We start from the raw sequence: 288,358 nt of genomic DNA, 5'->3' as shown, positions 1-288,358 counted from the left end.
AAGTTCTGTGTACTCTAAGATTCTAAGGATGACTTGGTCCCTTGTGGGAGTTCTTAGTCTGACCCCCACGAAGCCCAAGGAGTGTATCCGGTAGGCCAAAACTTCCCTTTTTCTGAGGGCAGGAAGGTGTGAAGAGAAAGAGAGGCAGGAAGATTCTCTCTGCTGTCTAGATAGTCTGGCTGTCTACCTTCTACACAATTCCCCAGGGAGTTAGGCAGGTGATGCTTTGCTTCCCATCACTTATGGAACCTTCAAGATTTGTACCAGGTCTACATCCAGAAAAATAACAACCTGTTAGAATAACAACCTGAAAGTGAAAGATCAAAGAATATAGATACCCAGTGAAATAGAGCTGCTGGGGAGATTTATGATAAGTGGGACCAAAAAACTTGAAGAGCATTTTAGTGGAGTACACACACACACAATCTAAATATACATATAAGTCTAAATAGATATTGGTAGACTGTCTGGGAATGTGTTTTTAAAAGTACTAAATAAGAATTCTTGAAATGAAAGTCAAATCAGTTTAGAATAAAAGTATTTAATTACCTCAGCAAAACCTAGAAGTTGGGGATGGTGGCAGGGTGGGATTAGGGTGGATAGATTGGATAATAAAAACATTCCAAACCTCTCATCTGGTGGGATGAAACAGAGAAAAGAAGCAAGTGAAAGTTTGCTAAAGGGTTCATCTTACTGGTGTGAGTGTAATGATAATTAGGAGAGATGCCTCCATGGGAAAAGACTGTTATCTCTTTTCACAATGTATATATACATCAAATCATCACACAGTACGTTTTATTTTTTTATTTTTTTATTTTTTTTAAAGATTTTATTTATTTATTTGAGAGAGAGAGAATGAGAGAGAGAGAACACATGAGAGGGGAAAGGGTCAGAGGACGAAGCAGACTCCCTGCCGAGCAGGGAGCCCGATGCGGGACTTGATCCAGGGACTCCAGGATCATGACCTGAGCCGAAGGCAGTCGCTTAACCAACTGAGCCACCCAGGCGCCCCACACAGTACGTTTTAAATGTGCCACAATTTTGTCAGATATACCTTAATAAAACAGAAAAAAATGGAAGAAAGCACGGAGAAACAGAGAGAAAACAAGAGTCTAGTAAAGTTTTTAATTTCTTCATCCTGCTGTGCCTCTTGGACATCATCTTCTGTGACTCAGTATAGTTCCTTTAAATTTGGGTTTCAAAGTATATATATCTTGTTTTTAAACAGTAGCAGAGAGACGCGTGTCTGACTTAGAGCAGCAGAAGAGGGGTACATAAAGTCAAGTAAAAGGGAACAGAATGAATAGTAACTTGAACAAACCAGAGGAATAAGAATAAATTACAAAAATAATGTAAAATAAGAGAAAAATTAAGGAAAATAATCAAATCAATCAATCAATATACTCAATGTCAATGGACCATACACTTCCACGAAAAGAGCCAGTCATATTGATTTTAAAAAGAAGAAACAAATTAGAGAAAATGATTTAAAATAATTAGAAAACTGATAATAAATAGGCAAGAAATACCAGATAAATGCAAGCAAAATAAAAAAGAGGAATAGCAAAGTTAGTATTAGACAATACAGAACTTAAGGTATAGTCTTAAATTGGATATACAGGGAAAAGCACTAAACTAGATAAAGAAGGGAAGTCATATCATCATAAAAGGTACAAAAGAATGCACTGTATGAATGCACCAGTCAACAAAGGTGCTAACAATATAAAGCAAAAACTATTATAATGGAAGGAGAACTTGACTAAAAATACTTTTACAGTGTGAAATTTAAATACATCTCTTTTCAAATCAGAGACCTAGTAGAAAAAAAAAAGGGAGAAATTGAAAAGTATAACCAACAATTAAAAATACATAGCTTATATATCTTAACAGAGAATCAAATATCTCTCCACACTCTACCTCAGCGTAATCTTATTAGTAGAAGAAATGAGCATGTAGGAATGACCCAGCATCTCTCTCTGGCAGCCTAAGGCAGGAGAAAGGGAACAGAGAAAGAGAGAGGAGGGAGAAAAGAAAGAGAAGGAGGAAGGAGGAAGAAAAAGAGAGGAAAGGGAGTAAAGAACAAGAAGGAGACAGAGAAAGAGGATCAGGGAAGAGGGAGAGGGAAATGAAAGGGGGAGGGGGAGACCATGAGTTGAAATTCAATCCCTGCCTCTCTATAGCCTCTGTGTAATGAGCAGCGTGGCACATTGAAATGAATGAATGTGTTTTCAGAGTTTTAGAAGGCAATAGTATTTAGCATTGAGACAAAGTTTTCTGCCTATTTATCACATGAAAAACAAAGAACACACTGAAGTGATATACATAATGATACTTTATTTAGATTTTTTGGTTCTGCACAGTCATTAAATTCTTTTCCTGGAAAAGCTATTATTAACTGTGCTAATTGTAGTTCAGTGCAACAGCTCTCAATGGCTTGTCATGTTTAGAGGGTGTTTTTCAGTAAGCTTCTGAAAGCCCTAATTAATGGAAAAGACCAGACTCTCACTGCTTCTTCTATACATGCTTAAAGTACAAAAGACGCTTGATGAAACCATACTACCAAATGATCAAAATGGACTTTTTCCAATCAAACAAATGTGGTTTACACAACCACAAAACTAAGTAAGACAATACATGGGCTAAAATATTTATTATCTCCAAGAATATTGTTAAATGCTTTCCTCAGAATATCTCAATTCCTTTTTGCCCTCTCATCAAAAAGAAACAAGTAGGCTTGAAAATCATACTATTTAAATTCCATTATATTTAGTTATTTAATTTTTCAGAAATTCTATTACGGAATTTTTCAAATATTTATAAGTTGAAAGAATTTCACAGTGAAGACCTATATACTCATCACCTAGATTGTAACATTAGTATCTTACCATCTGGTTTCATTCCATATCTACCCATCCCTCTATTCATCCATTAATCCACCTTGCTCTTTTTTTATGCACCTCAAAGTAAACGGAAACATCAGCCTACTTTTTCTTAAGTATTACGGCAAACAGTAGTGATTTGGTTTTTGACACAGACAAGATACATTTATCTCCACTGCAGTAAATAGTAAGATGCAGGGCACATACACTGGCGAAGAAGCTAGGATCCTGGATATATGACTTTCTGCCCGTGTCTAGAAAATAAACAAGGCAATAGCTAAAGTAACATCTCAAAGTTCTGTGGAAAAATGAAAGCTACAGAGATTATTAATAATCCTGCATTTCTAAGAGGAAAGGCAATAGTTCACATTTCCTTAGAGTTCTTCATCTAAACCTATCACAGACTCCTATAAACACAAGCCAAATCCCCTGATTTGTCAATGAGGAAAAATAATGTTTAAGAATTTTGCTACTTCAGCAATACGGAAGATTATAAAGAAGGAACAAAAAGCACCTGAAACCTATAATTGCTAATATTTCGGTGACTATCCTTGCCCAAACATCTCCATTCATTTATTCATTCATCCAGCAAATGATTTTCGAGTGCCTACTGTGTGCCGCGTGACACAAAGCCGATGTCCTCAAGATGTTTATATTCTAGTCATATGTCAGGTGGCAATAGATGCTCTAAAGAAAAACAAAGAAGGGTATTAGTGTCAGAGAGTAAAGACGTTACTTTGGGTAGGGTCATCAGGAAAATCCTTCTTAAAGAAGTGACATTTGAACAGAAGTGTGGAGGTGAGGGCAGGAAGATGGAGACTGCAAGTACCAATGCTGTGAGGCATTCAGGACATCTGAGAAACAGTGAGGACCAGCGTGGCTGGAGTGTCCTGGGGGAAGGGGAGGGAATGACGTGAGATTAGAGAAGTTACAGGGGCCAGATCCTACTCTGAGTAAGATGGAAAGCCTCAGGAGAGTACTGATCAGAGGAGGATCATGATCTGGCTTAGCTTTTCAAAGAACCACTCAGGCTCCTGTGCAGAGTGCTCTAAGAAGGCAGGTGTGGAAGAGGGAAATCAGAAAGAAGATTCTCGCAGGAATCCAGGTGAGAGCTGCTGGTGCTTCAGCTTGGGTGGGGGCCGTGGAGGTAGTATATACACATACATATACAACCATATACTTCGATCATTGTACATGAATGGGACCATGTATATGCTGAGTGTGTTGTTCAAACTTTCCTTAAGTACTCCTTTTTCTTTTATTTTCCCGTTCCGTGGTCCTCCATCCCACACTCCATGCTCCTCCCTTCTAGCAACTAATGTAAGAAGCCAGCCATTTATGCCACCTTTCACATTTCTCTCCATTTTCATCAATCATCCATGGAGGACTTCTATTTAATATCTTGCCTTACAAAAACTGAATCATACTATCTTACTTTGTTGTGTGAATTGCTACTATTTTTGCTCACTTTTCTATTTGGTTATTTGTCTTTTTCTTACCTTGTAGGCACATTATAGGTATTGACTCCTTTTGTGTTTTGTTTCCCAATTTATCATATGAATTCTGACCTTATGGTTTTATGGCATTTTGTCATTCTTTAAAAATATTTTGCATAATTAATAACGTCTATCTATCTTTTTTTTGTTGTTAATTTTTTTGTGTGTGTTTTAAATTTTATTTTATTATGTTATGTTAATCACCATACATTACATCATTAGTTTTTGATGTAGTGTTCCATGATTCATTGTTTGCATATAACACCCAATGCTCCATTCAATACAAACTGAGGGTTCTAGAACGTCTATCTATATTATAGCTTTTGGGTTTTCTGGTTTTCTTTAAATCTTCTCCCCTTAGCTATACATATATTCCAACTTCTCGTCTAAAATTTACTTTTTGTTTTTGGTAATTACACTGTAAAATACAAGTCCAATCAATATCTGATTTAATTCCTTGTACAAATTCCATTTTGAATACCAGAACTTATATTTTGTTCGGTTCTTGTTTTTAAATTATCATGCTGTTCCAGAAAGTATGGATCTCTCCTTTATTACAGGTATCTGTATGCATGGCTCTTTACCAAAATGCAAGCCAAGCCCCTTGAGGGCAGACTCTTGTCATTTCTCCTTATGTCTCTGTGCTGGCCCTGAGCTTGTTGGCCCTCAGTTCCATTTCTCATGCTCACCACCTTCCACCCTCAGGAGACACTGGGGTGAAAAGGTTGATGCCTGCTGCCTGCATTTTCCCTGCTCCCTCCAGTTGATTTCAATTAATAGGAGACACTAGGTTGATGGGTGGGAGGAAGAGAGAAGTCAGGACATTCCTCTTCCTTCTCTGAGTCAGCCAGCATCTCTGGAGACAGCTAACTCTCCTCTCTGATCCCAGTTCCATAACCCTGGCCCCCAAGCTCCTATATGATCACCTCCTCCCTTTGGAACCCCAGACGGTAGTGGCTTCCTGGTGTTGTTAATCTCTGGTTAGCCTCACTGTCCCTTCTTCGGCTTTTCAGCTTTCCCATCATCTAAGTAAACCAATTCCCCGCTTTAAATTTCCTATATTTTCTTGGTTCAGCCCCGATACACTCTTCAACAGTATTTACCCTTGTGCCTCGATCAGAAGAAAAGCTCAAATAAGTATTTGTTTAAGCAATGATTATAATGATGGCCTTCCACATTTCAGTACAATTGGTGGGAACTGTTCATTCTTACTTACTCGACACCACATGCAATATAATCAACCAAACATTGTTGACTGAGTATCACTTAATCACCACCTCCAAAAATATAGCATCCAGTTTCCCCATCACCATATGATGGTACTATCTTCTGTAGGGGCCAGACCGCCCCAAGATGGGCAACTTTGGCAGGAAGATTACTATGAGTTAAAAAGCAATCAGAACTCAGCAGATTCAGGAAAAGTTCTTTATCTCCCCCACAGCTGCCTAAAATTAGTTTAGATAGAGAACCTGCTCCAGGAAGAGCTATCACCAGAGCTAACTACATTATACTATAAACTAGATATGGTAGACAGGAAAGAAGGTAGCAGGGCCTGTTTGCTCAAAGTCCTCTATGTCCCACTGTTTCTGAGTGGCCCAACAAATATTAGTTTACCAAACATTTATTCTTTTACATCTTCCTGTGAATTGCACACCTTCCCTTTGAAGTCCCAGACCCTTACCCCCTTTTTCTTAGTTCAGAATGACATATATACCTCATTTTGCCTGACTCTTTGGAATTTCCAAGTCTGTGTGGATTCTCCATACACAGGAAATTAAATTTGATTTTCTCCTATGAATCTGTCTCATATCAATTTGATTTAGTCCACCTAGAAGGACCTAGTAGGTAGGGGACAGGAAATTCTTGCTCTCCAATACCTCATTAATAGATTCTGTAGATTCTGGATTTAGTTCAAAATTTCTCTGTCCTTCATTGCCATTTGGCAACATCTTTTCACCTATGATTCTACTAAATGTATTGGTTATTAAGATCTTTTCTCTCACTATGGACTCTGAGAAACAAACAGGGTTTTAGAGGGGAAGGGGGTGGGGGGGATGAGTTAGCCTGGTGATGGGTATTAAGGAGGGCACATATTGAATGGAGTACTGGGTGTTATACACAAACAATGAATCACGGAACACTACATCCAAAACTAATGATGTAATGTATGATGACTAACATAACATAACAAAATAAAATTAAAAAAAAAAAAAAAGATCTTTTCTCTCTAGTTCTCCATGCTCTCTACTATCCAAACTGAACTGTCAACATTTATCAGATGACTGACAAGTATCCATTGAGAGTCTAATATCTGCCAAGTGCTATGCAAAACAGAAGCTAGGGTCACCAAGAGATAGTCTTTCTGGGGTCTCAGCAATTTTGCAATTATAATACAATGTGATAAAGGATATTTTAGTAGGCAGAATTCTGAGATGGCTCCCTAGATCCCCTACCCCTGGTGGACATACCTAGTATGATCCTTTCCCCTCATGTATGGGCAGAATTTGTGAATATGATGGGATAGTCACTCCCGTGATTATGTAATGTTACACATAAGCTCCTATCTTAGCAGACCTCCTGCTGGTCTTGAAGTACCAAACTGCCATGTTGTAGAGAGGGCCACATGGTAAGGACTTGAGTTGAAAGTGGGTCCCAGCCCACAGCTATTAAAAAGATAGGAACCTCAATTCTACAGCTACAAGGATATAAATTCTGCCAACAACCTCAGGTTGCTTGGAAGCCTAATTTTCCCCAGTCGAGCCTCCAGATGATGACACAGCTGGCCAACATCTTGATCTTAGCCTTAGATTCTGAGCAGAGCATCTGGGATACCTGGCCCACAAACACTGGGAGAAAAGAAATTTTGTTGTTTCAAGCTGCTACATTTGTGGTAATTTGTTGCATGGCAATAGATAAAGAAAACAGATTTGACAGGAGTAAGCAGAGGATATTATTAGTACACACAGGAAAATACCTAACCCAGCCTATGGTCAGGGAGGACTTTTTAAGAAAGACCTAAAGTTTAGACCTGAAGACTATATGGGTTAGTCAAGCAAGGAGGGGAGTGGGGAGAGGAGGGATAGAGAGATAGTCCAGATAGAGAATATGGAAGCGTGAGTGTGGTGGGGGGAGGAATAGAGGAAGGGAAGGAGGGAGAAAGAGAAACACAGACCACAAACTCTTCCTCTTTAGATTTCTGGTAGTTTGCTAATTACCTTGACTCTAAACCATACTTAAACCATATCCTTTAGGACTCTTCACCCTATGTTTCTACTCTGCCCAACCACTCCCATTTCATTCTACACTTTAGCCAACAACCTTCCTTGGTGCTAGGAAAGCTCTGTGTTTTTCTTATTTTGCAACTCTTATCCCAGAAATTTTACCATAAATATCCTAGGTGCAGAGAACAGCTTATTTGACTCAGCAACAGGTCTTCCCCATCTGTTTCACATAACAAGTGCTTCATCATCTTCAGGATGCTATCCCGTAGTACTTCCTGAGTCTTTACCCAAGATGCCATACCTCACCCCCAACAGTGCTTGTGTGTAATGACTGTGTGCACCTCTGTTCATGGTATCCCTGGCTACATGGTCTCTTCCTTGGCTTTTCCAAGGTTAGGACCATGTCTAATTTATGTTCTGGGTTGTTTTAGTTTGTTATCATATCATAACTGCCCACTGGCTGCTTTATTTTCTTGCAAGCAAGGCTTAATGACATCTGAGCTATTCAAAGAAGAAAGGAAGACTTTCTCACCCGGGGCCCCCAGACCACCATTCAGACCTTCCTTTTACATGGAATATTTTTATGGTTTGGAGATATGAACAATGGGCTAGGAATTCATTTTTGTCTTTGTTACCAGTCAAATGTATGCACAGCTAAGCTTTTCTGAGTGCATACTACATGCCCAGCATTGTGTAAAATACTTTCCATGGATTACCTTATCCCATGCTCACAGCAGACCTGTAGACATATGTAATAACATATTCCTCATTATACAGACAGGAAAACTAAAGCCTCCTAAGTAGCAAAGCAGGGCTGCCAGCCTCAGCACTGTGTGTCCACAGCCCAGGTTTTCAACCACTATCCCAGATGTTCCTTCAGGTCTCAACCTGGTCATTACTGCACCCAGGAAGTCCTCCCTGACCACAGAGGCAACCAAATAATGTTGAGCCTAGGAAGCTGTCCGCTTGTCAGAGGATTCTACATTCTGGTACAGAGCTGGGAAACTGAATTGAGACTGCTTGGATTTTTCCACAGTTCTGCCATTTATCAACTCTGTGATCTTAATCCCATAGCCTCAATTACTTCATCTGTAAAATGGCATCAGTAATAACTATCTCAAAGGGTAGCCATGAGAATTAAATAAGATGATGCACATAAAGTGTTTATTCCTGAGATTGGCAGCTTGTAAGCACTCAAGAAAAATATGATTACTATTATTCTGATCCTCAAGGGAACCAAGCAGATACAAATACTTAAGATAATGCACTTCTTACTTGTTGAAAAAGCAAAATTCCTCTTGAGTCAAGCATTCCTTTCTAAGCATTAAGATGATAAATGTCACATATGTTGAAAATTGAAATGTTCCTTTGAAACACTATCTTAATATTATTTAAATAATTTATAATAACCAGAGGGAAGACAGACTATAAATGAGTATCTTTATCTTTGTGATTTTTAATGGCGAACATTAAATAACATTGTTGTGAACTATGAAATATCTCAGTTGATTCCCAAAATCCCAATAACTTTGCAATAAGGTAAAGAGGATAGAGGCTCAAAGCAGCTGTAAACCAAATACACCAGAGAGGAGCAATACATTCAGGACAGGAGGTCGAACTGGCTCTTTCATTATTTTCAATGTAGCTAATGAAAGGCAAACCTCAAAATGTTCAGAGCTCCAGGCCTTTTCAGATAAACACTGGAAATGGTGAGTATAATTCATGTCCGAGGCTGATTTACTGAAAAATACAGATGTGGAGAGAAAATTTCAACATTTTAATCTTTCCTAAATATGGTCTCCTTGAAATACAGTGGGGAAGGCCTCAGCTGCAAGCCAAGAGATGTGGGCTCCAATGTTGGCTCCTCCTTAACTAGCTGTGTGGCCTTGGCAAGCTGCACCATCTCACTATGCTTAGCATCCTTATCTTTAAAAAAAGAGAGGAAGAGGAGCCCCAACTGCAGGACCCCACATGCTCCCTCTAGCTTTAATATTCAGTGGACTAAATGACTTAGTGTCTTTGTTTATTTTTGGTGTCTTTTATTTTTAAAGTGGGTGATCACCTTTGAAAGCATCTCGATGGCCACTGGCTGGAGGAAAATAGACTGCAATTAGCAACTGGAGTCAATACAAAATTAAATGACACAGTAAGTGTGTTCAAATATTTTCCTAGGCATAGAAATAGATCTTTCAGGATTATCATTTTTAAAATCATAACTATTTCCAAAGGTGCATGGCTAGCAGCCATGTGAAAAAATAAGGCACAGCATGTTATAAATAAAATGTATTTTACATGGAAACCTGAATTATAGAAAGCAAAGCCTCCTTATGAATTATTTTCAGACATTCAAGTTAGATTTTCATTCATAACAGCTCAAATTTCCAATGAACTTCTATTTCAAAGTATTATACAAATTTTAAAATAGGCTTCAATATAATTGTACTTCTAAAATTCATCTGGATATTCTTGCTTCAGAGAGCTGTGTAAACCCAGAGAAACAGACTAACCCTTTATCACTCAGTGTCACATCTGAAATGGGAATACTAACAGCAACGTCATACACAGTCCCTCCAACCTTCCCAGATGAGGAGTATGTTCCACTAAGCTAGACTGGAAGCCAGGATTGGAAGCACTTGTCAATGGTTTGGTGGAAAGTCATTTCAAAACTGATGAAACGGCATTTCCCTTGGCGACGCACGTGAATGTTACTGGCATCCTGCAAAATCTCTGACTGATTCCTGGTTTACGAATCAAGTTCATGTTTTCTGTTGCTGTTATTGACAGTGTTACTTCTCTTGTTTTATTTTTGATTTGGTCTTCTCTCTCCTGGGAACTATTATGAGCAGATGTGTTAATTTGTAGGCATATTTTGAAACTGTATCTTTCTTATCATACTTTCTTTCTGTCAGAAGATGATCTAATCTCTGAGTCAAACTATATTACAAACACCCATTCTTATTCCAGTCCTCCCGATGAAATCAAACCCTTGAAATATGTCTCAAATCCTCAAATCTGTCCTCTCTGCATTCCTCAAGATAATTAAACTAAATTGCCAAACCTCTCCCAGGAGAACAGAAGGAAGGTACCTCAACATGTGAGAGGGTAAGCAAATAAAAGACATATTCTACACAAAGAGCACGCGCAGACACACACACATGTGTATACACGTGGATCCTTATCTATGCTTTGACCAAATGCCACAGTTAGGAAATATTAGGAAATTTTATATAGGCTATCTCCATGTTAAGCGTGGGATTACTATAAATACAGTTCTGCAGTTACCATTAGTAAATGGCAGTTGTCTGTCTTCTAGGTGGTCTTGACAAAACTGATCTCTGAATGGAAGGAGTTTCCTTCCAACATGGGTGATCTGCTGCTTTGAAGCTTTTACTTTTGTTGCTCTGGGAAGTTTAACAGTCATTTAATCAACCTTCAAGTACTCACTGAACAAGCTCTAACTAAACATTGTGATTTGAGTGCTGAGATTAGTGAGATATTGCTCCAGGGAAATTGATGTTTTGAGTGTTTCTAGGGAAACAGTTAATCTCTCCCAGCAGCAAGTCTGTTAGAAAATAAGGGGATGGGAATATTGAAACCCTTTTAAATTAAAGGAAACACTATATTTGAAGATTAAGGTCGACGAAGAGATGCAATCAAACATACACTAATGATGCAAAGGAGCATGCTGTTTAAGTAATGACATAGTTACTCAGAAGAGCAGAAATCGAGAAAATTTCACTTGATTAAATAGTTTTCTGTTTGGGTAATTTGGGTTTGGTTTGATTTTGTATGTTACTTTCTGTGGTTTTTTGATAGAGTTTAACTATTAATCTGCCTAGAGATTTGGGATCAGGAGAATCTAAAGTAATTGTATAGCCCTGATGGCAACAGAGATGAGTCTAGGTGCAGAGCTGTAAAACATTTAAGCAAATCCAGAGGAGAACAAAGACAACTATTTATTTGCCTTTCTTTTTTTCTGTCCGCTATATGATCCTACCATTCTTAGAATGACCTTTGTTCCCTCTTATTTCATCTCCATTATTGTAAGCCTGGAAAACAAAGATTCCTTAACAGACTATTCCCAATTATAGTATTGTTTTTCTCTTCTGAAGTCTGCAAAGGCTTAGATCAGGAACTAACAGTTTCCTAGAAATGAGTGTCCTTTTTACATTTTTCCTCTGGTTCATGGTGAGCAAGGGGTTGGGAAGAGGAAGACACAAGTAGTTTTGATATTATATACCTTAAAGGGAGGAGGATGGAAGTCTTTCCATCTTTAGGAATCCTGTTGCATTATGCAAATATGAGGAGAAAGGACCCAACTGTTACCGACTGACATAATATTTCACTAATTGATGATACTCCAGAGAGAAGCAGAAATTCAAAAGGCTTTACAGAATAAAGAGGGATGCGACAGAAGGAAATCTGGGAAGAAAATTAAAGGGAACAAAATCACATACATAATCACCCTGTCACCCACCAGATTAGTAATCTCCCTGGATGGGTAGTTTGTTTGTTTGTTTACTGTCTGTTTTGGTGGGAAGGGTTCAGATTGTAGAGCGATTATAGTTTTAAGTACCCATGATACTCAATTCAAGGAAAAAAGATAAGCTGATTTAACACTTGACACTTGTTCAAAGACAAGAAAGTCCTCAGGAAGTTTGTATCCAGGAGAAAATATAGGTTTAAAGGTTTCAGGGTAGGAGGAGTACTCACTAATCTAGTGTACCAGTTTACCCTACCTTCTTCTTTTTAACAAATTTATGTTGGAGGTACATCATGTTCTCCTTCTAACATCCACCAAGAGGCAAAAGCTTTGTTTTTCTTCTTTTTTCACCAAAGTAGCTACAGATAGGGAGGTGCTTTATTTTGTTTAATAGGGTAATTTGAAAAACAGCTCCCTAAAGAGTCAGAGTTTAACCTCAATATACATAGAAACAAAAACCTAAGTGAACGGAAATTTCCAAAACGTACATTGTGTGACTGGTGACCTCTGTAAGATGTGTATCTGTTTGTTTTTCTTTTTAAACAAATGTGCTATTTTAACACCTATTCATCTATCAATGTTTCCAACTGATAAACCGCCAATGCAGAAGGATTAGGAAGAACATTGATTAATCTTTTCCTTGGAGGTGGAAAGAAAAATTATCAGTCACCGTGTGTTTAAAGGCAGCCCTTCTGCAGCCTTAAGTCCTTGGGGAAGGGAGAGGCCCCAGTGCTTTACAAAATAAATTTTAAAGAATCAATGCACTCCACTTGCTTTACCTGTCTGAGTACCTCTTAAAGCCCAGGAAAGAGAAGTGTCATTTTCTAAGTTTTCTCTGATCCAATCATTCTTTTTAGAACCACCTTTCCTCTTCATTGTTCTAGAGCATCACCATTATGCCTCTTCTGTATTTGAGCAAAAAAGAATAGATGAGAGAGGACTAGGCAAGTTAAAAAATATAAGCCCTTAAAAAAAAAAAAAAAAAGAACACTCAGTAAAGATTATTTGATTATGTTCTTTGGTAAATCTATTTCTTGGCTATACCTAAAAAGGAAAGATCACACCCAAGGACCATGTTAGAATACATTTATTGTGAAAGCACTGCTTATCAGCTGCCAATTAAAGAAACAAAAATCTCAAGCAGCAACGGATTTAGTTAACATGGACCTTCTGAGTCCCAGGCCTGAGCTCCTGAAAGCCATGAATAAAGTTAAGAAGCTTTTTCTTGTAATGTTTAATTCTGGCAGATTAGACAACTAAGTCTCTTTTCCCTAAATTATTAATGTTTCCAGGTAGGGTAGGATTATTCAGAGGTTATTTTTCAAAAAATTCCCCAAACTCTGGCACAGGATTAGCAAAATCTGTCTAATATTCTTTTCATTTAAAGAGTGGTGTGAAGGAGAAAAAAAAAATCGTTTTAGTTATATATTGTAAACAGTCTAGCTGACAAAGAACTTTCATAATGATATTGATTTTGGTGAAATAAATTGGCCCTGTTGCACAGAAACTAATTTGAGGGAAAAAGGATACCAAAGAAGACACAATGAAAGAATATAAATTAAAAAGTAATGCAAGGAAAAGGTTCAGTGATTGACAGTAAATCATCTATTCATGTCCATTTATTGATATTATACTTCCAACAACATGCTATAAGTAATACTAAAATCTTTATTTTTGAGGCACATTTATTATCTCAAAGTCTTAAGGAACTATTCACTCCATTTAATATACTTTTTCAATATATTTGGTGTTAAGAGTCTAACTATAGCAAATATAGTAGAATTTTCCCATTCTTCTCCCTATTACGTTTTCCCTTTTTCTACAGGTACTTGGAGGATCATAAGACAGAGTATTTGAGGTTCCATGTCCATGTTAGATAACTGATCTGAAAAACTCTCAAGTTCTGAAGATCATTTTATGGCTTGTACCAATTCAGTCTTGGCTGGAGCTGACTCATTCTGTGTTGTAAGAGCTCATTATTAAACTTTCAGGAGGTTTTCAAGCCAACTGACATCCCAGGGGTAGTTTGAAACTGGCCATGGAGGAGTATTCACACCACGTTAATTGTCAAATGCTATGAATCAGAACTTCCATAACCCCATCTCCAGAGCTGGGTAATAAACATGTACCAGTTAGTACACCACCGGTCAGAGCTATTCCTGACTTTTTCATAAAATGTCAAGGAAAATAAAACCTATTACATAATACAACTTTGACCAAAAAGCCTTCTAAAACATTTTTTTTCGATCAATAACTTCAAAATTTCAGGAATTGGTACTACTACTAAATTTAAAGAATATGGGCCAACTGAATCACATTAGATTATGCTTAATCCGTTTTTATTTTAAAGTTGGAAATGATGTCCTTCAAAGATATATGCTCATTTTACTCAGACACCGTAAGTTAGTGAATTTCTCCATTCACTCCAGTCTCTTCCTGCTGTCCCACCTGTTCTGAAGATTTAGCTCTACTGATACAGCAATTTGGCATCCTAAGAATACATTTATCTTACAAGTAACTTTATATATGAAAAATATATATATTTACATAATTAGTCATTGGACATTACTCTGTTGAAGTAAGACCCAAAAAAGTCAGAAGACAGTGGTCAAATCAACAGAAATCAGAGTAAACGCAAATGTAAAATATAAAAATTCCCAAGGAGGAGAAGCTTCCCAGGCCAACATTATTTGGTGATGGTGGTGGCCAAGGAGGACTTCCAGCGTAGAGGAAGGACCAGACCCAGCCCTAAAGAGACACCATGCTTTAGTAATTTAGACTTGCACTCTTGAGAGTTCCCAATAGGCAACCAAAACATATTAATACTATTTGTAGGGGCGCCTGGGTGGCTCAGTTGTTAAGCGTCTGCCTTCCGCTCAGGTCATGATCCCAGGATTCTGGGATCGAGCCCAGCATCGGGCTCCCTGCTCCACGGGGAGTCTGCTTCTCCCTCTCACACTCCCCCTGCTTGTGTTCCCTCTCATGCTGTCTCTCTCTCTCTCTCTCTGTCAAATAAATAAATAAAAAATCTTTAAAAAAAAATGCTCTTTGCACATCAACCTATTAAAATTTTCTCCAACTGAATTTTCATAGGAAAATTAAGGTTGTTTCATTCACTGCGGCTTCAGTTTCACATCTGGACAAAGCACAATGCTGGTAAAGACAGCTCTTATTTTCCTGGTGAAAAATGGGCCCTGGGTCTCTGCTTAATAAATATTTAGTGCCTTTGTGGCAGTGTTCAGTTTAAGCCAGATTGTTAAGTGAGAGAGTCATCTGTGTTCAAACATGGAAAGGGTTCACAGTAAGGGGAGAGATCCTAAACTTTTCTTTTTTCCTGGGTTTGGCTCTTGCTTAGTATCCCTCAGGAAGTGAGTTGTTTAGGGATGTGCTACCACATCACAATTCTGAAAGAAGATACCTTCAAACCACCAAAGTAAACCTTCCTCTGTGGATAATTTAGCAGGCTGATTATAGCACATTTCATCACTGACCAACTGAACAGAAATAACTACTAAAGCCGAGGGCTCATTCCAGAAACATTTCTAACCAAACAGTTTTCTCGAGCTTTAGCTTCACGGTTTCATATTTAATCACCTCAGCATTTTGCTGGTTAAACAACTCTGATATGAAATGTGAATCCCAGAAAGTGCTGTTTCATTCCGAACAGCTGGAAAATTGGTAATTCCTTTTTCTCTGCCACTTGTTACAGATTCAAAAGGATCATTCCAAATCCCCGCTATTTATTCTGTTCATTAAATTGTCTCCTTCCATGGTTTTTCAGAAACTTTAAGCAGCAGTTCTAACGTCTCATTTTAAATACCTGCTTTAAACAAATATTCTAAGCTCACTACCAAATTAATGGCAGCAGATTCAGACTCGAGCCCTCCAGAGCACTTTATCTTCACTCCACATAACACCTAAGAGCCGAGTCTTCTAGGTCACGCAGGGCAAGCCCTTCCGATCAGTGGACTGTCACCTCTTCTCTGATTCACATCATCACCACAATTTTTCTCTAAATTATTTTTAAATAAGTCAAGTATCTTTGTAAAATTGTATAATGTAGACATTATAACACTATTAATTTTCTTTATTAAAATCCTACTTCATTGGACTTTAACTCTGGAAAGTTAAATGACAAACTGCTTTTTCTTAGAATGTACCAGAAACCAGAAACATTGTTGCTTTCCATGTACCAATGATATTCGTGAACTTGATCAATGTGTAATCATTTAAGAATCCATCAGGTTAGGATATGAGATGGTTGGTGTGAGATCTGGCTGTGTCCACCACTTTTTATCGTCCGTGAGGGCATTGGGCAAATGTCAGGTACCTGCTCATTCTCTGCTAAATTCTCCCTTCAGTGAACAGCAGGTGACCAGGAGGGACAGAAATGCAAGGGTTCCCTGACCATCTGCCATCGCCTCTGAGTAATTTGAGGCCATGGATTATACGCATTATAACACTAGAGCTTCAGAGTGTCCGAGTACAAGGTGGTCCAGTCCAGACTGAATCCTAATCAAGTGAATCTCTGAGTGGGCCGAACCGAACCAGCCCTTTCTGTCCCTTCCCAGGGATCTGAGAACTGGTGGTCTTGGAAAGCACTCCAGCTCTGGCTCTAGGTCTATCCCTCTTATCTACAGACCCGTTTTTAAACTGATAGGAAATTCTGGGTGGGCTATATTTCTATATGAACTGCGTATCTATATGATCATTCTCTGGATGTGTTTGGATTCTTCACTATGAAAAAGGCATCGCAGATCCCACATAGCCATCTGATTCCAGGTTGGTTCCCTGTTAAGTTCCAGGAGTTTTAAGCAAAGGAAAAGCCTTTCACAGTTGGTCTTATATTCAGATGCTGGCACACTAGTCCTAGGTATCCCCACAGACCCAACCTATGGTAAGTCCAGCAGAATATTATATGACGCACAGCCTTTCTTCATGTTGGCCACAACAGTTTGGATACTGAGAATAAAGTTGTGGGTTTTTCTCCTCCTGTTGGATTACATATTTTATCAGTAATCTGAAAATCACAATATTAACGTGTTTGTGCTGCTTAGTCAATGCTAGTAAGTTTGCAATGTCAGCATTTTGCCTCACTATTTATACTTAATATTCCTTCTTGGATGTGCCTTTGAACAGAACAAAGAAGGATAATTCTTCCTGTTTTTCTATTTTCCTTCTTCATCTCCCGATCCTTTGGGCTGCCATTTTACAAAACAATCTAATTTATAAAAGGATGGTCTCTCATAAGTGATGAAGTACAAGAATTTTAAACCCCTTAATTGCCATGTGTGTTTCAAGTCTTACAACACTGAATTCTAATTTAGTGCTCAACATTCTAAATTAACATTCCAAGAAATTTTTTTAATCTAGCAAGGATGCAAAATATCAAGTTGAAAATCAATCACAAGAAGACATAACTATTCCACACAATTTAGGGTTTATTTTTTTATGTGCTCAGATGCCTGCAAAAACACTCAGGAGAGAATGTATGCCATTTTCAGGTCACATCAGCTCTCACTGTGCAAGATACAATCAATTCAAAAGAATTTTTTTTAAAAAAGAATTTTTAGCATTCTTTTCATTTCTTACTAGATTTTCATTCAGTGAGATACAGCATGTATATGGATGTGTCAGCTTATGTTTAATTTTCCCCAAATTTATGATATTATACTTTAACTTACAGGCCAAAAGTGGAAAAAGATTCACATTGTTTATATTTGCTTTTGCCTGACTCATGGCAGTTGTATCATAAGGCCCTGGCCAGCGTCTGGGGAAAGCTGCCAAGTACACACAAACAAGCCAAAAGTCACTAAAGATAAGCAAATTACAATGCACGGTCTGTGGTGGCACCAGATACCTGCATAAAATAATTCCTCAAAATAAAAGAAAATTCACTTAAGAGAAATGCAGCTTGTTTTAATAAACTTTCCTCTAGAAATTGATATCTTTTTAGGAAATCCCATTAATACCCTACTGGATAGGGCGCCTGGGTGGCTCAGTCGTTAAGCATCTGCCTTCGGCTCAGGTCATGATCCCAGGGTCCTGGGATCGAGTCCCACATTGGGCTCCCCGTTCCACGGGAGGCCTGCTTCTCCCTCTCCCACTCCCCCTGCTTGTGTTCCCTCTCTCGCTCTCTCTTTCTGTCAAATAAATAAATAAAATCTTTGAAAAAAAAAAAAAATACCCTACTGGATATTCATGACTGTTTGGACAGCTTTTCATATAAGGGCCATAAGTCACAAGGAGACACAGTCTTGGTTCCCTCTGTCCCCCACAAAGACAACCTGGGATCCTTGAATAATGCCTTGCTTTCAAATTCATGCTAAATGTTGTCACATTAACCTAGTAATCAATTAAGCTATTTTTAAGAAAGAATAGATTTTCTTTACAATAACCAGGCTTTAGTTGAATAAGCCAAGCTATAGAAGTGTAGCTATACTTCCAATAACACTTGGATTAACCCAAAGGAGTTACAACTTAATACAAATAGATGAGATTGCATCAGAGCACATGGCAAAATATTTTCTGCCACTTTTATGTAGTTTGTTTTAAAATACGTTAACTCAGTCTTTGGAATTTTAAAGATATTTTTGTATCTTCTATAATCTAATCATTTATATGTGTATTAATATAACCATCACATTGGCACATACTTACTAGACTCTTACTAAGGTTAGGGTTATGGATTGAAATTATTGCTTTAGCCACTTGAATTGAGACAGCTCTACTTTCAGCACTTGAGTCAAAGGTGGCCATCCAACTTAGGTTCAATACCTGACTGACCCTGACTCACAAGTATCTCTGATTCTATCGCCCCTCCCACCCCATTGTCTCTGCTTAGTTCCAACCTTCATTATTTCTAACGTGGCCCATGAGAGTAGCCTCCTCTCTAGCCTCTGGGCCTCCAATCTACCGTCTACCCCACAGGAACGTGGCCATTTGACACCTGTCCTTAAAGCTTTGGAAATTGTTCAATTATCTATAGTCCTTAAAGTTCAAACTCTAATAAGTCAACCAATTTTCTGTTAAGCAAATCAACTGATAAACCCATTCCTTCATAATTTGTCTCTAACCTATCTCTTCAGCCTTATGTCTAACTATACATATGCACTCCCAAATACCCTAAATTGTAATTTTTATCACAATGGCTAAAATACAGACTATGTAATCAGACTGTCTGGGTTCTAATCCCAATAGTACTACCTGCAAGATGTGTTAGCTGGAAACAAAGTACTTAATTTTTTTCAAATTTCAGTTTTCCCATCTGCAGAATGGGGATCAAAAGGTTGTTGTTAATGTTAAATGACACATACTAATACTCAATAAAAAGCAGCTAGCAATAATCACAGCAAAGAAACACTTAATTCATTCTTACATCCATGCCTTTCCCCAAAGTTCTCTGGCTGATGTGTTCCTCCCACCCGGCATCCTTTTCTCAATGAACTCCTATTTGTCCCTCAAAGCCTAGTTCAAATGGCAACTGCCTTTGAAAGCCTTCCTTTACCATTTTACTTGGGAAAAAAGGTAGCTTTCCCCACTGCAGTACATTTACAGCATTTTGTGAATATTACAGTATTACAACCTGCGTCTTCATAAATCTACATGTAAGCCTTCTCCCTATACTATAAGAGCTGTATGGAAAACAATAATATCTTTGCATCCCTGTATTCTGTTATGGGTGAACTGTGCCCTCCCAAGAAAGGTATAGTAAAGTCCTAATACCCAGTGCCTCAAAATGTGACCTTATTTAAAAATAGAGTTGTTGCAGATATCACTAGTTAAGACAAGATCAAACTGCAGTAGAGTGGAGCCTTAATCCAATATGAACAATGTCCTTATAAGAAGACAGCAATGTGAAGACACAGAGTCACAGAGAAAACACCATATGAAGCTAGAGGCAGAGATTGGAGTGATACATCTACAAGCCAAGGAGTACAAAGAATTGCTGGCCTTCATCAGAACCTATGAAGAGGCAAAGGATTCTTTCCCAGAGCCTTCAGAAGGAGTGTGACCCTGCCAATACATTGAGTTCAGACTTCTAGCCTCCAGAACTGTGAGATAATAAATTTCTGTTGTTTTAAGGCACCAGTTTGTGGCACTTTGTTATAACAGCCCTAGGAAAGCAACACATATTCCCAGATTCAGGGGAAAAAAATTAATATATTTGTGTTGAAGAAGCAAATGACTTTAAGGATTTCACTTAATCAATTTGGACTTACCTAGAAAAATAAGAGTATATATAGATGGCTATATTAGAAGATCCTAAGTCTGGCTTTAAGAATCTAGTATGCAATTTCATAATTGAGTGTCATATTACTTCCTTCCCCATCTAAAAATTTAAGATGATTGATTCTGAAGACTTAGAAAACATTGCCATATTCCTCCTTGCCCTGTACCTGCAGTGACTGTTCATAAAATGGAAACTATTATTATTCATCAAAGCAATGTATAAGTTTTTCAACAGATGATTCATAAAAAAATGACACAATTATTCATCTCTATATGATATCTATAATCTAAGGCTACTGTGTCTGAGACTCTAGAAAATTTTTTTCCAAAGCATTTTTATTTACAACATGTTTGGTCTTAGTGATCTATTAATTTATTATAATGTAGTTATGCTGATAAGCATCTTACCTAGAAACATTCATTCACGTGGAAATAACAGTGTAAAGACAGATAAAAGTAATCTTATATTCTAGGCCAGAATCAAGGTTTACTCTCTACTTTAGTAACTGTAACTAAGAAAGAAGGGGAAAAAATCTAGAAGAATTTGTAAAGAGAAATGTAATTTCAGTTACTGTGGTTAGAAGGGACATTTATTGTATAATTGAAAATTCCAAAGTATAGAAGGAAGGCAGAATGCCATACTATTTGGTGCCTAAAATAACATGTTATTATAAAGTAAAGCAATTTCATTTTTGGAGCACAGAAAATCCAAGACTATGAAAAATGGGCTTTCTGAGATCTCTGAGCCTTAACTTCAAGAACATGCAGTGAAAGTGCTAAGTCTACCATGAAAAAAAAAAGCTCTGCCCTCTCTGAGTCAAACATCCAGTTTCTGACACCTCCATTTAATGTTGCCTCTAAACAGATGTCTCATCTTTTACATTCAGGTCTTCGAGCATAGGCCTCACAACGAAGGAAGCCGGTAAGCCACAGTCTGGTTCTCCAGCCTGTGGAACTCCTATGAGTGTAAACACTGAATCCAGTCATCTAATAATCCAACAGTCATTCAATAATCACCAGTTATGTCTTATCCTAGGCGCACCACTGATTTGCTGTTGGCAGCTTTGGGTAAGTTCTGTTTCTCTGAAGCTCAGTATTTTCATTTGTAAGCAAGGATAATGGTGGTATCTGCTTCCTAGGGTTTGTTATGATAATTAAACAAGAGAAGGCTCATAGTGCTTCACATAGAGCCTGGCATATGATAATTACCCAATAAAAGGTAATTGCTAATCAGAGAAAGACAAGTATCCTATGATCTCACTGATATGAGGAATTTGAGAAACAAGACAGAGGATCATAGAGGAAGGGAGGAAAAAATGAAACAAGATGAAACCAGAGAGGGAGATAAACCATAAGGGACTCGTAATCTCAGGAAACAAACTGAGGGTTGCTGGAGTGGTGGGGGGTGGGAGGGATGGGGTGGCTGGGTGATAGACATTGGGGCGGGTATGTGCTATGGTGAGCACTGTGAATTGTGTAAGACTGATGAATCACAGACCTGTACCTCTGAAACAAATAATACATTATATGTTTTAAGAAAAGGTACTTGCTATCTTTATCATCATTATTACTGGAATGTGTTATGGAACTAGTAAGCAAGTTGAGAGTAGGACTGTGCCTATTACTTAACGGATGCCCAACACTAACACCTGAGGCCAGTGAATAGTAGAGTAAATCTGTGTGCCAAATCCAGCCCAATGCCTGCTTCTGCAAATAAATGGTTATTGGAACACAGCCGCTCCTGTTCTTTTATACGTTGCCTATGTCTGCTTTACCCAGAAGATGTACATAGTTGTAAAAAAGACTGGATAGGCTGCAGATTCTGAACTATTTGTTATTTGGCTCTTTAAAAAATAAGTCTGTTAAGCCGACACTAGAGCCTTGCCACTTACAGTGTGGTCCTCAGCTCATTAGAAATGCAGACACTTAGGCTCCCTTGACCTACTGAATCAGAAACTACACATTTTCACAAAATCTCCAAATGATTCACATGCATAGTAAGGGTTGAGAAGCAGTGGTCTAGGCCAGGGGTTAGCAAACTTTCTGTAAAGCGTCAGACAGTAAATACTTAAACATTTGTTGCAAGACTGTTTTACCTGTTCAACTCTGCCTTCCTAACTCAAAAGGAGCCACAGAAAATATGTAAATAAATGGGTATGGTTCTATGTCAATAAAACCTGAAATTTCAATTTCATAGCATTTTCATGTATCACAAAATATTCTTTTAATTTTTTTCAACCATTTAAAAATGTTGAAACCTTCCCTTAGCTTGTGGACCATACAAAAACAGGTAACAGGTGGGATTTGGCCTGCAGATCCGAGTCAGCAGTCTTGGTCTAGGCTAATGCCATATCACTGCTCAGCCAACACTTTGCACCCCCCCCACTCCCCCCAAGACTCTGAACACCTAGTTATATTTTCTAGCATATGTGACTTGAGAGAAGTAATCTGTTACTTATCTATCTTATCCTAGAAAACATTTCTGTTCCTCCTATATAATTCTAACTTGTAAAGTTCCTGTCAAATTATGTGATGGCGTACTATATCCTTTTCATTGCAGAATAGAGCATAGCACAGAGAGGCTGAGCTAGGAAGCTATAGGTATGTAGACAGACAGGTAGACAGCTAAGATACCTGCCTCCAAAGGAATGGGAAACTGATCACTATGAAAAACTCTTTGCCCCTAAATTCAAGCCAACCATACCGAGCATTTCTAAATATATAGTCTGGATTCCTGTCTATTTGATACACAGTATCCTCCTTCTTGGCCCTTCAAGGGGGCTGAAGCCCTTGGAAAGTAACATAGAAGTCCCCACTTCTTGCCCTTCCTTCTTACAGAGGCTAGTGGGTCATAAGCAACTGAGAAGGAATAGCCACAGAGGGCTCCCCCTCTGGGAAAAAGAGCTTTGCCCCAGCCTCAGGGCCCTGGGCCATGCTGCTGTGGGAAAGAGATGGCTAGAGGAGGGGATTCCCACCTGCCTTTTATTTAAGCCAGTTTTCTTTGTTCCTGCTTATACTGAGATGATAAACAAATCAGTTTCATAAAAGAAGCTTAGTTCATAGAAACCTTTGATTTATGTTCAAAGTTTATTGCAGCTAAGCTCAATATATGGGCAGATAAGAGGACTTTGTTGAGTAAACACAACATTAATAATTTAGGTTTAGCAATTTAAGAAACATGAAAGTACTCAAGATTCATCAGAAGCACAAACTATATGAACTACCCAAACAATCGCAAAGGAAACGTTTATATATACATACACATTGACAGCATATATATATTTTACATTTTTAATCTGAAAGAATGTGTTAGAATAGATTCTGACTCCTGGTCTAGGCTACTGCCACATCTTTTTTGTTGTCGTTTAACCTTACTGACTCTGTTTTATCTTTCTACCATCATCCAATTTTCCCTCTCCTTTCTAAGATAATTTATTTTGTGGGACAGGCTGAGATAAAAACCTTTCTACATAATCTGATAAATCCTTTAATTGTAAATCATTAACTAATGAAGTATTTCTCCTAGTGTATTAATTAGGAAAATTTCAGCTACAAGAAACAGAAAATCCTGACCTAACTAGCTGTACTTTTATGAAATTTATCATTTCATATGAGAAATTCTGCAGTGAGGCAGCTTCAGGGCAGCTTCAGGGTTGCTTAATTCAATGCTTCAACAACATCATCAAGGATCTTTCCATTTCTCTATAATGCATTAGGATGTAGGCTTCTCCTTAGGTCAACTACCTCATATCGTAACTGGACAAGGTAATATCCAGTAAAAACAAAATACTGTCTTTTTGTGTTTCTTTTTAATTGTGACAAAGTTTTTCCCTAAGCCCCCAGAAGATTCCACTTCATAGCTCATTGACCAGAAATGCATCATACCTATTACTAAAATATGAACAACCAAGGAAAATGAGATTACTGTGATTGTGCTGAATGGGAAAAAATGCAGCCAAGGATACTTTATCCAGCAAGGCTGTCATTCAGAATAGAAGGAGAGGTAAAGAGTTTCCCAGACAAACAAAAACTAAAGGAGTTTGTGACCACTAAACCAGCCCTGCAAGAAATATTAAGGGGACTCTTTGAATGGGGAAAAAAAGACCAAAAGCAATGAAGACTAAAAGAAACAGAGAATATTTACAGGTAACATAATGGCACAAAATTCATATCTTTCAATAATCACTCTAAATGTAAATGGACTAAATGCTCCAATCAAAAGACATAGGGTATCAGAATACATAAAAAAACAAGATCCATCTATATGCTGCCTACAAGAGACTCATTTTAGACCTAAACACACCTGCAGATGGAAAGTGAGGGGATGGAGAACCATCTATCATGACAATGGGCATCAAAAGAAAGCCAGAGTAGCCATACTTATATCAGACAACCTAGATTTTAAAATAAAGACTATAACAAGAGATGAAAAAGGGCATTATACCATAATTAAGGGGTCTATCCATCAAGAAGATCTAACAATTGTAAAATATTTATGCCTCCAACTTGGGAGCACCAAAATATAGAAGTCAATTATTAACAAACATAAAGAAACTCATTGATAATAATACAATAATAGTAGGCAACTCTAAAACCCCACTTACAGCAATAGACAGATCGTCTAAGCAGAAAATCAACAAGCAAACCATGGCTTTGAAGGACACATTGGACCGGATGGACTTAACAGGTATATTCAGAACATTTCATCCTAAAGCAGCAGAATACACATTCTTTTATATACAATGGAACATTACTGAGAATGAAATCTTGCCATTTGCAACAACGTGGATGGAGCTAGAGTATATTATGCTAAGCAAAGTAAGTCAGTCAGAGAAAGACAAATACCATATGATTTCACTCATATGTGGAATTTAAGAAACAAAACAGATGAATGTATAGGAAAGGGGAAAAAAAGAAAAAAAAAAAAAAGAGAGAGACAGAGAGAGAGAGGGTAACAAACCATAAGAGAATTTTAACAATAGAGAATAAACTGCGAGTTGATGGAGGGAGGTGGATGGAGGATGGGCTAGATGGGTGATGGGTATTAAGGAAGGCACTTGTGATGAGCACTGGATGTTGTATGTAAGTGATGAATCACTAAATTCTACTCCTGAAACCAATATTGCACTGTATGTTAACTAGAATTTAAATAATTTTTTTAAAAAAAAGATTACCATAATTGGATTAGGAAAGCATATGGCCATGTGAAAAAGATTAAATTACCTGAACAAAAATCAGCATTAGAAAGGAGAAAAATGGAGAGGAGTGCAGGACCTATTACTGAGTAGTCAAATAATAATAATACAACCAATAAGAGGTATCCTGCTCATCAGCCATTGAAGACAGCCAATTAATTTGCAGGAAATAGATAGCAATTGGGAGATTCTGACTGCGACTATAACAACCTGAGTACTGGAGTAATATAGATCAGAAGCAGCCTAAATGTAATTACAGACTCAAAGGCACGTACCATAATCTGAGAATAGCTATAGAATCTGGCAAAACCTGGGCGCCTGGGTGGCTCAGTCAGTTAAGCATCTGCCTTCGGCTCAGGTCATGATCCCAGGGTCCTGGGATCAAGCCCCGCATCAGGCTCCGTGCTCAGCGGGGAGCCTGCTTCTCCCTCTCCCTCTGCCTGCCGCTCTGCCTACTTGTGCTCTCTCTCTCTCTCTGTGTCAAATAAATAAATAAAATCTTAAAAAAAAAAAAAAAAAAAGAATTTAGCAAAACCTAGCCCTAACACCTTTCTGTAAACCAATGTCCATCAAATGACTCAAGCAGTTGTAATTTGTAACTGCCGCTCAGGCCCCAGCCAACTTTCCCCATGATACGATCAGTTCCAATTAATATAATTGCTGACCAATTAGAATCTGCATTCTTTTTAGATACTGTTTTGTTCAGCTCAATCAAAATGCTTGTCACTTCAAGAATATTCCATTGACATCTGTATTCCTCTCATATTTTTGTTGTTTTGTTGGGCTTCGAACACAACTCTTCAGTCATGCTAATTTTCACTATTTGTACTTGGCAATAGCAACCAACACTTGCCTTCACAAGTGGGTAACAGGGAGTGGTAGGGACTGAATAAAGTGAGAGCATATGTTCCACTTAAAGGATCAGCTGCTTCTCAGTTTAGCTAACTGATGCTAGTGGCAATGTGGGCTCAATATGGTGAGATTTTCCAATTTTCTGAAATAAATCAGGAATCTGGATGTTTATGTAGTAATCTCCCAATTTGCTAATGTTGGCAATTAGTTATTGGATACTAATTACACAAAGGTATTCATTTTATGAAATTCCTTGAGCTGTACACTGATTTGTGTATCATTCCGTACTCAAGTATAACATATGCTTGAATACAAAGTTTACTTTAAAATAAGCAAAAACAAACACGTCGAATGAAAAAATCAAAAACACTCTAATATGACCTAGAGGCTATCAGTGTGTGATGCTGAGGTGGGGGGCAGTCTCTTACAGCTTCATTTCAGGGTGCTGCAAGTGGGTAGAAACAAGGCTTGGTCATTCATGGCTGATGGAAGATAGAGGACTGAAACTGAAAGAGAAGTCTGTGCATTCTGTTCCTTCTGTCCCTCCCTGTCCGCCCTTAGTGTCCACCCGGCAGCAGAAGTACAGAAACTTGGTTTCTATAAGCCAAGAGAAAGAGCAGAGCACTGTCTCTCAGACCCAGCTGGTGGAGGAGGAGCCATGGTACACAATTACTATTTACTTTTTTCAACTATTTCCTCAAACTAGGAAAAAAAAAAAAACCTATTCTAACCTATTCTAAAATTATTTTAAGTTTTCCAAATATGAGATAGAAAGCATCTCAGACAAATTTTCTTTTGTAATTTAAAAGTGCAAGTTAGAAACTGATACTGGGGGCGCCTGGGGGGCTCAGTTAAGTGACTGCCTTTCAGCTCAGGTCATGTTCTCAGGGTCCTGGGATCGAGCCCCACATCAAGCCCCACATGGGGCTCCCTGCTCGGTGGGGAATCTGCTTCTCCCTCTCCTTCTGCCTCTGCTCTTCACTCATGCATGCGCTCACCTCTGTCTCTCTCTCTCCAAATAAATAAATAAAATCTTTAAAAAAATGATACCTGTTAACATATATCAAGACCTAATGTGTTTCAGAGACAGTTATTTATCTTACCTTCCTGTTATATTTTGCTCTTTTTTATAGGAATGTACTTAAGTAGCCAGTAATTTAGGATGAGATTATCCCTAATGGGTTTCACAAGTAGTTTTATTGGACAGCTACTTTTTTTAAGTATTTTGCTGTTAATAATGTGACAGAGCTACTCTGTTTCTCCCATGAGTGTTCTGAAGACACATTTAAACATTTCAACCTATGAGAATCTGCTTAATTCCTCTGCAGAATATTGAAGGAAAAAAAAGTTACTATTTGACCAGGAAAGACGAAGGCATTTTTTTTTTTTAAGATTTTATTTATTTATCAGAGAGAGAGAGACAGAGGCAGGCAGAGGGAGAAGCAAGCTCCTTGCTGAGCAAGGAGTCCGATGTGGGACTCAATCCCAGGACTCTGGGATCATGACCTGAGCCAAAGGCAGACGCTTAACCGACTGAGCCACTCAGGCGTCCCATGAGATGAAGGCATTTAAATACGATGAGATATCTAGAAATAAAATAGCACATTCCATGAAGAAACTGAGAAATCACAACATAGATACATTGTACATGAATAACTCAGAAATTTGGTATAAAAGAAGAGGAACATAAGTGATGTTATTAAAGTAAGCTTATTAGAATAGGAAAATAACACCAGTACCACATTAATTCTACTGGCTTTTCTTATATAGAACAGAGAAAAAACAAGTAAAGATAAAAATTGGTGGTATTAAATTTCTCCATTCTTTCCCCTTAGGGTAAGGTCTAGCTTGAGAATATTCTGAGAATTTCTATTTATTTATTTATTTATTTATTTATTTATTTATTTATTTGGCTCCATGCCCAGTGTGGAGCCCAATGAGGGGCTTGAACTCACAACACCGAGATCAGGATCAGAGTTGATATCAAGAGCTGGACACTTAACTGACTGAATCACCCAGGTGCCCCGAGAATGTTCTGAAAATTTAATGAATTATTTCCCTTAAATCCAAAGTTTTTCCTTAATAATTTTTTAGAAAACTATCTGCTCCTCAATAATACTCAGAAAAGTGAGAGAAAGTGTCTTTTATGTATGGACCTTTGTGTGCATGTGCACGTGTGTGTGTGTGTGTGTGTGTGTGTGTGTGTGTACTTGCATAAACTGTTTATAATGGAAACGTATCCAGAATAAGGATAAAATTACTGATTGGATTCTTAAATGATGTAACTCCTGCCTCAGAGTCTTGGAAAAACTGTTGCTCAGAAGCTGCCAAGATTCTAGGAAATCAACCAGGAAGTCTACAAGCAAATGTGGGGAAGTTTTATTAAAAGTCCACTATCTAATCTAAGGTGATCTGAGTACTTCTATTGGTGTTTATGAGATTTTATCACATATCATTATGGTCCATAAAACACATCATTTATACAAACAATAACCACGTAAGTCAAACTCTCTAAACTTTCAAGTTACCACTAGCAAAAGCTATCAAATTACTTGCTTTGATTTAGTACATTGCTCTGGAATTTTCCTGCATGGGAAAGACTAGATATTGAGAAAGCAGTTAAAAACACAGATAAGCTTCTGATCTTTATCCTTTCTCCCTAAAATGCATTTAATAGTACTTAGCTGTTGCAGACAGATATGATGTTGGTTTATGTATATTTTCACTTATATCAAGTGTTAAGACCTTGGAATCCAAAAGATCATTTTGGTTTTTCTAAAAACAAAGGGAAAGTAGGGCTAAGGCATTCCCCCATATGTGTGCTTTACTCAGTTACTTTTGCTACTTCGGCTTTTTGGAACAGAAAGTGAGATCTCGATGAATATCAGACCGTTATCTTACCCAGCTAACTTCTTTTTATTTTAATTCCAGTATAATCCCAGCATAATACCTAGCTCATTTCTTAAAGGCCCTTCCAGTCCTGTGTAATCCAGGATCCCATGAAGACTTGCACAGCAAATTTAAATTGTTTGATAACGAGACACCCTTCAGATAAATGTGACTTTTAGTCTATGTCACTTTTACTCAAAAACAAAATGCAGGGTATGGAATTTTCCAAAATCTCATTCTAAGACTAGTTGTATACACTATTAACCAATGTTCCACGTACCTTTATTTAAATCTTCTTAAATGGAAGAAAAGTTGAAATCTTCCCACCACCAATGTCAACTACCATCTTAGAGCTACAGATGAGCAGCCTCATGTGTTCACAAAGCACCTTACAGATCCCAAGAATCTTGAGCACTCCTTGTCCACATGCCTCAGCCTCTTCTGTCCATAGAGGTCCTTGAAGAAGCAAATTCACTGATCAACATCAGTTGGTTTTAAGATGACATTTTGTGGTATTGTAGAGAATATTTCACCAACATCATAAACCACTCATGTGGAATTCTAAAATAGAGAACACAAAATTGTATTGTTTTTATGATTCCAAATATCAATATGTGATAGAAAAAATAATAATAACAAAAATCCACATTATGAAACATAAATCAAGACATACTCTTTTACTTTGTATTTATTTCTGAAACTATTTCCACTCCATCCAGTTCTGGTACTTTAAGCCCCGTGGATGGGAGAAAAGGACAACCATGAAGCTTTCTATCACTAAAGCAATAGGAAGAACACAGCCCTACTTATTTGTTGAAAAGATTTCTAGAAGCTAAGAATGGAATGCAAAACAGGAAATAATAGTTTATTTATAAATAGTTTATTTATGGACCAAACAAGAGTTTTTCCATATAAGCCCTATTTCAGTCATAGTCATTGTTAAAATATCCCCTAGTTTACAATTACTCCTAAATTTCACTCTTTGCCTTAGTGGTATTTCCCCTTCTCTGTTCTCTGTCTCAACATGGTGGTAAGTAATCAAGAGCTGAACCAAAATCGTAGGCTTCTCATGACCCAGGTCTTTTTCTCACTGACTTTGCCAGGCATGGCTTCTGCTCCTTCTATGACCCTCCTACTTGCTGGGAGTGAGCCTGTCCCTTCAACCACCCACTGGCCCTCCACTTAACCCAAGTATCTTTCAATTCCTGAAACACCTCTGACTGCTGCTCTTTTGAATAAACTCTGGGACCCAGTTGAGTTGTTTCTTGGGTTGTTGTGTTGTTGTTGTTGTTGTTTTATCATCCTGTCTCTATGAATTTTCTTTGTATTTGCCCACACCAGTCTGACCTTCCCACCTACCCCACCACCCATTTCCACCTCATGAGTGACTTCAAATGACAAAAGGGAAAATCCTGAAAAAGACCAAACTCATGAAAGAATGAGAGAACATTAGGGACACTCCTAGAGTTGCAGCCTCCCCCCAACCCCCGCCCCCCCGGCCCACAGCTTGTGATTGTATTTGAGGGCACTGAAATAAAGGATAAAGTAGAATGCACAGTTGTTTTGTGAAGTTCAGGAATAATGACCAACTGGTATTTTGCCAGAAATTCAGGTTTCCCTCCTGTTCTCCTAAACACCGTTAACATTTTTTTTAATGTGATGGATTTGCTAGGTAATTCATTCCATCTAAATAGGAATGCTTTATTCATTATTATAGCCTGAACTTTTAAAAGTCTTCTGCAAAAAACAAATCCCCATGGTTGTACCTTTACCCACCTTCCCCAGAACATTCCATCACCAATTTTTATTAAAACCCTCTCATTGTGTGGTTCCAAAGACTTGTCTGATTCCACCCTCACCCTCGCCAGGCTAGGATGCCAGACGTATCTTGGCCACCAGAGGCATTGGGCAGGTCAGTGTGGCAGGGACAGTGGTTTGTGTGAGCCCAGGAGCCCAGGTGGTGTCTGGAGGGAGCCATCCTCAGTTGTGCAGCAAGGGGAGACTGAGAACAGTGGCCTGGGTCAGGAGCCGGCAGCAGTGCCGGGTACTTTCAAGCAGGCTCCCAATCAGAGGGTTCCCTCGCCACAACCCCTTAATTTCTGATACCAGCTGGAAACAGTCACCGAGCCCTTGCTCCTCTGCTGGTGCGTATGGGCGCCTGCAGCCCTGCCTTCCGCCCCTGGCGGCTCCCAAGAGCCTCTCCGCTTGCACACCTGCAGTCTGCGCCTCAGAACGGGCCCGCGCCAGTCGGATCCGGTCAAGGCCTGTTGGACCAGAGCCGGTTCCGCACAGCTGAGCCGAACCCAGGACCTCGACCCCATCCAGCCGAGCCACCAACCCCGCTCCCCTTTGGCGAGTGGTAGAAAGCAAGCTTGAGCAAGGCCCCTTCCTGCCAGGAACTAGAACCCTCCATCAAGGTATACGGATCTGTTTGCTTGGTGGAGGCCACTGTCCCAGGCGTGTGCTGTTCCAAACCCAAGCCCCTCTCGCAATGGGTGGCAGTGCAGGGAAGAGCTCTCTTAGTACCCGCGTGTCTCCCGGCCAGGCTTTCCCCTCGTAACCTCAGTCCAGCTCTCTGCGACCCCTGACATGCACTGAGGGACAAGGGCCCAGGAGAAAAGGGATCTCTCTTCAGAACAGGAGCAAGAGGCTGGAGAACTTGAGACCTGCCCCTGCCCTGCCCTAGGAGAAGGGGGGGGGGGGGGGTCAGCAAACAGCCCGTGCCGTCCAGTCTAGCAGGCGGGGAGAGAGGAAGACAATGCTAGCTCCCGCACAGCCCGGCTTGCTGCCCCGGTGCCAGCAGTGTAGGAAGGAGGCTGACGCAGCAACCTAGGAAAAGCCATCTCATCCGAGAGACGAAACCATTTTCGGAGCCAGAAAAGAAAGACTTCTGGATACTTTCCTCTTCCCTCGGGTCCTTAATTTATAGCAGTAATTTTTAAATTATCACCGTCTCCTTCAAATAATATTATGCTAATTCACAAACATGAATTTTCCATTTCCCTGTTTCATTCTCTGTGCCCAAATTTTCATACAATCTACGTCGACATGTTTTTGTTTGTTTGTTTTAAACACCACTATACATTACTAGTGTTTCCTCAGACACAGTGGATCCTATGGTAAGTGTAATAGTTTAACTTTTTAAGAAACTGCCAAACTGTTACACAAAGTGGTTGCAGCGTTTTCCATTTCTGTACATCCTTGTCCACAATTGGATTGTCAGCCTTCGCAATGTAAGCCATTTTGATGGATGTATGGTGGTATTTTGTGGTGATTTTAGTTTGCATTTTCCTAATGATTAATGATGTTGAGTATTTTTCCATGAGCTTGTTAGCCACAAAGTGTCTTCTTTTATGAAGTACCCAAATCTTTATTCTTTTGCTCATTTCTTAATTGAAATGTTGCTCTTCTTATTATTGTGTTATGCAAGTTCTTTGTATACTTTGTGGCTATGTGTATGGACCCACCTTTATTCAGATGTATGTTTTGCAAATACTTTCTCCCATTCTGTGGCTTGCCTTTTATTTTTAATAGTGTCTTTTGACAAGTAATAGTTTTGGTTTTGGTGAAGTCCAATTAACAAAATTTTCTTTTATGGCTTATGATTATGTCTTGTCTAAGAAATCCTTGCCTAATTCAAGGTTATAAAGATTTTCTCCTATATTTTCTTTTAAAAGATTTATAGTTTTAGCTCCTATGTTTAGGTATAGGAGTTATTTTGAATTATTTTTTGTGGATGGTGTAATGAGAAGGCTGAGATCCATTTTTGTGTGTGTACATATATCCAGTTATTCTAGAACAGTTTACTGAAAAAAAAGGCAAGCCTTTCCCCCACTGAATTTTTGACACCTTTGTTGAAAATCAATTGATTATATAATTCTTGGTCTATTTCTGGATTGTCATTTCTGTTCCACTTATCTGTATATCTATTCTCTGCCATTCCTATACTGCCTTGGTCCTATAACTCTATAATCTTGAAATCAAATGGTGTAAATTCTCCAACTTTATTATTTGTAAAAAAAAAAAAAAAAATCACTTGCAAATTCTAGATCACTTGAATTTCCCTATAAATAATATAATCAGCTTCTCAATTTCTCCTTACCCTCATTTTTTTTTTTTTAAGCCAGCGTGGGGAAGGACTTTTATTTTTTTTATTTTTAATTTTTTTATTAACATATAATGTATTATTTGTTTCAGAGATACAGGTCTATGATTCATCAGTCTTACAAAATTCACAGCGCTCACCTTAGTATTTACCCTCCCCAATGTCCATCACCCAGATACCCCATCCCTCCCACCCCCCTCCACTCCAGCAACCTTCAGTTCCTCTCTTATGGTTTGTCTCCCTCTCTGGTTTCATCTTGTTTCATTTTTACTTCCCCTCCCCTAGGATCCTCTGTCTTGTTTCTCAAATTCCTCATATCAGTGAGATCATATGATACTTGTCTTTCTCTGATTGACTTATTTCGCTTAGCATAATACCCTCTAGTTCCATCCACGTCATTGCAAATGGCAAGATTTCATTTTTTTGATGGCTGCATAATATTCCATTGTATATATATACCACATCTTAGCCATTCATCTGTTGATGGGCATCTAGGCTCTTTCCATAGTTTGGCTATTGTGGACATTGCTGCTATAAACATTGGGGTGCATGTGCCCCTTCGGATCACTACATTTGTATCTTTGGGCTTACCCTCATTTATGAAAGATATTTTGCTGAATATAGAATTTTAAAATTTTTTGGACAGCATTTTAGAGAGATAAACCTATTGTCGTTGATTTGCATAACTTCTGACAAAAAGTCTACTGATCTGTTTGTTTCTCTGCATGCAATGTGTCTTTGTTTTCTTGATGCTTTTGTTTGTTTGTTTTGTTTTCTTGATGCTTTTAAGATTCCCTCTTTTTTTTATGACAAATAGTGTTTTAATTAATTGCTAAAGTAGAGCTTAATGGTATGAAAATGTGCTTGGATAGTCTCTTTTTTACTTGGTAACTTGATTACTTAAGTTTTGCTTATGATGGACCATCTTCTAGGTCATTGTCATTAATGCTGTTGAATTTTTTCTTTTAAATAGTAAGCTTTTTTTTAATGTTATGTTAATCACCATACATTACATCATTAGTTTTTGATGTAGTGTTCCATGATTCATTGTTTGCGCATAACATCCAGTGCTCCATGCAGAACGTGCCCTCTTTAATATCCATCACCAGGCTAACCAATCCCCCCAACCCCCTACCCTCTAGAACCCTCAGTTTGTTTCTCAGAGTCCATCGTCTCTCATCGTTCGTCTCCCCCTCCGATTTACCCCCCTTCATTCTTCCCCTCCTGCTATCTTCTTCTTCTTTTTTTTTTTTAACATATAATGTATTATTTGTTTCAGAGGTACAGTTCTGTGATTCAACATTCTTACACAATTCACAGCGCTCACCATAACACATACCTTCCCCAAGGTCTATCACCTAGCAACCCCATCCCTCCCACCACCACCCCACTCCAGCAACCCTCAGTTTGTTTCCTGAGATTAAGAATTCCTCATATCAGTGAGGTCATATGATATATGTCTTTCTCTGATTGACTTATTTCACTCAGCATAATACCCTCCAGTTCCATCCACGTTGTTGCAAATGGCAAGATTTCATGTTTTTTGATGGCTGCATAATATTCCATTGTATATATATATACCACTTCTTCTTTATCCATTCATCTGTCGATGGACATCTTGGCTGTTTCCACAGTTTGGCTATTGTGGACATTGCTGCTATAAACTTCGGGGTGCACGTACCCCTTTGGATCCCTACATTTGTATCTTTGGGGTAAATACCCAGTAGTGCAATTCCTGGGTCATACAGTAGTTCTATTTTAAACTTTTTTGAGGAACCTCCGTACTGTTTTCCAGAGTGGCTGCACCAGCTTGCATTCCCACCAACAATGTAGGAGGGTTTCCCTTTCTCTGCATCCCCGCCAACATCTGTTGTTTCCTGACTTGTTAATTTTAGCCATTCTGACTGGTGTGAGGTGATATCTCATTGAGGTTTTGATTTGGATTTCCCTGATGCTGAGCGATGTAGAGCACTTTTTCATCTGTCTGTTGGCCATTTGGATGTCTTCTTTGGAAAAATGTCTATTCATGTCTTCTGCCCATTTCTTGATTGGATCATTTGTTCTTTGGGTGTTGAGTTTAAGAAGTTCTTTATACATTTTGGATACTAGCCCTTTATCTGATATGTCATTTGCAAATATCTTCTCCCATTCTGTCGGTTGTCTTTTGGTTTTGTTGACTGTTTCTTTTGCTGTGCAAAAGCTTTTTATCTTGACGAAGTCCCAATAGTTCATTTTTGCCCTTGCTTCCCTTGCCTTTGGTGATGTTTCTAGGAAGAAGTTGCCGCGGCTGAGGTCGAAGAGGTTGCTGCCTGTGTTCTCCTTTAGGATTTTGATGGACTCCTGTCTCACATTGAGGTCTTTCAACCATTTGGAGTCTATTGTTGTGTGTGGTGTAAGGAAATGGTCCAGTTTCATTCTTCTGCATGTGGCTGTCCAATTTTCCCAACACCATTTGTTGAAGAGACTGTCTTTTTCCATTGGACATTCTTTCCTGCTTTGTCAAAGATTAGTTGACTATAGGGTTGAGGGTCCATTTCTGGGCTCTGTATTCTGTTCCATTGACCTATGTGTCTGTTTTTGTGCCAGTACCATAGTGTCTTGATGATGACAGCTTTGTAATAGAGCTGGAAGTCTGGGAATGTGATGCCACCAGCTTTGCTTTTCTTTTTCAACATTCCTCTGGCTATCCGGGGTCTTTTCTGGTTCCATACAAATTTTAGGATTATTTGTTCCATTTCTTTGAAAAAAGTGGATGGTATTTTGATGGGGATTGCATTGAATGTGTAGATTGCTCTAGGTAGCATTGACATCTTCACAATATTTGTTCTTCCAATCCATGAGTATGAATGTTTTTCCATTTCTTTGTGTCTTCCTCAATTTCTTTCATGAGTATTTTATAGTTTTCTGAGTCCAGATTCCTTGCCTCTTTGGTTAGATTTATTCCTAGGTATCTTATGGTTTTGGGTGCAATTGTAAATGGGATCGACTCCTTAATTTCTCTTTCTTCTGTCTTGTTGTTGGTGTATAGGAATGCCACTGATTTCTGTGTGTTGATTTTATATCCTGCCACTTTACTGAATTCCTGTATGAGTTCTAGCAGTTTTGGGGTGGAGTCTTCTGGGTTTTCCACATAAAGTATCATATCATCTGCAAAGAGTGAGAGTTTGACTTCTTCTTTGCCAATTCAGATGCCTTTTATTTCTTTTTGTTGTCTGATTGCTGTGGCTAGGACTTCTAATACTATGTTGAATAGCAGTGGTGATAGTGGACATCTCTGCCGTGTTCCTGACCTTAGGGGGAAAGCTCTCAGTTTTCTACCCATTGAGAATGATATTTGCTGTGTGTTTTTCATAGATGGCTTTTATGATATTGAGGTATGTACCCTCTATCTCTATACTCTGAAGAGTTTTGATCAAGAAAGGATGCTGTACTTTGTCAAATGCTTTTTCTGCATCTGTTGAGAGGATCATATGGTTCTTGTTCTTTCTTTTAATAATGTATTGTATCACACTGATTGATTTGCAGATGTTGAACCAACCTTGCAGCCCAGGAATAAATCCTACTGGGTCGTGGTGAATAATCCTTTTAATGTACTGTTGGATCCTATTGGCTAGTATTTTGGTGAGAATTTTTTATTCATGTTCATCAAAGACATTGGTCTATAATTCTCCTTTTGGATGGGGTCTTTCTCTGGTTTGGGGATCAAGGTAATGCTGACCTCATAAAACGAGTTTGGAAGTTTTCCTTCCATTTCTATTTTTTGGAACGTTTTCAGAAGAATAAGTATTAATTCTTCTTTAAATGTTTGATAGAATTCCCCTGGGAAGCCATCTGGCCCTGGGCTTTTGTTTGTTGGGAGATTTTTGATGACTGCTTCAATTTCCTTAGTGGTTATCGGTCTGTTCAGGTTTTCTGTTTCTTCCTGGTTCAGTTTTGGTACTTGATACATCTCTAGGAATGCATCCATTTCTTCCAGATTATCTAATTTGCTGCCATATAGTTGCTCATAATATGTTCTTATAATTGTTTGTATTTCTTTGGTGTTGGTTGTGATCTCTCCTCTTTCATTCATGATTTTATTTATTTGGGTCATTTCTCATTTCTTTTTGATAAGTCTGGCCAGGGGTTTATCAATCTTGTTAATTCTTTCAAAGAACCAGCTCCTAGTTTTGTTGGTCTGTTCTACTGTTCTTTTGGTTTCTATTTCATTGATTTCTGCTCTGATCTTTATTATTTCGCTTCTCCTGCTGGGTTTAGGCTTTATTTGCTGTTCTTTCTCCAGCTCCTTTAGGTGTAGGGTTAGGTTGTATATTTGAGATCTTTCTTGTTTCTTGAGAAAGGCTTGTATTGCTATATACTTTCCTCTTAGGACTGCCTTTGCTGTATCCCAAAGATTTTGAATGGTTGTGTTTTCATTTTCATTTGTTTCCATGAATTTTTTTAATTCTTCTTTAATTTCCTGGCTGACCCATTCATTCTTCAGCAGGATGCTCTTTAGCCACCATGTATTTGAGTTCTTTCCAACTTTCCTCTTGTGATTGAGTTCTAGTTTCAAAGCATTGTGGTCCAAAAATATGCAGGGAATGGTCCCAATCTTTTGGTACTGCTAGAGACCTGATTTGTGACCTAGCATGTGATCTATTCTGGAGAATGTTCCATGGGCAGTAGAGAAGAATGTGTATTCTGTTGCTTTGGGATGGAATGTTCTGACTATATCTGTGAAGTCCATTTGGTCCAGTGTGTCATTTAAAGTCTTTATTTCTTTGTTGATCTTTTGCTTAGATGATCTGTCCATTTCAGTGAGGGGGGTGTTAAAGTCCCCCACTATTATTGTATTGTTGTCGATGTGTTTCTTTGCTTTTGTTATTGATTGGCTTATATAATTGGCTGCTCCCATGTTAGGAGCATATGCATTTACAATTGTTAGATCTTTTTGTTTGATAGACCCTTTAAGTATTATATAGTGTCCTTCCTCATCTCTTATTATAGTCTTTGGTTTAAAATCTAATTTATCTGATATAAGGATTGCCACCCCAGCTTTCTTTCGGTGTCCATTAGCATGGTAAATGGTTTTCCACCCCCTCACTTTCAATCTGGGGGTGTCTTTGGGTCTAAAATGAGTCTCTTGCAGACAGCATATTGATGGGTCTTGTTTTTTTATCCAATCTGATAGCCTGTGTCTTTTGATTGGGGCATTTAGCCCATTTACATTCAGGGTAATTATTGAAAGATATGAATTTAGTGCCATTGTATTGCCTGTAAGGTTACTGTTACTGTATATTGTCTGTGTTCCTTTCTCGTCTATGTTGCCTTTAAGTTCTCTCTTGGCTTAGAGGACCCCTTTCAATATTTCTTGTAGGGCTGGTTTGGTGTTTGCAAATTCCTTTAGTTTTTGTTTGTCCTGGAAGCTTTTTATCTCTCCTTCTATTTTCAATGACAGCCTAGCTGGATATAGTATTCTTGGCTGCATATTTTTCTCCTTCAGTGCTCTGAATATATCATGCCAGTCCTTTCTGCCCTGCCAGGTCTCTGTGGATAGGTCTGTTGCCAGTCTAATGTTTCTACCATTGTAGGTTACAGATCTCTTGTCCCGAGCTGCTTTCAGGATTTTCTCTTTGTCTCTGAGACTCGTAAGTTTTACTATTAGATGTTGGGGTGTTGACCTATTTTTATTGATTTTGAGGGGGGTTCTCTGTGCCTCCTGGATTTTGATGCCTGTTTCCTTCCCCAAATTAGGGAAGTTCTCTGCTATGATTTGCTCTGATATACCTTCTGCCCCTCTCTCTCTTTCTTCTTCTTCTGGGATCCCAATTATTCTAATTTTGTTTCATCTTATGGTATCGCTTATCTCTCGAATTCTGCCCTCATGATCCAGTAGTTGTTTATCTCTCTTTTTCTCAGCTTCTTTATTTTCCATCATTTGGTCTTCTATATGGCTAATTCTCTCTTCTGCCTCATTTATCCTAGCAGTTAGAGCCTCCATTTTTTATTGCACCTCATTAATAGCCTTTTTGATTTCGACTTGGTTAGATTTTAGTGCTTTTATTTCTCCAGAAAGGGTTTCTCTAATAACTTCCATGCTTTTTTCAAGCCCAGCTAGTATCTTTAAAATCATCATTCTGAACTCTAGTTCTGACATCTTACTAATGTCCATATTGATTAGGTCCCTGGCAGTCGGTACTGCCTCTTGTTCTTTTTGTTGAGGTGATTTTTTCCATCTTGTCATTTTGCCCAGAGGAGAATAGATGAATGAGAGAACAAAATGCTAACAGGGTAAAAATGTCCCCAGAAAATATACACTAAACAAATCAGAAAAGACCTGAAACCAGGGAACAAGAAAGGGAAAGAAAGAAAAAAGAAAAAGATAAAAACAAACAAAAACAAAACAAAACAAAAAAAACAGAATATGATCAAATATGATCAGGCTGGTGCACAGATCAGTGCCACACACTAGATTTTGGGTGTATTTTGGTCTGTTAGAAGAAAATGCCTCCCAAAATTTTAAAGAAGGAAAAACTTATATATGTACTAAAATAAGGGTTAATACAATGAAGTGATGGAATATGTCTGTAAAGATGAAAACTATAAAAGATTTTATAAAAGGAATTGATAAGAAGTTGGTTGAAAAAAGAAAAGAGGATTTAAAAAAAAAAAAAGGAGAGAATGTGACTAGGCAGGAGACTAGAACAAAGCCATACACTAGAGATTTAGGGTATATTTTGATCTGTTAGACGAAACTGTATCCCAAAATTATAAAGAGAGAACAACTTATATATATATATACCAAAAATAAGGGAACTACTATGAAGGGATAGAATATGACTCTAAAAATGAAAAATAAAAAAAAATTTTTTTAAAAGGGATTGATAAGATGTTGGTTGAAAAAGGGAAAAAGAAAAATTCAAAAAAAAAAAAAGACAGTTAAAAAAATTAACTTTGAAAGAATAAAGAATCATGGTAAAAAAGCCATGAATTCTATGTACAGTATTCCCCTAGCGCTGGAGCTCTGCCATTCTCATTGATCGGTAAACTTGGTCTTGGCTGGCTGTTCTCGCTGATCTTCTGGGGGAGGGGCCTGTTGCCATGGTTTCCAAAAGTCTTTGCCGGAGGCGGAAGTGCCCCGCCCTTGCCCGGTCCAGGCTAAGTAATCTGCTGGGGTTTGCTCTCGGGAGCTTTTGTTCCCTGCAAGCTTTCTGTACAGCTTTGGGGGACGAGAGTGAAAATGGCAGCCTCCCAGTCTCCACCCTGGAGGAGCCGAGAACTTGGGGCCCCACTCCTCAGTGCACCCCTAGAGAAAAGCAGTCAATCACTCCCGTCTCCCTGGTCTCCGGCCGCACTCCGTGCTCACCCAGCCTGTGACTGAGCGTTTCTGTCTCTGGCACCCGACCCCATGTGGAGTCTCCAAACCCAGCAGATCTCTGTGGTGCACTCCCGCGCCGCTCCTCCCAGGGGAGGAAGGGGAGTCTCCCCAGATCTGCCGCTTGTTGTGTCCCTGCTGGAGGAGCAGTGGCCTGACTGTGCTGCGGATCATGGTTTATGGCAACCCCGAGCTGAGAGCCCGCACCTCAGCTCCGTCTCTGCAGCTGGCTTCCCTGCTCCGATACCTGGGAGCTCTGCTGCACTCAGGCACCCCCAGGTCTTTCTGTGACCCCGAGGGTCCTGAGAACACACTGTCCCGTGAGGGTTCCACCCCCCGCTTAGCCACTGGGGCGACATCCCTCAGCAGAGCAGACTTTTATAAAAGTTCTGATTTTGTGCTCAGAGGCTCTATCACTTGCCAGAAGCGGCAGACAGAGGCCCCCTCCCCCCACCGTCTATCTTCCCGAATATTGCCTCGGATTCACTTCTCCGCACGTCCTACCTTCCAGAAAGTGGTCACTTTTCTGTTCAGAGAGTTGTTGCTATTCTTTTCTTCGATCTCCTGTTGAGTTCATAGGTGTTCAGAATGGTTTGATCCCTATCCAGCTGAATTCCTAGGACCACACGAAATCCAGGTCTCCTACTCCTCCGCCATCTTGCTCCTCCTCTTAAGATTCCTTCTTTACCACCTTTTTGGCAGTTTGATTACAATAAGACTTGGACAGATTTGATTGATGTTTATTTTACTTGGGTTTCAGTTTTTCTTTTGGTTCTGAAAGTTCATAACGTTTTAAATCAAATTTGAAAAAAGTTTGGCCATTCATCAAATATTTTTTCTCTTCCTTCCCTTCTCTTCTGGAATTCCAGTTGCACAAGTGTTAAATCATTTGTTATTGTCTCAGAGGTCACTAAAGACTAATTTTTTTCAGCCTTTGTTTTTCTCTGTGCCTCATTCTGGACACTTGTATCACTATCCAATATGTATATTGGATTTGTGCTGTTTTAAAGTTCTTGTCTATTGATTAATTTGGTTATCTTTTTAATTTTGGGTCTGTTTTATTTACTGACTTTTCTTCAAGTTATGGGTCGCATTTTTCTGCTTCTTCATATATATAGCGATTTTAGTGGGATGCAGAACATCATGGTTGTATGTTCTTGAATGCTGAATTTTGTTATATCTTTTTGGGTGAATTTAGTATATTTTTAACGCTCATTTAGCCCCACTTTTAAGGTGAGGTTTTTCTGGGCTCTCCACTAAATGTATTATATGTTCATGATGATCTCTTCATTTGGGCTTATGGGAACTTGAATGATTCTCAGACCTTTACTAGCTCCAGGAATTTTTCAGCATACAGCTTGCTGGTAATTGTTCTGTCCTCTGAAATTGTTCATGCCCAGTGATTTATTTGTATATTGAAATTCAGCCAAAGACTTGATGGGACTCCTATGAAGATATCTGGAGCACTTCTGCATAGCTCCCTCCTCTTAGGCAGTCTGCCCCATAAATTCTAATTGCCTTGGCTTCTCCAAATGATAGTTTCTGTCTCCTCAATTCACTGATATACCCAAGTTTTGTTTGGATTTCCCTTCCTGTACTTCAGTGGAAATTACACAAATTCTGCAAAGGTAGAGCTCACCTCATTTGTTTCTCTTTCCTCCAAGATTATTATTGTCCTGTACTGCTTACCATCAAGTTTCTTAAAATAGTTATTTCCTAAACTTTGTCCAGTTTTCTAGTTGTTTATGGATGGAGCATAATTACATGTCCTTGTTATCCCTTGTGGCCAAATTCTGACAAAACTTAGAATGGAGGTTGGTTTTAGAAAATCCTGAATATAATAGAATTGAATGTAAATTCAACTGTAAAAAAAAAAGAAAGAAAGTTAGCTGCCTTTGTTATTTAATCTCACAAATCCTCTGGAGTCCAAGTCCTTCTACTAGATGGAAAAAATAAAATTGGCCAAATAAAACTAACTCAACTTCTTTTGATTTTAAAATATTTTAGGGAAAAAAATCAGTCAATTAAATGTTAGTCACAACTGTGTCTCCCCTCTACAGAGTCTTCTCTAACTTTCTTTCCTTTACAACTGGCTTCTGGGTCTATGGCAGCATGGTGTGTATCGGGAGGTCCATGTGCTGTCTTCTGGAATTTTCCTGTCCTTCTCTCATCACTGGATAGCCCACAACAGTGCCTTCTGAGGTATGACTGGTCTGGTCTTGTTCTGTGGTGTCATATCTGTTAGTGCCTCTGGATCTTGTCATGTTTCCTCATCCTAATGTCCCCACAGTGACTCTTTTTCATTCTGCTGATTGGCTCAAATCTATGATCCTCGTTGGAGACCCAAGAGCCATCAGCTGATTTTCCTCATCATGCCACAGTATGCAGAATTCTTTGAGGCAGCCTTCAAACATTTCCTCAGACATTGCTTTTGACTACATAGCACCAACACAAGGCTGAATATAAAGCTTTGCTAAGCAGTTTACAGCATTCCCTCTTCCCTCTCCCCAGGGCATTAGTACCCAAGTAGGTAGGTAGGTCACTAATATCTATACTCTCCTTCTTTTTCTCTAGTTTCCAAATCCTATTCTTCTTAGTGAAGGAAAGTTTCCTTCCTGTCATAAGGAAACTTCCTTTGCAGTATAGTCTCTTTTCTTTTTATGCTGTGTCTTCTTATAAATACAATACTATAGGAATTGAGTGAATCAAACCAGACTTTCAACTGTAAAGAGAAGTTTTTGGAATTTAAAAACACTCTTGTTCTTTAACAAAGTATGCCTTCCTGACTAAACTTTTGCAATGGATTGAAAGAAGTCAGCTTGAGGACTCAAAGAGGAATAAAAGAACTCTTTGTTCTGTACCTACTTTCACTCTGAAGCAGTACCATTGATTCAACAGGTAAGGCAGCCGGTAAACATCTAGGACTAAGAAACAAAAAATAAAGAAAACACTGATTTAATACCTGAAAAAATATTATTTTCTATAGTAAGTCTTTGCATGAGAATTAACTATCATTATATCCTCCTTATCCTTATTAGCATCCCCATGGCCTAGTTTTAATAATAGTAAGAGCTAAAACATAATGATTGTGTAAGGTATATAATCACTGGTCTATGTATGTACTGCTGTAAATGCTTTAAACTTAACCCTTCTAACAAGCTTATGTCCTATATATTATCATTACCCCTATTTTACAGAAAGGAAAGCTGAGACACAGAGAGGTTAAGCAACCTGCCCAAGAACACACAGACACTCTCTCTTGGATAAAATTACTTAATCTTCATTTTTAAAATATTCATTTACAGAGTGAGAATAACAGTTGCAATAATATAAATGAGGCAGTATGTGTAGCAATGAAGCAAAAGCTTCCCACATCCACACTGCCTGGATCCAAATTCTGTGTTTCTGAGTAACTAGCTGGTACCTTTGAGTTCCTTGACCTCACTGTACCTCAGGTGCATCAAGTATAAAGCAAGAAGGATGATAAATGTATGTGCCTTTCAGGATTATTATGAGGATAAATGAACTAAGATCAATAGAACTTGGACCAAAACTTGACACACAGCAAGTTCTCAATAAATATTAGCTTTTTTCAAAGTCTACCCTACGTTGTCTAAAATCCTGGAGGCCAGGTGAGTTTTGAAATTTGGAGACTTTTTTATAATGGCAATACAGAGCATTACCCAAGTGGGATCTAAGAAACACCTCATGACCAAACGTTAAGCTTTCTATAGTAAAATGTATGAATATTCATTTTAAGTGAGAGAAATAAAGACTAAGAATAGCCACATGTCCGTTCAGGTCAGATTTTGTTGCTGAATCAATTATTTCAAAATTTTAATTTTCAGAGATTTTTTATTATAAAATTTCAGATGAGGTATTATGGACTGTATGATTCCATATTGCTGTGAGAATTAAATGAGGTGATTTATGCAAGCTAAGCTAAGCACAGTGCCTGGCCCATAGTAAGTTCTCCATATATGTACATTTGCCATTGTTATTGAAATTAATGCTATTTAATGTTATTATATTAATTCCGCAAAATATTTACAGCTAGAGCAACATCTTTATGGGTTTTTTTTTAAGAGAATTTTCCTAGACATTCCCACAGATAACTTCCTGTGACATTCCCAGGTTTCCTTACTGTATCATGTTTTATGCCTGAGCATGAAATTCAACTCTCCATACCCTTTATGTCCTTCATCTTCCTTGGTGAACAGTCCTTGTTCGATCCCCCAACTTTGTCCATGTCTCATCAGTCACAGTGAAAGAAGGACACAGTCTCACAGAAAACAAAAGGAAGAAAGAATAAAAGAATGGCTGTTATTTATTGAACATTTGCCCTGGAATCTGTGCTAGATACTTCATATAATTATTGCATTTAATTCTTGCAGTTACTTTGTGGAGTAGGTATTGTCATTCCCATTTTACAAACTGAGAAACAGACACACAGAGGTTAGGTGATTGCCTAAGGACTTTGGAAGGAAGTCCCTGAAGTTGTTTATCTGCTTCTCCCCCCACCCCACTTCTTCCACTTGTGAGGAGGAACCATAGTTTATTCACATTTTCTAAGGGACACATGCTGTTCCAAAGTTTAAGAACCACTGAAGTTCAGATGTCATGAAACTACTAGACACAATGGGTGGACTAATGAGTGCTATCAGATTCCAGATTTGGGTGGAATTTCTTCACAAATTCTCCCTCCAATCTAGATGGTAGAACATTGGTCCCTCTGCAAGGATGGGGATTAAAAGACATCCCAACAACAGCATTTCTGTTCTCAGAACCACAGGGGTACAACCTTCCCTTTGCAGCTCACCTTCAGCACTTTCCCCACAACCTCTGTCTTGTTCTCTCCCTAAATCTGATTTGCTCCTCCCTTCAGTAAGTCATACTCACCAGGTTAAAATCTCCTTTGAAAGTGGGGGCCATTCCTAATTTTTCTTTCTATCCATCTCCAAACTACAATATTTTACACATAGTTACTTCTTGGTCTCCTGAGCCTCTCTTTGCTGTTGCCACTATTCATATGCCACTTTATGTATTAAACTACATTATCGGGGCCCCTGAGTGGCTCAGATGGTTAAGCGTCTGCCTTCGGCTCTGGTCATGATCCCAGGGTCCTGGGATCGAGCCCCATGTCCGGCTCCTGGCTCAGCGGGGAGCCTGATTCTCCCTCTGCTTCTCTTCCTGCTCATGCTCTCTCTCTCTCTCTATCTGTGTGTCTCGAATGAATAAATAAAATCTTTTTTAAAAAATTAAAAAAAAATAAACTACATGATCCCTCCACTGAAAAATGTAAATAAATTTTGAATTTTAAATTAATAAGCATTGGGAAATAGAAAGCATTTCTTTTCTTTCTTTTTTTCTATTTTATTTTCAAGGCCATATCTATCAACTCCACTACATTTTCTGGATGATACAAAGAAAGATACCAGAGATTTTGGAGTAGAAAGTGTATGCCTAACCCTAACATTGGCCCATAAAACTCCTCAAATTGCACCTTGCAACCGTCGTCAAAGGAGTTCATTGAAACAGCAATATTAATTTAATCATGTATGGTTTTAGTTTTTGTGATGAAATAGTTCAGAGGAATATGTTTGAGTAAATTCTTAGAGTGTTTTATCTGAAAGTCCATTCTATAGTAATAATAATAGGGAGGTACTCGTGTTTTTTCCTAACTTCCAAATAAAATGCTGAGATATGGATAGGGCAAATCACTTATCTAAAGTCACCCAAGAAAACACAAAGGTTTGGGGAAGAGAGTTTCTTTTAACTTATGAATAGGAAATCCAAATCAACTGAAGAAGCCAAGGAATTAAAAAAAATGCAATAAAGAGGTTCAATTTCCATTTCATTTTCTGTGCAGTGAACATTAGAATTTTCTTTAAAATTTTTTAGAGAGATAAATGTCATCTATAAAAAAGAGATGATTTGAAGCACTTCCGATTTATATAATCAATTTTTAAATTGAAATTTTATCACAAAGCTAATAAAAAAAGAGACAACAATAAAAAAAAAAAAAAAAAAACAGGATGAGTGAGACATTCTACAGTTTCTCAGTTGAAAGGAACAGCACTTCCTTTTCTCATGATACCAGAAGCTCCCTGGATACTGGACCATATCTGATTAGAATGTATGTCCCTCCAGCAGAGCAGTTGTGTTACTTTTCCCAGCAGCTGATTGGGTCACAGGGCACTCAGCTGACCACCAGCTTATTACATTCCCAAGACTGAAAACTCTCCTTTTTTTTCCCAGCACTTAATGCATCATTCTTCTCTTTAGAATCTCAGGCTCCTTCCTCTGAGAAGTAATACAAAAAGACTGCTTAATTGTGGCTCTTTCAAAGTGGAGCATGATCAGTTTTCTCCTCTTTAATTCCTGGAGAGTAAATGGAAAAATATGTTCAATGCCTGTTGTAACTATGACCTCCATTTGCTCAATTAAGGAATGGGCATTTGAAATTTTTGCCCTGAAAAAATAATTACTACAAAGTTATTATATTTTAGCTTTATTTCAGGAAGACAAGAATTCCATTGGATTGAAAATTAACAGTAACATTAGGGAATAAAGGACTCATTAACCAGGAATTAGGTCACGAACCTAGTTTTTGCCCAGTGATATACGTTCTACAAAAGAAAGACAATCTCCTCTAGCTTACACAAAAATGAATGAAAGAATGTGTGATGTGGGATCATTTCCGTGGCTTACAACTCTGGAGGGCGATGGTGATAGCCTGTGGAGCCAGAGTGGAGAAATGAAGCTGAAAGTGCTTTGATGTCTAAATTCCATTGATAACTTTTAAGCAAAAATAACAGTCAAGTGAGCTGTGGAAATAGTAGTGGAAGAGAGAGGATGTTTCAAGAAAAATATTCACACAATTGTTTAACACCGAGCTGATCAAACAAAATAAAATTGTGAGCCATTTTCTTCTAAGGAAGAAAATAGGATGTTTACATTCTTAATTTTTCCTTTCATCTGAGTCCAAGTATGAAGAATCCAACAGTCTAAGCCTGGCTGGATCTTTCAGTAATTCTCCTTCAGAGAAGCCTTCAGTGAGGAATGAAGAAAGCCAATGGCCGGGAAAGGAAGCTGTTTTAATGGGAATGGGGAAAGCCAAGGAGAAAGAGATGAGGATATGAAACAATGAATTCAAAAAGGGAAATACCTCCAAAAATCTAAATTTTTTCTCTGTGGTTCTTAACCAGGCATAAGCAGCAGAATTACTTAGGGAGCTTTTTCATTACACAATTGCCAGATGCCACCCTAGGCTTCCTAAATCAGAAACCCTGAAAATGGGACATGGGCCTGGATCTTTTTTAAAAGTTCCACCAGTGATTCTGAAGCACACTTCAACTTCAGAATATCTTAAGAACATCTTAAAAACTACAGGATTACAAGCCTGTAATCCACCTTTCCCCAGGCTTGGCCATTCTGTGCTTACAAAACCACAATAACAGCAATGGCTAAAAACTCATGGTCCTCCATGCGTAATTACACAGTCTCATCCACCTATTTCTGTAGTCCTCAAATACATAGTATGGGGTTGGAAAGAACTCCTCCCAGATTTTTCAGCTTCTCATCCCTTGTTGAGTTCTTGGCTAGCAGAACCACTTAAGAGTGGTACTTAACGCTGGCTCCTTGCTCAGAGAGCTGACCTCTAACCTGGTTCTCTCAGAGTATAAACCCTCAAGCTCGAGCAGCATTTGCCATCTCAGAGCCAGGCTGTGTTATGCCTAGACATGGTGAAGTGATGCTCCTCCATGGCCCAGAAGCACAGGCTCACAAAGACTGAGACCCAATCTCAGGACTATGTAATGCTTCTCTGTCCCCCCCATACCTCACCACCACATTACTAAACCTATTTACAACAGTTGCTTTTACTGGGTATATCATGTCCAACTATCACGAAAAACTTACAAGACACACCAAAAGACAAAAAACACAATTTGAAGAGATAGAGTAAGCATCACAACCAGACATGGTAGGAATATTAGAATTATCAGACAGAGAAATTAAAACAACTATTAATATGCTAAGGGCTCTAATGGATAACATAGAAACCATGCAAGAACAGATGGGCAATGTAAGGCTAGAGATGGAAATTCTAAGAAAGAACCAAAAATGCTTGAGATAAAAACACTACAACAAAAATGAAGGATGCCTTTGATGGGCTTATTAGTCAACTGGACAAAGCTAAGGAAAGAATCTCTGAGCTTGAAGATACGACAATTCAATCTTCAAAAAACAAAAAGCAAGCTGGTGCAGCCACTCTGGAAAACAGTATGGAGGTTCCTCAAAAAGCTGAAAATAAAGCTACCCTACGACCCAGCAATTGCAATACTGGGTATTTACCCCAAAGATACAAATGTAGTGATCCGAAGGGGTACGTGCACCCCAATGTTTATAGCAGCAATGTCTGCAATAACCAAACTGTGGAAAGAGCCAAGATGTCCATCAGCAGATGAATGGATAACGATGTGGTATATATATACAATGGAATATTATGCAGCCATCAAAAAAAAAATGAATTCTTGCCATTTGCAACGACCTGGATGGAACTAGAGGGTATTATGCTGAGCGAAATAAGTCAAATCAGAGAAAGACATGTATCAAATGACCTCACTGATATGAGGAATTCTTAATCTCAGGAAACAAACTGAGGGTTGCTGGAGTGGTGGGGGGTGGGAGGGATGGGGTGGCTGGGTGATAGACATTGGGGAGGGTATGTGCTATTGTGAGCACTGTGAATTGTGTAAGACTGATGAATCACAGACTTGTACCTCTGAAACAATACATTATATGTTAAAAAAAAATAAAGAAGATCGTAGGAAGGGAAAAATGAGGGGGGGAAATCGGAGGGGAAGACGAACCATGAGAGACTATGGACTCTGAGAAACAAACTGAGGGTTCTAGAGGGGAGGGGTTGGGGGATGGGTTAGCCTGGTGATGGGTATTAAAGAGGGCACGTTCTGCATGGAGCACTGAGTGTTATACGCAAAGAATGAATCATGGAACACTACATCAAAAACAAATAAATAAATAAATTTTTTTTAGAAAGGCAGAAAGAACAAAGACTGAAAAAAACAATACCGAAGTACTGTGGGACAACTACAAAAGGTGTAATATATGTGTGATGGAAATACCAGAAAGAGAAGAAAGAAACAGAGAAACAGAAATATTGTAACAGTAATGACTGAGGATTTCCCCCAAATTAATTTCAGATGCCAAACCACAGGTCCAGGAAGCTTAGAACACCAAGCAGGATAAGTGCCAAAAAAAAAAAAAAAAAAAAGAGAGAGAGAGAAAGAGAAAGAAAAAGAAAAAAAAAAAACATACATCACCATATCATTTTGAAATTACAGAAAATTAAAGATAAAAAATTCTGAAAGAAGCCAGAGGGTAAAAAACACCTTACTTGCAGAAGAACAAAGATAAGAATGACATCTGACTTCTCAGAAGCCGTGTAAAATAAGAAGAGAAGGGAGCAAAATATTTACAGTGTCGAGAGAAAATGATGCTCTTCCCTAACCTGTTCCCGCGTCATCACGTAGGTTTCTAAGCCACATGATAGGTGCTTCTGTGCCAGTGAAAACAGAACCCTAAACTTCTTTCCTGCAGCCCCTGTCTGCTCACTCTATGGGACCCATTAATAACAGAGACAGCACCCTGCCCACTCATATCCTTTTCCATATCTGTCTCCAGATGCCTTCCTCTTTGGAGACACTTTCCTACTATATAAACTACTCCACCCAGATAGAACTTTGTGAGCTTTTAGCTGCACATTTTATCAAACACATGCAGAAATTTCAAATTCCAGTTTAGGTTGAGATGAGATCCCTATTACTAGTAAATCTTCTATGACACTGCCCTTTTCTCCCAACTTAGGTCTTTGATCAAGTGAGTTGCTAAATACCAACCTCTATAGTTGCCCAGAAAATGCCGTTAACATCTGTATTTTCAAACCAAAGCCCAAGTACCATTTGGATTGCCACAAGGGTAAAGGGAAGGAAAGGGGTGAGAGGGCATTTGGTAGAAAATGTATCCTCAGATCTCCAATCCTAAAAACTGTTTGAAGAAGTTGCCTGTATCATGTCAGCACTTTATGATCTCCTTCCTCCCTGCACCCTTGCTCTGCTGTCTTCTTCACCCCCACTTCCCAAATCTTCTTGTCAAGGCTTTGTATCTTTGCAAGTGGCCCCACCATTCAGCCAGTTCTTTAAGCCAATAATTGGTTGTCAAATTGGGGTCTTTCTTCTTCCTCCCACCTCCCACAGCAAATTTATCACTACATCCCATCTGTACTCTAAATTTCTATTGATTCTATTCTCCCCTTCTCTGCATCCCCATAGTCTCTAGTCTGAGCCAACATCATAACTTTCTGAGACTAATGGGATAAGCCACAGCTGACTTCCTCACATCTAGTTTTGTTCCCTGGACATTTTTTTCCTATGGTACAGGGTATTTTTTTTTAAATGTCTGCTTCCCCTACTCTTAGAAATCTTAAAATCTTCCTGAATCTTCTGAATGTCAGGGCCTTCAACTATAAACTAAGGATAATGATTTCTCCACTGATGGTTATTATAAGAATTTGAGAGAATTTAAAATATGTGTATAGAGAATATGTATATAAAAAGCTTTATATAATATTTGTTCGGCATGTGTCAGAAGATCCTTATTTTTTTTCTAAGGTAATTGAGGGCATTGGACTAAATGAAGAAACAAAAGTCCATTCTAGCTCCAAACTATTATGACTGTATGTCACCAAAAGAAGCTGGATGAACCTAAAATTTAAACTTGATGCCATACTCTTTAGATGTTCTACTGGTAATAAAATACTGAACCAGATGGACGTGGATATGACTCATATTAGGCTGTCAAAGGTGATAAAAATCACTCTTGTCTCCATACTGCATGTTGCTAACCCCAGCTCTGTCATCTTTTTATCTAGCTGGGTCATAGGTTGTCAACAGATTGCTCAGGCTAGGGAGTCAAAGAAGGGAGGCAGTGATTCAAATAAGTCAAGCCTTTAAACAAATTGAAATAAGAAATTTAGTATAAGCACCGTTCATCTCATCTTTGCCTCAAACAGGGGTGGTGGCAGGAGGAGAGTTTCCAAAGGTGGAAGTGATCATGTTTTTCAAGCTAACCCCGAAGAAGGGAGAATGGAACAATCAGAGAGAGGCATAACAGATGGTCTTCTGAGAAAGATAATACTTTTTAACTGAATTAAACTGAATTTAAGGAGCCTGCCGAGTTCTCCTCCACGGGAATTTGAGGGTCAAAACACCGGGGAATGAGAAGTTTGTAGTATTTTCTCTGGTTTCTAGAACTCTTTTAGGTGTTCTGGACCTGTATGTGTATGATAGCCAGAGAATAGGCTGGCTTGGAAGTGTGGAGTAACTACTTATGAGGCAGCCTAAGGAATGTGGTGTCCCTCAGCACTTTGAGATTCAAATTGAAGATGTGAAACCTGTATAAGTGTGTATATAGTACCTTTTCCAGAGGCATAAGTCTGTGTTCTAGTCTTTCTCTGATCCTCTTTTCTAGATTCTAAACTCCTGCTCCATCATCCTATTCCTGAAAGAAACTTCTTAGATCAATGACCCATCACATACTCAATCATCCCTGGAGTTCCTGCAGATGTGGGAATTGTGCCATTTCCTTTTTAATCTGTAGTAGATAAATATATCTTTCTCAATGAATGAAGCATTCGTTTATTTGCTTAAGATAAATAAATAAATGAATGAATGAGTTTGAGAACTCCCCACAAAGCTGGTTCTTACAGCCTGCATCACAAAGTCTTCATCTACAAATTGTGGGGAGAAAGCCTACCTTGTTGGTTGTTACAAGAAACTGAGAGTTATAAATGAAGAACCTTGTATTCTGCTTGGCACAGAGTCTGGAGTTATCTTTTCCTGTAATAAAATTCAATGATATCCCAAATTTGGAAATTAAAATTTTAGGCCTATCCCCAGAACAAGCATCAAAATGATTTTTCAAATAGTCCATAGCTCGTGGTCTGAATACACATGTTTTAAAATGTCATATAATTGATGAGATGCATTAAACTTCCAAGGACATAGTTGGCTTTCTATTATGAATTCCAATACTTGAAAACCTTGGGGTAGAGTCTTCTGTAATAGGGTACGTCAAATACAAGCTCTGTCTTTGCTTATTTATACAAAATAGCCTCTAACCCCCAGTCCACTATGTTGCACAAGATTTATTTACAAAGTTTTCAGCCAGAGCTAGAGTTCCAGGAGTTCTGAGTATACATGAACTTCCCTCCAGCAAATTATTTGGGGTTAGTTTTTGTGATCTGACTTTGATTTCAACATATTTGTCCACTTATGTTTAGAAAATACATAGTTATGAACAATTTTTTTCCAGTGAGCAATATTTTAATTTTAGGGTACACTATGTAGAACAAAGACTAAATGTATTAAATACATTCCTGCATGGGTTATACATTAAATTTCTGGACAGTGACATGATCCCTACATCCTAAGCAAGACAGAAAGTTATATAATTTTTCAAAATGTTTAGTGAGATCAGTTGACCCACATTTTGAAGAGCATTCAAATTTCTCCCCATGGAATAATACAAATCCCACATAAACCCACATTTATCTAATTTTCCTATCTTTTAAAATGTAGAAAAATTCAGGTTCCTTTGCTAAGTAAATTACATGTTATTCTTCAAGATAATTGTCATGTGACTGCATTAGTTGGCTAACCTTGTGTTCTCGCTAAGATACATTATTATTTGAAAAGAAATTGTTTTCATATGAGGTATGGAGAAAGAGATTCTAAAAGTACAAACATCCTCATCCATATCTTCAGTATTTAATCAGGTATTTTCAGCACACTGGTAAAACTGTAAATGGTAAGCATATTTGAAAGTGACATTCTTTTTCTTTTTAATTTAATTTTATTTTATTATGTTAGTCACCATACAGTACATCATTAGTTCTGTTTTTTGTTTTTTTAGATTTTATTTATTTATTTGACAGAGAGAGACACAGTGAGAGAGGGAACACAAGCAGGGGGAGTGGGAGAGGGAGAAGCAGGCTCCCCGCTGAGCAGGGAGCCTCATGCGGGGCTCCATTCCAGCACCCTGGGATCATGACCTGAGCCGAAGGCATACGCTTAACGACTGAGCCACCCAGGCGCCCCAGTACATCATTAGTTTTTGATGTAGTGTCCCATGATTCATTGTTTGCGTATAACACCCAGTGCTCCATGCAATACGTGCCCTCCTTAATACCCATCACAGGGCTAACCTATCCCCCCACCCCCCTCCCCTCTAAAACCCTCAGTTTGTTTCCTGGAGTCCATAGTCTCTCATGGTTCATCTCCCCCTCCGATTCCCCCCCTTCATTTTTCCCTTCCTTCTCCTAATGTCAAAGTGACATTTATTCTTAGAATTCATTTTGATACTATTTTTTTGTACAGCATTTATAAAATAATTTCCTAAATGAGATATTCATATACAAAATTTCACATAGTAGAAAAGCTACTTCCCGCAGAAATCTGACTCAAGTATAGATTTAGTAATAAGCTAAAACATTGGCTTATCTTGAGACTACTGGTTGTGCGTAATGATAATATCCCCATAAGCACCTGTAGAACACTTCATACTATTTAAAATGCTTTCACATACATTGCCATTTATCATTTAATCACAGATAGTTACAAATGTCAATAAATTCTTTGGATTGGTCAAAATGCAGAAAAAGACCTAAATTCATATTTCAAGCAACTTTTATTAGCATTTTGCTGATAAGTAAGTAGAGCATTTTACCAAAAGAAATAAATACAGGTTTGGAGCAAATATGTCAGAAAAGTGGTTTCTCATTAACATATAAAAATGCCTATACCACGACTACTATCAATCTTATTTAGTTCACTCTTAAATATGTAACGGCATTATACTAAATGGGCTCAATTGGGGCACTGGCCAGACACCACAAAGCCTAGAGACTAGAACCTGACATGTTAAAGCAGGTTAGGAATTCCAACAGGAAGGAGCCAAAATCCAGAAAGGAAATGGAGGGTACAAATCATTGTCTTTAAGAAGTACAAGGAATCATAGCTGGGAAAACCAAGTATTACTAATAGAACCACAGTCTGGAGCAAGGCTGCCCATGAGAGTGTGATCCAAGGGGAAACAAACAGGTGCAACTGGAATTGGATGGCAAGTCCTGGGATTACTGGGTATGGAATGCGGGTTGCATTACCTCATGGGTTAGCTGGTATGAGGCATAAGAGGTGGACCTTACTTAAAGATGCACGCTGGGCAAGACATACAAAACCTATCAAGTCTTGTTAGTATTAACTACATACCTGGTTATGATAACAGTTATTAAAATGTAATTCTACATGGAGATTTGATTTCTTATCCAGAATGCTATATTAGTAGTCATGCAATTGCTGACTTCTACTTATTGATTTGAAATACTATTCAAACTAAATATATAGGAATCCTATTCTGTAATTAACATTTATAAGTGATTAGAATGAATTAAATATCTACTAAATTCCAAATAAAATTACTTATATGTCATTTTGAAGAGGATGAAGCTTAAATCCTTCATCCTGATAAATAAGAATAAAAGAATTTCATCACTTTGACTAACATGAGATAGATAATAAAAATTATGTGTTGTTCGAACATGAACTATTTCTGATTTGTTGCAAGTTGAGGTGCGATTTAGTCTTATTGTGGTGCTATTAGGAAGTAAAAAAAGCTACTGCAATTCAGTATAATTTTTTGTTGTCCTTTTCACCTATGTATGATTATATAATTCCAGCCAAGCCATTTACATGATTTTAAATTCTGGATCCAGGGTCTTCTGTCTAAAAACTGTACCTTAAGTCCCTCCTTTAGGTTTTCACAAAGGATGTTTCAGCCTCATGTTAGTTTTTGATTTGCAATACATGCATTTTTCTGAAAAATATTCTGAGACACTTTAGTGTGTAAGGGAAATAATTCTCTGCTAGAGGATGTTGCCTGATGCAGGAAAAATAACATGGTACAACAGCAACTCACAGGAATATTTTCAAAATGTGTATCTCTACTGATATAATGTGAATTTGTTTGATTCACAAACTCAAACCCTGGCATTAATGGTGAGAAGAGAAACTGAAGAGCACACAAAAAGAACAGAAATATGCTAAGGCCTCAAGGGAAATTTCAGGAACATAGGACAATTCCTAAGGACCTAAAAAAAAAAAAACCAAAGTTGTTCTTTCCTGAATTTTGTCAGTAACATGTGCCATGAATTAAATATTTGAAATAGCATAGATTTTAAAATAAAGTTAAACTTCCCACTATTCCCAATGTAAAAGATCCATGTTCTTCTACTCTTCTCCTGACCCCTACTCCACAGTAGGAGGCTGACCTTCACTCTTCACTGGCACAGGAAGGGAAATGAGACATCATTCCGGAGGGTGACCTGACCTGGGCAGGAAACAGTTTTTCTGGGACCTACACAGCATTTATAAGTCTCTTGATAATTGCACCTTCAACGTCTTGGTTTGCTTCTTGAGCTCCTATTGTGCTGTGCCCTGCCAAGCAGTGCGAACACAAGGGCTTTTCCCTAGTCTCAGTGCAACCAGCAGTGTGGCTGCCCCAGACACAAGAAATTGAGGGATGTGGTTGATGTGGATTCATTTAAAGTCTGATTATCAAGACCCGGTTTGTGAGAGGGTTTAGGGTACTAGATTTCTCTTCTGTGCCCAGAACAATATGTCTTTGCACTCTGAGATGCTGCATGGTAAACGTAATGGACATTTATGTGTATATGCCTGGGTGTTTTCCAATATCCCAAGAGACTGCTGAAAACACACTCACACACACACACACACACGCACACACACTCACACACACTTAGCAGTAAGGCAAAAAGATCAAGTGAGTTGTAATAAAACTTAGTTCAATCTTCAAACTAGAGAGATGGCATCATCATCAATTTAAAAAAACTCTTTGGAGTAAGACTGCCTGAAACCTCACCCAGGCCAGAGGTTTCTTTCCATCATGGCAGCTTTGGAGATAATCAGGAAAAATCTCTTAGAGATTCTGGCTGTTTAACCCCAAGTGTCACTAGTGGTGTCAACAGTTAACTGTCCTTTTTGCCTCACCTCACCTGCTCACACACACACACCCACACACCCCTACACACATATTCTCTACAATCCTTACCTTCTGTTTTGAGGTCGGTGGTCCTACATTTGTCTTCCTTCCTCTCTTTCCTCAGACCAGAGAGTCAAGATTTGTGCACATGTATACAGAAACACATAGGCAATCTCCTAAATATTCATTTGGCTAACAGTCCAGCAAATTCCAGTCCTCTAAGGATTAACTAGTCACTTTATTTCTTTTGGAAGGCTCTGCTATAACCGAAGCCCAACATTTTGTTTATCTTCCACTGTTTATCTTCCAAGGAACATGCTCGAATGCACTCATCATGACAAAGTACCTGCTGTGGAAATACATTTTTAAACGGTGAAAAGGCTTTTTCGGAAGAGCAGGGGTTATAATCTGATTTTTAAATTTTTTGATTCTTTGTAGGAATGGACAAAATACAAGATTCTTAGAGATTTTAAACAACTTTTAAGCAGTGTTTCTAGGCCCTCTTTAGTGTATAAAGTTAAGCAGATCTACCTTTATGTTAAATGGACATTTGAAATCTATAAATATAAACAAATTTCATCTAAGTTAATTGTTCTGACCTGCTTCTCCTGCAACAGCCCTTTTTGGAGAACTGCTAACAAACAGTAAAAGAAAGATTTGCATTTCAGAGCCCTTTATTTCCCCAATCATGCAATAGTGTGGGTTCTCATGAATAATGCAAAGATTCAGTGGCAGGAAGCCAAAAAGAGAGAAAAGCAAAGCAAAGAGGGAGATAACAAATGACTCCACAAACTATACCATTCATCCTTGAATGACTGAGAATTGATTATTAGTGAGCTCATTTTTTTGTTTCAATTATTGACTAGAGAAGGATGGCTTTGCAGAGGATCATAAAGCATGATTGAACAGAGGCTCTCTCAAAATGCTCAAGTCCGTATTTTTTCCCTAAATGGATGTCAACCCTAGAAATATTTAAAGTAATATGTTATCACTGAGAAAAGAAATTAAGATTTTAGTTCCTTCTCTAAATATATCTTCTTGGAAGTAAATTGGAAGTAAGGGAGCTAAGGAACTAGATTGCTTGTCTCGATGGCTAGATTTTGGCATTTATATGTAAACAAATAACTTTAATATGATGTAAGTGCTATATTCACAATATGTGCTTTGGGAGAACAGACAATAAATTATATCAATAGCAATTAAGATATATATTCTTAGCCTTTTCTCAACCCACATTTTATTCAATTAACATTCAATAAATATTTAGTGGGCACATATTATATGCCAGACATTTACATTTTAACAATGCCAACAATTATCTCAAAATTTTTTAAAAACAAAGATTCTTAAATAAATGGGGATTAAGGAGATAGCCAATGATTTGCCTTGGGAACGTGAGAGAAAGAATTCAGAGACCTGCCTGGGACCAGAAGTGTGCTAGTAAATGTTTAACGACTGGCTCTCCAGGTTTAAAAAAAAGGAGGTGTGATTTGTAGCATTCATGAATTAATGTGATATAAGTATGATTGCCATGTTTGATTTCAAGCTACAACCTGACATCACTGAATGCAGAATTGGGAAGAGATGCACACAACCCCTTCTCCTGATTCATTATGAACCCACTGTAGCCATAATTCCATAATTGTTAGTACCCACCAGACAATTTAAGACTGAGAGCCTATTTATGACTATGAAACAGATAGACCTGGGAGACTGAATAGCTTTGCAGAATGACTCGTAAATGCACACGGATATATTTACCTATGCTCCCATTGTCTTTATCTCTTGTCTTCTCTTGATTTTAGAGTGTCCACACTCATATGTTGTCTCTCTTTAGCCCTCTGCTACGTTGAGCACCTGATCTCTGCTACTACAAAGAGAAAAACAACTTCTGCTATGGGAAGCTGACAATAACCTTGAGCGACTTAAGCAACATGGTTTACCGTTTTGTCACACAATATTAAAAAGTTGTGTACTCAGCGTTGAGATTTAATAAAATTAGTAAATATTTCTACTTCATCAAGGAAATTCTTGAATAAAACTTGGAGTTTTTCATCAAGAATATCTTGAGATGAAAAATTCAGTAACTATAAGCCTTCACGGGAGCTAAATTTTCAGTTTACCCATTATTGCTTTGTCCCATCAGTGCAAATGTCAGAACAATTTAAAGGGCAAATAATATCTTAGTGTTATTATGAAAATAACTTTTAACCTTGCAGGTCCTGTGAAAGGACCTCTGGGTGCCCTAGGGGTCCTTGGACAACACTTTGAGAGCTACCCGCTAGTCCAAAATCACAAATGTCTCTTGGTTTTGGTTATTGCAAGAGGTTCCCCTCATCAATTCTGGCCACTTTGTAACCCATTCACCAACAAAAAGCCAAAGTGGACTTACAATAAGGCAATTCTAAACATGTCTCTTCCTACTCAAAACCCTTTTATGACTTCCCATTACTCTTATTATAAAATTAAAACACTTACCAAGGCTGACAAAGCCCTCTGTGATTTGGTCCTTGCCTACTTCTGCAGACTCATCCCCCTTCTGTTCCCTTCAATCTACTTGCAACAGCCACACTAGCTTCTTTCTGTTCCTCAAACACAGTAAATTCATTCTTGCCCCCAGGATCTTTGCACATGCTTTTCTTTGTACTTGTAATGTTTTCTCCATTCTCCGTTTATGTGATCCTGCAGATGTCAACTTAAATCTCACTCTAAGAGGCTTTCCCCACATGACCCCCATTAGATCAGATCCTCCCATTGTAAGTTCTCACGTTCTTGTAATTATATACTTAGTGTTACACTTATTTTTAAGATCTCTAAGCTGGAGGTGAAGAGACTAAAAGTGTTCTCATGGATGAGACTATGTCTGTCACGCTTCCCACTGTATCCCTAATACACAGAGTAAGGGCTTTGAATGCTGTCTGATTTTATTGAAGGGTGTCACCTACCATGAAAAAGAAAGAATTGGATGATTATCTACATTAAATGTCAATCTATCTGCTCCTTTGACCATGTATAACACTGACCCTATGGGCCTCAATTGAAGGAGCAACAAAGCACTTTCATCCAACACCCACGTACCTCATAAATACTTTCATCATTTAAAAGAAAGTGCAAGCTGGAGGTGAAGAGAACACATCTCTCATTCCCTACAGCAATCAAACTGGAGCCAGACCAGTATGGCTATACTCAAAACTGAAACCCATCTCCAATAATAAGAGTATTGTTACATAGATAAATTTGTCATATCTAAATTCCTCTTTCCTTTAATTTGATGTATTTCTAAGGAAGTTCCTAAATTCTTTATATAAATATACTTTCGACAATCAGCAGTCATTTTACTATCTCATCCAATGCTCCATTTCAGTAAAAATATTGAAGTATGTACTAGCTCTGAGTCAGGTCTGTAGCTTCTTGACTTTCTAGAAAAATTCTTATACTCCCAAGCTTAACACCACAGTAAGTCTTACCTCTAGAAAATACTGTGGCTGTCCTCCTACTAAAGAAAAATGTGCCAGAAATCAAGTAACTCCAGGAAGCTCAAAGTTCTTTAGAATCTGCCGAATATGGTGTGCACATGTCTTATGCCAAAAGGACAACCAGCAGGTAACTAGACACAGTAGTTTAAGAAGGTACCATTAGATATTTTAATTTTTAATATTTATTTTTTGCTCAGTTCAAAATAAGCCACCAAAATGATTTAAGACTTCCTGAAATACTCTTGTAAATATTCTCTGCTAATTCTACTTAAGATGAAATTGATGTATCTTATACAATGCAGTGTACGAACAATTCATAGTAAGTCATAAAACTCAGGATTGCTTGGTGACAAAAAATTTTGGTTAAATCACTAAATATTTTATTTATAGTGTCTCAACTACATTTGGAAGCATGTGAGACATTGTTTCCTTTTCTGTTTCCGGCAGTATTTCTCCCAAAGCTAGAGTTTGTTTTAAAAAGACAAAGATTAAACACTGCAGTGAATTATTTCTCTGCTTATGTGCAAACACCTTTTTCTTTTTGCTTGTCCTTGTGATTTTTTGAAACCTAATATTTATTACATTGTGTTTAAAAAAGAGACAGGTTAAAATGCAGCTTGAAAAAAAGAGGATGGTAACTGTAAGAGATCTAATTACAGTGACCTACCATAATTGGGTCAGCAAGGGTCTAGGAATGAACATATTTGTAATGGAAATAGGGACTTTTCTGGAACATTTAAATAGCTGATATTGTGCCATTGCCTTGGAAACTCACTTGGATGGAATCAGTCTTTTTTTTTTTTTTTTTTTTGTTAGGTTTGAGAAAGAAATCCCAGATGGAAAAGTTCAAATAGGAGATTACTATCTAGAGGAGAGCTAGTGGTTGTGTTTGGAAACCTAGACATCAAGAGCCCACTGAAGGGGGCTGATTGCTGAAAGAAAGGAAGCACTGGGAATCTCCACTCTGTAAGTGTGGAAGCATCACGGAAAAATTCTCTCCTCTGCAGCAGTTGAATGACAGTGTTACTGGATGGCTTGGAATTTACCTATATCCTTTTATATTAGCTATTTCTAATTTCCTTTTTTATTTGTACTATTTGATTGTAGGCTAATCACCCAACTGATGAGTCACATAAGACTCTATAGTTCTATTATACCTCCTTTAAGGAAATTTTTACTCACCAAAAGTTGTAAGACTAAATGACTCATCTATGGTGTATTATAGACAACTTTCTTGATCTCATAAAAGCTGATTGTACAATTTGTGCATTATCCTGCTTCTTGCTTTTGCTTTCCTACTTGCTTCCTTCACTTTTTTAAAGACTTCATTTATTTGACAGAGACAGAGAGAGAGAAAGCACAGGAGGGGAAGAGGCAGGCAAAAGGAGAGGGAAAAGCAAGCTCCCCACAGAGCAGGGAGCCCTATGCGGGCTCGATCCCAGGACCCTGGGATCATGACCTGAGCCGAAAGCAGACACTTAACCAACTGAGCCACCCAGGTGCCTCCTTACTTGCTTCCTTTAGGCATGCTTTTTCCATAGCTAGTGCCTTCTCCAGACCTTGAGCAAGAGGAAGGTGAGACTTCAAATTTAGGCCAGCCATGTTATTAGAAGAATGCTTGGAAGAGGTTATGGAAAATAAGAAATTGCCAGCAAAAGTGAAGTTTATAAATTATCTATGAATATCATTGATTCATATTAAAAATTCTCCCTGTCTTGGGGGGACACCTGAGTGGCTCAGTCGGTTGAGTGTCTGACTCTTGGTTTTGGCTCAAGTCATGATCGCAGGGTCATGGGATCGACCCCCACGTCAGGCTCCAAGCTCAGTGCAGAGTCTGCTTGAGAGATTCTCTCTTTTCTCCCTCTCCCTCCTTCTCTGCCCTTCCCCCTGGTTATGTTCTCTCTCTCTCAAATAAATAAATAAATAAATAAAATCTTTTTAAAAAGTCTCCCTTTCTTTAGAACAAAACTGTCTGATAGAATGTTTTTTGATGATTGAAATGTTCTGTACCTGTGCTCTGCAATGCAGTTGCCACTGGTGCAAATGAGTAACAGAATTTTTTTAAGACTTATTTATTTTAGAGAGAGAGAGAAAAAGAGCACTAAGGGGGGGGAAGAGGGAAAGGTTGAGAGAATCTCAAGCTGACTCCCCGCCAAGCACTGAGCCCAATGTGGGGCTCGATCCCATGACTCCAAGACCATGACCTGAGCCGAAATCAAAAGTCCGATGCTCAACTGACTGAGCCATCCAGGGACCCTGAGTAACTGAATTTTTAATTGTATTTCATTTTAATTGTTTTAAATTTAAATAGCCACATGTAGCTAATAGCTATTGCAGTGGTTAGTGCAGCTCTTGAACATGCCTTTCTAATTATCATGTTCAGCTATATGGTATCATTTCATTAACTCCAAAACTACTGATTTAGAAACCATGATTATTTGACTTGAATTGAACTAGTCTATCACTGACTTCTTGAACTATGAAGAAATGAAGAAATGGCTGATGAAGAAATGACTGATAATCAGATTAAGATCAAAAGTTGCATAGGAGCAGAAACTTAATACAAGAACTAATTTAGAACCATTAAAACTATTTATAAATTAATAACAGATTTGTTAGATGATGAATCGCTTTTATTATTCATTGATGTGAAGCAGGTCTAAATGAACTCTTACATGGAAACAGTCTGGAGATGGTTAATTCTATGTGTCAACTTCATTGGGCTAAGGGATGCCCAGATAGCTGGTAAAACTATTTCTGGGTGAGTCTGTGAGGGTATATCTCAAAGAGGTTAGCATTTGAATTAGACTGAGTAAAGAGATCTGCCCTCACCAGTGCAGGTGGACATCTTCCAATCCATTGAGGGCCTGAAAAGAACAAAAAGATGAAGGAAGGGCAAGTTCTTATTCTTTCATTTTGAGCTGTGAGATTCATCTTCTCCTGACCTCACATATCAGAGCTTCTGGGTTTTGGACATTGCAACCTGGCGCTTACACCATCAGCTCCCTTACTTCTCAGGCCTTCAGACTCAGACTGAATTATACCACCGGCTTTTCTGTCTCTTCAGGTTGCAGACTGCAGATCATAGGGCTTCTTGGCCTCCATAACAGTATGAGCCAATTCCTATAATTAATCTCCTCTTATATATATATATCCATATATAGCCCATTGATTCTGTTTTTCTGAGAACCTGCCTAATACAACTCTTTAATATTTATACATTTAAGCATTTACTCAAACTATATGACAGACATTGGGCTTATACAGAAGATTTTTTTTTAACTTGCTGTGAAGAAGCCCATTTTTGCCCTAGAGATTAAATGTCTACCTTTAGGCGCCGGGGTGGCCCAGTTGGTTAAGCGACTGCCTTCGGCTCAGGTCATGATCCTGGAGTCCCTGGAGCGAGTCCCGCATCGGGCTCCCTGCTCGGCAGGGAGTCTGCTTCTCCCTCTGACCCTCCCCCCTCTCATGTGCTCTCTCTCTCTCATTCTCTCTCTCATAAATAAATAAAATCCTCAAAAAAAATAAATAAATGTCTACCTTTGACTTAGTAGAATTTAATATAATATATTTGACACCTTGAAGATATGCAAGGACATTAAACCATTTAACATCCAAAAAAACTCACTTTCATTTTTAAACATGTCACCAGCACTTTATTTAATGTATTTCATATTTCATACTTTTCACATAAATAATACTGAACCTTTCTCAGATGAGTACAAAATAATGATGTTTTTAATATTTTATTTAATTGTACTTTATAGTGATTATTATTTATGTGATTGTTTCTTTAGTATAATATATTAGCATAATGGTATAATATAAATATATGTGTATTATATGAAATATTTAAGGTTTTTGCTACATTTTTAGGTAATAATAAGTTAAAAATGTTCCCAGTATTTAAACCATGATTTAGTTTTATGTATAATGGATAGCACTAATGTACTAATGTAAGTATAAATACTAATATAAGTACTATATTTCCCATAATAAATACTATCGGTTTAACTATACTTACATAACCATAAGAATAACCATAAGTATATGTACTAATATAAAGATAAGTACGAATAGTTTCTTTTTCTAATTTCTTGCATTAGGTATTATTTTAACACCTGACATGTAATATCATTAATAAAAATGATGAATTGATTTGCACATAATGAAAGGGACTTAATGTAAGTTAACCTTTCCAGATACATTGAGCATGGGCTATGGAGTCAGACCGCACACTGTTCAATTCCCAGCTCTCCCACATACTAGAAACACCTTTGAACAAGTCATTAAACTCATCTGTGCTTCAGTTTCCTCGCTGGGAAAGTAGAAAATAATATTTATCTCTTCATAGGGTCATAGTGATAGTTACATAAAAAGATTCGTGAAAATTGCAAGGATGGGCGCCTGGGTGCTTCAGTCAGTTAAGCGTCTGCCTTCAGCTCAGGTCGTGATCCCAGAGTCCTGGGATCGAGTCCCGCATCAGGCTTCCTGCTCAGCAGGGAGTCTGCTTCTCCCCTCTCCCTCAGCTGCTCCCCCTGCTTGTGCTTGCTCTCTCTCTCTCTGTCAAATAAATAAATAAAATCTTTAAAAAAAAAAAAGAAAAGAAAATTGCAAGGTAAACTAAATACATTTGGGACCCTGTGTCATTTACTTAGAGGAGATATTTGAGGAAGGGGAGCTTGCCAATGTCAACATATTATTATAGTATCTGTTTTCATGGAAAACTAAACCAGAGTTTCCATACTGGAAGATTTTTACTGCAGGTATCTAAATTTGTAGATAAAACCTTTGAATATTTTCATTTCCTTAAGGAATGTTAATTTACTTATCTTTTTCCTCTCAGTACAAGATTGGAAAATTCATACCCTTTTGTAATTTTTGTACTTTGTTTTGAAGAATATATTTTGGACATAGAGTTATTGCTAAAGATGCCCCCCATGTTGAAAACAAATGTATTTTTCTCCGAAGGACATGTGCATGAAATTTGAAAATAGGGGCTTTACTCTATCTGCTTATAAAGCCAAAGAACGGATATATTAAAAATGGAAAAAACTCCTAAGCAAACTTTTCTGTAATGAATACTGCCCTAGAAAAGATGTAGTATTTGTGGAAGGCTCTCATCCAAAAGCGTGATCAGAAATTTTCAAGTAGAGCATTGAATTCGATCTCTAAATGCCACTATGCACTCAGTAAAGAGATTTAGCTGGCAATGCGAATCAAATTGGGAAAACTGAACATCTTAGTAATGCTGCCAATTTCTCAAGCCTCAAAGATTTAGATCTTTGAATTCATGCTTAAGTTGGTAGTACAGTATATGAAATGTTCCGTAAGTTTAGTTTAAACCTTACCTTTAAAGGTATGTACTTGTGATCCTATTCCCCAGCTGATTCCTCAACTGTATGCTTTTAAGAGATTTGAAGGAAATAATTGCTCCAAACTGAAAAGCTAAATAGAGAAATGTGGGCAGTAAACAAGTGTGCTTTTGAACCCCTATTTCTCTCTTTGTATTAGCTTTTTTTTTTTTTTAAGATTTATTTATTTATGGGGGTGGGGAAGGGCAGAGGGAGAGAGAGAGAGAGAAACCCAAGCAGACTTCCCGCTGAGCGCAGAGACTGACGCAGGGCTCCAAGACCCTGAGACCTCGACCTGAGCCAAAACCAGGAGTCGGGCGCTCAACAGACTGCACCAGGCAGGTGTCCCTCTTTGTATTAGCTTTGAGACCATTAGTTTACAGAGTTATGGGAGCTCAAACACAGTAGACATTTATTTCCTACTCGTGATAAGTCCAAAATGGGAGTTCTTTTTTGACAGATGGTCTCCTTTGAGCAGAAATTCAGAGACCTAGGCTTCTTTCAGTTTTGGCTCCATTCTTTTCAACATGTTTCCAAGAGGGCCATGCTAGTCTACAACCAATCAAAAGGGAAAGGAATAAATAGCATCAGATGGAAATGTTTCCTGGACCAGGCCTGGGAAAGAGACACACACACTTCCACTCATACTCCACTGGCTGAAACTCAGTCACATGCAAAGGAAGCTAGGAAATATAGCCCAAGATATGCCAGGGATGACAGGCAACAGTGCCACACCCTTCTGGATAATCTCCAGCCTGCAGGCTATATAGTTTTCTCTCCTCAGTCACTGGTGCTTTCCCAGCTGCCTCCATCACCTCTTCAATTGTTGGAGGAAAGTAATCTCATTAATTAATTCACAGTTACGTGTCAGCCCTGGGTGTGCATTTTAAAACACAGGAATGATTATTCACTGTGTAAAAGACACATGGAGGAGCTTTGTTGTTGTTTTGTTTTGTTGTTTGTTGTTTTGGGGGTGGTTTGGTAAAAGGATCAAAAAATACTTTAAGCAAGAGCTCCTTAGTTTACAAATAAGGCAAACTCTAAAAAGCAGTCAATTTTCTGGAAAGTGGAGGAGAGGATACAAATTAAGGAATAGACGTTATAAATAGCATCTATTCAACTCTGGTTTTTTTCCTTGTCTCTTTAGTTATTCACAATGTAAAGTCGTGGCCGATTGGTATCTCTACTGGTATTAGGTGAAAGATGCATCTTAACAATTCAACAACAGAGACCATGTGTCTTAATTCCTATGCTGAGTTAGCATGCATAAAAGATCTAATAGAAATCTCAAATGCAACATGTTCCAAAACTGAAAAGTTGACTTTCCTCCACACACCTGCTCCACACACATCCTTTCCTTTCTCTGCTGATCCAACTCTATCCAAACCCCTCCACGGGACTAAAACTTTAGAGTCATTTTTGACTTTTCTCCTTCTTTCACACTTCTTATCCAAGCTTCCAGGAAATACTGTTGACTCTTTTTTCAAAATGCTCAGAATATAAGTGCTTCTCCCCATCTTCACTGCTCTATGTTCAAGCCCCCATCTTCTGTTGCCTGGATTACTGAGAAAGACCACTAATTTCACTACTCCTACTTCTACCTAACATCATCACCATGACTACCTCCATTCTCTTCTACACACACACACACACACACACACACACACGCACACACCGAATCTACTCCCAACTCATGGGGTGAGGGGAGAGGCAAAAGGAGAAGCAGTGAAATTAGGAGGCTATTGCAGTAATGAAGGTTAGAGGTAATAAATGCTCCTACTACTCCCCCTCTCACTCAGTCGTCTTCAACCATAATGACCTCATTGCAAAACTAGATATTCTTTTACCTTTCTCTCCAACATTCCCTTCTAAACAAGACTTATCCTGAGCATCCTATTAAATATTCCAATGTGTTACCCATCCTCCTACCCAGAATTTCCAAGTCTTCTTTTTTTTTTTAAAGATTTTATTTATTTGAGAGAGAGAGAGATCACAAGCAGGTGGTGGGATAAAGGAGAAGCAGACTCCCCACTGAACAAGGAGCCTGATGCGGGACTCAATCCCAGGACCCCAGGATTATGACCTGAGTGAAAGGCAGACACTCAACCAACTGAGCCACCCAGGAACCCCACCAGAATTTCCAAGTCTTCTTAAACTGATTTCCCTTTTTCTTTTTTTTAAATTGAGGTATAATTGACATATAACATTATATTAGTTTCAGGTGTGCAATGTAGTAATTTGATATTTGTATATATTGTGAAATATGTAAAATAAAATATATACAATATATAAATAATAAAATAATGTGAATATATAAAAATTAAACATATACACATAAAATATGGCATATATAAATATATGAAATATATTTTAAATTTTTAAATATGATATAATAAAGTATATAAATATAAATAGTATATTAAATATATTAAATAAAAATATAAAAATATAACTCCTATAAGTCTTATTAACATCCATTGTCTACATAGTTACCAGAAACAATTTTTTTGGTGATAAGTACTTTTAAGATCTACTTTCTTTGCAACTGTCAAATTTGCAATATAATATTAATTATAGTCACCATGATGTACATTATATTCCCATGACTTATTTACATTATAACTGGAAATTTGTATCTTTTGACAACCACCTTCATCCATTTTACTCACCACTCACCCCTTGCCTCTGGCTACCACAAATCTGTTCTTTGTATCTATGAGCTCATTTCTGTTTGTTTGTTTGTTTTAAAGATTTCACATACAAGTCATATCATATGGTATTCATCTCTTCTGTCTGACTTATTTCACTTTGCAAAATGCCCTCAAGACCCATCCATGTTATTGCAAATGGCAAGATTTCATTTTTTAGGGCTAAATAATATTCCATTGTATCTACATATCCCATTTTCTTTATTCATCCATTGATGAACAGTTATGCTGTTTCCATGTCTTGGCTATTGTAAATAATGCTGCAGTGAACATTACGGGTGCATACATCTTTTCAAATTAGTGTTTTCATTTCTTCAGGTAAATACTCAGAATTGGAATTGTTAGATGGTATGGAAGTTTTATTTTTAAGTTTTTGAGGAAACTCCATACTGTTTCCTGTAGTGACTGTAAAATTTACATTCCCATCAAAAGTGTACAAGGGTTCCCTTTTCTCCACATCCTCACCTATATTTGTTATTTCTCGTCTTTTTGATAATAACCATTGTAATAGGTATGAGGTAATGTCTCATTGTGGTTTTAGTTTACATTTCCATGATGATTAGTGATACTGAGCATCTTTTCATGTACCTGTTGGCCACCTATATGTCTACTTTGGAAAAATATCTATTCAGATGCTCTGCTCATTTCCCAATTGGATTGTTTCTGTTTTGCTATTGAGTTGTGTGAGTTTTTTTTTTTTAATATTTTGAATATTAACCCATTATCAGATACATGATTTATAAATATTTTCTGCCACTCAGTATACTGCCTTTTCATTTTGTTGATGGTTTCCTTTGCTGTATAGAAGCTTTTTCATTGATGTAGTCCCACTTGTTTATTTTTGCTTTTGCTGCCTTTGCTTTTGGTGTCAAATCCAAGAAATTGTTGCTACTGATGTCATGGAGCTTACCTGATTTTTCTTTTTCATATAATACATAATGCTCTCTAACATACTTTATAATTTGCATGATTTTTATATTCATTGTTTGCTTCTCTTCCAGAATGTAAGCTCCATAAAAGCAGAGATTCCTTTTGTCATATTTTCCCATTGCTGTCTTTCCAGTGCCTAGAAGAATACCTAGCACATAATAGACACTCTATAAATATTTATTGTATGTTGATTGGATTTTTCTAAATAGTAACATAATTTAAAATTGATGATCCTATAAGTTTTAAGCTTTTCTAGGTCACTACTACATGATAGAGAAGTTTAATCAAAATCCTTGGGAATAAATTTCTTAAGGTATGTTTGATGGAACATTAATCTCACAAAATACTCTTGCCAGATAAATGTATAAAATATGGCTTACCATACCTCCCTCTTGGAGATTTGAAAAGTGTGTTAATATATTATAGTGTCTGAGATAGTCTGCTGTACAGAAACCTGTTTAATTCTAATCCAGCATTTCCTAAACTTACTTAATGTACCTCTTTTTTTCATGGAGCAGCTATTAGCATCCCTATGGAGTGTTTGCTCTGATGCTTACACTGGGGAAATATTGTTCTGGACCAGTGGTTTAAAAATAATATATCCAAATGGGTTTTAAACCAGAAATACAGGTTGGCTTAACATGAAAATCAATCATTGTAATTTAGTATATTAACTAAATAAAAGATAAAAGTCTCATGATCATCTCAATAGATGTGGACAAAGCATTTGACAAAATTCAAAATTCTTTCATGATAAAAACATTCAACCAATGAGGAGTAGAAGGAAATGTCTTCAACCTGATAAATGACTCTACCAAAAAAAAAAAAAAAAAAAAAGCCAACTTACATCATCAATGGTAAAAAACTGAAAGTTTTCGCCCTATGATCAGGAATCAGAAAAGAATGTTCACTCTTACTATTTCTACAGAACATTAAACTACAGATACTAGCCAGAGCCGTTAGACAAGAAAAAGAAATAGAAGCATCCAGATTGGAAAGGAAGAAGTAAAGCCATCTCTATTTGCAGGTTACATGATTTTTATGTCAAACACACATATACTATTAGAGCTAATAAAATGAGTTCAGCACAGTTGCAGGATATAGAACCAGTATACAAAAATCAGTTATATTACTATACAAATGAGTAAACCAGAAATAAACCTAAGACAACAATTCCATTGATAACAGTATCAAAAAGAATAAAATACTAAGGAATAAATCTAACAAGAAGTGCAATGTAAGTATACTGAAAACTACAGAACATCATTAAAATTTAAATCAATGAAGACCTAAATAAATGGAAAGACGTGTTGGAATGGAAAGAATCAATGCTGTTAAGATGGAAATACTCCCCACACTGATCTACAGATTCAACACAATCCCAATCAAAATACCAGTTGACATTTTTTTCAGAAATTGACAAGGTGATCCTAAAATTGATATGGAGACTCAAGGGACCCCCAAATAGCAAAAACAATCTTGAAAAAGAACAAAGCTAGAAAACACACTTCCCTATTTTGATACTACAAGGCTACAGTAATCAAGATGGTGTGGAACTAGCCTAAGGATAGACATATAGATAAAGGACAATAATTGAGAATTTTCACAGCAAATTAATGATGGAGCTGAGATTCAAAACCAAATCAGACATGAAAATATATGGAGTTTTTTTTTTTTTTTTTACTACCACCTAAGTTTTTTTGGTTGTTGTTGTTCTCTATATTCTCCACAATACCTACCCCAGGACCATGTGCTTAATAAACACTCACTAGTAACCAATGAATGAATAAATATGCTTCTGGTGATAACAGCTATCCTATAAGGCAGTGACTTGAATATAAAGAAGGATAATTATATTTTTAAGTACAACCCACCAGTAATATTGCAGCCAAAGAAAGGCATTAAAAGCTGTAATTGTTGGGGCACCTGGGTGGCTCAGTTGGTTAAACGTCAAACTCTTGATCTCTGCTCAGGTCTTGATCTCAGGGTTATGAGTTCAAGCCCTGTGTTGGAGCCTATGGAGCGTACTTAAAAAAAAAAAAAAAATCTCCAGTTGTCTGTGTTCTGAATAAAAACACAGTTGGAGTTTCTACACTCTTAACATTCTTCATTCTTCAGAATGGATGGGTAAGAATATGAAGTTAAAAATTATCAGCCTGAAATATAAGACACTACCAAACTTAAGACCAAAACTAAAATGAGATTAATTAGGAGGCATTCGCCTCCTAGTTCTACTTTCCCTGCCAACGTATTATTTTCAGTGAGATTAAGATGTGTTAGTTACATGGGAGGGGCTATTTTACATATATACTATACAGGTGGCTTTTCCCGGGAAGTCCCAAGAGGCACTGTAACCTTTAAGATCCTTGGAAATTTTTAGTCTTGGAATAGATTCACAAAACAAAACAATCCTCAGGAGTTCAAGGTCATCAGTGACTAATGTGCTCCATCCCAAACCTGCCTCCTCTGACACAGAGAGGAAAAAACAAGCCTGTTTCTAACAAATTTAGATTTGACCGCTATTTTGTCTTTCTCCTGTCCTAGTGGAGTAGTCCATAAGAGCATGGCCTGTTCTCCGGAAGCTGAGGGAACACACCAATCTATCTGCCTGCAGTCTGGAGGGGATGCTTACAGATCAGGTTGTGGGGTGTACTTGTGGCAGCTGCTTGACAACACAGGGAAGGATGTCCAGAAGAGATTGTGGGTGAACGCTAGGCCAAACTGCTCAACTTCTTATTAGTCTCCTTTTATAGACTTGAGAGCTAACCACAAGCAGTTGCGTGCTTCGATAAAAGTGGATCATAGAAATGGAAATAACTGCCCTATCTGGCACACGCTGTAGACTCATTTTTTTGGACAGTTGAGTGAAAACAGTTGTCTTTTATAGGGTGGTAATGCCTAGCAGGTATTTTTAAAGCATTTATATTTTATCTTATACTATTATATAAATTAAGCTATTTTTAGGTAAAACAAAAAACGTCTGAATATCGGTATTTCATTGTCACTAACCCATAAAATCATCTAGAATAACTTACTTCATTTTTAGAACCTAAATTTTCCTCTTATGAAGACAACAATAATAAAAGTCATCTTTCTATTCCTGTGTTAACAGGAAAGCTATTGCACAGATAATGTAAAATATCACTTTGGTATGAATTTAGCCCTGAATGAGTGATGTGGGCCTGGGCTGGAAGAGTACAGGACCTTATAGGGTACCTTCTTGGGAGCTAAACTTAAAAGGCTAATTTATCTTCCTGCCCTTGTTTATCCTTTGCTCTGATTTTAATATTTATCTCTTTTAACTTGTTATATTATATATAGATTTTGTAAGATACCTGCCCAAAACCCTTTTGGAAAAAAAAATTAGGGTATAAATAATCAAATTTTAATGAAACTGTATAATCCGCTGGGTTTTCTTGAGCACACACTGGGTAATTATGGGGATGATGAAACAAAAGAACAGTAAAAAATCCTAATGCGTTGCTTAGAACACTGACTTGTTAGCCACTTAAAATGCATAAATAACGGGGCGCCTGAGTGGCTCAGTCGCTTAAGCATCTGGCTCTTCATTTCGGCTCAGGTCATGATCTCAGGTTCTTGGAATGGAGCCCTGTGTTTGGGCTCCAAGCTCAGCAGGGAGTCTGCTTAAGATTCTCTCTCCCTCTGCCCTTCCCCCCACTCACGTGCTCGCTCTCTCTCTCTCTAAAATAAATAAGTCTTTTAAAAATGCGTGAATTATATATGGATAAACAAGGCTCACCTTAACATTTGGGAGAAATTTTGAAATACAAAAATGCTAGAAGTAGAATTAAATATTTATTAATATACTACATTCTACGTGCCAGACACTAGTCTGGTTATTTTGTATGTATGATGTATGTTCTGTTGTTACTACCATCCCCATTTTCCAAATGAGGAAACTGAGGATCAGAGCGGCTAAGCACCTTGCCTAAAGGCACCCTGGTAAAAAGTGGCAGCCAGGATTTGAAGCCAGGCAGGTTAGCTATAGGATCTATTATACCATAATGTTGCATTAGTTCTCGAGACAGCAGAAAACAGCTGTGTGACTAGGTCTGTGTTTACCAATCCTAAAGGCTCAGTAGCATCAACTTGGGAAGGGAATGTGGGAGGTTAAAAACACATTCTGATGTCTGGTCCCTACTCGAAAATCATCATGTATATTCTCTAAAAGCCCCGCAGGTGATTCTCTTCTTGCCCCCAGGCTTAAGAACTACTGAAATAGATACACCATCAACTTCACTTCACAAACCAAAGAGCAACGAAGACTTTGAAGAGATATTCTATATTCTAAGCAGGCTCTTCCAAATCTGTGGAATATAGGAATGCTACGATGAGCACAGTCATAGCGATAAAACAGGAGAATAATCATGACCCAAAGAAACCAAGCCATATACAGGTCCTGAGCTGTTTCTCTTCCTTCAACGAAAGACAGCATTTGCAGCCGTAGGAAGTTATTACGTATTTTCAAGAGAATACAGAAATATAAGTCCAGAGTGAGCAAAGGCAGATAGAGCATGCCTCCTTTACAGCGGGTATCGGTTACACTTTCCATGAACAGAAATGGGAAGAAGTACCATTGTAGAAAAAGCCACCCACTCAGCTAAAAGTAGAGCCACATACTCCATTTTCACTACATGAACAAGAATGCCCTTTTTAACTTATGTTTCATGGTCAAAACAACGCAAAATATCTTTCACAACTTTAATTTGTGATAGACGATCACAGAGATTGAAGGTTCATTTACTCTGTGCTCAAAAATAAGACTTTATTTGGAGGAGAGAGAATAAGAGGAAGGGAGCAAGAAAGGGATGAGATGAAAGAGGCTTAGTAAAGGATGACCAAGTAATGAATTAAAACTAACATGTACTTTTCTTGAGAGGTGTTGAGTCCACATGGAGACACATGAGGCAGAGCCTTTTAATGTCAACCTTCCCAACCTTTTCAATTATTTTAGTTCCCGGAGTTTCCCAGATGCACAATTTTAAAGACCACATCTGTGAATTATTCGCTGGACTCCTCACTGAATATTTCATTCACATCAACACCACTAGATACAGTTGTGTTCGGTGCCACATTCCTGAAAAGAAAAAAAAAAAAGTTTCCCTTTTCTCAATAATGGCTTAGGTACTTCAGATCCTTTATGGCATGATGGGGATATAACAAAATAATATATGTCCTCAGAACATGCCCATGCTTATTCTTGCACTAATATCAAATTGATTTGCTAATGAGGTGACTTCATAAAGTAGTAGTTATAGTTCTCCACTTATATTTCACTACAAGGTTCTTAACTTTAGGGAATAAACTGCTGTTCGTGCCCAGAAACTCACTCTTCCACCTAATTTTTATCTTGACAGCCACATGGTAAATAGTCCTTAGCCCTTAGATGGCTTATTTTTTTCTTTCTATCTCTTTGGGCTTTCCAGTTTTATGGAGCTGTTTTACAACTTGAAACTATAAAATAGCGCCTCAAGAATTTGGAGAACTAACCCCACATAAATTTGAATAAGCGAAAGGGACATCATTCTGTATAATCCTCTAAGGACTTTCATTTGTGAGGTATTACACTAAGCTGTTTGATGCTAAGGGAGAAATCTACCAAACAATATAGAAAGTGATAACAACAAAAAGAAAGGAATAAGAGTAATGTGGAATTACAATAATTTGGACAAAGTGTAGGTTGACATTTTCCCTCATATGACACAAGTGGTTCAAAAAAGTAGGGTAAACAAATTAATACTCCGCAAAAGAACAGAGCAAATAGTATTTAAAATAAATATTTTCTGGGCATGTGGGTGGCTCAGTCGGTTGAGCATCCGACTTAATTTCAGCTCAGGTCATGATTTCAAGGTCCTGGGATCGAGTCCCACATCAAGCTTCCTGCTCACCGGGGAGTCTGCTTCTCCCTCTGCCTGCAGCTCCCCCTGCTTGTGCTCTCTCTCTCTCTCTCTCTCTGTCAAATGAAATAAATATTTTCTGGCATTTTTTCATTTTTGAGAGAAAGAGAGAGAATTTGCATGTGTGCACACATGAGCAGGAGTGGGTGGTGCCAGGGAGGAGCAGAGAGAGAATCTCAAGCAGGCTCCACACTCAGGGCAGAGCCTGATGCAGGGCTTAATCCCATAACCTGGAGATCATGACCTGAGCTGAAATTAAGAGTAGGATGCTCAACCGTCTGAGCCACCCAGGCACCCCAGGTATTTTCTGGCATTTTAAAAGCAGCTGCTGATCTACAGAGTACGCTATTTTGAGGGGAACTGAAGGGTGTTTCTGAGAAGAGTCACACGCAGAAGTCACCAGGGCTCATCTTTCTCCCTTAGACCTCACTCTGTAGTGTCTGAGTTTGCCAGGCAGACCTGGGGGTCTCCATGGGGCTGGCAGGTATATGTGGAGTCAGCTTTGCAGAGGGTTCCATGGTCTTGATTTTGAGGCACAGTTACAGAACACTGCCATTCTAACCTCATTCCCAGCAGGGTTTTCTAATCCAGCTTTACCAGCCATTAATACACTGACTCTGATTTTTTTTTTTTTTTCAGTATTTGTGCTCACTTTCTACCACTTAGAACTCAGAGAAGAGGAGGGATTCATTGACTCCTAACTTTCAATGGCCACCATAGGCAAAATATTTTGCTTCCCTACATTTTTCAGATATAAAATGAGGAGATTGCTCAATATTAAAGTTCCCTCCAGCTATTTCATTTACAACTTTCCTAAGTAACACATTTTTTAAAAGCCAGATTCAACTGGTTATAATAAAAAGTAGCCAAATGTGCATTTCTTTAAAAACAAACACTATAATTATATCCAGGTCTTCAAGAGAAGTTTGTCCAAATTTGTGAGAATTTAAAATAGGGATTAAAAATACAAAATAAATTCTCATTTATACTATTTCTCTATTCACCTTTAAGATAGATAGTAGATCAAATATTTTCTTTCCATTAAAAGAATTTTATTAACAATATTATTATTTTCTTAACCCATTTAGGTATAAAGTTCACCTGGAATATTCAAAAGGAAAAAAAAGGCTATATAAAAAGATAGGTGGATCCAATATGTATTCATAAAATAAAAATCCCACAGCCTATCATGTCCAAAACTGGATTGCTGTGAATTGAAAACTCAAATAAAATTGCACACACACCCCAAAATAATCCAATTAAAAATGGGCAGAAGACATGAGCGCACATTTCTCCAAAGAAGATACAGATGGCCAATAGACACATGAAAAGATGCTCAACATCACTCATCATCAGGGAAGTAGAAATCAAAACCACAACGAGATCTCACATCACACCTGTCAGAATGGCTAAAATCAACAACACAAGAAACAAGTGTTGGTGAGGATGTAAAGAAAAAGGAACGCTCTTGCACTGTTGGTGGGAATGCAAACTGATGCAGTCACTCTGGAAAACACTATGGGGGCTCCTCAACAAGTTAAAAATAGAACTACCCTATGATCCAGTAATCACACTACTAGGTGTTTATCCAAAGAACACAAAAATACTAATTTAAAGGGATACATTCACCTTGATGTTTATAGCAGCATTATCTACAATAGCCAAATTATGGAAGCAGCCCAAGTGTCCATCAACAGATGAATGGATAAAGAAGAAAAGGTATATATATATGGAATATGGAATATTACTCAGCCATTAAAAAGAACGAAATATTACCATTTGAAATGACATGGATGGAGCTAGAGAGTATTATGGTAAGTGAAATAGTCAGAGAAAGTCAAATACCATATGATTTCACTCATATGTGGAATTTAAGAAACAAAGCAAACGAACAAAGGAAAAAAAGAGAAAGAGAAAAGCAAACCAAGAAACAGACTCTTAAGTACAGAGAACACACTGATGGTTAACCAGAAGGGAGGGGGCAGGGGGATGGGTGAAGTAGGTGAAGGGGATTAAGAGGACACTTATCATGATGAGCACTGAGTAATGTATAGAATTATTAAATCTCTATATTGTACACCTGAAACTAATGTAACACTGTAAGTTAACTATATTGGAATTAAAATAAGAAACTTAATAAAAAAACAACAAAAAACTCAAATAAAATTGCAAACTATTCCAACAACATATTTTTGCCTAAAAAAGAAAAGGATATAAAAGAGAAAATAGTTCATTTTTTGAACATCTAGATGTGTTAAATATTACATCAGAGACATTTATACATCCATGTAATTGAATTCTTTTCAACAGCTTTGTGATATAGGCTTTTTATACTCCCATTTTTAAAGATAAGTTGATTAAGTCGGAGAGGCTGAATGCGTGCTCAAGCATATATTGTTAGTAAGATCTAGGGTTTGAATCTCTACCTGATGACCTTGGAACCCAAGTCTTTTCCAGACCATTCCCACCATGTGCTGCCATGGGCTGTGGTGGGTGGTGACGGTGAAGAGTGTGCGAAGCAGTCCTCAACACACCATGGTGATAGGGTAGTTTTCCCCTTCTGGCAGGATAAACTGCCTCTCTACTCTCATCTTCTGTGCTCTTTTTTAAAGAGCATCTATTTCGTCATAAGCCTCACATCCTCGGGGAAAAAAGTGTCCCATCATTCTTAGAGGACTGTTGTTTCCTTAAATGTTAGAAGGAATAAGATCACACATCAGGCCCATGGCAGCTGCTCTTTGTTTAACGTTTGATAATGCATTTGTCTTAAGGTCAAATGCAATTATTACCAGAGCCCTACTGAAATATAAAAGGCAAATGGAAAAGTGACAAAAGCAGGGTTGGATCAGAACTCCAAAGAAGATAAAAATGCAGAATGAATTTGGTGTAAAAAAGGCAAAACCTGTGGGCCAAAAAGCAGTAATAAAAACGTGCTTTACAAGTGTCATAAAAGTACTTTACAAGTGTCATAAAATTTTGTTTAAAAAAACAGATTTCAGTTATGCAAGGCAAAGGAATGAAATTAAGAAAAAATTTTCTTCTTTGCTATAGAGGGAGAAAAACTAGTAACAGATGACATTAAAAACACAGAGACTAAATAATTTTACTCCTTTGTACATTTTAATTCTTACTGAAAAAGTGACAAATATATATTAAAGTATGTGCATTAGCCTACATATACATAAATATACATCTCAGTGCATTTTCATAAAGTGAACACACACGGGTAACCAGCACCCAGGTCAAGAAATAGTACACTTCCAGGACTCTGGAAGTCATCCTCATGCCCCTACCTGTTGCTTCTCCCTCCACTCAAATGTATCTATTCCGACTTCTAACACTAGGTATCAGTTCTGCCTGGTTTTGACCTTGATATAAACAGAATTGTACAATGTGTTCTTCCCTGCATCTGACTTCTTTTGCGGGACATTATGTTTATGAGATCTCACCCATATTGTTGGGAGTAGCAATTGTTTATTTAACTGTTCACTGCTGACTGGTATGTCATTGAATGAATAAAACACGATTTATTTATCCATTTTATGTTTAAAGATACCGGAAGTGTCCCCAGTTTTGACTATTATGATGCTTATGAATATGCATATTCGTAAACATGACTTTCTATTGGCCATACCTCTGTTACATATATACCTAGGAGTGGAATTGCGTATTCCATTGGCTGTACATTTGCTCAGTTTTAATATTTATTGCCAGAAGATTGTCTAAAGTTGCTGTACTAATTAACCTTCCCACTAAGAGTGTATAAGAGTTCCAGTTGCTCCAAGCATTCCTTGAGTTTGTATTGACAATCTTTTTCATTTTAGATTTTCTCTGGGGTGTGGAGTGGTATCTTATTATGGTTTTAATTTTATTTCCCTGGTGACAAATGAGGTTGAGAACATTTTCATATGTTACTGGCAATTTGGATATGCTTTTGTGTAAAGTGCCCTTGTCTCTTGCAACATTTTCTAATACGCTTTCTATTTTTTTTCTTGTGATTTATTGGAATGTTTTTTATGTGTATTCTGATTCTGAGTCCTCTGTTGGCTTATATATTGCAAATATCTTCTATTTTGTGGCTTGCCTTTTTACTTCCTTAATATATTTTTAACAACAGAAGTGTTAAAATAGTATGATTTATCAATCTGTCCCCTTATGGTTAATGTTTTCTGTATCCTGCTTAAGAAGACTTGCCCTCCTCCAAGTTCATGAAGACATTCTCCTGGGTTACCTGTAAATTCTATTGTTTCATCTTTCACATTTAGATCTCAACATCACTTCGAATTGGTTTCTGTGTATAGTAGGAGTTTCCTTTGTCTTTTTGGAAAAAAAATATCAATTATAGTCAATTATCTAGGACAAGAGATAGAAAGATAGGAAATGGCACTAAAATGAGAACATTTATTTCCTTGCAAAGCAGTCTTAAAATACGATATATGTTTGGATTACTTGGGTTTGAAGATGGGATCCTTATTTACAAAACAGATAGGCGCTGTCACTGTAGCGTCCGCAGCTTTCTTCTGAAAGGATAAGAAAAAGAAATAGAGTGACATTTTTGGACACTAGAGAATACAAAACCCGCAGTCATTTATTGTGGTGAGGGAGTAAGCAACTTCCTATTCAGAATAGTTGAGTAGCTTCAGCAGGGGCTCTGCAGATAAAAAGAACGGGGCTTACCTCTCAGTGCTGCCCCGTACCAGCTATTACTGCTGTGGGTACTTAACTCACTGTGCGCATAAAGGGGGGAAGCAATTAGATACCTTACACGTTTTGTTCATCATTGTGTCTCTAGCACTTACGACACCTTACGTCACATAGTAGGAAGTTAACACTGTCTTCCCATCTGCCTTACACTATCATTATTAGTTATTTACACTCTAATTAGAATAGATTTAGAGACGTCACTGAGGAGGAGAAAGCAAGAGATCATGAGGTAACTTGCAAAACCAGAGACTATCTACTTTCACGTTGTCAAAGCAAAATTAGATGAGACAGCTTAATGTTGACACCCAAGAAGAAAGTAGAACATCATCATTTTGAAATGTCCTTGAAGGGCCAGAATTAGAGTTACCAGCATGCCTTTGTAAGCCCAAATAGTGCTAGAAAGACCAATTTAATTTCCTGATATATGGGCGCCTGGGTGGCTCAGTTGGTTAAGCGACTGCCTTCGGCTCAGGTCATGATCCTGGAGTCCCGGGATCGAGTCCCGCATCGGGCTCCCTGCTCGGCAGGAAGTCTGCTTCTCCCTCTGACCCTCTCCCCTCTCATGTGCTTGTTCTCTCTCATTCTCTCTCTCTCAAATAAATAAATAAAAAATCTTTAATTTAATTTCCTGATATATGGCAAAGCAATATTGATAAAGGGAAAACTGCACATTTAATCTCTGTAATCATCAGTAAGGCCTTTCATTTCATCTCACCAAACATTCCTGGGAATATACTAGATTCTTGTTCCTCAAAGTACAGTCCTTGGCCCTGGACCAGCAGCAATATCACCTAGAAACTATTAGAAACAGACTTGGGCCCTTCCCCAGACCTACAGAGTCAGAACCTACATTTTAGCAAAATCTCCAGGGGATCCTCATGCACTTTAATTTTAAGAAGCACTGGAACAGATAGTTAAAGTGCCTACTGATCTGATAAGCCACATTTAAAAAAATTTAGGTATGGAAGCAAGGATAGAATGGTTGGGGATGGGGGAGTCCAACTGAAGAAATGGCAACCATTCTATATAAGGTTCAATTTCTTTGCTAAGTCATTCTGACAGCAATTCTTGGGAACTTGGCACAGTGTGTTCTCGACCAGGGTTATTTATCTTTTAACATATCCCAGTTTTTGTCTCTTTTCTCCTCCATCTCAAATAAAAATCATAACGATTAGATCCTGCTTTTACTTTTGATTTCTATCTTAACTCAAAGAGGACCACAGACAAACCGAAGAAAGAAGGAAAGGAAAGAGGCAAAGTGTCTAAAGGAAATTGCAGCTGACATAACTATCTTGATCTCTCACTCTGCTACTAATTCAGCCAAACACCTTGCTCCTTCTCAACTTCTGACTTACAAGCCTAAACTATCTGTATTTTTTATATCCTCCCTTTGAAGGAAAAAACCAGCATGAATGGATTGGGCTGCAGAGTCTCTTAAAAAGGTTTTGTTTTGGTTTGGTTTGGTTTTGGTTTTTTGGTTTTTTGTCAGCTGGTTTGTGGAAATAAAATCTGGTGAGTTAAATAAATGGAATGGGTGACCCCAATCACAGTAGTGGTCTGTTGACCTAACAGTTGGGGAATTGCTAGATGGCTAAGTTCATTCTGTTAAATGGGTATCCCAAAGACTTACCATATGTAATCAACTATCTTTGTTATAAAATGATCATAAAATAATCATAAGAGTAACAATCACTAATAGGTGTTGTTTAATTAATATATACCAGACACTGTGCTAAGTGTCATAGATATAGTCCTACATTTACATTTCTTAATAATATAATTAGATGCATTAGGGCACCCTTACATCAGTATTCATTTATTGAGTCCAAATATTAAGAGAAAGTAAAAGTCACTATAACACAAAATATTCACTAATAAATTGGCCACTTGTAGAATGAGTTGCACTCAAACAAACATCATTTCCATTTAATGCCGGCATCCCAGTACAAGAAGCAAAGTTTTTGTCCCTCAGTTTCTTGTTAATTGAGTCAAACATCCAGAAACACAGCGGAAACCAACAACAAATCATAATTGTAGATTTTGGAAAAGATGCAGATTTCATGAAGTTGATAAAAAAAATACGTTGGAACACTGTTCAAATCACAGGCAAAAACATGAACAAATGAGGACTTGGCAGAATTTAGAGTAGCTAACAACTGAAAAAGAAAATCAGCAAACTCTTGGCAGGTTATGTTTTTCAAAAAAGAATGACTTAAATATCAAAAAATCTTGATCCTGCTTTAAAAGCCAAGTCTGAAGTGAAGATTGTCTATCATGCCATCATATAATTTTACCCCTCCAAAATTATGCCAAAAATTAATACCTGCTTCATTCTGAATTTATGATAAAAAATAGCTTACCTTTGCAATGTTAAACTATGAATTAAAATGAATTCATTATCAGGTAGTTTAGCTTGAATGTTTAAAGACGAATCTTCAAACTTCTTATAATTTGCTATAAAATTTATGGTATTTGAAGTATATTCATTTTAAGTGGGTTTTTCTTCCAGTATCAGTTCTGCACAGGTAAAGAGGCTCTCCTATTTTATTATTACCCATTTTCTTTATAGGAAAACTGAAGCTTTCCATGACTCTATAACTTGACCAATAACACAGCCAGGCATCTTAGTCTGCGACATCTAGTCTCCGTCCGACAGGGCATTGCTACTAAAATTGGGATTCTAAAATCATTCTAATAAGAAGAATTTGACCATCATGGAACACTACATCAAAAACTAATGATGTAATGTATGGTGATTAACATAGCATAATAAAATTAAATTTTAAAAAAAGAAGAATTTGACCAATGAAGTCAACAAAATGGAAGAGAGGAACTTTAAATCCTTGACTTTTAAAGTTGTTGAAAGTAATATGATGATATGATATAGAATAGGACCTACTAGTTTAGAATTCAATAAGAATTCATTATTTGGGGGTCAAGATGCTTCTTCTTCCTTAGAGAAAATGGATGCAATTGGCAATAAAACAATTCTAAAAAGATGGATGGATCATTTAGTTTAAAGCAAATTTGAAAGATCTGAAAACATCTGGAACCATAAAATCATGTCATCCAAGCCCAATGTTACACTCTGTTCAAGTTTATGCACTGTGAGTATGTGATAAATTACACATTCAAATTGAAACAAATGCTGTAGGAACTCCAGATACACCTTCCATTTACAGACATCCCTGTAAGTCCCAGACTTTGCAGGTGTACATGCTAATTACAGCAGTAGTAAATTTCCTCACCATGTAAACTTCATGATAAATGGGATATGTTCTGAGCTTCAGCTTCTTTTAATTCCAGTTGCTAAAACACATGGCTTTGTCCATTCCTGCTCTTTAATTTGCCTCAAATTTTTAGTTAGATAAGCACTGTGTTCTTGGGGGAGGAGGAAAAGAGGACACTTTTTTATGGCCCATCTTCAGAGTTCCCAGTGGCATAAATTAAATGTAATTTTATTAGAGGCATAAACAATAAAAACAAGAAATTTTACTGGTGAGAAAGATATACTTGAACAGGGGAAGTTAACTGCTTACCAATATCAATCTTAACTTAAGAATCAATGAAAAATATTAACCCTCTTCTTAGGAAAAGTCAGTGTAACAAAGAAACTGAAAGCAAAATAAAAACATTTTATATTCAAAATGCATTAGTAGGTAAAAATGAGACATGATCACCCATCATTGATGAGACGTGTTTAAGGTAATGTAACTTTCAAACATTTATCAGGTACAAATTATTCTTCTACGTAATTTGCTTTCCTTCCTTTTAAAAATCACTGTATATTAACAGACAAAAATATGGATGCTTATTATTTTTGACTTCTAGTTCAAAATAAAAAAATTGTGCATAATTGGTAAGGTGAATTATATGGTGACTGGTGTTTAGTTGTGTCTATTAGTAAGGATGAAGTGATACCATTTAAACTAAGTGTTCAGCTGTGCACTCACATGAGAGTGAAGTTAAAATATTTGATCTGAGATATTTAAAGTAAGGTTCTATGGAATGGGTTGATTAGGTTATACACAGCTATATAAATACATGGTAGCTTAAGGAAAAGTCAGAAAAGTCTTTGAGGAGATAACGTTTTAGTGATAATAATAATAATGAAAATCACAGGCACCCCACTAAGGATCTAGGGTGAATAAATGGTGAATGAATGAAGAAAGCATTTAGTCAACGGCTAACCTAAAGCCTCCAAACAAAATTGAGAAATACTTAAAGTGCATGAACACAAGATCATTGGATGGATATTCTTACAAACATGGAAAAAAACAGAGCAACAATCCCATGAGAATATATTTGGGACTTGTCAACAGAAGTCTCTCAAAAGCCCTAACACTGCAGAAAATGGCCTGTAGCATCTGGCCATATCTTATCAGCTTGGGAACACATCTGGGCAAATCACTGTCACCATTTTTTGTAGAAGCTGGAATAATCCTCTATTCAACTAGAGACTGGAGTGCTGGCCACAATCATAGTCACCTCATTTCTAAGACTTAACTGAAGGAATGTGTGCGTTAAGGTACAAACAGCCACTATAACAAATGTCACTCTACGCTATCGCATGTTCAAACAAATTACCTGACTTCTAAAACCCACTATCTATGCTGAATATCCATCCCCATGTTGTGCAGCAGAAAGGAATTTATAGTATGTTTATAAAAAGTTTCAGATAATACTAAGTTGAGTGGGTTAAATGCAGACAAAAACAAAGTAATTGCTAGTTATCAGAAAAGAATAGTTAAGAAAAAATAAGGAAAAAAAAGTCTAAAGAGTCACAAGGGAGACAAATTAAGTGTGTTATCTTTTTCCTTAGCCCTGAACTGTCATATAATGCTTACACATAAGATAGATAGGAACTAGAAAGTATCAACAAAATCAACATGAGTCAAATCTTAATTAACAGCATTTGGGGGTCTTATATTGCTAAAAAAAAAAGCGGGGGGAAACAGGAGAATCTTGGAAGTACCTTAGGAATAATAAGAAATAATTTAAAATATGCTAAGTCCTATGAAACATTTTAGATAGAGTCTTACCTCCCATTTATTTCAGAGTAATATAAAGTGAAATATTTGTTTATTGGTTTTAAATAGAATGGAAATCTTTATAACCCTTTTATGGGAGGATGATATCAAACCCTGTATAACTACAATAAGATACCACTTCATACCCATCAAGAGGACTATAATCAAAAAGATGAACAATGGCAAGTGTTGGTAAGGATGTAGAGAAATTGGAACTCTTATACATAGCTCATGGGAACATGAAATAGTGCAGTCACGTTAGAAGACAGTTGGGCAGTTCCTCAAAGAACATAGAATTATATGCCCCAGTAATTCCATCCCTAACATTTACCCAAGAGAATTGAAAACATATGTTCACCCACAGAAAAATTTGTACATGAATGTTCATAGAAAGATTATTCATAATAGCCAAAAAGTGGAAAACCCAAATATCCATCAATTGAAGAATGGATAAACAAAATATGGTATATCTATACAATGGAATATTATTCAGTCATAAAGAGTAATAAAACATGCTACCACATGGATGAAACTTAAAAATATGATGCCACATGAAAGAAGCCAGGCATAAAAAGCCACATATTACATAATTCCATTTATATTAAATGTCCAGATTAGGCAAACCAATAGAGGTGGAAAGCAGATTAGTTGACCTGGAGAGGGGGTGGGGATGGAGAATAACTGCTAATGGGGGTCAGAATTTTTTGGGGGGATAATGAAAATGTTCTGGAACTGGAAATGTTCTGGAATCAGATAGTGGTGATGGTTATACAACTTTGTAAATATATTAAAAACTACTGAATTATACACTTTAAAAGGGTGAATTTTATGGTATGGGGGTTATAGTTCAATATTAAAAAAACAAGTGTATAAGTGATTAACTCATATTAGGAAAATAGTTATGTTTTAGAAAAAATAAGTTTTGTCTTATAATCTAAACTTCTGCAGTTTAAAAATGTTCATTATATGATAGTGCATATCAGCTATTCCCTGTTCTTTACAAAAGATGAAATAAAAATTAAAAAACTAAAATTATAGGATTAATAATACATGGTCTCTGCCTTCATAGATTGCCCTGTACATTGAAGTAGACAGACATACAGACAAATAATTACACTATGTGAAATACATGGAAAAAAATAAAGATATCTATACAAGGTATAATAACACAGAAGAGAGAAGGCCTAATTATGGTTAGTGGCTTAAGGGGCTTCAAAGACAGTATAAGTTGATCTGTTATTGATGGATTGATTGATTTTTTTAAGAGAGAGAGCACGTGAGCAGGGAGAGGACTATAAGGAGGAGGAGAGGAAGAGGGAAAGAATCCCAAGCAGACTTCTCACTGAGCACAAGCCCCATGTGGGGCTCAGTCTCATGACCCTGAGATCATGACCTGAGCAGAAACCAAGAGTCTAATGCTCAACCGACTGTGCCACCCAGGTGCCCCAAGTTGATCTGAGTCTTGATGGAAGATGGGCATCCACCCTATATGCAGGGTGTGGAAACATATGCAGAGACAAAAGGTCAGAAAAACCATGTCCACTTCACAGATCTACAAGTCATTCTGTTGGGCCAGAAATGTCAAGTCTTTGCAGAAGAGCTGATGAGGTTCACATATTTTATTCTTACAAGGGATGATACTGTGAGCTTTTCTCTGTGGGAGATGGAGAACCATCAGAAATGATATTTCAGAGCAGTGAAATATTCAGATTTCAATTTAGGTAGATGATACTGGCAGCAAAGTGGGGCAAGAGATGGAGGAATACAAGAATGGAAGCACAGAGATCCTTAGAGAAAAAATGCTTGTGGTGTGTTAGGTGATGAAGCACTATTAGTAGGAATAGAGCTAAGGGGACCAGTTACAGGGATACTTAGAAAGGCCTGGTAAGCTAAAAGAAGAGGAAGAATTGAGAATGACTCAGGTCTGACTTAGGCAGGAAGGGCATCAGCGTTTGTGTTGTTTGCTTTCCTAACACAATTGCATTTAAATTGTATTGTTGAATTTGAAGTGTTTGTTCTAGGTATAGAAATCTAGTGTGTAGAATTTTGAGTTTGCAGCTTTGGGGAGAAAGTATCTGGAGGTAGTGGGGACATATATCTGGGGGGTCCTTAGCACATATCTGAAGTATTGGGAATGGATAAAACTGAACAAGAAGAGCTGATAGAAAAAAAGAAGAAGAAGAAGAAGGCAAAGACCAGAAACCATTAGAAGCCTAGATTATGGATAAGCCAGAATAGGGTCTGGCACATATTGCTTAATAAGTATTTGTCAGATGAATGGACAAATGAACATCATGTTTGATCCCAAGGGTAGCAGGAAGAACGAGGGGATAAATATGGAATCAAGAAAGAAGGGTGCCATAGAATCTTCTTTTCCAGTTGTATGTCACAATTAGAAATAAAATCAGTCTTGTTCTCCATTGATGGGCATATAATTTTGGAAGTTTTCAGCTCAGAAATGAGATTGCTGAAGACATGAGCAAGAATAAATGGGGGCTGAAGACTGATGCTAGTTGGGAAAAGGAGGCAAATTCAGCAACTAAGAGAGACAAGCAAGCAGCGAGTGAGACGGGGTAAAGGTAGATCAGACAGTTGCCTTGGAAACACAGTGAGGAACATGGAGAAGGGATCATCACCTGTGCCAAATGCTGCTGGTAAATCAAGTTGGATGAGGACTGAGAATTTTATACTGGTTACACCATAGATGTCATTTGTGCCCCTAACAAGCACTCTTCTCAGGGATGGAAATGGAATAAAGCATAACTGTCATGGGTTCAAGAGACAGTGCTGTGGAGGAGAAAAAGAAGTGGGTTTGGGTGAAAGATCCAAGTAGAGAGGGAGGAAATGAAGAAGACAGAATCAGCGATGGAGCTCCACAAAAAGGAGCAGAGAAATAAGCAGAACTCTAGTGGGATGTAGAGTCTAGAGAAGGCTTTTTTAATAAAAATAGGATGAAAGATATTACAGCATGCTTTTATGCTGATGGGAATAATTTACTGCAGAAGAAGAGATGATGCAGAAGAGAGAAAGTATCCACAGAGCCTCATGGAGTGTGAAGGAGGAACAGTATCTGGCATGCAAGTGAAGAGATAAGAGCCGTGTTCCTGCAGGAAGAGGAGAGGATGTGGGTCCAGATGTAGTAACGTTGATAGATTACATGGAATTTAATTTAATTTTGCAGATAAGAAAAAAGAGTAATGAATAACTTCCCAAGAACCAGGAAGCCAGCATTGTTAAGCTAATTTCTGTCTAAAAATTAATGTGACATACGTTAAGTGTTGGTCTAAATGGGATATAGCATCATTACTTTAAAATAATACTGTTATTTTTGTGAATTTGTCTCTCAGGAAATGTAAGAATAAAATGGTACAAAAGTTTGAATACAGGAGGTCATTGGTTTTTATGTACCAAATAATATGAAAGTAATTACATTTGAATCTATGTAAAGGAAATTTTAACACAACCGGAAGACTTCTAGGATCACTTGACTAGCTTAACATTAAACAGGAAGCCATCAATAGCAATATTTACTTTAGGAATACATATCCAACTCAAACAAGCTCAAAGGGGTACATTTCCTTGCAAAAAAACAGAAAATGAATGGCATAATAGCTGTCCTCCCAGCAATGGTATACTTAGACAGAACACTTTTGAAGAATTTATTTTACTTAGGGCGCATTCAAAAATCCTTTATCATTGAATACATGAATGGATGAATAAACCTGGAAGAAACAGTGAGGAGCTTTCTAGAGCCTATGAATAGTTGAATTATTCTTCTATTCATGACTTACGTCCCCTTCTAGAACATTGCCTATTTGGGACCTAAAGCAACAACAACAAAACAAAACAAAAATCAATCACTAATCAATCGGTTAGTTTTTGTAGAAAAAAATACCATAAGGGATACTTTTACAGAATAGAGTCAGGTTTTTACTGGATATTGGAAAAAAGCTTGAGCAGGCAAGGTGAGAAAGATTTCCAAAGGCATTAGGAAATATTATTTTCTAAATGTAACTCTCAATGACTGTTTGAGTGATAATCATTATCACTATCCCTGTTTTGCCATTTATTTTACAACTAGATTTTTTTTTATAGTTAGTGATTAGGTTTTCTTTCCTGTAAATAAAGCAGTTAAGATACTGTCTCAACTATTAGTTCATTTTCCAGTTGGAAAATAGTTATTATATGATCAGTTGGGGACAATACTGTGATTTTATGTGAACAAATTCTGAGCAACAAAGCAGATATCCTGCTATTTATTCAATTTTTTAAAAAACAATAGAATTAGTTTTTTGCATAATACATAAATACAAAGCAAATGCAAAATACAAAGAAGAAATATCTCTGAAACTCCAAAAGTCTATCCTCTAGCTTACACAAGAGCTGGGTTTGTTTAACCCCTTTACTCCAAATAAATGTGCCATAAATACTAGTTAGGAAGGAAAACAAGAAACTTAAAAAAATAATCTCTCTTTACAGGAAAAGTAAATGCTGTTTTTTTAACAGTTTATAATTTGATTGTAGGCCATAAATAATCATTTAACAAATAAAACTCTTTAAGATTTCAAAGTAAATTTGGGCCTTATTTTATACTCAAGAGCATATTTATTCAAGTCACAAGCATACTTTTGAAATTTGAGTGTGACTAAAATGATAATTCATAAGTTGCTAATTATTCTTCCCTTCTAGGTCTTTAAACCAAATGGACACATTATTTTAGGTTAATTGTTTGCGGTAGTCTCAATTTGAAACCCTGCATTGATAGTTCTGTGATAATTTAAATTCAGAATGGTTTTTAAAAATTATGTATACTACTATCATCTACTCAAGTGTCAAATGTTCTTTTTCTGGTAAGAAGCAGCATTACAACTTGAAACAAATTGTAATGGCTCTGATTCTACTGATTCTCTTTAAATGTGCCCAAAAAATAATTTATGACCTTTTCTTAATTTGTTGGATTTTAAAAACCTGTTAAGTTTTTTTATTCAAATCATTTTGCGTGGTGTTAAAAATATGCAAAAGTTCTACAGCACTCCGTACCTAAATTACATACCCGTCTTCACTCTTCACTGTCCTTTGCCAGGTAAATTATTACTTGGGTTTCTTGCTATCACAGGAAATGTATAATTTCACAAAACACACAATGTACAGTGTCGGGGAACTAAAACTTGATGACTTCAGATGAACGGTCATACTAGAATCGGCGAGTTTTTTTTAACTAATGGAGTCTTGAGGGGCTGAGTATATGGCTGTGCAGGCCTCTAAGTATAGACTTCCGGGTTTGCAACCGTCTCATCATTTTGATCCCATGAGCAAGGACTGTCTTTTTTACTGCTTTTATTGGCTCAAACCAGAATTATATTTATAGCAGAACTGTTGATGAGAATAAAATGTTGATGGCTTATAGATCGGCATACTTTCAGCTGTAAATGACAGAAAACCCAACTCAAACTAGTTAAACAATCAGATACTTACGGGCACAATTAACTTGGAGAGAAGGAGGTGAGGCCTTCGAGGGGACAATCCTGCAGCACTAGAGGTCTTTTCCAGCTCTAAATAGAAGCTTCCTCTTCAGAGGACTAGCACAGTAGCAAAATCGCTGCAGAAGAATGATGGTAATGTCTAGAGGAGCGTCACTCTGGAAATCTCTCTCATTGTGATGATGGATCTTTCTTAGATGCCCCTTGAGAACCTCTCCTCACATTAATTGGATCACAGGTCATCTCCAGCACCCGTGGCTTGTTTTAGGGATATGGCATTAGTCTGAAAAGTAACAGAGCCGCCCCTGGGGTGAGTAGTGAGCTCAGGTTCTCCTGAGGCCCATGGGAGGTGTGAGGAAGAGGAAGACGCTTGAATAAGGTCTGGGTACTATTGGAAAGAAGAGAGAAATGGATGCTCGTGGGCAGCAGAAATGTCTATTTCAAATGGTGATGGGTGATCATATATAAAATATAACCCATCCAAAAATCAAAACCAAATAAAAACGTTGAAAGGGCACTACTCTTCCATAGGTAAAGAATGTTTATTTTGTAGTTTTAGAATTATTTAGAATTATTTAGAATTATTCAGTCAAGAGACTTTTTGCAATCCTGTCTTTCAAATTCATGGTGTGTTTCAACCTTTTTGCCAAAAGGAGTTATATACCAGGTTGGTCATTCTGTAGCTACTATTTTTAAAATCAGGCTGTAACTTTGAAAATGGTATCAAACATTTTCTTTCCCATTTGTAACTGTGCATTTCAGATCATGTTTTTGCTAACCTTTCATTCAACCAAACTTTAATGAGCACTTCCCAATTTAAAGCACCGTGCTAGGTGCTCTTTATCAATCTATCATAAGCTATTGGTATATGTATAGTTTAGGGAATCGGTGAAGGAGGTAAAGTTTATAGGGGATATACTGGGCTAGCTGCTGATAGAATTTGTTTGGAGTGATTATTTGAAACAAAATAAGAGATATGTAAACTGTTGTTATATTACAGCTTATATTTATATCTTGATTTTGTTGCTAGACTAAATGCATTCAAGCATCCTACTAACATTCATGTTTCACTTGCCACTCATTTAGAGATCCATCTTTTATAGCCACCTGGAAGAAATTCCTGAACCCTATGCACATATTTCCTCATTTATAAAATAGAAATAAAATCTACTGCACTGAATTGTGGGAAGATTTAAATGAGATGAGCTATGTAAAATCATAATGTGTGATATAAAGTAGACCCTCCATAAAGGTTAAGCAACTTTTGGAAAATGTTCATTGATGGAATCTCCCAATTAAAGAGGCTGATGTTATAAGAAGATGAGGCATATAAATGCAATTCCTTTAATTTTATAGAATTGCAAGATTATTTGTTTTTAGAGCAAGAATAAAGAATATAGAAAATGGAAAAAACAGGAATATAGAAATTGGTGTAGTTTAGTTTCAAATTCCCAAAAACACATAAGGAGGAAACTAGAAATTTTTTTTGCTTTTTAGTTTTTCAACAGAACACAAACATGTATATCCAGTGTGATCTGCTCCATAAACCTAGAGAATAAAAATTTATGCATATCTCTTATTTTGTTCCAATTAATCCAATCAGTAAAAACAAAACATTAGCGGAGAGCCCAGTATATCCCTTTAAATTCCACCACTTCTCCCCAGAATTTCTTTATCCAATAAGTTACTAAATAATGTGTGATTAGACGGCAGTATGGTCAAAGGCATGATATGAACATGAAACTCAAAACTTGCCATCCCCATGGTCTATCCTGAGTCTCTTCTCTTTGCTGCTGGGCCTCACTGAAACTCAGGCATCAAGATACTCTTTATAATTCTCTGCTTGGGTTCAAGGCTGTCTACTTTTTGAAGGACAAACTGCTATGTAGGTTAAACTACTTCACTTGGCACCCAGGTTGAGAATGCCATGAGCTATAGTAAGTAACATGCCTACCTCAAAAGTTTTGCTGACCTTATATTTTTATCTTGGCTCACCCCTGAACAACCAAAAAAAAAAAAAAAAAAAATGCTTGATCAAGTCTAATAGTCCTAACTCAGAAAATAGTCAACCATAAAACAATGAGAAGCAACATTTTCCATTATCTAATGTGAGTATTTATTCATTTGCAACTTTACTGGAAAGTACCCAGAATATTGGGTTGAACTATATGAAATTGCCAATTTTTCCAATTTTTTAACCTACAAAATGGTAGTTTCATATGATACACCATAATATAAAGTCTGTTAATGGTGACATTACAAATTCCAGCAGCATTCACCTGAAGTTCTATAAGGGACAACTGGTGACCCTCCAAAACATACTCTTCACTCCCCACCATCTACCACCAGTCATACTTTGATGTGTTGGATATCTTCTGTTTGTCTCTCCAGGCTCATTCTCTACCTTTCTCACCATCGCTCTACTCTGTGGTCCTGGGAAGCTGGGCTATATGAACTGGTCTGGCCATATGGCATCGAGTTGGGTTAGATAAGCAGAAGATCAGAGGGCAGGAGGACAATGAGACTGGAGTATTTATTCACCCTCTTTCTCCTCTACCAACTCATCCTTGGTTATCTGCATTCCTTCCTAAAAGCCATAGCTCTTGTCAGACACTCTACAAATAGCTCCCCTCAGGGTTCTGGTAACTTCTCCCCTTCTTTCAGTCCTGGGAGAGATAATGGCTCTCTGCTGTTGCTAGTCCTGAGGTTCTACATAATCCCTTATTTTTTATTTCTTTAAACACTCCTCACATTTTTATAATAATCCCTTTACCCCTTTTGAGCTTGCCCTCTGCTTTCTCCAGAAAGCCTGGCTGAAACAGACAATCATTTAAGCTAGGTTTTCCAAAATATTAACTCCCACACATGAAACCATGTTTCATTTGTGAGAGCATTTCCTCTCAGCACCCCTGGAACCAGATGGAGGGTGAACAGTATTTCAGGCTGCAAACACAGCCAGGCCCACACGGGACTGAATGACTCTTCAGATGATTCCAACCCCAGCCTCCATGTCTTTCACCTGAGACTCCAGATATGGCAGATTAGAGATGCTGTTGGCCCCTCTCTGAATCCCTGACCCACAGAAACTGTAAGACATAAACACCTAGCGTTGCTCTAACCCACTGCATTTTGAGGTGATTTGGTACACAGCGGCGGATAACTACTACACTTGTCCTCTCTGGTATTTGTGCTCTCAGGAGCTCCCAGTCTCTTTCTCTTGCTCACTCTCCATCATCTCTTGATGCCTGTGGGAAGAGGCGGCCCCGACAATCACGGAGCCTAGTCACACAGCAGACCACCCCGGGCATCTCATTTCTCCTGTTCCTAAGCCTTTCCTGGCAAGACTTAACAGTGTAACACAGGGGTAAAGAGCACACACTCTACAGCCGAACGTTGTGGTTTCTAGTGGTAGTTCTAGTTCACTAGCTGTGAGCCCTTGGGCCAGTTAGGGAACTTCGACATCCCCTGGTTTCTTCCTCTGTAAAATAGTGATAATAACACAGGACTGATAGGGTTATTAGGAGGGTTAAATGAGTCATTATTTGTAAAGGTCTTAGAAGAGTGTCTGGAGGAGCACATGGGTGGCTCAGTTGGTTAAGTGTCTGCCTTCAGCTCAAGCCATGATCTCAGGGTTCTGGGATCGATCCTGGGGTGGGGCTCCCTGCTCAGCGGGGAGTGTGTTTCTCCCTCTGCCCCTCCCACCTGCTCATGTGTGCTCTCTCTCTCTCTCTCTCAAATAAATAAAATCTTAAAAAAAAAAAAAAGAAGAAGAAGAGTGCCTGGAATATAGAAAGTGTAATACATAAATGCTTGTTAAATAAAATAATGCAGTGTGCTAGAGAATAACCACTTCCCTCCCAAACAAAGCAAAAGGGTAAGACTTACTGAATCCAGAAAACCTTAAGGATGGCCTTAGAAACTTAGTCTTTTCTAAACTATTTCATTAAGGGTAGCACACTAATTACTTGATATAAGTATATCAACATACCGTTTTGCTAGGTAAATTTTTCTGTGGCTATCTGAAGCATAATTCTGAATCTCCTTCCATAGGCTGTAGCTTTCTCCCTGCTCCGCAGTATGTCTTGAGACAATGTATAGCAGGTCTGGCACGTGAGCTGAGGTTCCAACAGGAAACAGACGACACCCTCAAACTGGGTAATTCAGGAGAGTTTAATTAAGGGACTATTTTTAAAATGTGAGCAAGATTTAAGAAAGCCAAGAACAATGGCTAGTAGAGCTAGCGATAGCAGGGACCCATTACCTCCGATAGGCTAGAAGGCATGAGTAGCTATATGAAGAGGGCTGCCTTGAAGAGACTCTGCAGAGGAACACAGCCAACCAGTGATGACACAGCTGGGAGGTTACCAGGTGTCTGGTTATTTACTGCTGGGTAACAACACACCCCCAAACTTACTAGTGTAAAACAATAATGATGTGTTGTGCTCACCATTTTGTGGGTCAGGAACCTGGCAGGGCATAGCAGAGATAGATTATTTTTGCTTCACAATGCCTGGAGCCTCAGCCTCGGCAAGGGTGGCTTGAACAGCTGGAAATGTCTGGAACAGCTCAGCGGGGGTCAGATGTTTGGGGTCTCAGTTCTGCTATTGGCTGGGTTTCTTGATTCTTCACATACTGTATCTACTGGGGTTGCAATGTCCTCCAAGTTGGTATCTTCACTCACATATCTGCCTGGAAAAGCTGGAACAGCTGGGCAATGGCTGGCATTGCTCTTTCTCCATAGGGTCTCTCCCTACGCAATCCCAGTTCATCAGATTTCTTACACTGTATCTCAGAGCTCCAAGAGTGAATGCTCCAGGAGACGTGGGGAGATGGGAGCTCCAAGACTTCTTATAATGACCTAGCCTCAGAAGTCCCAAAATGTCACTGCCCTGCATTCAGTTGTTTAAGCAAATCACTTGGGCCAGTCCCAATGAAAGGGGAGAGGAGAATGGGACTCTACCTTTCAGTGGGAGAAGTAGCAAAAAATTTGCCACCATGTTTAGTCCATCGTATCAGGTTAATAAAAATTCTGAGCTCATTCTCCTCTACCCCAACATTTGTTACTGATGCTCCCCCTTAAACAAGGCAACCACTAGCCAGAGGGCAAAGGACCTTGCTGATGTAGTTTTTATAGGTCAGCTTCCCGGGAACACAGATCTGGAAGGACAATCAGAAGATATTCAGTATGCCCAATGACTCTCCAAATGCTCACTGCTTCCTCTAGGGCTTTTAAGCACTGTGCCAGACTTATGTAGGGGTATGTTCTTGAGGACATAGGCATGATCATGAGGACACAGAGAATGGTGTAAGCCCTCCGTTACCTACATTTGTAACTCCCACTATGGTACCTTTTACAATTGCAGTTTTAATCAGTGTTCAAATAGAGTTTTCACTTGGACTAAAATTTCATTTCCAGAATACTCCTTCCATTCCTGGTACATCAATTTTTCAAAGTCTACAGGAAAAATGGCCTTATCTTTGGTTGGAATCCCCTGATTGAAATATTCTTGCAAGTGATTCTTACACTAGGGCGGCTGGGGACATGTCAGTATGTGCTAGTATGCTGAGGCTTGGGGTGCAGTGTGTTTACACCCCAAGAGTCTAGCAACATTAGACCTGTGCCTGTCCTTGTCCATCACAAAGTTTGCTTTTTTAAAACAATTTTTGGTGGGTAGAGGGCAGGGAATGGTAGAGTCTCAGGTGAAGGCTTAAAAATCATACCCTATATCCTCTTTACTTCTTCGTTTATCTTGGAAATCCAATAGTTAATACCTTCTTCAGCAAAGACTAGTAAAGTAGCATTTGCCTTGTATTTCTTCCAGAAACTCCTGCTAACCATTGAATATCTCTGTCCAGTGATTTTCAAACATTTTGCAGTCTCATTTTAAACTGAGTCTCATCACTGTTTTCTGAATTCCCCAAATCAGGAAAAGCTTGTTTCACTTGAACTAGCCACATATTTCTGATGACAGGTGATGTAGGACGCATTCATATCAGGACTCCATGACTGGCTGAAAAGAGAGAATTACAAAATGAATTAGTAACCCCAAAAAAAGAGAGCTGATTTCAGAGGACAGATTTTCAGTAAGTTTTGGATAACGTGCTGGATTTGGGAGAAAGGAGTCGATGGGAAGATGAAGCTAGAAGTCCCTTCATATAGTTATTCTCTCAGTAAGAATTATTAGAAGAGCTCAGAGTGCCTGGTGTAAGAATTAGTAAGAGCTCAGAGTGCCTGGGTGGCTCAGTCGGCTAAGTGTCTGACTCTTGCTTTCAGCTCAGGTCATGATCTCAGGGTTGTGGGATCGAGCCCCATGTCGGGCTCCCCGCTCAACAGGGAGTCTGCTTGAGATTCTCTTGCTCCATCTCCCTCTACCCCACCCCTGGCTCTCTCTCTCTCTCAAATAAATAAATAAATCTTTTTTTAAAAAAAGAATTATTGAGCTCTATGTGCTCTACTGCGTATTTATTATATCACTTAATAGTCACAACAACACTATGTGGGTTGCTGTTAGTCCTGTTGCAGGTAAGGAAACTGAGGCATGCAGGGAGTAGCTGAGTAAATTGCCTGTGGTCAGGCAGCTAGCAAATGTAAAAGATAATACAAATTTCCAATATAGAAAACAAAAATCAGTCCTATTACTTTATAATCATTTCTCATTTTAAAAAAAAAAAAAAAAAAAAAAATGTATTTCCCACCCGACCATAGGAAGAGTGATTTTGGCTGTTTAAAATATACAAAGAAACAAATTCCCTCTTATCAGAAAATAAACAAACCAAAATATTGTCACTAGTGAAGAGATACAAGAAGACTAATGCAGACTCTGAGAGCATTCCAAAGAGAAATTTACCAAAATGTTTTTAGCAATGGCAGCACAGTTTATAAAAACATATAGCCTTCCAAGGTCACTACTGCAAAGAGAAAATCACTGGCACTGATAAATTCTAGAGTTTTAAAACATTATTGAAACGTTTGTCAGATCCCTAGCCCTAATATGAAAGAGATTATGCGGGCCTGACTTTCATGCTGGAATAGCTTGTGCGAAGCCTCTAACTGATGCACTCAGTGATTTCATCAGCAGAGAAGAATGAAAACAAATGAACTTGAAGGAATTGGGGCCTGTTCTATGGATGTAGTTTCTTCTTTCTATTGATTTATTGATTAAGCATCTTGGGACTGCGATTATTTAAAGAACATTTTCTGTGAGCCTAGCTGGAAAATTTTGTCCTGGAGCTTCTAGATTTGAATGGTGGCAAGTTATTCCATTTCAATATATTGCTAATTTCCCTGTAAGAAAAGAATGGGAAAACTGAATCACTGTGACTATCTGTAAAGAATGAATTTCTAGTTTAGATTTCTATACAGCCTTTGTTTATTTGAAAAATGTAGAATTTTCAATGCATGGATTGAATTTGAGTGAAAAATTTTGCACAATTTATAGTATACCTAATTTTGAGTTTGTTAAATTGATTTTATTAAATTATAAAATGTTGATTAAAAAAAAGAATTAGTTCAAAGAAGTTTACCCAAAAGCTACTCCTAAAAGATGAAAATTATCACCATTCATGAGGTTCCTTCTTTTTCTCTGGCTTCATAATTAAATCACACTTTTCCTTACATACTTGGGAGAAGGCAAGCTCCACAATGGTGTCTACAAAAAGACATGAGATTTTTAAAATGGGACTGTCCACATCAACTGAAAATATTTTACCTATAATTTATATTTTTTTAAAAGACAAGTGATTCTCTAGACTAGAAATTCAAGATCAATAAATCTTTTTCTCTAGATTTTCTTTTAAAAATACACATTTTTGTTCCTTTAACTTTTAAAGAGTCTATTTTAAACGACCTACTTTTAAACTGGTTTTTAGTTAAGTGTGTCACACCTGGATGTAGTTGACTTGAAAGTGTTTCAGTCCTTGCTATTTCTTTCTAAACTAATTATTTTATTTTTAGTCATTCTGACTAGTGCAAGATATTTTCTCTAGAGAATGGAATCTCTCTTTTAATAGGAAAGTGGATGAGAAGAGCATAGATATGTTCTGGGTCTGAGTGTTTATGATATATGTTACGTTTCTGTGAGCGGTTAATATTATTTATCAATGAAAACCATATAATTGCTCTGTTTAACATACTCTCCATATGCAGGTGAAAGGGCCGTGAAGAACCTGGAGAGCTCTTGAGGTCAATCTGTCTCTGATACAGGACTTCAAAGCATTATCAACAGATGGTTGTCCACCCCATTTGTAAAAGTCTCTAGGGAAAAATTCCACAGTTGTTTTTCATCATAAATCCATCTGTATCGCATCCCTCTGTCAGGAAAGCGTGTCTAGTATCTGTCCAAAATCCCTCCTGTTTTCATGGACGTCCATTTCCTCTGTGTGTGACCTTCGCTGATACAAAAAACAGCTGCTCACCATTTTCTATGTAATGCCTTTTTACATGGATCAGACTTTGTATGTCAAACTGAATTCCGGGGTGCCACAAGAGACTTGGGTAGAAAACCCTATGTTTGATTTGGGAAAGAAAATTCTCTGTACTGATGGGAATAATTGCACCGTTATACAGCTTTATTATTCATAAGCTGGCTTAGTCTTTGAAATGGGAAAATTATGATCTAATTTAAATTCACACATTTAAGATATTAAGCTGATCCCTGCTGTGCAACAGCTTGAAGCGTGTATTCCAACACTGTCCTCAGAAAACTATTTCACATGAGCCCAGGGCTGCTAAGAGTAAAAGGTGATTTTATTAAGTGTGATAAGACTTCCAAAGACCATGAAAAGAAATAACCCTTCCTCAAAGATCAATTGCTAACATATTTACATACAATACACAAAAGTACTGCCAAAGTAATTTAAGAAAACTTTTTTTTTCAAATTGCCCCCACAAATATCTAGTGGACACATGCTACATTGCACTCACTATGCTTTATGACAGTGTTATTCTAGAAGGATTCCTGAGGTGGCCTCCATGGATCCTTCTCCTGGTGTTCACACCCTGTTGTGATTCCCCTCCCCTTGTGTGAAGGCAGAAGCTTGACTTGTTCCCAACAAACAGAATATGGCAAAGGTGATGGGATATATGTAATTATGTGTATGTGATTGCATGGTTATGTACATAAGATTATAGTCCCGTCTCACTGGGGTCTCTCTCCCTTGCTAGCTCCGAGGAAGCAGGCAGTCATGGTGGGATAATGAAGGCAAGGAAATGAAGGTGGCTTCTTGAGGCAAAGGGGGGCTTCCCAGCCAACAGCCTGTTAGGGTCTCCAGCCAGAACTCAGCAAGAAAAAGAATCCCTCGGTTCTACAACCACAAAGAATTGGATTCTGCCAACAGCCTGAGTGCACTTGGAAGCAGATCCTTCTCCCACTGACCCTCAGATGAGGCAGCTCTGGCTGCCCCCCGGTTGCCTTGTGAGACCTCCCCTGAGCGGAAGACACTGTTTAGCGGAGCCTAGACCCCTTATTCACAAAAACTGGGAGATGACAAATGTGTGTTGCTTCAAGCCACTAAAATTGTGGTAATATTGTTACAAAGTAGTAAATAACTAGGTCCTCAGTCTTTCTTTGTCTTTCTTGACCTTGAAGTCTTGGAAGCATAAGGGCCAGTTATTTTGTACAAAGTGCCTCAAAGTGGGTGTGTTTGTTTGGAAATCCCTCAATCCGATCCTCAGGATTAGATTTAGATTCAGGAATAACATAGAAGTGATGTTGTGTCCTTCTCAGAATATCCTATTTAGAGGTGTATATGCTTGGTTTGTCCCAGTATAAGTGATATTAAATTGATCACTTGGTTAGAAAGGTATCCATAAGTTCTCTCCATTGTAAAGATACTATTTCCCCATGATGACTAATAAAAAACTTATGAGGAGATACTCCATTCATCATCAAACTCTCACTGATTAGTTTTAGTAACCATTAATGATTCTCTTACTACATAATTCCTTTTGTATTCATTAGTTAGCATTCTACTGTAAGGAACATTCTCTTCTTTCCTATTTACTTACTTATCTAGTGATTTATTTATACCAGAGTGAAATTACAGTTTCTTATTTTAGTCAGCTGTTAAAATTTGTTACTATTACTGTATCCCAATTTTGATATTTAAATTGCTCTAGATTTGTCCATTGGAAGCTCCCTGCAGATATATCCTCTGTCCTTCTGATACATTGCCATTGTTTCAAGCCTTTCTAATTTTCTAGCAAAACAAGATTTTCCAGGCTTATCTAATACTTTCTGTGTCCTAGACCTGGAATTTTTTCTCCACAGACTTCTGATTCCTTTTAAAGAATGGTTTTTAGAAACCAAAATCTGGGTACTAACTGTACTCATTGCTACTGAAATGTCATAGCTTCTAGTACTTCTCAGTGACAGAGCTGAAGTAGATACAGAGATATATCCAACAAAATATGTGTAAGACAAATATACTAAAAACTACATTACTGGGAGAAATTTTAAAAGACTGGAATAAATGGATAAATCTACTATGTTCATGGATTATAAGACTCATTATTATTAAGTTGTCAATTATGAAAATGTCTTAGCATCTTACAAGGCTGCAAGTCTATATATTGGCTGGGATTGTGGTTACATCTGGGGCTCGAATGGGGAAATATCCACTTCTGCACTCACACAGGTTGTTAGCAGAATTTAGTTCCTTGTATTTGTAAGACTGAGGGATTCATTCTCTTGCTGACAGGAACTCCTTGTAGGCTGTCAGCTGGAGGGTACCCACAGCTCTTAGAAACTGCCTGCATTTCTTCATCATGTGGGATTTCTCCCCGTGATACAACTCACACCCACACACAACCCCACATATTTAATTTTTAACCTCCAATTCCATTTCAACACCACAGTGTACCTTCTAGTCTTCCCCCTTCAATAGTGAGGAACCTGGATCCCATTATAAGTGCAAATATATTAATTTTCTCAAGCCTGGAATACACTGGAAGGTTGCAAGGGGGACAGAATATACTGTATGGGATTTGAATTTAAAAAAAGCAGGTCAGGAAAGATTTCATGACTCTTATAATTCACATTCCTTTTTTTGAGAATTTGATCATCATTGATTTATTTTTTTCTAGTTGTATGATCAAAACCTCAACAGTAGAGGTAGGTAAAAGTCAAATCATGCAGAACTTTGTAAGCCACATTAGAGAGTTTGGGTTTTATTCTAGTACGATGGGAATTGGAGGCCTTTCTGTTAGGCCTCCATTGCACATTTGTCTGTTGTAAATAGCATTAACAGCATTTTTAAAGTTATTTCCTGATAATGTTTATTATTTACTCAATCTTCAACTCATTCTAAAACAAGATTGGAGATGCTTAGGGCAATCCATACCAGTAAGTTAAAACATTAAAAAATCTATCAGATAGGGATAAAAAATAAAATGGAGCTGGGAAACAAGAGGTCAGGATGAGGTCACCTTTAAGAACTTTAAAGTTACAGAGGTTTGTTACAAATTTTATCTGAGATCTCTAGAGACTAGAACAGTTTGAAATAACTCATCCCCCAAACCACTGTGATAATGTTCACTTCAAATAACCAGCCTTCACAAGAACCCCCAATCTGCCATGCCAAACACAGAATTCAGACTCGCTAATGGCAGAATCCACGGATTGTTTTTCTTGCAGTAACTTTTCAGAAAACTCTCTGGTTTCTGATAATTTAACCCTTTCAGGTTAAGAGAAAAATGGACAGTTAGATAGTGCTTGTTTATTTAATGAAGGCAGCCAACTGAAGCAAACAATTCAAGCCAAAAATTCACTTCATTTTTTGTAGGAAAGTATAGTTTTAAATTATAACTGACCCTCTGTTAGGAGAAATGCATGGATTTCCGCAGGGAAAAACTGAGCACTGAGGACAAAGTCTTGAGTTCAGAGCACTGTAATCACACATCAGGATCACAGAACTCGCATTTTAAAATCTGATATAATTTATTGCACATTATTTCACATTCTACTCTTTGCTTACTTTTTGTTGGTTTGTGGTTACTTGCATACATCAGTAAAGTTTCAGAAAAACTATAATTATAGAAGGACAATTATTTAATGCAGGAAGGATAGACCATTGCATTAGGGGATTGGAAGACATTTTTTAAAGTTCTTATATTATCAATTTAATTATGCATTTCTATGTAGTAATACTCATTCTATGAGTAATGTCTAACATTCTTGCCAAGAATAGTTTGAAAGGACTTTGTTAAAAGTATGTCAGCTAAATCACTATGGGTATATCACTGCTAATGGTGTCGTTCACACGTTGTGAAACATACAACTCCATATTTAATTCTGCCCCCAAATTAGGTCATTGCAAAATACCGTTATTAAAACTGCAAATTGCGGGACAAGGAGATGGAGATGAGAACAAAGCAAAAGGAAGACACCAATTCTTTTTTGTAAAGCATGATTGGGATAGGACAAAATAGAGTAGGAAAGCTGAGCCCTTTGAAACGGATACTTTTTTGTGGGGTGTGTGTTAATTCCATTTAAATATAAATGACTAATAAAACTTGGGCTAACCAGTCTGCTCTGTACTATCCCCGGGTAGCGCCTGTGCTCTCTAACCTAATTGTACAGAGGCTCCCTTGTCTTCTGACTTCATACACAAACCATGATGATTATTTCAGTTTTACCTTTTCCTTTTCCCAGAAAATCTTGTTCCAGTCATAAAAAGGGAATGTTTGATGCAAAGACGCCTAATTTATAGTCATTTGTGGTTATTAACAACATAGTAATTACGGAAATGCCTTTGTTGGAAGTTACCCACCAGGACCCGCAAATCCGTGGCACACACCCCCGGGCGGCCTGGGCTCCCAGGAAGGTCGATCCCTGCACCTTCCAGACCCAAGCCCTGGGGAGGAAAGCGAGGCCGGACGGTCACTGTTCACTCAGACCTGAGAAAAGTCGCCAGGGTAGCAGCACCTCTTACTTTTGGTGGAAAGTTCCCCTAACCCCAGCTTTCAGGACTTGGGATGGGCGCACACATCGCGACTCTCCCTTTCTTACTGTGGGGCACTCTGCGAACACACCCACAGTCACCTCTGCGCGCTCCCCTGGAACCCGCTCAGCACACAGCGCACCCCAGCGGCGGAGTGGCCTCCTTCCAGCGGTGGCCACTTAGCTTCCGGAGAGCTCGCCAGTTGCCTCCGCCGCCGCCTTGGAATCTGGGGACCCGACAGACGGCGAGACCCAGTCTCCGCCCGACCCCAGGGAGGACGCGCGGCTGCTGCGCCTGCCCCACCCGCCACACCTGGGAGCGGTGATCACCAGGAGAGGCGGGGCGCGGCAAGAGGCTGGCCGGGTGCCGGAGCAGCTTCGCAGAAAGCCAGCCGGACCGGAGCAAGGCGGAGGGGGAGGGTCTCGGGGCAGAGTCCGGCTCCTCCGAGGGAGAGACCCCAGCTGGGGTGGAAAACGGCACAAACCAGCTGCACAGACGCTGGGCGCGGATCATGGAGCGGGCCAGCCCCGGCTCCGGGGAGTCGAAGCTGCAGCGGGACCAGGATTCCGTGGAAGCGTGGCTGGATGATCACTGGGACTTTACCTTCTCTTACTTTGTTAGGAAAGCCACCAGGTAAGAAGAGGACCCCTGGAAGACCCACCCAGGGCGCTGAGAGTGACCTGGGGGCTCATCTCTCTCCCTTACTGAATTTTCCTCTTCCTTTACCATTAAACGACCTCGGTTCCCAGGCCCTTTGCTTTTGAAGTAGGTCTTTGGTCCTGTTAGGGTGTAGAGACCTCGACTTTATGGCTAGTATAGTCGAAAAGCCCAAGCGTAGGATCCAACTTGCTCAAAAAGTTCAATGCAAAAATGTACATGCGGACCCCCCCTCCCACACACACACACACACACACACACACCCCGGCTGCCCCGGTATTCCCTGAGAGCAAGATTATTTACATACATCCGCGCTCGCGGGCCTTCCCCAGCCCTTCTTTAGCCTCCTAGTCCCCCTAAATCTCCTTAGCGAAACCAAAACAGTTTTTGAGCCCCTTCCCTGCGGCTCCGGAAGCACCATTTCCAACTCGGTCCCAGCAGCTCCGCTCCTCCCCCGTCCCCCCTCGCCCTGGCCCTTGGCGGGGCGGGGAAGTCGGGGTAGGGGCGAGACCACGAGGAGCCCAAAGGCAGCAATATGCCGGAATCTTCCCAGAGTAAGTGCTGTCGCCTTTTGTCCCTTTCCAGTCCCTTGCTTGGCCCGGCGCTTCCTTTCACTCTCTCTTGCTCCCAAGGCGGGGCCGCTGAAAGGGCTCCGCAGAGGGGTTCGCGGCGCGCACACAAAGGGCGCTGGGGAGGCGCGGCGGGAGCCGACAGCGGGGGGCTGACGGGTCCCGCGCGGCCCCAGCCGACCCCAGAGGCCAGCTCTTCCTGGTCGAGAGCCAAGCGCCGGGGCGGCCGCTGCCGAGGGCGGGGAGGAGGGCGCCTGTCCTTTGGGAGGTGGCTGCCCGGGGGGCAGTTGGGGCGCGCGTGGGAAACGCTCCCGTAGAGTTGGGGAGGAATTGAGGTTGAAGCCGAGGAAGGAGGAGCTGGAGCGGAGAGTGGAGGCGGGCGGATGCCCTGAAGCCTGAGGAGTTGGTGAGAAGCCGCTGGCGCGTGCAAAGGCTTCTCTACACGCGGACTCAGACTGACTCCAGGACGCGCCTCTTTGGAGAAGAGTCCCGAACCCGCCGCCGCCGCCTCCAGGCAGCGGCCGTCGGGCAGCTGGCGCTGGCTGCCTTGGCCGCCAGGAAAGCGCACTCCAGGCGGTGATGGTGGAGCGGCCGGCCGGGGCACGGCGCTGGGCTCCCACCCGCCGGCGCTCGGCCTCCGCTCTGGCGGGCGCTCCCCGCCAGGGGGCGGCGCAGCGCGGAGCGAGCGGGCGGCGGCGGGCAGCGGCACGGTGGCGGGGTCGGTAAGGGAGCAGGCTTCGAGTCACCGCCTCACCTGGGCACGTCGTCGCCCCCCGGCGCCTCCCGGAGTCCAGAGTCTGCGGAGGCCGCATGGTCTGCACTTCGAACTTCCTATGTTTGCTATGTTGCCCTTTGGAGACAAAACAAGGTAGTCCCTTCAGCATCCCCCCACTTCCCACTTTCCCTTGGGGGCGCGGGGCTGGATGCTGGCTGGTGGCGCCCAGCGGGGGTCGGGGGGCAGAGGGATGCTTCATTGAAAATGGACTGATATTTTTGTCTTCCTTTATTCTCTTACGGTGTATTACTTTGGGATTTTAGAAGGGGCTCTTTTTAAGGCAGTTTCTCCTAAACGAGTTTGTGTCAATTTCATCACTTTCGGGGGTTTTGGACAGAGGCGATAGCTTAGGGCAAATCTTATCTCTTCTGTTTAATTACTCCGCCCTCCTTTTAAAGTCCTCTTCCCCGCTTTGGCTGTCTTCCTTCAAAATCTGAATCTGGAGCAACCGGAGGATAAACCCTGAAAAGAAAAGTGGTTTCTTTTCAAAGGACAGTTTCCTGCGAGTTTGGGGTGAGGCACTAAGGCCATCTAGATCTGGAATTATTGATTGTTGTGGGCCCCCAGTTTTCAAAGGTCACCTGCTACTCCGAGGCCATCTGTCCCTAGTTTCCTTTCACCCTTGCACACTTCCACTTTTCTGCCCCCATTGAATGGGGAGTGGGCAGGAGAGCTGGGCTGATTTTTTTCAGTGTGTCAGGCTGTTCTTTGGAGATGTTCTGTAGGCAGATTATTAGTAGTTGAAAGAAAAAAGTGATTTGTCTTACAAATCAACATCAGTGTCCTCTTCTTTTTTTCCTTCTCTCCCTTTAAAGACAGAAACTTAGGATAGTTTGGTGATCTTTTTAAGTAGTCATACATAAGAACACTTCACTCAGAGCCTGCCAAATCTTTGAAAGTAACATTTTATTGGAAGTTAAATGGAAGGGGTTACATTTAATTTTCTTTTCACATTACTTTTTCTCCCAAGTAGCACGGGATTACAATCCTCATTTCTCAAAGTTACACTGTTCCGTGTAAAATTTAGATCATCTGAAACTCTATATAAAGACTTTCTTAGTTACGGTTTTTATATTATAGTTGATGTTGACAATAGGCTGACCACTTTCTATGACATGTATGTGTATATATATTCTTACATATTTCTAAGAGTTTATGTTGAGTAAAAGTTGGAAAACGAAAGTGTAAAATATTTAAGAGTAGTACAGGCCCTCATTAAGTATAAAGTGCTGAAAGTTGTCAGTTTAAAGAATATGATCTAAGAGCTTGTGTGTAGTCAGAGGTTCCTGTTTGGGCTTATATTTGGTGGCATTAACTAGAGATTTAAGATTGAGAGATTAGACAGTAGTTGATTATAAAAATTCCAAACTTCTAAACCCAGTGTGATTCATATGGTTGTGGTAAAAACTTATTGCAGACATTTTAACTTTATAGCTAGGATTTTTTTTTTTCTTTTAGCTAGAAGCTGTTACTTTGCTTTTATCCCTTTTGTTACACTCTGTAAGTGTAAAATGAGTACTGTATGTGATTCAGGACCCCATGAAACAGTTCTGTAGAAACATTTAACATGTTTTTAAATTTAAAATAAATTTGGATTCACTTAGATTGGCCATCTGTGCCGGTCAACAGGCATGTTGATGGAACTACTTCCATGCATGACATTCATGCATGCTTTTTTATCCTATCCCCAAACTGAATGATATGTACTCAGTAGTAGTCATTGAACAGAATGAAGGTTTCTGGCATCCCTAAATTCTCATTTAAATACCCGTGAATTTTGGTTGACCTTGAAAGCAGTTCGGCTGCTATATTACATTGTTTCCTATAGCTATCTTCAAATACAGAGCTAAGCACCTAGTTAAAAGCTACAAGCTTGGAGCATAGATGCTTTTTAGTAATCACAGCCTGTTTATGTGAATTTGAGTGTCAGTTGAACAATTCATAACATAATCTATTGGCATAAAAATTAATTGGAGACTAGTAAACTACAGCATATGGAAACTCCCACCCTCACCATTCTAGACAACTTTGCAGTTCTACCCGCCTGAGATACTGTGTTAATTAAGGGCTTTAATCTTCATGCATTTGCAAATGAAGGCTTCCGGGTGCTAATGCCACTTTAACAGCTGTTGTTATTCTTGACAGCATATTAAAATAATGTTACCTTTCATTAGTTACTAATCATTTCTGCCATTGTGGGTTATGTTTTAGATCATTTAGTATTGTAGGGGTAACGTGATTGACTTCTTATTGCTTTGTTTTGTACTAGGCAAAAGTTTGAGAATATTTGGCATATAATGGAAATAGGAGTTACTAATGAGGACCAGTTTTTATGACCGCTTGGATCAAAGTCCAGAAACAGAAGTTTTACACTTCCATGTAACTTTCTATGATAGACTTTTTATTTGACACTGCAAAACTGTGCTGAGTTAGTTGACATTCTGGGTCCTGTGTTTGAGACTTTTTTCTTTTCTCTTTCTTTCTTTCATATTTTTTTCTTATCTCTAAAAGCTGTAACATTTTTATTTGCAAGATATTTATATTAAAATCAGATGATGGATATAAAATAAATATTGCCATCCACTTTTTAAAAATACTGTTTCTGTAATTACATAGGAATATAATTGTCAATTTTCAGACAAATGATTTGTTAAGCATATTTTATTAAGCTGTCAGTAGTGTTGAAGATAATTAAACCCTGTGGTTATTGACTCAGTGTGACTTTAATATTATTTATAATATTTTTTATGATGGTAATTCTGATGCAGTAATGACCTTTTCTTTTTGTATTGTTTATAAACAGGGTTCATATGGTCAGCTTTAAGCTGCTTTTTTAGTGCCCTGAAAGTACTCATGTGTATCAGATTCTTTCTTCCTAAAAGAAGCTGTAGAAGCCCTTATAATGATGTTTCTCATTGCCCTTCTATCGCTAGTGTTCTCAGGGTTTCAAATTCAGATCCATTTTAGAGTCTGCAATGCAAGGTCATGATTCCTAAAAATGTGGTAGAATTAATGCAGTGGCAATTATTCATAGATGGATATCTCGAAATAAATCTATTTGCTTAGCTAACAAAAACTTAAGTAGGCATATAGTACAATTCAGTAGCTTTTTTTCAGATCTGTGAAAATGGCCGATATTTTCATAAGATCATGTTTTCAACACCTCAGGGTGTACAATTTTTAGCATTTTGAATATGGTGTGCAACAAAATTTTCTTTTAAAGTAATTCCACCTAAATATTTAAATATTTAAAATATCTGAAACTGGCTTTTAAGTTTTATAGGTGAAGTGTGTACCTTCATCCGTATCTGATTACAGAGAATGTCTTTCTAAGATACTCCCCTTCCTTTAGATTTGAAACACAAATTAACTTAGAACTTTGCTTGAACTTCCTAATGCATTTTAATAATGCTCAGGAAAGATTTCTTCCCTAATTGAAAAGGCTACACAGAACAGTTTGGTGTTTATTAGTTTATCCCCCAAACATTTTTCAACCTAATAATTTATTAAACCTGTAATTGTTATGTTGAGTTAGATTTGTTCTTTGTTCTCAGAGCTGGTTGTAGGATGACAACCTCTTCCTTGGATGAAAGCCTTTGGTAAGGACTGTAGGGCAATTAAATAAATCACTGAGTTGATTGATCGTGGAGGGTTGAAAAATGACTAATTTCTGAATTTAGGATGCAGGCTAGCTACTGACTTTGCAGGACTTCCTATGAAATTAATTTAGCTGGACAGATGTAGATTCAGTTGACCAGTGTTTACAGCTGAGTAGATTCAGTTGACCAGTGTTTACAGCTGATTGATGTGGTCTTGGAGATATCTGTTACATCAGGTTCTCAGTAAGAAGTGCCTGTGAGCTACATACCTAGGAATAAAAATTGAAGAAAGTCTTTCCAACCTGAGTCATTCATTTGATATTTAGCTCTGTAGTCTTATTTCCTGACTTGGTATTCCCATTTAATTTGAATTATGTATATTTTTTTCATGATGTAAGTGCTTTATTCATTTTCTTTAATTGGTAGGAATTTATACTTAACTGCTAACCAAATGTTTAAGGCAGGTAAGGCAAACTGAGTGTTAAGTTCTTAAGAATCATTTTGTTAGGGGGCATCTGCGTGGCTCAGTTGGTTAAGCGTCTGCCTCCGGCTCAGGTCATGATCTCAGGGTCCTGGGTTCAAACCCTGCATCTGGCTCCCTGCTCTGTGGGGAGTCTGCTTCTCTCTCTGCCCCTTGAGTGCACTCTTTTGCTTTCTCTCAAATAAATAAAATATTTAATTTTGATATGTATTCTAAAAAACTTTTAAACAGCTCTTAAGGATATCTATTTATTATTTCTCTGGTTTGTAGTTTGTACTGAACATGCTTTTTGAAGTATTGTGTGCCATTGTTAGCTTCTGTATTCTTCAAGACTTTTCCCTTAATTGTGAATTTTAAAATCAACCTTTTGCAAATTATCTTCTCTAAATAATTTTATTAAATCTAAACTTGGGAGAAAAAAGATCCCCCCTCTAGTATCATATCCCTAGTGATAACTGTGAAAAATAGCAATCATTATTTCTACTCTCTGTTGAATACATATGCCAAGGTTGTAAGAAAAGATCCTGATCTTTTAAGCAGATGAAATAATTAAAACACACACACACACGCACACACACACACACACACAGGATTTTTGAATTTAGAGTTAGAGGGGATCATGTAATCCAGTGTTTCTCAGACTTAAGTAATGTTCCTCTGTTAAAGGAAGACATTCCTCTTCATCTCTAGTATATTAGTTAGAAAGTGTTTGGCCATAAGTAACATAAACCCTACTTGAATTCATACAAAATTGACTTATAAGAGATTGTTTGGTTTTGAAATTCAGCTGATCAAATATTGTCAAGATTCTGCTTGTCTGTATATCTTTTTAATCTGGCCTTCCTCCAGTCCATCCATCCATCCGTCCGTTCTTCTTTCCTTCTTTCCTTCCTTCCATCCATCCATCCATCCATCCATCTACCCATTCATCCACCCATCCGTTTTTGGGCCCTGTGCTGTGTTGGCTTTATTCTTTCTGTATGCTTTCTTTATATGGTGGAAACTTTTTTTTTAAAGCTTTTATTTATTTGACAGAGAAACAGTGAGAGAGGGAACACAAGAAGGGGGAGTGGGAAAGGGAGAATCAGGCTTCTAGCGGAGCAGGGATCCCGATGCGGGGCTCGATCCCAGGACCCCAGGATCATGACCTGAGCCGAAGGCAGACGCTTAACGACTGAGCCACCCAGGCGTCCCTGGCAGGTTTTTCAGGGCAACTTTCTGTGGGTCTTAAAATTCTGATGTTAGAGAAATACCTTGTTATTTGTGTCAGTCCTCTCAAAATTACCCTGGCCTTGCTTGGGTTATGTGTCTGCTCTGGACCAATCACTGTGTCCAGAAGAATAAGGTTCTCCAAGTACTTTGTTGGGGCAGGTAACCCATAATGTGAAATGCCTTTGGGGGAGAGGGAATTCCCAAAAGAAAATGATATAGACACACCCACAAGTTCCAGATATCTACCATACCTAGTGTTGGACTTCCTTTTATTTAATGTTAGTTAAATGTGGAATTCTTAAGAGTAGATATAATTTAATCATAATTACGGCATTTTTCCAATTGTAATACCTAAATAAATTTGTAAGTTAACTATGAAATAAGAATGGTACATCTCCAGCCAGATGCAGTTTGACAGCACTTATTAAATCACCTTTGCAGAGTGAATATGGCCCTGACTGCCCAATAAAGGGTCTGGTGAGGTCAGCTCACCTTTGCTACAGCGGCACTAATGATGATTCACTTCTCCCACTGGGTCTGCTCAGTCACCAAGCTTTTATTCCGATAGCACAGCATACCAGCTTTTGGTTTGTAGTTGGTTTGAAAGCATATTTGCATATTAAATTTGTCTCTTTTTTATTTTCTCTTTATCCTAGAACCACTGAGCTGTAGTGTGATTGTAAACACAAATATAAACCTGCTAAAATTGCAGGACAGTGCGTGGTTTTAAGGTGGTCATCCAGTCTTTTATTCTTTCACCTTTTTGTTTTGTTTTGTTTTATTTTAATTATCATCAGTGTGAAAATGCAAAGTTAAGACATTTTCATAGAAAAATTACAGATCTTCAAAACATACTTGTTTGGGAGTCTCAGGCCTTCTCATACCTCAGATTGAAAAATGCCAATCTAGTGCAGTCTTCCCACATCTCAACTACAAAACAAATCAGTTTCGTATTTACAGCATAGATGTCAGTCAGTTATTATGTTTTCTTTCAGATATAAGTATGTTTTCCTTTAAGGAACATTTTTCACACATGTGATTGTGAATGCATGGAAAATAACAGAACATGTCTCTTTCAACTCTCGGTCAAATTTGAACGTAAAACCATATGAAGCAATTTTGTATTTTATTTATGTTTAGTCTCAGTTAACTTCTCAGATGTTTTCATAGCTGGAGAAAACTTGGAAATAGTAAATAACTTTAGGCAGAGCATTCATTTCCTTTCCATGCCAGATCCAGGAGAAGTAATCACTGTAACCTCTGGGTAGAGATTATTCGAGGCTATCACTTAGAGGTGCTCCAAATCTCCCCAGTTTCATTTAATAGCCTATTATAGTATAGTCATCTTTTCTTCATCTAAACCAGTGCCTCTCAAAAGGGATGCTATTGGGGTGCCTGGGTAGCCCAGTTGGTTACGTGCCTAGCTCTTGAATTCAGCTCAGGTCATGATCTCAGGGTGGTGAGATCGAGCCCCACGTCAGGCTCAATTCTGGGCGTGGAGCCTGCTTAAGATTCTCTCTTTCCCTCTCCTTCTGCCCCTCCCCTGCCTCTCTCTCCCCCCCAAAAAGAAAAGGGGAGGATGCTATTAGCATTCGGTGGTGACCTTTTTATGTTGTTGTGAGAGGCTGTTCAACACATTGCAGGATGTTTAACATCCCTGGGCCCCGGACATTAAATGCCAGAGCACCCCCATCATTATACCCCACATTTCCAAGTGCCCCCAAGGGCATATTACTACATACATACTGCTTGTGTTCTAATACTAAAAATACAGTATTTTGAACTATTTAATATTGTTTTATATTTCATAATAATCTGTTTAATATTGATTTCTACTGATGGTGGTTAAGGGCCCTAGGTAGGAAAAATCTTAGCTTCAACCCTAGAACTATCTCTTTAAAAGAGTATGACCTGGGGCACCTGGGTGGCTCAGTCATTTAGTGTCTGCCTTCAGCTCAGGTCATGGTCCCAGGGTCCTGGGATCCAGCCCCACATTGGCTCCCTGCTTGGCGGGGGGCCTGCTTCTCCCTCCCCCACTCCCCCTGCTTGTGTTCCCTCTCTCGCTGTGTCTCTGTCTGTCAAATAAATAAAATCTTAAAAAAAAAACAAAAACAAAGAGTATGACCTTAGGTGCTTTATCTGCCTTCTCTGTAAAATGGAGGTAGCATTTACTTCATAGGGTTCTTAGGAAATTTAAAGGAGATAATGCATATTTCCTTCTCTTTTTTTAGAGTGAATTTCAGTAGTTTACTATTGTACCTTGAGAATCATCAGCGGCTTAAATATTATCACAGATTTTGATAGTCATTCTTTTAATCTGGTAAATGGGAATTAGAACAAATGAACAGTGATTTTATAGATTTTAAGAGGCTGTATTTTTTACATGAAAATTAATGATTTGAATAGAACCATTTATGGATTGTGTGAGGTACTGGAAAGGGAATTGGAATGGGAGCCCAGACCTCCCTGTGTTGTCCCCAGCTTTGGGATTGGCCCAAATTAATAACCCTGGGCTTTAAAAAGTGGGAGAAGGCAGAGAAATTCATTAGTGAGTTTAAAAATCTCTCAGCTCTAAGCATTCTTTTTTTTTTTTTTTTTTTTAATTTATTTGAGAGAGGAGCTGCAGGGGGAGCTGCAGAGGGAAAGGGAGAAGCTGACTCCTCGCTGAGCAGGGAACCCAACACTGAGCCGATCCCAGACCCCCAGGATCTTGACCTCAGCCTCAGTGGAAGGCAGCTGTTTAACTGACTGAGCCACCCGGGCACCCCAGCTCTAAGCATTCTTGATTCTCACAAGGAGAACAGATTCTCAGATTCTCAGATTGAAGTTTCCTTCTTTAACTACTTTCCAAATATGAGTAGTGGATCCAGGTCAAATTATGCAAACAGTTTAACTACAACTATAAAACTAGGACCTAAGAGCAGGAAAAATATTTAACATTTTATTTATTTTATGTGAGTTATTTTTGTGTTTTTCCTACTGATAATTTTAGCAGATTTCCATATGAGTTTTTAACCATCCCTTTTCAGACAGGAAATTAGTACACTTTTCCTATTTCTGGTTTTAAAGTGATTAATTCACAGGACTTAACGAAAAAAAGCACTGGAGAGAAAGAAAAAAGGATGACGTTTTAATAGTAAACTTAAAAACATGAGAATGCATTGTGTTTTGTGCATTACTCAGGGCCTGCAACTTTTTACTCTATTTTATCTGAGGCACTGTGCAAATTTCCCCAAATGATACTACTCAAGGACTTGCTGCATAGCCCTCCAGAAAGCCCAGGCTTCAGCCTACTAAGAGAATTTCCTCAATTGAGCCCCTTAGGGTAGGAACTAAAACAGACCACTTTAGTCTCCAAATCTGTAGCAGAGTGTTAAAGTATTATTTTGTCTAGTATTAAAACCATACTCCAGTTTAGAATTATGATTATTATGAAATATTGCTGTGGTTTTCATTGTAGGTAATTAGTTATATATTTTCTCACATTTGTTGTCAGTTTTATTTTATCTTTGATACTTTGACAAAAAAAAATCATCCCCAAATCTCTAATTTATTTTTGTAAAAAATTAATTTTTAAGTAGTAATGGAAAAACAAGTTATGTTCTTGCATTTCTTTTTCTAAACTAAATGTTCAGCTCTTTATTTTTATATATTATTCAGAAAATTATGTCATGTAATGTAGTTATTAGTCTAGGGAGTCTTAATGTTTTTTCAGTTCTAATTTGAGAAAATACGTTAAACCAACTATTTTTTTCATATAAGTGTTTCTGTAGAGACATTAGTGCTTTTAAACTAGGAGCTTTAAGAAGAAACAGTGGCTAACATCTAGTTATTCTGTACAAGCCTACTGAATAAATTATTTTTATTTTTACAAAAAATCGCTTTTGGGGGCACCTGGGTGGCTCAGTCGGTTAAGCGTCTACCTTCGGCTCAGGTCACAATCCCAGGGTCCTGGGATCAAGCCCCGCGTCGAGCTCCCTACTCAGCAGAGACCCTGCTTCTCCCTCTCCCTCTGCCTGCCGCTCTGCCTACTTGCGCTTTCTCTCTATCTCTGTTAAGTAAATAAATAAAAATCTTTTTAAAAAAATTAAAAAGAATCACTTTTGAAGATACACTCGATTTAATAATGTTTGATTATCTCAAAAATAATAACTATCATGTATTAAACATAGAGTGTGTGTGTCCCAAATTCTATGCTGTCACTTTATATGCATTATCTCCTTTAATTTTTTTAGAAGATTTATTTATTTATTTATTTATTTATTTATTTGAGAGAGAGAGTGTGTGTGTGTGCATGGGCAGGGAGAGGGGCAGAGGGAAAGGGGGAGAGAGAGAGAGAATCCTCCAACAGATTCCCGGCTGAGCATGGAGCCCAACACAGGGCTCAATCGATCCCTGAGATCATGACCTGAGCCGAAATCGAGAGTCAGCTGCTTAATGGACTGAGCCACCCAGGCGCCCCTCCTTTAATTTTCTTAAGAACCCGAGGAAGGTTTGTCATTATCTCCATTTTATGGAGAGAGTGAATAATGTACCTAAGGTTTTACTGTTAGAAAAAAGTAGCTCTGGGGTTGAAGCCTAAGTCTGTCCCACCTAGGGCCCTTACCCACCAGGCTCTACTGAAGTTTAGTGTCAGCGGTAAAAGAAGCAAAGCAAAGGCTCATAGATTTAATGTCATGTGGACTCCAGGAAAATGTTCAGGTTTCTCCTAGGGCCATTTAATGTGCATGCACATTACTAAACGATGTGCCTAGAGACTTTGCCCAAGGGGGTTTAGTTTCCATATATAATTTTAGAGTATAAAAAGTGGGAACTCTCAAATGACATTTTAAAATAGAGTGGCTGAATATTTGGGTACTAGGCCATCACAATTATATTTTTAGTATTAGAACACAAATACCGTAAGTACAGTATATTTTCAAAGAATTTTTATCTTTTGTTACATTATTTTAGGCAAGAGTACAAAACACATTAAACTTAGTTGCTCCACAATTAGGTTTCATCTAATTGTATTTTTAACTTATGACAGTTACTGTGTTTATATCACAATTTTACTTTGCCTTGTAAATTTTTCTTTTTTCCGTAGTTTTTTTTTTTTTTTTTTAAGATTTTATTTATTTATTTGACAGAGAGAGACACAGCGAGAGAGGGAACACAAGCAGGGGGAGTGGGAGAGGGAGAAGCAGGCCTCCCACTGAGCGGGGATCCCGATGCGGGGCTCGATCCCAGGACCCTGGTATCATGACCTAGGCCAAAGGCAGACGCTTAACGACTGAGCCACCCAGGCACCCTTTTCCGTAGTTTTCTAGATGGCAAGAAATATTGTATAAAACCTAGACAAAGTGTTTTAATCATTTTTCCCTTTCAAGACATCTGGAATATTAAATACATATTTTAAGGCAGTTCTGTCTTTTTCAAGATTCATTTCGTAAGATGAATGAGCACTTCAACTCCACTGCATGGAGTCGTTATGGACCCAGATGTCTGTGTGTGTCTGTGTGTCTTTTGCTACCCATATTTGAAATACTATGCAAGAGTTTACATCCCTCTGTCCTGTCAATAAGTTATGCATTTCCTATTTAATATTTTTAGATAGAAGGCATTTGGAGGAAGCTGTGACATGTCTAGATTAGTGGAAAATTTCTAGAACACAAACTATAAATTGTAGTTTTCTTTCCTGTGATAGGTTTCTAATAATCTTGAGTGAAAATGAAAAATTGGAAAAGGAGGAAGAGTTTTGATTCTTAACAGAGTATGTGCCTTACAGTTACCTTTCATTTTTTCAATGAGGATTGCTAATCAACTTAATAATATTTTTAGAAAGAAGATGAAGTGTACCCAATATACAAACTTATATCTATTTAAATATCCATAAAAAAGGTATTACTAGGTTTGAACCATTAATTTAAATCATTAAGTTAGTTGACTGTATCATTTTAAGAATGATACACTTTTCATCTACTTAAAAAATGTAAGTACACAGGGCTCTGCCATGTTGATAATTTTGAGGAAATAAACTCTGTTACAACCATTGTAAAAAATGACAATTCACCTTCTAAGTTTTCTCCCCACCCCCAATTTTTTTTATCTTTTTTATCATTCACGAATGAATGAACTTGGTCATCCCTCTGTGTATTCCTAAAGATGCAAAATGTCCAACTAGGAATATCCAGCTCAGCCTTTTCCTGCAGCAGCTGCTAAAACCTGGCTTCCTGGCCTTTTGGGTGCATGAACTCATTTAATTTTGTAGGGCACTCCACCTACTTTGTGACACCATTTTGAAGAGTACAGTGCTGGTAGTGTTATAAAGAACCTCAGTAAAATCAAAATGTGTTAAACATTATTCTTCATGACACGGACTTTTAAATCAAATTGCCATTGAGGCATGAGCAGTTGGGGTGCAAGAGTCTTCCCTAAAGTAGAATATTAAGATAATAAACTTCTGATCGGATTCATTAATATTTAAAAAGATTTGAAATTTAAAATTCAGGTCACATTTATGACAACTCATGGCAAGTTTTTGACAACTGCCATTTGGCTTTATTTCCTTTCATCTAATTAATGTCAGTCTTCTGGGCTCTTTACTTGCTCAGTGTGGGAAAGAGTCCCGTTGTGAGCCTGAGCAGAATCTAAGGTATATACAAGTTTGAAAGCACAGATGATATTCACATTGTGTTACCTGAGAGGAATAACTCCCAGCATTGATGTTGGTACCCTCCAGGGTTTCTCTAGTTATTTTAAGACATACTGTGAAAGTTAAAAACAAACAAACACAAACGATATTTAATTTACCCATTTAAGAAAAGCGTATAATACAACTCATTTACGAGGTAAGAAATTCTTTGTGTCATAAAATAAGGAAGGATATAAGTGACTGGAAGGATCATAAAACAGATTTTGGTAAAGAGAGAAGGAATGATTTGGATGGGATGTTAAACATCAGGATCTTGTCATCGAATATAAATTCTTGGCACCAATTTTCACTGCATTTTCCTTGGTCGTGGCTTGATTTCAAGTGTCTAGGGCCTGTTAGCTTTTGTTAACAGCCTTGTAAAATGAAGTCAACTGAAAAACTTCAAGAGGGCCGCCCTGGTTTTGATTGCTCCCAGCTTTGCCGGGCAGTTAGCAAGGACATGCTTATCCACGAAAGCAGAGGCCCTAACTTATTAGTGCTTGTAACACAGGGTCAGAATACGTTGCAGCACTTGTGTCTCTTTCCTGCTTTTTGCTCAGATGGTTAGGCTGCAACTTGTCTAGAGTTATGATAGAACTCATCTTTTTGGAGGAGGGAAAAACTTCATGGGATTCTATCAAGAATGGCATTCTGTAGTATCTGCTTTGGCCAAGGGCTTTGAGCCATCAGGATGCCTGTAGGCAGCCTGTTTCCAGACCCTGTTAGCCCACTCAGCCTGTGGGTTTGTACACCAGGAACACCTTTTCCCCCTCATCCTTTGTCTGATTCTTAGAACTTTATGAAGAAATGAACAGCCACCGCTCCCTACCCCAGCCCTGCATCTCCATTGGAACGAGTGCTAAGGGTACAGGAGAGCGAAATCTTCAAAATATGGAGGAGAGTTTGAAATGCTTTTACAAGCATTTTCTAATTTGACTCCTGTATCTGCCCTGAGCGGTGAGTGAAGGAGTAAGGAGGTCCTTCTCCCATTTAAAAAAGAGGAAGCGAGGGGCAAAAGGACATTGAGTTGACTGACCTAATGATCACCCAATGGCCTGTTGAGAAAGTCATCCTTTGGGCGGGGGGCGGTCTTCATGGCCTTTTAATACAGCTGCCTGTGTTTACAACTGAAAGACTGGAAATCCAGAGAAATTTTAAGTGGTTCAGCCTCACATCTGTGTAGTCTTATAGCTGAAATAGCATTACCTTCTGATGGCCTGTTTGGTATTCTTGACTTTAAACCCTGCTGAAGACAGCACCTTGCACTTCATCAAGAAGTCAGAACAGGTGGCATTTTCCCTGTTTTATAGAAGATGAAGTCGAAACTCAGGAAGAAATTGTTTGCTACTGGTCATACAATTCATTGGTAGCAAATGCTTAGATTAGATTAGAATTTAGGACTCCCCAAAACTTAGCCCCTTGATGCTTTGTAGTCCCAAGGATTTTTAGCAGTTAGTCAGTCCCTCTTTTATGAGTCAATTATAATTTGTTTATTCTCTATTAAATGCATGGTGTGGTTTTGAGAGTAAAATCAAAGAACTTGGTTTACAGAGGAATTTTATACTGTAAATTATTAATCTGTACGCTTTCCAAAGGTTCGGTTATCATACACAGGATCACAGTGTGGTAGTCCTTTGTGCTCTTTTGATGATAAAATTTGAGTTAGTGGGACGCCTGGGTGGCTCAGTCGGTTAAACGGCTGCCTTCGGCCTGGGTCGTGATCCCAGGGTCCTGGGATCGAGTCCCGCATTGGGCTCCTTGCTCAGCGGGGAGCCTGCTTCTCTCTCTCTCTCCCTCTGCTTGTGCTCTCTCTGTCAAATAAATAAAATCTAAAAAAAAAAAAATTCGAGTTAGTGCTTTGATAGCCTGGAACTCATTAGTATGCGATATAGAACCTACCTTTTCTTTGTTGTCTGTCTGCCAACAATTTCAGTTGGGGAAAAGAATATAGAATGAGTGGTGTGGTCAGAGGAAATACAGGATACCCAGTTAAATTTGAATTTCAGATACCACTCAAACTAAAAAATTATTCATTGTTTATCTGAAATGCAATTTTAACTGGGTGTTCTGTATTTTTATTTGCTAAATCTAGCAACCCTAAGAATGACTCTTCTCTTGAACACATTCATGATACATTTTTTTTTTCAGTGCATTGGTTTTTTTTATAAAACACGACCTGGTTTCAGAGAAACAGACATGGGATTCAGTCAGATTTTTTTCAGGACACTACCCTAAGAATCTTTATCCTCCGAGTCCTTTGAGACAGTTTTTACCTCAGTGGCTTAATGTGCCATCTTTTTATGATCTGAGTGCAAAAAATTAAGTTAGAGGATGTGTTACTGTATGTGATCTTATTCTCTCCATGCCTTGGATGCTTGAATTTGAGTTTGACTCTTTTCGTATGCAGCTAGAAGTTTACAGAGTGCCTCCTTCATGATAAGCATTGATGTTCTAGGAACATTTATATTCTTACAGGCCATAAGACTTGGAAAAGGAGACCTGGATTTGACTCCTGATATTGCTACCAAATAGAATGTCTTTGGTTCAGCCATTTTAATTTAGCTTCATAATTTAGAAAGCAGGATTGTTAATGCCTGCCTTACCAGGTTTAAATAAAATGGTGCCCCCTGTTTTTTCCCAGTATCATTCATATACGTACTTTTCAAAATCCCACAAAATCAAGGAAGAGAAGTGAAAATAGAGATCCGATCCTAGCCACAGGAGTGATTTGTCCAGTCAGAATTACCATCTAGGTTTCTTGAATCCCATCTGGTACTTTTTACCCTGATATCTGACATGTTCACAGTCATCTTTTCCATCTTTATTCATTTATGTGCATTTACATTTAACTTCTTATGATGGCAAAATCCAATATGTATATAAGTTAACTCCTGAACACAACATAAACTTCAATTCTGGAGGAGTGGTCACTGGATGGTTTGCTTGGGGAGCTCAGTACTCTCTGGCTGGTGCCCAGCATAGTGCCCGACATACTCAGATCTTTGCCTTAGGAGAATAACTCATTTTATAAAAAAAAGGGATATTTAAGCATGAATCCAATCAAAATGGAAAAAAAATCAGTGGAAAGGATTTGATTGGAACTATATCTGGAAAATGGAACCACAGATTATGACAGTAAATTAATCTTGTCCTAGGTTTAATAAAATTTATATTATGATGAAAATTCCATGCTAAATTTTAGAGTAAACAATTTTTAACAAAACATAATCAATTAACTTCTCCGTGTTTGACTTTTACAACAGGGTTAGAGAGTCTTCTTTGTTTTTCTTCAAAAAACAGTTTTTCAAATTAAATTTTTGAATGTTTCATCAGTTTTTTCAAGGACATTTCTTAGTCTTGAATATAATTATTTAAATAAAATTCTCTTTTCAAGTATCTGTTATGTCATTTTCCTTGTTGATTCTTTCTTGATTTGTTACCTGGTCTTTAATTGGGCATAGCCCTTAATTGTCAGTGGCATTGTGTAATATTGTAATTGTCATGTAATGTAATATAGTTATAAAAAAATAGTATTGTAATGGTTCTCCAACATTACTTTGCTCTACTTCTAGAAATTCTGTATCTTATATAAGAATTTGAATTTTGATTTGCAGGTTATATATTTGTATAGAGACTGAAATATTAAAAGATTATTGGGAGAGGATTGATAGTCTTAAGAGGAAAGGCTGACTTCATATAGCCACCTAGGTCATACACTGCAAAACTTCAAGGGATGTGTGAAGAGAGAGAGGTGTGAGAAATGATTTAATTTTATTTGTGGGTTGATATTATGATAACGTATGTTTTCCTGCATAAACATATAACTACAGGGACTCAGATAATCAATAATGTGGTCATGAGAAACCCCTTCCCCTATGACTGGTGGTTAATAAAAATTGTTGATTGAATGAGTAAATGTACAAGATCTGCTTTTCCTGTATAATTTAAGTTCATCTCACCAAGAAAGTAACTAGAAACAAAAACACTTGAGACAAATACAGTAATAAAAAACATATAACAAAGAATTTTTAAGCACTGGCTCTATTTAAGATATATAGTAGGCCCTGCAGGTTATGTGAGGATAAATTAACCATAGTCAGGTATGAGGCTTACATCCAAGAGGTGAAAAATATTAATAGTTAAACCACAGTGTTGATTCTCTGTAACAAATATACCAGCATTCAGATATTCAAAGACTATTGTCCCTTTTGGCGTAATTTAGGAGCTTTACTTCTTGATCCATTCACTTCACTCAAGAATTATTTATTGTAGACAGACTATGAGACAGGCATTTTCCAAGACAGACAAGTAGCTCTGATGAAATTTACATCTGGTTGGAGGAGACAGACAATAAAACAACAGATTAACAAACAAGAAAAATAACCAGTAATAAGAATTTAGGTGCTGGGAGGTGAGAACCTCATGTGTCAGAGGCCCCTCTAGGTGGCATGACCAGAGAAGACCTGTCTGAGTGGAGGATGTAGAAGCTGTGATCAACCAGACATAAGTGAGGTGAGAACATTCCAGACTGGGGGCAGGTAGAGCTTGGGGGGCTTGAGGAGCACCAGGGAGGCCAGCCTGGGCAAGTGGAACTGTGGTAGGGGATTAAAAGAGTTTGGGTTTTGTTTTCTATTCACTGAGAAGCCAAGTAGGATAATTACGATGTGAAGATATACTTTGTTTAAAGATTTCTCTGGCTGCTGTGGGGAGAATGGATTGAAAGGGGGCAAGTATAATACAGAGAGACCAGTGGGGCACTGTGGCCATAGTGGAACTGGACCAGGATGTAATGCAAGAGGTAGAAATGAACAGATTGGGATATAAGGTTTGGGGAGTCACATTGACAGGACTTGGCTTAGATGTGAGATTTGAAGGTAACAGAAATTTAGGGTAAGTCCTAGATGTTGCTTTGAGTAACTAGGGAGGTGATAGTGCTCTTTATTAATATGAGGAAAGCTGGCAGGGAGTGAGATTGGAGTAAGATGATGGGTAGGGCATTAGGAATTCTGTTTTCACCATTTTAAGTTGCCTTAAGTTGTTTAGATATCCTCATGGATTTGTCAGGTAGATATTTTGATTAAAAAACAGTTGATCACCACTTTCCAATAAGAAGATAAGAAATAAATTGGACTAAATTTTAGGATGGTAGCTGAAATCATTCAAATGCCTATTTTTATATTGATTTAACAATTTAAGTTACATGTACATATCTTTAAATCACATAAAGTATGTTAATTTAGATATAGTGCTTTTTTCCTATCTACATTTTACAAAACAATTTTATTTGGAAACTTCTTGTACATTTTTGACAGCTTCACATGCATTTTTTAAATCAATGTCTTTGGCACCGCTACTGCAATTTTGGGGGGTTATGTAAGTGTTTCTTCTTAAAGGATCTTTGAAAGGCTTTTTATAACTGTATCCAACACTTGAAATTCTGAGGTCGTCCTGATAATATCTGTTATTATTTTTTTTTTTACCCATTCCATTCTAGACTGGCACTATTTCAGAGTAATAGATATTTACCAAATAATACATTGTTGTTCAAAACAAAATAACCAAGGGAATATCTCAGAAATGGAAAACGTAGTAGAGATTCAGAAATAAGTCAGCCTTTTCTTTTTCCTTCTGTATTCTTCTTTTTTCACTTAATAAATTATGGAAATTATTCACAGCGGTACATACAACCATTTCTCAAGGACCGCCCTACTATTCCATTGTATAAATGTATCATTATGTATTTACCCAGCCTTCCAGTGGTGGTACGGGTAGCTTGTTATCTTTGCTATAACAAACAGGGCTATGGGAAATATGGGGACACTAATTTTGCCACATGTGTAGAATCTCTGGAACAAGGATAAATGCATTTTAAAATTTGTTAGATATTGCCTGTTTGCCTCCAACGAGGTGGTAACAGTTTTTCCTACAGCCAAGAAGATTGAAGAGTAGTATACCAACACCCTCCAAAATAGTGCATTGTCAAACTTTTTTTGTCCTGGCCTTTTAGTGAAAATAATCAATATGTCATTGGAGAGTGGGGATTGCATTGCTTTTATTATGGGCAAATTCTTTTAAATATCTTCAATGATAGCAAGTTTTTGTCTTTTGAAGGTGAATTTGAGTTTTGGGAAAAGTCAAATCTTATGCATATGAGATTAAGTTAACTGTTACTCTAGGGTTTTTTTTTTTTTTAATGTTTTTGTGGGTTTTTTGTTTTGTTTTGTTTTGGTTTGGGTTTTGTTCGTTAGTTTTGAGAGGAAGGCTAAGTGAAAAACAAGATCTAACTTTGAGAGAAAACGAATATCCTTATTTACCTTATGAATTTTCTTAGAAATTAGTTTCAAAAGAAGAGCTCCAAAAATGTCTGAAGTAATGGTACTATCAATTGGTATAAGATTACAATTTTGCAAAGGGAATCATTTGAATTGAATAATCCTTCTGATGTGTATGATCTGATGTTTGTTTAAAAAAAAATCACCCACCATGAAGCCTTTAACTCAAGTGGATTTCTTTAACAGAGAGGTACATTAAAAACAAATAATTTAAATTTTCTTGGACTAAATTTTTAAAATTAGGTATTCCTTACTTTTTAATTTTCTTCCTTTATACCAGGAGTTAGATAATCTAGAAGAAGACATAATTTTTACCATTATTGAACAAGCGTTATTAGGATAATATTTACAGAAGTCTATAATCTTTCTACATACCAGATCAAATTGTTTGTATTTTCCCCCTTCTAAATCTAATCTGTATATAGCAATATAGATAAAATTATCTAAAATTAAGCATATTATTAGCTAGCCAAATTTAGATAAATATTTGTTTTAAATTTTCAAATATTTAACTTCAGAACAAGTTGTATGTTTTAGACAGCGAGTTAATTTTTGTATTTGTTTTCCTAAGACTGTTGTCAAATCTAGTGTCTTTTATGCTAATGCAAACTGCTTTTGAGAGAAGCAGACTTGATGCTTTATGCATTGCAAATCAGATATCTGAAAATCTATGTGTATAGGCATCAGACTTGATTAAAATGTTCATTGAAGCAATTGTTCTTTACAGGTTTTCAAAATAAAACTCTTAAATAAACCACCTTGTTTTTATTTTCTATGAAAAATTGAATAATTATCTAATCAGTTTGCCATGAGAGAATTTTTAGCAGCTCTCAGGGATAGCCCCTTTCTTTCTTAAATGTGTACTATGTCTGCATTCTGTTCTGCAGAGAAATGGTCAATGCCTGGTTCGCTGAGAGAGTCCACACCATCCCTGTGTGCAAGGAAGGCATCAGAGGCCACACAGAATCTTGCTCTTGCCCCTCGCAGCAGAGTCCCCGTGCAGATAGCAGTGCACCTGGAACACCAACCAGGAAAATCTCTGCCTCCGAATTTGACCGGCCTCTTAGACCCATTGTTGTCAAGGATTCTGAGGGCACTGTGAGCTTCCTCGCTGACTCAGAAAAGAGGGAACAGATGCCTCTAACCCCCCGAAGGTTTGATAATGATGAAGGGGACCAGTGCTCAAGACTCTTGGAATTAGTGAAAGATATTTCTAGTCATTTGGATGTCACAGCCTTATGTCACAAAATTTTCTTGCATATTCATGGACTTATCTCCGCCGATCGCTATTCGCTGTTTCTGGTCTGTGAGGACAGCTCCAATGACAAGTTTCTTATCAGCCGCCTGTTTGATGTTGCAGAAGGTTCAACGCTGGAAGAAGCTTCAAATAACTGTATCCGCTTAGAATGGAACAAAGGCATTGTGGGACATGTGGCAGCACTTGGTGAGCCCTTGAACATCAAAGATGCTTATGAGGTAAATAGGGAATCATTGAGACAGGGGAGCGGGGTGAGGAGGAGAGGGTGTGGAACACGGGACACCTGCTGTGAATGGGGGGGTGGGTATTTCAAACTGAGATGTAATAGGATCACTGAGATGTAGTAATTTGCATACTTACTTGTATGCAAACTGGTATGTGTGGTAAGAACTCTCCCTCTCTTACTTATTTTTAAAAAGATTTTATTTACTTATTTGAGAGAGAGAGAGAGAGCGTGAGTAGGGGGAAGGAGAGGGAGGGGGCAAGAATTTCAAGCTGACTCCGTGCTGAGCACAGAGCCCCACTCGGGGTTCAGTCCCACAACCCTGAGATCATGACCTGAGCCCAAACCAAGAGTCGGACCCTTAACCAACTGAACCACCCAGACGCCCCAGAACTTTTCCATCTTTTAAATGAGTTTCTTTACTGGTGCTTGAGTCAAGGATATGGGCATAGAGAAATCTTGTCTTGTTTTTCTCCTTCATGATAATTTCACATAGCTCACGTCACAGTTGTATTCTCTTCTCTTTTTACCTGCTGACTATACATATCCTTATCTGTTATCTCCACGTGAACTTCCGAGGATTTTACTGAGATTCTAAAATGCTAGGTCTAAAAACTGTCAAAAAAACCAAACCAGTAGTCTTTTTCCATTCATTTGTTCATTCATTCAAATTAATTATATTCATTTATTTGAAGTCCCATTGACACGAAAATCTGATTTTCTTTCTTTTCATCCTCTCTTTCATTTGTTTCGTTAAATAAATTTATGTCTTCAAAAAATGGAAATCGTTGCTGTAAAATATTTCAGTGGAAATATTTGGTATTCTTCCAATTTTGCTGTAATTATATATAGGTCTCTAATTACGGACTTAAAGATTACACTATATGATTCTTCAGATTTCCCATTTTAAATGATCTTTTTTATTAATAGAATTATGTTTTTTAAAACAAGGCATCTTAACGGAATGACACTGTGTTTACCAGGTTTTTCTAGCACCTTGATAGAACAATTGTTCTAGCTACCTGCTATGTGGTACACTCTAAATGTTCTGTCATAATCCTGGCCTGTAACTCCTCTATGTAATTTGGAGCGGTCACTGCTGTTTTATTCATTCTTGTATTCCCGATGCCTAATACAATGCTTGGCACATAGTCAAGTCTTAATAAATATTGATTGAGTGAAAATTATGTAGTAGATAGGATAGATAAGTAGCATAGAAAGCAGATCATAACAGATGCCAGGGAAAATGTGGTAGGTTCAGGGAAGCAGGAGATGACATTACTTGGAGAGTGGAGAAATGTTTCTCTGAGGAAGCAATGCTTGATATGGACCCTGGAAAATAGATAAGATTTGAATAGATGGGTTTGTGTGCATGGTGAGGAACAGATGTAAAGAGAAGTTGAAAGAAGCAACAGGGCAGGTGCACCATGTGGTGCTTGTATGGACATGTGTGGGCAACAGTCAGTGTAGACGTTGAGGAGCTATGAGGGCAGAGCCTGGAGATTCCTGGAGTCTTGAATGCCAGGCTGGGGGGATGTCTGTTGTCCAGAGCCATGAGGAATAATTGAAGATGGTTTGAAAGGGGGATTGGTATGATTCAGACTGGTTTAGCAGGCTGAATTGTGCAGTGGTCATTAAATGAAACATACTAGAACCTGGGAGGATAAATTACTTAGTAGTGTGAGGAAGTGAGGACCTGAACCAGGCACTGCCTTAAAGAGCAAAAGAAGGGAATGGATTTCCAGTGAAGAGGTGGACTCTGCCAGAGTTGGCAGCTACTAGGAGATGGAAGTGAGGGGGAAGGAGGAGTTGAGGATGACTGAGGGTTTGAAACTGGGTGAATAAATATGGTCACTGGTGAGGAACACTGAGATATGATAGTTCAGGGGGGTGAAATCATAAGATATTTTTCAGAATCCGCTCTATACAGCGGTTTATTCCGTTGTGATTCTTCACGGAGCTATCTCCATGACTTCTGTGAGCTCTGTAGTAACGTCACACCGTAGCTCACTACAAGAGGGGTATTAAGGACACAGCTGAAGGATTGCTGCCAAGTTTGCAGAATTCCCTTCCTGTCCTAGGTGACAGCTGGGTTTCCGCTTTTCAATAGCACCGGAGTCCCAAGTACAGTAGGACCATAAGTATGCTTCAGCTTTGCTGAGAAAGCCTTCATTTGTCTGTGTCGTTCTAAGTTTCTGCAGCTCTGAGAATTGCTTCACTTATATGCATTTTTGCTTAATATGCTTGCTATTTTCAAAGTTTTGACAGTGTAATTTTTGTTTCAGTTAGTAATGATTTAATTCTAGTACTACTGTCTGAAAGAGGCCCATGTCCTTGATTTGCGGTACTTCCGGGGTGAAGCTCTTATCCTGTGGATTCTTCATGTTGCTGCTTTGCCCTTGGCACCCTTGATCTGTGTTTACAGTGGCCTTAGCAGAAGTTATTCATGTCCCAGGAATTTCATTCTGAAGGTGTGGAGTTGATCTGTGACATACAGTTTACATTGGTGTTGACAGTGGAAGTCAGTTGGCTAATGGGTAATTCATTATTCAGCCCCACCCATAATTTGAATAATCACAATCCTGTCTCATAGCTTCTTGTGAAAGGAGTCAGAATAGGAAACTGCATTCTGTTTTCTGAGTCCTACCTCTTTAAACATGCATCTGTAAAAATGACACCTTATAGCAGTATTTCTTTTTTTTTCTTAGTACATTTTTCTTTATTATGTTATGTTAATCACCATACATTACATCATTAGTTTTTGATGTAGTGTTCCATGATTCATTGTTTGCCTATAACACCCAGTGCTCCATGCAGGATGTGCCCTCCTTAATACCCATCACCAGGCTAACCCTTCCCCCCACCCCCCTCCCCTCTAGAACCCTCAGTTTGTTTCTCAGAGTCCATAGTCTCTCATGGTTCGTTTCCCATTTCTTAAAGCCTATTTGACCACAGGACCCTTGAAAAGCTGCAGTGTAGCAATGGAAAACCACGAAGTGGCTGTGAAATATAATCATGGTCAGATTGAATCTAAAAATAAGTAATAGCCTCACAGATAAGTCAATTGTAAGAAGTGGTCAACATTTGATTCATTTTTTTAAAACTTTGTGACAGAATGATATAAATTTGAGAATTCAGCAATTTTATTACTAATAAGATAGCACATTCATATATTTAAAGTATAAAACAAGATCCACAACTTAAACCAGTGATTCTCAGTCAGACCACAAATACCAATGAGAGGGTGTCTGCTGCCTATATATAGATGTTCAGTCACACAGCAACTCCTCCTGCATCAGCCCATCATTCTTGTAACTTTCTTGAATGTGGCACAGCATGTATTTATAATAAGATATTAGCCCATAATAATCAGAACAACTGTATAAATGTTTGGTGTTCTCCTTCTATATGAAAACTAGATACTATCCAGTATCTAGAATGGGATTGTGTATTAGGGTTCTTCAATACATATATGTTTATATGAAGAGGATTATTACAGAAATTAGCTCACTCAATTATGGAGGCATAGAAGTTCTACGATCTGCCTGCTGCCTGCAAGCTGGACAACCAGGAAAGCTGGTGGTGTAATTCAGAGTCTGAAGGTCTGAGAGTTGGGCAGCCAATGGTGTAAGTTTGTTGTGGGTCTGAGTCCAAAAGCCTGAGAACCAGGAACTTCAATGGAAGTCAGGTGAGCAGAAGAAGGTAGATGTTTCAGCTTAAGCAGAGAGAGAGTGAATTTGTCCTTCCTTTGCCTTTTTGTTCTGTTCAGACCCTCAGTGATTTGGATGATGCCAACCTGCATTGGTGAAGATCTTTGCTCAGTTTATTGATTCAAATGCTGATCTCTTCTGGAGACATCCTTACACACATACCTAGAAATAATGTTTTACCAGCTATTTGGGCATTCCTTATCTTAGTCAAGTTGACACTTAAAATTGACCATCACAGATTGCTTTGAACACCTAGTTTCATGTCCTACAGAAGCCTTAAGATTCCCCAAGATTTCCTGTCAAAGGATTTATATTGTCAAAACACTCCTCTTTCTCCAAAGTCAATTGGAATGCAAAATAGGCTCCTGTTCTGTTTCCATAGGACATCCACTCCATGTATATCATGATTTCTAGGGAGAAGACTTGCAGGGTTTTAGGGAAGGGTCTCATTACCATTCATGCGGTCTCCACCGTGTAGCTACTATTCTTCCCACCCTGATGACTTCATTCCTCCTTTTGTATTCCTTATCTAGATAAATCAGTCTCATCTCTCATTTTGCACGTCTCACTTAGTCAAGATGTTTTTCTTAAGAAATATGAGCTCTCTCAAATGAATTTCCTATGAATAAAATGATTTCCAAAATGAATTTTAGGAGAAAGAAGTAGCACTAGCAATTGTTTTAATCTTGATAAATCTACTAATCTGTCATGATCTAATTGTGCCCCATGGAACATAGTTTGGGAACTGGTATATCTGTCTTTGTTCAGTGGTTTAAAAATCTTTAGGGATTGTCTTAAAAATGCCACTCTGTGGAAGAAAACTAGCTTATAAATCGGCAAGACTACTATGTTGTTTTCTGTTATTGTTATTTTTATATAATCTCAAACTTAAGGAAAAGTTGTAAGATTGGTATAAAAAACTTCCATACACACTGTACCCAGAATCTCTAGTTATTTATGTGTTGCCCCATTTGCTTTATCATTTTCTTTTTCTATATACAATGTGTGTCAGTAATATATGCATACTATTTTTCTTTCATTTTTAAGATTTTATTTATTTATTTTAGAGAGAGAGCATGAGCAGAGGAAGGGGCAGAGGCAGAGGGAGAGAGAATCTCAAGCAGACTCCATGCTCAGTGTGGAGACTGACAAGGGGCTCAATCTCATGACCCTGAGATCATGACCTGAGGCAAAATCAAGAGTCAGTTGCTCAACCGACTGAGCCACCCAGGCACCCCTATGCATAATGTTTTTCTGAACCACTTAATAAGTTGGAAACATTTTTACTAAATATTTCAGTGAATATTTTCTAACAATATTCTTTTATACAATTATAATACATTTTTCAAAATCAGGAAATTTTATGATACAATGCTATTACCTAATAGTCTATAGTCAAATTTAGTCTGTTGTCCCATTATGGGTTCTGTATAGTTATTTTTTCCTCTGGTCAAGGATCTAATCCTGAATTACATAATGCATACGCTTGTCATGTCTCTTTAGTCTCTTTTAAATCTGGAATAGTTTCTCAGTGTTTCTTTCTCTTTCTTGACATATATTTTGAGAGTACAGGCTAATTATTTTGTAGAATGCCTTTCGAGGAGATTCAAGTTAGGTACTTTGGGCAGAAATACCACAGATGTCAATGTTGAGACCTTGATTGGTTTTCCAAACAACCATCAGTTCTTCACTTCTGCACCAGCTGGGTGTCCTACAACCCAGTTCAATTCTGATGCTAACTATTAGTAGCATCTAGTAACTAACTTCTGATGCTATACTGCTACCAGTTAGCACAGACTCCACAGTCTAAAGACTCAGTCCCACTAGATTGTCCCCAGTTCATATACCAGCCACAAACAGGGTCCCCACATTTATGTCCACCTACAAATTAGATGATTTCCCCACTCGGGTTCAATAATTTGCTAGAATGACTCACAGAACTCAAGGATGCACTATTTTTTTATTTTAATTTTTTAAATTTATTTATTTTTGAGAGAGAGAGAACACGTGAGCACAAGCTGGGGGAGGGGCAGAGGGAGAAGCAGACTCCCCGCGGAGCAGGGAGCCCGATGTGGGACTCTCTGTCCCAGGACCCTGAGATCATGACCTGAGTCGAAGGCAGACACTTAACTGACTGAGCCACCCAGGCACCTAAGGAACTTTTCATTTTAGACGTTGTACTTTTCAGCTCTAGAGTTTCCCTTTGAGTTTTTTAAAATAGTTTTGTTTTTGTTTTTTTACAATTTCCCGTCTGTTTATTATTAGCACATTTTCCTTTAAGTCCTTAAGTACATCTATCATAGCTGCTTTAAAGTCCTTGTCTGTTAATTCCAACATCTGAGTCATCTTAGGGTCATTTTCTGTTGACTACTTTTTCTCTTCATTATGGGTTGCAATTTCCTGTTTTCTTCACATATGGTGTGAGTTTTGATTGTATGCTGGACATTGTACATGTTTTCTTGCAGGGCATTGGATCATATTGTCTTTCTTTAAAATAGGGCTGACATTTGTTCTTCCAGGCAGTTCAATTACTGAAAGATCTTTTTGGCCCTGTCAGGCTTGGTGTTATTGTTAGGGTGGATTGAATTTGGTCTTAGGGAATGGTCCTTGCTCCTAAGGAGTGGTTATCTGTGTCTCAGCTGAATGCCTGAGGTGGAATGGTTGAGCTGGAACTCCAGTGTCTCCAAACTTTTCCCTAATTGGTATCACCATTCTGCTTTCAGCCCTCAACACATAATTTTTAGCTGGTTCTCTTAGAGTCTTGCCCTATATGTGTTTGAAATGCATAGCCACTCAGTCTTCTGCCACTCCTTTTATCTCTCCCCATAATCCCCTGACATAGCTCTCTTATTAGGTACTTTGCCTTGCAAATTTTAGCCACTTTAGAAGCCCTGAATTCCTTTTAGTTTCATTTGGAACCATGGCTACACTTGAGTACCGTCTGCCTTCTTGCCAGCAGGAAAATGCTCCCAGGAAGACAGCCAGAGTGGTTGTCCTGTGTCTTTCCCTTTTTCATGGTCTGTGGTTTAGTTGTCTCATATATTTTGTCTAGTCTTACAGTTTTCAGTAGGAGGGCAAGTCTGATACCAGTTGCTTTATTTTAGCAAGTGGATATCCAAGGCTTAAGTTTTTTTTCTTTACACTGTCATGTTCTCATAAACAGTGAAAGGTATAATCCCAGTAATAGTACTGCTCCATGTTTTCTTTGGTGTTTCCTGGACCTAAACGGGTTAAAAATTCTCTATGTATATTGCCTTTGCACTGAGTGCATTGTTAGGAAAATTCTTTGAGATGCCAGAATTCACCTAAAGTGAATTTGAAGCATACATTACTCCCACCTCCTTCAATGAAGTGGAATCCAGGGCTGCTGTTGATTTTAAATTCCTAGTATGCCCCCAACGCTCCGAGAGCCCTATTAATTTCAGTTTGTTAAACTCTACTGCTTTGATTAGATAGTTAAGTTTTCTTCTTTATAAACTGTTCTTGTAATTCAAATATTCATTAACAAAATAATTTCTAAGGATGCATTTTTATTCATATTTTGATTTTTAGCTTGTAGAATAATCCCCTATATAAGTTAATAATTTTTTACTTCTTTAACTCATCAATATCAGTGTGCTGTCTGCCTTTTTAGTATGATATTTAAGAACAATTTTTAAAAATATATTCAGCCAACATTTTCTCTGTGTCTCAATATAACTTTGAGCATGTTTAAAAAAAAGCAAAAATGCAGTAGTATTTATTTATAATATAAAATATTTATACTGATTTTATAACTTTTCTTTTGAAATTGTCTTTAACGCCAAGTTTGGTCTCTCCTGGGAAAATTGGCCTCGTTTCTGACCCCAGTTGATGGAGTCTACTGTAATCATTTACTTCATTCACAGCTTTGGCTTTGCGTGACTTCGGACTAATTAAAAAAATAAATAAATGACTTTCAAAGATAAGGGTTTTCCAGTGTGGCTATTCCATATTCTCTGAAGGGAATTCCAAAAGCAGAGTTTTTAGAGCAATGTTGCTATTAGGTTGAGCATGTAACTTCCCAAGGCTTTTGCTTTGAGGGAAACAACACTCCTTCAGATGTTTATGTTCTGGTATGTTTGTTTCCATTCTAATCTTATATCATATAGTAGTATCTGTCCATTTCTTGTAGTATGTTTTCCTTCTTACCTACAGTGTTTGTTTTAAACTATAATAAGCTAAAAATGATCACATCTGATAACTGTGATATCATTTGTTAATGAATTCCTTCATTTATTTAACAAATGCTTTTGAGTTTTTGTGCTAGTATTGGGAATACAGTGAAGGACCAAAAAAAAAAAAGCCCCTCATAGAGTTTTCAGCCTAACTTGAATCTTCCCAATCTATTTTTGTTGTTGTTGTTAAAGATTTTATTTATTTATTTTGACAGAGAGAGGGAACACAAGCAGGGGGAGTGGGAGAGGGAGAAGCAGGCTTCCTGCCGAGCAGGGAGCCCAATGTGGGACTCGATCCCAGGACCCTGGGGTCATGACCTGAGCTGAAGGCAGACGCTTAACGACTGAGCCACCCAGGCGCTCCCAATCTAAAGTTCAAGGGATAATGGCCTATACCTTTCTTTCTTTAACCCACATTTAGAACCTTTACAACTCTCAGAAGTCCTTTGTGATTATTGGATGTGCATGATGTACTTTGTAAAAGGGAAAAGAAATACAAAGATTAAGGAGTTGTTTACAGTCTGATTGAGGCTGTGCAGCTTTTTTTTATGCACACATACACATGAGAATATTTAAAATTCTTATGAACACCTGGGATAGAAGAACAGAATACTGAGGTAGTATATAAACAACCATTACGAGGGAAATAAAGTCAATATTAGGCAGGTCGTTTTGGAGTTGGTAGGTTTTAGAGGAGAAGTTTCAGAGCAGAGATGCTTTCCTTTGGATGGCACAGAAGAATCAGATGGTGAGATATGGAAACAGGCAAATTGTATTACAGAGGTGGAGAGTTGCCACTTTTCCATGAGTCTAAGGAATGCTGTCTAAATTGATTAATATTTTGAATTTCCTTTATTTCTGAACATTTGTTTGAGTCTGTATTTTTTTGTTTCTCATGAACACTAGCTACTAAAATACATAAATATATCTTTGTCAAAGATGATATGTACTTACATGATTTGATGTCTTTCCACTGATAAAATTGTCATTCAGAGCAATAAGGTAAGTCGAAGGTTAGATTTTTCTAATCTTATAAATCGGAAAAATCAAATCAATCTCTGAACAGGTCAGTCATTAAATTGAATTTCTTTTCCCTTACTAGGATCCTCGGTTCAATGCAGAAGTTGACCAAATTACAGGCTACAAGACACAGAGTATTCTTTGTATGCCAATTAAGAATCATAGGGAAGAGGTAAGCCAATTTTCCATTTTATAAAGGTCATTTGAAACATTTTCTTTTTGAAAAAAAAGTTTTACTTTGCATGCTTATGAAATAATACTGTAGTGACAAGTTAACTACAAAGTGCTTAAATGTTCTGCTTGTTTTTTATTATTTAGACTTTAGATAGGGCTGAAGATAGAGACTTTACTTTGACTTAGAAATAGATTTCAGACATTTTATTTCCTTACCTCACCCCCTATCACCACCACAGGACCTTATTTTATCCCAAGATACATAATTGTTGTGTGGTTGGAATCTATTTCATATTATATTGGAAGTGTCTGAATAATGCTCATTTCATAATGGTTATTCAATTGTAATGGTTATCAGCTGATTTTGTGGGGGGATTCAAAATGAGGTTTCAAAAACATGAAAATTATAGCTAATTCCAGGTAAATTTCATTGTGAAATTGTAACAAGCAAATGAAATGTTTGGGTTTATATTTCACCTAACTAGAAGTTTGGATTCTGTTAGCACTGAATTCCCTCTTCATTCATACTTACTTGAAAAAAAAAATAGTTAATAAATTATCAATCAAATTGTATGTTTCAGTTAAATGTTCTCAACTCTGGCCGCACCTTACAATCAACTGAGGAACTTCTAAAATATAACCAATTAAATCGGAATCTCTAAGAGCAGGGTGTAGACACTGATATATTTTTAAAGCTCTCCAAATAATTCTGAAGTGTAGCCAGGGTTGAAAATCACTACTCTAAGTGAAAACAAATAGATTGAAAGTGCCCGTACTCAGGGATCTTAACCTTGGGCTGTACATTAGAATCACCTAGGAAGTATTTAGAAATTTTAATGCCCAGGCTTCACTTTAAATCAGAGTCTCTGGAGTTGGGACCCAGGCATCAGTATTTTAAAGCTCCCAGGTTATTACAACATGCAGCTAGGTTCGAGAACCACCGAACCACTGCCAAAGATACTAGAAGCACTTTGATGATTCTACTTGACTTATTTTCACATTCTGACATCTTTCATTTCTCTCCTCCATCCAGTCCTTTACCAAATCCCATTGATTTTTTTCCGTTGGAGTTTTTCTCACTTCAGTTCCTTTCCTTTTTTACCTACTGCCATAATTCAGATATTGTATAATGCTTGAACTTTTAAAATATTTTCTTAAAAGGCTTCTATACTTGCAGCCAGTTTCCCTCCAATCCAGCCTGCTATTTGCCCTGGGAATTTTCCTAAAACACAGCTTTCTAAATCAGTGCACCTAAAACATTAATGTGCACATGAATCCCATGGGGATTTTGTTAAAATGCAGTTTCTGAATTCTGTGGGTCCCAGTGGGACCTGAGATTCTTTTGTAACAAGCACCAAGTTGATGCCGACACCCCGAGTCTGCGGATCATAATTTGACTAACGAGATCCTGAACGAGTCAGTAGTCTCAGTAGTCTAAAATAAATTCTCAGTGCCTTAGAGTTGCTACATGGGTTTTTAAGGGGAAAGTTAAAGTTAAAGTCACTAAAAATACCTACAGTTAAAACATGATTATGAGATTAATTAATTACTCAATTAATTATTAATTGGCAAATTAATTGGTTAGTTAATTATGTGGATGAATGAATAAAATAGAAAAGGCCATACATGGATTAACGATGAGGCTGCCAGATATGACAAATAAAAAGCATGTCCCATGCAATATTTGGGACATAGTTATGCTAAAAATTATTTGTTCCTCATGTGAAATTAAATTTGGCTAGCTTCCTGTATTTCATCGGATAGCCGTAGTTATAAACCAGAGGCTGTGATTCTGTGCACTTGAGAAGACAGTGTTCAGCTTCCAGTTAGTTAAGTATACAGTTAAAATTGTGGCCTAAAAATCAGTCTTGTACTGGCCAAGAGAGCCAGCCTGAATCACGCTCTGATTAAACTTCTCTTTCTAAATAGTGCAAACAGCTCACCAGCACTGGGGACTGGGGGAACCCATGAGAAAGTGCAACAAAATCACCAGGGGGAAGGGTGTGGGGTTGCCCTCTGTAAGAGAGCGACTGCAGGACATATGTGTTGGTCTCTTTATGGCGACCTGTGAGGATGGTTTAAATTAAACAGGCAACAACAACCCCAGCTGTACTGAAGTATAATTTAACACGATAAAATCCACCCATTTTAAGTGTACAGTGTGATGAGTTTTGACAAATGTGCACACAGTCATGTAACCACCGCTGTAATTAAGATACAGAACATGTCGTTCACCTCAGATATTTCCCTGTACCCCTAGCAGTCGATGTCCTCACTCTCCCTCAACTCCGGACCCCTAACAATCACCAGTCTGTTTTTGTCTCTATTGTTTTTGCCTTTTCTAGAATGTCATGTAAATGGAATCCTACTGTATGTAGTCTTGTGTCTGGCTTCTTTCACTTAGTACAACATTTGTGAGGTTCATCCATGTTGTTGCATGTGTCAGTAATTGGTTCCTTCTTATTGGCGAGTGATTTATTCCATGGTGGGAATATGCCAGTTTGACTATTCATTCATTCATCAGTTGATGGACACTTGAGTTGCTTCCAGTTTTGTGAAGCAACCCACTATTACGAAAGAAGCCACTGTCAGTGTTTGCATACAGGGCTTTGTGTGGACATAAGGCTTTCATTTCTCTTGGGTAAATATATAGGAAGGGAATTGCTAGGTCATATGGTAGGTGTTTAATTTTATAAGAAACTTCAAAGACTTTCCCAAAGTGGCTGTACCATATGCATTCTTACCAGCAACGTATGAGTTCCAGTTGCTTCACATCCTTGGCAACACGTGGTATTATCAGTTTTTAAAACTTTTAGGTGTTTTAGTGGGGATGATTTGAATTCGGGTTTTTTTGGTTTGTTTTTTTTTATTAGAGAGAGAGAGCACGAGCAAGGGTGAGGGGCAGAGGAAGAGGGACAAGCAGACTCCCCGCCAAGCAGGGAGCCCGATGCAGGACTCGATCCCAGGAACCAGGTATCATGACCTGAGCCGAAGGCAGATGCTTAATCGACTGAACCACCCAGGTGCCCCTAGGATAATTTGAACTTATTACATGAATATATAACCCCACTCTCAGCCAAGGGCTGTCTGCTCACTTCCAGATCTAATTAAAGTGGGTCCAGCTGCAGGCCCCAGATTGTGATTGCCCAGAGCTCCCCCTAAGATTCCTGCTGGGTTCCTGAGCATCCTTGGTTGGCCTGCCTCCATGTTCCCGCATCCTCTCCTGCTATCTCTGCTTTACCCTCTAATGACTGGATAGGAAGCCAGGGGTCTTTACTGGTATCTCCAGAAGTTCTCTCACACCAAGCATTTCATGGGACAAAGAAACCTTCAGCAACTTCACTGGACACTTAGTCACGTCACTGAAGGGAGGGTTTCTAAATACCGCTTTTTAAAGGCCTCCCTGACTCTCCGCATTCTCTACCTTCTCCCACCTGCTCTCTCCTCCCCCAACATTGGCACCACTCAGTTCAAAATTATTTCCTGTGAGTATTTTCTTCAGAGAAAAGGAATGAAGAGAAACAGAAGAATAGACATACTCAGCTGTGGGGGAAAAAAAAAGGAAAAAGTTATTTGGCTGATGAAGAACCAAGGCCAGTAAGAAGGTGCAAATATGACTTTCAGAATTATTTTTAAATTTATAGCTATGTAGACAAACTCAGGGCAGTGTTTACTTTCGTAAGTAAAGATTACATACAGAAGTACTCCTTTTCTCACAAAATTTTTGAAATTAAGATGAAGAGGCATAAGTAAGGCTTTTGGGAGCAGTTGCTAAGACTGCTTCCTCTGGGCTGGTATTCCATCTTTACCACTTACTTGGTGAGTAGCCAGGATGGAATTGGTTAATCCCTTTGGTTTTCAGTTTCCTCATCTGCAAACTGGGTGTTATAAAAGGACCTACCTTGTTGTGAAGGACAGAAGCATTCATGTATGCTGAGGTTTTACCATAGTTCCCGGCATGCTTAAAGATGATCAATAAATGTTATTTTTTAAAAGGAGACATAGAACTGACAGAGCTTTTATGAGAAATAAGGAATAATAAAATTATATGAAGAGGTCATCAGCACTATAGGATAACCAGCCAGCTAGGCTCAAATGATAACCAGTGCAGTCCCTGACTTAACTGATCTGTGACCCTCTAAGTTTCAGCTTAAAAAGAAAAATGCTCCTTGCATAAATGAAGCAAAATGAATTTGATGCCTTCCCTTTGTGTTATTCCAGCTGTACTGAGTAAGCCAATACCGATTCCAACTAATTACCAGCGAACCTAAAATGAAGTGTGATCTTATGAACAGTTGGTAAACAGTTTATTTTATTGATTGTTTACAAAATGTCCTCGTACTTTTTAATGATCCCTTAAGACTTAGGCACTGACTCTGGAAAGCTGCTTGAATGGAGAAGCTGAATATTGAATGCTAAAGTCTGAACTATAACATAGTCCAGGAAATTGAGGAAGATCTTTAAGATTCAGCGAAATATATAATCTCCTCATTTGCCTCTTTTTCCTGTGAAATATTCTGACTAATTAAACATTTTCAGGAGTTCTTTTCATTAATGTTGTAATCTTAAGTGTAATAGAGATAGCAGTGCCTTTTTAGGAATGAGAATCATAGATATTGTTAAACTTCTGTGACAGAAATTTTTGAAAAGAATCATAGTGAGTAAGTTTTTATAATCTTTTCCTCTCCTGCTCCCTTCCGAGAGAATGGGGTTAATGGGCAAAGTGGGGGGAAAAAACTGGAGAAGCTTGAAGGGGCTAAAATAATTTATTTTGGAAAGGTCAAAGAGCTGTTGGCTAGAGAAAAATAAATGAAGACAAGAAGAGGAAGCGTCAGGGGAGAGAAGAGGGCTGGCCCAGGCTGTATATTAGAGTGGTTTAAAGACGGTGGGGTAGGACCTTGGAAATAACTGCTGTCCCATGGAAACTATTCTGAGGCCCTGACCTATATTAATGCATTTAATCTTCCTAGCAGCCATAGGAAGGAGTCATTATTTGTTCCTACTTAACAGATGAGGAAACAGACATGGAACATTCAGGGAACTCACCCAAAGTCACCTAACTAAAAACTGGCAAAGCTGAGATTCAAATCTAGGCAACATCTAAGTGAAAGATGTCAGACAGAAAAAGACAAATACCATCTGATTTCACTTATATGTGGAATCTAGAAAACAAAATAAGCAAACAAAAAAATCAGAAATAAATACAGAGAACAAAATGGTAGTTGCCAGAGGGGCAGAAAGGTGGGAGCAGGCAAAACAGGTGATGGGGATTAGGAGGTACAAACTTCCAGTTATAAAATAAAGAAGACACAGGGATGAAAAGTATAGCATAGGGAATATAGTCAGCAATATTATAATAACTATGTATGGTGACAGATGGTAACTACATTTGCTGTGGTGAGCATTTCATAATGTATGTAATTGTCAAATCATTATGTTGTGCCCCTAAAACTAATATTGTAAGCCAACTATGTTGTTGACTATGTTCAACAACAACAACAACACAAACTAGACAATCTGGCTATAGGGTAATAACATGGGAAGGAGGGTTCCTTAAAATTCTGCTGTGGGTGCATCCACTTTCTTCCCCCGCAGTTAAATTATTTGGGGGCTGAGGGAGGTGGTGGGAGATACACTGATATATTTAGCGTACCTCCGTGCAGAGGCAGGAGTTGAGGGTGAAAACAAGGAGACCTGGCTGTATTCTGATGACTTTTAATGATGTGTTTAAACCACTCTGCAAACAGACTCTTTTAATTTTAAAAAACTTAAAAAAAAAAAAAAAAAAAGGCTAGAGAAAGAGGGATCAGAATCCAATCCTCTATAATGTCTTAAGAGGAGCCTGTCCAGGAAACAGGAGGAAATTTGCACCAGGGAGAAAAGAGTCACATGAGCGTGTTCCATATTAATCTGGGGCAGTGTGCCCCAGAGAAGAGCCATGATGTGCACATGAAGCATCACGAGAAAAGCTGCAGCAAATGTATGAATTTTTAGGGCTGCTGTCAAGTTTCAAACTTAATGCTGGATTTTTGGGACCTGGGCACTTGGACCAGTTTTTGTTTTTGTCACATGGCATTAGTTATTTCTATAATGAGATAATTCTTTTATGTTTGGTAAAGAAGTGCAGGGAAACTCAACTCTTTCTAACTCAGATGACCTATTTCTGAAATACTGACCTCCCCTGAAGTATTGCTCATTATGACATGGTAGAGATGTGTGTTCTTTCGTATTTATAGACATTGCACCAGTGAAGTAGAAGGCATTATTGTGAAATAATGCCAGTTCTTTGAAAATTTCTTACTGATCTGAGCTGGAGATTATATCCAATAATGTCCTTTCCTTTAACATTTCATTTATTTATTTGAGAGAGAGTGAGCGAGACAGAGAGAGAGGGAAAGAGAGCACTAGTGGGGGTAGGGGCAAAGGGAGAGGGAGAAGCAGACTCTCCTGCTGAGCAGGGAGCCTGACTCGGGGCTCGATCCCAGGACCATGGGATCATGATCTAAGCTGAATATAGATGCTTAACCGACTGAGCCACCCTTGCATCCCTATCCAATAATGTGTTTCAGGCTGGGCTGAAACACCTGTTTTCTCTTGGTTGCATGTCAACTCTAGTTACTCAGTAGAAATCTAATTTTGAATCAGATTTTTTCCTCCTCTATTTTTATTTTAGCATCTTGATTTTATCATACTTGATGATGTACCTGTAATTCTTCAATGTGGATATAAGTTATAATAGAGGATACAGGATAACTTTTTTCCAGTGTGATAAAGGAGCATTTTAGCTAACTATCTAAATTTACATCTTCTTTAAAAAAAAAAAAAAAAAAGACCTGAAAATCTTGGGGCACCTGGGTGGCTCAGTCAGTTAAGCATCTGACTCTTGATTTCAGGGTAGGTCATGATCTCAGGGTTGTGAGATCAAGCCTTACGTCAAGGCTCCACACTCAGCTCAGAGTCTGCTTGAGATGCTGTCTCTCCCTATCCCTCTGCGCCTACCCCAGCTTGCTCCTGTGTACACCGTGCGTGTGTGTGCATGCGCTCTCTCTCTCTCTAAAATAAATAAATCATTTAAAAAAAATGAACCTGAAAAGCTTTTAAAAAAACTAATTTTTTGAGTTTTTATGAGATACTTTGATGAATCAAAGAAGTTTAATGCCTGCTAAAAATCACAAAATAATGTGTAATTCCAGCTGCAATTCGCAAACGTAAATTTTTCTAGAATTTAAGTTATATGACCTTATCTGCTTGTTTTAAAGTAATCTCATTTTTTTCCCTCTGAATTCTCTTGTTTGGACAAGTAACTATTAAATCACTGCAATATGTAGAACCCTGGTCTAGGCACTGAAGATATTTAAAAAATGAAGCAAGGAAGATACTTGCTGGAATTTTTTTTTTCAACTTTTAGATGTAGATCTTGTACACCAGGCATTAATATCAATGCATGGTAACAAGACAAATGTTAAATGAGTTCATCGTTCAACTCACTAATTCAAAGGAAAAGACTGGATTTTGAGAGCTAGAGAAATTACAGAGGGAAGATGTCTCATTTGGCAGATTCTTGCTATTTATCCCACAGCCTTAAGGGAGGCACACACATGCTTTACATGAGGGGGCAGAGGCAGGATAGATGCTTGCCAATGATCTCGTGCTTGAATTTGACAAGTAAGCTTAAAACAGAAAAACATTATGGCTTTATGCATAATCCTTCGATTCTAAGTCAGGCTAAATGAAAATACAGCTACAAAAAGAAGCAGAGTTTAATTGCAGACTGTCAGTTGATTTTGATCAGTGGTTTTTTAAAAAACTTATAAAGTGTTCATTGCATTTATTCCCCTGTGAGACTCTTTCTTGTAGCTTTGTTTTTAGAAACAAAACAAAAGTGCTCCGCAAAGTTTCCGTTTGTTCTGGACTTGATGTCATGATGGTAAGGATCTCTCCTCTTTGCTTTTCCTCATTGCCCTTTAATTAATAAGCAAGTGTGTTTTACAAAGAAGATGGTAACCACTTTCCTAAGGAAAAAAACATTTGTTAAGAGCGGCAGATGAAAAACAGTGCTAATAGGTTAAATCCCTGAGGCCACGCTGCTGATCCAGGAGAAGAAAGGGTGAATGACAGCTTGAGGCTGACAATTACATTCACCATAGGCTGTATTTCCCCAAATCTTATTTTTAATGCTCAGAAAATTTGGTTCAGACTGAACAGGTTATGTTTTATTCAATATGAAGTTTATCTTCATTGGTACTTTCAGGATAACTATTCCAGCACTTGTTGGAATGCATTACATTTTAATGTAATCATTTATAAATTTAATTTTGAGAAGTTTTATATAAGCCCTGAATAATGAATATTAGAGGTCTGGAACAAGTTGCAGATAAGCATAAACAATTTCTTTGTAAGATATCTAACCCAGAACTACATAATTTGGTCTTTGGATGGAACTTTAATTATTAAATAATTTTCATTTTTTTTCATGTATTCTTGAAGAATTAAGGTGGTTGTCAATGATATTGCTACTCTCAATAGATACAGGTGCAAACATCTGTGTTCACTTATTAAGAGCTAAGATTACATAGGTAAAATGCTCTATGTAAACTTTTAAAGTACTCTGTACTCCTTCTTATATCCACATCTAAAAATCTCTACTTATTTCTCTTCTGCCAGAGAGTGGAAATGAATATTCCAGGCTTAAGAAAAATTTTTTTTAAATTTTTAATTTTTTTTAATATTTAAAAAGATTTAAAGAGGGGCGCCTGGGTGGCTCAGTCGTTAAGCGTCTGCCTTCGGCTCAGGTCATGATCCCAGGGTCCTGGGATCGAGCCCGTCATCAGGCTCCCTGCTCGGTGGGAAGCCTGCTTCTTCCTCTCCCACCCCTGCTGCTTGTGTTCCTTCTCTCTCTGTGTCTCTCTCTGTCAAATAAATAAATAAAATCTTTAAAAAAAAGAAGAAGAAGAAGATTTAAAGAACAAAGAGCAGTGGTGCCTGGGTGGCTCAGTCCGTTAAGCTCCTGCCTTCAGCTCAGGTCATGATCCTGGGACCCTGGGATTAAGACAGTGTCTGGCTCCCTGCTCAGCGGGGAGCCTGCTTCTCTCTCTTCCCCCATCCCAAACTCATACGCTTGTTCTCTCTCTCTCTCAAATAAATAAATAAAATCTTAAAAAAAAAAAAGAGCGAGAGATGATCTTATAAAATTTTTGAATCCTATTTTTCTCTTTTGCATCACTTCATAGTGAAATAAAGTGAAAGTAACCTGGATTTAGAACTCCAGATCTATTTGATTATTACAGATTATTTCATGATCATCGATATTGTATTCGTGGTCTTTTTCAACATGACAAATTGCCCTAAGCTTAGTGATTTTGAACACCAGATATATGTTCTCTCACAGTTTGTGTGGCTCAGGAATTCTGGAGCCACTTGGCCGGCTGAGTGGGTCTGGCCCACGTTCCCTGCAGGGGGCAGCACTTGGGATCTAGGCAGGGGGGTTTGACCCCTGCTTGAGTACCCGCTTCCCAGCTTCCCAGGGAGCTCACTCACGTGGTTGTTGGCAGGAGGCCTCAGTTCCTCGCCGAATGGGCTTCTCCACAAGGCACTCCGTTTCCTCACCGTGTGGCAGAGAGTGAGCAAGGAGGAAGCACCAGAGCCTGTCTGACCAAACCTCTGGAGTTGCTCAACTTCACTTCATGGTATTCTGTTCTCTAGAAGCCAGGCATGGAGGCCAGCCCCAACTCAAAGAGGGGGCAGGGGGAGGGGGGTTAGTTAGGCTCCACCTCTTGAAGAGAGAAGTATCAAAGAATTTGAGGAGATATTTTGAAACCACCAGCAGTACCAGATGTTCTTTGAGGCTTTATTCTCTTTCCTTAAAACTGGCCAGAGGATAAAAGAGAAATTCTGCTCGTTAATTAAAGTGATTATTTCTCATCCTTTCATGTACTAAAAAATGACACGAATTACCAGAAGTGACATAGGCTGGATTTAAAGAAAGGTGGAGGGTTGGTATGTATACTGTGCCCAGTTGGTGTAAGTTAAAGAGAAGAAAGGAAGCAGAAAATTAAAAAAAAAGGAAGAAGACTGAGGAGAAATGAGGAAAATGTCTGCTTCTTCGGCTGTGCCAAATGATTAAGGCATTAAGAGCCTTCTGAAATGTTATGTCACAAATGCTAGTCTACGTGAGATCACTGTTTGCATGTAATTTAAATGTTTTGCTCCATAATATCCACAGGAAAGGCTCCCTGGCTTATCCTTATTATCTCTCTGCTCCATTGTTTTCTACGTCCATTCATGGATCAAGAGCAGAGGGAATGTGTGTAGTCCTTTGCACAGTGTTGAGTATAAGCTGGAAGGAGGGAAGAGCCTGGAGACGAGGCTGTGCTCGCAGGCAGAGGCGCGATCATGAAGAGCCCTCCAGTGCCAGGCAGAGGGGGTGCGGAATTTTTTTTTAGTTCAGGAAATATTTGCTATTATTGAAAGATTTGTATGGCCACAGCATTGAGGATGAACAGTTTTCTTTGTTTAATATATAACTCAAAGCCACATAATTTGACACTTGATAGATTTTGCTAAGTAAATATTTTCCATATTTGTTCAGACATGGAGAAAGTACTGTATCCAGAAGCAGGGAAGTTGGTAAGGAATTTGCAGTAACCCAGGCTAGAAGTGGACCCAGGCTGAGGCAGAGGAGACAAGAAGTGGATTTGTTGCACTTCTGTTTAGGAGGTGGAGGGATTGATATAATGGAAAAATCAGCGAAAGGAAGAATCTAGAATACATTCTGGGCTTTTAGATTGATCTAACAGAGGAGAGTTGTGATGTTCCCTAAAGTAAAACATGCAACAGAAAGTATTGGTTTGTGGGGATCAAAACAATTATCTCTCTTTTTTGGTTATGTTATTTTACTGTTGAATACTTTCTCCTCTCTCCTCGAATCTCAGTGCTGCCTCCCCACCCCACTTTCAGCTGATGGCCTTGCTTATGGTGTCAGTAAAGAAAGCAATTAGAAGCATACTTCTGCAAGAGAACTTACTCTGTCTCCCTTCCCCGCCCCTGCATCTGAGTCCATATACTCTGGTCTCCCTTGTACTTCTAGGGTCAGACTGTCTGTGTAATAGCAAAGGTCAGTCTCGTACTTGTGCACCGGATCTCTTTCCACGTCACCTGCTCAAAGCCACATCTCGGCAGGTCCCCTCCCACCCGCCATGTGCAGGATCACCAAAATTTCCCTCTCTACCACACAGGTTCATCAGCATACAAATATGCTGTTATTTCTCTCACCTTAAAAGCAAAACACCCACTGGACCACCTCATTTCTCTGATCACCATCAGAGCAAGTCTGAAAAGAGTTGTCCCTTTTTCCATTTCCTGCCATTCTCCCCTGAACGTACTCCATCCAAGCCTCGGCTCTTCCCACTCTGTGGAAACCGCTCTTGGCAGTGTCCCGTGACTTCCACAGGGAGCCCGCGATCATTCCTTAGTCCTCACCTTGCCAGGCCTGTCAGCAGCCTGTGACATTGTTGGTGATTGGTCACTCCTCCAGGACAGAGTGTTTTCACCAGTTTCCAGGGCCTCAGTCTCCCCAGTTTTCCTTCTGCTTCTGTCTGCCTCTCCGCCCCGTTGGCTGGTGCCCGCTCAACACAGCGGTGCCACGCGGCTCAGCCCTGCACCATTGTCTCCCCTCTAACTAAATGCACCCTTTCCGTGATTTTGTCTACCCTCGTGGCTTTAAGTACCATTTAGATGCCAACCAGGCTTAGATTGCAAGTGAACCGTTCCTTCAATTTAAACTCTTCTGTTCAGCTGCTTACTTCTCTACCTCTGTATGTCTAACGGGCCTCTTGCACTTAACATATTGGACACCAAGCTCCTGATCTTCCCTCCCACCAGACCTGCTCCGTGCTCATCCCCACCACACTTAACAACTTCTCTCATTCCAGCTTTTCACACTAAATTCCGTGAAGCCATCTCCACCTTCTTTCTTTCTCGCACAGGAGATCTCTAATTCATCAGTAAATACTCTTGGCTTTCCCTTCAGTCACTGCTCTCCCTGTACCGCCATCACCCTGGTTCAAGCCACTGGGATGTAGCACCTGAGTTACTATATAGTAACCCCCTAGCTATTGTCCCTGCTTCAAGCCTTTAACTCCCTATAGTCTATTCTGAACACAAATTTTATAAAACTCGTTAGATCTCATTACTCCCCTGTTCAGAGCCCTCTCCTACCACCTCATCCCATAAGAAAGGTGCCACATGGTCTGGCTCCTGATGCCCCTCTGATCTCACCTCCTATTATTCCACCCCTGTGCTCTCCGGCACACTGGCAGTCTTGCTGTTTCTCAGTACATCAGGTAAGCTCCAGCCCCAGAGCCTTTGCACTTGCTGTTCACTCTGTCTAGAAGTGTCTCCCCCGCTACCCACCGCCCACCCTAGTTGTTCACATGGTTCACTCTCTCATCTCCCTTGGGCTTTTACTCAAATGACATCTCAGCGAGACTCTTCTTAAGCCATCCTTATTGAATTTCAGCCATTACTTCCATCCCTGCTCTGTTTTCTCCATAACATGTAAGCTCTTAATCACCATCTGGCACACTACGTATTAACTTACTGGAGTATTTCTCTTTCTCCTCACTAGACTGTACCCTACATGAGAGCAAGGTGAGACAAGAATGCTTCACAGAGCTGGTGACGTTTAAATTGCATTTATGGTATGCAATAATCTAGTGTACCCAAGAACTTCTTTTGCAGAAGTTTTTCTTTGCCATCTTGAAGCATGGTATCCAAAATAGGTTGACAAGTTAAGGGATCTCGAGTAGAAATTTAATCAAGGCTGTATGTTAAATAGCAGTAGGACTGGGAGTGTCATGCTAACATTCTTAGAGATCAGTAATAATACTTTTTGTTGATATTATCATCCCCATTTTATTTTATTTTTAAAGATTTTATTTATTTGAGAGAGAATGCACAAGCGGGGGGTGGGTGGGAGGCAGAGGGAGAAGGAGAAGCAGACTCCCCGCTGAACAAGCAGCCCGCTTCGGGACTCGATCCCAGGATCCTGGGATCATGACCTGAGCCGAAGGCAGACGCTTAACTGACTGAGCCACCCAGGCCTCTCATCCCCATTTTAGATGAGGAAATAGGGACTTGGTCAAGTACAGGAAATTTCCCAATATTTTATATCTTCTAAGTGGCAGAGCTGGGATTTAGACCCACATCGTCTTTATTCTAAGGCTGCATTTTTCTTACCATGAAGTAATTATCTTCTTTCATCTTTATGAATGGTTGTACCTGAAAAGTTACCAACCAACTCTTTTACTATTTTAGTTTTTAAAATGCCAATTATGGACTGGAATAATATAATAATAAAATACAGAGTTGCAAATAATGATTCCAAATACTATTAATTTCTTTGTGTGTTATCTAGCGCAGCTGTGTGGAGGAGGACATGTCTTTTTTTGCAGGTAACACCTACAGTTCGGAGTTTTGCTAGTGAGACAGATGTCTGCATCTGAGCTTTCATATATGATTACCTTCTCGGGCACATCTTCCATTTGAAGAAGAAAACACTTAGAGATAAAATTATGTTCCGGCTATGATGACATAACAGACTGTATTCTCTATGTGAAGGATTTTCCAGATGTAAAAAAAAAAAAAAAAGATGATAAATATGCACATACATTTTTTTCGCCCCTCTTGAGCTTCTCATGATATGGATATCTAGCTTCTCATGGCCTTGAGGTGCTTAGCTGGACCAGTACAGGTGGGAGCACTCCCCTGAACACTCAGTTTGGCTCTGATGAAGATGTTCTCTCAAAATCTTTGATGCCAGCTCTAGTTTGTAAGTGAGATTCAGCCTACTTAGTGTTTTGATGCACGAAACTTGCCTTTTGCCACTTCTGCTCTGTTATTTATCTTCTGTGTGTATTTAGTGCATATTATGGGTACGCCACTTTACCCCATAATTATCAGGAAGCTTTATGAGCCCAGCATCTTACCAAGCTGTAGAGACGGGGACCTGTTATAAGTGCAGGCAGTGCTGGAACAGACTTGATCCTGTTTTAACAGAGCCCAAATCCAACAACACCATCCAGGGGTAAGCCTGGGCTTTGCAGGCCAGCACCTGGCAGAATGCAGAACACCACCCTGAAAATAAATCTTAGTTATTAAAGAGATCCAAGGCTCTGAAGTCATTTTTGGCAATGTCACGTGTAAAGGTGGGCACAAACAGTGGTAGGTTTATTCTGATACAAAGTACAATTATATAATATATATTGAGTATATAATATTTTTTTGCTCTTTTGGACTTAGTCCCAATTAGGCAAAGGCCGTTTGAAAGAGAGAGCTCTGAATTTGTAGCAAAATGACTTAGTCTTGCGTGCTGGCTTACGATTCCTTGAGCAAGTTTCTTCACCTCTCTGTGCCGTAGGGGACTCATCTGTAAAGTTTCAACATGAAAGGCAAACACACAGGGTGGTTTTAAAGGTCCTAGTGAGGCAAGGAGTGTGACAGTGCCCACCACAGAGCTCTTCACCTAGTGAAGGTTCAGAAAAATGTCTGTTTCCTCCCTTTATAGAGTGCTGCGGGGCCAGACACATGGAGGAATGGAAAAGCTAAATGACAGTAAATGCTGAGCGTACCCTGCCGTGGGAAAGACAGCAGGCTCTTTTCTGCTATGTAACCTTTGTGTCTCTGGCATGTTTTTAAAGGGCATGGAAGGAGACTTTGCACAATGGCCCCGTACTGCTCTGTCTCAGGACTGAATCTCTCTATCCCGAGGGACAGAAAGGTCTAACAAGAAGGCAAAAGGTTCCTATGGTTCCAGATTTAGGACCTTCACCTCATTGCTTAAAAGCTAGTGAGGCAGAGAGTTTAGTATTTGGCAGGGAAGAGGAATTTTTTTGTGTGCAAAGGGATGAGAATAAACATCAGGATCAAGAATTATGCCCAGTATCCCCTTGTCTGGAAGGAACCCAGTCTCAGGTTGGCACCACTCCCACTGGATGTTCCTCGGGCAGGACAGCTACTGACCCCCAGAGGCTGGATTTGTCCTGGCCCTATCTGGAGACCATCCATCCTGCCTAATAGCACGGAGCAAATGGCAGAACCTCTGCCTGCTTCACCATGACCAGGACAGCTGGGAACTTGGTACGTGGACCATCACTTGCATATTACCATCAGCAATTATAAATTTACTTTTAAGACTTTTGGATACTTTTTGAAAACTGAGTTAAACTTTGTATACAGTGAAGTACACGGATCTGAAAGTCCAATTTGATGAGTTTTGACAAATGTATGTACATCTGTGTAACTAACACCCCAGTTAAGATATCCCACAACTTTTAGGTGACACTGTTCTGATTTCTGTTGCCATAGATTAATTCTGCTTTTTTTTTTAATTCTACTTACTTTGGAGAGTGTATTATAAATCCCTGAAACATAGGATCTTTTTATGTTGCATAAGAGATTCTTGGATATGAAGACGTGTCATAAGATTTATAATGAAAGTAAAAACAACTGTTAGCTGCCATTTTGGATTTGTCTTTGTTTCTTAAAAGTTATAATTTTGGAATTGTTCCATTCTTTTTGATAAAAATATGAATTAACAAGAGAGGCATATGTATGGGATTTGCATACAGCCTTTGGCAATACTGGAAGATCTTGGTCTTCATGATTCCTTTAAAGAATAAGAATCTGTATTTTATACTAGTGAAGGTGTCACTTTCCCCCGGGGCGGGGAGTAGTAGAAAGAACATAGGTTTGGGATCAGACCTGCAGAGCATCTGCGTCTGCGCATTCGTGGACTCCTATTTAACTTTTCTGAACGTCCGCTACCTCTGTGATGAAATGAGAATTGTAATATCTATCTGAAAGGGTTGTGCCAAAGGCTAAATGAATTAACAGATACAAAGCACCTGTCATACAACAAGCCCTTCCTTCTCCCTTTTTTAAATGGCAGACTTGTTAGCATTATGCATTTTTTTTTTTTTTTTGGCCGGGAATAGATTTATTAACTGTCTTAGAGACATTGGCCATTAATCATGTATTTCTGATGCCAGTTATCCTAGGGCGTTGCTGTTTACATCTTGCAGCTTCCTCGAAGCTTCTTTTCAACTTGGCTGCCTCTTCCTAGCCTCCCAGGCCATGAGAATAAACTCAAAGCATCCACTTCTCCTGTATTTATACTCGTGTTGTCTGTAACCTCGGAAGATCCATAAACACCTCTTGAGAGAAATAGTAGGCATGGTGGTGCTTATACATATAAATGGATAAAATGGATCACAACCAAATAAAGTCAGTCTTACCAAACTTCAAAAATCAACCCTTGATTCTCAAATTTATTAATAAAAGCCAAACAACAGCAACAAAATGGTCAAAATTGGCAAAAAATACACATAGGCAACACAGAAGAGAACCAGTGTAGACAATTACAAATTAAAAAGCTGTACATTTTCTCTAGTAATCAGTAAGATGCAAATTAAAATAACAGTGAGATACAGTTTTATGGCCATTGGATGGACAAAGATTTAAAAGCCTGATAATACTAGGTGCTGGTTAGAATGTAAGGTTAATAAAAACTCTTAAGCATTGCTGGTAAAGGTAAAGGTATAACTTCTGTAATCCCTCTGAAGAAGCTCTTGCATATGTGTACAATAGAAATGTTCATTGTAGATGGTTTTATTATAACAGCAAAAAATTGCAAACAACCCAAACATCCGTCATTTGGGGATTAGATGAACAAAATTTGGTATGCAATACAACATTATATATAAAATGAATGAACCAGATCTATAGAAATTGATTGAAAAACAACATTGAATACAATAACGAGTTGCAAAATTCTGCATATTACATGATTTTATTTGAGTCATCTTTTTGAAAGATGAAAGTACTATGTCTTGTTTATAGATTCATATATTTCTTAAGAATGCATTGCTAGGGACGCCTGGGTGGCTCAGTCAGTTAAGCATCTGCCTTCGGCTCAGGTCATGATCCCAGGGTCCTGGGATCGAGCCCCACATTGGGCTCCCTGCTTAGCGGGGAGCCTACTTCTCCTCTGCCCTCTGCCTGCCGCTCCTCCGGCTTGTGTTCACTCTTTCTCTGTCTGACAAATAAATAAATAAAATCATAAAAAAAAAAAGAAGAATGCAATGCTAGAGGTTGCCTCTGGGGAGGAAGGGCAGGAGGAAGAAGAATGGGCCTGGAAAGAGAAAGTCCGATTTAATTTTCTTAATTTAATTTTAAAAAAAGGAAATATCCCCAAATATTAACACTTAGCAGTTCTTTATCAGTGGTTCTCAAAGTGTCTTTTGTCTCTGGACTGGCAGCCCGTGGCATCACCTGAGAGCTCTGAGAGATACAAATTCTCAGGCCCCAACCCAGATCTGCTAAATCTGAAATTGGGGGGGGGCGGGGGGGAGGCCCAACAACCCGTGTTGAACAAGCCCCACACTGCCACTGTTCTAGATGACAGAAATACTCATGTTTACTATCTTATTCTCTGTGATTTTCCGTATTTTTAAAATGTTAAAACAATCAGTCTTAAGCTTTTCTTTCCCACTCTCTCCAAGTCCTTCTAGGCTCTTAAGCTGGAACTTAATAACCAAAGGCTTATTAAGAGCATAAACTTCTTACTGCCACATAAAGTTATCAGATGTGGAGAGACCACTTAATATCAAGCAAATGGCAGAGAAAGAAAATGGGCAGATATAATTAACTATTATTCGAATGTGAATTGTCGAGTGAGTACATCACCCTAAAAAATATTTGATCCCTCTCTCACTTCTCCCATTATCGTTGACAGCAAATATCTATCAAGCACTGAGTGCATTCAGGACAAAGCAAAGTACTGATGCTACAATAAGGCATAGATATAAATCATGTTCTTAGAAGACAATCTAGTTGGAGAGCCAGGATGAGAGTAGAGGAAATGAGGTTAAAAATGAGAATACCTCATTGTGAAATGCCTGGCACACCCAACTGCTACACAGAATTTCAGGGGGTTTGAAAGGAAGCCTTTTGTAGACTCAGCCTCAAGAGAGAAAGGGGAAGGTAATATTTCAAGGAATGATGTGAACAAGGTCATTGTAACATTCTAATTTAGAGACCCATTGAAGTGATCTTAGTTCAAGTTGGGGATGTGGAATCGGTCATCAATTTTTATCCTGTAGATGGATGGAACATTAAAATGTTTTGAGTAAAGAAGTAATTTGTACGTGCAAAGCAGTGTCCCAAGAAGATAAATTTGGCATAAGTGTCAAAGGTCAACTGAAGGCAGAGAAACAGTTAGCCATGAGATGTCAGGGCTTTCAAAGAAAGTAAAGATTTAGATGGTGAAACAGAAGATACAGTATGGGGTGAGGAAAAGTGAAAAGGGAATGGAGGATGATTCTAACAGAATGTATGTTTCTTATTGCCTCTGGAAAAAAGTACCAGAAGGGTAGTGGCTTAAAACAACACAGATGTATTATCTTATAGTTTTGGATGCCAGAGTCTAAAATAGTTCTCACTGGGCTAAAATCAAGGTGTCAGCAGGGCTGTGTTCCTATGTGGCATCTCAAGGGAAGAATCTGTTCTCTTGCCTTTTCCAGCTTCTAGAGGCTGCCCACATCCGTTGGCCTGCGGCCCCTTTCTCTGTCTTCAAAACCTGCAGCAAAGCATCTTCAAATCTCTGACTCTGTTGCCTCCTCTTGCTTTCCCTTATAAGGATTCTTAGGATTACAGTTGGACCCACCCAGATGGTTCGGGATAATCTCCCCATCTCCAGATCGTTAAGTTAATTGCATCTGGAAAGTTCCCTTTTGCCATTTAAGGTAACATCCTCACAGGTTCCAGGGATTAGGATGAGGACATCTTTGCTGGGATACTCTCTCGCCTACTACATGGACTATGGCCATACTTTGATAATTGCCTAGGATTTGGAAGAGAGGTGAGAAAGCCCTGATTGGTCATACCAACCGTGTCACTTACAGTTTGCTTACTTGTGAAATGGGAGGAAAAGGTGGTGTAGGGGTGCGGTTCTCTTCCAGGCCTAACACTCTGACTAGAATGTCAGGCCATGAGGACATGGATTTCCATCTGTCTTGTTCACTATGGGTCTTCATTGCCTAGAACAATGATACATGAGAGACTCAGTGATTACTTGTTGAATAACATATTTTTTGTTGAATGAATGACCAAGTCACGGGAAAGTTTGAAAAGAGCACTGGGGAGACTTCTCCACCAGCTCCTGTATATATTAAATTCTCATTTTCTTGTGAAGTAAGATTTCGGCTCAGTTATAGATCGAGACAGTCCTCGGATGGGAGAAAGGGATAGCTGAGATTTGTAGAATCTGTTCCTGTCCTCCCTTGCTTTTAGCCTCCATGCTGAGTATCCCCTGGAATTGGGAATGAGGAAGTGTATTGAGATTGATGTATGGCCTCAGTAAGCGTCTGGGGCAGCTGCTAATTGAAGAAGAAATTGCTCACTGTGGCAATGATCAGTTGCCCCTGAATCGACCAGCTGTCACATTCCACACTGTTCACTCAGTGAGAGTCAAGTCTTGCCCTTTGCATTCCTAAAAGAACACTTGACCCTGTGAGGACATAATATCCATTTATGCTGTGGAAAGTGCCAGTAAAATAGAAAACTGAAGCTTCTTTGTGCTTAAGAAAAAAGCATGGAGTACATGCGTTTGAGGGTCCAGGTAGCCAGCAGGTAGGCCGTGCGATTGGGCTTTCTCATGTGGAAGCTAATACTTGCAGGCGCTTTGCCTCTCAGATATGAGGTCGGACATACACTGGCCGTCAAAGTTGCCTTTCAAAACTGACATTTAAAAAAACCTATGGTTAGCCGTTACTTTGAAGACAAAGAGCTAATTTGTTTAAAGGAACAATAGACAGAAGAAGGAAATCAAGGCAAGGAGGGCAGAGGGTGCTAGTTTTGCTTAGGATCCTTGAAATTCAGAGAATTAAACTCTTTTTGGTCTTTTACTGAATTGTGTGACCTTGGACAGACACTATGCCTTTTGTCCTGTTTTTCCCTGTTGTTTTTCTCAGTGCTGTTTTTAAAATGTCACCCATCTGGGGATAGAGGCACATGTACATATTAGATATATTTTCTTGGTCTAATAACTCTCTCAGAAGAACTTGCCTATTTTTTTAAATACCAATTATATTTAATTAATCATCTCTTAAACAAATTATTAACCTTTAATATCTGAAATCTGTAAAATTGTTAGAGAAATAATTGGCTACCAGAAAGGATGAAAAATCCATCATGCTCACTCCATGACATTGCCTAAAAGTAAATATCTTGCTGTAATTTTAGGAGGAAAAAATCCAAATATAGTTAAGATCTGATGTTCATGGGGTACAAAGTAGGTTTTAAAGCCCATAAACAAGACTTCTTGTCAGTTTGCCAGACTGTACAGATGCAGAAGAATCCCCCTCCACAATTCTGCAAAAAAGTAGAAGATAAAATTTCACCAAAAACAATTTTACAAATTGCAGATGAGCTCAAGAAAGGGAAAACCCCCAGGTGTCAGAAACAGAGGGGAACCCGAGATAAGAGACGTGAGCATGGAGTACTGGCCAGAGGGGCTCACGGAGGTCTGAGATTCAGGAGGGAGATGAATGTCTGGGGATAGCATCTGCAGGCTGGGGGATGCATCCACTCTGGGGGGTGGGGAGGAGAGAGGCAGGGAGGTGGAGCCTAGATGAATGATGGTTTCATTCATGAAACTGGGCCTAGCAAACTGCACCAGCAGCCAGGAGAAGCCTCAAGGAAGCTTGCCTCCTGACTCCTGCTGTGAGAGAAAGAGGAGACACCTGTGAACTTTAAGAGCACAAGACTGTGCCGTACGTAGGTATGGGGTTCAAATTCACACCCCCAGGACAGTGCCAAGACGAACAGGAAGTCACTGTGCATGGACACTTCATGACTCAGGGAACATGGGACTTCTGTGGAAAACAGTCCCTGCTAAAGATGAACTTACAGGCAAAATTAAGTATGTTCAAAGAGATGAAGGACATCAGGTACTAGTATTTATAGGAAAAGGAGGAGGGTGCCTGGGTGGCTCAGTTGTTTGAGCCTCTGACTCTTAATGTCGGCTCAGGTTATGATCTCAGGGTGGTGAGATTGAGCCCTGCCTTATTCTCTGGACTCAGCATGGAGTCTGCTTAAGATTCTCTCTCTTCCTCTGCCCCTCCCCTCCTACCCCCCGGCTCACACACACTCTCTCTCTCTCTCTCAAAACAGAAAAAGAAGGAGGAGAAGGAGGAATAGGCAGGTTTGAAAAATGAATCTGATGGAAATTGCATGGGCGCCTGGGTGGCTCAGTTGGTTAAGCGTCTGCCTTCAGCTCAGGTCATGATCCCAGGGTCCTGGGACTGAGTCCTGCATCAGGCTCTCTGCTCCACAGGGAGTCTGCTTCTCCCTCTGCCCCTCCTCCCACTCGTGCTCTCAATCTCTCTCTCTCTAATAAGTAAATAAAATCTTAAAAAAAAAAAAAAAAAAACTAAAGAAATTCCAGAATGGAAAATTGTTATTGAACTGTGTGAAGACTGTTGGGTTGGTTGAAAATTGTGAATAATGGCTGATATTTAGTATGGTTTCAAGGACATTGTTCTTTTAACCAGAGAGAAAACTTTTCAGCCCATAGTTAGAAAAATGCCTACCATATAAATGGTCTTGAGTGTCAAACATGCAGATTGAAACCAAAGTTGAAATTGGCATGCAAGTTTTAATAAAGGGAGAGCTGAAGGGATCATCCCAGTGTACCGAAGAAGCCTTGGTTGAAATGCTCTTCTTAAATGAAGTAGCTGCCGACCCACTGAGAACAGGCCATGCTTTGGTTCTGCTTACTGACCCACCTCTAAAACATTCACCCCGCTTCTCCCAGCTCTCCCCTCCTCTCCCCCCCCCCCCCCAGCAGTCCAAAGATCAGGGTATCTGTAGCCTGCAGCCTTGGGACCACGGTGCACTGTTGGGCCCACACCGGCTCAGCCCTCATTCTCAAGGGACTCTAGTGATCTAAACTGACCATCGTTACCACTTTTACTAGTCTTGATTTCAGAAAATACATAATGCAGGTGATTCTCCTCTTTTCTTTTAAGACTTGGAAATTAGCTGTCATCCCACTGTCAATTTATGGTGACGTCATGATCGACTAAAATGCTAATACAGTTTGATTGGTTACCATTTAATAAATAGCTAGCTTTTTGTGTCTTTATATTTTTGAATGACCAGGAACTTTCTCTTCACTTTCTTGCCCAACACTTGCCTCACATAGCTCCATGTACGAGAGCACATCAGTACATAATTTTTTATACTGTGTAATTATCTGAGAAGGTTTGCATCAGTGTCTTTTTATCTGTTTGTAAACTTATCTTCCTTAAATTGAAGATTTAAAATTTAAGTCTTTCTTTTATAAAACCATTTATTAAAGACAAAAACTCAAATGTTTTCATTTCTGAGAAGCTGCTTCTTTGACCCATATTATGTGCCCCCTTCTGTGCTCTTAGCAGTTTGTGGGCATCTGAACCATCAAACTGATCATCCCATGGGCTTTAAGTGTATGTTTAGGTATCACCTGTTCTTGACTCTGAGCTCCTTCAGAGTAGTCTTTCTCCCAGTTTTTATCACTCCTCAGTACATATGGGCACCTCAATATCTGTTGGGTGAATGAGTGAACACTTGAAATAACCAAGTTATACTGGTACCACTGTATATCAGATCCCAGTGACCCTCAGGTGCCTCCTTTCAGTTATACTCAAGTGAACATGGTTATCTGCAATGCAGACGTTTTTTACCTTAGACAAAAGTTTTTGTATGCATTTAGTCCATGAGATTGGAGCATCTAGAAATCTGTTAGCCATTTTCAAGAGCTAAAGAGTGTACAAAAATAAGGGAAAGTTGAACTAAGGACAATTAAAAAGGTACAGGGTAATTGGAGAATTCGCTTTTTTTTTTTTTAACATCTCTTTACTCTGCATGGGGCATGGAGGAAAGGTGTTGAGAAGACCAGAAAACTACATCAGGCAAGAATCCATTTCCCCTTCCTTTTCTGCTATCCTAGCAGGGAATTTTATACCCTATTCTTAGAGCCAAGGAACTTAGAACGAGCTAAGAAAAAAAGGATGAGCCATACACACAAAACGAAGGACTTTATATTCCCAAAGTGTAACCAGTTAGGGGATAATAGCTTATTCCACTGATGTTAAATCACAGAAAGAGGGAGAGAGTAGAATTTATAAGAGGAAAGAGGGAAAAAGGTAAGTTTTGAAGGTCTTTAAAACACTAAGGCAATAACCCAACTGAAATTGGAACTAAACAGGTAAGTAACATACAGAAAGATGAGAAAGTTCTTAACAGTGTTGCTAAACTTTTGTGGAAACTTAAAACCTATTCCCAGACAGAGTTTTAGTTCAGTCTTCTCAAGATATAGTTTATCTTTGATCTGTTTGAAGTAAGACTCAGCCTGCTAATTCCTGTTTTGGTTTTTCAAGAAGAACTTCTTTCCCAAAAACAAATCTATTGAAGGTAAAATAATTTATTTTATTTTATTTTTTTAGTTTTATTTTATTATGTTATGTTAGTCACCATACAGTACATCATTAGTTTTTGATGTAGTGTTCTATGATTCATTGCGTATAACACCCAGTGCTCCAGAAGTTAAAATAATTTTTAACATCAGAGTTTTCAAAAGACGTTGGACTACCTTAGGAATCATTTTTCACTCTAATTGGGCACTGGGTCCTGTTTCATTTTTAGTAAAAGAGTATTATTTTAGCCCATTTGAAATAATAAATTTAAAGCCACTGTAAAATGTTTATCATAGATTTAATTTGAATGTGATAGAAATTGGTGGTTTATTTTGTATCCAAAAACCCTGAAAAATATTCACTTACAATGTGATTGCCAATAACTTTTCTCACAACGCAGGGTGAAATCACAGAACCAAAAATAGTGGGACCCAAGAAGTTGACAACATTCGAATTCTTAGGAGCAAAAATGGATGTATGATAGAGAACTAGTTCAAATGCTGAGCGGTTTTGTTTTGGTTTCATAGCTTATTTTAAAGCACACATAGAAATTCCTTTAAAAACACATTTTGGTGAATTTATAACAATAATGACAGCCAATGAAGCAACCACATTTTTCTCCTATCCCAGGTTGTTGGTGTAGCCCAGGCCATCAACAAGAAATCGGGAAATGGTGGGACATTTACTGAAAAAGATGAAAAGGTACCAAAATTTATGTCTGATGTGACCTCAATTTAGAAAGATGTGTTTTCCTTATAGTGTATAGACCTCTAGAATTAGCTGTTCCTGAAATTATTGATTGCAAAAACCATTATGCTTTAAAATGATCTGAAATGTTCAAAAGTGTCTCTTTCCTACTGCGAAATACAGTGCTGACTTTGGAGTACTAGTGGTAGTCAGTCCTTAGAAGCCCCCCAACTCCGTCCTCACTGTGCTGCCAAGCCTCCCCCAGGGCTGTGTGCGTCTTGGGGCCATTCCGAGGGTGACACGGTATTTTAACTATCCCATTTACCTTTCATTACTGCTATAAAGAAATTCAACCCTGAGTAAAAACCCTTGAAGCACTGCTCCAAGTTCAGCACTCCAGGTTGGCTAAAAATTGGAGTTGCCTCCTGGTGAAGCAAATTTCAGAATGTTTTATAAGCTTTGCACTCAGATGGTGGGGCGCCAACGTGTGAATTCAGGCTGGGTAATGTTAATTTAGCTTCAGAAAGAGCAGCAGTCAGCATTATTTTATTACTCTTCTCATCCAACGCTGAAGGAATACATCCCATACACCACATCGACATGCTTTCCGTGGAAGGACGGAAGCCCCTAAACCTGTTTATAACTTCATTCTGTCAGTATGTTTTATTATTTCTCTTCTTGAATATGTAATTATATGTATATCATGGAACCCAATGAATTCTTCTTATTCAAGCCTGTTGCTATTTAAGTCACTCCCTGAAAATTAGTAGGAGCTTTTGAAAGACATTCAAACAAGACAGAGTTATTTTTGTCTCCATGGTGTAGGCTGTATTTGGCACTTGTGTGGGTCCCCATGTCTTAACTGCTTCAGAACTTAGCAAGTACCTCTTTAAATCAGTGTTCTAGACATCTAGTCTCCTATTCTGTTAATGACACCTGAGAATATTTGGTGGGGAACATGGTTCTAGATTGGCTTTATATTTCATCATTTGTTTATAGTCCATTAATGTAAACCCCTCTTGAAAGATTTGCGTTCTTAGGTTGTATCATCTCTTGGCAAAATAAATCTATGATTGTGAATAAAGTTTGCCATGGAAAGACTTACTTTAGTCAATAATTAATATAATTGTGAGCATATCACCTTAGAATAGGGTAATGAGGATGACAGATCCATGTTAAAACATATTTAAGCTAATATTTTATACAACTTTATATGAGACTACTATTGCCAATATTCTCAAGTGTGTTAGCTTTCGTTTGCCCCAGTAATAAGTCACAAGCTATTTATATAGTTTCAGCACAGATCCAACTCTTAAGATCATTCAGAGACTACACCAAATTTTGCATAGAGTGAATTTCAATTTAAATGATATAAAGAGATCTGTGTCCTACTCCCTTCCCTATTCTCCTTGTTAATTTGTAACTAATGTGTGACTTAAGGAGACTGTTCATACTTGTCATCTATTTGTCGTGCTAGTTAGCTAACACTTGCTTTGCATTCATTCTTAATTTCATGTAGAATTAACGTGTACCCTTTGGCTTTCTAATATTTATTTCAACTGTAAACATTTTTGAGTGCCTTTTGTTGTTTCAGGCAATATAAGACCGTTTTGTACACAGTTCTTAATCTGGCTGTTATCCTACCTGTTTTCTAGGACTTTGCTGCTTATTTGGCATTTTGTGGTATTGTTCTTCATAATGCTCAACTCTATGAGACTTCACTGCTGGAGAACAAGAGAAATCAGGCAAGTCTGATTACTAAAGAGAGAGTATAGAAATTGTTTCTTTAGTTGTTAAATTTTTATCCAAGTAATATATGTGTATGATTGAAAGATCCAGTTAATATTTTAGCTGTATCTTTTAATAATTACTTCCATTTCCTATTTTCCATGCTCTGTTGCTTTATCACGGTTAGACAGTATTTATTAACTTAACAGATGTGGAGTTATTTGATTTATACCACTCTTTACTTGCCATTATCCTTTTCCTACCAATATCATTATGTCTGTCTTAAGTTACTGAATGGGCTGCATTTGTCATGTTAAATAAGGCTTTTAGTTCTTGCTCTATCAACTAGAGACATCATCTCATAATTCCATGCTTTGTAAAATGAGGATCTTAGCATGCCTCATCTTTCCTTCCCAACTGCTACTCCTTACCTTTGCTTTTCCCATCTGGACTTTTTCTGTTGCCCACGACAATAACATATATATTGTTCTACAACCATGGTTAGCTTTTAGTAAGCTTTGTCTAGTTTAATTCTAGAGTTGTGATTTAAAATAAAGTGTTTATAAAAGAACCATGACTATGTAAATGTTGTTCATATTACTTTTGTTATACAACTTTTAGTTTTTCCTGATGTTTCTGGATTCCATTCTTTTTTTCCCCTTGAACTGTTTGCTCTAGTGTAGCCTCATACCATTGGTTTTTCCCCCAAACTCCCCATTATTTAGGCATTCTGTTGAGTTCTTTTTCTTGGAGATCTCCGAATTGAGGTTCTCTGTTGCTTCTCTTCCAAGCTAAGCTGTTTCTCCCCATGCCTGCTGCATAGATATCATCATAGAATTTTCCTTCACTGCTTCCTCAGAAGGACTCCATTGGTTATCCACTGGATACCATAACTCCTTCTTCCTCAGTTTATGCCCTTATTTTACTGCAGCACATTCTCAAATAATTACTTGAGAAAGAATATTGATCAGGTAAACTTTCTGAGTCCTTGCATAGCATGAAAATGCCTATTGTACCATCCTACCACTTTGGGTATAAAATTCCAAATTGAAAAATCAGTTTCTCAGAATTTAAAGTGGTGCTTTGTCTTCTAACTAGCATCCGTGTTGTTCTGATCCTTGGCTCTGTGTAGATGTTTTCTTTTGTTTTTTGTTTTTGCTTATAAGCTTTTCAGATCATTTCTCTCTCTGCTTTTATAACTTAATTTTATAGGATAACTCTTTTTTTCATTCATCATGCTGGTAACTGGTCATCCCTTTCCATCTGGAGACTTAAGCTCTTCCATTTTATATAATTCTTTTTCATTATTTCTTTGATAATCCCTCTCTCCCACCCTCCCATTTTCTCTTTCTAGAATTTGTGCTAATAAGATATTGGATCTTCCATTGCCTTTGACTGCAGTATCTTCCTAACTGTTCTCCCTGCTCCATTCTCACCACCCATTAATCCAGTCCCCGTTTTTACAAACACAGCTGCAAGCCTGTCACTTTCTTCCTGCAGTCCATCACAGCCCAAGCTGCCTCTAAAGACACACAGGGCTTTTGAGGTTCTTTCTCCACTTGACTCTGCCATCTCATCTCCCCAGCTCTCCTCTTTACACTCTAGATGCTCTCTTAAAACTTGATCAAAACATGCAGTCTGCTACTGTCTCTCAATTCAGTTGTTTTTGACTGAAATATTTCCCTTCTGCACTTTACCTGAACGATTCCTGCTTATCTCTCAGGCCTCAGCTAGGATAGTATCTCCTCCAGTCAATTTTCTGTGATACCCTTTCTTCCTCCTCATCACACAAATATTTTTGTGAGATTAGAAGAAATTCTGTGGAATTCAAAGGAAAATGAAATTACCAGGAAAAACACAAAAGGAGCTCTTAAAACTTTGTCTGTTTTGGACAATATTTACTGTGCTATGTGAAAATGCTGATAAATGTTGATCTCAGAAGTTGGAAACAACAGCAACGTCAGTGTGTTTTATGTATCAGATGCTGTTCAAAATGCTTTATAAATGTTTGCTTATTTAGTCCTCACAATAGTCCTGTGATTTGGTATTACTTTTACTGTTATCCCCATTTTTAAGGAACTGGCCCTCCGTCCAAAGCTCGCAGAAAGGGAAGGCAGCATTAAAAACTGATAACTCTGGTTTTAGAGTCTGATTGTAACTGTTGTACTAACAGTCAATACGGAAGCTCTCTTGGTAAACAGAGACTTATATATTTAATACTTGAACGCAAACTTGGCTGTAACTTGTTAGATTATAAATAAATAACTTATAAACTATATAAATCATTGTATTGCTTTAATAATTGCAGATAATTATTAAGTAATAAGCTCTAAATTTTCCTGTCTAGGTGCTGCTTGACCTTGCTAGCTTAATTTTTGAAGAACAACAATCATTAGAAGTAATTCTAAAGAAAATAGCTGCCACTATCATCTCTTTCATGCAGGTGCAGAAATGCACCATTTTCATAGTGGATGAAGATTGCTCCGTGAGTACAGAGTATGATTTTTTTATTTTTAGAAAGACAGAAATTATATTCCTTAAAGCGCTGCTTTTAAACTCATGTTAGCCTCAGATCTCTCTGAACCCCAACTGTATATGGTTGTGTATGCAAAGCCAATCAGAGTATGAGCTGTTCTGGTTGAAAGGGGGTAGAGGTGAGGTTGGAGGATGCCTTCAAAGCACCTTTCACCTTTGTGTCCCTCCACTGAGTGGTTACCTTGGGAATGTCTGTGTGCTGTTTTTGTCAATGGCTACACTTCCTTGATGGAGAAATACATTGTCATTACAGTATGCAGACCTTTTGTGGTCAGGAATAGTGGTGCCCTGGTTGCTCTGAGCAAGTAGACCCCCATTCTGAATGGGTTGGGAAAAAACTTTCTTTTTATCAGAAATTGTTTAGAAACCAAGAGGCATGGCCCAATAGAGGCAGTATTATTAAAGGTGCCTATTAGTCCTAAATCCTTTACCAACAATGGAAAACCACTAACTGTTCTAATTGGTAGATTTCAATCCATTGCTGTGTAACATAAAGGAACAGATGTGTGTGGAAAGATGGAGTGTTCTCATTGAGTGCTGGTTACTTCTAGACAGGCCAATTGAGGTTGCGGTTAGAATCAGAGCTCCTGGCCTAAGGCAGTTTTCCTTTATGCAGTTTTTTTTCCCTTTTTAACCTATGAACCACTGTTCCTGGGATATTTCTTTTTGATGTCATTGTTTATTTTCTTTTTCCTTTAGACCCTGAGAAAAGGCTCTTCATTGGTGGGTTAGGAAAGAGAGTGGGGATCACCCATCACTGTGTGGTCAATTGTAATCCATATATGATATCTGAATTGATGGGTTTTTGGAAAGTAGAATAATAAAAGATACGTAATACTTATATTAAAATTTTAAAAATTGGTTTAGATAGTAAGACTGTACTATATGACTCATTATCTCAATTATTTTGTGTGTGTGTGCGTGCGTGTCATTCTCATTAACTGGCTATCAAATGAGAATTTACTGTGCTATAAGGTAATCAGTATTCTCATAGATATTATTTCATATTTTCAATCAGTTATAAAGTCTTCAATATGGACATGATTACAAGTAGCTATCCTTTTAAAGTTCAGGTCAGAATTCATTAATGCAGTAAGTCAATTTACAATTTATGCTCTGTGACCTGTTCTTTAGCATTTAATTTTTGAAAGTTATATGTACGGCACTCCTTTTTTAGACAACTTAAATATCACTTTAATTAACATTCAGCTTATGCTTTTACCAGTTACCATCTATCATGTCAGCAACTGACTTGGATCACTGGTGCTTTGAAGTATAGCTCAGTTATATGCCGTTTATATATTTTGCTCACTTTTTAACTTAATTTTAGGAATCAAGTGACTTGATGTTCATTTATATTATAACTTTTTGATTAAAATTATTTCAGCAACATGAGCAAAAATCCAAATGTAAGCAAGAAAAATACAGTACTCAGTTCTTCCTCCCCAAATTAAACTAATATCATTGTTTTATTTCTGTGTTTCCCTCCAATTCTTTATTCAGTTGTAAATACAGCATGGGTATGAATATGTATTCTGTTTTTTAATGTAATTTCAAAGTACTTCTCTATGTTGCTAAAATCTTCACAATTATTTTCATTAAGTATTCATAAAATATTACTGAATTGCATGTCTTTTAAAAAGATCTAACAACAGCAATCAATGTATGCATAAAAGCTAAAACATGAGGATGTTGAATAAATACGGAGAAAATTTGAAGCTAAGATATTCATTAGCACCGGCTAGAAAAACAAAAACCAAGTAATACGCAAACGAGCATTTTTGCAGGTGAGTCTCAGAAACAGTAAGAACATGGGAAGCAGACTTGAGGCTGCCAGGCAGTGAGTACTTGTGTCAGTTTAGTCTGAGAATAAGTTCAAAAAATATCACGAGTATTGGTGTCTTCCGTCAATTCCACCGACTTGCGTGTGTGTATCTAGATAGATTTCATTACATTGTCAAACTTACTTCTCAGTCTGTGTTGTTGCTCTGTTTTCAGGATTCTTTTTCTAGTGTGTTCCACATGGAGTGTGAGGAATTAGAAAAATCGTCAGATACTTTAACAAGGTAAAATAATTCATTCTCTGTCTTTATCACAAGTAAGCAGACCCTTGAACAGCACGATTGGAACCGTGTGGGTCTACTGAGAGATGGATTTTTTTTTTTTTTATAAATATAGTACACTACTATAGATGTATTTTCTCTTCCTTAAATGATTTTCTTAGTAACATTTTCTTTTCTCTAGCCTACTTTATTGTAAAATACAGTATATAATTCATATAACATACAAAATATATGTCAATCAACTGTATATGTTATCGGTAAGTCTTCTGGTCAACAGTAGGCTATTGGTTAAGTTTTGGGGGAGACAGAAGTTATATGCAGATTTTTGACTATGTAGGGTGTTGACACCCCATAACCCCCACATTGTTTAAGCCAGTATATGTAATGCTGGCTAAACTGTTTATTGTATGACCTGTTTAAGACGTAGAAGCTACGGGCTGCTTCCCTCCGACCATCAATAATTTTATTTGTAAAAAATACTTTACTATTTGATGACAGAGTTCCAGGACTTTTTCTCCCTACAGTTGACCTATAAGAGAAGTGCTAATATAGTGAATGGTGTCCAAGTCTAATATAGTGAATGGTGTCCCAAGGCCTGGGTAAGGTATTTTTGTGAACTGGCTCATTTAAGATCCATAAGTCTGTATTGCAATTATATGTTTCACTGCATATTAGACCCTCACTGGAAATTTGATAGGTTTCTGAACAAATTTCTCTTTGAGTCTGCTGTGATTTGGAATCAGCCACAGGGATTTAATTAATAATAGAAGGAAGCCTATGAACCCAGTCACACCAATACATATACCCGATGGCTAGAATGAAACCAGATCTCTATTGCAGTTCATTTCTTTGTCATGTTTTTTGTAATTTAAAAATTTGTATTAATTTTTTGTTGTTAATTATCACGTGGATAATACAAAGTATTGATACGATTGAGGTTAGGGATATCATTTCCCCAATTTTATTTGTGCTTTTTGAAGAACTTTAGAAAGGATTTAGAGTAAACTACCAAATGTTCTTTTTCAGATTCCCTTTTTCACCCTTAATAAAAATAAATAATTTTCATTGTTCATTTGTTTCAAATTATTTCACTTCCTACAATCATTTGTCTCAAATTATTTTATCCCTAATTATTGATGTTTATCTAAAAGCTTCATATGATCATGGAAATAGAACATTGTCTTAACTTTCCTATTTGTTATTAAAGTTTCATATTTTTTTCACTACAGTTGACCTATTGGAACATTATTTCATTTAGTGGATAGTGTTGCAATTAGCACAGTCCTCAGTAGCCAAGCTCTTTGGTAGTGGTGCTTTAAAAATAACCTCTGACAAATCTAAACTATAGAACATTCTATAAGATAACTGGCCTGGTTTTTTAAAAAAATCAGTGTCCTTGAACAAAATGGAGGGAAGGACTATCTTGGACATAATAGCCAAATGCAATGCATAAATCTTGGTTGGATTCTCATTAAAACAACTATCAATGAACAGTTTTTGAGAACAATTGGAAATGTGAATATGGACTGGATAGTAGATGGTTGATGGGGAGTTACTGTTACTTTTCTTTGGAAATAAAAAGATACTGTGGTTAGTAGGAAACTTTTTATTTTTAGGAGATTCATCCTGGTGTATTTAAGGATGAAATATTAGGATGTCTGCACCTTACTTTAAAATGGTTCAGCCAAAGATAAATAAGTAAATATATTTAAATTTCATATATTTAAACAAATAAGTATATTCACACAAACATATGTAGATAAAACAAATTGGTAAAACCATTAAAAATTGTTGAATCTAGAGTGGGATATTACTTTCAACTTTTTTGTATATTTCAAAATGTTAATAAAAAATTGGAAGAAAATTGTTGTAATGAAAAATTGGAAACAAAATGAAAATCATCTCTGTAGATCATGTAAAGCAGAATTGCAAAGCACAATTGCCTGAGTTTATAGCTATCTTCAAGAACAGAATACTTCAGTGGACAGCTGGTTTTGTTCAAACCCTCTTAATACTGACCCCCAGGATCGGTGTGAGGCCTGCAGACCTGTCTTCCATCCTCTTCTCTTCCCCTCATCCTCTCTCACGTGTTCTATCCTCTTATGTCTTCCCTCAGCAAGATGGAGATACCGTTGACCATAGTGACTTAAAGTTTAGTTGGTTAAGTGATTCTATGTAAATCAAGACTCATTACTTCTAGACTATTATTTTAACAGTCTGATACAATGAAATACGTTTTCTCTGATTAAAAGAATTTGAGGAATTAGCAAAGGGGCAGATGTAACTTGGGGGCAGCTGGGGAATTCATTTGACCCCTGGTACACCTGACTTAGGCCTTTTTTGCTGACTTGGGCCTGGGGTGCATAGGTAAAAGTAGATAAACCATGTTATCTCTAGAAATTTTTCTGGTACCTGGAGTTTTTCGTTCACAAAGTTAAATTGAGTAGCCGACCCCTGCTTCCCTCTTGGCATTGCTGGTCATGACAAGTATCTGTCCCATTTCCATGTGTGTTCTTTCCTAAGCCCCTCTGTGTGCCATTGTGTTTTCTGGCATATTGGACATTTAGTTTTAGTTAGTATCGAGTCCTTTTTGAATATATGATAATAAGCCCATGTCTTGGTGATTATGTGTATATCCCTTTTAAATGCTGGTATCTCCTGCCTAAATCAGTAATGAAGTTTCTTATTCCTAGGAAGAACATCAATATAATTTTGATTTTATGATGCCATAACATTTTTGTTGCTTTTTATAATGTTTTAGAAAGCTTCTAGATAAGACACATGTAAATATTTGATTCTTTTACTTTTCAGATTGCATAATGAATTGCTACATATATAAATATAGACATATATTTAATGTGTTTACATATGTCCATAGGTATGATACTGTATATTAAAAGTATAAAATGATGGAATGATATATGATATAAATGATATGAAAATAACATATAATATAAATGATATAAAATGACCATATATGGAATTTAAGAAATAAATGAACAACCAAAATAAAAAAGAGACAAACCAGAAAACAGAATCTTAAATACAGAGAATAAATTGGTGTTTGCCAGAGGGAGGTGGGTAAGGGGATGGATGAAATAGATAAAGGGGATTAGGAGTGCACTTATCTTGATGAGCACTGAGAAGCGTATGGAATTGTTGAATCATTATATTGTACACCTGTAACTAATGTAACACCATATATTATACTTGAATTTAAAAAGTAAGATCAAGAAAAAGTTTAAAATGTTGAGTTATCTACATTTACCTTTGAATATTTGTACAGCAGCATAAGTCTATATAATTACATTTTACGTATTGGCATTTTGATTTTATTACAAATTCAGCCTGATCCTCTAATTTCTAATGGTAGCCGAACAAGGCTATTTGGTGTGATAGTGACCTCTACTGGTAAATATGCATTAAAAAAAAGTATAGTCTGATTTATTTCTGACGAATACTATGTTCCCTTTCTGTAGACAAAATGGAAGGTATTTTTCCATTTATTTTTTTAATCATTCCAAGATAGTCTTAGTATAAAGATATTTTTATAAAGTCTAAATAGTTCAGGGTGATTACCTTAAAAGAGAGTAATTTAATGGATCATTGTAGCTGCTTCATTAACTAATTTTACAGTATTTAAAAGTATTCACTAATGCCTTATAGCAACTAAACATTTTATTTATTTAAAAAATAATGCTGGGGTCAGCGAGAGCTGCATCTCCACCGGTCATGATCACCGGTCCTGGGATCAAGCCCCATGCTGAACGCGGAGTCTGCTTAGAGTTTCTCTCTCCTTCCCCCTCTGCCCCTCCCCACCATGTGCTCTCGAGCACTCTCTCTCTCTAAAATAAATAAATAAAACTTTAAAAATAAAGATAATACATGGATTTAATAAGAATCCCAAATAGAGGGGCGCCTGGGTGGCTCAATTGGTTAGGCTTCTGCCTTCGGCTGGGGTCATGATCCCAGGGTCTTGGGATTGAGGCCCATATCTGGCTCCCTGCTCAGCTGGGAGTCTGCTTCTCCCTCTCCCTCTGCCACTCCCCCTGCTTGTGCTCTCTCTCTCTGTCTCTCTGTCAAATGAATAAATAAAATCTTAAAAAAAAAAAAAAATATTTATTTATTTAAAAAATATTTTTAAAAATTTATTTATTTAAAAAAATTTTTCTAAGATTTTATTATTTATTTATTTGAGAGAGAGAGAGAGAGAACAAGCAGGGGGAGTGGCAGGCAGAGGGAGAGGGAGAAGCCTGCTTCTCGCTGAGCAAGGACCCTGATGCGGGGCTTGATCCCAGGACGCTGGGATCATGACCTGAGCTGAAGGCAGATGCTTAACTGACTGAGCCACCCAGGAGCCCTTCAGCTAAACATTTTAAACTTAGCCTTTATACTAATGACACAATAAAAGGTCTTTAAGTGATGTAAATATTTTTTATTATTTTTATAAACATTAGATATTAAGCCTAATTTTGCCAAACCTCTGAATTAAAAATGATGTGTAGTGACTTCAGCATTTTGACAAAGGACTAAACTGATATTGCCACTTTACCAGCAGACTCTTTATTACATTGCTGAAATTGGTTATTGATAGAATTCAAGACTCTTCGATGCTCATCCTTAAACACTTTGCCAATCCAAACACTCTCCCATGAGATGAAATGCTAGGCAATTTTATGATGTCAGCAGTAAGCAAATCATTCTTTTAGACCAGTCATTTCAGTTGAAAAGCATTGCTCACTTGGCATTTGTCCAACCAACCCACTAATTATCATTTATAAATTAAAATAACACATTGAAGACAGATTTGCAATGTTAAGTGTAAAATGAAAAAATAAATATTCAAGGTGAACATTATACATAATCATCAGAATCACATCGTCAGTGAGATAAAGCACAGGAAGACATTTGGGACTTGGGTTGCCTATAAATTTCAGAAGGAAAGCTAGCTCATTTCCAGATGGTGGGAGGTTTTGGAGTTTCTGTGCTTCAGTTCATAAGAGCCACCCAATTAGAAGGAAAAAATGATATTTTAGTGCTGTAATTCCATGTCAGTTAACTTGATGTTAATTTATAAATGAACATTTTTATCATAAAATGACAAATGCATAGAATTAATTCTTTAAGCTCACTTTCTTGGAATATATATACTAGTGACACTGTAAAAAGTAGTAAAAAGGTTTTTACTACTTTAAAAAAGAACTGTGCATACTGAGTAGGAAAAGAGTGTAGAGTCTAAAGTCAGACTGATTGAAATTTAAGTTCCGCCACTTACTAGCTGTGGGGCGTTTTGTAAATGAATTAACCTCTCAAAGCCTCAATTTCTTCGTCTGTAAAATGGGGATACTGATAGCAGGATTGTAGTAAGGTCTAAATGAGATGATGCACACAAAATGCTTCAGAAAATTTCTGGCACGTAGTAAGTACTAAGTCAGTGTTGCCTGTTATTTCCATGTCTCTGATGTGTTTTTTGTCTTTGGTTTACATAGCTTGCAATGATTCCCATTTAGTTCTAAAGCACAAAAATTTCTCCGTGAGCCCCAGCTCCATGTCCCTGTCTTCCCGAGGGTATACTCATGTACATTCCACTGATAGCCACTGTGCAAAATGCTTTAGGTGTCGGAATTAGCCCAAGTCCTCCAAGAAGCAAATGCCAAGACTGGATTAAATGTGCAAGAAATTTATTAGGGGAAATCCCCTGTGAGGATAAAAGGGGACAGAGCTAAGAGAGCCATGGACCCCCCACAAGTCTGACCTAGAGTGAAAAAAGAGGGAAAAGAAGGGGAGTGGAGGGATGGGCAAAAGGGGTGAAGGGAAGTGGGAGACACAGGCTTGCAGTTATGGAATGAATAAGTCATGGGGAGGAAAGGTCCAGCATAGGAAATACAGTCAGTGGTACCGTAACAGCGATGTATGGTGACAGATGGTAGCTACACTTGTGGTGAGCACAGCAGAACAGAGTTGCTGAATCCTATGTTGTACACCTGAAACTAAGGTTAACATTGTGTGCCAACTGTACTTCAGTGAAGAGTGAGAGAGTGTGTGGAGGTGGGTGAAGAAGGAAGGAGTGTTTTGGACAGCCGGGCAGTTGTGAGGGTGGCAAGACTTCTGGGGAGTCCTCTAGCCGGTCTCCTGTCAGAAGAATCCCAGATCTCCCAGAACTGGGTCTGCCTTCGTATCCCTCTGGGCTCAGTCTTCATCTAGAAGCAGCCGCGGGAGGCGTGGCCTCGGTGCGTAAGGGAGCGAGGGGGGGGGGGGGTCCCGGGATCTAGAACACCGCAGCTAGAGACACCCGCCAGTGATGCTCCCTGCAGTTGGAGCTCTGAGAGGCATGGTTTAAGGCCACCATGATACTCCTGCTATTTAAAGAATGAGATCCATATTCTTTGCATTGCTCTTTCAGAATAATCCACTATCTGCCCTAGCCTCACATCTTCAGCCTGAAACCATCATTTTATTCCTACCAATCTAGTTCATGTTTCCCAAATACCCCATAGGTAGAACTCTTACATTTCAGAGACGTGTTTTATGCTGAGGGTTTTTTTTTTTTTTTTTCCTGCTGGAACACCCTCCCTTTCATCCCTGATGTGTTTCTCCCCATCCTTAAATCTTATGCAGCCTTTTACACATTTCTCTAATGCTACCTCTTCCCTAACCCACTCCATGTAGGTGTTATCTGTCGATCTTGCCCACATGTGTGGTGCTTGCATTTTACCAATTGCATTAACGAGGATTAGGCTTGACTGCAAATCATAACACCCCCCTTCCCAAAATAGCTTAAACCAGAATGCAGTATAATTACTCTCTCCTGTAAAAGCCCACAGGTTGGCACCTCAGGTGCTGCAGCTGTTCTCCACAAAGGCCTCAGGGCCCCGGGCACCTTGGGGCTTTCTACTCCACTTCTCTAGGGTGTGGCCCTTGCCTTCAGTGTCAGGGATGCAGCTCCTCTAATCATACCCATATTTTAAAGGGGAGTGGGGGCAGGGGGTGGCCAGTAAAAGGAAAGGCAGAGAGCATGCACCAGCTTTCTCGTACATGAGGTTTCTAGAAGCAGCCATATTTCTTCTTACAGCTGTTGACTAGAACTTACATGATGACACCAAACCACTGAGGTGGCTGGGCAGCATAGGGTTTGTTCTGTGTGGCCGTGTGTCCAGATCAAGACGAACAGAGGAGAGTTATGGAGGGGACAGCTGGAAGCCTCTGCACTGGACTCGACCCAAACAGGACATACAACTGGACGGGTTCTCCTCTCCGTGCTGTGTCCTGGCCTCTGCTAGATTGTAAGCTCCTTGTGACCGCTACTGACCTGCATGAGCTCGTCTCCCATGGGGCACTAGGGGTGCCTCTCGTGGGCAGGTGCTCAGTCTGTGTTTACTGAGTGCGGGAACTGAGAATTCACCAGCTTGTTTCTTAGAGAGTAAGAAACAAAATGGTATCGCGTACCTTAATAAATCTTAATACTTATCTTTCATTAAGGTCACCATTAGGGAAACTGAAAATTTTCAGGAAATTAAAAAGAAAAAAGAATTTGATTTCTAGTGATTTATAAGTAATTTAAATTACTTCTTCTCTATGTTAATGCCTGTAGGTCTGATCTTAGGATCTCTGGCAAGTCGCTTAACTATTTTGGGTTTCATCTGGCTCCCACTGTGAACATAAGGATGGTGATAAGAATAATAAAAGTCATTAGTAGTGTTATTTTAAAAAAGATTTGGACAAGGGTATCTTCTCCAGTGTACTTCTTTCTCCCCATGACCTCCATTCCATTTTTCTTACCTTTATTAAAGCTTCTTACTTTCTTTTCCTGAGACTTCAGCTATTTATGAATAGTTGTTTTTTTTTTTTTAATTATTTTATTAACCAAAATCCTGCACTTATCTCCTACCCTTTTCTTGGGATTCCACCCAGATAGTATGCATGAAAGAGGAGCCAGGTCTCAGGTTTGATTTGTTGGACAATCCGCGTGCCTTTACAGATGATCAGTGTCGTCTCAGTAAATGTCCATTCTGGAATTTATCTACTCTGTGACTATTGTCATTTGCTCTTTATTCTTTTTCATTTATATACAGTACTGGACACAGGTCAAATTTCACCCATTTTGACCAAGTTACACCAAAACTAAAGTGTACAGCAAAGAAAGGAAAGGCTAAAATATCTTGGCCAGGAATGAGGCCACAGACTTCAGGAGTCTTGGTGAAATCACTAAATAAGTAGTGCTCAAGAGTGCCATCCCAAGAGGCAGTTTGGTCAGGTTGGGCAGGCTGGGGGGGGAGGATGGAAGATAGGGAAAATATTGGAACTTCGAGAGGCATGTATTTTATTTTCAACTATCTCTCACTATTAGACTCTCCTATTTCTTCAGTTAGTGATATTATAATTAAGATAGGCATATCCTTATAATTTGAGTAAATTTCCACAACCTGACACTCTTTGCCCAATTCATCCCCATCTCTGGGAACATATAAAGTTTCCTGATGTAAAAACATGTTCTCTCTTGTTTTCCCAGCTGCAGCCCTGGCATTGTGCTTATGTACCCTCTGACATCTGATTAATCTTTAATATTCAGCCTATTAAGTAAGAAATGGGAAAAAACGGGAAAATACTGTTAAGCTCAAGAAAGTTTTTTGAAGAAGATAAATTTTTCACTTGAAAAAGTATCATAAAGTATCTCAAAGTAGAAAAAAAGAAGAGAGAAAACCTTAATAAAATTCTCCCAGGCATGCTTGATTTTCCCCTTGGTTTGAAATGTGTAAACGATGATTGTGGTGGATAAAGCAAATAATCGAGGAAGTGAAACAGGCACTAGACCTTAGTCATTCTATAATCTGAGGAAAAAAGAAGACATGAAAGAAAACTCATACGAATTTTACATGAATGGCACAAAAATCAACATGCCCATTAACAGTAGCAGTAGCGTTACTTAATGGCATTTTAAAATTTGTTTTAGACAGCTGAAAAATTGTGGGTCTTTGTCTTTTCAAAACATTTAAATTATAGTAACTACAAAGTTGCAAATCATCACATTTAAAGTGCATTTTCCAATGAAGATACACACTTTACCCTATAATTTAAGACTGGTGTGTATCTCTTATTATCATTAACTTTGTTTTGCCCATGTTTCTTCAGTGCACAGAAATAACTCATATCTGTTTTTTCCGCAGGGAACGTGATGCAAACAGAATCAATTACATGTATGCTCAGTATGTCAAAAATACTATGGAACCACTTAATATCCCAGATGTCAGTAAGGACAAAAGATTTCCCTGGACAGTAAGTAAACCAGTTTTGAACTTGGAGCTCGAACACTATTTTCCCATCAGATCTGTACTTCTAGGGACTCTTCAGCTGAAGGCCTAGCCCAAGAACTGGCTGTATTTCAGAGTGAACGGTGCTTTCCCTGATCTGATGAAGGAAAATACAATAGCTCATGACATCTGTTGAGGGGTGGTCAGCTGTACTCAAGTGTTTTTCCCTGTACTTTTCAGCTTTGTGATGTGTAATAATGAATGACCATAAACTAATTTATGGGGCAATTTAACTATTACCTACTTAATGTCAATGACATTCCTTACATAGTGTTGCTAGAGTTCTTGAGTTTATCCTTAAAAACTAAGTGCCGTATGGCTCGAACTGACTTAACTGGTAATCTACTACCGTGAGTAGCTCTATGGAGAAATGAGTATGTTTTCTTTGACAGCAAAGCTACAAAGATCAGTTTCTCAGGCATTGGAAACTTTGAATTCTAGTGTTTTCTCTCATCTCCGGAAAAGTGTTGCACTTTGAGCCGCTGCCTTGATTTTGTTATTTGGGTATCTAGAAGACCTCTTTAGAACTTTAGCGATATGGGCAATAGAAACAGTGGCAGTCCTAAAGAAAGACAAGTCTGTAACATGGAGCATCTGAAGTAATAGAGTGCTTTTTGGATTCTGCTGGTCTTGTGAAGTTACTGAGACATCTACTACACCAGTATAGTAAATAATTGCATAAAGATTTTGCTTAATATTACCAAAAGCTGCTTGGAAAGTTTAGAATGAAAAAAAAAAGAAATATAGGATATTTCTTACTCTTAATAATGTAAAAACTAATTGCTGCATATTGCATTTACATGAACTTCATTATAATTTGTACATTTTCTGCACTCTGATGTTATCGCCTGCTAATAAAAGATGAATGAATATGTTAGTGGTTTCAGATGTCTGATCTAGTTTATATAGCACCTAGTGGGAAAATCAGTCTCTTCATAATTTGCACCTGCTTTGTTTTATTTTTGTTTTTGTTTAGAATGAAAACACAGGAAATGTAAACCAGCAATGCATTAGAAGTTTGCTTTGTACGCCTATAAAAAATGGAAAGAAGAATAAAGTGATAGGTAAAGCCTTTTACTAATCTGCACTTATTAAAGAAAAAAATGTATTCCCAGAAACTTCTTTCCTTCAGGTGTAATTCTGAGAAATAGAACGTGTGAAAAAAAGATAAAAATTGGAATAATAAAAGAATTTTGAAATAATTTTATATTGATAAATGTTAATATACATTGTTAAATATCTTAACTATAATGTCTTTTAGTAATTATTATAATGCTTTTCAACAGGATTTTTGTTGAAGAATGATGTGTTGAAAGGTTGTAGACTGAGAGACATCAAGTTGATAATGTGTATTGTTTTAGAGAGTCTCATTTCTTGCTTCTGATTTTTTTTTAATATGGGGTTTACATTTTAGATTGTATTCATTCGTTCAAAAATATTTATTGAGCACTCCAGTGTTCCGGTGATCTGTAATAAATTGGTGAGCAAAGTGGAAATCCTCACCCTCAGGGAGCTTACATTCTTATATTAAGGTAATAGAAAAATGTCTACTTCAGGAATATTGGAAGAATGCATCCCCAGGAAAATATGGAATGATGTTACCTATTATTGACATATTTGTTTCTTGTCTATATTAAGAGTAGTACAGAAAGTATAAGGTTTTATATGACAATCATGCATGATTGACATGCGAAAGTAGTCTGAACTATTAATGTTGTCCCGAGAACTTGGAAATATGAGGACCTTCTAAAGGCTAAACTTTTAAATAGAAACCCTAATGAAGGGGCGCCTGGGTGGCTCAGTCAGTTAAGCATCTGCCTTCGGCTCGGGTCATGATCCCAGGGTCCTGGGATCGAGCCCCACATCGGGCTCCCTGCTCAGTGGGAAGCCTGCCTCTCCCTCTCCCACTCCCGCTGCTTGTGTTCCCTCTCTCGCGGTCTCTCTCTGTCAAAAAAATAAATAAAATCTTAAAAAAAAAAAAAAGAAAGAAAGAAACCCTAATGAAGGGAGGCTTAGAAATATAAATTTACCTTAAAAAGTCTGAGTAGTTTCCAGGTTGCAAGACTATAAATTTACCTTAAAAAGTCTGAGTAGTTTCCAGGTTGCAAGACTATAAATTTACCGGGCGCCTGGGTGGCTCAGTTGGTTAAGCGACTGCCTTCGGCTCAGGTCATGATCCTGGAGACCCTGGATCGAGTCCCGCATCAGGCTCCCTGCTCGGCAGGGAGTCTGCTTCTCCCTCTGACCCTCCCCCCTCTCATGTACTCACTCTCTCTCATTCTCTCTCTCTCAAATAAATAAATAAAATCTTTAAAAAAAAAAAAAAAAAAAAGACTATAAATTTACCTTAAAAAGTCTGAGTAGTTTCCAGGTTGCAAGACTTAACTATAATTTTATTGAAGGAAGCTATCAGTCAGAAAGGCAGCGGAGGGAGGTATTATTAAGGAAAATAGGGAAAAAAAGGCAAATATTGAAAGTACCTATTGAGGTTCTGTCCAGGGGTCAGGAAATCTTTGCCCACCCCCCCCACCCCCCCCCCCCCCGCCAAGTGGAGACAGATGCAGTAAGTTGTATCAGTGTGGGTAGAGTTTTCTGACCACGTGGTGAGGCCATCGCTTAGGGGGCAGTGGGTGTAGCAGGTTGTCGCGGTCGATGACACCAGTCCCTTTGCTGGTGTGAGATGCATGCACTGGCGTATGCCATTGAGCATCCCACCAGTCTGACTTCCCTTGTTCTGATTATTTTTTCCCAAGGTAGCTGAACTCATAGGAGGAGACTGTATTATTCGTATACTCAAAAATGCATTGATTGCTTTGACAGTTGTGTCTTCTTAGAAATCTGTGAGCTGGGCTTGAGGCAGTGGGCTGGAGTTGAGCAGGTGCATGTGCTCCTGTTCCCTGGGACAGATCTGTTTTGTGCTATCCGTGAATATTCTGGTGTTAGCAGTCTCGTGAACTTAGGGACTGTGACTCTACCCCAGAGAGATGGCTCTGTCAGCCATGGTCTTCTAGTTTCTAAGCCTACAGGGCGAGGAGTCAGATCCTGACCTGGTGAATTGCCTTGTAAAGTCTCTGGGAAACCAGCCCGGCGACTCCCGGCTGGGCCGTTTGGTCCCCTGCACTCTTCACAGCTCTCAAAAAGAAAAGATGAATACACAGTGTGGGGTTTTCTTTTCAAGATTATCACCCCTCAGTTTGCTAACATAAGCAATAAGGAAACTGACAAGGGTGCCTTACCATATGATCCCAAGGAAACGTTATATTCTAAAATTTTATTTCCTAGGGAATGCAAGGTGAAAACTACATTAGAAATGTGCATTAGGGGCGCCTCGGTGGCTCGGTCGTCAAGCGTCTGCCTTCAGCTCAGGTCATGATCCCAGAGTCCTGGGATCGAGCCCCGCGTCGGGCTTCCTGCTCGGCCAGGAGCCTGCTTCTCCCTCACCCGCTCCCCTTGCTTGTGTTCCCTTTCTAGCTGTCTCTCTCTGTGTGTCAAGTAAATAAATAAAATCTTTAAAAAAAAATATGCATTAGAAATATATATTTTTAATGCTTTTTGATATAAGCATGAAGACTTACTACAAAGCTGCCTCTGACCTTTGAAAATGTGAAATGAAATTCCAGAAGGGATGCATTATTCCCTCATAGGTTTTCATAAGGAGGACTGAGGGGCCCCTTGCCACATCAGGTCACATCTTTGCTTTTCCTCAGCAGCATCTCTTTGGAATCATAATGGGGCATGGGGAGTCGCTGGAGGAAGTTATATATCGGGCTTTGTCATCACTTGACACAAATGCAAGCTGGTTCAGTGAAGTGCAAACAGCCCCAGGTGGGAAGCGGACTCAGGGTGTCCATTTGGTTCCCCTCTTCCTTTAACCATTAAAAACATTATGAGCACATGACTCACCTCTGCAGAGTTGAACTAAATAACCTTTCAGATCTGCTCAAAATTCATATGCTATGATCCTGTCATGTTTCCTTCAAGTGAGCAAAAAAATAAAAAAATACCTGTTGAAGTCACCAGACTTGGCCTGCCTTTCGTGTCACCCTACTTGATAACAGAGCCAAAAGTAAGCAAATGTTATTTTCAGAGAGGAAAAATGCCCTATTAATAGAAAGAAAGGAAAAAATGGGCGTTTCAGTGGGGGTTCAAGTTGATTCCCAGTACAAGAAGAAACATCTCCAGCGCTCCCTGCTCTTTAAAAGTGTGACAAAACAGAAAATTTGAGTTCTCGCCTGTGTTTTGTGCCCACAGATGCAGCATGGAAAATGTCATGGCTGTAGATAATTTTCCTTACATAGCACAGGCCAGATTCCTCTATTATGTAATTCTAATAGAGAATCCCCATAGAGTTACATGCAGAAAGGCAGACAGGCCCATGTGTTTTTTTGTAATCTTCCTTCCCCCTCCTATTTTTCCATTACTGACATTTAGATGAAATTATAGACATTAGACCAGTATGGGGCCTGTTGTATTCCCCGAGGTATTGTTTCATATCAAATGTTTTCTTAGTGCTCTGGCTAATACAGAGTGTTTCCAGAGTTTTGCTTCCAGTGCTATTAAGGACATATTTTTCTCATTCAACATTCATTTGTTTTAAGCAATTATTTCCCCTATTTATTAGGCTAAATATGCCTTTTTCGCAAATCACATTTACCAGAAATTCTTATTCCAATTTTCCATGCCAATTTCAGGACAGATTTTGAAGAAATTAGTCCCATTCCCATCCAAAAAAAAATGTTGAGAACATCTCCACTTTAAATAACTTACATTTTCATCTCTTTGTTACCGAAAAAGTATAACAAAAATTATAGTGTTATATCACACATCGCTTGACAGTGAAGTATGAGAAATATGTACAGTGGACTCTTGAACAACGTGGAGGCTAGGAGCACTGACACCCCCCATGCAGTCTAAAATCCCCCAAAACCTAACTACTAGTAGCCTACTGTTGACTAGAAATCTTCCCAGTAACAGAAACAATTGATTAACACATATTTTCTAAAAATGTTATATATATTATATATTGTTTTCTTACAACAGGTAAGCTAGAAAAAAGAAAATGTTACTAAGAAAATCGTAAGAATAAAATAGATTTACAGTACTGTATTTATCCAAAAAATCCACATTTACAGTACTGTACTATATTTATTTTAAAAAAATCCACAAACAAGTGAACCCTCGCAGTTCTAATCCATGTTGTTCACGGCTCAACTGTATTTCTCAGAATGCATGTTCTAAACTGATTACTATCCTAATTCTTTGCTCATCTATGTGTTGCAATTTGATTCTAAGGCATAGATAAATATTCTAAAATTATATTTTTAAATTTGACGCTACTTCACTTTATTTTTCATATTAAATGTTGCCATTTGGCAATATCACTAACTGCTCATTTGTTTATAAAAATATTTGCTAGGATGTTCCTAATGCAAGTATAATTAAACTGTGTCATCCATGAAACACATTGCTTATAATGCTTAAAGTATCCGGTTTTTTTCCCCAGAGAATTGTAAATTATGCTTAGTTATAATAAGCTCCAGGCAATAAGACCGTAGGGGAATAATAACTGGAAGAACATGAGAAAAAAAAAATAAAACTAAGGAAGTAAGATTAAAATTATAAAAGTGAAAATATATAAAATAAAAATAAATATAAACCATAAGAGACTCTTAACTCTAGGAAGCAAACTGAGGGTTGCTGTGGGGGGGGGATGGAGTAACTGGGTGATGGACATTAAGGAGGGCACGTGATGTAATGAGCACTGCGTATTATATAAGACTGATGAATCACTGACCTCTACCTCTGAAACCAATAATACACTATATGTTAATTAATTGAGTTTAAATTTAAAAAAATTAAAAAAAAAAAGACTTGATTGAAAAAGTAGTAAGGAAAACTTCACAGCAGTGTTGGAAAACAGAAACTTACCTTTACTAGACTAGAAATAATAAGGGAATTTCTGGAAGATATGAAGTATATGCCATTCGTAAGAACACATTTTACATAAAATGGGCAAAATTTGAATAGCAATGACAATATTAATATCAGAGAAAGTCGAATTTAAGATAAAAACATAATGTAAAGGGACGCTTTGCACTGATTAAAGTTAAAATCCACCTAGAAAGTATAATTGTCGTAAATGCTTCTAGTAAACTAACATCATTGATATATAAAAGCCAAAGCTATTAAAAATACAGGGAGAAATGGACAAACTGGCAGTCATAATGGGAGCCTTTGGTACACATCTCATAGAGGGTTAAAGTACAGGATAAAATAAGGAAACATAAGAATCAATTAATATAAAAAATGAAGTGGATTTAATTAGCAACTATAGATTTATGTTTATATTTCATAATTTACAAATACAAGCTCCTGTCAGATATCCATCAGAAACTTACAAGTATTCATGATATACACACATGCAACACAAACTAGTCATTTCTGAATTAAGAAATAATAAAATTATTTTAATTAACCACTCAACTGAAGAAATTAGAAAAACAGCACTCTCTTTCTCACTTTCTATGCTGTCCCCTAATAAATGAATAAATCAAAAGCAGAGAAAAGCAATTGAGAGAAAAAAAGAGATAATGAGGGAATACGATAATAATAAACCGGCAACACAGATAATGAGGATAATAAGAGAAATACACAAATGGGAATGAGAAAGGAAATGTAATTATAGAGACAGAAGAAATTTTAAAAGATGTTAGGTAATACAGTATACCAAAAAGGTAATACATTTTGATGAAATGGAGAAATTCCATAAAAATTGGTAATAACCAATACTAACTCAAGTTTTAAATATTCCATAGAAATAAAATATATAAATAAATAAATAAATAAATAAATAAATAAATAAATATTTCATAGAAGTAATTGAGAAAGTTATTTTTAAAGTCATTAAAAAAAAAAGCAAATATAAAAAAAAAAAAAAAAACTGCCCAAAGGAAATTCTAACCAAAGCAACCAGAGCGGAGGAGATGAAACAATGTGAGATACAGAAGAAGAAAAGGCAAAATTAAAAAACTTCCAGATGATAAGATGGTGAGGTGGAAAGCCCAGTGGAATCAGCTGAAAATACTTCTCTATGGAGAGTTCTTTTTTTTTTAAGATTTTATTTATTTATTTGACAGAGAGACTGAGAGAGGGAACACAAGCAGGGGGAGTGGGAGAAGGAAAAGCAGGCTTCCCACCGAGCAGAGAGCTCGATGCAGGGCTCGATCCCAGGACCCTGGGATCATGACCTGAGCCGAAGGCAGATGCTTAACAACTGAGACACCCCGGTGCCCCCTCTACAGAGAGTTGTAAAAGTTCCTGGTTACCAAATTATTAAAGAGAAATAGCTTTAATTTATGCCAAGACAAATTTGTTTGAAAATAGTAATAGAAAAAAACCCCATTTGTAATAGCAAAGAATAAATGTAACCAGAAATATGTAGCATCTTTATGAGGAAAACGGTAATATTCTACTGAGTAACTTAAAAGTGAAGGGACATAACATTTCCCGATGATAAGAACCTATTCTGTAAGAGGTCAACTTTCCCCAGATTAGATTTATATCAATTTTTTTTTTTTTTTTTTTTTATTTATTTATTTGAGAGAGAGAGAATGAGAGAGAGCGAGTACATGAGAGGGGGGAGGGTCAGAGGGAGAAGCAGACTCCCTGCCGAGCAGGGAGCCCGATGCGGGACTCGATCCAGGGACTCCAGGATCATGACCTGAGCCGAAGGCAGTCGCTTAACCAACTGAGCCACCCAGGCGCCCAGATTTATATCAATTTTAATACATATTCCTCACAAGAGTTTTTTTTCAGAGGGAAGGGGGAGTTCCTGACCAACATTTATAAAACTCATCTGGAAGAATAACATATGAAAAGAATCAGAGTTGATGGATAGAGATTTGCCTGTCAGAAATTAAAATAATACTGGAAAAGTATCATAATGAAAAGTATCATATGTGGAGGCACCTGAGTGACTCAGTTGGTTGAGTGTCTGCCTTCAGCTCAGGTCATGATCTCGGGGTCCTGGGATCGAGCCCCACATCGGGCTCCCTGCTCACTGGGGAGCCTGCTTCTCCCTCTCCTGCTGCTCCCCCTGCTTGTGCGCTCTCTCTCTGTGTCAAATAAATAAAATCTTTAAATAAAAAAGATCATATGTGTGCCAGAAAAGATGGAAAGATTGATGGAATACAATAGAAAGTCTAAATGCAGACCCAAGTCTGGTACATAGGTATAGAATAGCTTATTGTTTCTAAGGTGCCATGATTGAAAGACTTCATTTTCTGTACTTCCAAGAAAGAAAAAAAATTATTTCAATTAAACTATGTCAAGCAGTTGATTAGGATGCACACTGATTTCAAAAATAATAAAATGTGAGAAAAGTACCTAGTAGTTGAAAAAAGTATGACTTTAGTATTTAAGGTGGCAATTCAAATCATTGGAGAAGGGATAGCTATTCAAGTATTTTAAGAATCCAGTAGCAATTTGGGGAAAAAAACTAAGTTGAATTAAAAAGTTAAATGTGATACAATGAATCTATAAAAGTACCAGGGGAAAATATAGGTTCATATATCATCTTAAAGTGGGGAAGCTTAAAAAAAAATGGGGAAGCTTCTCTTGAAAACAAGACACTGTACAGCAGAAAACCTCAGATGAAGATAATTGACAAATGACAAGTGCAAAAAAAAAATATTCGCAAGATTGGTGATAAGGACAGGTCTTACATCTTAGCAAGGCAGGATGCTGGATTTGGAGTCCACCCTGTATGGTAGAGAGTACATGAGACCACAAGCAGGATCTAAGAGCTGACCCCCTGCTCTGCCAAAAAGCCAGAACAAAAACTGTGGTTGGTAACAACATCTGATCTCTGGAATTACAGAAAAGGAAACATAATTGTGTGGATTTTAGAAACCGTCAGTCCCTTCCCCGTAATTGCTGGAGATGTCTTTGGTGCCGGCCTAGCTCCCAGAGCTGCCGTGACGACCACATGAAGCAACATCAGTACAAGTACTTCGTGTGCTCTAATAATACGAAGTGACACTGAGATTTTACTAACTGCTCTAGCTCTTGGTTTTCGCCTAATGTTTTTGAGTATTTTCTTTCATGATCGTGTATATTAATTGATTTTTGCTGAGTGGTTTCGTTTTATTTTGGGTTCTGCATTAAGTACTTGGTTTTTATAGAGCAGTGATTCTGATTTTATATGGATTGCTGGTAGATGTGGCATCTCAAGTGACAAGTTTTAAATTTCATTATTGTACTCTTTAGCCACTCTTCCAGTCATTAATGAAGTTCTGAAAACCCTATCTGTAAATGTGTCCAGGCTTTGTATTTTCTCCCATAAAGGGACCCTGTTTGTTTGTTATAAACCTTCTTCTTCATAGCTTTTTTTTTTTTTTAACTTGGGTATTTTTGTTTGATAGAATTAAATTTTCTGAAGGGTATAAAGAAATCAGCAGGATGATCATGAATGCTATTTAAATATAACTGTCCATTCTGCTTTGAAAGGAGAATTAAATGATACGCCTAAATGGATAATTTGTCTTCACCCCTTTTCTTGCGCTGAGCTTAGCTCTGTCTACACATCTGTATCTAGATTGGTGGATTGTAATGCAAACACACTTTAGCTGTTCCGCTCTGAGGTGTGATTGTGACAGCCAACTCCTGATATTGGTACATTTAACATTCATTTCAATACCTTTGAATTCCAGAGGTATTTACTAATACTTGTTAATGCACATTCAGTGACGTGCAGGAGAGTTACTTAGCTAGGTCAGAAGCCCAGGAGCCTGCTGACAGCCACGGCTCAACCCCTTCCTGTTGTCTTTTCCTTTCCAGACATACAATAATTCTTATGAAGTGTTAAAAAAAAAAAAAATCTTGTTTATGAAAAGGGGCCATCAAGTAGGAGACAACTTTAGTCAGAATTGAAAGGCAATTAACGTTGTGATGTGAGGATAAGGCATGAAACACGTGACTCTCAAGAAAATGTGATTTGGGAGATAGCCAGATCCTAGATAAACAGTTCCACATGTATAATTTGGGGATTCACAAAGGTTGGAGGACAGAACCCTCGTGCTGTACCATATACATGGGACGTGTACTTTTAAGATCATGCCGATTGCTGGTTGAGTTACGGTTTTTCTTGCAGTGTCCAAATTCATTATGATTCATTTAAAGTATTTCTTGATAATGGAATAAGTGTTAGAGAAGTAATCCCTACGGTAGTAATACAGATAGATAAGGATGTCTTTCCTGTCTATCGTAGAAAAACTCCCACAAACAAACAAGAAAGAGCAAAAATGAGAGTGCAGTTAATTTGTAGGGTTAAAAATGAATTGCACATCGATGGTGATGAAGGGACTTAAAGTGCAAGCATGTATCACTGTGGACTCTACGAAATCCTTTTGTGCTCTGGGAAAAATAAGAGATAACAGACTATAGTCTTCATGGGAAAGTAGTTTGGGTCAGAGCCGCAGTCCTGCATTCTTCCATTAACTCAGTAAACATTTTTCGAGTTCCTGCTATAGGTCAGGCATTTTGCTAGCTGAGGAAGTGGGACTGAAAAAATAAAATCTCTAGGCCCAAGATACGTACAGCCTAGAAAGAGAGCCAGGAATAAAATCCTCCATGATATACCGAGTGGTCATTTTTTTTCTCTCTCTCCAAATTTTTATGTAAATTCTAGTTAGTTCATATATAGTGTTAACATTGGTTTCAGGAGTTGAATTTAGTGCAATAAGCCGGTGGGAGAAAGACACATACCGAGTGATCATCTTAAGGGCAAAGGAAAGAGAAGTGCCCGCCTCACCTGGGAAGTGGGCCGCCTCCAGGAGCTATGGTGAAGGAGATTGAGGTGTCCACTGAATCACAGCAAAGAGCATGTGGGGAGCAGTGGAGGCCGGTGGAAAAGCACGGGCCAAGGTGTGAGCAAGCGAGATGCAGTCAGGGGACTGCCCGCAATGACCGGAAGGAGGTACAAGGGCACAGAGCAGCAGTGTGTGGGAAACAGTGGCCTTGGGGACTGGCCCGAGCTAGGGTTTGAATTGTATTTTATTTTTTTTGATTTTTTTTAAAGATTTTATTTATTTATTTGACAGAGAGAGAGAGAGACAGCGAGAGAGGGAACATAAGCAGGGGGAGTGGGAGAGGGAGAAGCAGGCTTCCCGCCGAGCAGGGAGCCCGATGTGGGGCTCGATCCCAGGACCCTGAGATCATGACCTGAGCCAAAGGCAGACGCTTAACTGATTGAGCCACCCAGGCACCCCTGGGGTTTGAATTTTAGATCTAAGCATACCAGCTAGGTGGCCTTGAGCAAATGACTTAACCTTTCTGAGACTCAGTTTTTTCATCTGTAAAATGGGGATGGTCACACCTGCCTCACGGCGTAGATTGTAAGGCCTAGCGATCACGTTGTGTCCTGAAGGTTTTAGCGCAATACCTGCCCCACAGTGGGCACACAGTGGAACTCTGTGATTATATATTTAGAGACAGAAGAAATAAGGATTTAACAACACTTGTTAAACCCAGAGGTAGGAGGTGCCCAAACCCTTCAAAGAGCCCCCTACTGGGGTCCGAATCCCATAGAACTAGTTCAGTAAAGATTTACCATAATGTTGATGTGATTTTCCATTTATATTGACTATATCTTTGACCTTCTAAGAGAAGTCAGGATTTAGGAGGTTATGATTTTCTTCAAAGATTAGTCCTGCTTTTATTTCTAAACAAATAGTCATTTTTATTTGCATTTATTTGTAGTATCCAAAGTTGTCTGCAAATAGGATTCTCTGCATCTCTGGATGCAGAGGTGCTTATTTGAAATTTGAGACTGTTTATGTGAATTGCCTGTTTTATGCATTCTATTTTGTATGTAATTGTGTTTTTTAACTTTTAGTTTCTCAGTCAAGAAAGGCAGTCTGTGTGACCCAAAATTCTGATGTGCATCAAAATTGTTCTCTTGGCAAGTGTACAAAAATCCAATTAGTCTCCAAAGGACAAATTGTCTTTGGGGACTCAACTGATCTAAAATTTGTGACCGAGTCTGGAAGAAAATCGTACTCTAGGATTTTTTTGACCACAGACAACATACATTTAGGACTGTGTGAAACAAGTTCTCATGTAAATTAATTCAATTTACTTTTCTAGTTTATATTTGTGAGGATCTGTTTGCTTCTTTGGAGATTCCAAGCATTCCTAAGAGGAAAGTGTAAGACAATCTTTGGCAGGGGTTGGGGGTGGGGTGTGTGTTAAAGGCAATAGAAACTATAATAATTAATAATAATATTTACTCAAATTTCTTGGATTGTTATAGGGGTTTGCCAACTTGTTAATAAGATGGAAGAGAATACTGGCAAGGTTAAGCCTTTCAACCGAAATGATGAACAGTTTCTGGAGGCTTTTGTCATCTTTTGTGGCTTGGGGATCCAGAACACACAGATGTATGAAGCGGTGGAGAGAGCCATGGCCAAGCAAATGGTCACACTGGAGGTGGGCTGGCGCGTGCGGGACCCTGTCCATCTCTGTGGCCACACACTCAGCTTCTGCCCTTTCCCCCAGAACGACTCGTGGGGTCACTGTCTCCTCAGAGAATCAGACTGAATCCTTAGTTCCTCATTTAAACAGCTAAGGAAACTGGGACCCAGAATATTGTAGAAACTTATCAAAGGTCATATGACCAAACCAGAACTCGGACTGGTTGTCCCTCACTCCTTCGACCTTAACCTTCACTCCTTCGACCTTAAGAATCCAGTCACACAGACGTCTGCTGTCACTGCAGCCTGTCCCTTTCCCATTGCCTGAGCCTCCCCATCTCCTTGTGCACAGTTGTAGTCACACATCTTAAAAGACAAAAACAGAAACCCTAAGCACTCAGAGAATCAGAAGTGAGGCATGGGAAACCCTTTCAGATGACAGATTTGCAGATCCCACTTCTGAAAATCCTGATTCCTAAGTCTTGGGTAGAGGCTGGGAATCTACATTATTCCAGAGCTCCCCCAAGGGATTCTGAATGTGCAGGCAGCCAGTGAGCCACTGGTTGGGGGCACTGACCTCAGGCAAGCTCCCTCCCAGGACTACCCTACCTGAGCGGGGCCAGCCCTTTCCAGATGATTTCCACGAACTGCCTGAAAATGTTCACTTTGTATAACAGAAATTTCTTACATCAGAGACCAGTTAAGGGAAATAGACTTCAGAAGGGCAAATGTCTCTACTTATTCACACACTGGTGTGAAGTATATTTGAGTGTATGCCTACTCTTATTTAGTTGATTGAGATCACTGGGTATCAGTGTTTGGAATATGGTAACTTTTCCTCCAATCCTCTAAATAATACCTTACCTAAGTAGCTCAAAAGATATGCATTATAAGTAAAAATTTACCAGTAACCAAGATGGTACTTTATTTTCTAAAATGAATATATAACACCAATAGTTTTGCCATAGTAACATATAAGAGATCTTGGATTATAAGCCAGTGGAAATCTTTTTCAAATACATGTACGTGTACATATATACACACAAATATACGCATGTGTGTATGTATGCACACGTATACCTCAAGTTACATTTATATAATACATATGCACATGTAGTTTCATGTGTGTATATACATGTATACACGTGTGTTCATGTGTGTATATGTATATAATTTTTAATCAAATTTTTTATAGTTTCCATGGTTTTGTACTGAAGTGAATCTAAGCCAGTTATCAATTAGAAATTATCTTTTGTAAAACTTTTTACTATGGAAAATTGCAAGCATATACAGAAGTAGAGAGAATAGCTTAGTGAGCGCCCATGTACTCATTAGCCGTCTTTAATAATTATTGACCCATGGCTGATCTCATTCCTTCATACACTTGCTCACTTCTCTGCACTCTTCTTCTGCTTTAATCCATTGATATTTTTGAAGCAAATTCCAGATATTATGTAATTTAGTTCAAAATCTTCGAATATTTTCCTGATTGAGATTTATTTTTCCACTGTAGTTTTACTTTAGTTAAATATGTGAGTAATTAGGCTTTTACTTAGTATAAACAATTATTTCAATTCACTATGAGAAGTCCTATCTATGCTTACAAGTTTAACCTTGACAAAGATTTTCCTGTCCTTATGAGGCACTGGATAAAAGCCAGGGACACAAACTCCTCAGGTTTTCTTAGGACGGTGAATTATGTTGACCTGGAAGCCATGATCGTTATAATGACAATAAAACAACAACAATAATAATAGCTAACCTTAATCAAATGTGCTTACTCTGTGTTCTAATGCTCACAGGTACAGACATACCTTATTTTGTGGTGCTTTGCTTTATCGCCCATCACAGATAATTCATTTTTCACACACTGGCGGTCTGTGGCGACCCTATGTTGAGCAAGTCTGTCAGCGTCATTTTGCCAACAGCATTTGCTCACTTCATGTCTCTGTGTTGCATTTTGAGAATTCTCACAATATTTCAGGCTTTTTCATTATTATTATATTTGTTGGGGTGTTGTATGATAGTGATTAGGACCTGTTGAAAGCTCAGGTGATGGATTCCATTTTTTTTAAGCAATGAAGTATTTTTTAAATAAGGTATTACATTGCTTTTTTAGACATAATGCTATTGCACACTTAATATACTACAGTATAGTGTCAACATAACTTTTATGTGCACTGGGAAACCAAAAAATTCATTTGACTCACTCTGTTACGATAATGGCTTTATTGCAGTGGTCTGGAAACAAATTTGCAATATCTCTGAGGTGTGCCCGTATTAGCAAAATTACTCCTTACGACCCTGAGTAAAGTGCTATTTTTACCTTCAGTGAGACAACATCTATTTTTTTTTAAATTTAGAATGGCATGTTATTCCCATGTCCATTCATCTGTGTTGTATTGCATTTATTTATATTAGACTAGTGCATGGCCACAGTCTTCGCTTTCCTCAACAAACTAGCTCTGTGGTCCCAGCAGCAATGAATTAGCCACGGTGACCCATCAATTTCATGTAAACAGAAGACAGTAGCTCCAAGTTTCCTGGGGTTTCCTAGTGCTTAATGGCTCAAATACGAAGACAAATCCCATGTAGCACTGAATCACAAGATAGACATATATGCCATTTTAGATTTTGAATTGCTTGAAATTTTAAAGACTGGATCAAGGAAAACTAGTCCAGGCTGCTCAATTACTCGAGTCCCCATTTAAAATCTGAAAATGCCTCACCTCCTTATCAGTCATGCTAAAATATTTGGGGGTTTTAGTGAATCTATGTGTGTCTGTCAAAAATGAACTTTCAAAAAAATTTTTTTTAAATATGGAAGACATTTTAAGTATGACCACTACCTCGGCTCAAAAGAATGCCTGAAATATTATCCCATTACTTTGAAGTTATTACTTCCGAAATTGGGAATTAAGGATTCTTACGTTAAGGTATAAGAAAATAGTAAGCCTGTCTTTTTAACTCTACTCAGGTAACAGAAAGCGTACTAGATTAGGAATTGAAAGCAGGGTCCCAGGCCTCCCTGTCCTCTCGCTAAGTGTGAGCTTGCTGCCAAGTCATGAGAACAGCTGTGCCTCAGTGTGCTCAGATGTTAACAGAGGGATTTATAGGCCAGTGCTACACTTCTCAGCTCTTGAATCCTAGGAGTGGGAAGGAATCCCTGAATCTGTAAGACATTACATTCTAGCCATGCAATTTTTCTTTATGAAATTCTACACTGGTTATGGGCCTCAACTGGGGGCCACTTGTAGACTACTTTCTTTCCAAATATCAATGTTAAAGTGTCAGTGTATGCAAAGATTTTTTTTTCTTGATTCTATACACAGGTTAAAAATAACTGAAGTCACTATTATTTTTTAAAAAGCAGTACAAAAAGAAAAAAAAGCAGTACAAAGTAAGCTTTCTGCCAAGGTCGAGCCAGTAGCATGGCTGATAAATAATGTGCTCTCCGTATCAACGGTGTCAGAATAAAAGTGAGACTTTCTCTGAACATAGGGAGTATAACTTTTTGTCTTCCGAAACACGCAATTGAATGGAAATCTGGGATTTTTTCTCCCTGTTCAAGAAAGCAGGAAACAAGATTTGACATTGTGGGGCGTCTAGTTCTGTCTCCAGGAAGTTTTAGCAGAATCTCAAGCTTGACACTGTCAAAGTCTACATTCGGTAGTCCTCTCTTGGATAACCTGTTTTCCTTTGTTTCTTGCCCTGTAGGTTCTGTCATATCACGCTTCAGCAGCAGAAGAAGAAACAAGAGAGCTGCAATCCTTAGCGGTAATGCTCCCCTTTCTTTGTAGAAGTGACTAAGTGCCGACATCTAATTAATACATAAACATGGTTCTCTTAGGATAACTCCTTCTAATAACAATGGTCCCATTCAATTAAATGTGGTAAATATTTAGATGGACATTCATAAAAATATTTAATCAATTCTACTTTCTTGTAGGGCCACAAAGTCACTGATGATAACAAAGCAAAAGATAACTTACTGACTTTATAATACATTATATGATTCTGATTTTTTTTTTTTTCCCAGTAATGTTACATCTTTTTTAGGCCAAAACTAAACTTACCTTTCAGTTCCTGGGGAAATGTGAACAGGTGACCTTGAGGTGGAGGCTTGGTAAGGGTAATGACAACAAAGATTTTGTAGTTTGTTGCCGATAACCTGCTCTGCCTTATCGGGAATTGAGAGTGATTTTAATGTCTGACCATGTGGCTTATGGAATGTTATTTGAAACTGGGTTCAAGTAAGGTCAGTTCCTGAATTCTCATTACATTTTTTATTTAGTATGTTATGAGAAAAAAACATACTGATATGTAAGTAGAATGTTAAATGTTCTAGGTCTTGGTTGAGATTAATGAAAATTTGAGGCACTTACACATTGACAACAAAGGCAAGTGGCCTTCCGAGTTGAAATTTACTTGGGACAACATGGAGAAGGCCTACACGAGATGTGACGAGAGTCTGTAAAGAATGAGGGAAGTGCGAACAGATGGTTGAGATTCTTCTCCGTTGTCATCATCAGCATAGCTGGCCACATGCCACCCTTCTGTGGCCTTACATACATTTCCTTATGTAATCTGCACAGCTGTGTTATGAAGGCCACCCTGAAGCTAGAGAAGCCAAGTTGACTTGCTCAAGGTCACACTGGCAGAAAGTGGGGGAAGTCAGGTGCAAACTCTTATGGTCTAGCTCATGCGCAGACCACTGTGCTGTTATGAGCCATTAGGGAGAGAGAAGATTAAAGATGATTGAAATGCTTTGACCTTCGTAATTCAAAGAATGATGGTGCCATTAACTGACAAGAGTGGAAATGTTAAGAAAGGGAAGTGGTAGGTTTGACCGAGAACGTGGTAAGTGTGAGGCGCTGGTGGAACCACCAGATGTAGGTCTTCAACAGTCAGCAGAGGCAGGACTAGCGTGGGGAGGCGCTGAATCAGAGATGGTGATTTGGAGGTCCCGCCAGGGGGTTTGGGGGATCCCATGGGAGTGGAGCAGTTGGGAGGGGGGTATGGAAGACTGAGGGCAGAACTCTTGGGAATCTGGGTTTCCATGGAAGGAGTAGGAAAGGAACCTGGCTGAGGTGGAGGAGTGGTAGGTGAGCAGGGAGGAAGATTTAGGATGTGGCAGTGGCGCAGAAGGCAAAGGGATGAGTTTCAAAGAGGAAGGAGGGCGCATCAGTGGTAGGAAGGTTGAGAAAAAGGACCGAGAGAAGGCTGCTGGACTCTGTGATCACGTGATTGTTGAGAAAGCAGCTTTAGGTGTAAAACTGCCGGAGGTAAGAGTGAATGGTGACAAAATGGAGAAAATGAATCATAGCCTAGTTTCAAAGGATGAGTTTTGTGTAAAAGAGGGAGTGGAGAAGTAGTAATGAAGGGTGTTGGCTGAACCGTGTGAAGTTTTTTGTTTTGGTTTGCTTTGTTGTTGTGTGTGCAGGGTTGCTCACAAGCTAGAGAACCAGCATGCTCTTGGACAGAGGGCGAAGGTAGGGGATCGGGTGAGTACAAGGCAGGGAAGAGATCTAGACATTGGAGCAGCCTAGGCATTGAGCGAGACAAGAGGGAAGGGATCATAACAATAATAGTAGGGGTGCCTGGGTGGCTCAGTCGGTTAAGCGTCTGCCTTCGGCTCAGGTCTGATCCCAGGGTCCTGGGATCAAGTCCGGCATCGGGCTCCCTGCTCAGCAGGGAACCTGCTTTTCCCTCTGCCTGCCGCTTCCCCTGCTTGTGCTCTCTCTCTCTCTCTCTCTCTGACAAATAAATAAAATCTTTAAAAAACTTAAAAAAATAATAGTAATAAGAGTAGCTTCATTTATTGAGCACTTACCGTACACCTGGCATCTCTGAAGTTCTCTGCATGTGTTAACTAAGTGTATTTAGTCCACAGCAACCCCATGAGGTCAGTACCCGTTAGCATTTGGAATTCGAGGATTTTGAGGTTGAGAGGATCTCAGGATCTCCCGGGTGGTAAGTGATGGTGCGAGTACTCAATCCAGGAAGCCCACATCCAGAGCCCACACTCCATTGCACAACACTGGAGAGGCAATGAGCTGGAAAGGAAGGAAGGATGAGAACTTACAGACGTTCTCAATTAAATCAGTAAGTAGGAAGTGGAGTATTTGCCAAGAACAGTTTAAGGAACTTGAGGTGATTTGTCCTGAAAGGTTACGCTTCTTCATTTGGGGTTAGCCTTATTCGGAGGCTATATGGGCTGTATTTATTTTGTTGACGATGGTATTCGAAGGAATGAGCAGTTTTTCAATTATTTACAAAGGTTTATAGGTTTTAAATATCTTTCACATCAGGCTTAATTGGCCTGTTTGTCTAATCCTCCCAGAATGATGAAGTTTTGAACTAAAAGCATACTGTGAGTTGGAAATTATCACATGGAAAGATACATCTTGAAGTGCTTGCAGGCATGGCGGGAGTGTTAAATCAGTTCTAAAAGGAGGGCAAGGATACACTCTGCCATGTGTTGTGTTAGATAAATAAAAACTAGCAAATAGAGCAACGTCTCAAGGTAATGCTGGAAAAATCACTTAGGTTATTAAACTTTGCTTTTCACTTTGAAAATAGCAGTCCTTCAGAAAAAATTTGGAAGTTATTTTCTCAGTTATTTTTATAATTTTAACAAGAGAAAAACCCTTTGGAGTAACTGAAAGTTGCCATATTGGAGTATTGTTCAAAACCATCTGTTGTTTCATTCGGAAAATAGATTTCTGGCAGCTGCATTGAGAAATTAAGGGTTATAAGCTTGTGGGTCGAGTTCTTTATTTAAACTGGTTGAAATTCAGCAACTGAATGCAATGCTGGTTTTCTAGCAACCGAATAAAAATTCCTTCACAGCCTCAAGTACACGGGTGTCTGCGTTATCCAGCGACGGCCGGAGTTGCTGCCTTTGTCGTGTATCTGATGATTTGTCTCAATTTAAAACCTAAAATAAATCGAAAAGCTGTCTAATGTATTCTTAACTTTTATTTTTACAAATTAGTTCTTGAATTAAATAATATACTTCAGGATGCTGAATATTTATGCCTGTGTCCAGAAAAGTTCTCTAATTACACCAGAAGTATAACAAAGTTGACAGGAAACTCAGAGTCCTTATTTTTTTTTTTTCCTTGTTTTACTTGAGTTTTTAATCTAATTTCTCTTGACTTAGAATTGGGTATCGCAGAAATAAGGCCTTAAACTAAGCATTCTACCATATACCTTTTAATGATCATTAGTCACAAGTTGATCACATAAAAATAAATGGACCCCAGCTGCCTGGTCATGGTTATTGAAAATTATTAGTTAAGATAATCAGAAAGTAATCAATGTTTATTTCCAGTAACTGGATATTTGATGGACTGATTGCCTTTTCTGCCTTCCTCTCTTGTTAGAGGGATAGTAAATAAATATGTATTAGAGTTTAGTTTTTTAAAATAAGCTTCTCAGTTTTGCCATGGAGTCCGTGCTTATTCAGTGCAGTCCGTAGAGCTTCTGCTTTATGTCAATTTCTGCAATCATACGTAATGCATTTAAAAGCAAACAGACCCTTTTGTATCCTGAAAGGTTTTCTGCATCAATATAGTGAGAGAGGAAGAAGCTGACTTCTTAGGCAGGATTTCTTAGGAGAGAATTTACTTCATCTTGACCTTAACCTTTCAGAGCCAGAAACGTCACATGAACGCTCTTATCAGGTGTGTGCGTGACAGGTGACAGCAGGAAAGGGCAGAGCTGCTCCCTGACCCAAATCTCTGATGCCTAAAAGTCAGTGTCAGAGTATCGATCCGATTCCTTGTATCAAGATGATCATCACATTCCCTCACTTTTTGGGAAAATCTGTATATGTATAGTCAAATTATAAATGGAAAATTTTGAGCCGATAATAACAGAGTTGGTGTTATGATCTCGATAACCAGTGTCACTGAACTGTAGTAACCTATGGCATTCAGGAAGATTCCTTCTTCCTCAAACAGGTGCTGGAATTACCCTGAAACCATCTGGGTCCTTTGGACTTCCTGTACACCATCAGTTGATACATTCATTTTTATAGGTGTCCACAACATGAACTGGGCTATATCTTTTCCACATTGGCAAGACTTAATAGATTCTGTTTGATTCTTCCTGCTTTCCTTTGGCAAGCTAATCTTATCTTTTCTGCTTTGATTTTCCTAGTGAATTACTTCCAACGGTAATCTTAGCTCCAAAGTATAGTGGTGCCGGTCTTGAACTTCTCATATACTAACTAGATGTTGACCAGATCTGCACTAATTATTCCTAACTGTAGTCATAAATTTACCTTGAAGGTTTTACTTATAAGCATATATACATTTTGTCAGAGTCTTGACATTATCATGTGCCATCGTTACATGGTTTTGAAACCCGTATGCTCATTATTTTTTACATTCTGTGCCTCTTTGCTATTGAGATTTATAAGATTACATTTATATAATGTTAGAAAGAAGGAAAAATCATAAAACATGTTGATGTAGTTATTAAAGAAAATATGCTAATCCAGTCCTGCTTTGCCTTATTCGCTTCTTTATTCTCTGTAAGATTTGGTTCTTTGAATATTCACCTCCCTTTGTTTAAGTAAATTTCTTTCTCCTATGCGTTTGGATTCACTTCCCTCTTAGAGAAAGATAAATTCTAACAAGCTTGTAAATGGTGTGGATTTTTTTTCTTTAAGAACATATTTTCTGTGCATGTTAAAAGTGGGGAAGAGAGACATTAGGCTTCTGTAAAGTATAATGTGATGACTGTCAAACGGCTTTATTCAGAGACCTGGAAACCAAACTGCTCTGCTCTGTGTAAAATGGTCCCCTGCTAGGTGGGGGATAGGGATCAGGGACTGATAGGGGGAGCTTAAACCCCTAACTGAGCATCTCTCCTTGTCGCTACCAATTAACTCCTCAGATATCTTACATTAATTTTATCCTTGAAGGTAATTTCCTTGAAGAATGGATCATTGAGGAAAATCTCTTTTCCTCCTAACATTTGTATTGAATAAACATCAGGAGTAATGTAACAAAATGCCTTTATAAAACACTGAAGCTAACTGGAAGAATTTGACATTTTATGGAAGACCAAGTTCAGTATCTGCTCTTCTATTCAAACTTATTTTAACAAATAACTTTCTGAATAAGGAGCCTTTTCTTAACAGTTGGCTGTTAGGAGTCGTTTTCGTAATTTTTACTTTCACTCTCGATATCTGATACTTCAGACCTAGGGCAGGTAGAATGCTTTTATAGCAGTGTGACCTTTTTCGTATAAAGATTATACAATTGAGCAGATTGTGTAGCCAGGTAGCCACATGTCTTTATTTTCTTCTGAGGTTACCAGAGACTTTGCCACAGGCTAAATATAAACCTTTTTCATGAGACATCCACCAAAAATAAGAAACTCAATAATTTTTAAATGATTCTTTTATTTACCTTACCCAAGTGTATTATTTTTCCATGGACACATGCTTTTTGGGCTTCAAGGAGACTATACACTTTATAAATAGTTTATTTCCTATAAAGTCTTATTTTTCTATTAAGTAAACAAAGAGGTACCCTCTACACTTGTGTAGAAGCCTTCATAATAAGAAATAGTTGGATAAAAAAGTCTGTCATTTGTCTTATGTAAGGCACTGATAATGCTCAGGATAGATTCTCTTTGATTTTAGAAAAATATGTGATTATATTAGCCAGGGTTCTCCAGAGAAACAGAACCAGTAGGTGAGAGATTTATTCTGAGGAATTGGCTCACACTATTAGTGGGGGCTGAGAAATCCAGCAGTCTGTTGTCTGCAAGGCTGGAGACCCAGGAAAACCAGTGGTATAATTCAGTGTGAGTCTAAAGGCCTGAGAACAGAGGAGCTGATGGTTGAAATCCGAGTCCAAGGGCCTGAGAAGATGAGATGAGATATCCCAATTCCATAGGAAGCAAAAAGGGGCGGACTCCTCCTTCCTCCATCTTTTGTTCTATTCAGACCCTAAACAGATGGATGATGCCCACCCATGCTGGGAAGGGTAGTCTACTGAGTCCACTAATTCAATGCTAATCTTATCCAGAAATACTTTCACAGACATACCCAGAAATAATGTTTAATTTGGGCACCTGCTGTCCAGTCGAGACAAAAAATTAACCATCACGAGTGACTAAAAGAAGTTAAACGTGTACTTACATTCTCTATCGTTGTGTTGTTATGGATCATGTGCAAACTAACATACTTGTGTCATTGCACTTTTTTTTTAATATTCTTTTTGTTATGTTATGTTATGTTAATCACCATACATTACATCATTAGTTTTTGATGTAGTGTTCCATGATTCATTGTTTGTGTGTCATTGCACTTTAAAAACTATGTATTTCAATTATTTTTCTTAAAGATTTTATTTATTTATTTGACAGAGAGAGACACAGCGAGAGAGGGAACACAAGCAGGGGGAGTGGGAGAGGGAGAATCAGGCTTCCTGCAGAGCAGGGACCCCGATGCGGGGCTCGATCCCAGGACCCTGGGATCATGACCTGAGCCAAAGGCAGACGCTTAATGACTGAGCCACCCAGGTGCCCTGTATTTCAATTATTTATGTGTGTATCTTCACCACCAGCCTGTTCTTGAGCCATCATTATCACCATCATCATCATCATAGCTACCATTTAGTGATGGCTTCACAAGAACCTGGTTTACGTACCTTGTTAAATGATTGAATGAATGAATCAATCAGTAGATTCTGGAAAATCAGGACTTTTAGAGAGCCTATACTCTAGCATGAAATAACACAACTCAAGCTCCTTCAATATTCAACAAGATTTTGCTTGCTTTATTCCTTAAAATGATTATGAAGCTAGAAATAATTTATTAGTTGATGACATATATAAAGCTTCATGGGTCTGGAGAAGAACTAGCTTCAACTTCCAGCTCTGTGATCTCAGACAAATCTGTGACTCCTTTGTGTCTCAGTTTCTTTATCTGTAAAAAGAGGATAATAAAAGAATTTACCTTGCAGAGTTGTAGTGACTGGAGTTCCTGGTACATATGTCCCCAGGAAGTATTAGTTATTGATAGTAGTGGTAACAGTGAGAGGAAAATCTGTTCCCAAAATCTAGTAGTAAGAACAGCAAGATCTTGATGTGTCCTGTCATGTTCCATGTCTTTTTGCCTGAGCCATTCTAATAATGTGCACTTCAAGGAAGTATACACTCATTTTTTTTTTTTTTTAAGATTTTATTTATTTATTTGACAGAGAGAGACAGCAAGAGAGGGAACACAAGCAGGGGGAGTGGGAGAGGGAGAAGCAGGCTTCCTGCAGAGCAGGGAGCCCAATGCAGGGCTCGATCCCAGGACCCGGGGACCATGACCTGAGCCGAAGGCAGACGCCTAACGACTGAGCCACCCAGGCGCCCCTACACTCATTTTTTAAAATTAGTTTAAGTGGAACAAATAGGTGAAAAATCTGGACGAAAAAAGCCCCATGTGTCCTAAGAACATATGGAAACCTTTGTTTTTAAGGTATAACCAGTTCTCTACTTGAAGGGAGTAATCTAGAATTGACCATTTTAGGTAACTTCTTGCCAGAGTGGCTAAAAAGTGGATTTGGGTCATTGCTTTCCCGTCCTGAGTTTTTTGGAAGTGAATGAATCAAATTTTAATGAGACTTAAGACAAACTGAAGCTGATTTTGAAAAAATTACAGTAATGAAATATTTATTGTGCAGATGAAAGGAATTTAAAATTTCTTAAAGCAAATAAAATTAATAATTGATGTATAGGGTAAGCATATATCTGTTGTTTCTGACACAACATGGTTCATTATTAATGTTAACATATTTATTATAACTCTTTGCCAAATTAAATTACATTTAATATTATTGAGAACTAGTTAGGTGCTTGATGATCACAAAAAGATTTTCATTTACACATTTATATTTGCCTCCTACTCTATGTGGACATTATATTAGGTGCTCCACATGACAGTAAATAATAAGTCTCTACCCTCTTAGAATTTGAATAGTGAAGGACTATATACAATATATACTATAATTATTCAATATTATATGATTATAGCCAGAAACAAAAAGCTGCAACTTTAAAGTGTATGGCATTGTGAAATTATATAATATAGAGACATTCTAAAATGAATGGTCTGGGATATGTGTAGTTTTTCATGTAAGAGATGTGGCAAGTCTGTGATTTCATCCTATACTGTAATTCAGCAACCTGCAGGATAAGATTGCATCTAGGTTTTGGCTACATTAATCCTTCAAGAAATAGAATGTTTGGATTTGCAGTCAAGATCCAGAGCTCACTGCCTTCCACAGACACACCAAAACTACAACTACATATAAAACAACTATCTCTGAGAATGACCTGAAGACTAGCAGAACTAAGATTTTACAGAACTAAAGATATAAAGAAGAAGTCACATCAAGACAACCAGGGGAGGCAGAGATGCTGTCTACTCAGGACCCACACCCCCCCAGCATGGCAACCCACAAACGGGAGGATATCGCAATTGCAAAGGCCCTCTCTGAGGGACAAGGGTCCAGCCTCCATATCGGGCTCTATGACCCAGGAAACCTGCACTGCAAAGATGAGCTCCCATAACATCTGGCTTTGAAAACCACTGGGGCTTAAGTCCAGGAGAGCCAGAGGACAGTAGGAAACCAAGACTCTGCTCTTAATTCAAGGGCATGTGCACAGTCTCACTTGCTTTGAGTCCCAGAGCAGAGGCAACAGTTTGAAAAGTGCCTGTGTTACGTGTGAATGAGATTCATGGACTAATTTAACTGACTGAATTTAGGGCATGGAACTAATTTGGGGATCTGTTGGAACTTTCTGCAGGGATAGAAGTACTGGTGGATGCCATTTTTTTCACTCCCCTTTACCTAGCAGCTCTGAGTAGCTGCCCTACCTAGCAGGTGCTATTTTGACACTCTCCATCTCCAGTGCTAGCACCACTTGCCCTGCCCTGGCATTTCCCTTCAGACTTGCCGTACCAAGCCCACCCAGCCTGGCCTGTGCTCCTTCCAAGTGGCTCCGCCCCACCACACCTGATGGGTGGCCTCGGGGACAATGGTACTGCCCCAGGTAACCTCACCCTACCACAACCAGTGGGTGGTCCTCCACCCTGCCATACCAGAGGGGATGGGTGACCAGGGGAGTTTGCACTACAGGGTCCCACATGACACCTTAGCCATAAAGCCATAGCCATAAAGCCATAAAGCCACTCCTTCAAGACAAGGAGACATAATTGATCTACCTAATCCATGGAAGCGAACAGAGAATCAGGCAAAATGAAGAGACAGAAGGATGTGTTCCAAATGAAAGAACAAGATAAAACTGCAGAAAATAAATAAGTGAAATGGAGATAAACAATCTACCAGATAAAGAGTTCAAAGAAATTGTCATAAAGATGCTTATTGATCTTGGGAGTAGAATGGATGAATACAATGAGAACTTCAACAAAGAGATAGAAAATACAAAGAGAGCCTATTGCATTGAAGAATACAATAACTGAAATTAAAAATACACTAGAGGGAGGGGCACCTGAGTGGCTCAGTTGGTTAAGCGTCTGCCTTCAGCTCGGGTCATGATCCCAGGGCTCTGGGATCGAGCCCTGCATCGGGCTCACTGCTCAGCAGAGAGCCTGCTTTTCCCTCTCCCTCTGCCTGCCACTCTGACTATCTGTGCTCTCTCTCTATCTCTCTGTCAAATAAATAAATAAAATCTTTAAAAAAAATAATAAAAAGGACTAACATTTTAAAAAAATACACTAGAGGGAATCAACAGAAGATTAAATGATGCAGAAGAACAGATCAACTTCTCTAAGACAGGGCTGTGGAAATCAACCAATCAGAACAAAAAGGAAAGAGAATTTTTAAAAACTGAAGATAGTTTAAGGCATAAGATCAAGCATATTAACACTCACATAGGGGTCCCAGAAGGAGAAGAGAGTGAAAAAGGGACAGAAAACCTGTTTGAAGAAATAATGCCTAAGAACTTTCCTAACCTGTGAAGGAAGAAAACATCCAACTCCAGAAGTACAGAGAGCCCCAAAAAGATGAACCCAAAGACACCCACACCAAGGCACATTATAATCAAAGTGTCAAAAATTAAAAGAGATCATCTTAAAAGCAGCAAGAGAAAAACAACTAGTTGTATACAAGGGAGCCCCTATAAAACTATCAGCCTATGTTTCAGCAGAAACTTTATAGGCCAGAAGAGAATGGTATGATATATTCAAACAGCTGAAAGGAGAAAAACAAAACCAAGAATACTCTACCTGGAAAGGGTACCGTTCAGAATTGAAGGAGAGATAAGGAGTTTCGTCAACAAACAAAAGCTAAAGGAGTTTATCACCAGTACACTGGCCTTACAAGAGATGTTAAAGGTACTTCATTAAATAGAAAAGGAAAGGTCATAATTAGCAATAAGAAAATTATTAAAGAAAAAAAATCTCACTGGTATGGGTAAACATATAGTAAAGGTACTGGGTCAACCACTTATATAACTATTAATGGAGGTTAAAAGACAAAAGTAATAAAATCATCTACATCTACAATAATTAGTCAAAGGATACACAAAATATGTGTAAAATATGATGTCAAAAACAAAACGTGGTGGAGTAAAAATCTAATGGTTTAGAATGTGCTCGAATTCTAGTGACCATCAACTTAATATAGACTGGTATAAACCTAGGACGTTGTATATGAACCTTATGGTAACCACAAATGAGATACCTATAATAGATACACAAAAAATTGAGAGTAAGGAATAAAAACATAACACTAAGGAAAGTCACCAAATCATAAGAGAAGAAAGCAAGAGAAAAAGGAACAGAGAAGAACTACAAAAACAACCAGAAAACAACAAAATGTCAGTAAGTACATATCTATCAATAATTAAATGTAAATAGACTAAATGCTCCAATCAAAAGAAATAATGTGGCTGAATGGATAAAGAAAAAAGACCCCCTACACATTACCTACAAGAGACTCACTTGAGATCTAAAGACATACACAGACTGAAAATGAAAGGATGGAAAAAGATATTCCATGCAAATGAAGCAAAAAAAAAATAAAACACAACAAAATAGACTTTTTTAAAAAGATTTTTTATTTATTCGAGAGAGAGTGGGGGAAGGAGCAGATGGAGAGGGACAAGCAGACTCTGCCCTGAGTGCAGAGCCCAACATGGGGCTCAGTCACAACTCTGAGATCATGACCTGAGCCAAAACCCTAGAGTTGGATGCTTAACCAACTAAGCCGCCCAGACTCCCCACAAAATAGACTTTAAAACAGATTGTAACAAGAGGAAGAGAAAGGCATGACATAAGGATAAAGGGATCACTTCAACAAGAGGGTATGACCCTTGTAAATATCTGTGCACCCAACATAGAGGCAGCTTAATACATAAAACAAATATTATCAGACATAAAGGGAGAAATTGACAGTAATACAACAATAGTAGAAGATTTTAACACCCACTTACATCAAATGGATAGATCATCCATACAGAAAGTCATAAGGAAACATTGGCTTCAAGTGACAGATTAGTCAAGATGGGCCTAAATATATACAGAGCATTCCATACAAAAACAGCAGAATACACATTGTTTTCAGGTGCACATGGAATAGTCTCCAGGATAGGTCACATGTTAGGCCAAAAATATGCCTCAATAAATGTAAGAAGCAAATATATCAAGCATCTTTTCCCACCAGAACAGTATGGAATTGATTTCTAAATCAATTACAAGGAAAAAAGTGGAAAAAAACACAAACATGTAGAGGTTAAAGAATATGCTACTAAACAACCAATGGGTCAATGAAGAAACCAAAGAGGAAATCAAAAAACTCCTAGAGACAAATGAAAATGGAGATACAGCATTCCAAAATCTATGGGACATAGCAAAAGCAAGTCTATGAGGGAAGTTTAAAGCATACAGGCCTACCTCAGGAAACAAGAAAAAGTTCAAAAAATAATCTAACTTTATGCTTAAAGGAACTAGAAAAAGAACAAACAAAGCCCAAAGTTGGTAGAATGAAGGACATAATAAAGTTCAGAGTGGAAACAAATGAAACAGAGACTAAAAATCCAATAGAAAAATCAATGAAATGAGGAACTGATTCTTTGAAAAGACTAACAAAATAGATAAACCTGTAGCCATACTCATCATGAAACAAAACAAAACAAAACCAGAGGGCCCAAATAAAAATGAAAATTAGAAACATAATTAGAAATGAAAGAGAAGTTACAACAGATGCTACAGAAATGCGCCTGGGTGGCTCAGTTGATTAAATGAAAATTGGGTCAATTCTTAGAAACATAACAATTTTCCAAGACCCAACAACAAAGAAATAGAAAATCTGAACAGACCAATTCCTAGTGATGAAATTGAATCAGTAATAAAAAAAAAAAAAAACCTCCCAATAAACAAAAGTCAGGACCAGGTGGCTTCACAAGTGAATTCTACCAAATACTTAAAGAAGAGTTAATACCTATCTTTCTCAAATTGCTACCAAAAAAAAAAACACAAAAAAACAAAAACCAATGAGGGCAAAGAAATGCTTCTAAACTCATTCTATGAGGCCAGCATTACCATGATACCAAAAGCAGGCAAAGAACACCACAAAAAAAGAAAATTATAGGCCAATATTGCTGATGAACATAGATGCAGAAATGCTTAACAAATATTAGCAACCCAAATTCACCAGTACATTAAAAGGATCACCATGATCAAGTGGGATTATTCCAGAGATGTAAGAATGGTTCAATATCTGCAAATCAATCAATGTAATAGACCACATTAATAAAATGAATGGTAAAAATCATGTGATCATCTCAATAGATGTGAAAAAAAGCATTTAACAAAATTTAACATGCACTTATGATAAAAAACTCTCAACGAAGTGAGTAGAGAAGGAACATACCTCAACATAATAAAAGCCATATATAACAAACCCATAGGAAACATTATACTCAATATGGAAAAGCTGAAAAGTTTTTCTCTAAAATTAGGGATAAGACAAGGATGCCCACTCATGCCATTTGTATTAAACATTCTAAGTCCTAGCCACAGAATCAAGCAAGAAAAATAAATAAATAAAAGGCATCCAAATTGGAAAGGAAAAAGTACAACTCACTATTTGCAGATGACATGGTACTGTATATAGAAAAGTCTAAAAACTCCATCAAAAAACTAATAAATGAATTCAGTAAGTCACAGGATACAAAATTAATATACAGAAATCTGTGGCATTTCTGTGCATTAATAACAAACGACTAGAAAGAGAAATTAAGAAGACAATCCCATTTACAATTACATCAAAAAGAATAAATACCTAGGAATAAATTTAACCAAAGACATAAAAGACTTGTTCTCTGAAAACTGTAAAACATGGTGAAAGAAAGTGAAGACACCAGTAAATGGACAAATCTACCTGTGTTTATGGATTAGAAGGATTAATATTTTTTAAAATGTCCATAGTACCCAAAGCAATTTGTAGATTAAATGCAATCCCTATCAAACTACCAAGGGCATTTTTCACAGAACTTGAACAACTAATACTACAATTTGCATGGGACCACAAAAGACCCCGAATAACCAAAGCAATCTTGAGAAGGAAGAACAAAGCTGGAGGAATCACACTCCCTATTTTCAAACTATACTACAAAGCTAAGTAATCAAAACACTGTAGTACTAGCACAAAACAGACACATAGACCAATGCAGCTGAATAGAGAGCCCAGAAATAAACCCGTGCTTATATGGTCAATTAATCTTCAACAAAGGAGGTAAGAATATACCGTGGCGAAAAGACAGTCTCTTCAATAAATGGTGTTGAGAAAACTGGACAGATACATGGGAAAGAATGAAACTGGACCACTTTCATAAACCATGTGCAAAAATAAACTCAAAATGGATCAAAGACTTAAATGTAATAGTGGAAACCATAAAATTCTTAGAAAAAAACATAGGCAGTAAACTCTTTGACATCAGTCTTAGCAATATTTTTTTGGATCTGTCTCTTTAGGCAAGGGCAACAAAAGCAAAAATAAACAAATGAGACTATATCAAACAAGGAAGGTTTTACATAGCGAAGGAAACCAAGACAAAAAGGCAACCTAGTGAATGGAAGAAGGTATTTGCAAATGCCTTCTCTAGCTGAGAAAGTCCTACATGGCATCTTCTTCCGATAGGATGTGCTTCATCTACATTGAAAATCTATACTTTGGTGTAGCCACCTTCATGAATTTCCTTAGCTAGATCTTCTGGAGAACTTGCTGCTTCACCTTGGACTTTTATGTCGTGGAGATGGCTTTTTTCCTTAAACCTCATGAATCAACCTCTGCCAGCTTCAGACTTTTCTGCAGCTTCCTCACCTCTCTTAGCCCTCAGAGAATTGAAGAGAGTTAGGGCTTTGCTCTGGATTAGGTTTTGGCTTAAGGGAATGTTGTGGCTGATTTGATCTTCTATCCAGACCACTGAAACTTTCTCCATATCAGCAAGAAGGCTGTTTGACTTTCTTATCATTTGTGTGTCCACTGGAATAGCACTTTAATTTCCTTCTAGCACTTCTCCTTTGCATTCACAAGTTGGCTACCTAGAGCACGAGGCCTGGCTTTTGGCCGACCTTGGCTTTCGACATGCCTTCCTCTCTTCCTTCATTTGAACACTTAGAGGCCATTGCAGGGTTATTGATTGGCCTGACTTCAATATTGTTGTGTCTCCGGGAATAGGGAGGCCTGAGGAGCGGGAGAGATGGTGGAAGAGCGGGTTGGTGGAGCTGCAGAACACACACAACATTTACCGATTAGGGTTTACCGTCTTATGTGGACACAGTGTGTGGTGCCCCAAAATACTTACAGTAGTAACATCAAAGATCCCTTATCACAGATCAGCACAGCAAATATAATAATAATGAAAAAGTTTAATATAGGTGACATAGAGACACAAAGTGAGCAAATGCTGTTGGAAAAATGGTGCTGGTAGACTTCTTCATGCAGGGTTACCATAAATCTTCCATTGGTTAAAAAAACAAAAACAACAACAACATCTGCAAAGTGCAGTAAAACCAAGTGTGCTTGTCCCTCACTGAAGAAACCAAAATCAATCCAGAACCCTAGCTGCGAGGGAGTCAGAGAAATATGTTTTTGAGCTTTCTAGACTCTTCAGAAAATGAAGGCTCACCAGCAGAAGGTTGAAATAGATGCTAACGGAGCCTTGCTATAGTATCTACCAAAGAGATACACCGGTGAATGTTTCCCTGGTGCAGCTGGGAAAGATGAGAGAAGAACTAGCTATATGAAAACTTGGGGGGATGCATTCTAGGCAGAGGAAAAACGGTTAAAGAGGCCTGGAAGTGAGAAAGAGTATTAATTAACCTAAAAAACAAATGACAAAAGTATCAACCTCCTCCCAAAGCCTCCCCTACAAAAATACAAATGGCAATTTCAAGAAACGCAAATTTTCATTTAGAGCATTAATGCAGTAAGTAGAGATGCTACCACATACCCAGTCTAATCCTCCGCTACACGCACGCAGAGGCTGTGGTCCTCTATTTAGCCAAGAGTTGTGGAATACCCCTTCTCTCATGTGTGAGGAAGCCTGACAGTGACATGAATGTGGAATCGAGCATGAAAAACACAACATAACCGTAACAGCTAAGGTGCACCCATCCATTTCCCTTCACTGAGGAGAGGGTCCCAGACAGAGATTGAGCCCTGTACAGGAAAGTCACTGGTAAGATTCAGATGCCACCTACAGGGTGGTATTTTGTTCCAAAGTGAGAAGGCAATAAGAGATCCTGGAGTCCTGTGGCCAGAGAGATAAATATACTATATATTCAGAATATTAAACCTCAGAGACATTCTAACCCAACCCCCTCATTTTACAGGGGAGAAAATAGAGAGGTTGGACATCTTGTTGAGGGTGAATAAAGTCAATGGAATAATGGGACTAGAACCCTTAATAGCAAACATACCTTTTTTTTAAAGATTTTATTTATTTATTTGAGAGAGAGAGTGGCGGGGAGGGGCTGAGGGGGAAGGAGAAGGACAAGGACAAGCAGATTCCTCACTGAGGTTGGAGTCCAACATGGGGCTTGATCTCATGACCCTGAGATCATGACCTGAGCCAAAGTCAAGAGTCATCCACTTACACGACTGAGCCACCCAGGCGCCCTGCAAACATACCTTTTTACCATGTGCTTCACTTTGCTTTAAAGTTGTTCTTTTTATGATCATTATCTAATGCTGAAACGTGAATGTGGTAGTTAATCTAGCTAATTGTGATCAATTTAATATTTAGCTCCTTATCAGTCAGATGGTATTCAGAAAAACTGTTTCCAAGTTAAGAACACTAAGAAATTAAAATATTTTAAAAACTCTGAATACTGCTTCCTTTAACCCAATCCAGCCCTACTCCCAAGGATATGTTTAGTTCCACCCTTAGCGAATTTCACTTGCAGGGTTGGTTGTGTTTTTTAAAAAATTTGGCAAAAACGGTGAAAACGGGCCAAAGCATTAGAAATAAAGGGTCATAAAAAGGTGCCTTAGATGAAGAATTTCCTCTAAAGTGTCATGGAAGCTAAACTAGTTTCTTCATTAGTTTGAGTGGCAGATCCAATTACAGATCTCAGAAGAAAAATGAGATTATACTACTGACCTGTTTGCCAGATTGAATCTTTAACCCACTGAGCTTCGTGTACTTTTGGCATTCCATATTTGGTTAATGTGACACAAATTAAACTCCCAACTCTAGAAGAGCTTAACTATATTTGAATTAAGCGATAAAATATCTAAACGCTGTTGCTTGAGGACTCAGAGGCATTATGCTCTTTAGAAGAATAAGCGGTATTCTGTGGGATTCGATGATGGCAGAGTTGAATTGGATTATTCAACCATAGGACACATACACATTTATAGCACCTTATGGCTTTACAAAATCCTTTATTTTAAGATTTTATTTATTTATTTGACGGAGAGAGAGAGAGCGAGAGCAGGAACACAAGCGGGATGGGGGGGGGGTGCGGCCAGAGAGGGAGAAGCAGGCTTCCCGGTGAGCAGGGAGCCTGATGTGGGGCTGGATCCCAGGACCCCGGGATCATGACCTGGGCCAAAGGCAGATGCTTAACGACTGAGCCACCCAGGTGCCCCAGAAATAACATATTTTTAAAGATTTTGTAAAGTGAGAATTCTGAACCTCTGTATCACTGAGCAGGAGGTTCGGAAGGAAAACGTTTGCGCGTCCCCGCGGGGTCAGCTCCGAAAGGCTGCGTCGCGGTGCGGGGTGACTGAACACGCACAAGAAAAGACTGTCTTCCCTCTGTAGAGAGGTTGGGGATTTGAGTGTCAAGGAGAGAGGCGCAAGCTGTATTGGCCCTCGTTATCCCATCCCGTAGTGTCTAGAATATCCTTTGTGGAAGGAAAGAAAGAAAATTTCTTCTGTAAGAATAACGACGCCCTAAGGAAAAAAAAGCATCTGTTGTCTGGTCGAGTGCAGCCCGCTTCAGGGAAGCAGCTGCAGTCTGCTTTGAGTTACAGGGTGGGCTCATTCCCCCCTCTGCACTGGGGGCTTGCACCGCAATTGACTGCTGCCCTCCCTGCTGTCGGAGGCCGCTGTAAGCAATGGAGCCCCTTATCTAAACATGTCCAGTCCTCTCTTCCTCTGTTCCAGCCCACGCAGTAGCCTGTGGAACTGTCTTAACAGAATGCCTATTTCCTCGTGCCCGTTGGGCTTGGGAAAAGAGTCTTAGTCTGGACTATGAAGAGGGTGACATTAATTTAAAGTTTAAACGTGTCCGATATATGTAAGTACAATGGGAAGGTCAAGAGAGCAGGAAAATGGGCAAGCGCCCCAAGATTGGTAGGGGGAACCAGTGGATTGCTCCGTCAGATTTTATTCCTTTGGCCTTTTTGCTTCGGAAATGATGGAGGTAAAGCAGAGTAGTGATATCCTAGATGCTCCTAGGAAAACAGGGGTTTGGAGGGAGTCAAGGAAAAGACATTAAAGGGAAGGAGCCGGGTTCAGATTTCCTAATTTGTCTTCCCTCTGCCTGGCACCAAGTTAAAACCTCTTTTCATCAGGTGAATCGCAGCCCAATCTGGCTAAAGCAGTTGAAGGGCTGGCGAGGAAAATGGTCAAGGGGGTGGGGGGTGGGGGTTCCTGCAAGTTCTGATGCCCACCGCATTTCCAGCAGGAAATCTGAGAGAGAAGCCTGATAGCTCTGCGCAGTCCGAGGGAGCCAGGCACCTTGGCTTTGGCCAGTGTTACTTCATGAGAATTGGGGCTCGGAGTGGCCTGATTTCTCAGAAGCCAGAAATCCTTTTTTGTTGTTGTTTTTGTTAAAAATCTCCCAGTTTTTAAACAGTATAACAGATTGGAATGCACTTGCCAGGTCTGCAAGTTTTCCAACTCAGGTTCATGGGCTTCACCCTCCTTGGTGGTTTTGGGACCTTAAAACTAGAACTTATGGCTTATATTAGGTGAAGGGAATAGGATTTTCCCCTCTCACTCATTTAATAAATGTTCCATGTTAACAGTTACCAAAGCTGTATCCATCAGTAGCCACGATGGATATAGGGATGTGTAAGATACAGTCCTGCCTATAGATCCCAGGGAACTTAGGAGACAGATAAACAGGAAATTACATTACAGTGAACTTCCTGTAATTAAACAGATATTCCCAAGGTGGGGTCCGCGCTGAAGGGCATTTAACCTTTCCTTGGATGTGAGCTGTGCCTTAAAGGAGTCCATCTATTAAAGAGAGTAGGTGCTTTGTAGGAGGTACAAATGAACAGTGACGAAAGGGAGCAAGGTATATTTGAAGAAATTGCAATTATTTACTGCAATTAAATGATTATCAAAACCAAGGATATTAATTAAAAGACAGATTCCCCTCCAGAAAACAAAACTGGCTTCTCAAGACCCATCTCAGATTTACTGAATCAGAATCACTGAGTTTTTTTTAATGGGCACCCTAGGTGAGTCTTACTATCAGGCTTGGGTGAAGTACGTTCTGTTCATCTCCACAGTAGAGATTGTGTCAAATCTGAAAATAGGATAGTCTGCCTGGATTAACCAGCTGGGCTACTCCGGGCAAGGCAGCTAGCCTCTTTGTGCTTACGCTTCTGTACTTGAAAAATAGAGCTAGAGTATCCGCTTAGTAAGATTGTCTTGCCAATTAAGCAGAAAATACTTAGAACATTATCACTATCCTGCTCACCACTTGATCCCCAGCCCATAGTATTGGGATAGGTCCAGAATAATTACTCAATAAATATTTGTTGAATGACTAAGACTGGAGAGCTATCAGGGGCCAGAACCCTGGAGTCCTTAGTTCTGCTTACTGTTCTAGGTACAATCTCCGGGCAGCCAGCCTCTCTCCTCCACCTAACCTACCTGGAACCATATTAGTTACCCCCCAAGTGACTCATTTAAAAAAAAAAAAAAAAAACCAGAAGTAGCTCCTTTATCAAAAGATTTCTAGGGCGTACATTAAAAAGAAAAAAGAAACACGATGTGCTATTTCCCTGTAGTAAAGTGAGAAAACTTTGTGAATCACTGCTGCTATATAAAATTAACAGCTCTACCTCATTTTGTTCTTCTCTCTTTACCTAAGGCCGCTGTGGTACCATCTGCTCAGACGCTTAAAATTACTGACTTCAGCTTCAGTGACTTTGAGCTGTCTGACCTAGAAACAGCACTGTGCACAATTCGGATGTTCACTGACCTCAACCTTGTGCAGAACTTCCAGATGAAACATGAGGTAGGAATACAGTCCTGTCCTTTGGAGGAGAGAAAGAGAGAGGGTGTGTGTGTGTGTGTGTGTGTGTGTGTGTGTGTGTGTGTGTGTATAAGAGAGAATTAATCAATATTACTGTCACCTAATGCCTACCTGAGATTTTTAAAGAAAAATGATCAACCCTAAAAAGACATTTGTTGGGTTCTTACTAGTTGCCAAGCACCAAGCTGAAGAACAGGGGAGAGTACTTTCAACAGTGGGAGCAGGGTGTGTGCAAAGGCAGGATGAGAGAGTGGGGCTGGGGCTGCAGAGCCCTGGCGGAGGGAGGGAGGGTGGTAAGGGAAGCAACTTGGAGAGGAAGGTAAGAAGCAAATCGGATATAACCCTGTAGGCTATTCAGAAGAATTTGGATTTTATCCTGAAAACAATGGTGAGTCACTGAGGAGTTGTAAACACGGAAGTAACTTGATCCGATCGCAGAGGTTATGATAACACAGTACTGAGAAGGACCAAAACAAAGTGAACTTCTTTGGAAATGAGGGAGTACAGGCACTTGATGTGAGGCCAAGCTTGTGGTTTGAACAGGGGTTACCCATATGGGGGGGAGGATGAAAACTGATTTTAACCCCTGTTGATTACATTATTAACCTCTCAGAAAACAGCAGGGCTTCGATCAGTATCTTCTAATACCCGTCTGGAGATACCAGGGAATAGCTATGTATAGCATCAAAGAATAAAGGAGAAGAGAAAGGATTGTTTGGGGGAAAAAATGTAGTAATTTGCCTTTAGAGTTAATTTTTTTCTGGTCAATCAAATTTCTAGTCTTCTTATACAGATTTCCTGTCTGGAAATTTAAATACCTTGGAGGCCTCTACTATTTAGCAATCCACGAATTCATAAAATTAAACTTTATTAATATATACAGTGTACCGGGCACCATGCTAAGCCTTCATTTCAGCAAAGAGTTGTCCCTGCTCTCAAAAGCCTCACAGTTAGGAACGAAAAGGAAGGGCTAATATAGCTAGGTTAATACAGTGCCGTTGTTGGTATTCTTGGGGTATTCTTTCTTAAATATAGCCGAAGTTTATATGACTCTTGGGTGAAAACAAACAACAACTGTCTATGTACTCTAATAATACTTCACTCTTCTTAGAGCCATGTTGATTAAAGGACATCATGTTACTTGATTATTTCAAGAAGCTCTCAAGCACGCTTCTCTGGTTATTATTGGCCCTCTTTGAAATTCAGATAGCGTGAGAAGAGTAGAAAGATCATGGGTTTTAAGTTGTAGCTCTACTAGTCATTAGCTCTTATTTCCTTAAGGGATTCATCTCTCAAATTCTCCATTTCACAGTCTGTTATGACTTCCCCAGTGGGAGTCTTGTAAGAATGACACACGCATCGATGTGACTGTATGTACGCATGTGTATATAGGTATACTCCTATCTCCTATGACGTTTTGCTCCTTATTGTATCACCCCATCAAGTTTCTCTACTGTAGGTTATAGGGCTCATTTTTAAAAGCCTTTTCAATTAATGGACTAAAGACCTCATTTAGAGCCAGTTCTCAATGTGAAACTCAGTTCAGCTTCTTGCTGGTTGCATGACCTTAAAAATAAGCAAGACAGCATTTCAAATCCCTTTCCATTCTGAGATTTCCCATATGTTAAACTAGTAATGATTCCATTGAAAGAGCCCAGCCAGGACAAAGGAATCTGATCCTTATACCTATTTATGAAGTTTTTAAAAGTTGATTTATTTCTTATTTCTTAAAAACCTATAAGTTTTCAGATAGCACATGAGTGTTGGATATGATGGTAGTCATTCAGAATTTTTTTTTTAAATATTTTACTTACTTATTTGAGAGAGCGCACGTGCACGTATGAGCTGGGGGAAGGGCAGAGGAGAGGGACAAGCAGATTTCCCCGCTGAGCAGGAGCCAGACTTGGGGCTTATGACCTGAGCCGAAGGCAGACACTTAACCGACTGAGCCACCCAGGTGCCCCAGTCACTCAAAATTTCTTTAGCAATCTTTATTCTTCCCTTTCCTTGAATTTTTGTTCATTAGGCAGGTATTTTTCTTTAATGTCTCGTTCATTTACTCTCCTTTACTGTTTGAATAACTACTATTCTGATTCCAGCCAACATCAACTTGAATACCACGGTCATTCTGATTGGCCTTCCTGCCCTAGTGACTCTCCTGTCGTGTTTATTTGAGATGTTGTTGTCAGTATAATTTTAGGGTGATAAAATTTTTAAAATGTTATTGCTGGAGAGGATGTTGGCATCATGAAGCTGCCCCGACAAAGAATCTTTCCTACTGAAAGATCTGTCAAATCTTCATGTCTCTTCTTGGCTTCCAAATCTTGAGTTACTCTCCTACAAACATGGCAACCATTGCTCTTGCTGACCTATGAAACAGACTCTTGACTTTACTTGAACAAATCTGCATGTGCTGTGCGTATCTTCACCTTCTGTCTTTCACATGTCATGCATCTCCTGAATGGACCCCACTTGCAAGGCTGCTCCACTTCTTGCCACAGCGCACTTTTCTCGTCCTCAGAGCCTGACTCAACCCCAGTTTTGACTTCATACCACTTGGAATGCTGTTGACAATTTGTGGTCTCGATTTTATTTCTTTCTTTTGTATGTGCACTTTTATTATTTTCACTCCTGATTGAGATTCTTGAGGGCAGAAACTGAGCTGTTTTCTGGTTCTTCTCTTTCTCCCAGAGCATCTCGAGTCTGCCACTCAGGACATAGGAAGCCTTTGTCATTGTTGGAGACTGATCAGTGTATTGAGCATGCTCCCTAGAGTCATCCACATTGTACCTAATTATTCAGTAGTCCCGTACAAAAGACTGTATTGCAGATTTGAACATGCCAGGCACATCCACCAAGCACTGAGCTGATCTGACTGTAATTTTCCTAAGTGCTGTTAACATCCTGATAGACCTATAAATACACGGAACAAACTGATGGTTACCAGAGAGGAGGGGGTTGGGAGAATGGGCAAGATGGGTGAAGAAGAATGGGAGATACAGGCTTCCACTTATGGAATGAATGAGTCACAGGAATAAAAGGCACAGCATAGGGAATATAATCAATGATACTGTAATAAGCTTGTATGGTGATAGATAGTAGTTAAAATTGTGGTGAGCAAGGCATGATATATAGAGAAGTTGAATCACTATGTTGTGCACCTGAAACTAATGTAACATTATGTGTTAACTATACTAAAAAAAAAAAAAAAAAATGTTTTTAAAAGATTATCCTGATAATAGAATCCAAAACTGTACTTAAATCTAGTTCCTAACTACTGTATCCATTGGATTACCCAGTTCTCTTAGGCCCATCTTATTAGAAGCATAATAGAATAATCCGTCAGGAATTAATATTTCATAGAGTCATTTTGGTCACTATTTAACATTATATGATATATGTACATATTTAATTATATCTACAGATTTATGATTAGTAAAGAGATATATCCATCGGTTAAATTTCTGGGTTTTCCTGCTTATTTTCCTTGATTCTTTAATTCATCACCGGTAATTTTCTATAACACTTCATAGTTTCTAAGCATATCCAAGCAAGTTTAGAGCTCTTACTTAAATTCTGCCAATAAGACAAAACTATCAGCTTTCCAGCTGATTTTGTTCAGAAATGGTCATGGTGAAAGGAACTGCACTGTACTTGGGATTAACGAATGTCAGTCTTAGACACACAGAAATCCTCTGCTAAATAGGGTGACTTGGAGATGCAAGAGCTAAGGGACATTCAGGTTGCTTGTTATCAGAATTCCCTGTGAACTGCATTATAGAACAGGAACAAAAAGACCTGAAAAGAAAAGGAGGGTTATGAAAGCACTGATTTTCTACCAAATCCTGTCTAAGCAATTTCTACCAACAAAGAGGAAACCTTGTTTTTGGCCTACTTCTGCAGCCAGTCATTCTGTGTTGAATATTGTTAGAGCAACATTCTTTTCCCTGGTACTTTTTCCATACCCCAGGGCGATGCTCTTTGTGTTTGAAGTATCTCCAGTGATATACGTAGGAAGAAGCACATATTTATTTTTACAGATCCCCCAAAGTATAGTAAATCATTCAGAATTGAAGAGAGGCAGACTCTGATGCTAACACAAACAAAAAATAACTATGCTGAGGGCCCATGAGTCTCTGGGGACTTTATTGAATACACTACTTAGAAGTTGAATTAAACCCAGCTTTTGAGATTTTCTGAAGTCTGTCTTCTTTTTTTTCCCATCTTTTAAAATAAATCTTTTTCATAGGGACCCCAGGGCTTTATTTTGCATATATATTTTTAAAAATTACTTCTTGGTAACCAAGCAGTAACTCTGCCTGAATACTTAAGCGTCGTTTAAAAGGGACAAAAGACCTGCTGATTGCCTCAGGACTTGGGAGCTCCATTCTGTGCTTGGCCGCTTGCTCTGTATCTCAGCGCCCAACCCACCCGCTCAACCTTGCACCCTGTACCTTTGCAGAACTAAAAACTGGGAGCATGAGAAGAACTTGAGAGTGGCTATTTCCATGACTTTCTAAGAGTGAATCCATACATAGCTGACTATTTGGATTCTCCTAATTGATGGCACATGGACACAATATCTTTTAAAAAGCTAGTCAGTGCCCTCCCTACCCCATGCCAAAAATACCTTCCTTAAGGCTCTCTTGCCTTTTACGTCTCGTTTAGTTAGCACGGTGGTGAACATGGTGGGCTCTGAAGTCCAGCTGCTCAAGTTTGAATTTTAGCTCCTTCCTTTACAAGCAATGTGACCTTGGGAGAGTTGCCACTCTGAATGTCCATTTCCTCATCTGTAAAATTATCAGAGTAGTAGTGCCTGCCCTAGAGTCCTGAGGGTTAGAGGTAAAGGCTTTGTACAGTTCCTGGAACATAGTAGATATGTGTAAATGTTAGCAAGTAGTGTCACTACTTATGCTTTTTTTCCTAAAGGTTCTTTGCAGGTGGATTTTAAGTGTTAAGAAGAATTATCGGAAGAATGTTGCCTATCATAATTGGAGACACGCCTTTAATACAGCTCAGTGCATGTTTGCTGCTCTAAAAGCAGGCAAGATTCAGGTACTTTCTAGAGCTGTTTTTATATTTAAGACCTCTTCTTGCTTTGGTAGTAAAATTTACAGCATATTCTTTCAGGTTTTTTTGTTGGATGTGCACTAATGATGATTAGATTAATGTTTGTTGCCACTTACAAAATAAATGACATCTTGTTAATTGAAGACTAGAGTGGCAAAATACTTAGTTATTAATTTTCCTTCACATGTAATATATATGGCATATTTTTAAAAATCCTTAAAATAACTTCATGTTAAATTTAATAGTCTTTGGGCAAATACTTTCTCCGGAGGAAATTTCTACAGTATAAGAAAAAGTATCAAATTCCTCCTGTTCCCATTCAACTTGCTCCATAATAGAATTCCTCGAAAACCACTCAAGTGGCTTCATAGATAAGTCCGGGGTTCTCTATCGCATTTTCTCTGGAGCACTCAGTTAAATTTTATAAGTAGTATTTCATGGAAAAGGTTTTAATATCATATACATTGACCAGAGACTGTGTACAAGGAAGATCAATGCAGAAAACGTTCAAGTAATTCGTTCCTTTCCAGGCCAAATTTTATCCATAACTCTGTCCTTAGATTCTAACTTCAGTGGGAATCTACTAGTTATTCTAGGTAAGTGATTCTAGGCATCCATCATATAACTGTTTTTAATTCAGAGCCTCCATGCTCTTTTAAAAAAAAAAAAAAAGTAAATTCTGAAAATGTTATTCTCTGTCTCTATTTCCATAAGGAGCACATTTTAACTGGCTAGAGCTAAAAGAAGGGATTGTTGTCCAAGAGGCCGTATGAAATACCATAGTAGTATTTCCCTGCCATAGCAAACATTTATAAAAAATAGGATCAACTTATTTTGGGCTGTGGAAAGGTCATCAGGATTATACTGCTGAAGACCGTCCTTGCTTTTTTATGAAGAATAACAAAATGATGATTTTTGTCTGATGTTATAAACATACTATGTAGAATGTTGAGTTTCCAGCAGAGTGGAGCTGATAATGATTTCAACTTGTTTTCTTACTGATGAAGGAGACCAGCAGGATAAATAATACAAATGGCAGATATTACAAAAATAACCTCTGTTTGGCTTTGGAACATATTGTGCAACTTTTTAAAGCCAGATTTTCATTTCTAATCCTCTTTTTTATGTATTGTTTTGCTTAATATTCACATTGTCTCTGTTCCTGAAGGATCTAGCAACTACCAGCAGAGAGTGAGGGGAGCAGAATCTGCAGGCACCTAGAAGTCAGAGAGGCAACAACCGGTTCAAGTTTATTTTGATGATTCCCCATATATGTAGATAATGTAGAGTTAATGCTATTTACTGTAGGTGGACAGATTTTGGATTGTTTGAAGCACTTCAACTTTTTCTGTTGATAAATGACATTTATAATAATCCCCTTCTGAAGACAAAGTACCACTGATGCCCTGCAGAATAGCATTCTCCCATGGGTCCTTTCTGACCATAAAGAAGCACATGTGAAAAGCACTCGGAAAAACAAACACATGGTTGGTGAAAAGAGGTAGAATAACGAACTTTACCAAATTGTCTTTCTCTTTCTTTCCACTGACGTCTTTGGTCATGCAGAGCAAGCTGACTGACCTGGAGATACTCGCCCTGCTGATTGCTACTCTCAGCCATGACTTGGACCACCGTGGTGTGAATAACTCTTACATACAGCGGTAAGGCGCCTTTTCCCCAGCTAAAGAAGAAAATGTTTCTTTTAAATTCTAGGGCTGGTTTTTGTGTGTGTGTGTGTTTTTTTTTTTTTTACTTATTTTTTTAAGATTTTATTTATTTATTTGGGAGAGAGAGCGAACGAGCGGGAGCGTGCAAGAGAGAGAGCACGGAACAGTGGGGAGCGGCAGAGGGAGAGGGAGAAGCAGACTCCCCGCTGAGCAGGGATCCCAATTCGGGGCTCGATCCCAGGACCCTGAGATCATGACCTGAGCTGAAGGCAGACGCTGAACTGACTGAGCCACCCAGGCGCCCCTAGGGCTGTCTTTTTTAAAGTAAAAGCAGCAAAATTTGATGGTACCAGATTTCAGTTGATCGAGGCCCCATAATGTACTCTGGTTTTACTTAAGGGAAATGGAAAAAAATCCAAATCCAGCATTGCGTTGGTAACATTTCTGGCCTGAAGTTCAAAAAAATCTTTGTGTTGAGAATCTTATTTCACAAGATAATTACCAAGAGTTTTGCTTTAGTTTATGTCTACCCAGCTTAAGAGCTTCATTAGAAAACAATATACTAAGACTAGTTCAAAAAAGATAGAGTTTTACCCTGAAGTAGAGAAGATAATATTTGAAAAGTGCTTAGCGCGATCCCGAGTACTTAATGAGCACTCAGTGGAAGGAGGCTTTTGGTCTCAGTGAAGACAGTACAGCGCAGTGTTGGCAAGTTGGGGCCTGCAGTCAGACAGGATGCAAACCCTACCTTTGCCACATGGTACCCGTGTGACCTTGGGCAAAGCAGCTTATTTCTCCGTGCTTCAGTTTCCTGATCTGCAAAATGGAGACAACAGCTTACCTCCCTCATAGGGTTGATGTCAGTCTCAAGAGAGAACACGGATCAATACCAGATGGAATGCGTGGTGCATATTTCAGTGTTAAGTCTTCGCAGCAGATGCTAGTGATAGTCCTCTCAACATCAGAAGCCTGCTTTTTGGGGCGCCTGGGTGGCTCAGGCGTTAAGTGTCTGCCTTCGGCTCAGGTCATGATCCCAGGGTCCTGGGATCGAGCCCCACATCGGGCTCCCTGCTCCGCGGGAAACCTGCTTCTCCCTCTCCCATTCCCCCTGCTTGTGTTCCCTCTCTCGCTGTGTCTCTCTCTGTCAAATAAATAAAATCTTTAAAAAAAAAAAAAAGAAGAAGCCTGCTTTTTGGCTGATTTTCAGAGCAGATACTAACTCGAGACAAGTGTTTCAGGCTCCCTCCCGGGCCATCCTTAAGTGACATTTGCAATGACAAATGAGATGATAAAGGTGACATCACTTTTCGTCAGATTTTGAGCCTCTGGGACGTGTTTATTTACCTGTAGCAACGTAGTTGAAAAGCCTACATCTTAATGGCAAAATCTCTTACTACTGAGCATTTTTTTTATGTATGCAAGTGATGCAACTAATGGGTAGACCTCTTAAGGAAATTCCAGATGTCTGGTATCTTGAGGGAATTTCAGAGAGCTCTCGAACCACCTTCCCTTTATCTAAATAAATGGAAAACTTCATGTAACAAGAATTGTAGTGATGCGGCCACCGTGTCCTCTGCTGACCTCTGATGGGAAAAGGTAGCGAGCTCTTGCCCGAGTGTCAGGGACTGGCTCTTTCCTCTTTAAGATCTGAACTTAAAGAGGAAACATTGTGGGGAACAGACTGGAAGCCATGTCCTTTGTCCTCTGTGCTCCACCACGCGATCGTGCTCCTGAGCCTCACACTGACACGGCAGTAATTACGGAAGAGAACAACGACATGAAAAGATGTTTAGCGCGGGTCGAGGGCAGCCGGAAGTCCCGAGCCGGCCGTGCTGTGTCACGTCCGTACCTCAGGGCTGAACCTAACATTGTCAGCGTATGGCCGGATCCAGGATGCCATGTTGCCCTGCTTTAGAGTGAAGAAAAATACTCAGCTATTTTTCCTTCGTTTATTTAAAAATAATTACCCGGAAAAACATCTGGAGAAACGTCATCTTCTCTTCAAAAAAAAAAAAAAAAAAGTCCTGGGAAAAATTCATAGACTGCAGAATCTTGCCTTCACACACACCACAAAGCAGACTTCCACCAAGTAAGAGTAACTTTAAGAAAGAAGTTAAAGGAGCTTCAGAGATTTTTATTTCTTCCTACATCTCTGTGGTTTGAGTAGAGGAAACCAAGAATTTACCAGGGATGTTTCTTTTTTTTTTCTTTCCTTAGTGATACTTCAGGAGGATTTTCTTAACCAGGGAACTCTTGGGGGAATAAGAGTACCATAAACATTCCCGTATAAAGAGCTAACTTGTAAAAAGGTATACGGTGTCCGACCTCGTCCGTATTCAAACACTACGTGAAGAAAACCATCACAATCAGAGAAGGCACAGAAATGAAACTAATATATCAAAAAGATGAAGAGCCCTCATGTGGTAGCAAAGTTAGAAACTGAACTTCTGTCATTCGTTCTTCTTGAACATCTTTTCAGAAAATTAATTTGAAGTAAGATGTATAGGAAACCATGTTTTGACCCATTATTTGGTCCTTTGATGGCTTCCTTGATTAGGAAAACTGTCATTATGAGGAGTACTGCAAGTGTGCCAGTGAAATATTTGGAGAGAGAATTCACTGTTGTGCTTTCTTCTCCCATTTGGGCGGGTAAAACAAAGAGTGGTTTCAGATAGATATTAAAGTATTATTTTAAAAACAGGCAGTAATGGGGACAAAATGTCACAGACATCCACTAGAGAAAGCACAGTGTAACACTCGGCTCATGTTGAGAAACCTCTTGCATTAGGCCTGCAGTCAATATAAGAAGACTGTCGTGGATGCATTTATTTCGTTAGATTCGAGTTTGGTATTTTATAAAAGAATAGAATGAAAGTGTCCTACATTTTAGGCAGCCGGCTAATGGGCAATTACTAGGGGCTGGCACTTTGTTAGGCAGAAAGAGAGCTATAGAGTATAAAATGTGTTTCCTGTTATTAAGTAATTTTCGTAGTCTCATGAAACAGTTGGTGATCAATATAAGAAAATACCCAGTAAGTCCTGAGTTGTTTAGTAATGTGGACCATAAGTGTTCGGCAGAGGAGATGGGTCAAGACTCGTGCAGTCCATCTCCACTGTTAATAGACCAAGTGAGACAAAGTGGATCCTAAGAAGTGGGTAGGATTTGGAGAGGAGAGAGGATAAAGATATCCCAGAAACAGTCTGAGGTGGGTGGGCATTCTCACGGACCAGCGATGGCTTCCTGGCCCATGCAGAGTCCAAAGGCTCACTGACTCGGGATGGAGAGTAAGAGGGTGAACAAGTAGAGGTAGAAGCCCCTTGGAGGGAGAGCTATAAAACTAATCAGCGAGCTTGAGATGTGGTAGAGTGAAGAAACGAGGAGCCACTGCAGTGGGTAATAAAGACCTTGTTGAGGAAGGAAAGACTAAAAGTCAAATACAAGGTGCAGTGGGTAATAATTAGAAGCACAGAGTTCAGCTAGGAAGCAGTTAGAACAGCCACGTACATGGTGACCATCACATACTGGCTACAGAGAGGAAGAGATGGAGGGAGAAATGTTTTTCCATTTAATATTAAACAGATGCTTATATGCATGAAGGGAGGGGGAAATCATGTCTCGTGGCCCAAGAAACTGAAACAGCGATGGAGCCATTGACGAAAATGGAGGAACTGGGAAGTGTGTGTGTGTGTGTGTGTGTGTGTGTGTGTGTGTGTGTGTACTTAGGGAGGAAGGGACAAGAAAGAAGGGAGAGGAGTGTTGGCAATGGGGAGAAAATAATAAATACGATGGTACTTAGAAGAAGTAAAATGATTAAAGGAACGGGTTTTTTTTTCAAGTTCCCATAAAATTAGAACAAAAGAATTTCTGGTAACCATAAACAGACCATGTCTTTGTCCTGGGTCTGTACCCTGGTTTTCCCCGCTTACCAGAACGGCAATGAGCTGGAGTCCTGGCCTGGCGAGGTGACGGTAGACGGTCAGCTGGCTCTGAGGGCCTCCACAGGACAGGAGACACAGCACAGGAAGCACAGTTTGTGAAGTTCAGCTGGGTAGAGTCTGTATTAGCCAGGAATGAGATCATTCCCGATTAGGATGGAGGGATTGAGAGGCTGGAGTTTCTCAATATGCAAAAAGTGCAAGTTCAAGGAGTCCTAATGTCACTAGCTAATAATAATAATAATAATAATAGAAGTGAACACTTAATATGGCTCTTAACCATGTGGCGCTGGGAACTCTTTTTAGTACTTTATATATGAGTTCAGTTAGTCCTTAGACCACCCCTCAGGAGCTATGATGGTTACGGTGGTTAAGGACCAACTTGAGCCAGATACCTGGGTGCACAAGCAAATACCGACTCCATTTGATCTTGAGCGAGTCATTTAACATCCTCTCTCTATTTCCTTCTCTGTGCAGTGGAACAATGACAGCATCTCTCTTGCAGTTTGTTTTGCTTTGTTTTGTTTTAACAAGGATTAAGGAGTATAAATAAATGTAAAGGACTTGGAACAGTACCCAGCACAGAGTAAATGCTCTCCAGTTTTTAGCATTTTCATTTCTTTTTTTTTAAAGATTTTGCTTATTTGAGAGAAAGAGAGTGAGAGAGAGAGAGAGAGAGAGAGCGCGCACAAGCAGGGGGAGGGGCAGAGGCAGAGAGAGAAGCAGGCTTCCTACTGAGCAAGGAGCCCAACGCGGGACTCGATCCCAGGACCCTGGGATCATGACCCGAGCCAAAGGCAGATGCTTAACCAACTGAGCCACCCAGGTACCCCGGTTTTAGCATTTTCAAAGGGGGATACTATTAAGGACATATAGGAATTCAAGATCTTGCTTTGTGCCATGGTGGGACATGGAGCAGGCAGCAGCAAAAATACTCCGTCTAGCAGCACCTAGCAGCTGCGGAACAAAGAAGGGCGTACGTATTGTTGACGGGAAAAGAGGCTATCAGTAGGGTCACGGCGGTCAGAGAACTAGGGTCAAAGGTCAAATGCATCATCAGCTTGAGCATCCGTGGCATCTAATGTGATCACGGAGAACGCGAAGGTAAATTAACCCCCGGCTGCTCGAATACAGCAGTGATGCTTTGGAGAGAGAGAATTCAGTGGGGTTGATGTGGCTTATGAAGAAGACTAGTTAAGAGATCCGAGCCCAGAGCCATCTGCGTGGGTGAGAAGCAGGATCAAGGACGGTTGTTAAGAGTCTGTAAAAAGGAATCCTAGGGCAGCAAGCATTGTTTTTCTCCCAGAGCTTACATTTTCTATTGATTTCTGAGGCTTTCTATTTCTAGAACATCGTTCTGATTTGGGCACTGGCGTCCTGACGCCTCTCTCAGAGACGGACCAACGACTGCAGGACAAGAGGAAAATGCAGGAGTGTGGGCATAAAATTTGGTGGCAGCAGTGACCTACACGGGTCCCTCGGACAGGATGTCATAGAAAGAAGCAACACAGCCTTGTGTTTGAAAGAGTAAAAAGCAACGGAACGTAGAATACATTGGTGTCCACGAATATTTTGTAAACAGGAAACTTGGGGCATTTGTCACCCTTTTATTGATTCATAAATCCGTATTTTTAGAACATAAGTAAAGGCAAACACACATAATTTGCATTAATCTATCCCACAGCCCGAGTTTTTCTAATATGAAACAGTCCTTTCTGCATTGTCTAAAAATGTAAAGTGCGCTCGACATTTTAGGCATGTTCGTGTTGCGTCCGCCTAATCGCATTTCTGGGCCAGCTTCTAACTAGGCCAGTGAGTGGCAAAGCACCTTCTAATTGACCCCTGCAGGGAGTCTGTTAAATTGCGCAGGAAACTCAACGTGGCACCAGCCCGCTGGAGTCAGAGGTGGGCTGAGGATTTTGATGTGGAGAATGGAAATGTCCCATATTAAATAAAAATTAAATATAAACTACTTAGCACAGCACCTGACATGTTCGAGGCTCTCAGGAAATGGTAATTATTATCATTAGGGAAAACAGATCCTACCAAGCTCAAGAGGCTTACAGTCTAACAAGGTAATAGACATATAAACGGCTAACGACTGGCAGAACAAAATGGACATTAAACTAATACCATATGTCCTTGAATTTCTTGTGTAAATGAAAATAAACAGATACTCTAGAAGTGAAGGGAATCGGGAAGGCTGCAATTGTCATGTTGAAGTTGACTTTAGCAAAGCTAGTCCGAATGGTGAGAAAAGGCGCTGGCCAAAGTAGAGAACGTAGACTACAAGGCAGAAGGCAGAGGGAGGCCATCATGCTGTTTACCCTGGGCCCTCCAGTACTCAGCAGCGCCTCAACTACCCGTGGCGTGGATTATTACCATGTGCAGTTGATGTGTTCCAAGCCTGCATCTCCAGCCCAGACCCGAGTACAGACGTTTATATTAAACACTTGGTGGACCCTCAGGCACCTTAAAATCAACAGATGCAACACTCAACTAGACATCTTCCCGCCTTCACCTCCCATCCCTAATCATTCTCTCCCGTTTTTCCTCTGTCGGTATATGACAAGGCAGACACTTGGCATGCATAGTTTCTCCCCAGGAATATTCCTGCTGGGTCCCCACCTCGGGATTCATTGCCAACTCCTACCTCCTAAATAGTTTTCGGATAACTGCTCCTCGATATGCAGGATCCCGTCACCTGACTCTGGGCTGTCTTGTACCGATGTTACTAGAACTGGGACTACTATCTTCCCAGTAGTCTCCTAACTAACTTCCAGTAGTCTCCAGTTTTGATTCCAGCAAATTTATCTTTTTTTTTTTTTTTTTTTTTTATAAATCTGCTCATTTTACTCCATCCATTGTCTTCCCGTTGTCCGATGATAAGCACAGTATCTGGTCCATCATACAACTCCCTAAACATGGAAGGAGCAAAGAAGACAGGCAGGAGTTAACTTGGGAAAAGTTACAACAGCACAAAAAATGGAGGTTTGGGGGCCAGCCGTATCAGTAGTAGATTAAGCAGGAATAGATGAGATTCCCCATTCTCTTACCTTTATTTCCCTTTTATTGTTTCTGTTTTCCCTTAAGCATCTCTTACTCTACTCAGTTTCTTCCTGTGTTCCGTTCCTTCAGTGTTGGGCAGCTTCTCTATCTTCAAAGTAAATGATACGTAAATTATCGATTCATATAGTAGAATAAAGAAATAACAAGTCAACTGTATTACCCAACACTTGGGTTGTTTGTACTTTACAATTCGTAAAGCCCTGTTCTGTAAATTTGAGAAACAGAGACTTGCAGGAACTCTAACTTTTTCTTTTAAAGAAAAAAATAGTGAAAATGGTGCTTCATATTCACATGTGAAGGGTCATGAGAAAGATGAGGCAGAGGACTGTGCTTGTCATGCTTTAGAACTTGATTTGTGACTGCCCCGTTACATATAATGAACTGAGTAGAGTATCCTTCCCTTCACTCAGCCAAATGGTCTCTACCATTTTCCCCAAGTTCAAGTTAACGAGCTCGCGGGATATCCTACACTGAAATAACTTGGATCCCACATGGGGCACTTGTTCTGACTCAGCCGTCTGCTTCCTCCCTTCAAAGGGGGATATGCACCGACTCTGCCCCTTTTCTGTGCCTTTCAGCACTCATGCCTGATCAGCCCACCTCAGTCCAGTCTTCTTGGCGATGTAGGCACGCGTGACTATGCTCACCTTCAGCCTTATTTCAGAGGAAAGACTGGCTCTACATTTGTTTCGGATTGTAAATTAATTGCAGTTTTGAAATTGGAAAATATAATTGGTACAAGTATTTCAGAGATTTTTTTTTTTCATGTTTAGAGGAATTAGTCCTTTGTTCTCATTCCTTCTACTATTTTATCAATATTAAAACCAGTGAAATTGTTCGTACTTTGAACTGGCACCAATTACTCTGGTATTTGAAAACAACTTGACTCTGTCTTCCCCAGAGATTAACTCACTGTTTTCCTCAGCCAAAGAAGAGAAAATTGTTAGTTTGGTTAATTTTGTGCAGTAGCCTCTTTTTTCATTAACTAGCATTAAGAAGACATGAAGAAACTGATATATGGGGGAAATGGGTAATTTTTAAACTGTTTTTCTCTTTTCAACAAAATATTTTTCAGAACTGAACACCCACTTGCTCAACTCTACTGCCATTCAATCATGGAGCATCATCATTTTGACCAGTGCCTGATGATCCTTAATAGTCCAGTAAGTACCTACTTTATGGTTGTGGAATTTTAAAGGAGAGCTTTATAAATTCAGTTTTATTTTTAAGCTTTGGATTTATTCCCAGCACCATAAATTCTTGAGCATGCTTTATTCCTTTTTGGGTAAGGAAGGCAAAGCCAAAACATTTAAAATCTTCCCAGCCTCGCTTCTGTAGACAACCAAGACTGTCTAAATGTTGCCTGATAAAGGGTATCTGGTTACTCACCTCTATTTGGTTTTTGCAAACTAGAAACAAGCAAAGCTAGTATTTTATGGCTCGCAGTTAATTTTCCTTTTTCTCTTCTCAAACGAAGTGGCTTATACAGCTCTCTTTCAAAGGTTTGCTTTCACAAAACCACGCCTGTTCCTCTTTTTATTGAATCTTCTGACCACTCACAAACTGTTATGTTAAGGAATAGAGCTATTCAACAGTTCGGTTAAATGAATATTTATCAGTGTAAAAAAGCATATGATATGCTACGCTGGACAAATTTATGCGAAGGCAAGTAAAATAATGTACACCAAAACGTTAACAAAGGTTGTCTTTATATAGTTAAATTCTTAATACTTTTTATGTTCTCATTTTGATTTGTTCATTATTCACACTATCTGCTATCTGCATGTATTACCTTTATGTAAGAAAAAAGTGAAAGTTGTAACTGTTTTGTAGAACAGGCACAATGCATGGTATATAATCTTAACGCAATTTTACCTCCATCTTTTTACGCTTGCTCGCTGGTACCAGTTCTTCTCTGAGCCCTAAAACAAAACTTGGGAGGCCCATAACTTGTCTGGTCACTCTTCTTTCTTTTTTTTTTTTTTTTTTTTTTTTTTTTAGAGAGAGAGAGAGCATGCGCGTGTTGGCCGGGGGATGGTGGAGGGGTAGAGGGAGAGAGAATCTTTGTTTTTTTTGAGATTTTATTTATTTATTTGAGAGAGAGAGAGAGAGCACGTGTGGGGTATGGGGAGAGGGAGAAGCAGACTCCCCACCGAGCAGGGAGCCAGATGTGGGGCTCGATCCCAAGACTCCAGCATCATGACCTGAGCCAAAGGCAGATACTACCTGACTGAGCCACCCAGGCGTCCCAGGGAGAGAGAATCTTAAGCAGACTCCATGCCCAGCGCTAGCCAAATGCAGGGCTTGATCCCATGACCCCGAGTTCATGACCTGAGCCAAAATCAAAAGTCAGACACTCAACAGACTGAACCACCCAGGCGCCCCATTTTCTGGTCATTCTTTTTAAGTAAAAGCCTTCTAATTACCGTAAGTCCCAAAATATAGTATATAGGTCTCAATTTAGAAACCAAAATGTCCGGTCCTGTGTAATAGTCGGGATTCTGGACTTGGTTTAAAGGTTCGGGTTCTCCCCTTTCTGCTCTGGTTGGCTTCTTTCATCCCTACCTTGTGTTCTTTCTAACTCCTTCCTCATTCCTAAACCCCCATGTAGTTTCCTACCCCTCCAGACTTGCAGAGTAGGAAGGGGAAATAGGTAAGAAAATGGGCAAGAACATTCTCAACAGACTGGTGCTGTTAGGAGTGCCTCACTCTTTGGGCCTGGTAGATGTTTAAACCAAATTATTTTCTTGTGGGTAAGTTCATGATCCCTGCCAAGCTCCCTCCTTGTGGGGTTTTTCTACCAGATGTTTCTTTAATGTGAATGATCATCTCTGTCTGCTTTATTTATGGCTCCTTCCTCAGCTCCTGAAAATCGGATTGCTCACTTGACTCCTTGCTGCTAAGGTTCTTTAGCCTTCTTTGCGGTCCTCTTGAAAAGGACAGGGCAGAAATGAACCCCCCGCCTCCAAAACTCAGAGAATGCAAGTAGTAACCTCTCCTTTGCTGCCAAAGTCAGAGTGGCTAGTTAACCTGGGTCTTGCCTTTTAGATTTTCCAGACAGGAATGAGACACGAGACCACTGTGGCCCCTCCCACCCCCACTACACTACAGGAGACACATGGAGGGACTTCATGTTCCTCTCTTACTTAAGATGAGAGGGAACACGACCTCACCTCTCCCTAAACATCTAGCGTGGGGTGAGGGGTTAAGAGTTATACAGCCAGGGGCGCCTGGGTGGCTCAGTCAGTTAAGCATCTGCCTTCGGCTCAGGTCATGATCGCAGGGCCCTGGGATCAAGCCCCACATCGGGCTTCCTGCTCCGCGGGAAGCCTGCTTCACCCTTTCCCACTCCCCCTGCTGGTGTTCCCTCTCTCGCTGTCTTTCTCTGTCAAATAAATAAATAAAATCTTTTTTAAAAAAAGAGTTATACAACCAGTTGAGTAACCTCATTATAAATTCTGCATACAGTCTCATACAGATTGCTAAAGTATGTGATTGTTTAATATGAATTAGTTCATGTGTGATTGGTGCTTGAATGACATTAGCATAAGCGTACAATTGTATTTCCTACACACATTCTCGGGTAAGGTACCAAAATTATGGGAGTTAAATTTTGACCTTCAGCAAGAAAGAAAAAAATCCCTCCCCTTGGCTTTTGCTCATGCACCCTTCCTGTCCTATTGCAAGAGTGTTGAAAATGGTCACTTGCACCTGAGGCATGCTCCCTTGCTTTGGACTGCTCGCTTTAGGCTCCTAGGAGGTTGCTTTTCCTTCGGTGCCCGCCTAAGCAGCCCCGCCATCTCCGTGATCCAGTCCCATCCGCGTTGTCTCTGGGCCCCCACAAACCAGCGTTTCCACTCCCTTGTTTTGTGTGTCTTGACTATTCTCGAAGGGCCTCCAGACTGGCCAGCCTGAACCGTCCATGTTACCTCCAGATGCACTAATCTTCAGTCTGCTTTATGCTCTGGTTATAAAGTTGCACGGGTTCTGTGTGATCTGCCCCAACACTATTTGTCCCACAAACCATGTTATTTTTAGTGTGTAGTGTTTCAGAACGGAGACTTTCCAGGAATTATATATTGTGTGGTAGTAGAAACATCTGTACTTTCCTTGGGATTTGCTATCTCTGTGCCTCATTTAAAAATACAGGGGTGCCTGGGTGGCTCAGTCTTTAAGCATCTGCCTTCGGCTCAGGTCCTGGGATCGAGCCCCGCATCGGGCTCCCTGCTTCTCCCTCTCCCACTCCCCCTGCTTGTGTTCCCTCTCTCACTGTGTCTCTCTCTGTCAAATAAATAAATAAAATCTTTTAAAAAATTTTAAAAATAAATAAAAATAAAAATATAAAACTTTCATTTTAATATCCTGTTCAGTTTTAAAGAAAGAAAACATGCTAACCTTTTTCTAAAGCATATTTAACAATATCTCTCTCAGAAGTACCCAGGTTATTAAATAACATAGCTTACTAAGTAACATGTTATTACTTAACTCACAAGAAATTTGGTTGTATATATATATATAGCTGGCCTCAAATTATAAGAACATGTATATATTCTGTCTTTATAAGCACCAAAACATAAGAATTTACAGTCTGTGTTTTTGGAAGGGAAAATAAAAATATAACCCCAAAAGATCATTCCTTTTCCATTTGAAATTGTTTTATGTTAAATAAAAGTATCAGGAGTTATTTTCTAAATAGTTTTCTTTCTAGCCTAGAATCTAAAATGATTTCATAGTTAAAAACAATGTATATGGTTACCATCACAGATTCATTAATTAGATACACACCACAATGTTGGCATCTAGTTACCCTCGAACCAGTGCTTTGGCCCTGGCCTCTGGCACTCAGCAGTTTCCCTGTCTTCAGAACAAATCCTTTGCTTCCAGGTCTCATTCCTACATCTCTGGGTTTTTTTCTTGGACCTGAGATTTAGGAAGCACATCTGACTTAATTTACAGATATTGTTTTGAGGATATTCTGAGTACCCAAAGAATGTTTTCCATAGTTCAAGATGAGAGAACCACTATGCTTTAAATTACAGACAAGAAATTTTTAAAAAATGGTTATATAGCAAAAATTTTCCATTATTTACAGCTGGATTAGCCACATTTTAGACATTTCAACCCATGTTTGCTTTTTATCACCAGTAAGCACACCTTTGGCTCATGCTCTGTACCCATCCATATTGGCGTGTTCCTAAAGAATACACACTGTTCTCGATATTGATTAAGTTAAATTATATAAATTTGCACCAAAAAAATGTTACTGAGTTTATTACAAAAACCATAGAGAACTATGAACTTTAATAATCAATTGTTTAAAGATTTCACTACTCCATTCTTCATGTCCATTAATATGGCTTTGATTTTTCAAAGCTTTCTCTTGCTGTTATATTATAGCAATTCACCTGCCCAAAGGACAAAGATATATAGTTATTAGATGTTAGGCCTGGACTAAGGCCCAAGGGATATTAGATTTGGAAAAACATGCATGTGTAGGCAGATGCACCATTATGAAGCTGTCTTTTCTTATGGGACAATGTGGTGGGGGTGGGAGCATAGAAGGCAAACATCCTTTCATGGCATTTACTCTAAGTAAGCAGGTGTCTTCTGTATTAATGAGTCCAGAACACTAAGCGTGTGTTTAAGATACGTCACTCTATCTTCAGATTTTGTTCTCGTCAGCAGCTTCTCCAGATGGAGTGCTAATGATGGTTTTCTTTTTTATAAAGGGCAATCAGATCCTCAGTGGCCTCTCCATTGAAGAATATAAGACCACGTTGAGAATGATCAAGCAAGCTATTTTAGCTACAGACCTAGCACTGTACATTAAGTAAGTTTTAAGAAATATTCTGAGATAAATAGGTCTTGGAAGTGTTTGCATTGTTCCAAACTTTTAAAATGCACGTTGGGAAATTTTTAGATTATAAAGACAAATGTCCTGGCAAGTCAAATGTCTTGTTTTTCAAACTATGGAGCGGTTTCTTAGGGGAAGCCAGGAAAGTCTTCTCCTTTGACTTACCACTTAATGCTAGAAGTTACAGAATACAGAGTTATTTGTGCTGTTGATCTACTGCTATGTCTCTGAAGCTTTGTACAAAGTAAATTACCGTCCCACGGTCGTTGCAAGCTAGGTTGTGCAACCTAAAGGTTATATAGCCTGTTTGCTTTTCCTCCTTTCCTTCACTCCCCCAGCTTCTGACCTTGTTACAGTTCTTTATACTGTCATCTAAGCCTAGGTGGGCAGGAAAAGGAGCTAAGTGCAGAGAAGTAAATCTTGTTTCTTTTTATTTGATTCTGGCAGAAGAGTATTAATGTAGAACTTTAATTAGTGAAGTTACTGACTCGAAAATTAAAGTGTGCATTATGGTAGTATTTGTCATGCGTGTATGCATTTGCTTATAATTAAACTGCCTTTCTAGAAGCAAGAAAAGCCTTTGCTGCCTTTGGGCAGGTATTGGTTTCCCGCATGCAGACCGAGATCTTTGGTGCACTTGTAGGAGTGAGGGGAGTCTGGTGGTCACACTCGTGGGATTTCCCTGAAGCCCAACCCTCTCTCCCTCTGCACAGAGACTCACATCCATGGCTTTAACCACTCTGATGAGAAGTAAAAACAAACAGAAGAGACACACAACGTCACATTCCAGACATCCACTATTGTACATCTGAAAGTGACCACATCTAAAAGGGTCCGCGTCGTTGGGTTTTGGAGCACTTTAATCAGGGTAAAAGAAAATACAGCAAACTTCAGTTGATTTCAGATGATTGCAGAATTAAGATTATCAGATTACCAAGACTAAAAATATCTGTAACCACAAAGACTTCCCAGCCTTTCCAGGCCACACGGGTCTCACCTCTAAACCCTTATGAAACCTATTTTTCAGTTTTGGTACTCAAATCACGTACAGTCAGTTTTGTTATATAAGTTTTTCTTATGTTTGTTTTGTGTCTCCGACTAGATTTTAAACACTGTCCAAAGGACTCATGCCTTATAACTTCCCAAGATGCTTAACGGTGCTGGGCACGTAGAGTGAATATCAGTGGACACTTTACTTGGTCTTTGCTTCAGAAGGCTTTCGCCACTTTATACTGACATAGAATAATTGTTATGAACATTTTTCTACCCTATACCCTAATGTGTAAGATAAATGAAATTAAACTGAAGCCATATAGATCTGATTATGCCATACACTTAAAATCTCTTAAGTCATTCTTGGCATCAGGTCTTTAACTTGTATTGTTTCATTTTCTTAAAATCATGTTTAAGAATTGAAATTACCAACTGAGGGTTCTAGTGGGGAGGGGGATGGGAGGATGGGTTAGCCTGGTGATGAGTATTAAAGAGGGCACATTCTGCATGGAGCACTGGGTGTTATGCACAAACAATGAATCATTGGAACACTACATCAAAAACTAATGATGTAATGTATGGTGATTAACATAACATAATAATAATAAAAAAGAATCGAAATTACCATTATTTGTGATCCGTAGTTAAATAATAATTTAAAAATAATTTAAATTTAAAAATAATCCGTTTTACCCAGAGAAAATGGTGGAAGGGAAGAAAGTGAGATATTTTTAGTTTTTTAAATGATGACTTCTATATTGGATTCTAAGATGGGAAAAAACCGTTAGAGATTTTTTTCCAAAAAAATTTACTCTCTTTGTCAACCAAAGAAATAAGAGCCTGGGTACTCACCAAATATTTTTCTTTATTTTCAAGGAGACGAGGGGAATTTTTTGAACTTATAAGAAAAAATCAATTCAACTCGGAAGATCCTCATCAAAAAGAGTTGTTTTTGTAAGTAGGTTTATTGTCCTTAAAGCTGAAGTTTTGCTACCCAATTAATTTTATCACTATCAGATTTTATTGCAATTATTTGTTACAATGGGATGATCTTAAGAGGCTGTTAGAAATCTCTAAAGTGTTGTATAAAGGGCTGAATCTGAATATTTATTTGAAAAGAAATGCATTTGCCAATGCAAGCGAATAAATCACTCCTTTGTCCTAGAAGGACCTTTAAAATGTGGTGGAAGATCAATACAAAGCTATAAGGTTCCCTTGCTCATATTCCCAATTCTTTGGAATGGAATAGCTGAAAATAGCATCCCAAAGACTGTGGGAACAAGAAGGTGGTTGTGAAGTGTTTACTTCTCTTGAGTGATGGCAGAGTAGCCCAGTCAGAACGTCAAAATTTCCATTTTCCTCCCCCGTACACCTGTCCCTTCCTTCTAGCTGCAGATACCATCCCTTTGCTGTTAGTATTCCTGCCTTTGCCATGGCAAGAACTGGATCCATAACAAAGAACAAGCGGTCAATCATAAAGAAAAAAATGACTCAGAACACCAAGGAGAGTGCTATTACAATTTTGAAATCAACATTTCTTTAAATGGATTGATATTACTTAGCATTCAAACGAAGATGCAAATTTTAAGGAAACAACACGCAAATGCCCGGCTGTCTGTTCTGTTCTGCGTAATCACGCTTGACTTCGTAGCCTCAAAATGCTTTTCATAACAGTGCCTTAGAAAAGTACAACTGTGTAGGGGCGCCTGGCTGGCTCAGTCCGTAGAGCATGCCTCTTGATCTCGGGGTTATAAGTTCAAGCCCCACGTTGGGTGTAGAGATTACTGAAAAATAAAAATTTTAAAAAACAAAAAACAAAAAAGAAAAGTATAGACATGCTACTGTAGTTAGTGAACAGTTTATCCCAATAACAAAAAAGAAATCCAACCGCAGTTCCAAGTCTGCGCCCATCCCCGCCGCTCAGTCTTACCCGAGGGACCACTTACTGAGAAGTCCTCGCAGTTCTAGAGCTCAATGCCACCAGGCGCGCTCATTTCTCAGATTTTGGTGAAGCTCACTGAGGGGCATAGTCTTCTTTGGGGCAGGCAGTTTATACTAGCAAGCACTGAAATCCTTCATGACAGTGGGTTTACACAGTGATTAAAAATATCTCTGGTGCACTCACTTCTCCAAGAGAATTGGTGGAAGAGGTCGAACAGCAGCAGAAAACCACTTTCTTTTTGCCTCACATACTTAAGAACAACGTGCTTTTAGGTTGGGTTTCCCTGCAGGGACGAGGGATCCAGTCCTTCCCTGCAAGGGTTTCTGTATTACAGTGATGGCCTTTCTGCCTGTTCCTTCAAACAAAATTATTACAAACAGGCATCTGGATCCAACATGGGAAACACTGCGCTAAGTACAGAACCACTGTCATATGATAGCTGCTATTGAGTTCTAGAGCACCTTGTCATCGACACCAGAGTCCAGCATGGTTTTCACTTCTCTCGACAACAGAAAGACGAAATTTGTTCTCTCATTTCCCTCTTTCTCTGGCAGATACTGTTTGTAAGTCAGAGCTTTTCACATAGAAGTCACTACATGTGCGGAGTTCAGCATTGGGATGAGCCACCGTAATTCTTGCTCTCCTAGGACTTCTATCAGTAGGATATCTGATGTTATCCTTTAATGGCTAATTATTAGTAATCAGCGTGTTTTCATCTTCCTATCACTGAGAATGGGATACCAGGGTGAAAAAAAATAGTAACAGCAGGCAAGTTTTTGCCCAGAGGTTAGTGATTTCTCTCCCTGTGCCAATCTGGACCTAAATGAAGTTTTAGGGCAAATTCCAGTAGTTCAATGGGCAACCAAAACAGTGATACTCTGCTATCACTGAATCAGCCACACTTCCAAAGAAATTGTTTCTGTTTCTTTAGTCTTTATAAGCTTCTGTCTTCATAGTTTAGGGGGATTTAATTTAACCTTTTTACCAGTAACTATTTACTGAGAGTATGTATTTGCGTAAAAAGTAAATCGTAGCCTTGGGCTTCTTTTTCCCTTAACAGAGCAATGCTGATGACAGCTTGTGATCTCTCTGCCATCACCAAACCCTGGCCTATTCAACAACGGGTATGTTGCTTGCTGACAGTAAAAGCAGGGATTAAAAAGTCAAAGGAAGAAAAGTTTGTATTCTAAAGGTAGCTTCAGGAGTATTTGTGGAACTTTTTATCTAATTTTTAAGTGGTATTAAAAGCAGATAATTGGACATAAACAGGTTTTCTTTTTTAGAAGATTCCTTAGCATTTACTAAGATTTGTAAGATATATTAAGAGAGCATCTGTATTAACACAGCAAAAATCTAGCTGTTGATAATCTTTAATTCCAGTACTTCTGGCTCACTTAGGAATGTTTTTAGCATATAACCTTAAATAACCTTGAAAAATAGAAGGAGCAAATTATTTTTCTTTTTATGATTTTTCTTTATGGTTAGCCTACCAGGCTATACCTCAGCTCTAAGAAGGCATTAATGAGTAGAACTTAAACATTTCCTGTGGCTTATAAATATAGGAAATGTTGATATAAGGTGTCAGGAAGGATGTGATCAGGGCCTGTGGCTGGGAGGCTAGAAATATATCCTTCTTTCTAAATAAGTAACTGCCATAAAACATTTTGCTGAGGCAGTAAAGGCCCTCAGCTCAGAAAAGGGATGGCTGTACATACAATGATGTGTATATTGTGTTTTTGCTTTTTGAGACTGCATTTTGAATCCTAAATGCACTACCCAAGACTATTGACAGTCTGCTGCTGGTCAGGGCTCTGTGCTGCATAGTCATGGAGCCCAGTGACAGGTGCATCCCATGAAACACACATACTGGGAAAACAAGATCAGAAATGTACCCTCCATGTGCCAAAGCTGCCAACGTGCTGTAAGCATTCAGGAAAGGTGGTCTTCACAGACTGTCCTGCTCTGTAATAAATGGGACTATCTTCCCATTTCCAAAGAGGGAAGAGGATGGAAGAGGGAAGAATTGGTCTTTTCATTTACCCTTTCTTCTTAATCAGATCCCAGAAAGGTAGAGCCATGAGGTTGGGGGTTCAGACATTAAAAAACACAATACTTAAAGCCTCTATAATTAAAATAGTTTGGTATTGGTGACAGACCAATGGAACAAAATTCAGCACTGGGAATTGCATAGAACATTTAGTATATAATAAAGATAACATTTCAAATAACTGGGGGAAAAGAGGGACTTTTTATGAAATAATCTTAGGGTGACTTTCCCATCTTCCATAACCAGATGGCTAATGACAAAATTGGATATACTTTGCACACTTAAATTCCAAATAGAGCATAGAGTTCAAAGTAGAGTATTAAACCATAGAAGTACTAAATAAAAACATCTATGGATTCTTCTGTAACTTAAGAGTAAGAAAACTTTCCTAACTATGCCTCAACATGCAAAAACAATGGAAAAGATTGATAAATTTGATTACATAAAAATGAAAAAATAAAGCAAACCTTTGTATGGCAAAAGACACTATAAGCAAAGTAGAAGTCAATGAGAAACTGGTAAAAATATTTGCAACTTATGGGCGCCTGGGTGGCTCAGTCGTTAAGCATCTGCCTTCAGCTCAGGTCATGGTCCCAGGGTCCTGGGATCGAGTCCCACATCGGGCTCCCTGCTCGGCGGGAAGCCTGCTTCTCCCTCTCCCACTCCCCCTGCTTGTGTTCCCTCTCTCACTGCGTCTTTCTCTGTCATATAAATAAATAAATAATCTAAAAAAAAAAAATTTGCAACTTATATTTGATAGTTAATACACCTAATATTAAAGAATTTGTAAAAAACAGAGAAGAAAAAGGACAACACTGCAGAAAAATGGGCCAAAATTTTGAACAAAAAGTTGATGGAATGTAAATGGCTCTTACTCATTTGCAGAGGTCCTCAGAACCTCATTCATAAGAAAAACTGCAAATAAAACTTGACTGACACAAAAAAGCTTGTATAGAATCTCATAACAGCTGTATTCCTAATACAGTAGTATTATCTGTGGTGGACATGTTCTAAGACCCCCCAGTGGATGCCTGAAACCATAGATAGGACTGAACCCTATATATATATATATATATACACACACACACTATGTTTTTTTCTATATATACATAACTATGATAAAGCTTATAAATTAATTATAATTTTAAATTATAAATTAAATTATAAATTATAATTTATAAATTAGGCACCATAAGAGATTAACAATAACTAGTAATAAAATAGAACAATTATAACAATATACTATAATAAAAGTTATGTGACAGAGGGGTCTCTCTCTCCCTCTCTCTCTTATTATATGGCACTCTCCTCCTTCTTCTTGTGATGATGGGACATGATAAAGTTCAGAGTAGTGAGGTGGATGATATAGGCATTGTGATGTAGTGTTAGGCTACTGTTGACTTTCTGACCATATATCAGAGGGAGGATCATCTGCTTCTGGACAGTGGTTAACCCCGGGTAACTGAAACCATGGAAAACAAAACTGTGGATAAGGGAGATTACTATAGTCAGGACTAGAAACAACCCAAACATCTGTCAGTAGGAGGATAGCTAAACATATTGTAGTATATTCCTTATACAGTGGAGTACTGCTCAACAATAAAAAGAAACTCACCATTGATACATGCAACAACACAGATGAGTCTCATAAACACTATACAGAGCAAAAGAAGCCAGACACAAAAGAATATGTCCTGTGATTCCATTTATATGAAGTTCTAGACTAGGCAAAACTAATCTCTGGTGAAAGAAATAAAATAGTGATTGTGAAAGGAGGGAGGAAAAAAGGAGGAGGAACTGACTGAGAAGGGTCACAGGGGTGATAGAAGAATTCTATATCTTGGAATGGGATATTTGTTACATGGTTATATGCGTTTGTCAATACAGTGAACTCATAATCTGTGCGATTCACAGTATGTAAATTCTACTTCATTAAAAAAAAAAACCACGAGATACCATTTCTTACTTGTCAAGCTGGCAAAATTCAAAGGTTTTATGATATATCTGTTGGGGAAGTTGAGGGAAAACAAGGAATGCAAAATACTGTAACTCTTTGGAAGTTTATAAATACATATATTCATGTACCATTGATTCTAGGAATTTTATCCCAAAGATATGCTGGAAAGAATATAAGAAGATATTTATACAAGGCTATTCACTTTAGTACTATTTGTAATGGCAAAGACCGGAAGTAACCCAAATACTCATCGGTAGGGTGGCTGATTGATTAACTTATAGTACATTTACACAGTGAGTTCTATGCAGCTGTAAAAAGAAATGAGAATTATCTGTATACTACTATGGAGTGATTACAAGAATGTATTTTTAAGTGAAAAAAGCAAGGTAGAGGAAAAAGTATATTGTACTCTACCATTTATTTAAGAAGAGGGTAAAATATGAATATATGTACATATTTGCTTCATATTTTAAAAACCCGGGATTAACCACAAAAAAGTTAATGATTCCCTATAAGGGAAGAAGGAAATAGGACTTAAGGAACAGAAGTAGAAGCTAGAGTTGTTGAGTGTACTAGTTTTGTAGATTTAACTTTGGAACCATGTAAATCGTTTTTAAAATTATAAAACTGAATTTTAAATATCCCTAAAGCCTTGAAAGTAAAATGAAACAAACCTGATTTTGGTTGCAAAACCATACTGAAAGGAACTATTTCATTCCAGGTGACACTAAAACAATAATTTGACCATGTATCTCTAGTGGGGATGTAATCTAAAAACAAAAAGGAATTACCAACAAAAGGCTTTAAAACTGTTTTCCATAATCTTATTATTAGTGGTAATTTTGCATAGATACTCAATCACTGTTTTAGGTGATGTGGGATAAAAGCAAATAAAAAAAAACTGTATTGGTATTGTTGAGAGCCAGGATCATCAGTGTAAGCAGAAAGATAAAGGTGGATAAGGTTGGGCAGAAATGTTATAGTCCTGAATTTCAATTGAAATGTTGTATGAACTTCTGTTGTGCCCTAGCTCCATCCTCTAATAAAAGGGCTTAAAAATAATGACCAACCTGGTAGTAATGAACAGACCTCATGCCCATATTGAGGTTTCTAAGTAGCTCAATTTAAAGGAACAAGGGCTCCAAAAAGAAACAGCTGATAGCAGTTTTAAAGCAGGACATGTATAAATGAGCCTGGAAGAACATCTTATTGTATGGGAAAGCAGGGGAAGCTATCAAAGGCTGGTGGCGTTTTGTCAAAAGAACAGTGAAGCCAACTTATTAAGCTCCCACTGGCCAAAATGGGACAATCTGAGTATCAATAAGGATCGAAATACATTAAATATGTTTAAATTTAAAAGTTCAAAGTAATAAAGCCTGCTTCTCCCTCTCCCACTCCCCCTGCTTGTGTTCCCTCTCTCGCTGTGTCTCTCTGTCAAATAAATAAATAAAATCTTTAAAAAATAATAATAATAATAAAACAAAACCTTCCCTGGTCATCCTTGATAGTTACTTGGGAACCAAGTTATTTTTTTCAAATGGTAATTAAAGTGGAGAAAATCAAGCATTTCTCCTGCTTTTCTTATATGAATTGTGCTTTAGGGTAACTAAATAATTGATGAGGGGAACTTTATTTTTATTGTATTTCAACTAATAAAAGAAAAAAGAATGATCGCTTTGAATATCACCTTTTTGCAGCCCCTGAGTTAGTGGATCTAAACAAAGATCATTCATGGTGTCTAATATCACAAAAAGAGAAGCAGCCAGGCATTATATGGCTCTTGATAGAAGTACACAGCACTGCCTATGAAGCAGTCAAAAAAAAAAAAAACATTATCTAATCAAGCCTCTAGATCTTATTAGCAGTATGTGAAATAACAGGGCACAGAGGAACATCAAATGACATCATGGGAATGCAATCAGCAAAATCCAGATAGTGGGGAACTGCAGGATAAACAACCCAGTTTATTTAATAACAACAACAAAAATTATAAGGAAAAGTTTTGAAAAGAGGAGGACCAAGTAGATTAAAATAAATTTAAAAGGCATATCAATCAATCACCATATATGCCCCTATACTGATACTATGTTTTCACAGCACCTGGAATAACAGGTGCTTAACAAATAGCTCATTGATTATGCATACAGAAAGGCACACACTCCCTTTTCCCCACTGATTGCTGAAGTTGAAATAATATGTTGCTTTTTTCTGCCTAATTACAGGTTATAAACTCTAGGCTTGGTGATTAGGCACATATTTAAAAGCAAATAAAATAATAATTTCTATTACTCATTATTGTTTTATTATCATTTTACTGATGTGGTTGAAAGCTAGCTTTGATAGATTTTATTATCTTTATTCAAAGTCTCTATATTACAGAGTTGTGTGCTTTTAATTGCCAAAACTTAATCGGTTATTTATTTCAGATAGCAGAACTTGTAGCGACTGAATTTTTTGACCAGGGAGACAGAGAGAGAAAAGAACTCAACATAGAGCCTGCTGTAAGTATGAGCCCTTGTTGGTAGGAGTTACTCAAATACACTTGTTCAGGGTAGACTTCTTACACTGTCTATGGGATCTTAGGAACACAATTTCTTTTCATTTTAGTTTTTAAAACATTTTTCTTATTAAAAGAATTACACATGTTTATTACAGAAAACATAAGCAAATAAAAGATAAAAAAGACTCCTTGGGTCATCATATTGTACCTACTTTTTTGCAATTTGTTTTTTCTATTTAAATATCATAAGCTCTTTTCATTCTAAGAGAGGCTCTTATGAGTATTATTTATAACGATCCCATGAAATAGACGGAGCCATAGTTTACCTACTTGCTTTGGTGGTCATGTCTGCAATGTTCACTAGGACCAGTGGCACTTTGATGAACGTCCGTGTTGCTAATGTTTCTGTGGCAGTTTTCATTATCTTGTTAGGGTAAATTCCTGGAATTGCTCTGTTGAAGGGCAGAGATTTTTAAAGGTTTTTGATACCTACTGCCTGTTTTACATAGAGTGTGGATCTCACAGACAAGAAAAAGATTCTTCTCAAACCGCTTCTGGCTTTTCTGGAATGAGTTTTTCCTGAAAATGAAGCATAGAGTCTTTTTTTTTTTCAATTGAAATGGACATTTATTGAGCCCATATTAAATGGGACATGGTCATGACCTCCCCTGTGTGTACAGTTCCATCCACTCCGCTCTTTAACCTCAGCTGGGGACATGCTGTGTCTCGCTAGTCTTTCACAATTACTCCGTGTCCTCTAATGTAATGGTAGGCTCATTCAGAGGCTCAGAAACTTCTTAGAAAGTGGTGGGTAGCAGAGTGATGATCACAGCTAATGGGGAATTTGCTTCATTTTAAGCAAGCGTTGAGACAGACTCATTGCTTCCCATGGTGGTGCTGGGATCCTCTGGCGCTCCAGCCATGATCTCCTGGAAATAAGCAGAGTGACATCTGCATAATCGTCACTCAGAAAGCTCTCCGAGAATTTAATTGTAATCAGCTGTGGCCTCAGTGGCTTCTTCCACAAAGCTGAGGGTGTTCGACTCCCCATCAATAGACAGTTCAAAGCTGTGTGTTCTCCAAATACACGTCAGTGGTCAACTCTAGGTCAGTGGTCGAGTCTAGATTAGTGATCAATTCCAGGGGTAGTGTGGGAAAAGTCAGCCAGGATGAAAAAGGCAGAGAGGATCAGGGCCTCCCTGAGCCTGGTGCTGGCAGGGAGTGCGGGAGACTCATGGAGGAAGGAGACAGATACGCAAGTGTCTGGTCTTCCTCAGCTAACCCAGTGATTCATGTTTTTGGAGCCAACTTGCATTGTGTTCTTTGAGTAAATGCAGATCTGTGTGTGTGTGTGTGTGTGTGTGTGTGTGTGTGTGTGTGTGTGTGTGTCTGTTTCTGTGTTTGTATTTTCAGGATCTAATGAACAGGGAGAAGAAAAACAAAATCCCGAGTATGCAAGTTGGGTTCATAGATGCCATCTGCTTGCAACTATATGAGGTATTTATATGGAAACTCTAGACTTGCTAAACTTAGACTGTGTTATGAATTAAAACCTCAAGTAAGTTGAAGCGATTAACACTAGGCTTTTTTTTTTTTTTTTTTCTGATGAACATGCTGTTTGCATTGAATAAAGAACACATTTTATATTTGATTTTTCTCAAAAACTTTAATTCATCAATGTATAACTATCTGTTGAGTGCCTACTCTGCGCCAGACTCTAGCAAACTGATGTAGGAATACTGAAAAGAATTACATGTCACTGTTACCTTCAGGAGGGATACTGTGCATAATCTATGTCAACATATTCTTTTAAGGCTAGGCCTAAGTAAAGAAAAAAAATTACCCAACTTTTTCTCACTGTATAGTGTAGCTTTAATATTGTTAAAATTTTTATGAGGATGTAAAGGAGATAGCTGGACAAGTATTACAAGTTCCCATTTCCTTACACCTGCTGGCTTGGGATTTTTATTTTTTAGGTAAAGATATTCTCCCTAAAACATCCAGTTTGCTAGTTTAGATGCTTATTCCCAAAGTACAGAAAGTAGACACTATCCTTGTTTCTAAAGTTTAAATAGGAAACTACCTTAAGTTTTAATTATTTGGGAAAACCACATTTATCATAGTTATCATAGAATGTCAAGACTCAAAGAAACCCTGAAATCTTCTAATCCAGGCATTTCACAATTCAGTAACTTTGTTTTCCCCTACATTTCATATGTATGCATGGATTTACTTCATTTGAATCTGCTGTTAAATTCTATGTAATATTGATACATACTTTTACTATTATTTATTACAGAAGTAAAATGTTCTCATTGTAGAAAACTCAGAGAATTATAATTCCACTACTCAGACAACTACTGTTAATATATTAGTGTATATGCTTTATGAAATTTTTGCATTTTTTTCACTTAGCAAATTTGCTTTTTGTAATTCATAATACATCCTAATGTGTATTTTTCCATGTCATGTGTGTTTCTGTGATATTTTTAAAGGCTGCAAAGTAGTAACAAAGTATACCTAACCCTGTTGTTGGGTATTTAAAGTTATTTTCAGAGTTTCTGTATTACAAAGAAACCTGCAGTGAACATTTTTGTATCTAAATATGGGCGGCACTATAATTGGTAAGTAATAATACCATGCAGAATTATAAATTAATCTTTATTATGATCTTAGATACAAGTCGCTATCATAACTCCATAAGGTTACTTTGGAATGTACGTGTGTGCTCTCTCAGCACATACTCCTTGTCTGTACCGATTAAGAGAATTCGATCGTAAATGATCTGCATATTTGTTCACAGAGCTTTTGAAAACCCCAACAGTGGGCCTGCTGGTGAAGTGAGTGTGAGATTGCGGCTCTTGGGGATGGGCATGGGCCCGGCAAGAGGGCTTATTTCCTGGACGCCTTCTAGTTGTTTGCTTTCTTTTTCTTTCTTTAGGCCCTGACCCACGTATCAGAGGACTGTTTCCCTTTGCTGGATGGCTGCAGAAAGAACAGGCAAAAATGGCAGGCTCTCGCAGAACAGCAGGAGAAAACACTGATTAACGGAGAGAGCGGCCAGGCCAAGCGGAACTGAGCAGCCCGTTCACGCCGCGTTCAGGTTTACAGATGGCACGTTCGGCAGTATGTCTAGTTTTGCTCTACACTGTACAGATTTAGTGTATACTTTGCCACTGCTGTATTTTTATTTTTGCACAACTTTTAAGAGCACAGCATGACATGCTTTTAGGGGACTATTACATATTTTCTGTATATTTGTTTTATGCCACTGATCTGAGATTATCAACGACACCCACTCACTCTTAGCACATGGACAAGAGCTCTGTGATATTTTGTGTACTGCAGAGTGCAAGTTAAATTCTTGCTCTGAGGTGGTTTTTTTTGTTGTTTTATTTTGGGGGAGTTTTGGGGCTTTTGTTTTTTGTTTTTTGCTTGAGGGTTTTAAATAATTGTTTTTGTGTTTTCTGAATTACCAATCTTTTAAAGAATGTTTGGAATCTTTTCATTCTCAAAAATAGTCTAGGAGCAAATTGAATGTATTCTGTGACATTTAAAACCTTCATAGGATAGAGAAAAGTGCTGGCCTAGTGGATTTTAAGGGGAAAGGATAATATTTGTCAACAATGTATTACCTTAACAAAAAAAGTTAAAACTCTGAAACAAATGGCAAGTACTGTAAGGCAGTATTGTAAAGAAAAGGTATTGTTTAATTGATGTGCTGTTTTTGTTAGTGAGCACGAAGGGGAGAACTCTTTCATTTCAGTACATACGTCTATCCAAAGACTACCCATAAAATCACTGCAATCTACCCTATCTGATGGAAAGCAGGGGAAACCTTAGGAGAAGACACTGATTTCACGGACTTCATGGTCATGGACTTTACTGAGGGATGGGTGTGATCCAGAAATGGAATGGCCATATCTATCTGTCAGTGAAGAGAAACATTCTGTTGGTAGCTTCTTCTGAGAGTCAGTGTTTTGAATATTGAACTTCCTTTTTAAAATAGCTTCCTTTTCGTTTTTCTTACAAACCATAGTTTATAAGTGAACAGTTTAAGTCTCGACAGAAAACAGAATAAAAGTGATAATTGGAGCATTGACCTGAGGTGAGATATGACTGCAGATAAAAGGTAAAATGAATCGTTATTTTTCTTTGTCAAAGGAAGTCATATTGGGGTCAAAAATTAAATTGAGGGAGCAGGAAGGTAAGAAAGCTTAGGCCTGAATGAAACTTAAGAGTATTGAGTTTGCATCTGAGAAACTGCCATATTTCAATTTATAGGACTAGTCAACTCAGAATCACAGAAGTTGGGGGGTGTGCACTAAATGCTGACCCTGAGCTTAGAGTTGTTGATACTTATTTCTCATAGCTTTTAGCACATTTAGAAAATGTTAACATTGTCTTAGATTTTTAGCCCATTTGAGTGGATTCCCACTGATCATGTGCACCCTAAATACACATTTATTCATTATTGAAGAAGCAGATACTGAATCGAGCAACTGGTTCAGGAAAGGAAAATCTGTTCCAAACATGTGGAAATGTTTGGACTCAGGGAAAGTAGGAAGAGAGGTATTTGTCTGATTTGTTAACCACCAAAAAAAGTTTCTGAGTTTCAATCACTAAATTGGGTAGAAAATCTCTCGGGGACATGGCGCAGCATCCTCAAAGAACTTTCACTAAACATATTGTTTCCCATTCATACTGTTTTTTCTCTAAACTGCCTAAAATTCAACATATTCATTACATTTTTAAAATTCTGAGTGTGAATCTTACATAATGTGATTTTATTCTTACCATTCAGGTAAAAAAAAAAAAAAGGCAAAACAAATTGTATTGCCGTTACTTTATAGTGGTAAAGTGTAGTCTAGAAAGTTACCAACTGTTTGTTGTTATATGTGCAATTGTTGTAATACGTGTATCTTCAGGATGTTACTCGATTTTTATTTGATGTCATATAGGTGAGATCTATAAAGTTGCCTCTTGGTGGCACTGGTGTGTAATTACACAGGCTGTCACTAAAATAACCTATCTATATACTGGTATACACCTATGCATGCATACATAATTCCTCAGTATAGAAAAATTGTTTCAAGAATAGCAGTCTTTATTAACCTTATTATCATACACCTTGTGATTTAGCAGTTATGCTAAAATCTGTAATCATATACTTTAGTAGTTTGTTTAGACCCATCTAATATGTCACTGAGATATATGGAGGTTTTGTATGTGTGTCATTTTAACAAGCAAGAAGATCTATGTAGATTAGAAATTGTTTGGTTTACCTTTAGATAATGGTTTATTTTACTTTTCTAGTTTAACAATTAAAAGAAGTTGGGTAGCGCCATGCCTATTCTATTGTTGCAAGTTTTAGTTCTTATAGAAGAAGAGTACTTCTTTAAGACCAGTTAGTTGGTTCAGATAATTTTTACTTTTTAGGAAAATCATTCCATACATAGATTATCTGGTACATGGGCACAAATCGAAGCTTTTGTTCTTATGTGAATATTATTTTTCAGTATCTTCCCAAGTTGGAAAAAGTATATTTATAGTCCTTCCTCCCCTGCTCTATATTTATATTACCCCATAACTAGTAAGAAGTTGTTCTTTTTCTAAATTAAAGTTGTTACAGCTGAATGACATATCATTTCATTTCCATTTTCAGCCCAAAAAGTGTCCACTATTTTACTAAGCTGTTAAAAGATGTCTGTGAAATTGCCTGGCCTTATATTTTTCACAGGATTGGCCCTCACCAGTGGCCGTCCTGTGTGAACTTGTGGGGGTCACTTAACCTCTGTGTGCCTGAACAAGTGTTACTAGAGGAGTTATGTTTGGGCAAAGCCTCTGTCTTCACGGAGGATGTCACAGAAGGCGGCCACTGCGTCGGCGCCCGTGGGCCCTGCAGACCACTGTCAGAAGTGGGATATTGGGCTAGGGAGCACTGTATCTAATCCCACATGTCACTTCCTGTGTTTCAAAGACTGAAAAAACACAATACATTTATTTGGTTTCTCATGCAGATCCCTAGTGAGTATGAGATTTTGAGTACCTTGCCTCAAGGTACAAACTCTGGAGAGTGATATTGTCACCGCTGATTTCTTAATGGTGAAGAATAGTTTCCTTAGATAGGAGTACTGAGATTAGGAAGTGTATGAAAGTATACTGGGTATCTTGGGTTCTGGGAGGACACTGGCCACAGATCTGTTCTTGCCTAGAGGTAAAGTGCCTTTATTTTCAGCGTAGAGCACAAATGTTAGACCTACTCCAATTTGATTTTCAATTTTTCTGTGTTTTTCACCAGATTTTACTCCTAACACTTGATAGGCCATCACAAGCTGTGCTGTTGTTTTGTTTTGTTTGTTTTGTTTTGTTTACGAGTGATTTTAAGATGAGAAGAGGAAAAGGTGAAATTGCTGTCCTCCCCTGTGAATGACTGTAGTTGAAATCAGGTGGTATAATTCAATTGCTCAGTGTCAGACATGCGACAGTCAACCGTTTATTGAGTCCCTGCGAAACGTCAGGCACTGTGCTCCACCGTGGAGACAGAGCAGTGACCTCAAGGAGCCCACCATCTGCAAAAAGGGCTAGATGAAAGACTTACCAGCTTCTGATCCTGCCAATTGAACCTGAAAATATAGGGTACATTATATCACTTGCATTGTTATCTATAACATGTGTATTATATACAGTTTTCCAAGGACCTTCTTTTTTTCCCCCTAAGGACCTTCTTTACCTGGAACTTACTCAGAATCCGTCCGTGAATATCCTGTCTTCTTACAAGTATGCATCATTTACCCTGTTGATAGCTTAAAGAACACCTTATGTAAGGAGTCATGTATTCTACTATACAGAGTTTTTTTTTTCCATATGCTAGCCAGGTAGAGATTACTCAGAGTTCTTTTAGATTGTTCAATTGTACACAGTTTTGGACCCCTTCTGCTCCCCTACAGGGAGCAAGGAAGAAAGTATTAAAGCTCACTTCACCCTTGCATATGTTTCTCAAAAGCCTGAGTAAACATGTCTTAATAAATGTCATTGAAAGCAGTGTAAATAGTTGAAAATATAAATTTCTATTACGGTTTAAGAAAAGAAAACCTTATGAATCATCACTAGCCACTGTTAATATCTATTTGTATTCTTATACCTTTTTCAATATATTTGAACAAATATATAGTTTCTGGCACTATTTTTGTATTAGGATAAAGGAGTTACTATGTATATTATGTTTAGCTTTTAAGTCCTTTTAAATAATTGTGAATGTTGATTTCTTGTCTTCTCGCCCACCATGAGAAACATTTCCGACGACTCTCCTATGACGAAATCACTTTAAAGGAACACCTCCCCACCTATGATCCCCATAAAATCAAGAGACGGTCAGGGTGGTCTTCTGTTGTGCAAACTCTTCACCTGTCAGTTGTTTACTCATTTTGCTATGCTTTGTAAAAATAAAAAGAAGAATGAACAAGTAGGTATGAGTATTGTGTGATTATTAGGGGAATTTTAGGCAGGGAGAATGAGCCTAATGGCTTGAGAGACTTTAGGCAAGCTAACCTGTGGTCATATTAGCTGAAAAAATGTGATTTAATCAAATCCTTTCCTTAACCAAGACTCCTCTCAGTAACAGTCTTCTTTGTATTAACATCCTTTGCTACCTGTCTGAAGGCAACATTTTCATACCTTTTTCACTTCAAGTTCCTGACAGCTCCATGGAGGGTGATTATTACCAGCCCCTTGTTGCAGGAGGAGCTAAGGTGGACGAGTTCCATACTTGCCAAAGGGCATGAGCTGGATTCGAGCCCAGATGTGTCTAGTTTCAAAGCAGGTATTTATTCCATTAACTTCCCTTTTTGAATTTTAATTGTAAAAGGTCTCAAAGCCATTCTTAGTGGATCAGATGGGCTATCTAGAAGCATTAGAGGTAAAATTTCCCTGGCCCAGCAGGTTTGGTTTTGTTTGGGTTTTTACTGTTAACATTCCAGAGTTCATCTGATGATAGCTAATGTCAGGCCTTCACAGAACCACAGATAGCACCGTGCTTCAGAGCTGCTAATGTAGAGGCGTGGAGGTATAATTAAATTCAGAATTTTTGATTCATCATTTAGTTTTGCCACTAGACAAGCCCTCTTCACGTGAGACAGAATATCTAGGCTATGCCTAATTCACAAAACTAAAGACAAAAATGAAATGAAATCTCATGTCAAATAATAGTTTAGATCTCCTGTCCAGTAGGGGGCGCCAGAGTTCCTGATTATTTAAAGTAGTAATCCCTTACTGGGTACAATGAATAAAACTGCTTTTTAAAAAATTTTTACTAACTAAAGAAAAGCAAAATGGAAATAATCAATAGAGAATTAATTCTTGCTTATTGTTCTTTGATCAGTGATCATTTCATCAAGATGTTCTCCAAACAATAACTGATCATCTGAAGTCTCTGACTGATACTCAGTATTCCATCCATGGAGACATCACCCCTTTTTGTAGAAAAAGGAAGCGTTTGACAACTCTCTTGAATTCACATTCTTGCTATTAGCTGTGCTGCCTTCTCAGCAAACAGGGATTCCTATGTTTGATCTATGCAAATGTCAGGATATGATTTTCTATTTTTAAGGCACATGACATTAAATTAACAGAAACTCTTTGAATTTACAGAGAATATTCCCTGATTGTAAGCTATATTCAGCCTTGGCAAACAAACAAGAACTATGTTTCCAGTTCACAAACCGCTTTTTCAAAATAAACGTTCACAAAAGTTATGAATGGAATCAAAATAATTATTTGAAACCAAAAGAAATCTAATTAAATGGCATGCATGATTTTTCTCTCTGGCTTGCCTCATTTTAAGTGTGTGTGTGTGTGTGTGTGTGTGTGTGTGTGTGTGTGTGTAAAATATACAGAACTAAGTTGTCTTTCTCAGTCATCTGACAGCAATCCCAATGGCACTTTTTAGGCTTCCTCTTTCTAAATTGCCATGTAAGGGACAAGTTTGTATGACCAAATGGCAGGGGGGAAGCAATTAACGTAGACTGTCACAATAGCTTTCAACCTTCAAATCCCCAATATTAATTACTTGTAAAACCATATTTCACTTCTTATCACTGTTTCCCCTTACCCAACAGGAGTGTTGTTAGGCTTTATCTAACACCGGTCTAGCATACGCGGGAAGAAACAACCTTCACGCTTTACCAGCCAGCTCTCTGAAATTCAGGAGTTCTCTGGTCTCACTGATCTGCCTAGCCCAAGGAGGAAAGACCTAAAACCTGGCCAGTGACTGCCTCAGCTACAACTGCGCTGCTCACACTGCGCGCACGCAAGCCAATAGGACTAGTTTCTAAGGGTGTTCGACCCTCAGTCTGTTAGAGTAAGTTATAAATTTCTTGGGCGATGAAGGGGAGACTGTCTTATTCCCTCTTTCTTGAAACCCCTGTTTCTCTTTTTTCTATTCTAGCTCCATCCTCTAGGCCTTCAAACATACTTGATTCTCCTGTGGCCCTAAGAACACCTGCTATAATCACACAGCCCTCCTAAGCTACCAGCACCTCTGCATCTTTCTTGTCCTTTGAAGGTACTCGACAAATACTGAGTGAAAGAATAGATTTCCATGCTTTGCCACCTGATACAAAATTGAATTTTTTATAAAGAAAGGGGAAAATAATCCCAGTGAAGGGAAACAAAAACCAATACAGAGTTTTTAGGAATTCTCAGTTGGACAAGAGGTGAAATTTAAGATGACGAAACAAGCTGAATAAAACAATTTTTAGGAAAAAACATTTGTTTTCTATTGTGAAAAATAAGTTAGCTATCAGACTTTCATTAATAAGTTGATAACCATTAGTGGTGTTACTCCGAGTGGGAGTTTTACCATATTGCTACAAACCAAGGAAAGTTCATAAAGGCTAGAGCCCAGTGATCTTCCAGAGAAGATTTATACTTAAAAATAAATAAGCAACAGTTTGCATTCCCAACCAACAGTCTAAGAGGGTGCCCCTTTCTCTGCATCCTCACCAACTGGTGCAGCCACTCTGGAAAACAGTATGGAGGTTCCTCAAAAAGTTAAAAACAGAGCTACCCTACAACCCAGCAACTGCACTTCTAGGTATTTATCCAAAGGATACAAAAAGAGTGATCCGAAGGGGCACACACACCCCAATGTTTATAGCAGCAATGTCCACAATAGCTAAAATATGGAAAGAGCCCAGATGGTCCATTGACAGATGAATGGATAAAGATGTGGTATATAAATACGATGGATGTTACTCAGCAAGAATGAAATCTTGTCACTTGCAATGATGTGGATGGAAGTGGAGGGTATTATGCTAAGTGAAATAAGTCAGAGAAAGACAAAGACATATGATTTCACTCATGTGGAATTTAAGAAACAAAACAGATCAATATAGGGGAAGGGAGGGAAAAATAAAATAAGAGAAAAACAGGGAGGCAAACCATAAGAGACTTTTAGCTATAGGGAACAAACAGGGTTGCTGGAGGGGAAGTGGCGGTGGGGGATAGGGTAACTGGGTGATGGGCATTAAGGAGGGCACTGGATGTAATGAGCACTGGGTGTTACATGCAAGTGATGAGTCATTAAATTCTACTCTTGAAACTAATAATACACTACACGTTAACTAAACTGAATTTAAATAAAAATAATAATTAATTAATTAATTAATAAGCAAACAAAATCAGCAGAAGATGCTCATTCATTCACAAATAATTGATTCTCTACTACATATCCAGCTGGGGTAAACTAAACAAGCATGGCCTCACAGAGCTTCTAGCCCAGTGGAGACTACATACAAGGGACAGTTCTATCTATGCACTGAGGGTGGGGAGTGGAGAGTACTTAGTTCCAACCTGAGGGCTCACAGTTGGCTTCCTTAATGGTGGATATCTGGTTTAGCTAAGTGAAAAGGAAGGAGAACATTCCAGGCAGAAGAAACAATATGTGTGAAAATCTAAAAGCAGACTAGAGAAGTTGAAAGTCTTCCCACTATTTATTCAAATACTAATTATGAATGATGATTAAAACTATTTATAAAGTATTAATATAATACTTAAATATTATATATAACATATATAATACATAAATATTTATAAATGTATAAAATAAAGCGAATGGGCTTTAATAAATGTATATTTGAACTCTTAAGAAGGAGAACTCCCCAGAGGCAAAATAAAGCTAATTAAAAAACAAATCAGTCAGCTTGTGAACTGATACTGTCAGACCTAGGAATATTTGCAGAACTATATCATGAAGGGCGTTTAATACCCACCCAAGCAGGAAACAGGGTATTTGGGTAATGGCTTTCCAAGTAAGGCTGAAACATTTGAAGAGTTATGCCCTCAATGAACATTAAGATGGGGGGGGGGCTTGGGGGGACAGACGAAATCCACTGGGATACTGGAAAACAAAGGAAGCATGCCTGTCTTAATCTGGGCTAATAATAACATTGGGTCCATCCTCATTAACACAGATTTGATGTTTGAGTATCATCCAGGACTACCCAAGTTAGACTGTAATCACAAAAGAAGTCTCAGGCCAGTAATATCCCAGGACACCTGGCAAAAGCAAAGGTAAAATGTCTTTGGAAAAACATAACCCCAAATAGACCCATAAAATTTCTATAGAAATTATGCCAGTAAAGACAAATTCCTAATTCCTAATTGCAAAACACATGAGGAAACAATTCACAATGCATGAAGTCAGAAGCCACAAGACTAGGATCAGATCCCCAAGAAATTCAGACAATAAAACTCTTTGATAGAGGCTGTTGGGAGAAATCATTAATACCTCATTCTTATATTTCCAAATGAAGGAACACCCCTAAAACCATACTCTTAGCCTCTTGTTCCACCTCTAAATCAACTCAATCAGATACCCAATTGGAGGGTGACGGCCACATCACTCCACAGACCTTAAGTGGTTTAAGTAAATCTAATAAAAAAGCAGTGAATGCTGGGGATTTGTTTCTTTTCTTTACCTTTCTAATCCCGATCCAATGTAAGACGGAAATCCTAGGTAAGTGTCTGGATATGTGGCCTGTCTCAAGATCTAACCTTCTGAAGGGGTGGGGGTGAGGCAGGGAATGTTAGCAAGCCCATTTAACCGTAGCTTGTGCTCCAACCTGTATATTTGCTTCAGACCCCTCATTTACCTAACCATCCCCACAAAGCGCCACACCAGAGCATCACAAGGTTTTCTCGGAGTGCTATGCCTATCTCCTGTAAGGTATTTCTAGACTGTCATTCTGCAATATCAATGGGCCTTTTCAATCAATGGCTTCTCCTGCTTCTAATCAATGTGGTAAATCTGCTTTCCCGGGTCTGTCAAGGACTGTGCTGTTCGAGGGACGTAATGTACAAGGCAGAACATTCTTCTTACTCACCTGCTAGAGGCTGTATAGAAGGCAGGAGCGAAGTCAACATTGAATGAGATCCCATTTTAGGGAAGAATGCAGTAAATATGGCCTAAAGAGTTCAAGAAAAGCATAGTTGTAAGGTATGTTGTCCTATTTTGTATTATCAAATACTGAAAAGCAAATTTAACAAGACCAGAAGTTATCATTCATACTTTTCTTCTGCCTATTCTAAGACTTGCGTTTATGCTGATCGCCACCTGATGATGGGCAGTTCATTGACAGCCAGGATTCGTAGGCGGTACAATGGTTGTGACTGTGGCAGAAATAATAATATAACCGATATAAATAAATGGTATCAGGAAACTGCAAAAGCAACAAGATACTATTTTCATAGAAACAGGTCCTAAAGAGCCACAACATTGTGAGTATAACAGAGTTGCTCTTTTCTTCTCTCAGTGGAGATTATGAAATTCGGGAGGAGGAGCACATTTGACAATGAAAAACACAAGCAGGTGGTTCCTGAACCTGAACACGAGGAGACGGTACCTGGACACTACTGGTGGCGACTGATTTTCACAATTACTAACTGGACAGTGAAACATGTCAACATCCCTTCTGTAGTCCATTTTCTAAAATTGTCCTTGAAAAGTCATTGTAGTAGTTTCCTATTGCTGGTGTAAGAAATTACCACAAATGTATGGATTTAAAACAGCACAAACTTACTAGCTTACAGTTCAGGAGATCAAAAGTCTAAAATGGGTCAGCACAGCTGCATTCCTCCTAAAGGCCATTTCTTTGCCTTTTTGAGCTTGTGGCTGCAGGCACTGCTTACTTCATGGCCTCTTCCTCCATCTTCAAAAAAAAATTTTAATTCTGTCTATATTCCTTTTAGGTAAGCAAAAATTTATATAATAAAATAGATTTTATGAGGTTTTTGGAAGATAAAAACAAAATGTGTTAAGTGCCCAGCCAGCACAGGAAGTGCACTAGGAGACTAGAAGACCACGATTATTGTCACTATTATCACGATGATGATAATGATGAAAGATTTCCATCCCAGAAGTTAAAATAAAAGTTTTTATTCTTATGAAGAGAAAACTTGACTATTGAAAGCACATCCAGAATGAGTTAAACTTAGATTGTGCTTTGCCATTTACCAAGCCCTTTCACACACGTGACCTTATCTCATCTTGCCCACAATTCTGTGATACAGGCATTATTTTCATTCCTGACTTTCTGGTGATGAAACTGAGTCTCAAAGACTCAGTTGCTTCACCATTGGTAGTCTGCGGAATTGGAATTGCCACCGGAACCCAAGTCTCCCCCATCACATCTGCCGTACTTTGCATTACAAAATAGTTCTGCTCTCTAACAGTTCCAACTGGTCAGGCTTTTATTATGTAAATCGGTAATTTTCAAAGTGTGGTTCCTGGACCAGCAGCACCAGTAACACCTGTTGAAAATGCAGATGCTCAGGCCCTGTGCCTGATCGGCTGAGGGTCAGGCTGAGCAAGATTAGTTTCTTATAAGCCCTCCAGGTTATTCTCATGGACGCTGAAGTTTGAGAACTACTGATCTAAAACATTGCTCTTTTCTTCTAACTGCTTACAATCTCGAGATTAAAGACCTAGCCACAAAAAGCCATTTAAGTAATGATTCAGCGATTAACACTTTTATTAGAGAGACTCCTAGAAGTCTCTTTGAACTTTGTTCTCTATTTGGCTTTTTCATCTCAACAAAAGTACAACATATTCCATCTACATAGGAAAGAGAAAAGTAAAAGATTGAATTTCAACAGGACAGAAGTAAGATAATAATGATGGTTTCCAATCATCTAATGATGGACACCTGGGCTGCTTTCATAGTTGGACTATTATAAATAATGCTGCAATAAACATTGGGGTGCATATATGCCTTCAAATTTTTTATTCTTTGGGTAAATACCCAGTAGTGCAAATTCCTGGATTGTAGGGTAGCTCTATTTTTAACTTTTTGAGGAACCCCCATACTGTCTTCCACAGTGGCTGCACCAGTTTCCATTCACACCAACAGTGAACGAGAGTTCCTTTTCCTCCACATCCTCACCCAACAATTGTTTCTTGAGTTTTTGATTTGAGCTATTCTGACAGGTGTGAGGTGATATCTCATATGGTTCTGATTTGCATTTCCCCGATGATGAGTGATGTTGAGCATCTTTTCATGTGTCTGTTGGCCATGTGGATGTCTTCTTTGGGGAAATGTCTTCATGTCTTCTGCTCATTTTTTAATTGGATTATTCGTTTCTTTGGGTGTTGAGTTGTATAAGTTCTTTAATATTTTGGTTACTAACCCTTCATTGAATATGTCATTTGCAAATATCTTCTCCTATTTAGTAGGTTGTATTTTAGTTTTTTCCTTTGGTGTGCAAAAGCTTTTTATTTTGATGTGGTATATATATATATACAATGGAATATTATTCAGCCATAAAAAGAATGAAATCTTGCCATTTGCAATAACATGGATGGATCTAGAGACTGTAATACTAAGCGAAATAAGCCAGTCAGAGAAAGACAAATACCATATGATTTCACTCATATGTACAATGTAAGAAACAAAACAAATGAGCAAAGGAAAAAAAAAGAGAGAGAAATTAAAAAACAGACTCTTAACTATAGAGAACAAACAGATGCTTCCTAGAAAGGAGGTCGGTGGGGGGGATAGGTGAAATGAGTGATGGGGATCAAAGACACACTTATCTTGATGATCACTGAGCGATATATGGAAGTGCTGAATCACTGTATTGTATACCTGAAACTAATATAATTCTGTATGTTAACTACACTGGAATTAAAATAAAAAAATAAGCTGTGGGGTAAATAAATAAAATGATGGTTTCCAGAATTTCCTCTCCTTCCATATTATCTACAGTTGCTTAAGCAGGATCTTGAAAGATCCGATCCATTATCAGTCCTCTTCCTCCTCTGCATAGATCATATGCTTGGAGAGCACTTAATTGCAGCAGGCCGGAATGATGACAATAAGTCCTCTCACAGCTGGAACAAAGACGAATTGGATGTGGCATGCCCTAGGCCGAGAGGGGCAAAGGGAGAGCTGACATTTTATATGTTATAAATACTGCTTACTGGTTATTCACCAAATTGTTTCTAGGTCTGGGAGTAAGGGCGAAGGTTATTGTTCTGATTTATCATCCATGTCCTGATGGGTTGAATCAACATCCAGGAGCAATTTGGGAGGGCAAAGATTCCTGCAGGTTGCCACACCAGAGGTCGGACGATCACTGTTCATTATCAGAACCAAGGGACCAGTCCAGCTTCGAAAGAGGCTCTGGGGAAGACAGGCAAAAAAGCATCCCTGAGGAAAAGTAGTCTGTTCCAAGTTTATCACAGACAGTAAGCATTTCAAAGGAGATTTAGAAGAGGAGGTGAGGCTAGCGGTGCTTACCCAAATCCAGGGTAAGGCTGGTCCCCGCTCAGCCTTAGACCTTCCTTGCTGCTCTAGTTTGGAGCCTCTTCAAACCCTGGGGTACACTCCGGATGGGAATGGGGCTATTCCAACTCTTCAAGGAAAGAGCTCTACCCCAGCCGGGGAAGAGAGCCTGACGACTGTCCTGCCACAGGTTCAGTGAAACATCCTCCTGCCCTGAGCCCTGCACCTTAGTCAGCCCACAAGAGCCTTAAAGCCTGTGTCCTGGGCACCACTGGAAGGTGATTTCATGCCTAAAGAGGACCTTTCTGTAGAATGACCAGAGGACAGTTCTCTGCATTATAGCAAGGCCTTCTAGCAGAGAGGCGGGAAGGAGGTGAACATTTATTGAAGCAGTAACTATGCACCAGGCCTTTTCCATATACTAACTCATTTTATCCTTATAATGAGCTCATTAAGTAGATAATTTTATCCCCATTTTTCAGACAAGAAAACAAAGCAGAGAAAGTTGGGTTCCTTACTCAAAGTCACACAGCTGGCAGTTGATAGAGCCAGAATATGCACTCTGGTCTGGCTGCAAAGTTCCTGTCGATGCTGTCACAGCGGAAGGGGCCCAATGGGCTCACCACCTGCCTCTGAGCAAAGGTCACTGCAGGCCTTCCTGCGTGAGCTGTTGCCCCCAGATCAACAGGGATCACAGTGTGGACATCACCTGTGCCATCTTTGTTGGCCCGCAAACATACATCCTAATCACTTGGCCCTGAGGGAGAAGCATTGCGCACTTCTCCCACCACCAAGCGAGGGGATGGAGATCAGAGCCGGGGGGGTTTTCTCATGGGTGATCCTTACTTATTCTATCTACTCCTCTTACAGAACTTCCAGACCTCTTTCCTTCACATTACCCCCCACACACGCCAATTAAACAGAAAGCCATCATCAATTTTTTTTTGGTTCTCTTACATGAGAAAAAAAAAAAAAAAGGCTGAGGTGAATATTTGATTGCAAAGGAGGACAAACAGCATTTGCTGCAATCTGCTTATTTCAGCATAATCCTCTAAGTGCTCTTTTATTTGCCCTAAACAAGCTTGATATACAACACAGTCATAACCATCAATGATATTTCAGCCAGTTAATCATTCATTAGGCTATCTAAGTCAGAAATTCCCATTTTCAAGTTGGCCCAACGGACCTCTTTCAGAAACGGACTCCTTTCTTCTTGGAATATATACTTTTTTTTTGGAATATATAATTTATTATTTCCCACTGGGGATTTTAACTATGATAGGATAGTGAGGTATTAACTAACACTTCCCTTTGTATTTACCGACTACAATTACATCCTTCGTTTTACAAGCTATTTGCCAGGACAATTCCGTGTCAGAATCCATTCCTCCATACCAGGGCAGGGTTCCTAGGCAGCACTAACTCAGGCTGCTACTTGCCAGGCAGAGCACACAATATGGAATGGGACAGGAGGAGAGCATTTGTAGATGGCCCAGGGTGTTCTGTCATGGCCCAGACCTAGGAAGGAACAGAGCTGTGTGTGTGAGCTGATTTTACTATGGGCATTTGGTCATCAAATCTAATTGAGGAATTTTGCCTAAGGGGTGAGTATGTGCCTACACTGCAAGAGTGGGGCATCAGCCTCCGGTATATAACTTATATTTAGAAATAACCGTTATATGGTGCTTTATCTTCAACACGGAGAATACAGGGGTCTGAGAAATAGTAAAAGTAAAAGTTGCCCTGATACCACCACTTCCTACCCCAGCTCTGGTCTCTATGAGTTAGGAACGCTTATCTCCCAAGAGGCCAATGGACAAGGAAAGAAGTCACCATCCTGGCAGGAATAATTAAGGACAGAGTATCAGAAGATAGGGCTGCTCTTATAGCCGCCACAGTGTGAGCCAGAGTCCCAGGCTCCTCAGGGCAAGTCCCTAAGGCAAGGCAAATCTAGAATGGGGAACAGAAGAGAGAGATTATGAACTCAGCTGTCACCCCAAGGATAGCTGCCTGCCTGGGGCTATTAGCTCATCCCACTAACCTACTTTTCCCCAGAGAAAGAGACCAGTCAGAATCCTAGAGGAACTGTTCCCAGATGAAGTAAACTTATTATATTAAGCAAGTTGACCCAAGCAGTGCAAGAAGTAGATTTTAGTGGATGCTGTGGTGTACTGACAAGATTCACCTCTCGCCCTAGCCACGGCCACCTCAAGACCTACACACGCCCCACCAAGGCACAAAGGCACTCACTGTCCAGGCTGACTGTCAGCTCACAGCTGGGCCAAGAAATTATCCGAGGCCTAAGGGAGCTGCCTGGCTCATGGTTCTCTCCGGGGGCAACCTGTGTCCTGTCCCCGGGCAATGAGGGTTCAGAACAAAGACCCAACCCCCTCGTCTGAGTGAGGCACAACTCTGAAGGGCTATTCCAGTTCCAGAATTCCTCAGAGGACTGGTTAAGGACTTGGTTGCTGTGGCAGAGCAGACCAGCTTCTCCCTGCTGCCCAGTCCTGCTGCCTCCACTCACAGGGGTTTTCCCAAGAGCATTCCCCAATAAGCTGCACTGAATTATCTGTCTTCAAGTCTGTCTTTCAGGGAGCCCAACCTAAAATAAATGTGAAGAGTGACAATTCCTAAATGAAGGGATTATTGAAGGTTATCTCCTTTTTGCTTATCTGCATTTTCTGATTTTCAACAATAAACATAAATTACTTCTGTAGTAAGAGCTATATATGCATACATGCACACTGCATATATAACAAATTTCTTAGAGTCATTAAGTTCAGAGGAAAAATAGCCATTTAGGTGTGATCTACAACATACAAAATGAAGAGGAGACATTTGGAGGAAAGAATATTTTATCACACTGTTATTTAAATTTGTATTTTTCTAGTTATTAGTGAGTGTGAATAAATATTTCCTCTTTAATGACCAAGAAAATAAAATTAAGAGGAGAAAAAAACCAAAACAGATAGATTTTATATATTAGTGAAAAAAATTTTGGTAACAGACTAAAGAAAAACATCTAGAAACAAATAATTGATTGAAACTAACTCAAAAATATAAAATATGTGTAGTATTTATAGTAGTAAAAAAATTATAGTATATATAATACACATATTACATGATATGATTATATATATTATATTATTATACTATACCCTTATATATATTATTATAATTAAAGGAATTAAATTGCTCTTTTAAAACTTTTCCCATAAAGAAGACAAAAAGGATCTGTCAAGCTCAGACAGATTCACAATGAGTCCTATCAAATTTTTAGAGGAAAAATAATTATTGATGAAGACGTGGCTAAGGTACTCTTATATACACTGTTAGGGAGCGTACATTGATATACCACTTTGAAAAACTTATTTGGTATTATTTTTTCCCCTATTTTTAAAATCTGTTTTAAGGGTTTTTTTTAATCCAAGTTTCATATGCACATTTGTCCTCCAGCAGCTTCTCAGAAAAGATGTTTATGAGATAAATTTTTTGAGACACATATAACTGGAAAACATCTGTAGTCTATCCTAATACTCAGTTGATAGTTTGGATAGAATTCTAGATTAGAAAAATAAGCAACAATTTCCTTTATATTTTGAAGGCAATGCTCCTTGATCATCTAACTTCCAGTATGCTGTTGAGAAATTTAAACCCATCATGATTATGATGTGTATGTCACCTGTCCCTGCCACCTCACCCTACCCCCCAGAATCACAGAAATTTATAAAGTTATTTCTTTTTCCCCACATACATGAGATTTCACTTTGTGCCTGAGTGTGATCCTATTCTCACCCACTGTACTAAGTACTTGGTGGGCCTATTCAATGTGGAAAATATCATCTTTCATTTGGGGAATTTTCTTGTGACTTACATGCTGCATGGCTTCCTGCCTTCCGTTCTTCAATTCTGAATTTCTGTTTCTCAAATGTTATGACTCCTAGACTGTTCCTCTAATTTCCTTTTCTTTGTCTTTTTAATATATTTTCTGGGATGTTTCTTTATCATCCAGCTCTTCTATTAAGTATTTCATTTCTTCCATCATATTTTTAATTTCTAAGAGCAGTTTCTGATTCTCTGTTCAATTTTCATGGCATCCTATTTTTGTTCCAAAGAAACATATTCTCTTACATTTCTGAAAATATTAATGAGAGTTACACTCCTACTTTTATTTTTGAAGTTTTATTCTTCCCACATAGATGTAAAATCTATCATCCATTTGTTTTGCTCTCTCTCTCTTCCATATTAGAGATTTCTTTTCTCAAATGTCTCCTTAATTAAATGTTCGTTTTTCAAGGTCTGTGACTAAAGGCCTGGTGAGCTTGTCAACTGTGAACTTCCCTTTGGGTGATCTAGGTGGGCCATTTGTTGGGGAAAGTGCAATGACATTTTCTTCAGGTCTTTCTTCGTGGTCTGGTCAGATCCCCCAGAGTTCTAAAATCTTGTATAGAGAGTAAAGGCCTGGCTTCCGGTGTTCTAGAAAGTGAATAGGGTGGATCTCTCGATATTTAATAGGCACACATTCAATTAATCTTCCTGTTTCTTTACAGTATTTGTGTCCTCAACTGTGTCTACTTTTCCTCAGTCAGTTCTGTGCTAGCTTCTCTGGAGAATAATTTGGCTGGCTGTGAGGAATAATTGCTCACGGGCTTAGTATAGAGAAGGCGATTTGAGAATTTAACTGCTTCTTTAAACACTTTCAATCAATTCACTATTATTTCAGCTAGCTCCTTTAGTCCCATCTTCTAGAGACACCAATTATGGGGCCTTTTGAAGATTCTGCTGTATAAATTAAGTTTGTTCTCTGATTCCTTCCCAACACCCCTTACCCTAAGTTAGGTTTGGCTTTCTCAGTCCTACCAAGCAGTTTAACCATTCATCCATTTACTTTCCAGATTTAGAAATTTTACTGATGTTGTCTCATCTTCTCTTTTCCCCATCTCTGTGTATTTTTGCCTTCTTAAAAGCTTTAGTGAGATTTTAAAAGGAAACAAAATTAGACATATGCATTAGAACTATTGCCTTTACTAGGAAATGTGACTTTAAAAAAATGAAGATGCACAGAGCCTATTACTCAGTAATTTCATTTACAGGTAAACTCTTGGTACATGTGTACCAGCAGCAATGGGCAGAGATATTCATAGCTTTATTGACATATCAACAAAAAGTAACTCATGGATGAGTCTTAGAAACATAATGGTTAGTTCTTTAAAAATTACAGAAGGGTGTATACAGTATGAAATAAATTTGTTCAGTTCAAAATAAAAAATCCTAAACATGTATTGCCAGTTACTGATATCTTTAATATATCTAACAAAACTTAAAAAGGCAAAGCAATGATAAACATAAAAAAAAATTAAAGCAGTAGTTACCCTTGGTTGGAGAGAAACAGAGAGTTAAAATTGGGGATGAAAATAAGGAGCTTCAACAGTATTGGCAATTGTTAGAGTCCCTAGAAGCAAAACCTGATGCAAGAATCTGAGTGTAAGTAGGAAGTTATCCCAGCAGATACTGGTAAGGGAGTAGAGAAGTCAAATGGGAAGGGAAGGAAGAGAGAGGAAGTCTACACAGGTAAGTTATAAGCAGATTATTACTGTGAGCAACCGAGGCTCAATATCACTGGGGACCTCTTAAACGCTGTAGAGAATACATGTCAAAGTCATCCCACCTGAGGGACCAAGAAGCTTAGATATCTACCTACCAGTTCCCTCCCATTATTACTTGAGGGTTGCTCCTGATGGCTTCCTTCCCTGGCACATCCAGCATGCCCTGCTTGCAGGGGCTGAGCATGGTTCTTGACCAGAGGAAAGCCTGCAGGCAAAGCCTCTCAGGTGCTCAAGGCAGAGAGCCACTGGGGACTAGTGAGCACTAAGCGGGGAGGCCTCCCACAGTACTATTCCACTTTGTAAACTAGGAGTGGCTAAAATGGGATTTATTTGGTTATTCTTCGTAGTATGTATGTGAAGTGTATACTTTCATATCAACGCTAATGTTAATTAAGAATATTAAGTAAACTTGTACATGTTTCTTGAATGCCCGTTTTGTTCTTTGCAAGATGTTTGTTAGAAATGTGAACTTCATGATATGCTTCATTTTCACTGACCTTCTGCTCACTTGCAGGAATGGGGCTGTAGATTCCCTGGTGTCACTGGGCCCTAATCCATTCTCTGAACAAGCTGGCCTCCACTGCAGGAGGGCTGTTGTAATTCCGTGTAAATATGGTCATTTATAAAGCAGCAGGAACTGACTTACAAGAACTCTTAAGACAGTGTATTTTAGGAAAACAACATGTTGTGTAATTCAATTCAAGTTATGTGCCTGTTTTTGTATTATATGGATCATTTTTACATAGTAAGATTTTGGCGTTTGGGGTTTTAGAACTCATACGACATGGGCTAAGACAACTTTTTGGATCATAATTAATTCAATTCCCGATTATGCTATTCCAAGCAGGAACAGTTCTATAAAATCCTCTTTTCTGCGGCCAGCATATTACAGTGTTGTTTACTGAGCCAGATGAATTTTAGGCTGTGCTTACGGAGCAGGGTCATTTAATGGACCAAGGCAACAATAGCTGACCCCTGGCTGTTACTGAACCATACGCGGCAGCTGGACTTCAGGAGGGGAATTTACTGATTTGTCCTGGGTTACACAAACAGGCCAAAGTCGCCCTAATTGATTTTAGAGAATTCTTTCCGACTACTCAAAATCATTGGAGCCAATAGCTCTGTATGAAGTCAGCTATATAGACAACACATATTTATTGATTAAATTACCCCTTTAATACGTCAGCTTAAAAAACAAAAACTTTGAAAATAGGTTTCAAAAAAATTTCAGTGCCTACAATGACAAGCATACCTGTATTCTTTGACAAAAAGTCTGACTTAAACCACTATGTTAAAACAATGGAAAACACTCTTTACAAAGGAACTGACAATTTACTAGCTTGAAGGTCCTTCATTTTCCTCTGAACAATACAGGCTCATCATTCTACCTCTGAAGGTGAGTCTCTATTTACACTCACGATAAACTGATCAGAAATTATGGAATGAGCTGTTTCAGAGGAGCTCCTAAGAACTGACTGTAGAGGTGGGGACGTAAGCAGAATAGAGGAGTTGGACAGAGAATTCACTATCTCTCGCACTAACCCTGTCTTTATTTAAAATTTTGATATCTTGGGGTGTCTGGGTGGTGCAGTCAGTTAAGTGTCTGCCTTCGGCTTAGGTCATGGTCCCCGGGTCCTGGGATCAAGCACCACGATGGGTTTCCTGCTCAGTGGGGAGCCTGCTTCTCCCTCTCCTCCCGGCTCCTGCTCTCTCTCGCTATCTCTCTCTCAAATAAATAAATAAAATCTTAAAAATAAAAATAAAAATTTGATATCTTGCTCATCGTATTTGTTTCCATTAATATTTATTTTTTTTAATGTTTCACTAAAATATTTTTATCTTGAGTGCTGAGTATTCTGGCATCCCCTTTCATTTTGCTCTTAAGGCGAGTGCCTCACTAGCTCCGCCCTAGTCCCAGTCCTGAGTGAGGGGTGCCAGGTAATGATGTCTGGCCCTCACCTGTGCCTGCTAAAGCAGACTATTACAGCAACATAGAGGTGGGTGACTAGGAAGGTACTGCACTCTCCTCTCATTGTGGGTCGAAAGTATGGGAATTCTAGGAACTAGATGAAACCTAAGGGTAGGAATATTATTCTGGGGTCATTTAAAAAGGTATCCTGTCCAAAAGGATGGTCCGAGAGGATTAAAGACAACCTAGCAGCTGCAGGCAGAAGCTGAAGGGCACCGAGGATGAGGCACTACTACTCTGGAGAGCTAGACTGAGGGCCAGGACAATGAAAGGGGCCCCGCCTCTCTCTACCTCCCATTCTGCCCTCCAACCCTAGAGGCCAGAAGCAAGAAGGTTTATGGCTTGCCTGCGGCCAGGCCCTGGAATGAAGGTGGAGTGTAGGGAGAAGTCTCAATTTTGAATGAAGAGTAAAGTATTCTTTCATATGTTAGACAAAACATTCCTCAATACTGAATTAAAGCTACGATTTTGATATGAACGTGGCCTTAGGACTCAAGGTCCTGTTGCAAAACTCCAGGGGCCCAATTCCCATGAGAATCTACTGGAACTATAGGAGTCTCATTTACAAAGATTACAATGCAAATGGTGCCCCCTGGAGCTGTGTGACTCCGAGGCCCTGATAGAACATTTTATTACTTGAATGGGCAGAAAAAAAAGGGACTGCCTAGGTTTTTAAGCAGGCACAGGAAAAAACTTCTCCCAGTGAAAGATAAAGACAAAAATAAATTTGCATTTTAGTTAAGCTCCATAAATTGTGTTCATTCAACCCATGGTTACAGAACGATGAGCAGAGGAATGAGTGGATGAATAAACAGATTGTAAAAGGCCAATTTAAGTTATTGAAGAGTGATTCTATTTAAATTAATCTGTTTCTTTAACAGGGAGATGATTGAAGAAGCAAACGCCTACTGAAAAGAGAACCAACATTCACTGGGGGCAAATTTCAATGTCTGACTGACTGATGTTGTTCAGGGACTTTATCTGTATTTCAAAGGTTGGTCTTCCATATAGATAAGCTCCCTGAAAAGAGAAGACTGTGCCCTGGTGCCCTTGCGAGATAGCATACACATCTGGCACAGTTGGACTCTGTTGTCTCCTCAGCTAATCTAGTCTGCCAGCCATCTAGGGCATTCCCACATCTCTGTGGCTCTCTTTTCTCCAGTCTCGCTTTCACCATCTTATTTTCAGTTCTCATTTCTCAGCAAGGTTATAGCAATATTTAATTAGCCTTTTCTTCCAGATGAGTCCCTCAAATCCCTCCTCTATTTGGTGCCAAATGAAGCCTTCTAAAATACAAATCTTGATCAAATGAAGATATGTGCATGGGTCTCTAGGCACAGACAAACTTAAAGGAGTATACGCATATACATATCTATGTGTACATATACACACATACGGGTCCATAGAAATACATAAATATATATACACACAAAATGCGTGAGTGTGTTCAAACATACGTAAAACTAGATGAATCGTACATAAACCTGCTTAAGATTCTCTCCCTCTCCCTCTGCCCCCACCAGATAAATAAATAAATAAATAAATAAATTTTAAAAAATTTCTTAATGATGTAGAGGAATATTTAATGAAATGGAAAAATTTTGATAAGGTTGTCAATTTTTATTTTATTTTTTTAAAACATTTTATTTATTTATTTGACAGAGAGAGACAGAGAGAGAGCACAAGCAGGAGAAGCAGCAGGCAGAGGGAGAAGCAGGCTCCCCACCGAGCAGGGAGCCCGATGCGGGGCTCGATCCCAGCACCCTGGGATCATGACCTGAGCCGAAGGCAGACGCTTAACCGACTGAGCCATCCAGGCTCCCCAAGGTTGTTAATTTTTAAAGATTTGTAAAATAATATATATAGAATAAGCTCATCTATTTGTATAACATGCATATTTTATATAAATGAATGATGTGTGTATAAATATATATACTATATAATTATAATATCTATTTCATTATAAATATATATATAAATGCTAGCACCGACTACCTTGGGAGATAAGGTCTTGAGTAATTTTTACTTTTCTTTGGGCTTAGCTGTATTTTCAAAATTTTCTACAGTGACATATACAGTCATGGGAGTCTTCCCACTAAGTGTGTTTCTCTGTGGCAAGGATGTAAAGCTACGGTATAGCAAAGTCAGCTGATGCTTTTCCTAACACTGGTAACATTTTCTTGATTTCTACAGGATTTCTTCTGCCATGCCTAAAAAAGTAGCACTTTGGCAACATTATTCTTTCACTCTGAGATAAAAGTTTGCTTCATTCCATCAAGGAGCCAAAGTCCCTTGTAGTATTCTGCCAACCAGATAGCTTTGGAGCCTATGATCTGCAATTAACTTTCCTTTGGAAAGCCTGCAAATGGAGGCTCCTCAATTAGGTTGCAAAATAGGCAGGGAGTCAAAATATTACACTGGGTAAGCCCATGACCCTAGTATCAAATTAGAAGGCAGTGGGGTACTGTTCATTATTAAACAACCTGTTAGCTGGTTAAACACCCACATGCTGAACCCAGACTGGGAAACAAATGGCACTTCTAAACAGGCAACAAAGGCTTTAATTAGGATACATAAGCTTACTTTGTACATATTTTGTACCCATTTTGAATCGTCTCTGCCGGGGCGCCTGGGTGGCTCAGTCATTGAGCATCTGCCTTTGGCTCAGGTCATGATCCCAGGGTCCTGGGATCCAGCCCCACATCGGGCTCCCTGCTCAGCGGGAAGCCTGCTTTTCCCTCTCCCACTCCCCCTGCTGGTGTTCCCTCTCTCACTGTGTCTCTCTCTGTCAAATAAATAAAATCTTTGAATCGTCTCTGCCCTCAAATCTGAAAATCTCTTAGAAGAAACAGGCTAACAGATATTATAATCAATGCAGTAAGTGTAAAAGGGTTCTGATGGCAATACTGGAGCACAGGCAAAGAAGAGTTGGCCCAGACCAGCAGGAAGGAGGAAGGCAAGGCAGCTTGTTGGATAGGTGATACTGAGCTGACTCTGAAAATCTAAGTGGGTGCTAGGTAGGGAGAGCATGGGGTAAGGGGTGGGATTTACAAGCAGAGTTAAGAAGATGGACAAGAATACAGAGATGGGAGAGATCAGAGCACCTTGGATAGGGGAAGAGTAAAGCGAGGTGAATAGGAGAGGTAAGGAATATAGAATTTTATGCTAATGGCAACAGGGAATCACTGAATGATAATATGCAAAGACAGGACATGGTCACATGTGCATTTTATGAAGATAATTCTCTAGACAAAACAGATTCTGAGAGACTGGAGGAGGGGAACACCATTTAAATTATTGTAGCAAACTAGGTGAGTGATGGTGACTACTAGAAAATACAAAGAGGGGATATACTTAAGTGATATTAGGGAGTAAACGTTGATTTGTTGATAAAATGAAAAGCTGAGAATAAAGGAGAGGAAAGACATTAGAATTATCCGTAGAATGGCAGAATCAATCACTGATACAGGAAATAGAAGAGGAGAGAACAAGGCTAAGTGGAAAGTTAAGCTCCTTTCCAGTTGTGTGGAATTTGAGGTGCCGATAAAGCATGCAGGTAGAGAAACCGGTAAGGAATAGGTACCTCGGGATGCCTGGGTGGCTCAGTCGGTTAAGCGTCTGCCTTCAGCTCAGGTCATGATCCCAGGGTCCTGGGATCGAGCTCTGCATCAGGCTCCCTGCTCAGAGGGTAGCCTGCTTCTCCTCTCCCTCTGTCTGCTGCTCCCCCTTCTTGTGCTCTGTCAAATAAGTAAATAAAATCTTTTTTTAAAAAAAATTGGAATAGGTACCTGGTAGGAGAGAGATCTGGGTTGTAACTCTGAAGTTTGGAATCACATAGATGGAAACTGAAGACATGGGAATGAAAAAGATGGCCCAGATAGACTGTGTGGAACGAAAAGAGATCTTAAGATACAACCTTAAATATAAGGTGTCAAATGAGGAACAATTGCCCATGGAAGAGCCTAAAAAGGAGCATTCAGAGAAGTAAGTTGAATGTCAAGAAAGAATCAAATCAGGAAAAGAAAAGGAGAAATTTCAAAGTGGGGAAGAGTCAATAGTCTGGAATGCTGCAGTGACATAAAATAAAGGCCAAGATGTGTGCATAGTGTTTGGCAACAAAAAATTCATCTATGACCTCAGTGAGTAGTTTCAGTGGAGTGGTGAATATGAAAGCTGGTATTGCAGTAGATTGAGGCACTAACAGAAGAGAAGAGTGTAGAGACAAGTATAGATTATTTTCTCAGGAAGCCTGGCTATAAAGGGAAGGAGAAAGACTGAATAGTTTCTAGAAACATAAAAAGAATCCAGAGAGTCTTTTCATTTCTTAAAATGGGAAAGACTTGACCATCTTGATATGAAGGAGAAAAGATCCCACCTCAGCTTAATAAACAAAAGAGAAAGATAGGGGCAAATATGAAAATGCAGGGGGGAAAGTCTTTGCATGTGCCTCACTATTATAATTTTAAGCCTTGCTTCCTCTTGACTGAAACTGTATGTATTCATTCTTCTACACTTTAGCATAGTGCCTGGGTCACAGTAGAAATTCTAATATTTGTTGAGTAAATAAGTGGGTAAAAGAATTTATAGTAGTAAAGAAAGTACTAACAGGTGATATTGAAAATGAGAAGGCACAAATTGAGGGAATTATTATTTGATGGTTTATTTCCCCTGTGGAGTAGTATGTAGGTCATCTGCTGAAGGCAAGGGAAGAAGAGTATAAGAAAATGATTAAATCAACACCAAAAAAACAAATAATTCAATCAAAATGGGCAGAGGACCTGCATAGAGATTTTCTAAAGAAGAAGATGGTCAACAGATACATGAAAAGATGTTCAACATCCCTAATCATCAGGGAAATGCAAATCAAAACCACAATGAATTATCACCTCACACCTGTCAGAATGGCTAGTATCAAAAAGACAAGGATTAACAAGTGTTGATGAGGATATGGAGAAAAAAGAACCCTTGTGCATTGTTGGGGAGAATGTAAATTGGTGCAGCCCTTGTGGAAAACAGTATTGGGGTTCCTCAAAAGTTAAAAATAGAAATGCCATATGAGGGGCACCTGGCTGGCTCAGTTGGTAGGACATGCGACTCTTGGTGACTAACATAATAAAATTAAATTAAATTAAAAAAATAAAAAGAACATGCAACTCTTGATCTTGGGGTTGTGAGTTTGAGCATCACATTGGGTGTAGAGATTACTTTAAAAAAATCTTTAAAAAAAGAAAGAAATACCATATGATATGGTAATTCCACTATTGGGTATTTGCCCAAAGAAAACAAAAATGTTAATTTGAAAAGATATATGCACCCTTATGTTTATTGCAGCATTATTTACAGTAGCCAAGCTAGGGAAGCAGCCCACGTGTCCATTGAATAATGAATGGATAAAGAAGATGTGATATAGACAGATATAATGGAATACATATAATGGAATATTATTCAACCATAAAAAAGAATAAGAGCTTACAATTAGAGACAACATGGATAAACCTAAGTCATATTATGCTAAGTGAAATAAGAGACAGAGAAAGACAAATACAACATAATTTCACTTACACATGGAATCTAAAAAATAAAATAAAGCAGAAACAGACCCATAAATACAGAACACAGAGGGAGAGGGTAGTTGCCAGAGGGAGAGGGTTGGGAGGATGGGCAAAATAGGTGAAGGGGAGATATAGGCTTCCAGTTAGAGAATGAATCAGTCACAAGAACAAAAGGCACAACCGAGGGAAAATAGTGATACTGTAATAGCGTTGTGTGGTGACAGATGGTGGCTACACTTGTGCTGAGCACAGCATAATGTATAGAGTTGCTGAATGACTATGTTGTACACCTGGAACTAATGTAACATTGTGTCAACTACACTTCAATAAAATAATTTTTAAAAAGAATAAAACTCTGCTTTTAATAGAAAAAAGTTATTAAAGATACTGTCATGAAATGAAGAGGGAGTTGACTGGGACACAGAGAAGTCTTGCCAGACAGTGCGGACGATTCAGCTGAGCCTAGAAACCATGCATGTGTAATAGCACAGGGGTTGGTGCAGGGAAAATGTGAGATATGAGTAGGGGCTTCATAAGCCATGTTAGGAATGTAATTTTTACAATCCCCTGCAAGAATGGGATAGGGATCACCAGGAGCTTCTGTTGGTTTCCACTTCTTCCATACCACTCCGTGACTAACGTGGACTATGAGCCTAGAGAGAGAGAGAGAGCATCTGCACACACATACCTAATCCACCCACTCTCCCAAGCTGCAGGACCCTTAGTCTTCTAGCTTTATCGGAGAAGAAAATAAAGAACTGGGTCAGCCCTCAGCCAGATGGTCCAATTGTATCATCAGTAGGAGAAGTCTGCAGGGAACTTGGTCTATAGGTTCTATATGATCTTTTCTAGCTGGGTCCAGTTGAGTAGTAAGAATTGAGAAGCTACAGAGTTGGGAAGCTGGAAAAGTATAATGTTAAAAATTTGATCTACTCATTTAAAAAATCCAAGGGTGCCACTCTACAGACAACAGGGACTCCTGACTTTAAATTAGGATATTGCCACTGATAAATGGAAGACTGAAAAGTTTAACATGTCCATTCTGTTAGTAGGTTGGCATGAGTTCAAGTGCTATTTGCTTACCTGATCCTATTATGCTCCCTTCTCAAATGGAAGTATACTAGGGTTATGGTTCCCAAATGATGAGTTTTCATTATCTTTGATAAAAGGGAGAAAAACAAAGTAATCATTTTTTTTCATAAAGTTAGTTACAAATGTAAAGGACTTCTAGTATTCTAAAATTACAATCTCTCTTCCCCAACACCCCTCTCCCTTTCTCTCTCTCTGTTTTGATGCCTTTTTCTCTCTTAATGAAATAATGGAGCTAGTGGAAGGTAGTTAGCTTTTTAATGTGTTTACTTGATAAAAGAATAAGTGGGCAACTCCACTGAAAAAGTGTGCCCAATGGATACAATCAAAATTAAAAACTAGAGATGCCTGGGGGACTTGGTTGGTTAAGTGTCTGACTCTTGATCTCAGCTCAGTCTTGATCTCAGGGTTGTGAGTTCAAGCCCCATGAGTTCATGCCCAGCATGAAGCCTACTTAAAAAAAAAAAATTTAAAACTTAATTCTATTTCCCCAGTTTCCTGTTCAAATGCGTTAGATACATCCTTCCTCTAACCCTGAATGAAATGTTGGGCATGCTCTTTAGTTTCTCTACTGACCTTGAGTTAATAAGAGTTTCTTTGGTCACATTTATTCACAATAATGGTCTCTTCTTAGCAAGTGATATATTCAGACTAGTTAATAACCAAAACTCTGCACGTCATAATAAGTTAATGTGTTTCCTCTACCAGCTCAGTCCTGCTCCAGGCTGAAAGCCTGCAGTGGGGGAAAGGAGAGATATGGTGACCTCCTTTACTTTTTACCTTTTTAGCTATCCTCCATGGTCTCGTCCCACATACATATTGACTTTTAGCTTCTGATTGCACCAGGATTGGGGATGAGAGGGAATAAGAGTAAAACAAAGGAATGGTTTTAATTAATGGCATAGCTGATATCTGGTTTTTGTTTTCTCTTTACATGGCAGATGTTTAAAACTGACTGTTTCTCTAATGGAAGTTTTCGAGTTATCTAGCTACATTTCTACCTCTTAAAATTTTTCTCAGCTGCCTATCATCATTCAAGACCAAAACAAAAACCCCAGTGAGCACCCATGTGTTATGGACTGTACCAGGTGTCAGGATATTTACCAAAGTCCTGGCAACCCAAAAGCACAATGCAAAAGAACATATTAGTAAAATAAATAAATCTTCAGTCTCAGTATCATATTAACTTTAACTTTTTATTTATATTTGGTCATAAAATCTTACTTTACAAGGTAATTGCTATTGTAAAAAAGGGATAGGTCACTAACTGTCTCATTTCCCAGATGTTATTTGATATATGTTCTAAATTGTGTTACCTCCAATGTAGTGAGCACTTTGAACTTATAAGCAGAAAACCTATTTTAAGAGAGTACGCATTCTAGTTCTTGAAATAAATGTACTCACAAGTTGTAGTTTGAGATAAAATAGGTATTGTTTATCATGTTTTATAGTTGACTGCTGAACAACATGGCGGGGGGGGTCAGGGGCACCAACCCTCCCCATGCAGTCAAAAATCCTTGTATAACCTTTGACTCCTCAAAAACTTAAACACTAATAGTCCACTGTTGACTGGAAGTCTTCCTGATAACATAAACAGTCAATTAATACATATCTTGTATGTCATATGTATTACAGACTATAGTCTTACACTAAAGTAAGTTAGAGAAAATATTTAAAAAATAAGGAAGAACAAATACATTTACAATATTGTACTGTATTTATTGAAAAAAATCCATATATAAGTGGATCCATGCAATTCAAACCCATGTTGTTCAAGGGTCAACTGTAATTCAGTTGAATTTCCGGAGAGGAACTAAGAAATTTATAGAAAGATAAACCACAATGGCTGGGCATTAGTGTAGTTAAGTGACCTTTTAAACTTTAAACTTCCACATCACAGTATGAAGCTGGTTCTAAGATAAGAACTAGAATAAATTGTCTCCTAAGGACAGACCTGAATCTCTGATTGCTTAGAGGCTGACTCAACTAGAGATCATGGCTTTTGATGGTACTTGGAAGATAGACCGGAATGCGAACTATGACAAGTTCATGGAAAAAATGGGTAAGGGCTTAATTCTTTAGTGGCTTGTTATTTTGTTCTTCACAGACATTTTTCCTTCTAATTCCTTCTAAACCTCAGGGTTTAGGGAATGGCTCCTGTTCTGGTGGTGAGGATCCAAAATGTATGAGGCTCAGAGTAGGGAAAACAATATTCTCACTTCTTATATTAGGAAAACTACAGTTTCACTAGTGGGAGAAAAGATTGAGTTCTCTGAAACAAAAAAGATCCAGGTATGATTCACTCACTCTTCAACTGCTGATTGTGCCTGTGTCATTGAAAACTTACTCTTTTTTTTTTTGGTTTAGAGAGTAAAAAAGGGCAGTGCATAATGAAAACTTCAAAACGTTGAATTCTAGGGGATGGAAAAACAAAGATCATATAGTAAAGTAATGGGGGAAAAAGTTCTATCATGATTCACAGCTCTAAATAAATTAGATGTAATTCTCATTTCCTCTGACATAAAATTTTGGGAATAATCTCATGATTCCATGTGGTTTCTATGCGGGTTTTAATTTAACAAATTTAATATCTATTCCAATACTCTGGCAGCTCATACACTGTGTGAGATGTGCAAACAAATTGGAGTCATTCCCCAAAAACAAAATTTGCATCAATTATATCCTATAGTTCCAGAATTCCATGTTGAAATTTATGGGATTTGCACATTCTTACAATAATGAATTTGACTGCAATCTTTGCCAATTTTCTCATTTTTGTGATAGAAATGCCACAAAAAGCAAAGAGAATTATGAAGTTCAAAATTTTAAAGCCATTATGGAAAGTCAAAAAATGTTTAAAAATACTGTTTATGCAGAATTAAAGTTCCTTATAAATATATTAATATATTTAATCCTTTGTTTGACATTTCTGGAATTTAGTTTAATTAACACTGAAGCAAAAAGGTTGATAATTATATTAAAATTACTCAGTTGTAAGATTCTACAATTCTGTTTTTCATTTAATTTTTCATAAGTTTTGGAAACATAACTTGAATCACTACTCTTGATCTGACTAAGCCTGAATTTTTTCTGTAAGGGGCAATCTGAATGCTCTTGTACAAAGGCAATGCAATCAAGTTTTCCTTCCCACCCTCAAAATGTACATAAACAAATAAATAAAACAGAACTTGTTGAAATAAACACTTTCTATGGCATTTTGACTCTATTTTCTCCAACATCTTTTGCTTTGCAGGTGTTAATATGGTGAAAAGGAAGCTTGCAGCTCATGACAATTTGAAACTGACAATTACACAAGAAGGAAATAAATTCACCGTCAAAGAATCAAGCACTTTTCGTACCATTGAAATTGTTTTTGAGCTTGGCGTCACTTTTAATTACAGCCTAGCAGATGGAACTGAACTCAGTGTAAGATACTTTTTACAAGCAATACATTCTTGATTTTTCTACACAATACTAAAATAATCTCTTTTCTGTCACTGGATATTTAATGTTAAGCCTCCTTCATTTACTGAAGCAGCCAATAGAATTTATCCACATTATATATTGCACAAATTGGCAGGATATTTAAGTCTAACGTTTTTATTTTCATACATCTGTAAATAATCTGGATTGAACAATAAGAATTAGAAAAACATCCTCTGGATGATCAAATATAGACCTATTATTCATAAAGAAAACTGAAGCTCAGTGTTTTCAACTTTACATACCTGATAGCACCAAAAGCTTTTAAATTTATCTAACTTAAACTTAATAGTCATTTAATAAATACACTAAAATAATAAAATAAATGAATAAATTAATTAATGAATGGGTAACCAAATGGAAAAGTCTGATGCATGCTACATTGTACATCACTGGGAATACACCTTTTAATGTTTAAAATAAAAAATTTTAGATAGTCATATTTTTCAACTGAGTTTTTAAAACATTTTTGTCCTCAGGATTTTCTAGTTAAATTATATGTTTGTAATGACAAACTGTCAAATATTTTATCATTTATGGCCATTTATTTATTTATTTATTTAAAGACTTTATTTGTAAGCAATCTCTACACCCAACATGGGGCTTGAACCCACAACCCAAGATCAAAAGTTGCATGCTCCATCAACTAAGCCAGCCAGGCATCCCAATGGCCATTTTTAAATTATTACAACAATTATAAAATTAAAACATACACAGTGTTGTTAGGCTCTCCATGAAACTAACTTGAACCATGACTAAATTTAGGAATACTCTTTTTAACATGAAAGATTTAGAAAAAGGAAGCATTGCTCATCTACCTTAAAATTTAGCATTTGGAAGCAACTGAGTGAGACAAACATAAGGGTTACCAGCATATAATCTAGAGCCCCAAAAGCCTAGGTTCAATCCTGGCTCTATGACTTTAGGTGAATTATTGTGTCCCATTTTTCTCAACCATGAAATGGAGACAGTAATATCTACTTCATAAGGTCATTGTGAAGACTGAAGAAGTAGATCTATAATACTCAGAACAGTGCCTAACATAGGTAAGACCCTTAAAAAAGCTATTTGTTATTATTATTATTTATTATTATTATTTTACATTTATAGGGTACTTGGAACCTAGAAGGAAATAAACTTGTTGGAAAATTCAAACGGATAGACAATGGAAATGAACTGAATGCTATCCGAGAAATTATAGATGGTGAATTGGTTCAGGTGAGTGGTAAAAAGATCATAGCTATTTCCTAAAGACAAAAATAATTACATAATAATAATTTTATATTTGTGATTGCTGAGTTATATCTTCAACAAATAAACTATTATTTTTCTCATAAATCTTACTTATTTTAACTAAAAATGTGACTAAAAACCAAAAATGTGTTTTTAGTGGGTATATCCTGTATCTGTATAAAATGTTGCTATAAAGACTAAGAAAAAAAATACTATAATCATTTCAAAGCTATAATAATACTAACATTTTTCTTAATTGAGCCTTAAATCTTAATGTCAATTTCTTCTATGTTTGTTAACACCTTTCAGACTTACACATATGAAGGAGTAGAAGCCCAGAGGATCTTCAAAAAGGAATGAACTTTATTCTTGGAGCACAGCCCAGAATACAAATTGAATGGAAAATCTGTATTGTAATAAAACTGTTTTTCTCTCTCTGATTAGTCCTTTTGTAAACATAACCAGTGACTCACATTTCTAGTCTGACCAAGGCAAAACAAGTAAAAGCTAATTAGGATTTAATTTGTTTTACATTCCCTAAGATGTACATTTATTGCTGTATGGGTGTTCTAAAAGAATTTGTGCCATTTTTTAACACAGATGAATGAACTTTGTTTCTACATTGTTTTATAAGTAGCTTCTCCTTAAAAAAAAAAAAAAAGAAAGCTGGGGCGCCTGGGTGGCTCAGTCGTTAAGCGTCTGCCTTCAGCTCAGGTCATGATCCCAGGGTCCTGAGATTGAGCCCCGCATGGGGCTCCCTGCTCAGCGGGGAGCCTGCTTCTCCTTCTCCCACTCCCCCTGCTTGTGTTCCCTCTCTCGCTGTCTCTCTCTCTCTGTCAAATAAATAAATAAAATCTTTAAAAAAAAAAAAAAAGCTATGTGACATATGCATTGATAGACTATATGGTTTGTTTTTTTTTTTTTTTTCACATTTGGTAAACTAAAAAGACAGACTGCATGGGGGTCTTTAAAATCCTACACTGGGCATGAGTTTTCAGCAGAAACTTTGTAGGCCAAAAGGGAGTAGCAGGATATATTTAAAGTGCTAAAAGGGAAGAACTTACAACCAAGTATACTCTACCCTACAAGGTTATCATTCAAAATTAAAGGGGAGAGAAAGAGTTTTCCAGACAAGCAAAAGCTAAAGGAGGTCATCACCACTAAACCAGCCTTACAAGAACTGTTAAAGCATCTTCTTTAACTGGAAAAGAAAATGCCATAACTAGAAATAAGAAAATATATAAAAGAAAAAAATCTCACTAGTAAAGCAAATATATAGTCAAGGCTGTGATCAGCCACTTAAAAGCTAGTATGGGTTAAAAACCAAAAATAGTAAAAATAACCATAACTACCTAAGTAGTTAAAAAATACACAAAATAAAAAGATATAAAATATGACGTCAAAAACATAAAACATGGGGAGAGGTAAAAAAGGAAGTGCTTTTAGGCTCATTCACACTTAAGTGACTATCAGCTTAAAATAAACTGCTCCATAGGGGCGCCTGGGTGGCTCAGTCATTAAGCGTCTGCCTTCGGCTCAGGTCATGATCCCAGGGTCCTGGGATCGAGCCCCACATTGGGCTCCCTGCTCAGCGGGAAGCCTGCTTCTCCCTCTCCTGCTCCCCCTGCTTGTGTTCCCTCTCTCACTGTGTCTCTCTCTGTCAAATAAATAAAATCTTTAAAAAAAAAACTGCTATATAAATAGATCAACATAGATAAACCTCATGGTAACCACAAGCCTAAAACCTGCAATAGGTACACACAAAATAAAGAGAAAAGAACCCAAACATAACACTAAAGAAAACCATCAAACTACAGAGGAGAAGACAAAGAGAGGAAGAAATAAACAGAAAAACTACAAAAATAATCAGAAAACAATTAACAAAATGGCAATAAGTACATACTCATCAATAATTACTTTAAATATAAATGGACTAAATGCTCTGATAAAAAAACATAGGTTGGCTGAATGGATAAAAATAGAAGACTACAAATATGATGCCTCCAAGAGACTCACTTCAGATCAAAGACACACAGGCTGAAAGTGAAGAGATGGAAACAAATATTCCATGTAAATGGGAATGAAAAGAAAGAATAGCAATAATCATATCAAATAAAATAGACTTTATTATTTTTAATATTTTATTTATTTATTTTGAGAGAGAGAATGAGCGAGAGAGAGAGAGAGAAGTAGCATGGGGAGGGGCAGAGGGAGAGGGAGAAGCAGACTCCTCGTTGAGCAGGGAGCCCAACGTAGGACTCGATCTCAGGACTCCGTGATCATGACCTGATCTGAAGGCAGATGCTTAACCAACTGAGCCACCCAGGTGCCCTGGAGATAAAATACACTTTAAAACAAAGTCTGTCACAAAAGACTAAGGAGGACATTACATAATGATAAAGGGGTCAATCCAAGAATCAATTAATTTGTAGATATTAATGTACCCAACATAGGAGCACCTAAATATATAAAGCTAATATTAACAGACACAGAGAAACTGACAGTAATACAATAATAGTAGGGGACTTTAACACCCCACTTAACATCAACACATAGATCACCCAGGCAAAAAAAAAAAAAAAAAATCAATAAGGAAACAGTGACCTAAAACAACACACTAGACCAGAAGGACTTTACAGTTTTATACAGAACACTTCATCTAAAAACTACAGAATATACATTCTTTACAAGTGTACATGGAATATTCTCCAGGATCAACCACAATGTTAGGCCACAAAACAAGTCTCATATCAAGAAGGTTAAAACCATGACAGGCATCTTTTCTGGTCACAACATGAAACTAGAAATCAATTACAAGAAGAAAACTGGAAAAAACACAAACATGTGGAGACTAACAACATGTACTAAACAATCAGTGGGTCAGTGAAGAAAGAAAGAGAATAAAAAACACCTTGAAAATGGAAACACAATGTTTCAAATTTGTGTGACACAGCAAAAAGCAATTCTAAGTAAGTTCATAGTGAGACAGGCCTACCTCAAGAAACAAACAAAAAAAATCCCAAATAAACAATCTAACTTTACACCTAAGTGAACTAGAAAAAGAATAAAGATAACAAACAAAGCCCAAAGTTAGTAGAAAGAAGGAAATAATAAAGATCAGAGTGGAAATAAATGAAATAGAGACTAAAAAAATAGAAAAGATCAATGAAACTGAAAGCTGGTTCTTCGGAAAGATAAACAAAACCAATAAATCTCTAGCCAGTGTCATCAAGAAAAAAGACAGAGGGCCCAAATAAGATCAGAAATGAAAGAGGAGTCCCAACTGACGCCACAGAAATACAAGGGATCACAAGAGGCTACTATGAACGCTTACATACCAACAAAATGGAAAACCTGGAAGAAATGAACAAATTCCTTGAAATACACAACCTTGCAAGACCAAATCATAAAGACACAGAAAACTCAAGTAGACTGATTACTAATAATGAAATTGAATCAGTAATTTAAAAACTCCCAACAAACAAAAGTCCAGAACCAGATGTTGTTACAGGTGAGTTCTACCAAACATTTAAAAAAGAGTTAGTTACCTATCCTTCTCAAATTATTCCAGAAAAATTGAAGAGGAAGGAATGCTTCCAAGCTCATTTTACAAAGGTACAAAATCCTTTGTAAAGGTTCTGAATATCTTGTATTCAGAACCAGATACAAGAAAAGAAGAAAATTATAAGCATATATTCCTTAAAGGACACATATGCAAAAATCCTCAACAAAACACTAGCAAACTAAATTCAACAACACATGAAAAAGATCATATACCACAATCAAGTGGGATTTCAGGGTATACAGTATTCCAGGGATACAAGGGTGGTTCAACTTCCTTAAATCAATCAATGTGATACACCACAGAAAAAAAACAAAGGATAAAAATCATATGATCATCTTAATTGATGCAGAAAAAGCATTTGACAAAATTCAGCATCCATTTATGATAAAAACTCTTAAAGTGGGTATAGAAGAAATGTATCTCAACATGATAAAGCCCATATATGACAAACCCACAACATTATATTCAACAGAGAAAAGCTGAAAGTTTTTTCTCTAAGATCAGGAAGAAGACAAGGATGCCTACTCTTGCCACTTTTATACAACATAGTATTGAAAATCCTAGCTACAACAATTAGGCCAGAAAAAGAAATAAAAAGCATCTAAATTGGAAAGGAAGAAGTAAAAGTGTCACTATTTACAGATGACATGATACTATATACAGAAAATCCTAAGCACTACTGGAGCTAATAAATGAATTCAGTATACTTGCAGGATACAAAATTAATATACATAAATCGGTTGCATTTCTATATACTAACAAGCTATCAGAAAGGGAAAGAAACAATCCATTTACAATTGCATCAAAAAGAATAAAATACCTAGGAATAAATTTAACCAAATAGGTGAAAGACCTGTACTCTGAAAACTATAAGACATCATCATCAGTATGAAAGAAATTGAAGCTGACACAAATGGAAAGATACACAGTGCTCATAGATTGGAAGAATTAGTATTGTTTAAATGTCTATGCTACCCAAAGAAATTTACAGATTCAAAGCAATGCCCATTAAAATAGCAAGGGCATTTTTCATAGAACTAAAACAAAACAAAACAAAATCCTAAAATTTATTTGAAATGACAAAGACCCCAAATAGCCAAAGCAATCTTGAGAAAGGAGAACACAGCTGGAGGTATCATGCTCCCTGACTTCAAACTATACTACAGAGCTCTAGTAATCAAAACAGTATGGTACTCCCACAAAAATAGACACCTAGATTAATGGAATAGACTAGAGAGCCCAGAAATAAACCCATGCTTATATGGTCAATTAATCTATGACAAAGTGGGCAAGAACACTCTCTTCAAAGTGGGCAAGAGAATCTCTTCAATAAATGCTATTGGGAAAACTGGACAGCTACATGCAAAAGAAATTGGACCACTATCCCACATCATGTATTAAAGACTTGAATGCAAGACCTGAAACCATAAAACTCCTAGAAGAAAACATAGGCTGTGAACCCTTTGACATTGGTCTTAGCAATATTTTTGGGGGGGGGGGGGACTAGTCTCCTCAGGCAAAAGAAACAAAAGCTAAAATAAATAAATGGGATCAAAGTAAAAAGCTTTTGCACAGAGAAGGAAGCCATCAACAGAATGAAAAGGCAACCTATTGAATGGGAGAAGATATCTGCAAATCATACATCTGATAAGGGGTTAATATTCAAAATATATACAGTTTACACAACTTAATATAAAAGAAAAAAGCCCAAACAACCTGATTTAAAATTGGACAGAGAAATTGAATAGAGATTTTTCCAAGGAAGACTTACAGATGGCCAATAGGCACGTGAAAAGATGCTCAACATCAGGGAAATGCAAATCAGAGAACTGCAAATCAAAACCACAATCTTACCTCACATTTACCTCACATCAGGTCGGTTATTATTAAAAAGACAAAAAATAAGTGTTAGCCAGGATGTGGAGAAAAGGGAACCCCCATACACTGTTGGTGGGAATGTAAACTGGTGCAGTTACTGTAGAAACGAACATGGAGGTTCCCCTCAAAAATTAAAAATAGAACTACCATAGATTCAGCAATTCCACTTCTTGGTATTTATCCAAAGAAAACAAAAACACCAATTTGAAGGGATATAGACACCTCCACGTTCCCTGCAGCATTATTTACAATAACCAAGATATGGAAACAACCTATCAATAGATGAACGGATAAATAAGATGTGGTACACACACACACACACACACACACACACACACACACACATATATACAGAGTGGAATATTACTCAGCCATAAAAAAGAATGAAATCTTGTGACATGGGTGGACCTAGAGGGTATTATGCTAAATGAAATAAGTCAGACAGAGGAAGACAAAGACCATTATGATTTCACTTATATGTGGAATCTAAGAAATAAACAAACATATAAAATAAATAGAAACAGTCATAGATACAGGAAATAAACTGTTGGTTACCAGAGTGGGGAGGTGTTAAGGGGTGGGCAAAATAGATAAAGGGAATTAACAGGGACAAACTTCCAGTTATAAAATAAATGTCATAAGAATGTAACGTACACAAAGGGAATATAATCAATAATACTGTATTAACTTTGTATGGTGACAGTAACTAGACTTACTATGGGGATCATTTCATAATGTATAAAAAATACAGAATCACTATGATGTATACCTTAAACTAATAGGATATTGTATGCCAATTATACCTCAATAAAAACAAATCTTGCACTGGTTGTAAATATTTTCCTTAGAAACATCTATTATTATAAAAATAACATACGCTCAACCAGAACTTAGAAATAAGAAAAGCAATTGCAAAATAAGTATTTCCATAAACCTATAATCCAGAGATAATCACTATTCTGATTTTGATAAATATCTTCCTAGTGCCCTTCTCTGGGTGTAGGTATGTATATTTTCCCATAAATACCACTTGGAATAAAATGATAGGTAATAAATGATGTACTAAGTTAAAGAATTCTATTATATTTTTCTACACCTGTGATTCCCAGGCCTGGCTAAGAATCAGGATCACCAGAGAAACTTATTTTTTTTTTTTTTTTTGCTTTCTTGATCTCCACTGTTAACTGACTAGATAGAATCTCTGCAAATGGAACCAGAGATTTCAGAAAGCTCCCAAGTGGTTCTTGGGTTCTTTGAGAACAAAGCAGTCTTTGAGAACAACTGGGCTATCAGATACCAAAATTGTCACCTTCAACTGCCACCTCTTTCCCCCCCTTTTTTTCCATAAACACTGGTTCTAACAGTTGGCTAGGGTCCCAAAAGTTTTATTTTCTTCATATTCTCACACGGTATGCTATGTTATATACTTCAAGCAATTACATTTTACGAAGGTGGGTATTACGCGGTGGGGAGGGGAGTCCACTTTTTCAGCATTTAACTCTATGAACTTTTGTTTTGACTAATTCTTATACTGATGAAGGTAACAGCTAACATTTCTATAGTTCTTACCAAGTGTCAGGCACTGTTGTAAGGGGTATGTACATATGGCAGATACAGTGTGGGAAGGAAAACATTTGAGGACATGATGAAAAGAAACAGATTAGAGAATATGTAATCATTTGCAAAAGTAAGAAATGAAATCCACTGTTCATTTTATAACTGCATTAAAAACTTCACATAGAAAATAGCAATTACTTAGATTTTCACTTTTTTAAAAAATAAATGTTCAAAGTACTTTTATCTCTCTCATCTTGTCTCCATATGTGAAATAGGAAAAGGGCAGGTATTAATCTCATTTGAAAGTAGAAAAGCTATGGCACAAAGTTTATTAGCTTGTCCAATGTTGTACAGAGTCCATAATGAACACAGGAATTAAATGTACCTTTTGACTTTCAATCCAGTACATTATGATCTATACTATTACTCAGCCTGTTTAAAACAAAAATACCTTAAGAAAAAAAAATGCCCCTTAATTCCTTAGTGGCACTCAAGAATAGCACTCTAACTGAGTCAAGTCAGACAGTAAAATAATGGCAATTAAGTGGTTAGGTACTTACCGATTTCTCGCTTTACTGCAGTCTCATATTTTTTCAATTTATATCCTTTCCAGTATTACATTTCCACTATTTATTAGTATTAGCGATCTGCCCATCGTTTGCTAATGGAGTGCCATTGCCATCACCCCTCTTTGAAAAACTGACCTTAATATTATGCCAACTTGACTGACCAAGAGAGGGGGCCAGACTCGAGAACAGCCAATCTATCATAATTTGGCCAGTTTATAACCTCTGTGCAGAGGGAACAATACAACTGACTGAACCTGGAAGAACCTCTCCTGGGGCCCCTGGTTGGCTCAGTCAGTAGTGCACGCAACTCTTGGGGCTGTGAGTGCAAGCCCCACGTTGGGCATAGAGCTTACATTAAAAAAAAAGAAAGAAAGAAAGAAAGAAAGAAAGAAAAGAAAGAAACTTTCTTCACGGAGTCTGAATTTGAGAATACAAAATTTGTAATTGGTAGGAATGAAAAACGTTTAAAGAGGATAAAGAGGGCAGACAGTAAATAAAAAGCCAAAAGTATGCCAAAGAATGAACAAGCAGAAAGCAAAAAGAAGGGCAGTCAGAAGTAAGTGAAGTAGTAAAAGCTGAAATATTTACACATGAAACATGGTGTCTGAGATTTGCTTCAAATTGGGGAGATGGGGAGGGGGGGTGTAATATGTTCAACAAGATTGGTTACAAGTTAATAATTGTTACAGTTGTTGGAAAGTACCTAACACAGGATAGTTTCATTAGGTGCCTAGTAGGAACATGGGAATTCATTATACTTTTCTCCCTACCTTTGTATATATTTGAAATTATATATATATATATATATTCATAACACAAAGTTAAAATTATCATACTTAAATACATGTATAATTCCAGAAGCCAAGCCTTTCCCATCACCTGCACTGCTATCACCTTCATCTGAATCACCATTATCTTTCCCGTGGATTAATATAACTCCCCTAAAAAGCCTCCCAATTTCTACCTTCCCTTCCTGACCCCCTTAGTCTCTTTTCAACATGTGACTCCGGCAAAACACTGCAGTGTCTCCCATTTCGTTCAGAGAAAAAGCCCATCTCCTCACAGTGGCCCACAATCAGGTCCCCTATTTAGCTGACATGCATTCCTGTTTTCATGGATTGTCCAGGGGAATAATCCCAAGTGGAGGAAAAGCCCTGGAGCAAAGGCCCTAAGGCAGGAGCAAGCTTGATGAAGTTTAAGACCATAGAAAGTCTAGTAAGAGTCCCCAAGATCATCTAGAGCCGGCCAAAAAGACAACATTCAGGAAATACAGGCTGACTCAGCATTTCTAGAACTCAGGAATGATGTGTCAAAAGAAAATGGGTTTTGGAATCCTATAGACTTGCTTAAATTCTTGTCTTCCTACTTACTAAAAGTCAAGTTCTGAGCCTCAATTTTTCTTACTTGAAAAGTGAGGAAAAATAGTAATGATTTTCTGCGATTGTTTTTAGTTGTTTTTAATTGAAGCATAATATGTAATATGTATAATATATAATATATATATATATATAATATTTAACATGGTGCCTAGCATATAGCTGGTGTTCAATAAATCTAAGTAATATGAGTCTGCACCCTTCTCTTGTAGAGAAAACAGAACAAAGTAGTCTTGATTGAATAGACAGGACAACACTTTTCTCAAAATACCCCTCACCAAGCCTTTGTGGTAGAGTGAGCATTGGCCTGGCAGGTGAGAACTCTTACTTCTGGTCCAACCTGTGATAGAACTAGCTGGGGACTTTGGGTGAACCACTTCATCTCTTCAGAACTGAATTCAATCTTTTTTTTTTTTTTTTTTAGTAGGCTCTCTGCCCAATGTGGGGCTTGAACTCATAACCCCTAGATCAAGAGTCATATGCTCTACTGACTGAACCAGCCAAGTGCCCTAGTTTAGTCATCTTTAAAATAAGGCAATTAGACTAGATGATCTCTAATTCTCTCACAGTACTAAGATTCTATGATGTCTGGGGGTGCCTGGGTGGCTTGGTTGTTTAAGCATCTGACTCTTGATTTCAGCTCAGGTCTTGATCTCAGGGCTGTGAATTCAAGCCCCGCATTGGGCTCCATGCTGTGTGTGGAGCCTACTTAAAAAAAGAAAAAAGAAAAAGAAAAAAGAAAATTCTATGATGTCTGAATAACATTCAGTGATTCTTCCTTTGAGTGCCCTTTGGTGTGTGTCACAGGACAGCACTGCAATAACAGAGGGAGGAGTGGGCAGAGAAAGAGATCTTTTAAGTTCATAACGCATAGCTGGCTTCCTGCACGTACGCCCTTTGCAGGCTCAGAAGGGCCTTTGTGTTTGGTTTAACGTGCTGCTGTTACTGTCTTAATATTCTCAATAAATTGTGAACAAGAAGCCCACATTTTCATTTTACACTGAGCCCTGCAAATTATGTAGCTGGCCCTGTTCCTATGAGCTGACTATGAATAAGTGTAAATCTATTTCCTGTGAGTAAATAGAGACTGGCGACAAGAGATCCCTGGGAACCTAAAAAGGGGTGATTGGGTGGATAAGATAGCTGTCTGGGGTAGAAAGTAAGTGGGAGGGGTTTTGGGGGGATCAGTAGGGGAGGAAGGGCACTGTGGATGGATACTTCAATTTATGAAATGTTTCTTTACCTTCTGCCCCTTGCTTTCTCTAAACTATAGTATAACACTGCCATCTACTGGTCAATGACATGAACTCTTTCACAGACTTCCAATGCAGGGTCTTTGCATTTCAGTGTCCAAAGGGTGATCTAGAATGGTTTGAGTGAACAGATTTTGCAGCTAAAAACAATAATTATTAAGTGCTTCCACAGTTCCAACTTCCAAACTAAGTAATAACGAAGACAGACCTTTTCTATCCCCCTGAACAATCCCTTACAACTGCTTTCCTTGATTCAACAAAAAACCCAATTTTTAAAAAGTAACTATGTGCCAGAAATCAAATGTTCAATGAGGAACACCATTAAGAACTTCAGCGAATGAATTCAAATTCTCAGGTTCATCTTAGGTCTGAATCAGAATACTTAGAATATCATCATCATCTTTAAAACTGGTCATTTAGGGGTAGATTTACATTTTTATATTCAGTGTATGCTAATGTGTAAGGTGGTATATATCTATGACCTTCAGGCCCAATGACCTACCTTCAGGCTATTGGGTGAAGCAGACATTACTGGAGAATTGATTGGGAAAAAAAAGAGAAAGCAAGGCAGTGGCAGAAGATGTAGAAAGTTAGGGGACATGGAGAAAATTAATAGCTACTGATAAAGAATAGTGTTCCAGGGGGCTTCTCATCATAGAATATCCACCCCCACTAAGAATTCTATCAGAATGAAGGGTTATCACAAGCCCTCCCTTCTACAATATCTAGATTACCAGAAAGAAAAGAGGGAATTTAGCATAATGTATAAACTTGTCAAATCACTAAATTGTATACTAGAAACTAATGTAGCATTGTGTGTCAATTATACTCAAATAAAAAAAAATAGGGAATTTAAATACCTGTCCAGTAATTACTAGTTAGAACCGCTGTGAAGGGAGAATAACAGAAATCTGAAATCAGGAGGAGGACAAGGAAATTCTCCCCAGATCTCAGCCCAGTTTATGGACACATCTTTCAGATTACTGGGCTGTAACTGGTTATTTTCAAACAATTCTGATACACTCACTACACTCCCTGGAGAAAATATCTGAGAACCAAAGACTCTGTTGTTTCACTCAAAACCAAAAGTCCAGGGCGCCTAGCTGGCTCAGTAGGAAGAGTATGCAACTCTTGATCTTGGGGGTCGTGAGTTTGAGCCCCACGTTGGGTTTAGAGATTACTAAAATACAATTAAAACAAAACAAAAACACAAAAGTCCTTTAGGTGAAGGAGTATATGCTTAATGCCATTTCTTGGTTTTGCTTTAGATCATTTTTTATACAAGATATCAACATAACAAGGGTATCAAAGGACATAAACGTGACACAGAACTCCTCTTCAGCACATCCTTAGAACAGAAAAATCTGAGTGAAGATGGAGCTTTTTTCACACTCCCAGTCCCTACAAGCTGTTCATTCTGTGTTTCCATAGTAAGACGTGCTCACCAATATCATACCATTATTCTGTATTCAATTTGCTTGACTGTTTCCACTAGTCTGTGAGGTCTAGGAGAGCTAGGATAGAGTGTTATATCTCTACCCCTTCCCCCACCATACCCTGTTAACATTATAGTAAACAATATAGTAAACAATAAAGTAAACAATAATTGTAACTGAATGAATAAATGGGGATGCTAAACAGCCTCAGCCTCAGCAAGCCAGCCTTCACCGTCCTGTATTCTGAGAACTTACATACAGAGGCTGTACTGAGGGAATCAGCCCCAGTTATTCCTTATACCCAGATAACCTTATTCTGAACCAGATCACCACTACCCTGGCCATATCGATTAGGCCAGAAGATCCAAGGGCAGTCAATCTATAATACTTGAGAGCAGCCTATAATATGAGAATTTTGTCTAAGACCAATAATACTAATTAATTAAGCCAGTAAGGGTCTCTTCCTGGGAAATTTGACTTCAATACAGAGAAAGTCATCAGCTAGTAACAATAGGTAAAAGTTCAAAGGCACAAAGGAAAAGGTAGACAATTGAGGCCATGAGGCCAAGGGAGGTCATGATTGAGTTCAGTAAAAACCTGAATAGAAGAAAAGAGTGTGAATGTAGGTTCTTAGAGGCAGAAATAATAAATTCTTGCTTCTGGTGGATAAAAGTATAACTTGTTAACCATAGCTTCCTTGGATCCTGGGTGGCCAAGAGTACATATTTCTTTAACCAAATATGAATTAAGCATCTACCATGTGACAGATGTGACATGAATTTTAGTGGTGAACAAGACAGATCTATTTTGCTCCCATGGAGTTTTGAATGTAGCTTCGAAGGTTAGAATCTAGAGGTAGAACATTGACATTGAACAAACACAAACAATGGTAATACGTGTTACAGAGAAGTAGTGTAGCCTCTCATAGACGCAGATAGTATCTTGAATTCTATTTTTCATTGGCCTGTTTTTTCCTAAAATGCCTGATTATATGGCCTTTCCAGAATTCCGAGAGGCCTAATTTCCGTTCGAGATTCTTTTCATTCTTATTTTCATCTGTAATCCTACATGAAAAGGCTAGCTCCCAGAGCCCATAAAATCTTCAAAATACGAATTTGCTCCAAAATACAAACAGGAAACTGTAAAATCTAAACAAACAAATGTTTTATCCACACAACACAGCACTAATTCAGATGCAGTTCAGTGCAACTCTTACTACAAGTTACCCTAATTCAGAGGCAGCTCAAAACAACTCTTACTACCACAAGTTAACACATAATGGGTGTTTACAATATGCTAAGTATTGTTCAAAGTGCTTTATAAAAATCAGCTCACATTAATCCTCACAACAACTCTATACAATAAGAACTAGTATTATTATTCTCATTTTACAGATGAGGAAACTGAGGCAGAGAGTGGTTATATAACTTAGCCAAGGTCAACAGCCAGTAAGTGTCTGTATTGGTTCTAGAGTCTCTGTGTTCTAGAGTCCAGATTCAATTTAATTTAATGTGGTTACATAAGTAAATTTTCTTCCAAAATATCATTCAGCAAATATTTGTTGAGCATTTATTATATGCGGGTGCTGATCTAGCTGTTAGGGACAAAACAGCGAACAAAACAAAACAAAAAATCCCTGTCTTCATGGAGGGGATATGGATAATATACAAGAAGTAAAATAAATGGTACATTAGATAGTATAAATGCTATGGAGAAAATAAAGCCAGGAAGAAGGATGGGGAGTGCTAGGGGTGACATCGGGGGTACAGTTTTAAATGGGGTGTTCAAGGACATAACTTGAGTACGTGATGTTTGAGCAACAACCTAAAAGTGAGGGAATGGGGGCGCCTGGGTCGCTCAGTCGTTAAGCGTCTGCCTTCGGCTCAGGTCATGGTCCCAGGGTCCTGGGATCGAGCCCCGCATCGAGCTCCCTGCTCAGTGGGAAGCCTGCTTCTCCCTCTCCCACTCCCCCTGCTTGTGTTCCCTCTCTCTCTGTGTCATAAATAAATAAAATCTTAAAAAAAAAAGTGAGGGAATGTGCCATTCTAAGTATGTCTTGTAGAATATTCAGTAGAATAAGAGCCCTGGGTTTGGATTCTAGGACCCATGACAGTATTAAAATAGCCCTGGAGTTACATTTAGTGACTTTCTGGGATTTGTGATATAAAGTGCCTAACTAGCACATTCTATGAGGGTTCCAAGTTGCTAACTTAGGAAGGGCAGAATAATGCAATTGAATGAGCATTATTAAACGAGCAACAGCCTCCTCATTTATTTTGAGCTGGAATTTGTGTAGGATTACTTTGTGACTTGGCAATGTTGAAAACTTCATGAACTCATTCTTTCCATTTTCTAAAGTCAATACACTATTTTACTCTGCCTGGGTTACCAACTGATGTAGTATAGTTGGGTGGAGTATCCTATATATGTTTATTAGGTCTAATGATTTATAGTGTTGTTCAAGACCTTGATTATCTTTATTTTTTTTAAGATTTTATTTATTTATTTGAGAGAGAGAGACAGAGAGAGAGATAGAGGAGAATGAGTGAGGGGAGGGGCAGAAGGAAGGGGTGAGAGAATCTCAAGCAGACTCCACACTGAGCACGGAGCCCAACGCAGGCCTGGATCTCATGACCCTGA

At 38.4% G+C, this 288,358-nt stretch overlaps 2 protein-coding genes across 4 annotated transcripts; both read left to right on the top strand.

Annotated features, from left to right (window-relative positions):
• Positions 1 to 103,553: 103,553 nt before the first annotated feature.
• Positions 103,554 to 246,832, top strand: PDE5A (phosphodiesterase 5A). 3 transcript variants are annotated; one of them, XM_032401105.1, is made up of 21 exons: positions 103,554 to 104,018; positions 124,571 to 125,159; positions 134,173 to 134,262; positions 158,408 to 158,479; positions 160,120 to 160,209; positions 162,540 to 162,677; positions 164,726 to 164,793; positions 173,955 to 174,063; positions 175,075 to 175,162; positions 186,409 to 186,584; positions 190,286 to 190,345; positions 210,171 to 210,317; positions 215,265 to 215,390; positions 216,972 to 217,066; positions 225,153 to 225,240; positions 229,807 to 229,907; positions 231,801 to 231,878; positions 233,927 to 233,990; positions 239,297 to 239,371; positions 240,784 to 240,867; positions 242,312 to 246,832. In XM_032401105.1, the coding sequence occupies exons 1-21, from the start codon at positions 103,897 to 103,899 to the stop codon at positions 242,447 to 242,449; spliced, it is 2,598 nt and encodes an 865-aa protein (XP_032256996.1). In that variant the 5' UTR covers positions 103,554 to 103,896; the 3' UTR covers positions 242,450 to 246,832. The 3 variants fall into 3 exon arrangements, with proteins under 3 accessions (XP_032256996.1, XP_032256998.1, XP_032256997.1); XM_032401107.1 differs by lacking the exon at positions 103,554 to 104,018 and adding an exon at positions 104,483 to 104,596; XM_032401106.1 differs by lacking the exon at positions 103,554 to 104,018 and adding an exon at positions 105,310 to 105,479.
• Positions 246,833 to 271,363: 24,531 nt separating this feature from the next.
• FABP2 (fatty acid binding protein 2) lies at positions 271,364 to 274,444 on the top strand. Its single transcript, XM_032399014.1, has 4 exons — positions 271,364 to 271,430; positions 272,622 to 272,794; positions 273,962 to 274,069; positions 274,394 to 274,444. The coding sequence occupies exons 1-4, from the start codon at positions 271,364 to 271,366 to the stop codon at positions 274,442 to 274,444; spliced, it is 399 nt and encodes a 132-aa protein (XP_032254905.1).
• Positions 274,445 to 288,358: the final 13,914 nt, after the last annotated feature.

This window comes from Phoca vitulina, unplaced genomic scaffold (assembly GCF_004348235.1).
Source record: "Phoca vitulina isolate PV1807 unplaced genomic scaffold, GSC_HSeal_1.0 scaffold3, whole genome shotgun sequence".
Classification (NCBI taxonomy): domain Eukaryota; kingdom Metazoa; phylum Chordata; class Mammalia; order Carnivora; family Phocidae; genus Phoca; species Phoca vitulina.
The sequence above is the reverse complement of the archived record's forward strand: the minus strand, read 5'-3'. Positions and strand labels throughout refer to the sequence as shown.

Coding starts and splice junctions, on each gene's coding strand:
- PDE5A (XM_032401105.1), top strand. CDS start 103,897: ATGGAGCGGGCCAGCCCCGGCTCCGGGGAGTCGAAGCTGCAGCGGGAC. Junction 231,879..233,926: donor CATCAAAAAGAGTTGTTTTT/GTAAGTAGGTTT, acceptor TTCCCTTAACAG/AGCAATGCTGATGACAGCTT. Junction 233,991..239,296: donor CCTGGCCTATTCAACAACGG/GTATGTTGCTTG, acceptor TATTTATTTCAG/ATAGCAGAACTTGTAGCGAC.
- FABP2 (XM_032399014.1), top strand. CDS start 271,364: ATGGCTTTTGATGGTACTTGGAAGATAGACCGGAATGCGAACTATGAC. Junction 271,431..272,621: donor CAAGTTCATGGAAAAAATGG/GTAAGGGCTTAA, acceptor TTTGCTTTGCAG/GTGTTAATATGGTGAAAAGG. Junction 272,795..273,961: donor CAGATGGAACTGAACTCAGT/GTAAGATACTTT, acceptor TTACATTTATAG/GGTACTTGGAACCTAGAAGG.